Source organism: Haliotis rubra, unplaced genomic scaffold, assembly GCF_003918875.1.
Source record: "Haliotis rubra isolate DU_JTF1 unplaced genomic scaffold, ASM391887v1 Scf28, whole genome shotgun sequence".
NCBI classification, from domain to species: Eukaryota; Metazoa; Mollusca; class Gastropoda; order Lepetellida; family Haliotidae; genus Haliotis; species Haliotis rubra.
Window position 1 is genome coordinate 470,531 of NW_025766891.1, and position 288,358 is coordinate 758,888.

The following is a 288,358-nucleotide window of genomic DNA, read 5'->3' on the forward strand; positions in this document are numbered from 1 at the left end:
ATAGTGCTCCTTTCTGGAGCAGAACTTTAAAAACCTTTCAATGCTCTCCTTCCACTTTTCTATATACACACCTAAATATTTGACATAATCACCACACCCGTAGACATAATCATGAAGAGTATTTTGCCATTGCGGGGGATATTGATGACTTTGTCTTCTTGTTTCTTTTGCTCAAGAGCTCTGAATTGATGTAAAATGAATTCCTTTTGAGGTAATAAAGTATTTAATGTTCAATAAAATTCATTTTTCCAAATTCTTGACATAAAGTTCTTCTGAATAAAGATGCTGCTATTCTTACAGATCAGTAGAGTACACAATGTCAGGAAGAATATTTTGAGAAGTGGTCTTCAGCAACTAATGGTTGCCGTAAGAGGCGACTAACGGGATCGGGTGGTCAGACTCTCTGACTTGGTGGACACATGTCATTGTATCCCAATTGCTTTGATCGATGCTCATGTTGTAGATCACTTGATTCTTTGGTCCAGACTCGATTATTTACAGACTGCTGCCATATAACTGGAGGGGCAGTGGGTAGCCTAGTGGTTAAACCGTTTACTTGTCACACCAAAGAGCCGGGTTCGATTCCCCACATGGGTACAATATGTGAAGCCCATTTCTGGTGTCCCCCGCCATGACATTGCTGAAATATTGCTAAAAGCGGTGTAAACTATACTCACTCACTCACTCATATAGCTGGAACATTGCTGAGTGTGGCATAAAATTAAACTCACTTATTTACAGATCGCTGCCATATAGCTAAAATATTGCTGAGTGCGTTATAAAAATAAACTCACTCACTCACTTTTCAGAACCCTTGATATAAGTAGCCCATTTCTGGTGTCCCTCGGCTGTGATATTGCTGGAACATTGCTAAAATGGTGTAAAATGAAACTCACTCACTCACTTAAGATTGTTGGCTGTGTTTTGTATTACATATTTCCCTTTGGTCGCAGCGTTTTCCCAGTTCGTTCATTATTATCATGCAACCATGACAAGAAAAAAATATTTATTTCAATTTGGAAATTATTGGAAATTATTTCATAGCAATCCCAATTGCATTTCCTTTTTTTAAGAGTATATGTGTAATATCAGGCGTATACATACCAGCAACACAACAATACCTTCCCTTTTCCCCCTTGTCAGTTCTTAAAAATCAATTTTCTAATATCCTAATCATTGTTATGTTCAAGTGTTTTTTTTAATTATGTTCTAGTTATAAGCATGATGAAATCATAATGTTTCGTGTTTCAAATATAATTATCATGCTCATGTAGTGTTATAGCTCATATATATATTGTGATATAACTGCAAGATTATTTTTTTCAGATAAAAGTACAGCTTACTCCACATTGTCAGTGTTTCAACCATAGAGTATTAACCCATATTCTGTTGTCATAACAACAATACCTATGAAATTTCCACATTTTTCATTTTTTAAAATCAGATTTCAGTAATGTCTTCATTGTGCTGTGATATTCTAGTTATTACTGTGATAGCATAATGTAATTATTATAATATTACCATGATAACATTATCTAATTATTATAATATTACCGTGATAGCATTATCATTTTTCAGTTAGTTATGGACAGTGAGCTTATTATAAAATGGGTCTCCATGAGGAGTTTGTGTGTGTGTGCGTACATGCGTGTCTATGAATCACGATACATACAGATTACTGAATTTCATATTTCTGTCACAGATAATGAGGAAATTTGTGTTTTATTATTAACATCTCATCCATAGAGTATTTTTATAATGAAAGTATTATTTTTCATTTTTCTGTTATGAAAACAATAATACTTTTTAACTTTTTTACTTTACGTTTCTCAAAATATTAAATATGTCATGGGGACTGATGATTGAAATAAGACTAGAGTGAGTGAGAGAGTTTGGTTTTACGCTGCTGTTAGCAATATCCCAGCAATATCACGGCGGGGGACACAAGAAATGGGCTTCACACATTGTACCCATGTGGGGAATTGAACCCGCGTCTTCGGCGTGACGAGCCAACGCTTTAACCACTAGGCTACCCCACCGCCCCCATTGAAATAAGAGAAAATATGGGCCACTTCATATGTGTGTCCTGTTGGTAGTTACTTTGTAGATTTATTAGAATATCCATGAACATCCGGGTATGAATTGGCTTCAGCAACTGTATGGCTTCAGCAACTGTCACAAGAGGCGACTAACGGGATCACGTGATCTGGATTGCTGAAATGGTTGATACATGTCATCATATCCCAGTTGATAGATCGTTGCTCATGCTGTTGATCACTGGATTGTCTTGTCCGGGCTCAGTTATATTCAGACTGCCGTCATATAGCTGGAATACTGCTGGGTGCGGCGTTAAATAACAAATAAAAAATCGTCAGATCTGATATGTTATTTTTCCTTATCCTGACTCATGCTCTTTTGCTTGTCTCCTTCCTCTTGCAACATAGTGGAACACTTGTATCTCCCTAATTGAAGTTCCTTCAATGTAAAATCACTAATTAGTACACCACGAAGTTACCTCCCTTCCACAAGCTGCTGAACGAGGGCTTCACCTCTACCCATGTGCCTCACTCTCTCCTTCTTCTTCAGTGAGCTGGACGGAGAGCTTCTGTGTCTCCGACACACTATATCCTTTGATTATATTTAGTTAGTTACCTCGTGATAGAGATCTATAGAGGTTTAGCTAGTATCTTTCAACAATTATATATTGATATTTAGTCGCGGTTTCTACTGTTTATGCACGGACGCCGCGGTTGTTTCAGTGGATTACGCTTGATAAAAATTCTGTACTGTTGCACATTACGCTTTTTATTCTGCTGCTGATCCGCATTTAATATGCCCTAGCTGTACTGCGCCATGTTTCATGTGATTCACGCTGCAGCTGCGATACTAATTTATCCAATTCTACCTTTAATAAATAATTACTTTGGCGCTTTGAGACGCCGCAGCAGATAGGTCGCTGATGCAGAGTCTAGCCATGACTGATACACCTGAACCCTCGCCAGTCTACTGTTGTTGGTCGACTCCTCCCGCCTGGTGTTCCGCTAGAGTGGTGGAGAGGCGGGGACGAGTCCGCCTTCTAAGAAGCGCCCTGCTTCCCCAGACATCCCATCGCCGCAGTCAAGACTAGAGGGTTTCTACTGCATCTCAACGCTAATTCTGAGGGGAAATCAACGGTCTACTTGAACTTTCTCAGCCGAGATTGTTCCCGCCGCAGATTTAGCCTGTATGATGATCAGCCGATCATCATACCTGATGTACATCAAAAGAATGACCGATGTCGATAACAGGCAACGAGACTTCGCGACTCCCCAGGGCAGCGCCGACCTCTGAGGGGAAATCAACGGTCTATTAGGACTTTCTCAACCGAGATTGTTCCAGCCGCTGAACTGGCCTCTACGATGATCAGCCGATCATCATCCCCGACGACGCCACAAGAAGCTTACCGGAGACAGCTACAGTGACATCAGCAGAGATCGCCATGCAGCCTGAGGTCTCTACACTGACGCCAGACGACTTCCTGAGGGCCCCGCCGCTAACATCGCAGAGAGGGCACCGACTAATTCGCCGCAGACCATCCCAGATGAACTTTTGCGCAAATCATGATCATGATGGAGGGCCACTACAGACTGGGAAGCAGCCAGCCCAAGGCCTGAGCCTTCGCTGAAGGTTCCAACGCAGACGACACCCCAGAGGCACCCCCATCAGCTGCAACAGCCACGACGAAGCCACCTTCGCTGGGAAGTCGCAGACCACCTCCACGGCGACCCAGATGTACAGCTCTTCGCTGGCCTTCGCTGGCGCGGATAGATCATCACCTTCCTCGGCTTCATCCTTAGATGCGGACTCAGACCATCAGACCTCACGGAAGCCTTCGCTGGTAGGTCAAATCGCCGCTCCCAGGACCGACGCAGAGGAAGCTGCTGAAGGCCTTCGCTAAGGCCTTCGCTGCGAAGGACACCTGACTACACAAGAGCTTCGCGGAAGCTATCAACATTCTCCTCACAGGTCTCCGAAGGTCAACCCATAGACGAGATCACCAACACGATCTCCGCCGCTAACCGCTACCGATCTTCTCGTGACATCACCACGCCGATCGCCTCACAGGTCACCACACAAGTCTGCACACAAGTCTACAGTCAGCTCTCCCCGAAGGCCACCACGACATAGAGATAGAAATACACAGTCCACCATCAGAAGAGCATCAACATCTCATAAGCGATGTTGGGATAGAAAATGATGGAGACATCATTTTCTCAGACGCTGAGATACGATATTGATGGTAAACAACCTAGATCTCTCACCTTCCAAGAGTGGCAACTCGGGCGCAGACATACCTGATAAAGGAAGACGAGGCAGACGCCATCACCTTACCTCCGACGACTGATTGCCGCGGTGCCACAGTATGTGGACACAGCCTACCATAAAGCCATAACAGTTCAAATGCCAAAGGCGATGTTCTTGGCATTAATAGATCTAGAACGATCAATGAGATTCTTATCACCAGATTTCGCGGACACCCACTTCTGAAGATGATAGGATGATCTACTCGGCTCTACTTATGCAGAACCAGCAAGAACCACACCCTGTATGAAGCTAACGCCATATATTGATCGGATTCTAGACACTTCGCTAAGGAAGTCCCAGGCCACCTCCGCTGGGAGCTAGAGCCTCACCAGTTACAAGGGACGCCACGGAGGAGTAGCGCTTCACCGACCCCACATATTGCTGAGTGCGCGTAAACAAAACACTCACTCACTCCTGTTGAACACAGAGGTCGCTCATGGGCAAGCCATATATTATATATATATACTGATCGGGTCTGATTCGATACCTTCGCTAAGGTCGCTAAGGCTAAGTGGCTCCAAGTCTACCTCACACAGGAAATCTAGAATGGATACTTCGAGAGCTTCATGCTAAGTCTCCGGCGCCCACCGAGGAATTCTCCTCCAAGGTCTCCATATATTAGCCACTTGTCATATATAGCTACTCGCCAGTCCGTTTCAAGACATCGCATAAGTTGTCTATCAACTGTATGCCATATGCCGCCTATAAGCCTACGCCAAGACAATTGCACAGGCTATTTACAACACAGAACGCCGCTATATTAATTAATCAACGACGCTGCAGAGATCTTCACAGAAATCAACTTTTCCGTGATAGATTGCTAGAATATGCAATCCCGACTACGATACGATTATCTACATGCGACCATTACGCAGATCTGCAGACAATTCAATATCGAATTGAACAGCAGCCTTGTTACAGCGCAGTATAACTCATAATCGCCAAAGTTTCTGAGAAGAAATATGTACAGGTTCAGCTTTAATTCTACAATTATGACGATACATTCATGTATACAGTCTACAAGCTGACAACTTGCAAGTTTATTGTACCTTTATATAAGGAAGTCGGAATTATATTCAAAACTGAAATTACATTCACGACAGCCAGGAAAATAACCTACCCAGCATTAATATTACAGAGCGAGGTATTTCGCCGGAGGTTTCACAAGCTTACCTTAACCCTCAAACACGTGGTCACTGGGTAACTTCGAAGCTACGTGAAGACCGACGATTATGCTAATATCAACGACGGCAAGATTTTATACAAGGTTTTTCCTGCTACACCGGTGACATCACAGCTGGGTATTCTACAGAATCAAAATGCCTTGTTCTGATTGGACCGCATTGGACAACAAACTACCACGCGAGAGGTCGATCTTAGTTCACAGTTCAAGACTTACGCTACAAGTGACAACTATATATCAGTGAACGAGCAAGCCTCCTTACAGTCCAGTTAATCTGAACCTTCATGATTGGGCTGCTTTCTTCAGGTTAGAGGCCTCCCCTGTCAAGTTAGGACGAGGCACGGCAGTCAGGCAATTTTACATAAAGTTCAACGAGGACAGACACACCTGGTTATGCACCTACATCGCCAAGGACCTCGCGAGCTTAATAACCTAGACGACGGGATACAAGTGGATCTAAATCCACAGCGCCTCAGACTACAGCTGAATTTCATAATCAAGCTACTAACACAACTAGATGGTTAGTAAACCTACTTAAACTTTCTGATTGGAGAATTAAAACGAAGTTTCACCCTCCAACTTGGGGATCTGAATATAGTGTTCCAACACCTCACAAGTGAGGTTTATGAACACGCCTGGATGACATACTTGGACTCCATGATACGATGATTCTATCACGATGGCCAGCAAGAACACTGTAAATTTATCTCCACCGAACCAAACAGAAGGGAATAATACAACAGATTATTTCCTCTATCATCAACTTACACGAAATGAAATCTCACGCACTATATCTCCGCTTGATCAGAACTGTCATACTACGCGCATACAAGACGGATGGACCTAATCCGACCCTCCATGAGCTTTTAATACTCATGATATTAGAGCTTAACTTCTACAATTGATCTACACAATATTATTTGAAATAATGGAGGCTTTATTTTCTGAGATCCGATATGGTGGTTGCCAACCATTATCTGAGAGATATCATCACCGAGGACGCCTCAGGTATCCACCAATTCGATCCCATGGTCCTCGCACAACAGTTGACAGTTCCTCGAGAAGATAAGTCAATCTTACAGATTTTTACTTATCTTATAACAGTACTAAATAGCTACATGCTATATATAATTTGCTTAAGTTCTTTTTATCATCACAGTACTATGATTATTACATCATACAATATATAAGTTAACAACTCTACAGAGTTGGTTATTATATATTTACCTTAACTTAATTATATCTTCAGCATAGTACTATACTCAGATTGTAAAAATATATAAGCTAACAAACTCTACAGAGTTTGGGGTTTATATCATATCAGTATATTAGCTAACAAACTCTAAAGAGTTTTTGCTAATTGGCTTAAGTCTCATCATATCTTAAGCAATATGGTTACATTATAACATGTATTAGCTAACAAACTCTACGGAGTTTTTTGCTATTATATATGTAACTTAAGCTTATTCATATCTTAAGCTAATACTATGTTTATATCATATAGGTATATTAGCTATCAAAACTCTAAAAGAGTTTTTTGCTATTATATATTTGGCTTAAGTTTCATCATAATTTAAGCTTTATGGTTACATTATAACTTGTATTAGCTAACAAACTCTACGGAGTTTTTGCTATTATATATGTAGCTTAAGGTTTCCTTCAAAGCTCAATAATATGTTTATATCATATAAGTATATTAGCTAACAAACTCTACGGAGTGTTTGCTATTATATATGTAGCTTTAGGTTTCCTTCATAAACTCAATACTAGGTTTATATCATATAAGTATTTTAGCTAACAAACTCTAAAGGGTTTTTTGCTATTATACAATTAGCTTAAGTTTCATCATATCTTAAGCAGTATGGTTACATTATGAAATGTATTAGCTAACAAAACTCTACGGAGTTTTGCTATTATATATATAGCTTAAGTTTAATTATATCTTAAGCTCAGTACTATGGTTATAACATAAAAGTATATTAGTTAATAAACTCTAAGGAGTTTTTTTGCTATATACATTTAGCTTAAGTCTAATCTTATCTTAAGCTTAGTACTATGGTTACATTATAAATCTATAAGCTAATAAACTCTACAGAGTTTTGGCTATTATATATGTAGCTTAAGTTAATTATATCTTAAGCACAGTACTATACTCATATTGTAAAAATATATTAGCTAACAAACTCTACAGAGTTTTGCTATTATATAGGTAGCTAAAGCTTATTCATATCTTAAGCTCAGCACTATGTCTATATCATATAAGTACATTAACTAACAAACTCTAAAAAGAGTTTTGCTATTATATAATTAGCTTAAGTTTAATCATATCTTAAGCTTAGTACTATGTTTATAATTTAAAGTAATTTAGCTAACAAACTCTAAGGAGTTTATACTAGATATTAACAAGCTTAAGTCTATTAGTCTTAAGCATTGTATTAATGTTATATATACTTTATCATAATAAGTACATTGTAATAACCTTTATATGGCAGCTGATAAGTTAGCAGCAGGAATTCATCAGTTCAGTGCCTTTATGAAGTTCCCATAGGGTTATTACAATCATCACAGTTCAAATCACTAATTATTAAAATCCAAAGTATTATATATTCCCACCTCCAACTGCTGGATTCTACAAGCAAAAAGAGCATGAGTCAGGATAAGGAAAAATATGTAATTTTTTGAGTAAAATTGATATTTTATACTTATCCTGACTCATGAGGTCAGCCCTCCCATCCTCCCCAAATAACACTTTGGATTTCCCTGTAAATTCAAATGTTGGGCTCAGTATATGAGGAGAGAGTGAGGCACATGGGTAGAGGTGGCGCCCTCGTTCCCGCGCTTGTGGAAGGGAGGTAACCTGTGGTGTACTAATTAGTGATTTTACATTGAAGGAACTTCAATTAGGGAGATACAAGTGTTCCACTATGTTCTAAGAGGAAGGAGACAAGCAAAAGAGCATGAGTCAGGATAAGTATAAAATATCAATTTTACTCAAAAATTACATATGGGTTATTGTGTGGACTAGTACCCTGGTTGCTTAGACAGTCTTTGAGTCATTGGTCAACCAGGCATTGCCCAAAGCAACCTTTTCCCAAAGCAACCTTTTTGCTTCGGACCCCCACTGCTTCCCCAACCAACACAGACAGACAGACATGCTTCGCACCCCCACTGCTTCCCCATCCACCACAGACACTCAGTGAGACAGACAGACAGACAGACATGCTTCGCACCCCCACTGCTTCCCAATCGGCCACAGACAGACACTCAGTGAGACGGACAGACAGACACTCAGTGAGACAGACAGACATGCTTCGCACCCCCACTGCTTCCCCATCCACCACAGACACTCAGTGAGACAGACAGACAGACAGACAGACAGACAGACAGACATGCTTCGCACCCCCACTGCTTCCCAATCCACCACAGACACTCAGTGAGACAGACAGACAGACAGACAGACAGACACTCAGTGAGACAGACAGACAGACATGCTTCGCACCCCCACTGCTTCCCCATCCACCAGACACTCAGTGAGACAGACAGACAGACAGACAGACAGACAGACATGCTTCGCACCCCCACTGCTTCCCCATCCACCACAGACACTCAGTGAGACAGACAGACAGACAGACAGACAGACAGACATGCCTCGCACCCCCACTGCTTCCCCATCCACCACAGACACTCAGTGAGACAGACAGACAGACAGACAGACATGCTTTGCACCCCAACTGCTTCCCCATCCACCACAGACACTCAGTGAGACAGACAGACAGACAGAGAGACATGCTTCGCACCCCCACTGCTTCCCCATCCACCACAGACACTCAGTGAGACAGACAGACAGACATGCTTCGCACCCCCACTGCTTCCCAATCCACCAGACAGACACTCAGTGAGACAGACAGACAGACAGACAGACATGCTTCGCACCCCCACTGCTTCCCAATCCACCACAGACAGACACTCAGTGAGACAGACAGACAGAGAGACATGCTACGCACCCCCACTGCTTCCCCATCCACCACAGACACTCAGTGAGACAGACAGACAGACAGACAGACAGACATGCTTCGCACCCCCACTGCTTCCCCATCCACCACAGACACTCAGTGAGACAGACAGACAGACAGACAGACATGCCTCGCACCCCCACTGCTTCCCCATCCACCACAGACAGACGCTCAGTGAGACAGACAGACAGACAGAGAGACATGCTTCGCACCCCCACTGCTTCCCCATCCACCACAGACACTCAGTGAGACAAACAGACAGACAGACAGACATGCTTCGCACCCCCACTGCTTCCCAATCGGCCACAGACAGACACTCAGTGAGACAGGCAGACAGACAGACAGAGAGACGTGCTTCGCACCCCCACTGCTTCTCCATCCACCACAGACACTCAGTGAGACAAACAGACAGACAGACAGACAGACATGCTTCGCACCCCCACTGCTTCCCCATCCACCACAGACAGACAGACAGACAGACAAACATGCTTCACACTCCCACTGCTTCCCCATACACCACAGACAGACACACACACACTCCCATATGCATGCATTCACACACGCATGGACACACACAAGCACTCATGCGCGCACACACACAGATTATGAAGTGCATAGGGACCTAAAATAACATCCTTGTAATCACGGTAATCTGTCCATTTTCTGATTAGCTGCATGAGACTAGTGATATCTATAGGTTCTAAGTGGTTTCTTCCTGGCAACCAAGACTGTGTTCTAAATGTGAGGTGCTGCATAATTACAGACAGTATTTGCCGCGAGCCTTTGTTAAGTGTCTAAAGCGATGATGCTGTAGTTCGGAGATCAAGGTGTAAAGTCCATTCTTGTGTTCCACACAATGTTTTCGTGGACAAATACTGAAACTACATTAAATCATGCTCACTGTGACCAAATATGGATGATAATCTGAGATATGTATTGTATCACACGCCATGAACATAATTCATTTGTAGTGTCACAGAACCGTGTTAACATATCAGAACATTATCATGTATTGTCATGTGTATCCGGGTTTCATGATAAACAAATGCATATTGAACAACAAAACACTGTTCTCGAAAAATAAACTCAGCTTTTGTAGTTTTATTTCAGCCAGAGGCAACAAGTGATTGACTGCAATGTACGAGAGACTTTTGCCCTAAAGCTATAATTATATCTATTTTTTATGGCTCATCTCGTCATAAAAACACACTCAACATCTCTCCAAACTGTCCACTAAATCATATACTGCTCAAAACATGTTAAGAAACACACAGATCATCATGGTTGTGTGTTGAATATTCCTTGCCATCACAGATGAACAATTGTCTCAGTCAATTATTAAGTCATCTTTTACATTTATGAGGAATATATAAAACAGAGGGCATAAACGTACTATAACCCAGTTACTTTACACCAGTTCAACTTGTGACTGCACATCCCTTTGAGAACGTCTTAAGAGAGTACAGGTGGTTCTGTGCTGGTTTATCCTCACTGTGTCACATGTTTATCAAGGATAGAAATACTTTGTTTTTCTAAGCGGCCTTAGGGCACCAGCAAATATTTTAGATGTGCCTTTCAGAAATCGAGTATGCCCACATGTTTTTAGAATAAATGACAATGATGATAATCATTTGAAATTTATTGTTAAATAAAAAAATGGGTTTATGAGCATTCAATTATGTATGGTATTATTCAATTTGGAAAAAAAAAATTGTTTTGGGGATTAAATGACTAAATGTGAGTTATGTCTCTAAAACATTAGGCTTGTCAATAGGCACCAAGAACATTTTTAAGCGTGCCATTTCAGTATTTTCTGTGCCATGGCACACTAATATATGGGGTATAATGAACCCTGTTTATACTGATATGGCCCCCCAGGAGTCCCCTTGTTTTGTTGTTTGACATGCCCGATTGCTTCAGTAATTAGGAACAAAAGGTGCCTGCACTATGAGGAGACCCGGATGTGCTATTGTTTCTAGTATGCCGCGGAGCAATCTTTATTATCACAATTCTGCTGAAAATTGGACCCAATTGAGACAACGTTTCTACTTGTATTTCACCGTTTTCTGTATTGCGATCCGCAAGCAGGCTTTTACCTTGGCCTACTAAAATAGCAAGGCCAACAATTTCTAATTTTTAGTGTCCTTGCAGAAAATAAGAAGGTCGTGTGAATTAAAAAATTGTTTACTGTGCTGTAACATTATAAAAAGTGAATGGAAAAAAAGTCATAGGAAAAAGTCATTAATTTTAAAATTTAGGTTCAAATGTGTTAGGGCTGTTGATGATAATATTGTTATGACTTGTTAAATAAATACATTATCAATACTGACCTTTTTGAGTTTATGACTTTTTTCCTATGACTTTTTTTCCTACAATCTTATAAAATTGTTTTATTTACAGGAACTGTGTATTTCTTTCAAGGATTAGGAATGATTATTTTTATTGTGAATTTTTCAGAATGCAATCAATATTTATTTCTGTGTCCAAATTATACTTTTGTGTGTAATCAATGCCCATTTCTGCAGCATGTGAAACCATGCACATATTTGAGATATGAGTCAGTTTTGGGGACGTTTATATTCCTGATGACCTAGTTCCTTGACTCTCTTTACCAAGCTACGTGCTTCCGTTATCAATTTGACCGAACATGATGAAATGCATGGAAATACTGTGAGGTTGGCATTGACAGGATTATGAAGTTAAATATGGAACAAAAGATCAAAAAAGTGGTTGGTCATCTTAACAGTTGCAGGAATACTAGACATTTACCAAATAAGAGCTTGATACATTTGTACAAATAAAATAGAAAAGGTATTTTGTCATTAGCTGCCTTGAAATTGTTAGCTTAGTAAAGGAAAAAAGGATGTAATGCATTAATCATCAGACTTTCTTCCCCACCTTTCTCCCTTCCAAACTGGGCAGTGGGGTAGCCAAGTGGTTAAAGCGTTCACTTGTCGTGTTGAAGGACCCTGTTTGATTTCCACATGAGTAGAATGTGTGAAACCCATTTCTGTTGTTTCCCCCCATCCCCCTTGTGATCAATGCCAAGAGCTCTCTCTCTCTCTCTCTCTCTCTCTCTCTCTCTCTCTCTCTCTCTCTCTCTCTCTCTCTCTCTCTCTCTCTGCACTATCTCTCTCTCTCATTATCTCCTCCAGAAGAATCTCTCTCTCTCTCTCTCACTCTCTCTCTCTCTCATCAAATGTGCTGCTACTATGTTTGAAACAAGGTTTCCCCCACAATCTTTAATTTTCATAATGAACATTGATTACAGTTGTAATATAATGGGGCGGTGGGGTAGCCTAGTGGTTAAAGCGTTGGCTCGTCCTGCCGAAGACCCACGTTCAATTCCCCACATGGCCACAATGTGTTAAGCCCATTTCTGGTGTCCCCCGCCGTGATATTGCTGGAATATTGCTAAAAGCGGAGTAAAACTAAACTCAGTCAGTCAGTGTAATATAATGGACTCAGACCCCCTGACTTGCATGAACTGTAATTTGGCTTGATCGAGTCAAATGATCAGGAAGTGCATGTCCTATATAAACATACACACATCTACCCAGGGCATGGACCTCTTGACTTGCATGCTTGGTGAAGTGGGTTATGATGAGATGGGGGTCACACAAGGAAAAGCATGACCTATATATAATACTCTCTTGTCTGTTTTTCTGTGTCATTGATATTTGATCAGTTACCTGGTCTGACCTGGATGTTATGGTGGAGTGGTTGTTGTGGTCCAGTGGTCATTAGCCCAGATTATAACAAGTACATGACCTATATACAGAAATGCCAACCTCTACGATTTTATCATAGTCACTACGTATTATAGCCTCAAACTACGCCAATACGATATCATTAGAAACTCTACGAAACCTATAGAAAATTCATTAAAATTCGGATATATAGACAAAAACATATATTTTCGTCTATTAAATACATTTTCGCCAAAAAGAGACGACGTGAAAAAAATCTAGTGCTGATAATTTGGAAATCTACTGTTGGATGTATGTGATTTTGAAGCTTCACTCTTGATTAGTGTCATATTATCTTTCTCAGAATCCATCATGATTTTAAGTATTTAGTTGACTACTAATTTTATGGTCAAACTACTAATTTTGATCCTTGAAACTACTATTTGCAACACTTTGGGGTCGGCATTTCTGTATATAGCAAGAAAAAACATTGAAGTAAACATGCAGGACTGTGTGACCCTAATTTTGACTCTGCTAAAAACCTGTGAAGGTCCGGGTTTGAATATTGAACTTCAGTAACCCATGCTTGTCGTAAGAGGCGACTAACGGGATCGAGTGGTCAGGCTCGCTGACTGGGTTGACACATGTCATCATATCCCAGTTGCGTAGGTCAATGTTCATGCTGTTGATCACTGGATTGTCTGGTCCACACTCAGTTTTTTACAGACCGTCGCCATATAGCTGGAATATTGCTGAGTGCGGTGTAACACTAAACTCACTCACTCACTTTGCTAAAAAACTAAAGATGTGAGACGATTCTGTAGTTAATGCTTCATTATCTCCCCACACTATCTGAACGCCTGGCTTGCTTCAACTAACGCTACAGTAGTAGAGGAGGCAGTGGGGTAGCGTAGTGGGTACAGCATTTGCTTGTTGTGCAGAAGGCCCAGGTTCAATTCCCATATTTATTACCTTTGAGAGTGAAAATATCAGGATTAATATTTTTCATACGATGCACTAGGGCAAAATATCATTTTGTCATGGTGACGTGACGTCATGAACAATGCTATGATGTCACGTTCCTTCTGTGACGTTGCGTTCTACATGCGACGATGGCTGGTAGCATGCCTATGTTTGAAAGTAGATTTGGGTTTATTTTCCTCAATTTGATGACTTCGGTAATAAATAGAATATTATTTTTGTGCCCATATTATGCTATGTTTACGGCACTCCTGCCTAAATAACGTATGTCCCTCGCTCTTGCTCGGGAAATACCAACATTTAGCCACTCGTGTCATAAACATAGTATGACATGAGCACTCATATAATATCCTCTATGTATACAATATCTAGCCCATTTCTGGTGTCCCCAGCCATGATATTGCTGGAATAGAGCTACAAACACAACTCACTCAGTAGTAGTAGAGATTGTCAGATTCAAGGCACTAGAGACTTCAGTAGTAGAGTGTGCCAGGTGCTTAGTCCTTAAACACAAGAACAGTTTGAAGTTTGTTATGAATAAATTTGTCAACAATTGTAATTTCATAGACAAAGACATCCCCTCACAGAAACGTGGACAACACTATGAATTCGGTCTGATCACTCAGCAGAGTAATGTTATGCAAGCCGTACCTGCTCTATTATCAGCCAATGAGGAAACTTTGTTAAGATGTTAAGCCAATTCATTGCCATGGAATCATGTGTAATATGTTTTAATGGGTAGGTCTGAAAACTACAGAATGTAGGGTTCTGGGTTACTTTACCTGTAGAATGGTTCCTTCACTGGTACTTGTACAACTGAATCCCGTTATGTTACTTGAACCAGTGTTGAATAACATTTTGAAATTCAAAAGCCATAAGTTTGTTGTTTAACGCAGCACTCAGCAATATTCCCGCTATATAGTTTGTAAATAACCGAATCTGAACAGACAATCCAGTGATCAATATCATGAGCATTGATCCACGCATTTGGGACACAGTGACATGTGTCAACCAAGTCAGTAAACCTGACCTCCCGATCCTGTGAGTCGCCTCTTGAGACAAGCATGGGCTGCTGAAGACTCAAAACCCATAGGGATGCGATGACATGCAGTTGACTAATCACAGATTTGTTTTATTTCGTTCTTTTTCTTCTCTTGTGCCTTGGATGAATTACTTGGTTGTTTTTAACACCTGTAGGAACAGACCAGCTGAGATATGACCAGGTGGTCTATTTCTGTTAATCTTTTGATCACACTGGCACGCTTTCTGACCCAGGATATAGGCTACTAATCCCACCTTTATCAGGTAAGCTATATAGGTTCATGTAGTAGTCTTATTTCAGTTTAAGAAAGCATGATTCAAGTTAAGTCTTAGTGTTTTTAGTGATATTTATTAATCACCCATTGAAGATACTGCAGTGTAATAGTTTTACAGCAATATTACACTAGTGTAACACCGCTAGACGTATGATGTCATAATGGTTTACAGTTATGACGTCACAATGCTAATACCTCTGTCACAGTGGTATTAGACCTTGCTTGACTCGTGGAAAGCTGAGAGTCATCACACTCTAGACAGTTTCTATCAGTTTATTTTGGAGAGTAATAGACAGAATACTAAACTCGCTTCCTTGAAATACCATTTTTATTAAACTCGTGAAGGATTTAGCATCAAACTCGCTTTAGCTCGTTTGATACCAAATCATTAACTCGTTTAATAAAAATGGTATTACACGGAAAGTCGTTTAGTATCCTCTATTTATTAAACAGCATTTCATATTGGTGTTTTAAGCCATAATGGTTATGTCAAGTTGACCTGAAGTCTAATCATTGTATTCCTTTGAGCGGTTAGTGAGTGAGTTATTATTGAACGTCACATCGGCAAGCGGTTAGTGAGTGAATGTTAACAGCATTTAACTATTTCAACGACAGAACATCAGAATTTGTTTTGTTTGTTGTTGAATGTCACACTCAGCAATATTCCAGCTATATGGCGGCGGCCTGTAAATATTCGAGCCTGGACCAGACAATCCAGTGGTCAACAGCATGAGCATTGATCTACACAATTGGGATATGATGACATGTGTCAACCAAGTCGGCAAGGTTGACCACTCAATCCCGTGAGTCGCCTTTTGAGACAAGTATGGGTTGCTGAAGACCATTTCTAAACCGGATCAGAATTCTGAATGCTCTGAGTCTAACCTGTATAAGATTTGAACAACGTGCGTTAAGCTGCATTCTCAGCTGTGAGATCACTGTACTAGTCAGTTAACTGGCTGCACACAAACTGTAAAAACAGAATCACATTATCACATCCGTTATGTTGTTTCACTAATTACAGATGTTATTTATCACAATGATGTACTTACATGGAAGCATGAAGCGTGGAAAACAGACAGGAAAACTGGAAGATTTCGTAACAAATGGAGAATCTCTTCTACTTTTAGATATGAATATGGTTGTAAATTTTATGTAATTTGTAACAAGTTCCGTCCATGTAGAAGAGCAGTGGCTGTTCTACATAAGATGTAACTCCTCAAAGAGTTGAAACTGGAAAATATTATAGTCGGCCTTTATCTGAAAGAATTTGTTTTTGCTTTGAAGATTTTATTGACAATGACTGTCACATTTTACTGCAATGTCCGTTATATCATGTTAAATTTTCTAATCTTAACCTAGTCCAAGTGTACTTAGTTTGAAGAAGGTTTTATGCCCTTTAACGATAAGATAATGTCACTTTTATACTGTCATGCTGACTGTCCTTAATAAGTGCCCAAACCTGCCATAATATCTTTATAAAATGTGCTGTCATCCTGTTTTTTCTTATCTACTGTATTTTAACGTAATTGTTTATGGATTTATCTAATACCCCATGTTTATAGTTTCTTTCATGCATAATAGTCCCCTGTAATTCCATATGAACTGGCTCAACTTTGATAAGAATGTATCTGTATATTTTTAAGTATCAAATGTTGAGGTGAAACAGTAAAATATCTGTCTGTCACAAACTGTAATCCCTGAGCGTCAAGCAGTTTGTTGCTTGACAGCTTGAGTTATGAAAAGCTTTATCCCGTTACTTCCAGTGTGCAATTCACATGAGGAAACTAGAGCTCGTATATTAACAACTTTTGAAAAAATATGTAACTTGCCCATGTTCATGGGCCTATTATAAGTAAGCATAGCTTTAATGAAGAACAGGTAGTGTACTGTATGTCGCTGTGTAGGAAACCACCCCACGTAAAAGGTGACCCCTGTATAACCTTTAAAATCAATGCCAAATTTTATTGTCCCAAAAATGATTCTGAACAAAACACATCACCATCGCACACATGATCCCAATATTCAGAATAAAAATGGATTGCCTTCTGTTTTTTTTTATACCATGCTTGATCAGGGTGCCGTTGTACAAAGCGATCTTAACGCTAAGGTGACCGTAACTCCCATACCCTAACATAGACTTAAGGTAGTCTTAGCGCTAAGGTTGTTTTGTACAACAGCACCCTGGTACTTGTTTTTTTCCCTTAATTCCTTTGAACAAACAGCTGCCAAATCGCACACACTTTTAATGAGACATGGAATACTACTGTATAACACACAAAGGTTCTTCTTCATACAGGGGGTAACTGTTACTTTCAATGTTAGTTAATATGCAGCATCAATTCCACAGAATAAACTACATGTGTTAGTCTTGACAGATTCAAATCCTGCATATGACCATTTGGTGATACACTGACTGACTGACTGATTGACTGAGTTTGGTTTTATGCCGTTTTATGCCGCTTTTAGCAATATTCCAGCAACATTACGGCGAGGAACACCAGAAATGGGCTTCACATATTGTACCCATGTGGGGATTCGAACCCGGGTCTTCGGTGAGACGAGCAAACGCTTTAACCACTAAGCTACCCCACCGCCCTTCAGTGATACACAATGTCAGTGATGGAATGAATGATTCTTCATTGCCATTCATAATAGTGTCTTGTCAAAGACAAGGGTGCTGTGGGTTAACATGTATTGACAGAAAAGGTTTTAGATAATGCTGAATTGTTGACTCTCCATTACCACCAAATGTTTGTTGGAAACAATGACGTCACACTCAGTTCCTCCATATAACTGTATTACACTCAAATTAGTAATTCAAAATCATTCACAATAATTCACAGTACAGCGACCAGCACAATGCAGAGGCTATCCATGGCAAGTGGGCAGAAATGGCATGCAATCTAAAAAGATGCAAAGTTACAAGCAGACGTCAAAAAGTGTGCTTTGGGCTCTTATCCTTTGTAGACTAGAAAAACAATTCAACCTCAAGGGTACTTATCTGGACGATCATCGAGTTGTTAGTAATCTCCCTAAAGAATGGATAAAGGTGATAGACAATTCTAAACCTACATGTGTCTACGATCTTAGGATGAATAACTTTCTAATGGAATGGACTAAACCATCAAAGGGATCTCGGAAGATATATGATATACTTGTGCAAAATAATTATCTCCCTATTATTTGTAGTAAATGGCAACGAATGTTCTTAACTGACTTAAATTGGAAGGAAATATTTAGTCTTCCTAAACAATGCTGTAGAGATATCAAGCTACAAGATTTCCAATATAGATTTTTGCATCGCATTATATACACCAAAAAGGAATTATTTAAAATGAAGCTGATCGACAGTAGTATTTGTCAAAGATGTAACAATGGAAACGAATCGATTGTGCATGTATATTTGGAATGTCCACAGGTTCGTCATTTTGGTACAATCTGGAACAATTTTTGAGACTACATCTGTGTTATGAGATTCAGCTTAATCTTAATCCATCCTCTTTGGTATCCATGGGACCGCAAACTTCAAACTGGTGAGGGACGGTGGGGTAGCCTAGTGGTTAAAGCGTTGGCTCGTCAAGCCGAAGGCCCGGGTTCGATTCCCCACATGGGCACAATGTGTTAAGCCCATTTCTGGTGTCCACCGCCGTGATATTGCTGGAATATTGCTAAAAGCGGAGTAAAACTAAACTCAGTCAGTCAAACTGGTGAACCACATTCTTTTGGCCAGAAATATATATATATATATAAAAGTTGTATTAGAAATGAATCTCTATCTTTCAAATCTTTTATTGCTACCTTGAAAGATATTTTTCAAGTTGAGAGATATGTTGCTAGAATAAAAAAACAAATAAATGAATGTCTGAGCACCTGGCTACCAATACTTACAATATGGACTGGTGTGTCATGACTCTTCAACATGCTTAAAATACAATTTTGAGATAGTGAATTACAATATGTGTCAATTCACGGATGGAAAAAGATATACATATTTATATGCATAAGCTGTATTAAAAATATGATATTGTCCCTAAAATCCTCCATCGCTTCTTTGAAAGATAGGTTGCCAGAATGAAAAACCAGCCAGACGAATGTGGAGTAAACAGGCACCCATTACACAACATGGTCTGATGTGTTATGACTCTTCAATGTATACAATCTATGATCTTTGTGCAGTAATACTTGAATGTATCTACTCATGTTTGAAGACTGATGTGTTGTGAACTGTCAACATGTACAAGCTTGTTTTAGGCATGACATCTGTATAATAATGTATGAATGTTTCTACCTCTTGGTTACCCAGAAGGATATGGTGCTATTATGAAAACAAACCAAATGAACCCAGGAGCAAACAGTAATATTACCCATAGCACCGACTTACCTAATTGCTCGAGCTTAGACAATCCGCAATTATACAACTTTGTTTGTATGATTTTTGTAATGTTGTAACTAGATATGTCACCTGTCAACGTGTATGATTTTTGTATAGAGTGAATGTGCCTACTGATGTGAATAAAAAAAAGAAAGAAAAAAAGAAAGAAAAAGAAGGTGTGATTTGTCATCTGCTGGACTGGTATATTCTGGACATTAAGATAAGACCTGGTTTGGGCTTAAACGTGTCAGTCTGCTGGCATATCTGGAGAATTGAACTGGGGGGGGGGGCAGATACAGTCCTCATAAAAACATCTAGTGACTTAATGTCTGCAATGTGTGTGAGAGATGGTCACTAAACAGTAATGATTTGTCAAAAACTGCCAACTTAAATTGGATGGAGGCAAAGTGGCACAGCATCCATCAGTAGATAACTTAGTTCTAAGACCCTATCAGTGACAGTAGATAACTTAGTTCTAAGACCCTGTCAGTGGCGGTAGATAACTTAGTTCTAAGACCCTTTCAGTGACAGTAGATTACTTAGTTCTAAGACCCTGTCAGTGACAGTAGATAACTTAGTTCTAAGACCCTGTCAGTGGCGGTAGATAACTTAGTTCTAAGACCCTTTCAGTGACAGTAGATTACTTAGTTCTAAGACCCTGTCAGTGACAGTAGATAACTTAGTTCTAAGACCCTGTCAGTGGATTTAGATAACTTAGTTCTAAGACCCTGTCAGTGACAGTAAGTAGATAACTTAGTTCTAAGACCCCGTCAGTGACAGTAAGTAGATAACTTAGTTCTAAGACCCTGTCAGTGACAGTAGATAACTTAGTTCTAAGACCCTGTCAGTTACAGTAGATTACTTAGTTCTAAGACCCTGTCAGTGACAGTAGATAACTTAGTTCTAAGACCCTGTCAGTGACAGTAGATAACTTAGTTCTAAGACCCTGTCAGTGACAGTAGATTACTTAGTTCTAAAACCCTGTCAGTGACAGTAGATTACTTAGTTCTAAGACCCTGTCAGTTACAGTAGATTACTTAGTTCTAAGACCCTGTCAGTGACAGTAAGTAGATAACTTAGTTCTAAGACCCCGTCAGTGACAGTAAGTAGATAACTTAGTTCTAAGACCCTGTCAGTGACAGTAGATAACTTAGTTCTAAGACCCTGTCAGTTACAGTAGATTACTTAGTTCTAAGACCCTGTCAGTGACAGTAGATAACTTAGTTCTAAGACCCTGTCAGTGACAGTAGATAACTTAGTTCTAAGACCCTGTCAGTGACAGTAGATAACTTAGTTCTAAGACCCTGTCAGTGACAGTAGATTACTTAGTTCTAAAACCCTGTCAGTGACAGTAGATAACTTAGTTCTAAGACCCTGTCAGTGACAGTAGATTACTTAGTTCTAAGACCCTGTCAGTGACTGTAGATAACTTAGTTCTAAGAGCCTGTCAGTGACAGTAGATAACTTAGTTCTAAGACCCTGTCAGTGACAGTAGATTACTTAGTTCTAAAACCCTGTCAGTGACAGTAGATAACTTAGTTCTAAGACCCCATCAGTGACAGTAGATAACTTAGTTCTAAGAGCCTGTCAGTGACAGTAAGTAGATAACTTAGTTCTAACACCCCCGTCAGTGACAGTAGATAACTAAGTTCTAAGACCCCGTCAGTGACAGTAGATAACTTAGTTCTAAGACCCTGTCAGTGACAGTAGATAACTTAGTTCTAAGACCCTGTCAGTGACAGTAAGTAGATAACTTAGTTCTAAGACCCTGTCAGTGACAGTAAGTAGATAACTTAATTCTAAGACCCTGTCAGTGACAGTAGATAACTTAGTTCTAAGACCCTGTCAGTGACAGTAGATAACTTAGTTCTAAGAGCCTGTCAGTGACAGTAGATAACTTAGTTCTAAGAGCCTGTCAGTGACAGTAAGTAGATAACTTAGTGCTAAGACCCCGTCAGTGACAGTAAGTAGATAACTTAGTTCTAAGACCCTGTCAGTGACAGTAGATAACTTAGTTCTAAGACCCTGTCAGTGACAGTAGATTACTTAGTTCTAAGACCCTGTCAGTGACTGTAGATAACTTAGTTCTAAGACCCTGTCAGTGACAGTAGATAACTTAGTTCTAAGACCCTGTCAGTGACAGTAGATAACTTAGTTCTAAGACCCTGTCAGTTACAGTAGATTACTTAGTTCTAAGACCCTGTCAGTGACAGTAGATAACTTAGTTCTAAGACCCTGTCAGTGACAGTAGATAACTTAGTTCTAAGACCCTGTCAGTGACAGTAGATAACTTAGTTCTAAGATCCTGTCAGTGACAGTAGATTACTTAGTTCTAAAACCCTGTCAGTGACAGTAGATAACTTAGTTCTAAGAGCCTGTCAGTGACAGTAGAGAACTTAGTTCTAAGACCCTGTCAGTGACAGTAGATAACTTAGTTCTAAGAGCCTGTCAGTGACAGTAGATAACTTAGTTCTAAGAGCCTGTCAGTGACAGTAAGTAGATAACTTAGTTCTAAGACCCCGTCAGTGACAGTAAGTAGATAACTTAGTTCTAAGACCCTGTCAGTGACAGTAGATAACTTAGTTCTAAGACCCTGTCAGTGACAGTAGATTACTTAGTTCTAAAACCCTGTCAGTGACAGTAGATAACTTAGTTCTAAGAGCCTGTCAGTGACAGTAGATAACTTAGTTCTAAGACCCTGTCAGTGACAGTAAGTAGATAACTTAGTTCTAAGACCCTGTCAGTGACAGTAGATAACTTAGTTCTAAGACCCTGTCAGTGACAGTAGATAACTTAGTTCTAAGACCCTGTCAGTGACAGTAGATTACTTAGTTCTAAAACCCTGTCAGTGACAGTAGATAACTTAGTTCTAAGAGCCTGTCAGTGACAGTAGAGAACTTAGTTCTAAGACCCTGTCAGTGACAGTAGATAACTTAGTTCTAAGACCCTGTCAGTGACAGTAGATAACTTAGTTCTAAGACCCTGTCAGTGACAGTAGATTACTTAGTTCTAAAACCCTGTCAGTGACAGTAGATAACTTAGTTCTAAGACCCTGTCAGTGACAGTAAATAGATAACTTAGTTCTAAGACCCTGTCAGTGAAAGTAGATTACTTAGTTCTAAGACCCTGTCAGTGACAGTAGATTACTTAGTTCTAAGACCCCGTCAGTGACAGTAGATAACTTAGTTCTAAGAGCCTGTCAGTGACAGTAGAGAACTTAGTTCTAAGACCCTGTCAGTGACAGTAAAGATCTTGGTACTAAGACCCTGTCAGTAACATTAGATAACTTAGTTTTAAGACCCCATTAGTGACAGCATATACCTTGATGCCAGATGTTTTTTTAATGTTTCAAACCCCTGTGGTGTGAACATTAAACTTTTGAGCATTTGGCATTAACTTTCTTCACTAATAACAGCAAAACACTACCTTTGAAAAAAACAAGAGTCTATATTTCTTCAAGGATTCTGGTTGAATTTCTCACACCAATTCTGTCAGTACAATTGTGTGATTGTGTTTTCTGAAAATACTTCGCCAATTATTTCATCTTAATATTGAGTATTATTACCTACGAGGGCGAAAATATCGGATATCATACTTTTCATACAATGGCCTAGGGCAAAATATCGCTTTGCCATGGTGACAGGACGTCAAGAACAGTGCTATGACGTCAAGTTTCTTCTGTGACTTTGCTTTCAACAGCAGCGACGGCGGGTTGCCAGCCTATGTTTGAAAGTAGATTTGGGTTTAATTTCCTCAATTTGACGACTTTGGTAATACACAGGATATCATATTCGAGCACATATCATACAGGTTTACGACACTTGTGCCTAAATATCGGTATATCCCTCACTCTCGCTCAGGAAATACCAACATGTTTCTACAGTTAATGTATCCTATAACTACAAGAATATTAAAGAGTTGGGAGCTTTAACCTTTATCTTTTTGTAGAGGGGTTATATAAATTGTATTACCCATATGTGAAAGAGGACACAGGGTAGTATTTTTCCTGAAAGTCCCTAGAGCTAGGGAGGTTATACCTTTTGGTGAACGTTGATTGGCTGCTTCAGAAAATAAACGATTTCATTCGTTAAAAACAATATGCCAGAACTACTTCATTCATAGGGATTACAAGACTTTATGGATAATCAACTTCTATATTTTGACAAAGGCGACGTTTCGGTATAGAATCTTGTACCGTTTTCAAGCATATGAAATGTCGCCATTGTCAAAATATAGAAGTTGATTATCCATAAAGTCTTGTCATCCCTATACCACCAACTTCTAGAATGCCACTCAAACAAATACTTCATTCATCTTTTCTATTCTTTCATTGTTTTACACTCAGTTTCTTGTATACGAAAATAAGAAAAATAATTACTCAATAAACTCAGTTTTGTTTATTTATAAGTTCATCACTGTAACTCATGGAAAAAACAGTTGTAGAAAAACAAACAACACAATGTTGCAAAAGGTGAAAAAATGCGTCTGCTTGAAATTATGTGAAGCATAAGAATGTTATTGGTGACGTCACATCTTGTGACGTCCCTAACAATCCTTCCTCTGTTGTCAGTGTAAACAAACTTGGCATCTTCGCTTTTTCCAATAAATGTGATTGACAAGGTCAAAGTTGGGTTATGGCCCGGGAAAGCGAAATCTGGACTAAACCTCCTCAATTTAGGTTTCGCTTTCGCGGGAACGGTCAAGCTACAGTTAACACTGAATTTCGTGTTCCCGGGACTCTCAATACACAAGAAAAACAAAGAAGTGTGAGTCGTCTGATACTGTAGTCATGGTAGAAATTTAATATATAAATAACAATAAATGTTTGAGCTACAAACTGTTCACCGATAAGTCACATGGATAGATCATGTGGAGGTGGAATTGAAAATATCGTGCATACACAACTTACATCGTTAAGCATTCATTGACGTAATTTACGTTACCGCAATATAATTTCTGTTACTTATATAAATAGGGCAATAACAACCTAAAACTGCTTTCACTTGTCAAAGTTTGATTGACATTTGATATTTCGGCAATACTAGACAACAAAATACAAAAGTTTCGTGAAACTCTCCAAATTTCCAAATATGGCAGGAACATAAATTTAGTGTTATTTAGAATGCCTGCACAGATACACCTAGATTTAATATAAAATTTGAAAGCACCGACAGCCAAAATTTAGGCGATAGCAATTGTCCCAGATAACTGAGAATTAGTGAGATCTGCTCGAACAACCGTCTTTGCACGGTGGATTAAATAAAATAGTCAAATAAGTCAAACAACAAACAAATTTTACTACACAACTCCATTACTTCTTTTCTCTGAGGGTTTTCCTTCACCGATGCCTAAACTTGTCATAGATCAAGTGCTGAAACTTGAAACAACTGAAACTTCAATGTCAGAAAACAAGTGCTTGCAATGCCAGAGATTCATGGCTGAATCGGACCCTCATTCATTATGTGCCTCATGTGTTGTGGGATCGCCTTGCTCTTTAGATAATCGTTGTTTGCTGTGCTCAGAATTATCAGAAGAGGACTGGTTAATTATGGACAAGGCTCGCAATAATCCAGGAAAGGAAATTATCGGATTCATCCGATTCATCTAGAATTAAGAAATCTGCTTCTCAACCTCAGCCAGATTCCATTAAATCAGAGACTAAGTCTAGGTCAAGATCAAAATCTAGTTCTTCATCCAGCCAAGTGGACACGTCGGCCATTACGTCCCTATTGTTGAATTTTAAGTCAGATATTCAGGCTGCGGCAATCTTTCCTTGAGTTTGAAAAGCGTAATGATTGGAAAATATCAGAATTGCAGAGGCAGTTAGATTTCGCGGAATCGTTAACTCAGAGGGCTCCATGTATAAATGACAGTCATTTCCCGCAGGGCGTCACGGTGCTATGCTCGTTTCGGCAGAGTACCACCACCGTTTTGAAGCTGGGTTGCCCATCCTCATGGCGGGAGACGCTAAGGCTTCATGCAGGAGGGACACCACCACGTGCGGGGTACCCTTAGGGTCCAGTACCCAAGCCAGACAGTCTGCAGAGCCGGCTATCGTTTCACGCTTCGGTGGATCTGTGTCGCCCGTGCGGCTTGGTGGTGGGAATCCGTTAGTCGGGCTCAGGCCTCTTGTACGGTCCCTTACGAGCCGTCAGATAGCACGGGCTTCATGGAGGGCTGCTTGTCCTACGGGGAATGCCACGCATAGTCATGCAACGGCTACAGTTACGTCAACGGCTTTCCAGGCCTTTATACATATGGACATACCCGCCATATTACCGTTAATTCCGGACTTATTGGACTCAGAGGGGCATACGGCCTACCCGGTATCTTATCCTGAATTGATTATGAAGGAGGGGTTTGTTACTGTGCCTTCCATGGATATGGCAGCGGAAGATTACGCTCCCGAATGGACATTGAAGGAAAAACTGGATTTTTTATATGGGTTGTATCCAAGTACTTTACCTCCGCCTGCTGAGGATATGGAACAGGAAATACCCATTGAATTGGGCTCTTCTGGCTGTTTACCTCCGGAGCGCACTCCAAGACTATCTTTGCCTCATTCATCAGTAGTGAGATCGGCCATGAATAATTGCAATGAATTGTTGGCTAAATCTACTTCTCTGGCGAACTTACCCAAGATTCCTAATAGGCCAGCGTATACTATTCACAATCTGGAATTGCCAGCTGGGATACCTCATCTGGACAAGGACTTTAGTCTACTGGGGGCTAGTAATCAGAAAGACTCTCCGTTACCATGCCAACCCAGGGAATTTAAGGAATTGGACACAGCCGCGTGTTCTACCATAGATATCCTCTCTTATGTTACTTGGTTCACAGCGGGTGTAAGGGCGTTACTCCCTGCTGTATTCAAGGACTATACGGACATTAAGAAGGATACTCTCGTGGCTATGTTGGTGCATGAAGTAGCCTTGGCTCATTCTTACTGATGTCTTATATCACGCTGTTTTGGATGCTACTCAGAATCAAGTCTATTCCTTGGGCAGACTCACGGCTATGGATGGGACACACGAGTTGAACTCAGTTAAGAATTTACCGAAATCCACTAAGGAGCTGATGTTTCAGCAACCTTTGAACTCAGCGGTTACTTTCAGTGGGCAGTGTCAACAAGCAGTTAAAGCAAAGGATGCTATTACTATGAGGATTCCTAATCAGCGTTTAGCGTCGGCCCTCTTGTCGCAGAATAGGTTCAGAAGTGCACCTAGGGATAGAAGAGATAGCACACAACCTTCATCTGGGTCCTGCCCTCAATCCATAAATCGACAGTCGCCATTACAACGTTCAGCGTTTGATAGAGCCTTGTATGCTAGACCACGTACATCGACCTCCTTTGCAAGTTCTAGATGTAGAGGTAGGGGGGCTAGATCTTTTCGCCCCTCAAGGGCTAGGAGGTTCTGACTCCCCTCTAGAAACAGGTTCTATTCCTTACGATTTGGAACCGCCCCGGGACTTGGAGATGGGCCATCGCCTAACAGCAGACAACAAATCTATTCAACAACTATTAGAAAAGGAAGCTATAGTAGAGTTGTCTCCCCTAGACACCTATTCTCTCGTGTTTCTAGTCCCCAAGAAAGACATGGAGGAGATGCGTATGATAATCGATCTAAAGATCCTCAAAAAAATTTCTTCAAAACACACCGAAATTCAGGATGGAATCTTTTGCGAATTTGCGCACCCTTATTCAACCGAATGCCAAGTTTGTACGTCTAGACCTGAAGGACACTTACCTGCATGTGCCAATTCATCCTCTGTCGCAGAGATACCTGAGGTTTGCAGTCAGCGGTCGCAGATATCAGTTCAGGGTTCTACCATTCGGGATATTACTTGCCCCCTGGCTATTCACAGTAATAATAACTCCCATACTGGCCTTCCTCCATCACAGACGCATAGAGACTTTCGGCCATCTTGATGATTTTTTTGGCCATGAATGTAATCACCAATGTGCTTGTGGTTCAGAAAAGGTTCATTGTACATGTGTTCACTCATTTGGGACTTACTGTTCACCCAGAGAAATCGGAATTGACTCCATCGCCTCGGATAAAATTCCTAGGAGCTGTTCTTGATACGAGAGTGTGCTGTATATTTCCTCCGCAAGATCGTTGGGAGAAGTTACAGGAAAGAATTCATCAGGTTGTGAGAGTTCCACACGCGTCAGTCAGGAGTTGGATGTCTCTGGTAGGAAGATTAACATCTATCCAGGATTTTACTCTGCGAGGCAGGATTCTTCTGAGAAAGACTCAGGTCTGGCTAAACCAGTACCGGATGTTAGATCTCGACTTGACAATTGTTTGTCCGGACCATGTAAACTCAGAACTTCTTTGGTGGACTCGGGAGTCAAATGTACTTATGGGAGCCCTGTTTCGGCCACCTCCTCAGGATCTCATGATATATTCAGATGCTTCCACTACAGGATGGGAAGCACACATGGATCACTTTCAAGTTCAAGGCAAATGGACACAGGAGGAAAGTACATATCATATCAATGTTCTAGAGATGTTGGCAATAGTAAAGGGCCTATCTCATTGGAGTCGATTGTTCGCGGGAAGAGCATCATGTTAGCCAGGGACAATTCCACGGTTGTAACTTATATAAACAAACAGGGAGGCACCAGGTCTCGCCTACTATTGCAGACTACTCTGCAACTATTTTGTGATTGCCGATCTCATGAAATGTTATGTAAGGGCTCGGCATATTCAGGGACACTTCAACATCCTGGCAGATTCCTTGTCAAGACAAGACAGAGTCGTCTCTACGGAATGGACTCTACACAGAGAGGCTTTTGCTTTGATAGGACACACAGATGGGAGTTTCCGATGATAGATCTTTTTGTGACATGCATGAACAATCGTCTTCCCACTTATGTCAGTCCGGTACCAGATCCTCTAGCGTGGGCAGTGGATGCCATGTCGATTTCTTGGGACAATATGATCGTGTATGCTTTTCCGCCATTCAAGATGATTCCGGAGGTGTTATCCAAGATAATTCTTCACAGTTGTGTAGTATTTCTAGTGGCTCCTCTCTGGCCGGCGAGGGCCTGGTTCCCCACGCTTCTTCAGCTTCTCATGGATATGCCTCTTCAACTGCCGCTTTGGGAGAATCTGCTCAGTCAGCCGGGATCAACTCGAGTTCATGAGAATCTTCACGGAAGTCAGAAGTGAGCCTTCCAACAGACAGGAGAGAGTCACAGCCTGACTTCGGATCCTAGTGGGACTGGAACAGTCAAGGAAAGAGATTCTACGAGTAGACCTATGGAAGGTGTGGCTTAAGAAGAACTATTTGCTAATAGTTGAACACTATGTTAGCGGGATTGGTATCCCTACGAGAGGTGATGGGGTTCACAAGGTCACGTGACTTCTAGGAGTGGGGGCGGTGGGGTAGCCTAATGGTTAAAGCGTTGGCTCGTCACGCCGAAGAACCGGGTTCGATTCCCCACATGGGCACAATGTGTTAAGCCCATTTCTGGTGTCCCCCGCCGTGATATTGCTGGAATATTGCTAAAAGCGGCGTAAAACTAAACTCAGTCAGTCAGTCAGTCTAGGAGTGATGCTAGATCCATATTGGGGACAATTAGAGGTTGTAAGGCTTTCAATCATTTGTTTAGTTATATCTGAATAATAGAGGGGTAGTCATATTCGGTAGTTGACAGGAAGTGACGTCATCAACTGGAAGTGATGTCAAATAAACCGGAAGTGATGTCATTTGTCGGAAGTGACATCATGAGTAGACCAGGTGTTTTAATCACCTAAAATTGATCAAGAGAAGTACCGTTAAACCGGAAGTGACGTCATCAAACCGGAAGTTACGTCATTAACTCAAAGAAAGATAGAAATATGGTTTCTACAGAATTAAAGATACTAAGGTTTATGTATGTTCTAGCGAGCTCTCCTAGATGGACAGAATTCTCCTCACATTAACTTCCTGTCCTAGTTATTTAAGCTAACAATTAATCATTGTTAGGATTATGGTGGCGGGTATCATAGGACATGAAGTAATCAAAGTCGTAGTTATTCAGTTATGAGAATTATATACTTCCAGTAAGATATTGGTATCCCTATTCTCATCTCATCCACAGGGCCCTCCGCCCATATGTTGGATTCTGGCAACCATAATCCAGAGGGAACATTACGACATAATTAGGAACAATAACAGGTATTGTTCGTAATTGTTAGTAAACTTACCTCTGGATTATGGGATATAGGTCCCTCCTGAACTTCCCGACCAGGTGTATGAGAAGACGTTTATTAAGAGTTTCTGTAGAAAAAATTATGAGGGCTTGGGGAGAACAATGCTGCGACGTCACGGCTAGGGGAGATAACTGTGTCGTTCTTTAGGCATACCACTAAGGATAACTATGACTTAGTTGGGGTTTTTTAAGAGAACTTTTTTCTCTTTCATTTCTGTATGTCACTGTGATACCATAGGAAACTGGCAACCATAATCCGGAGGTAAGTTTACTAACAATTACTAAAAATACCTGTAATTGTTCACTCTGGAAAGATAATCTGTCATTCCCTGTCACTCGTTAGTTATTGTCTAAAGCATCAATTTTGAAGGTTTGTGTATGGGAGTCGCCTTATATTTTAATTTGCTTTATAGACGGTGATATATGGTAGTAAGTGCGCAGCAAATTGATGATTCAGATTGTGATGCTTTGGTATGACAAGATGCCCTGTAACAGATGTTTATTTCTACATGAAAAATATTCATATCACTCTGAAAATTACAATATCAGCATATCAATAAATGATCAAGTATGGCAGATATTTGTAATTGCCTTGTTTTTGAGTGGCATTTCTGAAGATGAGTTGTCACACTCTTCAGGCTCATATGGAAATATATTTTTTTTACAATGAGATGTTAGTTGAGATGCAGCCACGAGACTGATCCAGACATCTGCTGCAACAACAGCATGGATCAGTGACGGTAGTGTGATAGAAAACTCCGAACAAATGTATCTAATTGAAACAAAATACACAAATGATATACAATTACCACAATATAGTCATGTGATGACTGTCAGCATATGTAAACACACCTGTCACGTGTGATTGTGTCAGTATTTTGATATTTTGAACATTTGATTGTTCTTCGTCTGTATGAAAATATTTTTTCCCATAATCAAGGACAGAAATATTTATTACTGCTATGATGTTGTGTTTTGTTACTTGCATGGAGGTTCATCAGTCTACATGAGCTGGCTTTTTGTGTACCTGTAATACTGTATGTCGTTCATTTTGTAATATTGGTAAATTGAGTGAGTGAGTAGTTTTAGGCCGCTTTTAGCAATATTCCAGCAATAGCATGGCGGGGGACACCAGAAATGGGCTTCACACATTGTACCCATGTGGGGACTCAAACCCGGGTCTTGGCGTGACAAGCAAATGCTTAAACCACTTAGCTACCCCACCATCCCTGGTAAATTGAACCAGTCTTGACTAAGGTCTGTTTCATTAAGCGATTGTAGCACTAAAGTGATCTTAACATCCATACTGTAACATAAGACATAGACTTACAACGGACGTAACTCTACGATTCTTTGTCAAATGATGCCTTAATAATTGGCAGAGGGGGAGACTACCGTCTGAGCATAAGCTGGACTAAACATCATAATCCAGTGATTTGGACCCGTGAAGATCCGGGTTAGAATTGGTCTTCAGTAACACATGCTTGTTATAAGAAGCAACCAATGGGATCGGGTGGTCAGGCTCACTGTCTTGGTTGACACATCTCATCGTATCCCAGTTGCATAGATCAATGCTCATGCTGATGATCACAGGATTGTCTGGTCCAGGCTTGATTATTTACTTACGACTTTTTTCAGAACAATATCTTAAACATGTTAAAGTACCTATTTAGATAAAAAATTGTAAATATGATAGAGTTACTTGTTTAATTATTACAAAAGTGTTATTGTTATACACATATACCTTGAAAAATATATCATTTTAAATCATGATACATATCATATCACAGGTAAAATATTGCGATACGTATCGTGACATAGTGTATCGTCTCAGCCCTATTAACCACTAGGCTAACCAACCGCCCCTGTGGACCGCCTCCGTGGTGTAGTGGTATGTTGGTCTCTGCCTGGCTCTCGGCATTAATGTGTACATCAAGGACTGGTCGGCTCGGAGTCAGTATAATGTGTCTGAGTGGGGTATTCATGCTTCACTGCGGCATGATATCTCAGTGGGCTAGCACTATAAAACCAGCTTCAGTCTGGGCTAGTACAAGCAGCTGCACATACACATACACACGCATGCACGTCGTCATATGAGCGAAATATTCTCAAGCACGACGTTAACCCAATTTCACCTCACCTCACCTCACCTCCACCAGATCCACGAAATCATACAGCATGTCCACCAGATCCATGAAATCATACAGCGTGTCCACCGGATCCACAAAATCATACAGCGTGTCCACCAGATCCACGATATCATACAGCATGTCCACCAGATCCACAAAATCATACAGCATTTCCACCGGATCCACGAAATCATACAGCGTGTCCACCAGATGGATGAAATCATACAGCATGTCCACCAGATCCACGAAATCATACAGCATGTCCACCAGATCCATGAAATCATACAGCGTGTCCACCAGATCCGTGAAATCATACAGCGTGTCCACCGGATCCACGAAATCATACAGCATGTCCACCGGATCCACGAAATCATACAGCATGTCCACCAGATCCACGAAATCATACAGCATGTCCACCAGATCCACAAAATCATACAGCATGTCCACCAGATCCACGAAATCATCTCTTACAACCATCTGGTTGCTGGGGACTGTACGTGATCCTTAGCCTAAGTACACTGTTTGGGATTAGCTTTTATTACTACCTGTTTATTAATGCTTTAAACTAAATTTGTAATTATTAGCAGTAGTGTTGGGAATTGGATGAAATATCACAATTGATGATTGCTTCATTACCAACGAACAATCATCGAAAAAAATTGGTTAGCATCATTTTTCAGATTTTCCCATCCAGGTTGTTATTGCAGATATGTATAACATGATGCAACTTGCTACTTTAAAGTGATGACTAATATATCATGAACATAAACTTCCTGGAGTTTTCAAGAAATATTTGGTCATAATTTTTCAGTTAGTGAAGTGAGTTTTCTAAGAATCAAACAAGTTTTCAGGCCCTGACAATTTTGAAGATATGTTACATCGTCAAGTGTTTCAAAGACTAAAACAGTAGTTCAAAAATCGTTTGTGTTGGATTATGAGAAAATGTGATCGATTGTTTGGTCGTTAGGTCACTGCGACCAATCTTTGATTTTTTCAATTAATCGGAACACCACTAATTAGCAGGTTCAAATCCATAATGGTTTTAAATGTCTTCTTGGTTGTTTGTTTACCATCATAATGAACATGATGAAATGAAAATATTAATCTAGTTGTCAGTGAGTTCCACAGAGACAGCGTCATAATTTCACACATGCATTGAGTGAGTGAGGGATCGAGCGAGTGATATTCCTGCAATATCACTGTGGGGGACACCAGAAATGGGCTTCACGCATTGTACCATGTGGGGAATTGAACCCAGGTCTTCGGCATGATGACCCAACGCTTTAACCACCAGGCTACCCAACCGTATCATGCAGTTTTTAAGCCATGTGCTGATCTATTCGAACACCCGAATCATGCACATCTTAACTTCTAGCAACAGGTGTGTTAGCCATACTTGTGGGTTTGATTCCAGGATTCAAACCCATACACACAGGTGGACTGGGAAATGTTTATTAACCTAGTTCAATTATTGTTGTTTTCAGTGAATGGAAGAAAGAGATGAAGAAATTGAAAGAGACAGGAAAGAAGCCCAGTCTGATGCGTGCCCTAGCGAGATGTTTCGGTGTTCAGTATATGCTCCTGGGAATCATTGTGTTCATTGAGGTGAGTATGCTGTAGTCTCTCTGGATGACCACACCTGTAGCTTGTTTTCTCTAATCATTGTGTTCATTGAGGTGAGTATGCTGTAGTCTCTCTGGATGACCACACCTGTAGCTTGTTTTCTCTAATCATTGTGTTCATTGAGGTGAGTACGCTGTAGTCTCTCTGGAGGACCACACCTGTAGCTTGTTTTCTCTAATCATTGTCTTCATTGAGGTGAGTACGCAGTAGTCTCTCTGGAGGACCACACCTGTAGCTTGTTTTCTCTAATCATTGTGTTCATTGAGGTGAGTACGCTGTAGTCTCTCTGGATGACCACACCTGTAGCTTGTTTTCTCTAATCATTGTGTTCATTGAGGTGAGTATGCTGTAGTCTCTCTGGATGACCACACCTGTAGCTTGTTTTCTCTAATCATTGTCTTCATTGAGGTGAGTATGCTGTAGTCTCTCTGGATGACCACACCTGTAGCTTGTTTTCTCTAATCATTGTGTTCATTGAGGTGAGTACGCTGTAGTCTCTCTGGAGGACCACACCTGTAGCTTGTTTTCTCTAATCATTGTCTTCATTGAGGTGAGTACGCTGTAGTCTCTCTGGATGACCACACCTGTAGCTTGTTTTCTCTAATCATTGTGTTCATTGAGGTGAGTACGCTGTAGTCTCTCTGGAGGACCACACCTGTAGCTTGTTTTCTCTTATCATTGTGTTCATTGAGGTGAGTACGCTGTAGTCTCTGGAGGACCACACCTGTAGCTTGTTTTCTCTAATCATTGTGTTCATGGAGGTGAGTACGCTGTCGTCTCTCTGGATGACCACACCTGTAGCTTGTTTTCTCTAATCATTGTCTTCATTGAGGTGAGTACGCTGTAGTCTCTCTGGATGACCACACCTGTAGCTTGTTTTCTCTAATCATTGTGTTCATTGAGGTGAGTACGCTGTAGTCTCTCTGGATGACCTCACCTGTAGCTTGTTTTCAACCAGCTTGTCAACCAGCCTGACAAGCCGATTCCGTTAGTCATATCTAAGAACAAGCATGGGTTGCTGAAGACCACTTCTAAGCATCTTTGACCGCCTCTGTGGTGTAGTGGTTAGAGAGTCCGCCCAGAGAGCGGAAGGTCGCGGGTTCGATCCCCAGCCACATCATACCACAAGACATTAAAATATGGTACTTGTTGTTCCCTGTCTGGCGCTTGGCATTAATGGGTACAAGGACTGGTCGGCTCGGAGTCAGTATAATGTGTCTGAGTGGGGTATTCATTCTTAACTGGGGCATGGTATCTCAGTGAGCTAGCACTATAATACTAGCATTAGTCTGGGCTAGTACAAGCAGCCCCACATACACATACACACACACACACACACACACACATGGACGTATGAGCTAAATAATTCTTAAGTCCATCGATGTTAAACCCCATTTCACCTCACCTCTAAGCATCTTTGTGCAGGATACACTTTACTTCACCTATTTATTACCTCTATTTTTGTGAATCAATGTAAAACCATGATAAGTGCAGACATTTGATACCGTCACGGTAAAATGTTCTCGTTTTTTTTCGCACTTCAAACTACAATAGTTATTCTTCACTGTACAAAATACATACATAATGAATTAGATGCTCGTAGAAATTGGTCATGCATCCTGCACGTTGTTACACAAGTAACATTGTATCCTGTTTCACATTTTGAAACCAACAAGAATGCAGATAGTCATTTCAACAGATTGCCGTAATAAATTGGTCTGCACACATGCATGACTAATTATTCGTGAATCCTGCTCATTCCTGTACAAATGTGAAAATCAATCTTGATCATGACATTAAACCCGATTTCACTTTTTGAAACCAACAAGAATGCAGATAGTCATTTCAACAGATTGCAATAATAAATTGGTCTGCACACATGCATGACTAATTATTCATGAATCCTGCTCATTCCTGTACAAATATGAAAATCAATCTTGATCATGACATTAAACCCGATTTCACTTTTTGCCTTTGACTATGAAAACCTGCATCAGCAATAATGCTGATAGTACTTCCACAGATCACAGGTTTTTAGTGACCACACATAAAGCAATGTAAGACCATAAACAAAGTCTCTACTCTATTACTTTTCAATAAGACAAAAGATGAACTTACAGAAGAACCATTTCAGTTTGATAAAGAATGTTTATGTCCTCCTCTCACAGTCTTTATATCTACGGGGAGCGGTGGGGTAGCCTAGTGGTTCAAGCGTTGGCTCGTCACGCCGAAGACACGGGTTCGATTCCCCACATGGGACCAATGTGTTAAGCCCATTTCCGGTGTCCCCCACCGTGATATCGCTGGAATATTGCTAAAAGCGGTGTAAAACTAAACTCAGTCAGTCAGTTATATCTACGGTTTCAGCAAACAGTTTCACCTGAGGAGAACAAAATAACGTTGAACCAAATCTACCGTGTAATCAGTGCTAAAATGCATGGTCTGAAAGGAAAACAAACCAAGTAGGGGATAGAACTGGTCACTTATGATCTGTCCACGCTGTAAGACTTGACCAACATGAATTTAGTTGTCCAATCCAAGATGGCGTCCAAGATGGCCACCAAAAATCAAAGATTTCCAATTCTAACTCTGTGATTAAAGCAGAAACCCTTGCAGTCTACACTGTGACGTGGATCATTGCTCATACAACAAGCATGGGTTACTGAAGACCAGTTCTAAGCATCTTTGACCACCTCTGTGGTGTAGTGGTTAGAGCATCCGCCCAGAGAGCGGAAGGTCGCAGGTTCGATCCCCAGCCACATCATACCACAAGACATTAAAATATGGTACTTGTTGTTCCCTGTCTGGTGCTCGGCATTAATGGGTACAACAAGGACTGGTCGGCTTGGAGTCAGTATAATGTGTCTGAGTGGGGTATTCATGCTTAACTGCAGCATCTCAGTGAGCTAGCGCTTAGTCTGGGCTAGTACAAGCAGCCGCACATACACACACACAGACACATGCACGTATGAAGTCACAAGTCATTATGATACAGGTGAAATATTGTTGACTTTGGCATTAACAACACTTGCTCACTTTCAGTAGAAACGTAACAAGTGGACCCTGGAAACTTTGGAAAGCTTCTTTTGTGACAAAAGTCATTTTGTGCTTGTACTAAGTCATCGGGCTGTTTTAACTTGTATGTCTTTATACCATGGGCATCATGCAGACAAGGCTTCAAAAGACATATTTATGATTTGAGCTAATGATCACAGGATTGTGGATCGTACAGGACTGGGCATTGTAGTTTGCAGCACATTAGAAGACTGCTCCACTCACACCCCTGAGCCGACAGTACAGATATTGGTGCCAGCATCCACTTGTTTGTGTCTGACATTTGCTACTTGTGTCCTTGTGTGTCTTTTGACACATGCACATGATGTTAACTTGTGTCTTTCCACATGTGCTACCTGTTTATTGTCTCCTGACTTATACTTCTTGTTTATTCAGGTGTCTCCTGACACATGCTAAATGTTTACACGCCTCCAGACATGCTGCACGTTAACGTATGTCTCTCTGACATATGCTGCATGTTTACTCCCGTGTCTCCTGACATGTTAATTCTTGTTTTCGGATACATACTCTATGTACTACTCATGGGTCTCCAGACATATCCTAAACACTTATTCATGTCTCTTGACTGTTTATTCTTGTCCTCTGATACATGCTACCTCTTTACTAATGTGTCTCCTAACATATGCTACCTGTTTACTAATGTGTCTGCTAACATATGCTACCTGTTTACTAATGTGTCTCCTAACATATGCTACCTGTTGACTAATGTGTCTCCTAACATATGCTACCTGTTTACTAATGTGTCTCCTAACATATGCTACCTGTTTACTAATGTGTCTCCTAACATATGCTACCTGTTTACTAATGTGTCTCCTAACACATGCTACCTGTTTACTAATGTTTCTCCTAACATATGCTACCTGTTTACTAATGAGTCCCCTGACTATGTCTTGTGACACATGCTACCTGTTTACTAATGAGTACTAATGAGTCCCCTGACTATGTCTTGTGACACATGCTACCTGTTTACTAATGTGTCCCCTGACTATGTCTTGTGACACATGCTACCTGTTTACTAATGTGTCCCCTGACTATGTCTTGTGACACATGCTACCTGTTTACTAATGAGTCCCCTGACTATGTCTTGTGACACATGCTACCTGTTTACTAATGTGTCCCCTGACTATGTCTTGTGACACATGCTACCTGTTTACTAATGTGTCCCCTGACTATGTCTTGACACATGCTACCTGTTTACTAATGTGTCCCCTGACTATGTCTTGTGACACATGCTACCTGTTTACTAATGTGTCCCCTGACTATGTCTTGTGACACATGCTACCTGTTTACTAATGAGTCCCCTGACTATGTCTTGTGACACATGCTACCTGTTTACTAATGAGTCTCCTGACAATGTCTTGTGACACATGCTACCTGTTTACTAATGTGTCCCCTGACTGTCTTGTGACACTTGCTACCTGTTTACTAATGTGTCTCCCTGACTGTTTACTAATGTGTCTCCTTGTGACACATGCTACCTGTTTACTAATGTGTCCCCTGACTGTCTTGTGACACATGCTACCTGTTTACTAATGTGTCCCCTGACTGTCTTGTGACACATGCTACCTGTTTACTAATGTGTCCCCTGACTGTCTCTTGTGACACATGCTACCTGTTTACTAATGTGTCCCCTGACTATGTCTTGTGACACATGCTACCTGTTTACTAATGTGTCCCCTGACTATGTCTTGTGACACTACCTGCTACCTGTGTTACTGACTGTCTTGTGACATGCCCTGTTTACTAATGTGTCTTGTGACTATGCCACCTGACACTTGCTACCTGTTTACTAATGTGTCCCCTGACTATGTCTTGTGACACATGCTACCTGTTTACTAATGTGTCCCCTGACTATGTCTTGTGACACATGCTACCTGTTTACTAATGTGTCCCCTGACTATGTCTTGTGACACATGCTACCTGTTTACTAATGTGTCCCCTGACTATGTCTTGTGACACATGCTACCTGTTTACTAATGTGTCCCCTGACTATGTCTTGTGACACATGCTACCTGTTTACTAATGTGTCCCTGACTATGTCTTGTGACACATGCTACCTGTTTACTAATGTGTCCCCTGACTATGTCTTGTGACACATGCTACCTGTTTACTAATGTGTCCCCTGACTATGTCTTGTGACACATGCTACCTGTTTACTAATGTGTCCCCTGACTATGTCTTGTGACACATGCTACCTGTTTACTACTACCTGACTGTTTACTAATGTGTCCCCTGACTATGTCTTGTGACACATGCTACCTGTTTACTAATGAGTCCCTGACTATGTCTTGTGACACATGCTACCTGTTTACTAATGAGTCCCCTGACTATGTCTTGTGACACATGCTGTCTGTTTACTAATGAGTCCCTGACTATGTCTTGTGACACATGCTACCTGTTTACTAATGAGTCCCCTGACTATGTCTTGTGACACATGCTACCTGTTTACTAATGAGTCCCCTGACTATGTCTTGTGACACATGCTACCTGTTTACTAATGAGTCTCCTGACTATGTCTTGTGACACATGCTACCTGTTTACTAATGAGTCCCCTGACTATGTCTTGTGACACATGCTACCTGTTTACTAATGTGTCCCCTGACTATGTCTTGTGACACATGCTACCTGTTTACTAATGTTCTCCCTGACTATGTCTTGTGACACATGCTACCTGTTTACTAATGAGTCCCTGACTATGTCTTGTGACACATGCTACCTGTTTACTAATGTGTCCCTGACTATGTCTTGTGACACATGCTACCTGTTTACTAATGTGTCCCCTGACTATGTCTTGTGACACATGCTACCTGTTTACTAATGTGTCCCTGACTATGTCTTGTGACACATGCTACCTGTTTACTAATGTGTCCCCTGACTATGTCTTGTGACACATGCTACCTGTTTACTAATGAGTCCCCTGACTATGTCTTGTGACACATGCTACCTGTTTACTATGTGAGTCCCTGACTATGTCTTGTGACACTGCCTGTTTACTAATGAGTCCCCTGACTATGTCTTGTGACACATGCTACCTGTTTACTAATGAGTCTCCTGACTATGTCTTGTGACACATGCTACCTGTTTACTAATGAGTCTCCTGACTATGTCTTGTGACACATGCTACCTGTTTACTAATGAGTCTCCTGACTATGTCTTGTGACACATGCTACCTGTTTACTAATGAGTCTCCTGACTATGTCTTGTGACACATGCTACCTGTTTACTAATGAGTCTCCTGACTATGTGTTGTGACATATGCTACCTGTTTACTAATGTGTCTCCTGACACATGCTACCTGTTTACTAATGAGTCTCCTGACTATGTCTTGTGACACATGCTACCTGTTTACTATTGAGTCCCCTGACTATGTCTTGTGACACATGCTACCTGTTTACTCATGTTTCTCCTGACATGTTCTAAATGTTTATTTGTGTCTCATGACACGTTTATTCTTGTCCCCTGACAAATGCTAAATGTTTACTCCTATGTCTTCAGGAGGGAACAAAGGTGGTGCAGCCGTTACTGCTGGGGGGACTGATCCGCTACTTCACCCCCGACTCCACCATCTCGAAGCAGGAGGCCTACCTGTACGCCATGGCTGTCAGTATCTGTGCCATCGTCCTCGCTGTTGCTCACCACCCCTACTTCTTCAGCGTCACACGGATAGGCATGCAGATGCGGGTGGCCTGCTGTTCCTTGATGTATAAGAAAGTAAGTTTCTGTGAGTCACGATCGTATCACTATGTGCTGTGAGGGTCTCGGCATAACTGCTGTCAACATCTGTACATACTTCAGAACAATCAGGGCCTTCACCATCAGACAGGGGTGCTGGGGTAGCTCTCTCTCACTCAATCTCTCTCTCTCTCTCTCACACTCACTCACTCAATCTCTCTCTCTCTCTCTCTCTCTCTCTCTCTCTCTCTCTCCCTACTTCCCTCCCATTGGAAATAGTAGGAACTCTTCAGTCAAGTAAGATAGGAAGGTCTGGTTGTTTATAAAAGTTGTTTGTAATTATACATTGTTTGTGTGTGGGAGTTTTTAACAACGTTCACTCATTCACTTCTATGTGGCACAAAAAGAGCAGGTCATCAGCAGGTGCTTGTCATCCAGACATGAATCTCTGTATAATTCTGATGTGTATCATCTCTTTTCCAGTCCCTCCGACTGAGCAACAAAGCTCTAGGCGAGACCACAGTGGGACAGATAGTCAATCTCATGTCCAATGATGTCAACCGGTTTGATCAGGTCAGTTGTTTCTCCAAGTGTGCTCCATGTCGCTGTGGGACACCATGATGATAAATTTGCTATGTAGCGCCACACTCAAAACTATTCCATCTGTATGGCAGCAGTCTGTAAATAATCGAGTCTGGACCAGACAATTAAGTGATCAACATCAAGAGAATTGATCTATGCAGTTGGGATACAATGACATGTGTCAACCAAGTCAGCAAGCCGTAAGTGTCTCTTAAGAGTAGCATGGATTGCTGAAGACCATATCTAACCCTGACCTTCACGGAATCTTCCAATACAGTGGAAACTGCCTAAGGGAAATACCGCTTAACTGAACAGACCTGATAAGTAAACACTTTTCTTTGGTCCCGGCAACTTTCTTCATTAATTATCACTATTAGAGTCTGGTTAACTAAACTCGGATAAGTAAACAATACTGCTTAACTAAACATCTTCTCACGGTCCATGGAAGTAAATTACTTAACAAAATAGACTGGATAACTAAATTAGCGATCACCACATAATCCGACATGAGGGGCAGTCGTGTCAGCCTTTAGTAAAAAAACCATGCTACTTACATCTCGCTGGCGTCAAACAGTTGACAATACACTGCCAGCCCTGATAAGTTGTTCATTGCTTTATGTAGCTTGGTCATATTACTTAGAAATGTTGTCTGTTATTCTGCTGTATACATATACATGCATGTGGTTGTCATTTGCAGGTTTTTATAAGTTTGGATAAGTAAAAGACCTGATAAGTAAACAATTTTGGCGAGTCCCTTGAAATTTTACTTATCAGGTTTCCACATTATCTGGAAATATTGTTGAGTGTGGCGTTAAACAATAAACCAAAGAAAGAGAGAAACAAACAAACCAACAGAAAGGTCACCAGACTTGACCTCATGGTGTCCTTACATCAACGTCCAAAGGAAGTCTTGTATTAGAGTAAAATATCTGATAGTAATGAGACTATGGCTGGCAAGAATATTAAACCTAACTACTCATTGTCAAAAAATGATTAATACATCTGGGCACATTCATTCAGACTTGTTTTGCTTGCTCCTGAGTACAACTTGTGAAGTCTGTCCTACTGTAATTTTAAGATTGGTGACCGTGTGGATTTCCTGATCTACAGTGTGTCCTGATCTCTTGTTCCAGGCTGTGATATTTCTTCACTTTTTGTGGATTGGCCCGGTGCAAGCAATAGCCGTCCTGGTGATACTTTGGTATGAGTTGGGGCCGGCAGTGCTGGCAGGCTTCGCTGTCCTCATACTGCTCATACCTCTACAGGGATGGATGGGCAAGCTTTTCTCTGTACTAAGGTGAGTCATCTCGGGAAACTCTCCTCTGTACTCAGGTGAGTCATCCCGGAAAACTCTTCTATATACTCAGGTGAGTCATCCCGGGAAACTCTTCTATATACTCAGGTGAGTCATCCCGGGAAACTCTTCTCTGTACTCATGTGATTCATCCCGGGAAACTCTTCTCTGTACTCAGGTGAGTAGACCTGGGTAACTCTTCTATATACTCAAGTGAGTCATGCTGGGAAACTCTTCTATATACTCATGTGAGTCATCCCGGGAAACTCTTCTATATACTCAGGTGAGTCATCCCGGGAAACTCTTCTATATACTCAGGTGAGTCATCCCGGGAAACTCTTCTCTGTACTCATGTGATTCATCCCGGGAAACTCTTCTCTGTACTCAGGTGAGTAGACCTGGGTAACTCTTCTATATACTCAAGTGAGTCATGCTGGGAAACTCTTCTATATACTCATGTGAGTCATCCCGGGAAACTCTTCTATATACTCAGGTGAGTCATCCCGGGAAACTCTTCTATATACTCAGGTGTGTCATCCCGGGAAACTCTTCTATATACTCAGGTGAGTCATCCCGGGAAACTCTTCCCTGTACTCAGGTGAATAGACTGGGGAAAGTTTTCTCTGACTCAGGTGAGTAGACATGTGAAACTCTTCACTGTAACCCAGGTGAGTAGACCTGTGAAACTGTTCTCTATACACAGGTGAATAGACCTGTGAAACTCTTCTCTGTACTCAGGTGAGTAGACCTGTGAAACTGTTCTCTATACACAGGTGAGTAGACCTGGGAAACTCTTCTCTTTACACAGGTGAGTAGACCTGGGAAACTCTTCTCTTTACACAGGTGAGTAGACCTGGGAAACTCTTCTCTGTACTCAGGTGAGTAGACCTGGGAAACTCTTCTCTGTACTCAGGTGAGTAGACCTGGGAAACTCTTCTCTGTACTCAGGTGAGTAGACCTGGGAAACTCTTCTCTGTACTCAGGTGAGTAGACCTGGGAAACTCTTCTCTGTACTCAGGTGAGTAGACCTGGGAAACTGTTCTCTGTACTCAGGTGAGTAGACATGTGAAACTCTTCACTGTACCCAGGTGAGTAGACCTGGGAAACTCTTCTCTGTACTCAGGTGAGTAGACATGTGAAACTCTTCTCTGTACTCAGGTGAGTAGACCTGGGAAACTCTTCTCTGTACCCGGTGTGAGTAGACCTGGGAAACTCTTCTCTGTACTCAGGTGAGTAGACATGTGAAACTCTTCTCTGTACTCAGGTGAGTAGACCTGGGAAACTCTTCTCTGTACTCAGGTGAGTAGACCTGGGAAACTCTTCTCTGTACCCAGGTGAGTAGACCTGGGAAACTCTTCTCTGTACCCAGGTGAGTAGACCTGGGAAACTCTTCTCTGTACTCAGGTGAGTAGACATGTGAAACTCTTCTCTGTACTCAGGTGAGTAGACCTGGGAAACTCTTCTCTGTACTCAGGTGAGTAGACCTGGGAAACTCTTCTCTGTACTCAGGTGAGTAGACCTGGGAAACTCTTCTCTGTACTCAGGTGAGTAGACATGTGAAACTCTTCTCTGTACTCAGGTGAGTAGACCTGGGAAACTCTTCTCTGTACTCAGGTGAGTAGACCTGGGAAACTCTTCTCTGTACCCAGGTGAGTAGACCTGGGAAACTCTTCTCTGTACTCAGGTGAGTAGACATGTGAAACTCTTCTCTGTACCCAGGTGAGTAGACCTGGGAAACTCTTCTCTGTACTCAGGTGAGTAGACATGTGAAACTCTTCTCTGTACTCAGGTGAGTAGACCTGGGAAACTCTTCTCTGTACTCAGGTGTGTAGCCCTGGGAAACTTTTCTCTGTACTCAGGTAAGTAGACCGAGAAACTCTTCTCTTTACTCAGGTGGTTAGTCAGGGGAAATTCTTCTCTCTACTCTGTGAGTAGTTTTAAACTTGCAAAGCTGTAATCATTGGGTATCTTGCAAAAAAAAACACATGAAGAGAAAAAACATAACATTTAAGATGTTTCATATTTTCAACCTTTGGTTTCTATTCATGCTACTTTGAGCATTTCCTGACCACTGACCATCAATGCATGCGTGAAAAGGGAAACAGTCCTTAAATGTGAAATGGTTTCTTCTCCCTACAGACAAAAGACAGCTAAACACACCGATGAACGAGTGCGTGTGATGAATGAGATCATCTCAGGGATGCGAGTTATAAAGATGTATTGTTGGGAAAAACCATTTGGAGATATGGTGGAGAAAATCAGAAGGTAGGTAGATTTCATCTCCTCAGTTGCAATTCCATTTCTTAATATATCTACCCTTATATTCAAACTTTCAACATTACAAATTCACCTCGATCAAACACCAACATTTGGTGTTACATCTGCATATAAAGTCTGTTCTTATATGTTATTTTTCTGATAATTAACAATAATATTACATTTAGGCTGTAAATTACAATCTGTGAGATGTTCTTGATTCTCATGCAATTGAAGGATTGTACCATAAATTTAGTTTGAAAAAGATGTCACGTTTCAAAATGCATATATAAGTATTATTCAATGTTTGCATATAAACAGAAGTTTTCATGTTTTTCTAGCATCATATTTGCAAAAGCTCTCGTCTTTTTAAGACTCTTTAAATTGTGTTTGAATGTTATTAATGTTTTTATTTGACATGAAATATGTTGCTATGCATTATAATGATTTGAATATATTCATTTGAAATGCTTTTACTTTAGTTTTAATGCATTTTATCACATTTCTTGTATTGATATAGAATGTTTAATGAATTTCTAATGATATACGAATATTTGCACACAAAGTCACAAATCATGCATAAGTTGGACATTTGAAGTTGTTTGTTTACGGCCTTCTGTTAATGGAGATAATTTCCTATCATTGCAGGTATGCACATTTTACATTTTATGAAATTTTGTTTGAACATATAATAAATATCCAAATCTTTCGCCTAAAATAGGAATCCTTGAATTATGACACAGTATAACTGTTTTGTTAAAGATATCTTAGTCCTAGTCGAAAAGAATGAAAACGGGCAAAGGTATTGTTTAATGCTAAAGCAGTAACCCAAGAACATTGTTTAATGCTAAAGCAGTAACCCAAGAACATTTTCTTCTTTAGTATTAATTCAAGAAATGTACCATGATGATAATAAATAAGTTTTAATGGTCATAGCTAGTGGATGTTCTATGGTTAGGTCACACTGACCTGTGTCTTCTAATGATGTGCATGACTGCAATGAAATATATTTTCTTTCGGTTTTTTTCCACTTTTGCTTGTACTAGTTTTCTTTTTTACTTCTTCTGTCACTTATTTCACTTGGCACATATCACTGCTTCTGCTTTTTGCTTGCATGTGTTGCTTCTGCTGTAGATACTGTTCCCCTGAAAGCTTATCCCATGTGGTATTGTTACGTTGTTGTACTGTTCCCCTTACAGCTGATTCTCAATGGCGTAGTTAAGTTGTTGTAACAGTGGAGACAATGTGTGGCATTTTACATTGTTTACCAGTTAACCTGTCTGAGTGTACAAGAAAGACATTTGATAAGCTGTGTATTTAGAGCAAATATGAGGAACTATGACTTCTTATAAAGTTGTATGGTAAGATTAATATTAGCATTTGTTATTAAGGACACATTTAGAACTATCGAAAAGTTATTTTGTGTATTTACAATATATACAGCAGGATATATTTAGCAGGGAGATTAAACAATGCTTTACTTGTTTATATAGTTATATATATTCAGCTGGGAAATTAAACATTGCATAGCTTAAAATGTAAATGGATACAAAATTTTATTTGAAAATTGTATGTTATCGTATATTCTTTTTGATATGAAATCCTTAAAAATCCATTTGGTGTATATAGAACTGATAATCTCAAAATATTTTGTATAATTACATTTAGTTGTTTGGAATATTGTACATCACAAGAAGATATCCTCATTCAGTTGGTTTTTTCACAGTTCGTATTCACCGATGTATCGATAGGGATTATAGGGATTCCAGAACAGAGTTGGTCTTGCATGATCTATGCTTGTTGTCAGCCATGCAGCAACTATAATGAGGATTGGATGGCCAAAATGGCAGGTATATATGGCTAGTACTTATTTAGTTAACCTTTCGACACAACTAAAACATTTGATGTAGGTGATAATTTGATCTTGGTCTTTGTTCCAACATTGTTTGGAAGCATACTGGCATTATCAAGCTCTAGTTTGCCTCTTTGTTGCTGGGATGGTGGCGTAGCCTAGTGGTTAAAGTGTTCGCTTGTCCAGCCGAAGGCCTGGGTTCGATTCCCCACATGGGTACTATGTGTGAAGCTCATTTCTGGTGTTCCCTGCTAAGACATTCCTGAAATATTGCTAAAAGCGGCATAAAGCCATACTCATTCACTCGGCTATGAACTGACAATGGCAGAAAATGTCTTTGCTTACTAATAGCTCTCATCTTGAGTACTATGTATCATATATCTCTTGTTGAGCTTCTTCAGATGCAGACGTGAAGCTGTTTCACAAGGTATTCCCATGTATTCTGTATGTGACAGAACTGGTCACTCTGTATGTAACAGTTAATACACCAAGTTTATTGTTGGGACAGCCTGTAACCACATAAAGTTGGGTCGGGTTCCTCAAGGCTAGATATTCCCATGTATTCTGTATGTGACAGAACAGGTCACTCTGTATGGTACAGTTATACACCTAGTTTATTGTTGGGACAGCCTGTAACCACCTAAAGTTGGGTTGGGCTCCTCAAGGCTAGATATTCCCATGTATTCTGTATGTCACCGAACAAGTCACTCTGTATGGTACAGTTATACACCTAGTTTATTGTTGGGACAGCCTGTAACCACCTAAAGTTGGGTCGGGCTCTTCAAGGCTAGATATTCCCATGTATTCTGTATGTGACAGAACAGGTCACTCTGTATGTAACAGTTAATACACCAAGTTTATTGTTCGGGCAGAGTACAGTCTGTAACCACCTGGCAATGGGTTAGAGTTTCACGATTCTCCATACTCCCCAATATTCTGTGTGCCACAGAACTGGTCACATTGTAGTGGTACAGTTAGGAAACCAAGTTTATTGTTGGGAGAATATACCATATGCTCGCTGTAAGCAACTTAAATCTAGGTAAGGTTATTCTTGTGTGACCTGGCTGATAGTATGCCTCACTCAGAGGTCGTCGAAGCCATGTTGATCGTTTCGATCATTTTGTCCTTCTTCATCAGACATTCGATATATATAATTGTGATTTTCTGACTCACTCATTGGCCAACATTCACTCACTCCAGGCTGTTGGGGACGTAAGTGGCCCTGCGATCTAATCCTCTGCAATTAGCTGTACGGAGTTGTGTCCCCTGGGCATGCCAGGAACCCATGATCACGGTTGAATCTCAAGTTGACCAGATAATGCCTCTAGGTTTGTCAGCACCATCCCCATGCTTGTTGGAACCACTAACTTGGTAATGTCTGAGATCTGTATCTCTTGGAATGTTCCGTTGAGCTGCGATATAACCGAAGTGCTGTTCAGAGCGTTGTTAATCCAAACTCACTCACTCTGGCCTTCCAAGAGGCATCTCTGATTTTACCTACTTCTGGGAGAATATTTTACTAACTGTGCTAACTTCTGTCAATATCAGAAATAACATCAGCAGTGTTTTTTCCATCACACATGGGGTGTTGGGGTAGCCTTGTGGTTAAAGCGTTCGCTCATCACGTCGTAGATCTGGGTTCGATTCCCCACATGGGTACAATGTGTGAAGACCATTTCTGGTATCTCCCACCATGATATTGCTGGAATATTGTTAGAAGCGGTGTAAAACCATACTCACTCACTCCATCACATGTGACATCACATTGACTGGAGGGTAACCTCCGCTTGATGAACGCTACTAATCTAGCTGTCCATCATTATGCTGTCAATCAAACAGTGAATTATTAAACTACATTTGGGTGAATCCCCCAATGTCTAGAACCTGTGAAGATGCTGGTTAAAATTGATCTTCAATAACCCATGCTTGTCGTAAGAGGCGACTGGCGGGATCGGGTGTCAGGCTCGTTGACTTGGTTGACACATGTCATGGTATCCCAATTGCGCAGATTGATGCTCGTGTTGTTGATTTCCCACATGGGCACAATGTGTGAAGCCCATTTCTGGTGTCCCCCTCCGTGATATTGCTGGAATTTTGCTAAAAGCGGTGTAAAACCTTACTCACTCACTCACTCTATTTTGGGGGGTTGATCATTGCTCATGCTGTCAAACAACTTGCCAATATGTGAATTTTATCTGTTACAATGAGTTGGCATTGACTTAAACAGGATCCCAGATACATGCAGATCTGTCATACTGGATAGAAAATGCCATGTAAGATGGTTCTCTTTATGGACTGTTTCACTTACAGAGGCCAACATCCAAGGTGCGGGTATCACGTACTGGTATTCAGTATGTCGTGATGAATAGTTGGGCAGCCACTGTCATTTGACACTGGGGGTGGTGGGGTAACCTAGTGTTTAAAGAGTTCGCTCGTCACACCGAAGGCCTGGGTTCAATTCCCCTCATGGGTACAGTGTGTGAAGCCCATTTCTGGTTTCCCACGCCATGATATTGCTGGAATATTGCTAAAAGTAGCAATAAACACCACTCACTCAATCACTGACACTGAGGTTTGAGATGATCCCATGCAATCTTGAAAATGGTGACTGTGCACAGGACATTGCCTAACGGTCATCTTTGCTAGCCAGTCGGCTAAATAGAAATGAAATTCAGTGACAGCTCAAAATTTGAAGGGAATCTGAAAGATGGATTCAGAAACCTTTTTTTCAAATGAAATAAAACAAACATCAACTGTCCCAGAAAGAGAGCTTGGAATGTATTTCTGACTGGTCTGAAACAATTCACCCACTCACTGCAAATGGATCAATTCAGAAAAGAATTTGTTGACAAAAAACGGGAATGAACTGTTGATTTGTAGGTCTGAGGGACTTTCAGGAGTCTTTTTCAATGTGCTAAAAGTAGCTAAAACCATAAACCTTCGGGAAATTTTACATGTCCAATAAAACCAGCTAGACTGACTGAAGAAGTTGGATATAGTACGACTTAATGGACATGCTACCTGGGTGCAATTGAATAGGATTTGATAATTCAAATGGTGCCATTCTTTAAAATATTGGACTCACAGCACATTCATTTTCATTTTGTTCATTCTTTTTCTTGTTCTGTGAAACTCTTTTTGACTGTTTGACATCAAGGTACTCTGATTGTTTCTAGCATATATTTTCTTTCTTTAACTTTAGTTATGAGCGTCTTGTTTGCTTTAAGAACGGTTTCTTTTGAGTTGCGACCTTTAATCTCTAACAACTTCTGGTTTAACTTGTTGGTTCTAACACATTGCAGGTTTTAGTGAATGCTGATAGAGTACTTTTTTTAGTGCCATTTTAGAAATTGGGAAATACAATATTGGCAAACTTTAGGGACAAAAACATCTGTTATTTCATGAGTGCTGCATTTCAGTACAGATGCTTGTGTTCAGGAATTCTGTCCTGCTTGACAACGGAACAAGAATATATATTGACAGGGCTCGATTTAGTACTTTGTTACTTGCACTGGTGCAACCCCAATATTACAAAATGCAATCTAGCTATAAGCTGAACTTGCACCTGGTGCAACTCAATTTCTGAGTGGGTAAACTCTCAATAAAACATCTAAATAATTCATTACCATATTTCTTACATTGCATATTGCAATAAAAGCAGTGCAACTGGAATTTGACTGGTGCAACTAGGTTTTTATCTAAGGTTGCACCTGGTGCAAGTAGGTTAACATCTCTTAAATCGAGCCCCGATTGAAATGTTGCTCCCATGATATAACAGAAGTTATCCATAAAGTGTGTCAATATTGCCGAGAGCATGCTAAAAGTAGGTTGTATAACACACATTTTCACATAATTTGGGGCATTCTGTACAACGTTTGTAAGGACTAGAATTGTTTCTAAGAGTAACAATTATTTGAATATAGTAATAATAAAACCCAACTATATGCAGCACTTACTTGGAGATTAGTATTTCCTGATTGGTATAAAAGATTCTGCAGAATAACATCACTGACTTTTTGCTACATTATTTAGTGTAATAGTTAAAAAAACAGGCAGTGAATTTTTTTCCCTTTTTTAACTTTGGCATAATGAATAATATATTTACCTCAAAAAGTTATTCTTTTATGGAGCTAAAAATTCAAGAACATTGTTAAACTAGACTTCCAGGTTTACTCACAAACCCACAGGATAGCCATAGCAGCCATATTGGAAAACCTTCTTTGGCCATAACTCAGCCATTTCCTTTTCAAGTTTAATGAAATTTTAATAGTTGTGCAGTGAGTATACTGGCTCAACACTTGTGTTCCGTTTTCGTGATACTGTAAATTTTGGTCTTTATTTGGCATTTGCACTTTGACCATGCTCATTAGCACTAATGAAATTGACTGTAACACAAGGCGAGCCACAATGAGTGTTATAGCTGGCATCCTGTCCAAGCTAGTCATGTGATACTGATTCTATGGGTTTGCAGGAAATATTTGTCATTGTTATGAAGTAGGGGTTTATTTATGGGAAATTAAGTGTTACAGTTTATGTTGGGAGCATGTGTAGACACGTACTATTTTTTACAATATTCCCAAAATAGCATGTCTCAGATACCAGTAATTGTTGACAAGAGTAAAAACCTCTCAAGTATTGATTGGATATTGTAGTATGTATTTCATGATAATTTCTGTATCAATATATTTTTTCAAGGCAATGCAACCTTTTTTGTTATTTCTTTTTAGTTTGTGTACTATCCATGATTTGTTTTGGTGGGTTAATTTACATGGCTTTGAATTGCCATATTGTTTCAGCCCTCAGTCTTTGTTTACCTTCCCAAGGCAAGGGAGTTAACCGATTCATATAGTCATGCTTCCACTCTGGCAGAACTAGCCTGGGATTTTGTAGCTTGATCAAAGTTCCGCCAATTGCTGTTTAGAGCTACACCCCTCCTTTGTCCCTATTTTCCAGTGAGATTCTGCCAAGATTAAAACAAATGGCATTAGCACAGAACTCCACACTGCTGGGACATACTCTGAGTGCATACAGCATAATGGACATAATTACCCCTGATAACCCAAGCTGCCTGTGAGGCAGTAGAAGATGTGATAGTCTTATGACTTATCCCACCGGGTACCCATTTTCTGCTGTGTAATACAGAGGTAATTTTGAAACTCATTTGCCTAAAGTGAGACCACAAGTGTGCTTGGTTGTAGAGCAGGACTCTCTTAGAAACTCGGGTTTCAAGCTTTCAACATGATCACCCATCCAAGGACTCTCTGTGACTAGCGTTTCTTAACATTGACTGATTTGTGATCTGGGCTGTATGCACTGGACCAAAAACTACCACCAGGCTTTGCCTGGCTATGACAAACCTATCCATAATCAACATCTGTATGGTAAGAGCATGGGTCTCACCTCGTAATGTGCATCAGCTTACTTGAGCTCCTTGAGTATAAGACCGCCTCCGTGGTGTAGTGGTTAGAGCGTCCGCCCGGGAGAGCGGAAGGTCGCGGGTTTGATTCCCGACCGCGTCATACCAAAAGACGTTAAAATATGGTACTTGTTGGCCCCTGCCTGGCGCTCGGCATTAATGGGTACAACAAGGACTGGTCGGCTCGGAGTCAGTATAATGTGTCTGAGTGGGGTATTCATACTTCACTGCGGCATGGTATCTCAGTGGGCTAGCACTATACAACCAGCTTAAGTCTGGGCTAGTACAAGCAGCCGCACATACACACGGATGCACGTCGTCATATGAGCGAAATATTCTCCAGCGCAACTTTAAACCCAATTTCACCTCACCTCACCTCACCTTGAGTATAAAGATAAAAAAAGTTGGAATATATCTGGAAATAACCCAGATGATGATACAGATGCTTTTCAAGTACTGCAGTCGACCAAAATATTCAGGCGAACTGGTAGATGTATATACTTGAAAGTTTCATTTTGACTATGCATACTTGTTAGTTACATTGTTGTGCATGTGTGTTAGACCAGCCAGTACATAACTGGTTTGGCACTGATGGAAGCTGGTCTTGTAGAGTTAGTTGACTCCCTTGCCTTAGGAAGTTGGTGTACGTCAAGTATTACATACGCAGAGATGCCAACCACTCCGAGTTTGGAGGAGTTACTCTGATTTTCAAATACAAAATCTGCTCTCCGATTTCTCTTTAAAAAACTCTGATTTTTTAGAAAAAATTCTGAATTTATTTTTGCGGTATACAATTTCATAAGTCGCCAGTGATTTATTTGAGTGAACACTGGTAAAAGCATTCAGAAGCTTAGCGTTTGATCCTTTGGGTGTCGATTGTGTATATTCCGTGTTATTGACGATGAAGATTCACAAAGTTTTTCCGAAGGCATGTGAAAGTGAAACAAAATGGCAGAACCGACCAAACGCTCATGCCCAACTTGCACCTTTGGTGCTCAGGCCTGGCTTTCAGCCAGTCATGACTCCGTTTTCCTTAGATTCAGGGTTGGCGTCTCTGCGATACGCTGTCTGTCTTGTGACAGGATTGTAATTTCTTTGAGTGGCATTTTAGAAGTTGGGAAGTACAATATAGAACACACTTTATGGATAACAACTTCTTTTTATTCGTGAGTGCGACGTTTCGATACAGATTCTTGTACCGTTGTCATGCTTGTCGTAAGTCTATATTAAAGTATGGGAGTTACGATCATCTTAACGCTACGACAGTCGTAAGTCTATATTAAAGTATGGGAGTTACGATCATCTTAGCGCTACGACAGTCGTAAGTCTATATTAAAGTATGGGAGTTATGATCATCTTAGGGCTACGACAGTCGTAAGTCTATATTAAAGTATTGGAGTTACGATCATCTTAGCGCTACGATCGCTTTGTGGAACAGGGCCCTGGTAATAATGTGGGCTAATTATTGATCACTGGCATTAACTTGCATGGCATCATTCCTTTTGCGTATTGCTATTTTTTAATTCACAGATTACATTGGATTACTGAGTAATTACATAAAATGTTGTCATCATGTTGGCATTTAAAAACTTAATACTAAATCTCAAAGTGTATGCAAAAATAAGATGCTCTGATCTTAGCTGTGGAATCTTGGTCCTTCCTACTTTTTTTTGTTTCATTTTGTTTTGTGATTATTTTTTTAATCTGTCAATAAGTGTTTTTTAATTCATGTAAAATGAAATCGAGTACCATTGACCATGGATAAAACTCATAACATTTTTTTAACTGGATATATAAATGTTGAAAATTCTGTCATGTGTAACAGTAGATATATTTATGAGTTATTGCATCCTTTTTATTACAAATGATAGATATGTTGATAATATTAATATCCTTTGGAAGTGATACATTTTATGTAAAAAAGTATTTATGGTAACAAAATTACTCATTTGTATGTGTCATGCCACAGGGTCCTTGAGCAAAATATCAGTTATTAAATAGAGGACTTCTTAAGTCAAACATTCAAAATATCATTGGTCCAACCTTTGTCTTGATGAATTTCAGTCTGGTCCTTTTTTCAGTATGTTGTGAGAAGACCTAACATCCAAAGAGGTCAGGTGATGTTTCGGTGAACCCTGACCTCCTGAATGAAGTATGGATGCTTTTTTGGCCAATCAAGTGTCAGTTTTCGGAACAATAAGGTTTCATTTCATTCCCACCTCAGTTTGGAAATTATGAACTTTATGTAAGAAAACCATACGGACACAAGTATTCACCCTGCAGTACACCTTTTTAAAAACTTCCACAACATAGAGTGTGGCCTTTATGTCTCCCCAGTTTTGAAGTGAGTAAATTCCAGAAACAAGCATGTGAAACTTTCAGTGTAGAAATTTGATCTAAAAAAATATGAGAAAAACATAATATGTTTTGAGATTCAGATGTAAATGTTCTCCACAGGTTGCTAGTCCCGGCAATTTTAAAACTGCGACAATTATTTTTTTCAAAGGATGGTGGGTCAGAGTTATAAGAAATATGAATGATATAATGCACTAAAAGTTATTTCTGCCCTTTATGAATAAGCAAATATTTTGAGTACAAAGATGTACCGGACAAAACATTTCCTGATGAAAAGCATACAAACAGTAGAGGTTGTACAGAATGCCACTTTGCTTGTGTTTGGTGTGTTTGGTGTGTAGTTTCATATGTCCAACTATCAACACTCTACAAACATGCTCTACACATACATATTCTCTCAGTTTGGCAAAAAGACATTATCATTTTGGCACTGTAATTCACCTACAGAGTTGCATCCCTTGAGTACACCAGTAACCTATGATCATGGGTTTGAATCCTGGTTTGTTAGCACCATACCCATGTTGTTTAACTAGAGTTTTAAATGATACGAGCCTGCATCACTTTTCCTTTCCTCCCACAATAAACCTTCACACCTTCATACAACTGGAAAACTTGAATGAAGTGTTAAACCCATCTCAGTTATTCCCCCTAACATGGTTGATGCACTAACAAAACACTAAATGAATTACCTCAAACTCATTTTCTAATTGGCATTCACATACAGACAGATGTAAACAGCGAAGTGAGAATTCCTTCACTTTTTTATTTCAGTACGGAAATAGGCAAGATTCGCAATACACGCTATGTGCAGGCCTTTATCCTAGGGCCGGTATTCGTGTCCATGAAGCTGGTGATTTTCCTCATGGTCATCACATATGTGTGTACAGGAAAAGTGCTGATGTCGAAGTCTTTGTTTGTGGCCATTGGACTTCTGCAAGGCATCCGAGTTTCAGTGACTCTGTTCATTGCCCTCGCCTTTCAGTTCTCTGCAGAGATGGCAGTCTGTTGCCAACGGATACAGGTTTGTCATCTTTTCAGTATAATCATGGGATGCAGCTGTACAGTTTTGCTGCTGGGTTAACACAGCTGTGAAGGAGGTGCTGAGGCTTTTACACAACTGTATTGGTGCCATGGTGTTTATACCAATGTACTAGTGCAACAGCGTTTGTGGATCTGTGAGGGTGGTGCTATGGTATTTTAGCACTGTACTAGTGCAACAGCGTTTGTGGATCTGTGAGGGTGGTGCTATGGGTTTTTTCATCTGTATTGGTGCTACATGGCACTTAAATGGTGCTATGGTGTTTATACCACTGTACTTGTACAACAACGTTTATACTTCTGTAAAGGTGGTGCTATGGTGTTTTTTCAGCTGTATTTGTGCTATGGTGTTTATACCACTGAACTGGTGCAACAGTGCATATACTTCTGTAAGGGTGGTGCTATGGTGTTTATACCACTGAACTGGTGCAACAGTATTTATGCTTCTGTAAGGGTGGTACTATGGTGTTTATACCACTGTACTTGTATAACAGCATTTATACTTCTGTAAGGGTGGTACTATGGTGTTTATATCACTGTACTTGTATAACAGCATTTATACTTCTGTAAGGGTGGTACTATGGCGTTTATGCCACTGTACTTGTACAACAGCGTTTATACTTCTGTAAGGGTTATGCTATGGTATTTATACCACTGTACTTGTATAACAGCATTTATACTTCTGTAAGGGTGGTGCTATGGTGTTTATACCACTGTACTTGTACAACAGCGTTTATACTTCTGTAAGGGTGGTACTATGGTGTTTATATCCTGTACTTGTACAACAGTGTTTGTACTTCTGTAAGGGTTGTGCTATGGTGTTTATACCACTGTACTTGTACAGCAGCGTTTATGCTTCTGTAAGGGTGGTGCTGTGGGGTTTATTTAGCTGAATTAGTGCTATGGTGTGCTAGCACTGTACTTGTACAACAGCGTTTATACTTCTGTAAGGGTGCACGGTGCTGTGGGGTTTATTCAGCTGAATTAGTGCTATGGTGTGCTAGCACTGTACTTGTACAACAGCGTTTATACTTCTGTAAGGGTGCACGGTGCTGTGGGGTTTATTCAGCTGAATTAGTGCTATGGTGTACTAGCGCTGTACTTGTACAACAGTGTTTATACTTCTATAAGGGTTGTGCTATTGCGTTGAATATACCACTGTACTTGTACAACAGTGTTTGTACTTCTGTAAGGGTTGTGCTATGGTGTTTATACCAGTGTACTTGTACAACAGCGTTTATACTTCTGTAAAGGTGGTGCTATGGTGTTTATACCAGTGTACTTGTACAACAGCATTTATGCTTCTGTAAGGGTGGTGCTGTGGGGTTTATTCAGCTGAATTAGTGCTATGGTGTGCTAGCACTGTACTTGTACAACAGTGTTTATACTTCTATAAGGGTTGTGCTATGGTGTGCTAGCACTGTACTTGTACAACAGCGTTTATACTTCTGTAAGGGTGGTGCTGTGGGGTTTATTCAGCTGAATTAGTGCTATGGTGTGCTAGCACTGTACTTGTACAACAGTGTTTATACTTCTATAAGGGTTGTGCTATGGTGTGCTAGCAGTGTACTTGTACAACAGCATTTATACTTCTGTAAGGGTGGTGCTATGGTGTTTATACCAGTGTACTTGTACAACAGCGTTTATACTTCTGTAAAGGTGGTGCTATGGTGTTTATACCAGTGTACTTGTACAACAGCGTTTATACTTCTGTAAAGGTGGTGCTATGGTGTTTATACCACTGTACTTGTACAACAGCGTATATACTTCTGTAAGGGTGGTGCTATGGTGTTTACACCACTGTACTTGTATAACAGCATTTATAGTTCTGTAAGGGTGGTGCTATGGTGTTTATACCACTGTACTTGTACAACAGCGTATATACTTCTGTAAGGGTGGTTCTGTGGTGTTTACACCACTGTACTTGTATAACAGCATTTATACTTCTGTAAGGGTGGTGCTATGGTGTTTATACCACTGTACTTGTACAACAGCGTATATACTTCTGTAAGGGTGGTGCTATGGTGTTTATACCACTGTACTTATACAACAACATTTATACCACTGTACTTATACAACAACATTTATACATTTGTGAGGATGGTGCTATAAGATTTATTCAGCTGTATTTGTGCTATGAGGTTTAAACCACTGTACTATTGCAACAGCATTACGACCTACATCTGTGGTACATCTTTGGCGCAGTTGTGATACTGTGATACATCGTTAGTGCATCTGTGATTGACAGAGAGTAGCATCAAAACAGAGTTAGTGAGATCTCTCAGTCAAGGCAAGAAAAGAACTACATAATCAGTCAGACTGTGATGAACAGGAGCAAATATGTCGGCAGGGTTTTCTTCCATCTACAAAACTATTGGTCCACAGGACCCCCAGTTACTAATTTTGAGGAAATATGAAGGTTCTGTGGAGTAATGAAGTAGTGTAGCGTTTTGTACTGTAAGATTCAAGGATTACAATAATTACAGAATCTTTATATGTTTCTTGTTAAGAAAACGATGCTGAGAATATTATCATGCATGCATCCAGGATGTATTTTTTTCCTACATATATTCTATAAATTTGTGCAGACTGGATGTACATTTCTGTATGAAACTCTGTCAGGGCAAACGCTGTGTTAAATGAGTCAGAAACTGACAGAATCAAGCATTGGTCCCCTGAGAATGGGAAGACACAGCTGAAATTGTGTTTAAAATGAAACCTCAAGAAATGAAATTATGTAACCCTGGCGAGGGTTTGAAAGGGGGGAAATTGTCTGGGAATGGGTAGACACAGTTGAAATTAAGAAGAATCTCAAGAAACCTCTCAATATGTGACCAGTTCATCCAATCAGAATGCAGGGTTTATGATGAAGTTCAGAATGCAACGAAGTTTAATTTTTCTTTGTGGAATAGGGATCCTAGGTTTAAATGAACTCAGATCACCTCAGACTTCAGTCCAATTCTGGCTTTTATATACAACAGTTCATGGTGAAAGTTCTATTCAACACATCACACAGTTGATTCTTGTGCCTGAGCATGTTGTCCTTACTTGTACTACTAAACTGTTATTTATTTGCATGCTTATTAACCATAACCTGTCAGCTGGTTTGTCTGTGTTAACCCATGAATTTAATGATTTTTCTATTGCCCACATCCTTAAGGTCAAAAAAATTAATTTGGAGCGATCTTACCAAGTTTTATCCACTTTTACCATATTAGCTGAAACACAAGTCCTGAGACATACAGATTCACTATTGGAAATATCATCGACTGATATCGAGAATTATTTGTGATCATTAATGAAAATTGTGTTGTCTATAATATCTTATGTAAGCACTGTGAATGAATAATGTTTTTTATATTTACACAGGCAATACACACAGTTGAGTCTTCATTTAAGAGCCACTTCTTAAACTAAGTTTAGAACTAGTTTTTTGTTAGTAATCCATGCAAAACTACTTCACCAAGTACCACTGACTTGAAATATGTTGATATCTTTTGGTTATATTTTTCATTTTTGCTCAGTTACTGCTCAGATATTTATATATAATCAATTGAGATTTACGTAACAATTATTTACCTCTAAGTTATGTTGCTGTTATTCATTCACCTTCACCTTCAACTTGTAAGCCTGTTATGGGATTTGGAAACTTTCATTTTAGCATGTTTTGTATAACTTGATATGTATTTTAATCTATTTACCCTTCTGCAACAGTTGCATCACGAACTGCCTTGCTGCAGCCATGTTTGTTTGTGCATTGCTGAGTTGTGTGTGTTAATGCAAGTGTCATGGCGGATAACCACCATGTTGTAGAGCTGCAGCTGTGTTGCCATAACAACCGTCCTACCCACAGAATTACTTTAGAAATTCAACATGCATGATTATATATTTTTTAAAATATATTTCAATGGTAATGATCACATTCTTTTGGCAATTTTACGTCTATCTAATTTTTTTTTAATTGTATATCTAACCAATCAAATACAGTAAAAGGACAATTTTCCTATCTGTCATTCTCTCAGAATTACAGTGTTCTTTTGAGGATAACTATTCCTTGAAAATGTGAATCTGTGATTTACACTGCATTTTTAGAATCCAAGGTTCATCTGGCATTAGGTTTCAAAGTTGTACTCCTAATGTCTAGCAGAGATAATTTAATTTCGACATTAAGTCTGACAGCTAGGTGTTGTTTTCTAAAGTGTACTGTTCCTGGTTCATGTACTTAAGGCGACATTTACCGTATAATTGTGACAGACGGCAGCATTTCAACATTTTGTTTAAAAACAACAACTTTTGATCAAAAGGTAAAGCAAAGTTCATACATGTTGAGCTTATATTTCTAAGTGACTTGGAAATCACTTGATAGTTATGTTTGATTTGGAGCTGATTGTTTGCTTACCTGACTGAAGGTCAGGTGACCCTGTGTTATGGCCTACTTGTCCATGGTCCATATCACCTGTAAACATCCTGTCCTCAGAAACCCCTTGATCAGTGATACTTATGTCTACCAGTGCTGACCAGGGATGGAACCTAAATTTGTTTAAGAGCTAGAATTTAAGTTGGTGTTTGGCTGCAATTCCAATTTCAAATATTTAGTTATTTATTTAAAAAATGTGATGAAAAATTTACAAATTTTTAAAAATCATATCTTTTGAAATTTTGTATCTCAGGAAGCTTAAGTTTGACATGTATATTTCTTCTTATGCCTTGTTAAAAAATGATAAATTGTTACTATTTCCTGTCAAAAACATTGAACAATTATTCTCTTCAGAAGGTACCAGGGCCCTATAAGTGCCTCTGAACCTGCTGCTGGACCAATATGTTAGTAATGTTGTAAGTGCCCTTCCTGAAATCTAAAAGTTACTACACATCTAATATTTTCTCTACTACAGCACACAAGGTGTTCATTACTACCAAGCAGTGTGTCAAAGAACTTGTAATTTCACTGCCACTCAATGTGTGAAGCTCATTTCTGGTGTTTGCCGTCTTGATATTGCTGGAATATTGCTAAAAGCAGCATAAAACCATTCTCACTTGGAGTTTAAATAGTGTGAAGAAAATTTAGATGTTGAATATTGCATTAATGTTTGACAATAGTACATTCATTTTAGCTGTTTGAGAAACATTGTGTTAATTTAGGTTACACATTTTGTATTTCTTAATACTTTTGTCGTCAGTCTTTATATAGAAAATATGTGAATCAGACGAGATGCCCTGTTGATACATATTTTATTGGTGAGCTACAGTACCTGGCACTATTGTTTATGAATACTGAAATAAGTTTGTGATATTTTGTGCTTTCTCTCCTTCAAATTGCCCTTCTGCTGTAGTAGGAACAAGCTATTTTTATTTTTTTTGTAAGTGCTGACAAATTTTCAGACTGAAACCAACTTATGTACTAGATTTTGACAAGTGTGAAAATGGCCGTTACTAACCAAGTTCCAACATTTGGACAATGCCAGTACTGGTTTCTATGGATACTAGAACCAAATAGAAATCTGATGTCCACAGTTAGTCTCAATACTGATTTTGATTCAAGTCTTCCTGAATCACAAGATTAGAATGGTGTACGAAGTTAGTAAGCATGTGTGCCCATGAAGACCCTGGCTAGAAGGTCTTCAACAATGCATGCTTGTCATAAGATGCAACTAAGGGGATCGGGTGGTCAGGCTCGCCAACTTGGTTGACACGTCATCGTATCCCAATTGTGTAGATCAATGCTCATGATGTTGATCACTGGTTGATATTATTTACAGACTGCCACCATATAGCTGGAATAATGCTGAATGAGGCATTAAACAACAAACAAACCAGTCAGTGTATGCTCCTTGTTTGTTAATTGGTGGCCCAATAGGCTGAAGAACTTCTATGTCCCATGGGTTCCTTCTCAGAGCCAGTGGGGTAGTCCAGTGGTTAAAGCGTTGGCTCGTCACGCCGAAGACCCGGGTTCGAATCCCCACATGGGTACAATGAGTGAAGCCCATTTCTGGTGTCCCCCGCCGTGATATTGCTGGAATATTGCTAAAAGTGGCGTAAAACCAAACTCAGTCAGTCAGTCTCAGAGCCAGGATTCTCTGATCATGGGTTCAAATCCATCAACTTCTCTGATTATGTCCCTTGGCTTGTCAACACCAAGCTGATAGGTATTGTGTCCCTTAGACTTTCCGCCACAATCTGACATGCTGTGATACCACTGAAACACCCCTCACAGCAGCATTTAGCCCCATACTGATACTGATCCGTCTGATGCTGGCAGCCCGGAGATCCGCTGGCATAAATGGCGGCACAATTGTAACGGCCTCCTGTCGACGCTCCGGTACAGCTCTGTAGCCGCCAGCCTGTTGGCCATCCTGGTGGTCCTCATCCTGGTTACCCATGGTCTCTCCACGCGGATCGTGTTCATGGCCCGGCTCTACATGGGCGTGACTGGAGGGGTGCTGATCGGGGCGGCCAGCATAGGTGTCCAGCAGGTGTCCGAGTTACGGGTCGGCATCTTACGTATGAAGGTAGAATAACAATAAATAGAGAATCCTACCCGAGTGTCTTTTGATATCAAATATATCACCACGAGTTGATAAAGTAACAAATATCCGAGGCTTGCGAGGATATTTTTACTTTTATCAACAATTGTTGATATATATTTGTTATCAGAAGACACGAGGGTGAGATTCTATTTATCATCAAATATCACTCTTCATTAGGTTTCAATGAAAAATGTACATCTCTGTACACAGTACTGCCATTAGATTTGCAGTGCAGCGATGTCATAGCATTGTGATGTCATCAAGTTCATTATGTCATAGCATTGTGATGTCATCAAGTTCATTACGTCATAGCATTGTCATGGCATTGTGCAAAATCTACTGTCAAAACGATATCTCCTAGGATAACTGCAGTTACTAAAGCGTGTTTGACTATTCAGGAACAGGTATTGACAGCAGTGTGCAGAAGAGGAACGGGAACATACATTGAGAATAGTTTTGTGAAGGTGGAATATCAATAAACATTCATATACTTAACTAAAATATGTTTGACTGTTGTGACGGCATTGTGCAAAAATTAGTAGGCCATCTGCCTGAGCCATGCTAAAATGCTGAAACTTCCCTAGCCAAGCTGGCTACTGAAATGGTGGTGAAATGTTTATCAAACAGTTTTCTGTTTCTTTAAATAACTATAAACTTAAAAAATAAACATGGATAAATAAATTTCGATAACAAATTAATATTGCTAACTCTGTCACCCCTTCATAATATTTTACTTGTGATTTGCAATTTGGGTTGTTGCCTTAGTAGAATCAAATTTCCCGAAATATAAGCAGTTGGTTATTCAAGCTATTGAATTTGAAACTGGCTCATAACTTTAGAAGTTGGCTTACCTTCCTGCCCAGCAGTATTTTATGATGGACAGCAATCCTTGATTCTTTCTCGAGTATTGGAGGGAACACTTCCATTATGATAAGGGGCGGTGGGGTAGCCTAGTGGTTAAAGCATTCGCTCGTCACGCAGAAGACCCGGGTTTCGATTCCCCACATAGGCACAATGTGTGAAGCCCATTTGTGGTGTCCCTGCTGTGATGTTGCTGAAATATTGCTAAAAATGGCGTAAACCATACTCACTCACTCACTCACTCCATTATGATAACAGGGTTAGGATGTGAATCAGATGGACAAGTTGTCAACTGTACTGCAGACCACTGTGTAGAGTGATGGCATGTGTAAAGCCAACTAACTCACTCACTCGCACATCACGACAAGAACCTGTTGACTTTCCTTTGTCACAAGGGGCAGTGGGTTAGCCTAGTGGTTAAAGCTTTCGCTCGTCACGCCGAAGACCCGGGCTCGATTCCCCACATGGGTACAATGTGTGAAGCCCATTTCTGGTGTCCCCCGCTGTGATATTGCTGGAATATTGCTAAAAAGCGGCATAAAACCATACTCACTCACTCACTCCTTTGTCACAAAACTGTAGTTCAAAATGATTGTCTATTGTTTGCATTTTTGCTTGACAAAACAGAATATTTAAAACATGATAGATACAGAATTTGTGTAATCATCTTAAAATCTGATTTAGAAATCAATCCAAAAAAATTGTGGTGGAAAATTTTGGTCATAAAAAAATCCCTATTTGTTTTTATTGTTTTAGAGCGATCATTATTATTGGTTGTATGATAGAAAATCATATTGCTGGTTTGGGTTTTGTGTCTCAGTTTTCAATTGTTTAGGTTGTCTGATCTGTTAACAAGGCAAATGATTTGATGCCTTAGCAATGCCTAATCACTCAGAACAGGTTTCTCTTGGGTCCGGTCAGTGTGCGAAAGTTTTCAAATTCTGCTAGCCAGTTGGGCAAGCTATGCCTGAGAGTTACAAGCCCACAAAATTATTCACTAGCCTTAAATGTAGAAACTAAGCGAAAGATTACCCAAATAGAGGAGAATAAGATATTGTCGGCATGACACAGGTTTCATCATCAAGCTGCTAGTGTGATGAATGTTTTTATCAGGCCATAATCTTGCATGATTTAAAAGTGTTTTATAACTTAACAAGTCGGAGAGTGATACATTTACAAAATGACCCCATGAAAATTCGCTAGCAGTCAGGCCAGTGACTGGAGATTTTTTTAATTTCAATGTTTTTATTGCCTGAAAGTCCATGTTTCAGGATTGAGGATCACCTACAGGTTAAGGAGGACTCTTATTTGTAAGGTTGCAGTCTTGTAGACAATCTGACTCTGGAGATTTACTGGGTGGACTGGATTTTTACTAGCCAGGGGCTATTTCACACACTGGGTCCAATGATCAGTGTCCAATATGGTGAAAACATTCCTTTGATATCAGTACACACACGTTCATGTGTTACACCCATACAAGTAAATCATTTCAGTGGATGCTTTCAGTCTCTGTAAATATTTATGGTGATATTGCTTTCAGTGTTGTAAGCATTTATGGTGATATTGAAGCGATGCAATTCTCATTCAAGTGGGTTCTGTTATGTTGGCAGTTACTAGATTGGTTGAAAGTTGATCTTGTAGTGAAAGGAGCACATGTTGGTTATTTATGCTATATATGTCTCATTGATCTTGTAGTGAAAGGAGCACATGTTGGTTATTTATACGATATATGTCTCTTTGATTTTGTAGTGAATGGAGCACATGTTGGTTATTTATGCTATATATGTCTCATTGATCTTGTAGTGAATGGAGCACATGTTGGTTATTTATGCGATATATGTCTCATTGATCTTGTAGTGAATGGAGCACATGTTGGTTATTTATGCATTATATGTCTCATTGATCTTGTAGTGAATGGAGCACATGTTGGTTATTTATGCAATATATGTCTCATTGATCTTGTAGTGAATGGAGCACATGTTGGTTATTTATGCAATATATGTCTCATTGATCTTGTAGTGAATGGAGCACATGTTGGTTATTTATGCGATATATGTCTCATTGATCTTGTAGTGAATGGAGCACATGTTGGTTATTTATGCAATATATGTCTCATTGATCTTGTAGTGAATGGAGCACATGTTGGTTATTTATGCAATATATGTCTCATTGATCTTGTAGTGAATGGAGCACATGTTGGTTATTTATGCTATATATGTCTCATTGATCTTGTAGTGAATGGAGCACATGTTGGACTGAGGTTTTCAGTCTGCTGATATATGTTGAAGATTGTTTAAGCTCTGTTAAAATCTTATTGGAGATGATAGTAAAACCCAATCATCTGCAAATAGTAGGTAGCTGTGGTATGTTTCCACAACGGGTGCACCGACCTCTGCGAGTCCCATTAGTCTTTCATATCATTCACATAGATTTGAACAGGGTTGGACTGCAAATACATCCTTGCTTCACACAGGATGAAGCTTGCCCGGGTTGGCGGCTCCATTTGTAATTCAGACTCTCTGAAAGAGATCTTTGTACATGTGACTAATGATCTTATTATGCCAGTATCTTGTAATGAAGACCATTACTCTAAAGAAAGTCAATGGCTTTAGGTAGATCTATACAGCAAGTATAAAATTATTTTGTCGAGGATTTAAATCTATGGATCAGAATATATTATCTGTATTTTGGAGATCACCTCAGAAACACTTTTCACTTGGGTATAAGGCTGGTTTAGTTCACGTAAGTGATTAGACTAGAATTGATGATGGATAAGTATGGAACATCATTTGGCTCCAATATCTTGGGAACTGTTCCACCCAGCAAGATGGAAATATGCCATGGACGTATATGTTAAAGTACTGTCGGAAATAGAAAGAAACTGTTTTTTCACATTTATATCTACAATTTATATAGTTAATATGTGAAAGTGTGAAATTTCTGTCAAACTGAGTTCTGTCTAACTACAGTCTCAGTGGTAGGGAGATAGGACTTTGCTGAGGAGAGATTAGTGCAGAAATGAGCAATGTGTTTTTTTCTGGTCCACACAAGCTATAACAATACAAATTGTAACCTTTCCTGGCATGGCCGTAGCTCCACACAGTGTTACTATAGTTCCACACACTGTTACTGTGGTCTACCAATGCTATAACAATACAAACTGAAACCTTTCCTGGCATGGTCCGTAGCTCCACACAGTGTTACTATAGTTCCACACACTGTTACTTTGGTCTACCAAAGCTATAACAATACAAACTGTAACCTTTCCTGGCATGGTACATAGCTCCACACAGTGTTACTATAGCTCCACACACTGTTAATATAGCTCCACACACTGTTACTGTGGTCTACCAAAGCTATAACAATACAAACTGAAACCTTTCCTGGCATGGTCCGTAGCTCCACACAGTGTTACTATAGCTCCACACACTGTTACTGTGGTCTACCAAAGCTATAACAATACAAACTGTAACCTTTCCTGGCATGGTCTGTAGCTCCACACAGTGTTACTATAGTTCCACACACTGTTACTGTGGTCTACCAAAGCTATAACAATACAAACTGTAACCTTTCCTGGCATGGTACATAGCTCCACACAGTGTTACTATAGCTCCACACACTGTTACTATAGCTCCACACACTGTTACTGTGGTCTTCCCAAGCTGTAACAATACAAATTGTAACCTTTCCTGGCATGGTCTGTAGCTCCACACACTGTTACTGTGGTCCACACAAGCTATATATATATAGTATACTATTACTGCGATCTACCCAAGCCATATATATAGTGTAACCTTTCCTGCCCATACCGTCCTATTTCACACGCAGTGTTACTTATATACAGCTCCACACAGTGTCACTTAAATACAGCTCCACACAGTGTCACTTAAATACAGCTCCACACAGTGTCACTTAAATACAGCTCCACACAGTGTCACTTAAATACAGCTCCACACAGTGTTACTTACTCATTAAGGCCGAGAGCCGCATATATTGGGCAAATTAATCAGCTTCTCACAGCGAGTGACGTGTTTATGGGGCAGGTAATTGGCAGTTTCTCACAGCGAGAGCCACATATATTCGGCAACAGAAAGCATCTCTTATTCAGCGAGAGACGCACATGTGTGTTGTACTTTTAAACATCGCACTGTACCTATTATTTCAGCCAACTTAGTAGTACTGAGCAAATATTAGCTTTTCTTACGAGAGATGCTACCTTTAGTGTCAATCAGAAGAAGTATTTAAAGTGTTTTGATAGCAATTGCTAATCACTATCATAGGCTTATACAGCGTTTGGCATATGAACACATGTTGGCGAGAAAGGGGATTATGATGTTTTGATGTTTTTACAGATCTAGAGGTAAGTGTCTGGTACTCTTCATTGGGAATGGATACTAAAATACTTCTTATGCACATTGATTGAATTAGATGTAATGGTTTAGAGGTTACTGAAGATTATATTTTCTTCAACTTCCTAATAAATAGGATACAATGTACGAAATTTCAAGGACATACAAAGAATTTAAACACAAATGAATGGTTTGAATTAACTTTTTAGGTATTATTACGTTGTCTTGTTTCATATAACGAAACATAATGTATAAACACAAATAATTATACATCCAAGCTCGAATAGATTAGACATAATTTAACATACTAATTTAAAGCTTACTGAATTGTGACTAGTTATTTTCCATAAACTAAAGTTGATAATATTACCTAATTGAATATAAAGTGATAAATCGCTCCTTTGCATCGAATATATATACATGTCAGTGTTATTACAACATTGAAATCTTTTACTACGTTTGTTACAAAACACAGTAAGTTGGTAATTCAAAAGATTCTTAGACATAGCCAGAAGTAATATCATAAGTTATTACATGTAAACCGTACAAAGGTATTTCAAGCAGTTTTGTTCAAGCTGTTGAAAGTTTCATGTTGATTTGAATTGTCAGTTTTCTATGCAATTTACATGAGCATTGTGTAAAACATTTTTATTTGATCTCTGTAATTATCACGTGTATCAATGAACTCAATCTCTATTGATCCATCGTCAATAAAAGCTGGATAGTATATCAGGTACGGTATCGATACACATGTGTATAATCATTCAATCAGATTACAGTAATGAGATAACTGAACACCTCTTTCGACCTTGAAATAACAGCCTCCGGTAGAATGCATGTGTAGTTACACCCTTGTTGAAAGGTTTGTCCCGTGACAAGTGTAAAATAAACAGATGCGATGTTATATCATTGGACAACCTGCTTTATGGAGTCACGCCCCTCTTTGTAATGTTTATGCATACAAGCACATCTGTAATCTTATAAACCTTGTTTACATGCAGTGTAAATATAGGCACGCCCATCTTTTATCAATATTTGGGGGGATTAAACTGCATTTTTATGCATTATAATAATTCAGTATCGTGTCACTTTTTGAATTCTATAATACTTGTACTTCAATTTGGATATTCATTCGTAGTAAGGTGAAGATTATATTTACATGTACAGCAAACCATTTGTTTTATGTACTAGTTGTGTGCGTAAAATGTATATGAAAATAAATACTATCTCTACTCAATGGTTGGATTTCAATCACGTTTACTTATCGAAAAACACTAAAATGTGTTTTCGATCTCTGAGATCTATCTACTATTATTTATCTTATGATCTTATGTGTATATTTCATAGATCGTTACGATTATGTATGTTTACAATACACAAACTGTTACATGATAGCTTGAGTTGATAAAGCCTAAACCCAGCATATCGACTGGTCAACGGCATAGCCAATAATCAATCTCTATCCAGCTGTTGAGTGACCAGACATGGTCTTCAGAAATTTCGCCCACGCCCCATCGCCTGTCCCTTCCTCTGTGACAGGTATCTCATGATACGATTGGTCATAGACAACAAACGATCAGCCACTTTATTGAACAATTGATCTACCGCACGTTCTATTGGGGAAATTTGATGACGCCCTATCACGTGACTCTTTGTTTCATGTCTATACTATAGTACTGTCGGAAATAGAAAAAAACTGTATTTTCTCATTTATCTCTACAATTTATGTAGTTGATATGTGAAAGTGTGAAATATCTGTTAAACTAAGTTCGGCCTAACTACAGTCTCAGTGGTAGAGAGATAGGAAACGGAGAAAAGGGACTTTACTGAGGGGAAATTAGTGCAGAAATGAGCAATGCGGGTTTTTTTCTAAGTCCAAAAAGACTTATTTGGAACAGACCATGGCTTTATGCAAATTAGTGTGCGACGATATTGTATTACAAAGGACACTTTTTAAATGCCCAATTTGAAATTAGACGTAGATTCATTATAAACGATAGCTGACGTAAAAAATAATAACTTTTATGCCGAAACTATTAAGGATGTAGCTACCATGCAGTCTCACTGTCACTATAAAAAGAAACAGATAGGAGGGGCCGTCTCAAAAGCAAAACCTGGGGTCGGGCTTGGGGATAGAGATATCAGCTAAGATAAGATAATCCTTTAGGGCAATTATACTGGGGAGGTACACGGCACGTCATAACAATTTACAAATAATATCCAGTCCTGTCGATCTTCGGGTGGTCATGCCACCTATATACTACGATGCGTTTCTATGGTTTTCGGGTATCATACTCTTTTACATATCTCAACATAAACTATATGAAACTATATGAAAGAAAGACACGTAAGATGTTAATCAATAGATGAGACATAGTCAACACACATGAAAAAGCACAAAATATCTTTGAGATGACCCCTTGTGCCTGTAGGCAGCACGTGCATTTCATGCCAGGTGAGTCGACGGTCCGTCGTCATACCTGGCTGAGCGACCTAATTGCCATCTATAGTCTGATCTATTGTTTTCAGCAGCTATTCGTATTTTTCTAAGTTTTGCCCGATTTTACGAGTAAACATGCTTTTCTGGATATCGTATTACGCATCCCACTGAATGCCCAGTTAGGCCGAAGTGGGTTATTTCGACATATGCTATTTGCAATTGTGTAAATTTTAGGGATACAGAGTAACAGCCTAAAAACAGTTTTTTCTATTTCCGACAGTACTGATTTTCTAATCCACCTTCATACTCTTTGATAGATGTGAATTCTCGAATTTATTTATAAAGTATGGATGATTTTGTGTCCCTGTTTGTATAGTGGCCATGATGCTTATGCTCAGTTAGTGTGTTGCTAGATGTGAATTCATTAGTTTATTTATGAATGACTGATGATTTTTCACACTTATGTGTTGCTTTTTGGTACTTTTGCTTGTGTAGCCAGCATATAAATGCAGGCTGGAAGATGCGTTGGAGCGTGCTGCCTTTCCCTTTGTCTTTTGTGGTATAAGGATCCTGCCAACATATCTTGAAGTAAAGGTTATTGTTGAATTCTTTTCTAAAACATTCCTTGTCATCAAGTTCATGTCATGTAATGTAGAAATGTTCTGAATGTATTGTTATTCACAGGTTTGAAGCAAAACCACAGAAAGTGAGAAACCAATGGAAAGGAGTTCAGATTTTGTTCTGGAATATGGCAATCCATATCTGTATGTTTGCAATTACTGTGACACTTGTGCTGACGGGCTTGCCCATTCTCCCTCAAAAACTGTACCTGGCTCGGATTGGGATGAACCTGTTTTGTATCTTCTGTATTGGCTGGATGAGCCTGGCGATACAGTGTATTGCCGAAGCATCAGTGGTTGCTATGCGGATACAGGTAATAGATGCAGATAGGAATGTAGCAGCCATTTGCATTTTCAGGGTATCTGGGATTTCTCTGAATTGTTTTTCTTGTTAGACCAACTTCTTTATATAATGCTAAACAAAAGGGGAGTTTCAGTGTGGTTAGGATGGAAACAATATAAAGCTGTTGATGTCTACAGCAATATGATAGATGCGACTCGGGGTAAGACCTTCCAAGAACCAGTTTGCATAAAGGCCAAGACCTATTTGTGTTGACAGTCATCATCACAAATGGAGCGGTCAGTTAGCCTACTGGTTAAAGTGAAAGCCGCGGTGGCTGAACGGTCTAGGCGTCTGACTTCGTGTGCTGGCCATTAGGTGCCTGACTCTGAGGATGTGGGTTCGAATCCCGGATGGGACTCAACCCAAAAAGTACTAGAATCTGTACTTTACTAAGAAAGTGTAATCCCAAATATAACATATGTTACTGGTTAAAGTTTTCGCTTGTAATGCTGAAGACCCAGGTTCAATTTTACCATATGGGTACCATGTGTGAGGCCCATTTCTGAAGCGTCCAGCCGTGATATTGGTGGAATATTGCTAAAAGAAGCGTAAAACCATATTCGCTCTTGCTGGACCAACTTCACTTTTTTAGGAATTGCAGTGTGGTTACGATAGAAAAAAATGTAAAGCTGTTAATGTCTGCAGCAATATGACTCAGGGCAAGACCTTCCAAGAACCAGTTTGCAGGTTAAGACCTGTCATAACACCCTGATACAATCATTGTGTTGTCAATCATTTCATTCACAAAACAATGATTGCCTGCTGGTCAAGGACAAGTGTCTCATACACAGGGTGTTAGTGTGTTTCTGTAGCAACTGTATTTGTAGAATCTGTGCAGCCCATTTTTGGTGTTCCCTTAGGGTCATATATTTGTCATTTTGATTGCAAAGATAATCATACCATGTTACAAGTTTCTGTTACAAATAATTCAAGATGGCATGATTCTGTTACAAATAATTCAAGATGGTTTGATTCTGTCACAAACAATTCAAATGGTGCAATTCTCACAGATTGCTTTAAGCAACATTATTTAGAACAATTGATGAACTGATACAGATCGTATCAACCTGTGTGTCACTGGTACCTTCAATGTCGGTTTCTTCATTATCGCCATGGAAAGAATTTCAGAATTTTCTCCTTAGCCTCTGCAAAAGCTGAGTCAGTTGTTTGATTCTGACTTTGTGTTTATGGATTTCTCTGAAATAGTGATGTCACTAAGCAAGTGTTTAAGAAGGTGAGGGGGGCGATGGGATAGCCTAGTGATTAATGGGTACGATATGTGGAGCCCATTTCTGGTGTCCCCCACTGTGATATTGCTGGAATATTTCTAAAAGCGGTGTAAAACTAAATTCACTCACTCACTCAAGAAGGTGAGGGGGTCGGGGGGTCGGGGGGATAGCCTAGTGATTAATGGGTACAATATGTGGAGCCCATTTCTGGTGTCCCCCACTGTGATATTGCTGGAATATTTCTAAAAGTGGTGTAAAATTAAATTCACTCACTCACTCAAGAAGGTGAGCATGTCCTACCTTATGGTAATGCTTGTCACAAACATGTACAAAGAGGAAGTGTTCATAACTTTTGTGTAATTGAATAGTGTGTGTAGGATATGAGTTCTTGTTTTCTCAGGCTAGTATTTATCTGTAACCTGCATTAACTACACAAATTGTAGCTGACGTAAAATCTCAAAGAACTGCACGAAACTACCTATGTAGACTTTGGTCTTTTAGAATAGTACAGGCTGCCTGGTTGTAGTGCCACCATTGGTCCAGGAAGACACCATTAAAACGAGGGAAGTCAAATCTGTAAGTCATAACCATCTGAAACATAAGTATAGAGATGGATTCATATAGCTATATGCTGGTGTTCATCTGTATGCTCGGGTCGTGGGGTAGCCTAGTACTTAAAGCGTGTCATGACGAAGACCTGGGTTCAATTCCCCACAAGAGCTTAATATGCGAAGCCCATTTTTGTTGTTTCCTACCGTGATATTGCTGGAATATTGCTAAAAGTGGCGTAAAACCAAACTCACTCACTCATCTGTGTATCATCTGTTGTATGCTCCCCAGGGAGTTGAGATTGATATTACAATGTGCCGTTTTAGTTTGACATCCAATCATCGGGAGAAAATCAAAGTGCCTTTGAGCAGCTGAGCTGGATATTGGCGCGATACAGATATAAGTAAATATATATAAATATAATATCTGTAAGCTGTAAAGTGTAACTAACATCTGTATTTTCCCAATATGTGTACCCTGATACATGGTATGTGTGTGTATGGTGTTTAACAAACGTGTGTGAACATATCACCTCATGTTAACTCTCTTAACTTCTAATCTATCATTTCTGTATCATTCAAGTTCACTACCTGTCTATAGGAGCTATCCACCAAACCATTTTGTTAACTCCACTCTGTACTACTGGACTCCGGAGCATGCACCATGACACATGTGGAAGATGATTTGGTGTCAGCGTTGTATTATTTCTGGGTATTTTTCTTCAGATGGTGTATATGGGGCGGTGGGTTAGCCTAGTGGTTAAAGTGTTCGCACATCACACCGAACACCCGGGTTCGATTCCCCACATGGGCACAATGTGTGAAGCCCATTTCTGGTGTCCCCCGCCGTGATGTTGCTGGATTATTGCTAAAAGCAGCGTAAAACCATACTCATTCACTCACTCACCAGTATACACATGCAACCTGTCAAATATTTGTTGTCATCAATATTTTTGGTATTCCGGTTCATGTCATGTAATGTTGAAATGTTCTCCATGTGTTATTGTTCACAGGATAGAAGTCAAACCACAGAAAGTGAGAAACAAGTACAAGGGGATTCTCATTTTGCTCGTGAATATTTCCGTCCATTTTTGTATGTTTACAATCATTGTGGTACTGGTTCTAACTGGCTTGCCCATTTTACCACGAGAACTGTACCTGGCTCGGATTGGGATGAACCTGTTATGCGAATTCTGTTTCAACTCGTTTGGTCTTGCTGTACAGGGTGTTTCAGAAACATCAGTGGTCTGTGAGCGAATGCAGGTAACAATTGCTCCATGATATGTCTCAGCCATTTGTATTTTCAGGGTATTTGGGTTTTCATTTAGACTCAATGACTAGTAAAACAGTTTCTAGTGGTGTTCTGTTGATTGAGCTGTTGGCAGTGTGTTCTGTGTTATTTAATGTTCTTTCTGATATCTGTTTATATGATAATGGGGCGACGAGGTAACCTAGTGGTTAAAGCGTTCGGTCGTCACGCCGAAGACCCATGTTCAATTCCCCATATGGGTACAATGTGTGAAGCCTATTTCTGGTGTTACCCGCCGTGATATTGCTGGAATATTGCTAAAACCACTCACTCACTTGTATGATAATGTGTTATCATTTCTTTTGTAGTGTTTTTATGTGTAAATATATACAAACATTTGGAATACCTTTTGAGATGGGGGTTGGGGGGTGGGTGCATAGCTCATTTTCACCTGTTTTCACAAGAGTTTCAATGGTCATTTAATAATGCGCAACCCTGCACACAAGAAACCTAATGTGATACCTTTAAATTCTATTATCTACACTGATCTGTCTAGCTCTATTGCAGCTTAAAGTCTATTATCTACAGTAGCTCTATTGCAGCTAGCTATATGTAACTTCTACATCGATGCACTATTAAATGCTTTATATTAGTCTATCTACCTACATCCTACTTTGACGATCTAACAAACGAATTGTGACGAGCTGTCACCTAACTCAAGTAACACCTGAACTCAAGCGAAACCAATGAACCCAACTGACGTCTAAACTCAAGTCAGACCTGAACCCAAGCAAAACCTGAATACAACTGACCGATTTGATCGTTTCCCACGTGGTCTGACCGCACGTGAAAAGTCATGCTCCTCGGTTTGCTGCGAAGCATGGTGCGTTTATGCAATCTGTTCCAACTGTTTGGTCTCCTGACCACCATCTGTGTAATGTTATATGATGATTCCGATGCTGAAGCTAAAAAGTTAACCAGGAATATGTCTGTGAAAGATAGTATTGGGAATTGGTTAAAATCTCAGAATTGATGATTGCTTCATTACAACCGATCAATCATCAGCGTCATTTATGAATTTGTCCTGGTTATTTTTGTTAATGCACAAAAACATAAAGAAAAAGCATGTAGTTCTTTGGGTTTTTTTTTTTGGGCAAATTCACATCTTGAAAGGATAACTAGTATGTTAGGAACATAACTTTCTTGGGGTCTTTAAGATAAATTCAATCATGACTTGGAACGAGCTTGTAGTACTCATGAAATGTAACTGACAAAACCAACCGTGTGAAAAATATTGTTAATGCAAAAAGTGTTCCAGAATTGTTTGTGTTCGAATTATGAGAAAACATGATCGATTGCTTGGTCATTTCGTCACTGCGACCAACCTTCGATTATTTCAATTAATCGGACCACCACTAGTGAAAGAATGAATGAGCCATGATAGATTGCAGAGTTTCTGCTTACCAGATTTTAATATGCCACAAAACATATATTTACCTCCATGTGTAGACTACAACAGCATACACTAACTAGCAAAGTGTCATTCTCACGGACTTTTAGTTGTACTTTCTGCTGAATCGACACTTTGGAAGGGCCTACACCTCTATATAAACTAGCAGAACAAGCTAATAGTCATCAACAGTTGGTACATATTAAACTGGGAGGATGTGTGCTTGGTTTTTGATTGACTGACACTATAATTAACTTTGCTTGTGTATATATTTTACTCTCTGTTGGTCTGACACTTCTGAAGGGCTTGCGTCTCTATGTAAACCTATTGCAAATGTATAGATGTAGACAAAATCCCTTACCAAGACTCTACCCCTATGTAAACCTGTTACTCATATAAAGTGGCAGATGAGGTCTCTCCAGCCTACACACATACTAGTACACTAAGTGTTGCTGCTGGGCCCGTGTTTACTGAGGGAGAGTGTCTGTGTTATCCTCCCTCCGGAGTGTCGTGTAGTGTTATCATAACAGGTGTAACTTCTTGTGCATCACCCTACACCCGAACCTGCATGCTGTTTGTTCTCATATACAAAGTGAATACGATTTAATGAAGACTTGATTGCTGTATGCTAATTATATTTGGGTGGGAACTTGAGAGAAAGTTTTAAAGGCGTTCAAAAGTTTCCGAGTCATTTCATTGATGTTCTGACGTATGTATACCCTGAATGAGTTTAATGGTGTTTCAAAGGCGTTTCCAAAGTCTTAGGAGGCGTTTGAGAGTGATCTTCTGACGTATGTATACCCTGAAGTATTTCAAATGGGCAGCTTTTAATATTCTCATATTTTCAAAATGGTTGTCTTTGAAAACATAGTCTTGCTTCTTCCAATGTCAGTGTGGTACATCCTTACAGTTTGTCAAACCCCATTTTTGTCTCTTCCACTTACACCACGTGAAGATTGTTTATCATGTAATTTGGGTGTATCTGCAAATGTTAGTACTGTACTTGCTAACCTTATTGGAATGGGTGGGTCTGTAATTATCCTCGTATGTGTATCGTTAGTCAGTCATACAGACCCTGAAACAAACATATCCAAGAAAGCCCATTCAAGTCTAGATTGTGTTTCGAGGGTAGATTTCCACAGTTTCTGAAAAAGTCTCAGGGATCTGTTTCATTATGTTTTATTTTTTTCATTATGAACTTGTTTTTTTTCTGTAAAATATGTTCATTTCAGACACTAGTTGTTAGTCTACCGTATCTGCCGGCTATGTCTGCCAGCTGTGTCTGCCAGCTGTGTGTCTGCCAGCTGTGTCTGCAGGCTGTGCCGTCTGTGTCTGTGTCTGCAGGCTGCGTCTGCCGCCTGTGTCTGTTTTGTTTGTTTTCTCTGATACGTCCTCATGTTAACCAATCACAGCTTTGGTCACACAATAGTTTTGTTACACGGCAGTCTGACCTTGTAGTGTACTCGCAGAGTACATCGAAGCAGGATGGTCGAAGGATGTTTCTTTTGAAAAAAATTACCATGACAGTTTGTTTCCACATATATCAGTCAGTTTTTAAATAATACTATTACTCATTCACATGAGTTGTCATTGGATTCAGATCTACACATGCATGTCTACATAGATCTACATTCACCTTACTGTAACTGTGACGCAATTATGTTCCAGTCATCATTATTTAATGTGTTCATCATCAGCCATCATCTGTATAATGTTCTTCCTATAATGAAGGGGACTTTGGACCTTATTTACAGCGGACTCAAGGACTCACTGTATTTATAGCCAAAAACCCACATGGGTAAAATGTGTGAAGCCAATTTCTGGTGTCCCCCACCGTCATATTGCTGGAGTATTGCTAAAAATGGCGTCAAACTATGTTTACACATATAGTGTAGAGGTTGTATTATCATGTTTGCCTTTGTAATATTCCAATTGTATTGGGTATTGTATATATCCTTCTTACAACTGCACTAGGCATTGTATATATCCTTCTTGCAGCTGCACTTATGCTATTTTATGTTTCATTCGTTCAATATATATCCTAAATATCATGTATCCTGTGTGACAATAATCAATATATATTCTACTAGATAAATGCACAGTGCATTTTAAGGAGATATAAGTAATGCACAGTGCATTGTAAGGAGATATAAATAATTCACAGTGCATTTTAAGGAGATATAAGTAATGCACAGTGCATTGTAAGGACGTATAAGTAATGCACAGTGCATTGTCAGGAGATATAAATAATTCACAGTACATTATCAGGAGATATAAGTAATGCACAGTGCATTGTAAGGAGATATAAATAATGCACAGTGCATTGTCAGGAGATATAAGTAATGCACAGTGCATTGTAAGGAGATGTAAGTAATGCACAGTGCATTGTAAGGAGATATAAGTAATGCACAGTGCATTGTAAGGAGATATAAATAATGCACAGTGCATTGTAAGGAGATATAAGTAATGCACAGTGCATTGTAAGGAGATATAAGCATGCACAGTGCATTGTCAGGAGATATAAGAAATGCACAGTGCATTGTAAGGAGATATAAATAATGCACAGTGCATTGTAAGGAGATATAAATAATTCACAGTACATTGAAAGGAGATATAAATAATGCACAGTGCATTGTAAGGAGATATAAATAATGCACAGTGCATTGTAAGGACTTATAAATAATGCACAGTGCATTGTCAGGAGATATAAGTAATACACAGTGCATTGTCAGGAGATATAAGTAATGCACAGTGCATTGTCAGGAGATATAAGTAATGCACATTGCATTGTCAGGAGATATAAATAATGCACAGTGCATTGTCAGGAGATATAAATAATGCACAGTGCATTTATCAGGAGATATAAGTAATGCACAGTGCATTGTAAGGAGATATAAGTAATGCACAGTGCATTGTATGGACATATAAGTAATTCACAGTGCATTGTAAGGAGATATAAGTAATTCACAGTGCATTTATCAGGAGATATAAGTAATGCACAGTGCATTGTAAGGACATATAAATAATGCACAGTGCATTGTAAGGAGATATAAGTAATGCACAGTGCATTGTCAGGAGATATAATTAATGCACAGTGCATTGTCAGGAGATATAAATAATGCATAGTGCATTGTAAGGACATATAAGTAATGCACAGTGCATTGTCAGGAGATATAAATAATGCACAGTGCATTGTCAGGAGATATAAATAATGCACAGTGCATTTATCAGGAGATATAAGTAATGCACAGTGCATTGTAAGGAGATATAAGTAATGCACAGTGCATTGTATGGACATATAAGTAATTCACAGTGCATTGTAAGGAGATATAAGTAATTCACAGTGCATTTATCAGGAGATATAAGTAATGCACAGTGCATTGTAAGGACATATAAATAATGCACAGTGTATTGTAAGGAGATATAAGTAATGCACAGTGCATTGTCAGGAGATATAATTAATGCACAGTGCATTGTCAGGAGATATAAATAATGCATAGTGCATTGTAAGGACATATAAGTAATGCACAGTGCATTGTCAGGAGATATAAATAATGCACAGTGCATTGTAAGGACATAGAAATAATTCACAGTACATTGTAAAGAGATATAGATAATGCACAGTACATTGTAGGGCGATATAGATGATGCACATTGCATTTATTTATTTATCTTAAATGCTAAAATAAGATTTGTAAAAAGTTTGACAATAATATGTCAACAAATGGTTCGTAATTGCTTTACTGAAGAAATTATGGTACGTCCTCTGTTTGCATCTCATTCCCAATGGATATATTCAATATTTACAGACATGAAATTAAATACCAGAGAAAGCGAAATTGGATTGATAGCTATAAGGGCCTGATGTTCGATGTTTCCATGCACCTGGTAATGTTGGCCACCATTGTTGTCCTGGTGTTCACCAACTCACCAATTATTTCACACAAGATCTACATGGTACGAATTGCAGTCACGTTTCTCTGTGAATTTTGTATTGGATGGTTCAACAGAGCTGTTAAGGCAGTTGCAGAAACAGTAGCTGGTGCAAGACGTTTACAGGTATTGCCAGATTAATATTGGGGCGGGGGTAGCCTAGTGGTTAAAGTTTTCGCTCACCACGCCAAAGACACAGGTTCTATTCCCCACATGGGTACAATGTGTGAATCCTATTTCTGGTGTCCCCCAACACGATATTGCTGGAATAGTAAAAGCAAAATACAAAACTCGATCACTCACCAGATATAATTCATTTAGTTCTAGACACAGGGCAGCATTCGTCCATGACATTTCGTTTACAGAGCATGATTCATGAAGTGATATACATAAATATGTACACCTGAGGCACCTGTCTCTGAACTCTTGCCCTTTGCTAGTCATGAAAACATATGTTTTGTTCTTTTTGTGTATGTGTGAGACTGGAAAATCAACTTTGTTTCAGGTGAGAGTAAGATTTATGTCATAAACAGATTTCATGAAATGCTCTAATTATAACGTTAACATTCCCTCTGGATTATGGTAGCCTTATTCCTGTGGATACACAGAATACATACAGAAAATGAAAAGAAATTTTAACATACAGAAAAATTATGAAGGTTCTAGGAGAACAGTACAGTGACGTCAGGATCAAGGGAGATAACTCAGGGGTAGACTAGGTATACCACTAGGAATAGCTATGACTTAGTGTTAAAATTTCTTTCGATTTTCTGTATGTATTCTGTGTATTCACAGGAATAAGGCTACCATAATCCAGAGGTTAAAGTTTACTAACAATTACTAACAATACAGGTAATTGTTCCTGTGTAGTGTTTCTTTTTGAAGCTTAGTGTACTCATGACATGTGTTGAATGTCTTGTCTTTTTCTATTGAGGAATGTGTTACTGTATGTTGAAAAATACTGTTACTTTTGCACTTATTTGTGAGTTAAACTGATTTAAGGAGTGGAAAGAATCCACGTTCATAATGTCACTTGTTCTCACAAACCTTTGGGCAAACCATAATTTTGTATATTTTGTATTTTTTGCTGTCATAAACATGATTAGAATTGTGGAGATATCAGATATTTGTCCCTGTTGACTTCAATTGTGAGATTAAATTGCAAAAATGATTTTGCAAAACAATTTTCATCATAACAGAAGACTAAAATATTCGTGTCATGTTCTGGAAAGGAGCTTTGTGGCAGTGATGATATAGGGAGGTGACAGTTAGGGCTGCTACGATTCACCCAGACCTCGATTCGAATTGATTTTCCATGTTGGACTCTCGATTCGATCATTTTTGATTCGATTCTCCATACAAGTAAAGACATCAGATTTCATTTATTAAACAAAACATATCACACCGAAAACTTTTTCCAAGGTTTGACTAAGAAATCACTGATGTAAACTTTTTCAAGCAAATAAAATGTAATGTTTAATCACAGATCAGCTCTCAAATATAGAATTGAAATACATGTAGTGATAATGGTTATCGAAAATCGAAACTAAGGTGTCAGATTCGATTTTCGATGAATCAAACTGAATCGTTCCTGCCCAAGTGACAATGGTTTGGTGTGCTAGGAAGGAGCTGTGTGGCTGTGATCTTCACCTTTTTTGACATGAGGTTCAGGGATGCGTCACTAACATTGACAGCTGTTTCTTGTTCATGTGCAAACTTAGTCATTTAATAAACACCCACCTCCTGTTCAGTGATTGGCTGCAGTTGATATGACATGTACAGAACTGCACCTGAATACCTTACCACTTCATATTGTGTCATCTTTGTATGTAAGGGGTGGTGGGGTAGCCTCGTGGGTAAAACGTTCGCTCAAAACGCCGAAAAACCGGGTTCGATTCACCACATGGGTACAATGTGTGAAGCCCATTTGTAGTGTCCACCACCACGATATAAACTCACAACTAAACTCACTCACTCACTCCTTGTGTGTCTGTTGTTTGCGTTTGGACAGTGGGTTAGACCAGTGGTTGAAGCATTTCCTCACCACACTGAAGACCTGGGTTCGAATGGATACAATGTCTGAAGCTCATTTCTAGTGTCCCCCGTCGTGATATTGCTGGAACATCAAACTCACTCACTCACTGTATTTTTGCACTGTAATTTACAAACGGGGATAGTGTAACAGATAAGATAAGTTAAGATAATGCTTTATTATTTAATTTGCTGTACACAGTTGCATATCAACATTTAAAACACATACATATACAATACAACAAAACATACCTATACATAAGACCACAAGAACTCATACATATGTTAATTATTACTAATATAGCTTGCAACAGCTGTGTATGTGTTGACTTTTAAGACATGACAAAAAACAAACATACCATTTAGAGTTGGTTTAATGTTTCGCATGGTCACATGTGATAATTGGTTAAACTACCTAGCAGGTTGATTATTTTGGTCAAACCCTCCTGCACTTGACGCTATAGCCAACCAGCTTCGTGTCAGTCTTGAAACAGACAAACATGTAGAGACAGGTGAGGGTGTGTGTAACCCTTAGCATTGACCGATTATTTCGGCTGAACGCTGCAACACATATATACTGAAACAGATGAATGTCATGTCTAATCACTAGTGCTGTCACAATTGATCGGTTGACAAATCATTCTGACCAAACGCCACAACACTAGAAACTATACTGAAACAGCGTCATTTCATGTCTGTGATCACTAGTGCTGTCGCGATCGATCGGTTGACCGTTTATTTCGACCAACCACCACAATGCTTGGAAATATAGTGAAACAGCTTCCTTTCTCCCTTGAAACCGACTGGCTGACAGGTGCAGGTGCATAATGTGTTGTTTAGGCAACTTTGTGTCCCAATGCCAGTGGAACAGCTTGTCAGTGTTTGGTGTTGGATGTCCTGAGTCTGATGTTCTGATAGTCTTTTTAAGCCTAGTGGTTAAAGGGGTCGCTTGTCACACCGAAGACCCAGGTTTGATTCCACACTGGGTACAATTTGTGAAGCCCATTTCTGGTGTTCCCCGCCGTGATATTGCTGGAATATTGCTAAAAGCGGCGTAAAACCATATTCACTGAAGCTGAGGACTTGTGGTCATGCATATGAAACAAATGCACTTCCGACATGGCCCACACAAACTGCCGAGTATCTGGATGCAGAAAACCCAGATATACTGTTACCTTAACTACATATCCTAAGTACACTGTCAGCCCTGTCGTCTAAGGTGCCACAATATGGAGTTGTGCCCCTGTAGTACACAAGATCCTGGTTATGTTTGTAGGCGGTTGACAGCATCAGGGGTACCCCGGGCCTGTCACAACTGCACTGGTGGTGGTGGGGTAGCCTAGTGATTAAAGCTTTGGCTCATAACACCGAAGACCCGGGTTTGATTCCCCACATGGGTACAATGTGTGAAGCCCATTTCTGGTGTCTCCGCCGTGATATTGCTGGAATATTTCTATAGATGTTCACTCACTCAAACTGGACTTTTACAAACAAAGCTTTTTCGTATGAATGCTGGAATATAGTATAGTGTCGTTTTTTGACAAGAGCGTGTGTGATCCTTCACAAGTCCACAGTCACTGTGTAGACTTTTGTTGAATATTACATCTTCACTCGATATGTTTTAATGTTTACAGACGTGAAGTGAAACAACAGAAGAGAAGAAATTGGATTGATGGATTTAGGCAAATGATGTACGATGTCTGTATTCACATTTTCATGCTCGCCGTCATTGTTGCTCTGGTTTGTGGCAAGGTTCCTGTTATTGCGTACCAGATCTTCGTGACACGAATCGCCGTCATTCATCTAACAGAATTTTTTGTGGGCTGGTTCAATCTGGCTATTAGGTCAGTGGCAGAACTTGCAGTGACTACAAGGCGTATTCAGGTATTGACAATATTTCACAAATGTTTTATCCTGTTTATCTTATAACCCAGGCTTGTAAGGTGCCACTAGTTATTGAAGCCCTATTCCCATCAGGAGGACAGAAACCTATGTTCATGGGATGTTGAAAATAGCTATCGCCTAATATCACCTGCTCTTTTTCCTTTAATAGCATTTGTTGATCTATTACCCTGTTCATGCTACAGGTTTCACTGTACCTTTGTTAAAATTTCAGGCTTCACTATCCCTTTGTTAAAACTACAGGCTTCACTATCCCTTTGTTAAAACTACAGGCTTCTCGTCTTAGTCTTAGACCCATTAGTTTTCTTGGAGTATTTACACTGGCAGAGAATAGGGCCCCAGATTCTTGCCCAAGTTGTCAAGTACTAGTTTTTGTGGATTATTTATAGAGGCTGAGAATAGGGCCCCAGATTGTTGCCCAAGCTGACAAGTACTAGTTTTTGTGGATTATTTACAGAGGCTGAGAATAGGGTCCCAGATTGTTGCTCAAGCTGTCAAGTATTAGTTTTCGTGGATTATTTACACCGGCTGAGAATAGGGCCCCAGATTGTTGCCCAAGCTGCCAAGTACTAGTTTTCGTGGAGTATTTACAGAAGCTGAGAATAGGGCCCCAGATTGTTGCCCAAGCTGTCAAGTACTAGTTTTTGTGGAGTATTTACATCGGCTGAGAATAGGGCGCAGATTGTTGCCGAAGCTGTCAAGTACTAGTTTTTGTGGAGTATTTACACCGGCTGAGAATAGGGCCCCAGATTGTTGCCCAAGCTGCCAAGTACTAGTTTTTGTGGAGTATTTACACCGGCTGAGAATAGGGCCCCAGATTGTTGCCCAAGCTGTCAAGTACTAGTTTTTGTGGATTATTTACACCGGCTGAGAATTAGGTCCCAGATTGTCGCTCAAGCTGTCAAGTACTAGTTTTTGTGGAGTATTTACACAGGCTGAGAATAGGGCCCCAAACTGTTGCCCAAGCTGCCAAGTACTAGTTTTTGTGGATTATTTACACCGGCTGAGAATTAGGTCCCAGATTGTCGCTCAAGCTGTCAAGTACTAGTTTTTGTGGAGTATTTACACAGGCTGAGAATAGGGCCCCAGATTGTTGCCCAAGCTGCCAAGTACTAGTTTTTGTGGAGTATTTACACCGGCTGAGAATAGGGCCCCAGATTGTTGCCCAAGCTGCCAAGTACTAGTTTTTGTGGAGTACTTTACACTGGCTGAGAATAGGGCCCCAGATTGTTGCCCAAGCTGCCAAGTACTAGTTTTTGTGGAGTATTTACACCGGCTGAGAATACGGCCCCAGATTGTTGCCCAAGCTGCCAAGTACTAGTTTTTGTGGAGTATTTACACTGGCTGAGAATACGGCCCCAGATTGTTGCCCAAGCTGCCAAGTACTAGTTTTTGTGGAGTACTTACAGAGGCTGACAATAGGGTCCCAGATTGTTGCTCAAGCTGTCAAGTACTAGTTTTTGTTGAGTATTTACACCGCTTAGAATAGGGCCCCAGATTGTTGCCCAAGCTGTCAAGTACTAGTTTTTGTGGAGTATTTACACCGGCTGAGAATAAGGTCCCAGATTGTTGCCCAAGCTGCCAAGTACTAGTTTTTGTTGATTATTTACACTGCCACAGAATAGGGCCCCAGATTGTTGACCAAGCTGTCAAGTACTAGTTTTTGTGGAGTATTTACACCGGCTGAGAATAGGGCCCCAGATTGTTGCCCAAGCTGCCAAGTACTAGTTTTTGTTGAGTATTTACACCGGCTGAGAATAGGGCGCAGGTTGTTGCCCAAGCTGCCAAGTACTAGTTTTTGTTGATTATTTACACTGGCTGAGAATAGGGCCCCAGATTGTCGCTCAAGCTGTCAAGTACTAGTTTTCGTGGAGTATTTACACTGGCTGAGAATAGGGCCCCAGATTGTCGCTCAAGCTGTCAAGTACTAGTTTTCGTGGATTATTTACAGTGGCTGAGAATAGGGCCCCAGATTGTTGCTCAAGCTGTCAAGTACCAGTTTTCGTGGAGTATTTACACCGGCTGAAAATAAGGCCCAGATTGTTGCCTGGTATATAGTCAGTTGACACAGGTATTTACCTGCAATCAAGGTGGGAAAGTAGAGTGGAATCCATTGTAATACAGTCTTGGTAAAGCTGTGTCAGATTTTATTGGCTTTTCAAAGTGATGTCCAAACACTAGATACAGGCAGTTGTCACACACCCGTGAAGATCAGGGTCAGAATTGATCTTCAGTAACCCATGCTTGTCGTAAGAGGCGACTAAGTGGATCGGGTGGTCAGGCTCGCGGACTTGGTTGACATGTGTCATCGTATCCCAATTTGCGTAGATCGATGCTCATGCTGTTGATCACTGGATTGTCTTGTCCAGGCTCGATTATTTACCGACTGCCGCCATACAGCTGGAATAGTGAGACATAAAACTAAACTCGCTCATCACCAACCTCAACCAGCAAGAGATCCCTCCATCAGTCCGCTACAAGCGGGTTCGTAATAAACACAGTTGACTGGTTCTGTTGTTTGTATGCCACCATGAAACCCCTCCATCAGTCCGTTACAAGCGGGTTCGTAATAAACACAGTTGACTGGTTCTGTTGTTTGTATGCCAACATGAAATCCCTCCATCAGTCCGCTACAAGCGGGTTCGTAATAAACATAGTTGACTGGTTCTGTTCATACGCCCACATGAAATCCCTCCATCAGTCCGTTAAGCCGGTTCGTAATAAACATAGTTGACTGTAGTTCTATTTTCATACGCCAACATGAAATCCCTCCATCAGTCCGCTACAAGCAGGTTCATAATAAACACAGTTCACTGTCATTCTGTTGTTTGTATGCCAACATGAAATCCCTCCATCAGTCCGTTACAAGCGGGTTCGTAATAAACATAGTTGACTGTAGTTCTATTTTCATACGCCAACATGAAATCCCTCCAACAGTCCGTTACAAGCGATTCATAATAAACACAGTTCACTGTCATTCTGTTGTTCAAATGCCAACATGAAATCCCTCCATCGGTCCGTTACAAGCGGGTTCGTAATAAACACAGTTGACTGTAGTTCTATTTTCATACGCCAACATGAAATCCCTCCATCAGTCCGTTACAAGCGGGTCCATAATAAACACAGTTCACTGTCATTCTGTTGTTCTGGACTACTACAACAGCCTCCTGTGGCATTTGTAAGGATCAGTTGCAGAATACAGCCACAAAGCTAGTGACTAAAACTAAACCTAGAGAACACATAAACCTACACTCAAATCACTTCAGTGGCTACAAGTCCAGGAAAGAAAACAATTTAAAGTCATATGTCTCGCCTTCCAATCAGTCTACAAGATCTCCTCACCATAGCTTCCAACTCTTACTACAGTGTATGAACCTTCCAGAAACCTTCATTCAGCAGATACATTCCAGCTTTCCGTGCCTCCCTACATGTTGAAGACATTTGGTGCCAGATCCTTCTGCTCTGTGCTATGGGACATTCATTGTCCATCCAATATTTGTATGTGCTCCGAGCATGCCCTGTGCTGTGTGGAGTTCAGCGCCATATAAGTATCCTTATTATTGTTATTTTTATTGTCAGTCCGTTACAAATGGGAGGGCGGTGGGGTAGCCTAGTGGTTAAGGCGTTCGCTCGTCACGCCGAGGACCCGGGTTCGATTCCCACATTGGCACAATGTGTGAAGCCCATTTCTGGTGTCCCCCGCGGTGATATTGCAGGAATATTGCGTAAAACTTAACTCACTCACATTACAAGTGGATTCATAATAAACACAGTTAACTGTAGTTCTTTTCTTACATTAATGTGAGGAGGACACAAGTTGATATTCAGTTTTCACAGAAAATCATGAGTTGGTCTTATTATGCCGTTATAAATAGGGATGAAGAGCTTACCTGAAAACTACCTATGTGTTGGTTAAATATAGCTGTGCTGTTGATTATTGGTCGCAACAGATGAATGTTGATTATGGCTTTATGTTGACTTGAGACGTTTTCTCATTCACGTGCTCTGGCATGTTTTGTTCCCTTCCATGACCCCAATTCTGATTTCTGCTTGGTGCTTGCCTCCCTTTTCATGTTATGCTTGTTTTTAGTAGCAACAAGAGAATTGCGGTCACACTTTTCATCTTATTTGGGCTTACAAGTCACTCTGTAAAATTTATTAGTGATGTTTACAAGTAATGTGTTGTTTTAAGCGGCCTTCACATGGCAAACTAAAGTTTGACAACACATGTTGTCAGAGTTTGAGAGTGTAACATTCCTTCAACTCGCCACCAATTTCAGAGTTGTCAAACTGTTGTTGAGAAATAGGATCGGTCTCTATTCTCACCAACTTTTCCATCGAACTTTTGGTGTTCTCAAACTCGAGTTTGACGTGTGAAGTGTTGTCAATCTCATGCTGTTCATAAACATCCAATCGCAGTCAACGAAATTGTAACGTGACCGCACCGATAGAGCCATGACGCTCAAATGACAAAAGTTTGATAACATGTGTTTGACGTGTGAAAACGCCAGATTGACAACTTTTAAAATTTTAACATGTGTTGTCAAAGTTTAGTTTGCCATATGAAGGCTACTTTAGAGACCCCTTGTGTTCTATTTGCAGGCGGGAACTGAAATACCAACACAGAAGTAATCAGCTAAAAGGGTTCCGCATGTCTATGTGGGACTTATCCGTTTTTCTTTCTATGTTTGCAAACATTTTGACACTTGTTGTGTGGGGACTTCCTGTAATCTCCTACCAGGTGTTCATGATGAGGCTCTGCATGTACAGATTTTGTGAGTTCTGTGTTGGCTGGTTCAGCCTGGCAATACAGCACATCGCCGAATCAGGCGTCGTCCTGAAGAGGGTGCAGGTAAGGGCTGCCTGACATTTTTCTTATTGCACTGACCAACAAGGGTCGATTGTTGTCTTGGGGTCTCGTGTCCTGTAGAGGGTACAAGTAATGGTCACCCGACTGTCTGGGAATGAGAATGAGAAATTCTGAGAATGGACTTGCTCTACAACCTTTCTCTTATTGTACTGACTGACAGGGGTTGATTGTCGTCTTGGGGTCTCGTGCCCTGTAGAGGGTACAGGTAATGGTCACCCGACTGTCTGGGAATGAGAATGAAAATTTCTGACAATGAGCTTGCTCTACAACCTTTCTCTTATTGTACTGACCAACACGGGTCGATTGTGGTCCTGGGGTTTCTTGCTGGCCTTATGGGCATATTTTAGTCTCACAGTCCCTCAACCACATTATTTTCCCTCCAGCCTAGCCTTCCCTGCAATGTAGTCTGTCTCACAGTCCCTGAACCACATTATTTTCCCTCCAGCCTAGCCCTCCCTGCAATGTAGTCTGTCTCACAGTCTCTCAACCACATTATTTTCCCTCCAGCCTAGCCCTCCCTGCAATGTAGTCTGTCTCACAGTCCCTCAACCACATTATTTTCCCTCCAGCCCAGCCCTCCCTGCAATGTAGTCTGTCTCACAGTCCCTCAACCACATTATTTTCCCTCCAGCCCAGCCCTCCCTGCAATGTAGTCTGTCTCACAGTCCCTCAACCACATTATTTTCCCTCCAGCCCAGCCCTCCCTGCAATGTAGTCTGTCTCACAGTCCCTCAACCACATTATTTTCCCTCCAGCCCAGCCCTCCCTGCAATGTAGTCTGTCTCACAGTCCCTGAACCACATTATTTTCCCTCCAGCCCAGCCCTCCCTGCAATGTAGTCTGTCTCACAGTCCCTCAACCACATTATTTTCCCTCCAGCCCAGCCCTCCCTGCAATACTAAAGCCCAAAACGAAGCAGGTCTAGATTTCTTCAGGTCCTGAAGCTCCCATCTCACTGGGGCTCCTTCTCAATTAAAAGGAATTGTTTGTTTCTATCAATATTATATATATTTGGAGACTAAGCGTTGACTAGTGGCATGGTTATTTGGTTATTTGTCAAAGCCCTTCATATCTTTTAATTCAGCTACATGAACACTCTTTGCAAAGGATAATTAAGGGTAGTGTGGGGTGGGGGGAGGGTGTTGTTGATTTCAATACAGCCACACTCTCCATTGCCTAAACTATGGGATCACTCGCAGACAGTATCATTCTGCAGCATTTCCAAACCATTTTTATCGGTTCCCAATTACGCAGATTGATTCTCATGCTGCTGATCACTGGATTGTCTGGTCCAGACTCGATTATATACAGACCGCTGCCTGAATATTGCTGAGTGCAGAGTAAAATTAAACTCACTCACTCACTCACCCAAACCATAAGCCTAATGGTTAATGTGTCCGGGTTCGATTCCCCAAGTGGGTACAATGTGTGAAGCCCATTTCTGGTGTCTCTCGGCCGTGATATTGTTGGAATATTGCTAAAGTGGTGTAAAAGTAAACTTACTCACTCACTTTGGGATGTTCTCACATCACGTGTGTCCTGTTGAGTATATGGATGTGTTTCATATACGTTCTGAGTTTCATGTACGTCTCATTCAGATCTATTGAAGATTGTCCAGTCACTCCATCCAGAAGTGGTTCATGGGTAACACATCTTCATATGTCATAGTTGGAACTATCATAAGCTCAGCAGAAGTTGATGCCTTGTCTTGGCAAGTGTGGACTCAGATGGCACTTTTGAGCAATTACATTGCTAAAAAGCACTTTATAAATATTTGTGTGTGTGTGTGTGTGCGAATATGAAGTTGAAATTTACAAACATTAAAGTGCCACTGTTACTCTGACTGTAGAAGACGTGTGTTGTCTGTCCTGTGTCTTGTGTCTTGTGTCTTGTGTCTGTGTCCTCTAACAAGATGGCAGCAAGGCTTCTCGCATGTTTAATCTCAACATTGCCCTAGCAGCATGCAGCTTCAGCAGATGTGTGGCCATACTTTATTCATTATACAACGCTGGAACCGTGTATTAGGAAGTACATGTGGTTTATAGTATCCTGGCTTGTTATCAATTCTTAGCACCTTCCACAGTTCTTCTGAAGGAAGAATCAAGAGAAATACAGGTCGGTGGAGTAGTCAAGTGGGTTAAGTGTTTGATCATCAAGCTGAAGACCGGGGTTCAATTCCCCAGATGGGTACAATGTGTGAAGCCCATTTCTGGTGTTCCCTGCTGTGGAATTGCTGGAATATTGCTAAAGGAGGTTTCAACTCCACTTTTTTTTAGAGAGAGATAATGAATATTTTGCACCTCCAAAACATTTCAAGGGTAAAATATGTACACTTTCACAGCAGTCATAGACATTGGGCGGCTAGATATGGGGGGCACATTTCACATTGACATACCTGTGAAGATCAGTGTTAGAATTCGTCTTCAGCAACCCTGCTTGTCATAAGAGGCGGCTAACAGGATTGGATGGTCAGGCTTGCGGACTTGGTTGACACATGTCATTGTATATTCCAGTTGCATAAATTGATACTCATGCTGTTGATCACTGGATTGTCTGGTCCAGACTCGATTTTCTTTTTACAGAGCGCCGCCATATAGCTGGAATATTGATGTATGGGGTATTAAACAGCAAACAAACCAGTAACTTATGGTCCTTGTTTGTTAATTGGTGGCTAAATAGGCTGAGGAACTGGTATTTCCTGTGGGTTCCTAATTCTGGTCCAGACTCAATTATTTACAGAATATGGCTGAGTGCTGAGTTAAACAACTGACAAACAAACAATCATTGAACATACACCTAGAAACTGTTCAAAACATGATCAGCATGTTCAGCATGATGTCCCTGTCTCCATGGTGATCAGATATGTTGGATCACAATATGTCTGTAACTGTTGCATGATACTAACAGAATATACCCTTTTATCATCGGAGACTACAGCAGATGGTTTGAATAGATACGATCTGACAGTCATCTCCCAAGTAGCTGTGTATTGACAGAACATGCTGAAGGTCAGAGAGTCCAGGGGCAGACCGTTGGTCATGTCTTTGTTTGTCTGTCCAAATCCACAAAGCGTTCGTAACGTTACGATCTATTGTAACTCTACGCTACATCATTGACTTACGAATGACATAATACTACGAACGCTTTGTGGATAGGGTCCCAGAATTACAAAAACTTCATGTACACACTTGCTAATCTATTATCTCTTCCCTATATATTCCTGTAGGATTCATCACAAGAACAACTCCAGGTCACGAACAGGAGCTTCATGCTCTCAATGACCTGGTTAAATATGACAGACAGATTTTGGAACTTGCTGTCAGCCATTTTGTTTGTCTGCTCCAGAACACAGACTTCAGATTGAGTCGGAAATGTTCAGAATTACAGCGCCACCTATCACTTGCCCTTTTTCAGAATGTTTTATTCTTTCTGCTCTTGACCACTGACTTCAGATTCAGTTTGAAATGTTCAGAATTACAGCACCACCTATCACTTGCTCTTTTTCAGAATGTTTTATTCTTTCTGCTCTAGACCACTGACTTCTGATTGAGTCTGAAATGTTCAGAATTACAGCACCACCTATCACTTGCTCTTTTTCAGAATGTTTTATTCTTTCCATGTTAAATATTTCTTTATTGGTAGTGAACTGGTGCCTTTTGGTAGTTTGGAATTTCTGAGTTTCCATGGCAACAACTTTGACTTCAACTGAAATTGGTGGTAGTGTTCTTTTCCTGAGCAGAGCTATAAATCCGTTTAATGTTTCTTTACCAAACTTGCTCTTCTTCAGAATGTTTTATTCTTTTCCTTCTTATCTTCTCGTAGGATACAGCTCAAGTACAACTACCGGTACCTCTGGATTGAGGCCATCAGAGGGGTTTTGTGGGTGTTGGGGGATCAGATCCTCATCAGTACCGTTGTTCTGCCGTACATGCTCACAACCCCATATCCACGAGTTCGCGATGTGTTCCTGCTTATTGCATTCATAATTCCTGTGCAAAGAGTATGGATGGGTGTTATGCTGGAGGCTGTCCAGTTCTACGGTGACAGTCATGTGTCCATCAAGAGAATTACGGTAGTGCATGCTGAAGTCTTTGTTACCCTCTGCAATGCATTTTGTTATACCCCTGCAACGCATTTTTCGAGGGGTATTATTTTGGACTCCACCTGTCTTTCCCGGATCAGAACTTAAAAAACGTTAAATATTTCTTGACCAAACTTTGCACATAGATAGGTCTGGTGATGTGGTACCTTATAGTAGTTTGGGATTTCTGCCTAAAACGATTTTTTCATTTCTATGGCAATTACTTTGACTTTGACTGAAATTAGTGGTAGTGCTCTTTCCGGTGCAGAGCTTTAAAACCGTTCAATTCTCTCCTTCCACTTTGTGGCTATTCAAGAACCTAATGACATAACTCAACAGTACCACTCAATTTCCAGTATCAACATTACTGAGGTACATCAAACTGTAGAAGCACTCCTGCAGTCTGTTGTTGATACAAGCATGCTAGTATATGAATAATTTACATATATATGTTTTCGTTAGATCAATGTGAAGAACAATGTAATATTTGACATAGTGATGACTAGCTGACATATTCATGAAGAGTATTTTGCCATTGCAGAGAATATAGACAAGTAGGGGTGGTGGGGTGGCCTAGTGATTAAAGCGTTCGCTTGTCACGCTGAAAGCACGGGTCTGATTCAACTCAAGGGTACAACGTGTGAAGCCTATTTCTGGTGTCCACCACCATGGTATTGCTGGAATAGTGCAAAAAGTGGTGTAAAACTAAACTCACTCACTCACTGCCTAAACAATACCATGTCTCACAGATGCCAGACAGTATCATACTGCAGCACTTCCATACGATTTTTATTTTATATGCGGTGGTGGTGTAGCCTAAAGCTTTGCTCATCACGCCAAAGACCTGGGTTCTCGATTCCCCTCAAGAGTACAATGTGTGAAGCCTTTTTCTGGTGTGCCCCAGCGTGATATTGCTGGAATATTGCTAAAGCGGTATAAAAGTAAACTCACTCACTCAGTCTTGAATGTTCTCATATCATGTGCGTCCTGTTGAGTATATGGATGTGTTTCATAGAAGTTCTATGTTTCATGTACGTCTCATTCAGATGAAACATGTTGGCCATACTGAACTTTGTCCAGTCACTCCATCCAGAGGTGGTTCATGGGTAACATCTTCATATGTCATAGTTGTGTCGAATTATTATAAGCTCAGCAGAACTTGATGCCTTGTCTAGGCAGGTGCTATCTCTCTCTTCATTCTGTATTGCCTAGGTCACTGAGTCCCTTGAAGATTTTGGTTAGAATTGGTCTTCAGCTTATGGGATCGGGTGGTCAGCGACTTGGTTGATACATGTCATCATCTTCCAGTTGTGTGGATTGATGCGCATTCTGTTGATCACTTGATTGTCTGGTGCAAACTCGAAATTATCTTTAAATATGTTTTAAACATATTATATTGTCCAAAAGACAAAGAGATTAGGCACAAGTTCACCACTTATGGTCGTCTTCTCTCTTATGGTTGCCTTCTCTTTAAATATCTAGTTCAGAAATTTATTTATTTTTGAATACATGAAGTGAAATTTTGTACATAAAGCCATCTTATAAATCTTTAGTCTCCCAAATAGATTCAGCAATAATAAAGCCATGATATTCTCTTTTCATGCAGACAAGTTTCCAAAGAAAAAGCTCCTTATGTACATTCATCTAAAAGTAAACAATGTAGCACTTGTTGAACTTTATCCAAAATTGACTTACTTGATTCAAAGGTCACGTGCACCACAGCAATGGTGTACGGCCTTAGAATCATGTACAGACGTATTTATCTGAAACATATCAATCTGATTTCAAGCAGTTGCACATATTTGAATTTACGTTATAGCGACACATTGGGGTTTCCCTTGTGTTTTGGGAATCCAATCATCTCGGATAAATTTGATTGGTCAAAATTGCGCACGTATATGTAAACATAGCGGCACAGAAACAAATTACAAGTTTCTTTCAGAAACAAGACTGTGCCTCAACTACTTGTAAACAGTCAAGTAATCAAATTGCTGTACAAATAATGAACGAACTGCTTACTAGTATCACTCATTCGTCTTGCCGTAATCACACTCCATTAAATTCCATTCAGTACTCTAAATGTACTCTTAAGTTTTTCCAGTACTCCTTTATTGAAAAAATAAGGAGTACGTACGTACTCCTGATGTTGAAAATTGTCTGGAGCCCTGATGTTCTGAAACTTCTTTAAGTTATCTGGTATGTTGTCATATGACTGAAGCTATCTTCATATGACTTCTTTAAGTCGTAATTAGAAGCTGGTATGTTGTCATATGACTTCTTTAAGTGGCAATTAGAAGCTGGTATGTTGTCATATGACTTCTTTAAGTGGTAATTAGAAGCTGGTATGTTGTCATATGGCTCATATATTGCTGAGAACGACAGACAAACAAGAAATAAACATTTATGGTATTGGAGAATCAGCTTTTCTTAGTGCTGTCCTGTTTCTTTACCCCTTTCTCCACAGCCTGCTTCTCTTCCTCTCTTCCCACATTGACCTTACTAACAGTGACATCAACTAAGCCACTCAACCACTCAGTACTTATTTTAGAGTAATATCTGGGTTAGCATCGGTCTTCAGAAACCCATGCTTGTCGTAAGAGGTGTCTAATAAGATCAGGTGGTCCGGCTTGCTGACAGCTATATTTACCTCCATGATACTCCTGGAATGTTGCTGAAAACGATGTAACTCATTCACTCACTGAGTTTTCATCAGAAAGTGGAGATCCAGTGTAGAATCATTTAAAGAATCCATGTGCATATAAGTACTTAACCTCCTATAAAATGTCTGTGTCCTTGTCCTAGATGTGTGTTGTGATAGAGCATGCTGTAGATCAGAGAATCCAGGGGCAGACAGTTGGTCATGTCTGACTAGTCTGCAGATTGTTTTGGACTAGTGGTTTGTGTAATGAAAAAGATTTTTGGATGAAAACAATTCAGATATCTCCCTGACTAACCAACTATTGGCCTTTTCTACCCCTGCAGTCATCGTTTAGCAGTTTAGACCCCTCCCTACTCAAGATTCTGATGCCTTGGGAATGCGTAGCTGCCTGTTTTAGCAACACTTCAATGATCTGGTTTACTGTGACATACTGATTTTGATGCTATTGCTGTCAGTCCTAGTTTGCTGCAGAACACTGGTGTCTGGTTTAGGGTCCCGATCCACAAATCCTGATCGTAATGTTACGATCTATTGCAACTCTACACTACATCATTGACTTACGATGATTATCATTGACTTACATCATTGACTTACACACTTGCTAATCTATTATCTCTTCCCTATATATTCCTGTAGGATTCATCACAAGAACAACTCCAGGTCACGAACAGGAGCTTCATTCTCTCAATGACCTGGTTAAATATGACAGACAGATTTTGGAACTTGCTGTCAGCCATTTTGTTTGTCTGCTCCAGAACACAGACTTCAGATTGAGTCGGAAATGTTCAGAATTACAGCACCACCTATCACTTGCTCTTTTTCAGAATGTTTAAATCTTCCCCTTCTTATCTTCTCGTAGGATACAGCTGAAGTACAACTACAGATACCTTTGTATTGAAGCCTTCCGAGGGTTTTTCTGGGTGTTAGGGGATCAGCTCCTCATCATTACCGTTGTTCTGCCGTACATGCTGACAACCCCATATCCACGAGTTCGCGATGTGTTCCTGCTTATTGCATTCATAATTCCTGTGCACGAAGTCTGGATGGGCATTATGCTAGAGGCTTGCGAGCACTACGGAGATTGCTATGTGTCCATCAAGAGAATTGCGGTAGTACAAGCTGTGGTCTATGTTGTTGTTGTTTTGCATGTTCCTTGAAACACGTGTTTCTTCAGACCCCCTACAACCACCAACCAAGCATACACTTGATACCAGTCTTACATCATTGACATCATGCCATAGATAGTTCTATTAGGATGTATCGTTTTTTAAACAGTGCAAAAAAGTTGTATACTGTGATAACGTGACAAGTGACAGTTTCATACACAAACATACAGTTTCAGGCTCATTACCAACCCGGGTTCGAATCCCCACATGGGTACAATGTGTGAAGCCCATTTCTGGTGTCCCCCGCCGTGATGTTGCTGGAATATTGCTAAAAGCGGCGTAAAACCAAACTCAGTCAGTCAGTCATTACCAACAGAGACGGTGGGGTAGCCTAGTGGTTAAACCTTTGCTTGTCATGCCGAAGGCCTGGGTTTGATTCCCCAATAGCAACACTCTGAGTGTTAAATACCATTTCTGGTATCCCCTGCCATGATATTGAAAGAACATTGCTGAAAGCGACATAAACCCAACTCACTCACTAACTTTTTACCAACTTGAATCCTACACATAAACCACAAATGTTTACAAACGTAATTTTCTAGGCACATAAGGAGATACCTCAGTTCAGTTTGGTTGGCCATGGTTTCATTTATTTTGTATTGGTAGCAAGGATAATGTACGTTGTGAGGCACCGAAACATTACATGATATGTGATGTTTTATTACAGATGTTCATGTAGTTTCAGGAGGTATTATATATAAACAAGTGGGGGTGATGGGGTAACCCAGTGGTTAAAACGTTCGCTCGTCACGCTGAAGGCCCAGGTTTGATTCCCCACATGGTTACAATGTGTTTGTCCATTTATGGTGTCCCCAGCCGTGATATTGCTGGGATATTCATAAATTGGCATAAAACTATACTCACTCAGTTTTGAAACAGGTTATGCTCTGACGTTATTCGTGTCACTTGATCAACATACTCCGTTGTCATGACAATTTGTTACACTATGGGTGTGTGATCCAGCAGTTGGGCTGACATGTTTATACAGATGCATGATCTGAGGGATTTATGTATCACACTTCAAAAATGATAACAAGTAAGCATATGGCCATATTCATCGCAACCTGTGACCCATATCCTACTTCTAACAAGATGCGGAGATTAGCAGATCTTGTCCTTAATAATATGATGAGATTAGCAGATCAGTATGTTGAACAATATGATGAGATCAGCAGATCACTATGTTGAACAAGATGATGAGATTAGCAGATCACTATGTTGAACAATATGATGAGATTAGCAGATCAGTATGTTGAACAATATGATGAGATTAGCAGATCACTATGTTGAACAAGATGATGAGATTAGCAGATCACTATGTTGAACAAGATGATGAGATTAGCAGATCACTATGTTGAACAATATGATGAGATCAGCAGATCACTATGTTGAACAAGATGATGAGATTAGCAGATCACTATGTTGAACAGATCAGCAGATATGTTGAACAAGATGATGAGATTAGCAGATCACTATGTTGAACAATATGATGAGATCAGCAGATCACTATGTTGAACAAGATGATGAGATTAGATCACTATTAGATAATATGATGAGATCAGCAGATCAGTATGTTGAACAAGATGATGAGATTAGCAGATCACTATGTTGAACAATATGATGAGATTAGCAGATCACTATGTTGAACAATGATGAGATCAGCAGATCACTATGTTGATGTTGAACAAGAACAAGATGATGAGATCAGCAGATCACTATGTTGAACAAGATGATGAGATTAGCAGATCACTATGTTGAACAATATGATGAGATCAGCAGATCACTATGTTGAACAATATGATGAGATTAGCAGAACACTATGTTGAACAATATGATGATAAGATCACTATGTTGAACAATATGATGAGATCAGCAGATCACTATGTTGAACAATATGATGAGATCAGCAGATCACTATGTTGAACAAGATGATGAGATCACTATTAGATAATATGATGAGATCAGCAGATCAGTATGTTGAACAAGATGATGAGATTAGCAGATCACTATGTTGAACAATATGATGAGATCAGCAGATCACTATGTTGAACAAGATGATGAGATCAGATCAATGTTGATATGATGAGATCAGCAGATCACTATGTTGAACAATATGATGAGATCAGATTAGAATCACTATATGTTGAACAAGATGATGATAATAGCAGATGAGAACAAGATGATGAGATTATGCAAGATGATCAGATCAGCAGATCACTATGTTGAACAATATGCAGATCACTATGTTGAACAAGATGATGAGATTAGCAGATCACTATGTTGAACAATATGATGATGCAGATCACTATGTTGAACAAGATGATGAGATGAGATCACTATTGATGTTGAACAATATGATAGAGCAGATCACTATGTTGAACAAGATGATGAGATCAGCAGATCACAAGATGATGATCAGTATGATTGAACAAGATAATGATGAGATCAGATCAGATCAGCAGATATGTTGAACAAGATGATGATATTAGATCACTATTAGATAATATGATGAGATCAGCAGATCACTATGTTGAACAAGATGATGAGATTAGCAGATCACTATGTTGAACAAGATGATGAGATCAGCAGATCACCATGTTGAACAATATTAGATAATATGATGAGATCAGCAGATCAGTATGTTGAACAATATGATGAGATCAGCAGATCACGATGTATAGTGAAAAATATGAGATGAGCTCATCAGTATGTTGAATAGTATTCTGATATTTAAAGATCACTATGTTGAACATTATGCTGAGGTCAGCAGATCCATTCATGAACTATATGTTGAGATCAGCATATCCTACCGTATGTTGGTTTTGTAATGAGATCCTGTATTGGTTCAGTTTTTCATCTGTATGATTAGGCCAGGGAGGCCAGCTCAGGTCAACTGACAGTCCTAAGTTGGATCATTCTAATCCCACTGTGTTTCCTAGATCAGTGATTTAGCTGACTGAATTACCTGTTCCGATTTCTTCACTCAAGGCAAGAATAACACCCTCCCAACTGTTTCACTCAAGGCAAGAATAACACCCACCCAACTGATTCACTCAAGGCAAGAATAACACCCTCCCAACTGTTTCACTCAAGGCAAGAATAACACCCTCCCAACTGATTCACTCAAGGCAAGAATAACACCCTCCTAACTGATTCACTCAAGGCAAGAATAACACCCTCCCAACTGATTCACTCAAGGCAAGAATAACACCCTCCCAACTGTTTCACTCAAGGCAAGAATAACACCCTCCCAACTGTTTCACTCAAGGCAAGAATAGCACCCTCCCAACTGTTGACAGAGTGTACTTCCTGTGTATGAACCACTCGACTCATAAGCTGATGTGAGATAGGAAAAGAGATTATTTTGATATCTGAAGTGTAACCTTCCACTCCAAGTCTTTCATTACAGTTAAAGGGGTGATTGTGAGAGAGGGTCTTGAGAGAATGAGTGGCATTTCCTTCTTTACCTTCTGGATTAGGTGAAAATATTGACATACTGGATGCTACTTTTGATCTTTGGTACAAAATACACTTCCATTGTAGTTGTGTATACTGGATGTGTCTGGCTTGATGATACTTGAGATCTGGGTGATCTTTGGTACAATCAACACCTTAACTATTGTTATGTATTGTGCATGGAAATATTCGGAGCACAGCCTTCAGCTGTAAAACAGAATGCAGTCGAACTCTGACAAAACGGACAGTGATGGAATTACTGTTACTCTTCATGCAATGCCATTTTCTGAAGATAAAATATATTGTCAGATATGATCACAATAACGATGTTCCTATGCCAAAACTCCAGCATTATATGTTATTCTTTATGTGCTACCTGTGTTTGTGTGGTGCAACAAGGTTATTGCCTAAGGTTGCACCAGGTGCAAGAAGGTTTCATTCCCTTGAGCCCTGTATGCTGTATAGGTTCAGTATTGCTATGGTATTAAACATTATTTCACATGCTGGCTTTTTTTAAAGTCCTGGGTGCCAATCTTTGCGCTGAGGTGTTCGTACTACCAATACCTTAATACAGACTTATGATAGTCTTAGTGCCATTGTTGGCTAGTACAACAGGACGCTAATAAGCTCAAGGTGTGCTTTATCCATCCTTCACTCATCTAATAGACTGACTGACTGACTGACTGAGTTTGGTTTTACGCCGCTTTTAGCAATATTCCAGCAATATCAAGGTGGGGAACACCAGAAATGGGCTTCACACATTGTGCCCATGTGGGGATTCGAACCCGGGTCTTCGGCGCGTGACAAGCCACTGCTTTAACCATTAGGCTACCCCACCGCCCCTCATCTACTAGAGAACAGCGGGGTAGCCTAGTGGTTAAGGCATCCGCTCACCACGTCGAAAACCCGAGTTCGATTCCCCACATGGATACAAAGTGTGAAGCCCATTTCTGGTGTCCCCCACCTTGATATTGCTGGAATATTGCTAACGGTGGTGTAAAGCTAAAATCACTCACTCACTCATCTAATAGACTGAATCTTTGAAAAAGGTTTCTTCATGACTGTGAATCTTTGAAAACGGTTTCTTCATGACTGTAAAACAGGAAGAACATTTAACAAAAGGCTTGGACAGAATCATTGAGAAAATTCACAGGCTGTTGAGCTTGTATGTTGTGATGTCATTGGAAGGAGGCAGCATGCAGAGGATCATCGTACTGTTATAGACAATGTTGGTGAGATGACATTTCTTAACAATACATGGGATTCAGCCCACAAAAGTACTGTACTTAACTGCCAGGGAAAGTGTAATCCCAAATATAACATTTCTTTTTCTCAGAAACTGGTTAACGAAGACTGTTGCATAAGAATTTTGAACTGACAAGAATATCCTCCAGCTTCATTACAAGACGTAAATGTTGTGTTGGAACTAAGGGATAAATCTTCTGGAAAGACTTGACTTATTTACTTGATGAGCTACACATCTGAAACCAAAAATACATGTAGATATAAGGCAACACCTTTCAAACCAGTTAAATTCCAGGTATGCAGAACTTGCCCAGTACATAGTGACAGACGGTAATACTAAGAGGAATCTACAGTAGAAAACAGTGCAAGTTTATATTTAGCAAGCAAATATGGATTATATTTTCAAATTAAAGAATATGTAGAACACCACATTCAGTTATATTGATGCATTGTGATGCTGTCGGGTCGTACTTTTTATCCTTTTAGAGTTTTAATGTACTTTGGGAATGGGACTTATGAAAAGATGCTTGAGATAGCTAAGAATTCAAATCCATATAACTTTTAAATATGTCACAAAAGAGGAATTCAGAGGAATTTGCCAGGATAAACAATTAGTTTAACACAACTGTGAATTTCAGACATCACAAATTTTGACAGCAAAATGTTCAACTGCACTTACTAACATGCACAGCCAAGTGGCCAATGAATTCCTCTCCATTCTGTACTAACGCTACTTCTAAGGGCTTACTTTGTGTGTCTTTTCTGCAGCACTTTATTTATTTTGAGTTATTTTAGTTTGTTGGTTTGTGTGTTTGTGTGGTTTTCTTCCTAAACTATGTACTCAGAGTGTGACATGTTATGCTGGAGACAAACGCCATCTTGTTTTCAGACATGAGTGGAAGGTGATCATGAGATCCAAGCAAGCAGCCGTATTTACTGTTAGTATCTGGGTGATTCTACACCGATTTCTCATCTACCTCGTAACTGTTACTATGTGTTTGTTGGGCACTAAACAGTACTTGAAATCAGATCGGATATTTTCTGGAATGGCTCTCCTGATGGTTGTGGCGCACAATGCTGTTGGCTTCGGAACAATGGCTGTCCGAAACCTGGGAGAGGTTCTCGCCTCTAATAGCAGGATAACGGTAAGGAACAAGAGGTCCGTTTTAACACACTGACCCATCTGTGAAGATCTGGGTTAGAATTGGTCTTCAGTAACCCATGCTTGTCATAAGAGGTGACTGATGGTGGTCAGGCTAGCTGACTTGGTTGACACATATCGTAGTATCCTTATTGGGTAGATCGATGCTCATGCTGTTGATCACTGGATTGTATAGTTCTGACTTCATTATTTACAGACCGCCGCCATATAGCTGGAATATTGCTGAGTGCGGTGTTGAAAAATAGACAAAATTAACACACTGACCCGTATAGTACTATTGGTGATGCTGACTCTCTGAACTAGTGATGCTTATACTATGAACTAGTGATGTTGACACTTTGAACTAGTGACGCTAAAACATATGTAATACATTGAGTTGCAAGATCAGTGCTACTCACTTAACAACTCCCTCTTGCTTTATGACACTAAATATTCCATACTGAAACATAACATCATAATATACTTAGAGAAACAAATACAGGTCAGAGGAAAATTTAAGTGTTCCTTTAATATTTTCAAGTTTTCATCACCAGCTTTGAATAGCGCTGTGGTAATGAAAACTGGAAAATTAATAAAGGAACGCTTGAATTCTCCTGTGATCCTCTATTTTTTTCTCTCAATTTGTTAGATAGAAATTGTCCATACGGTATAATAAAGAAGTTGTCATCCATTAAGTATGCTCATGGAAACAAATAAAGGAACGCACGAATGGACAAGTGTTCCTTTATGCTTTTCCTTCTTTTCACCCACAGTGCGATACAAAGCTTGTGAAGAAACGTGGAAAAGAATATAAGAACACTGTTGCTTTTATGTGTTCCCTTATTTGTTTCCATGAGTATATCACACCTTTCTTATTACTCATCAACTTCTAAAATGCCAATCAAAGAGATCAAAGAAGTTGTCATCCATAAACTATCAATATGAATGTTCTTTCCTGTTTAATAATATTACCTAAATATACTGAAAGCCATTAGAAACGCAATTGGTATTTGTTGTCCTGAAACTTTCAAAAGTTCTATTGAAGCTTTTTTCCTGCGATACAGAGGATGTAGGGATAAAAGGCTGTTATTCTGGCCCATTTCGAGTTCGAGTCCCGGAGCATTCCTCTCACATGAACTTTGATACTTAAAACTGAACCTTTGACATTTCTCGTAAACACAACCACATTCATGAAACACGTTGTGCACATGCATTACCTGCACCCAGGCCCTGTAAAAGCACAAGGAATTGTTGAACTCAATCACTTTGAGAAAATGCCACACTTGACACAAGACGAAAGGAATCAGGTTATCGGTATGGTCAGCCAAGGTGCTTCAGATGTGATGATTGCCAGGCACTTTAATGTGCATCCATCCACTGTAAGTTGACTCAGACGACTCGGGCTACCAAACTGTGTCCTTGAACATGATCGTTTTGGAGGGGGAGGTGTCATGATCAGACCCAAACCATCAGAGGCTGCAGACCATCCAACAGCTGTTGGTGAGAAATGTGTGTCTTTCAATGCCCCAAAGACTGCGAGCATGTCTTGCAGCGCACGGTGGACACACACGATATTGACTGCAAGTGACCCCTGTGATGTCGTCGTTGCATCACTGATGTTGTTTACTGGACATTTTCAGATGAAATTATTCACAGATGTTCACTTAAAACATATCTGCCAGTTAGGTTTATATATGTTGAAATTAGTGTGAGTAAAGAAAGTATGAATGTCAAATTGCATTTTTAATGGCTTTCAGTATAATTGTGACTTAAAGGTGTGAAAACATGCTTGTTGTTTTGTACATATTTGTCATACCTTTATTCAAGGTATGAATCACAATACTAGCTTGAGCATTGTTTCATATGTTCAAGTAAAAACCAGCTTCAAAGTTTGATATGTACAGATGACAAATCTTATACATGGAGGATGCCATTACAGAATAACCAACATGTTTTGATGAAAATCAAACAAAATTCTGTCCTGATTGTATGCACTAGTTTAAAGTGTAGATATCCTGTATCATGAAATCCCAAGGATTATGTCAGTAAGTAAAAAAGATGGGTCTTTAGATGTTTTGCGATTCTGGAACTAAGTAGACTACACTTTACACCTGTAATTATCCCCCGCAAAGCGTTTTGCGGGGGGTATTAGAATGGACTCCGTCCGTGCGTGCGTGCGTGCATGCGTCCGTCCATCCGTGCACATTTGTCTTTTCCGAAGCATAACTCTAGAACCGTTCAATGTTTCTTCACCAAACTGGGCACATAGTTAGATCTGGTGGTGAACTGGTGCCTTTTGGTAGTTTTGAAATTCTGAATAAAATATTTTTGGCGTTTCCATGGCAACAAGTTTGACTTAGACTGAAATTGGTGGTAGGACTCTTTTCCGGAGCAGTACTCTAAAACCGTTGAATGTTTCTTCACCAAACTTGGCACAAAGATAGATCTGGTGGTGTACTGGTGCCTTTTGGTAGTTTTGGAATTCTGAATAAAATAGTTTTGGCGTTTCCATGGCAACAAGTTTGACTTAGACTGAAATTGGTGGTTGTGCTCTTTTCCGGAGCAGAACTCTAAAACTGTTCACCATTTCTTCACCAAACTTGGCACATAGATAGATCTGGTGGTGTATTTGTGCCTTTTGGTAGGTTTTGAATTCTGAATAAAATATTTTTGGCGTTTCCATGGCAACAAGTTTGACTTAGACTGAAATTGGTGGTTGTGCTCTTTTCCGGAGCAGAACTCTAAAACCGTTCAATGTTTCTTCACCAAACTTGGCACATAGATAGATCTTTTGGTGTATTTGTGCCTTTTGGTAGTTTTGGAATTCTGAATAAAATATTTTTGGCATTTCCTTGGCAACAAGTTTGACTTAGCCTGAAATTGGTGATAGTGCTGCTTTCTGGAGCAGAACTTTAAAAACCTTTCAATACTCTCCTTCCACCTTTCTATATACACACCTAAATATTTGACATAATCATAACTCGTAGACATAATCATGAAGCGTATTTTGCCATTGCGGGGGATATTGATGACTTTGTCTTCTTGTTATTATACGAATGTTAAATCACTTAAGGTTGAGAAGAGCACGAACTAATATTACTCCTGTTGTGGTTCACTCACATATTGGGTGAATTAAACCACACTGTAGCGTAACTTGTGTTAATCTAGGATGGCACCTTGGTACTCTCACGAGGCTAAACGCAGCCTGTTTCGCAATGTATTGCATTATGTTATTTTTTTTGTTCAACATACATTATTCATTAATAGATAATTCATATTCAGTACTATATGTTCAAAATACATATCTTATTCATCTCATAGTGTATTCAGTGCAGTCCTTGCATGAACTGTAATTCACTCTCCCGTGGATATGCCTGAATATTTAAATCTTTTGGTTAAATCCAAAATTTCTGGCAATGTGTTTCTTGTGATGTATTTCTCAGCACCGTACATGTTTACTTGTTTTGCCAAAATTTGGACGCTCAAAGACCTGGACCAGTTTATGGGCTTTCCTCTCGCATCAAACCGACAAGCTATGGTATAACTGAAAAACAGTTCCATGTGTTGTAAACCGAATGTACTGAGTCACCCAGCAGCAGGAGGGTTGGTAAAATCTCTGCTGAGTATATTTAGACAACATTTGATAGTTCCATAATTAACTGAAATATTCACATCTATTGCTAATATGATGTATCAAGGTGCATGATGTTGTAATACCCTTGCTGCCATCATGATATGGAATGTCACAGGTAATATATGCATGAGAGTATTATTTTCTTTCTTCGTAAATGTGAACTCCAGCTTGATAAGATATTGTGGGGTTATCGGATCCAGTAACATGTTCCTTTCAGTAATGCTTCCATAGTTTCATAATATCAGTTACCCATGAAGATCTGGGTTAGAATTGGTCTTCAGCAACCTAAGGGCGACTAATGGGATCTGGTGGTCAGGCTCTCTGACTTGGTATCCCATTTGCGTAGGTCGATGATCGTGCTTTTGATCATTGGATTGTGTAGTCGAGATTCGATTATTTACAGACCACCCCCATGTCACTGGAATATTGCTGAGGGCACCATTAAACAACAAACCCAAGCAACCCATCAATCATTGGCTAGGCAGAATTAACATGAGAACTCTTCAGAGAATTTAGCTGTTTTAGTGTTCAGTAGACAGAATTAACATGACAGCTCTTCAGAGAATTTAGCTGTTTTAGTGTTCAGTAGACAGAATTAACATGAGAACTCTTCAGAGAATTTAGCTGTTTTAGTGTTCAGTACACAGAATTAACATGACAGCTCTTCAGAGAATTTAGCTGTTTTAGTGTTCAGTAGACAGAATTAACATGACAGCTCTTCAGAGAATTTTGCTGTTTTAGTGTTCAGTAGACAGAATTAACATGAGAACTCTTCAGAGAATTTAGCTGTTTTAGTGTTCAGTAGACAGAATTAACATGAGAACTCTTCAGAGAATTTAGCTGTTTTAGTGTTCAGTAGACAGAATTAACGTGACAGCTCTTCAGAGAATTTAGCTGTTTTAGTGTTCAGTAGACAGAATTAACATGACAGCTCTTCAGAGAATTTTGCTGTTTTAGTGTTCAGTAGACAGAATTAACATGACAGCTCTTCAGAGAATTTAGCTGTTTTAGTGTTCAGTAGACAGAATTAACATGACAGCTCTGCAGAGAATTTAGCTGTTTTAATCTTCGATAGACAGAATTAACATGACACCTCTTTAGAGAACTTAGGTGTTTTAGGATTGGCTAGACAGAATTAACATGACCACTCTGCAGAGAATTTAGCTGTTTTAGTGTTCAGTAGACAGAATTAACATGACACCTCTTTAGAGAACTTAGGTGTTTTAGGATTGGCTAGACAGAATTAACATGACATCTCTTCAGATAATTTAGCTGTTTTAGTCTTCAGTAGACAGAATTAACATGACCATTCTTCAGAGAATTTAACCATTTTAGCATTGGCTAGACAGAATTAACATGACATCTCTTCAGATAATTTTGCTGTTTAAGTGTTCAGTAGACAGAATTAACATGACCACTCTTCAGAGAATTAAAACAATAGCTGTTTTAACCTTGGATAGACAGAATTATCCTGACTTCAGTGGAGTCAGTCAGTGGTGGAAGTCTAGTTGTGGTCTGTGTTCTAGTGTGTTGCATGTGCTTCTTTAATGCCTTGTCTGTGTGAGATCAAACAAACCTCCCTGCTCTGCGGCTGGTGCTAAATGTTTCTACTGATCACTTCATCTTACCTCATTTGCTCCATATTCAACTGTGTACTCAGATATATGCTGGATTGTATCATATTATGAAGCATATTATGACAAGAAAATAATGTCACTATTAAAAGCAGTTGTTAGTTGAAAACCTGCTTGTACTCCTGAAACTAACAAGAGTTAATGAAACTGGTGCTGTTGTGCAAAGTAACCTTAGCCCTACAACCGTGTATGTTAAAGTATGGGAATATGATCACCTTAGCCCTACAACCGTGTATGTTAAAGTATGGGAATATGATCACCTTAGCCCTACAACCGTGTATGTTAAAGTATGGGAATATGATCACCTTAGTCCTACAACCGTGTATGTTAAAGTATGGGAATATGATCACCTTAGCCCTACAACCATGTATGTTAAAGTATGGGAATATGATCACCTTAGTGCTACAACCGTGTATGTTAAAGTATGGGAATATGATCACCTTAGCCCTACAACCGTGTATGTTAAAGTATGGGAATATGATCACCTTAGCACTACAACCGTGTACGTTAAAGTATGGGAATATGATCACCTTAGCCCTACAACCGTGTATGTTAAAGTATGGGAATATGATCACCTTAGCCCTACAACCGTGTATGTTAAAGTATGGGAATATGATCACCTTAGCGCTAAGATCACTTTGTACATGTCCAGAGATTGTTGGCTGACCTTGGTTCCAGAAGGCCTCTAATGTAACTCTGACTCTAATCCTGATATATTTCTAGACTCCACTGTAACTTTGGTTCCAGACAGCCTTTAATGTAACTGACTGTAATCCTGATGTATTTCTAGACTCCACTGTAGTTGGTTTCAGGGTGCCGTTGTACAAAACAACCTTAACGCTAAGACTACTTTAAGTCTATGTTAAGGTATGGGAGTTACGGTCACCTTAGTGCTAAGATCGCTTTGTACAACAGCACCCTGAGGTCTTCTAAAGTAACTCTTAGTGTAATCCTTATATATTTCTGAGTGTAATCCTGATATATTTCTAGACAGCACTCTAACCTTGGTTCCTAGGGCCCTCTAAACTAACTCTGAGTGGAATACTGATATACCGGTATTTCTGACTGTAATCCTAATATATTTCTAGACAGCACTGTAATCTTGGTTCCAGAAGGCCTCTAATGTAACTCTTAGTGTAATCCTGAAATATTTCTGACTGTAATCCTGATATATTTGTGACTGTAATACTGATATTTCTAGACAGCACTGTAACCTTGGTTCCAGAAGGCCTCTAATGTAACTCTGAGTGTAATCCTGAAATATTTCTAGACTGCACTGTCATCTTGGTTTCAGACAGGAATGGAAAATAATAACCAAATCTAAACAAGCATCAGTGTTCTCGGTTTCCGTGTGGGTGATTCTCCATCGTTTTCTCGCCTACGTGATTGTCATTACCATGTGTCTCACGGACACTACGCAGTTTCTGAGACCAGCGCCAGTGTTCATGGGAACTGTGTATTTGGGGATCTTGGCACACAATATCATTGGTTGTGGAACAATGTGTGTAGAAAATATGGGACAGTTTTACGCATCTGTTCGTAGGATTGTGGTAAGGGATGGTTGGTGAATGATGTATATTTGAGATGTCTGTGGAACGCTTTGAGTTCTGTACATTCTGTATTTGTCATGATAAATGCTGACTTTCATTAAGATATGATTTTAATCTTTCAAAACGAAGATCAACTTCAAACTTATAAGGAAATTATTCAGATATGTACACACAACACTACTACCTAGTGTCATGATTGAGCAAGAATACACACAGCACTACTGCCTGGTGTCATGATTGAGCAAGAATACACACACAACACAAGAGCCTGGTGTCATGATTGAGCAAGAATACACACAGCACTACTGCCTGGTGTCATGATTGAGCAAGAATACACGCAACACAAGTGCTGTGTGTCATGATTGATCAAGAATACACACAACACAAGTGCTGTGTGTCATGATTGAGCAATAATACACACACAACACAAGTGCCTGGTGTCATGATTGATCAAGAATACACACACAACACAAATGCTGTGTGCAATGATTGATCAAGAATACACACACAACACAAGTGCTGTGTGTCATGATTGAGCAATAATACACACACAACACAAGTGCCTGGTGTCATGATTGATCAAGAATACACACAGCACTACTGCCTGGTGTCATGATTGAGCAAGAATACACACAGCACTACTGCCTGGTGTCATGATTGAGCAAGAATACACACAACACAAGTGATGTGTGTCATGATTGAGCAAGAATACAAACACAACACAAGTGCCTGTGTCATGATTGAGCAAGAATACACACACAACACAAGTGATGTGTGTCATGATTGAGCAAGAATACAAACACAACACAAGTGCCTGTGTCATGATTGAGCAAGAATACACACACAACACAAGAGCCTGGTGTCATGATTGAGCACACACACAACACAAGTGATCCAAGAACACATGAGCCTTTGTAGGAAGCTGTCAGTTTGCCACATGATATTGTCAGTTATGTATGTATGTGCCAGGTGGTATAGCATGGCTAATGGTCCACCAGTGAAGTTATTATTTCAGAAATTACCACCAGTTGGGATATATCTTAAGGGCCGATCTATTTCCACTTCATAGATATTCGGAAACAAAAATTAATTAAAAGAACTTTTTGTGATAATATGAGTTGAGTTTCTAAGTGAGTTGGATTTCAATGTCAAAGGTCACAAACTGTCAAGGTCATCCATACTGCCCATTGGAACAGGGTAAGATGGTTTCATGAAAGTTATCCATGAGTATGGTTTCTGATGCGTTGGCTATTAACCAGTCAACTGTTTTCTAAGTTACCTTAAGGAAAATAAAGTTGGTTCGTTCACACTAAGCAGCATTGTAATGTTGCAGATACCCAGATTTCACCGAGGATGTCTTGTCTGTTGAGCCACATTCCCTGGTGCCATGTACACAGTGGTATTGTACCTTGTACAACTTAGCAGGGTGGGAGATACGTGTATTGAATCAGTTTACACCGTGCCTCCAACAGTTGAGGTTACCAGTAGTCACAGGAAGCACGGAATCCATTTGGGAAGTGGATAATCTGAGGGATTGTCTCAGGAAGAGTTCATGACGCCTCATTTTGGGGTTAGGTTAAAAAAAAGTTGAGTGATGATCTTCAGTCCATGCAGTAAGTTTTCATTGCAGATGAACATCAGTGGGTTTCAGTGAGGACTTTTTGTGTTTGCTGTCAGTAGGAGGTTAGGGCGGTGGGGTAGCCCAGCAGTTAAAGTTTTCTCTTGTCGTGCTGAAGGCCGGGTTCGATTCATGGATAGGGTGAAGCTCATTTCTTGTGTCCCCAGCTGTAATATATTGCTGGAATATTGATAAACTCAGTGTAAAACCAAACTCATTCCCTCATTATCAAGTTTACATGTGTAGTCAATCAATGTTGACTTGGCAGTTCAGACCCGTGAAGGTCTGGGTGAGCATATTGGCCTTCAGTAACCCATGCTTGTCGTAAGAGGCGACTAATGGGATCAGGTGGTCAGGCTCGCTGACTTGGTTGACACATGTCATCGGTTCCCAATTGCGCAGATCGATGCTCATGCTGTTGATTACTGGATTGTCTGGTCCAGACTCGATTATTTACAGACCGCCGCCATATAGCTGGAATGTTGCTGAGTGCGGCATAAAACTAACTCACTCACTTGGCAGTTCTGTTGCCTACTGGAGGCTCATACAGGTGACACATGAAGCAGACTGAGATGGTATGAATAAACACATTTCCGAACTGAGATTCTGGTGCACAACTCTAACCTCTATTTCATTACAAACTGTCATAATATCAGCATGTATTTCTGTTTAAAATTTTACATATATCTGTTGAGTTAAGTATTGCTTTTGCCATATGTTATCGTAATTCTTATAATTGAGCTTGTTTATTTAATTTAAGTGATTAACTATACCTTAAGTAACCACACCTGCCAGAGTTAACCCCAGTTTTAACCCCCGGGTTAACCCCAATGTTAACTCCAGTTTAGTTATTAGCCATTCTGCACACTGACACTTGTCATCAAAGGGAAGCTACTCTGTAGGGTTACACCAAATTACCTCCCCTGGCCTGTCATACAATTACCAAACCTTGTTTGGTAGATAGACACATTTGTTTGTGTTACTGTTTATATACCTGGTTTATTACATGTTCTACTCAACTTTTGACAGGGATACAGACATATATACTAATTAAAGATTGGAGTGTTTTTCATTTTGGAATAGTTTTGATGAGAAACACTATGTCACAACACAATAGTCACAGTTACTGTGGACATTTTGTGCTGTGTTAGTTGTAGATGTCGTCAATGGTATCTTATATACCTCTCCAGGATTCCATTCTGGTAGGGCGGTGGGGTAGCCTAGTGGTTAAAGCGTTGGCTCGTCACGCTGAAGACCTGGGTTCGAATCCCCACATGGGTACAATGTGTGAAGCCCATTTCTGGTGTCCCCTGCCGTGATGTTGCTGGAATATTGCTAAAAGCGGCGTAAAACCAAAACTCAGTCAGTCAGTCCATTCTGGTAAATGCTAGCCATGGGGATATTCATGGTTGTCATTTCAAACTTGATTGGTTATTCTGGTATAATAATATTCTGATAGTGTTTTCAGCAAAGTACAAACATTATCATGCATTATATATTTTGAAAATGGCAAATCTGGTTTTTTTCTAGCAGATGAAAATATTACAATTTTAAATGGTTACTGTTATGGTCCTTCATTCCGTGATCCTTTTGTCAAGTATGTGATTAAAGCCGCTGTGTTGCTGAAACAACAATGATCAATCTAAACATTGCTTGTGTTTTTGTATATGCCAAATCAAAATGTAATTGGTCCCATGGTGTATGCTGATATCCTAGCTTATAATAACCTTAGCATTAACTACAGTTGTTAGGGAATCAGCATGCATGTTGTTACATTACGATGCTCATGCAGTCAATTTCATATCTTTAATAATATGAAGATATCCCTATCAAAAGTTGAATGTTATATTTGTTAGCGTCAAGAATTTTATGTTTTTGCAAGGAAATGTGAGAATAACATAAATTTTGGCCACTTTTACCAGCATACGGTATATCGCTGTCTATAAAGTGACCCCACCTATAAGGCGACACCCCTGTAAGAGACTTTGAAATCGAGGCTAATTTCAAATGTCTATATCAGTGCAGGTTGGCTATTGCTATTATTGGACCAGTTGAACCTGAAAGTGATGCAGCAAGGCGACACCCCCAAATTATAACCCTCTCATTGTAATTACAAAAGGGGCGGTAGGGTAGCCTAGTGGTTAATGTGTTCATTCGAAGCCCATTCCCGGGTTCGATTCTCCATATGGTTACACAGTGTGAAGCCCATTTCTGGTGTCCTCCGCCTAGATATTGCTGGACCATTTGCTAAAAGCGGCCTAAAACAAAACTCACTCACTCACTCACTCACTCACTCACTCACTCACTCTAGTTAAAAAATCTTGCTTTATAGACGGTGATATACAGTGTGTGAAATGGTGGACAGCTTATTGCTGCTACTTGCTATGAAAGGCGAATATCTAGAGTCGACTCACGTGTCTGCGGGGTCTGTCGGGAAGCCCAGTGGTTAAAGTGTTCGTTCGTCACGTCTAAGACCCGGGTTCGATGTCCCACTGCCCCACATGTGTGAAGCTCATTTCTGGTGTGCCTTGCTGTGATATTGCTGGAATATTGCTGAAACAGCATAAAACCATACTCACTCACTCATAGTGTCTGCCATGTGAGCAGTGTTTGTATTGGTAACCACACGGGAATATCAAAAGACACTCGGCTGTGACCTGGCTCCGTATCTCCCCTCAACCTAATGATTTATCTTTCTTAATCAAATGCTTTCAATAATGTCAGATTTCACAAAATCTAAAGAACTAGTTATTGTTAACTAATGATACGATTCATTGAGTTGCATGTTGACATGTTTCCTTTCCCTGTTTTCAATCCTCTATGTTAATTGCCCGGCAATGTCTTCAGAAATTCCTGTGTCTTGAAGAGCTGGAAGAGAGCTCTTTGGTGGAGAAGTCAGAGGATCATGACAGACCACCAGCTGACCGGTGTTCTATCAGTATTGATAATGTGACAGCCAAGTGGGATAAGGTATGACCGACACACAGCAGAAGAGTGTTTTATCAATATTGATAATGTGACAGTTAATTAGGTTAGGGTTTGATGACGCCCAGCTGATCAGTGTTTTATCAATATTGATAAGTTGGCAGCTAATTTGGATCAGGTACTATGACTTTGAGCTGATCAGTGTTTTATCAATATTGATAATGTGACAGCTAATTGGGATAAGGTACAATGATACACAATTGTCCAAAGTTTTATCAATTTGGATAATGTGACAGCTATGTTGAACTCAGGCACGATGACACCAAACTGAGCAATGTTTTATCAATATTGATAATATGATAGCTATGTTGAACTAAGGTACGATGATACAGAGTGGAACAATGTTTTATCAATATTGATAATATGATAGCTATGTTGAACTAAGGTATGATGATACAGAGTTGAACAATGTTTTATCAATATTGATAATGTGACAGCTATGTTGAACTAAGGTATGATGACACAGAACTGAACAATGTTTTATCAATATTGATAATGTGACAGCTATGTTGAACTAAGGTACGATGACACCCAACTGAACAATGTTTTATCAATATTGATGATGTGACAGGTATGTTGAACTATGGTATGATGACACCCAACTGAACAATGTTTTATCGATATTGATAATGTGACAGCTATGTTGAACTCAGGCACGATGACACTAAACTGAGCAATGTTTTATCAATATTGATAATATGATGACCAAATGCATAAGTTTGATACACTAAATATGTTGTTTCTTCAGAATGTGGATCAAAACACACTGGAAAAGATCTCTGCCAGTGTGAAGGCTGGTGAGCTGCTGGCTGTGATAGGCCCTGTTGGGGCAGGCAAGGTGGGTGTTATTGCTGTGATAGCCCCTGTTGGGGCAGGCAAGGTGGGTGTTATTGCTGTGATAGGCCCTGTTAGGGCAGTTATTGCTGTGATAGGCCCTGTGGTTGGGGCAGGCAAGGTGGGTGTTATTGCTGTGATAGGCCCTGTTGGGGCAGGCAAGGTGGGTGTTATTGCTGTGATAGTGCCCTGTTGGGGTGTGGGCAAGGTGGGTGTTATTGTTGGGGCGGGCAAGGTTTATTGCTGTGATAGGCCCTGTTGGGGCAGGCAAGGTGGGTGTTATTGCTGTGATAGGCCCTGTTGGGACAGGCAAGGTGGGTGTTATTGCTGTGATAGGCCCTGTTGGGGCAGGCAAGGTGGGTGTTATTGCTGTGATAGGCCCTGTTGGGGCAGGCATGGTGGGTGTTATTGCTGTGATAGGCCCTGTTGGGGCAGGCAAGGTGGGTGTTATTGTGGGATAGGCCCTGTTGGGGCAGGCAAGGTGGGTGTAAATACTGTGCTGGGCATCGTATGGCGTCTTTGTGTACTTGTTGTAAACATTTAGTTACGCTAGTTGCTGATCAATAAGCTGTGGATATATCAGCTTTTTGAAGGAAAAAGATTTAAAAGCATTACTTGTGTATCTCTTCTGTTGGCTGATTGAATGATAACGATATGTGCTGAATTTTGACAACTTCCAGCTGCAATCTTGCTGTATGCCTGCCCTGAATAAAGAATGCTGAAGTTTTTCTGTAAAACTTTCATGTCTGTAGTCATCTGTTTGTCCATTGTCTCACTGTATTGATCGTATAACTACCCATCTGTTTCAGTCATCCCTGCTCATGTCTATTCTTGGTGAGCTGCCATCATCAGAAGGGAAGATTCAGGTTAAAGGCAAGATCGCCTACGTGTCTCAGCAGCCTTGGGTGTTTTCAGCGAGTGTTCGGCAGAATGTGACGATGGGGGAAATATTTGACGCAGCCTTGTACGAAAAGTCAATACGTGCATGTGCTCTCAAGAAGGTAGGGAAACTTCAAATGATCAAGTTTTCTATTTGTAAACAAAGATTTATAACTTTGTCAAATTAAGCCAACCTTGAAGTGTCTGCATCTTCTTGTCTTTAGTTGTTCTATGAAATATGAAGCCTTCGATGACCGGAAACTCTGGTGATCTAAATTAGCAGAAAGTGTTCATATGCTAACTTATCGTCTGATCATAGGTTTTCTGACTTTATATATTTATGATGCTTCAAACAGACATTGAAAATTCTTGAATGATGGCTAGAGTTTAGACTAAAGTTATTTTTTATGGGTTTGTGAGATGTTTTATATCCGTTCATATGATTAGAAAAATAACAATAAATGTGTCTTGAATGTCCAAAAACCCATAATACGATATATTCTTTGCCAGGCCAGACATGCATAGAAACAATATACTAATTGTGCATTGTCCCCAAGAAGATAATCATGGAAAATTAATTATTTTCAAGGTTTTCCTAAAATACTGATGAAATTCAAACTGCATCCATTTCCTATGGTGTTTGTGATTGTCTATAGGATCTTGGGATTATGCCTCATGGTGACAGTACCCTGATTGGTGACCGAGGGGTCAGTTTAAGTGGAGGTCAGAGGGCAAGGGTGAACCTGGCCCGGGCTCTGTACACCAATGCTGACATCTATCTCCTGGACGACCCGCTCAGTGCTGTAGATGCTGCTGTGGGACGCCACATCTTTGAAAAGTAATGTTTTCTTCATGACGTTTAGATAAAAACTATGTCCTTACAGGGTTCCAGATAAGTTTTCAACAACTGGAGTACATACTCCTTATTTTACAATATAGGAGTACTGGAAAACATTAAGGGTACATTTAGAGTACTGAATGGAATTTAATGGAGTATCAGCAATTCATATATGCATCGCAACATTGCTACTCTTGTGTAAACAGGTTAATAAACAATAAAACAATACTTTTTTCAGATAAATACGTTTGTAAATGAATCTAAGACCGTTCACCATTGCTGTGGTGCGTATCTGCTATATTTTCTAAATTATTTCCTTCCGTATCGTGCATATTTTTTATCCGTATATATGCCGATACGGCCCTTATTTGGAGCCCTGTCCTTATAATGATGCTGTCTAATATGTAATACTGGAATATTGTTAAGGTAGGAACACATATGGACAGAGACAAAGCTTAATAGATGTTGTGTTAAATTTATTAGTATGTCAAAGTGGAAGACTGAGAAAAAACAGCATTTATCCTTGTAAAGGTATGAAGTGGATATTCCCAAATTCACGTTCTTTTATGTGTTGTTCTCAAGTTAAGTGAAGGTAGGTCCTTTTAGCAATATTCCAGCAATATCATGACACCAGAAATGGGCTTCACACATTGTTCTCATGTGGGGAATCGAACCCAGGTCTTCAGCATTTTCAGCAAACGCTTTAACCATAAGACTACCCCCTGCCCTGGTTCTCATCTTGTACATGTTACACTGCAGGTGCATCCAGGGGGCACTCAAGAAGAAGCCAAGGATCCTGGTGACTCACCAAGTGCAGTACCTGAAGGAGGCCGACCAGATCCTCATCCTCAAGGATGTGAGACACTTTAGACTTCATCAGGGCTGTTAATTATTCTCAGTACTCTTTGTCAACTCAGGAATTTGAATTCCTCGTCTGCAGAGATGCAATCGTGCATCAAGCTTTGATTTGTATTTCCTTTGTTAAATAACTGTATCTACAGTATATACGGTATCTACTGTATCTGAAGGTTTTGAAAAGTGTGTTAATTGAGTTTTTCTCATACTTATTGAGCATGTATTGAGATCCGTTTTGGTGCTCTGCTTGAATCTGTTCCGGCTGGTGAATGAGTGAGTTTAGGTTTACCCTGCTCTTAGCAATGTCCCAGCAATATCACCAGAAATGGGCTTCACACATTGTACCCATGTGGGGAATCGAACCCGGGTCTGTGGCATGATGAGTGAACGCTTAAACCACTAGGCTACCCCACCGACCCCCGGCTGGGGAGAGTACAGAGAATGTATACTGTTCAATGAAGAGCCCTAACTATGCTTGTATCAAAAGCATAATGTCAGCTCCCCCTACCTTTACCTGCAGGGCAAGGCACTGGGTACAGGGACGTTTGAAGAGCTGTCCAAGTCTGGCATTGACTTTGCGTCGCTTCTGAAACACGATGAAGAGGATGAGGATGACTCTGCCGTGATGATGCTTCCCGAAACCATCTCTACCTCCAACGTTAACTTCAACGACCTGGGGTCATCTCTGTCTCTGGCCTCCATTGCTTCAGACTTTGTGGTAAGAATTCAGGAAGGATTTCACTGTAATTTTATCACAGTCTGGCACTTGCTCTACTGTTCCTTGCCATCTGTTGACACCTGATGATTTCAGAATAATTATCTACATCACCCAACTGTGTTTTGAGAAGAGTGCTTCTAGCAATGTTCCAGCAATATCACAGATGGAGACATCAGAAATCGGCTTCACATATTGTACCCGTGTGGGGAATCGAACCCGGGACTTCAGTGTCCAGAATGAATGCTTTAACCACAAGGCTACCCAACCACCCCTATTTTGAATAAGGGAATATTAGTCATGGTTTAAAGGGGTTATTGGTAACACAGTCGTCTTACAGCCATATCTTCTCTGAATACTTCAGCAACCATGATTTACAGGAGCCATTGTTTGGGACAATCCAAGTTCAAGTTGATCTTTAATAACTCGTGCTTGTCGTAAGAGGCCACTAGCGAGATCTGTGGTCAGGCTCGCTGACTTGGTTGACACATCATCGTATCCCAGTTGCATAGATTGATGCTCTGATGTTATGGGATTGTCTGGTCTCGATAATTTACAAATCACTTTCATATAACTGGAATATTGCGGAGTGCGTGTTACACAACAAACAAACAGACAACTAAACCAATACAGGAGGCATCGGTTACACAGTCATCATCTAGCCCTGACATACATTGTGGTAAGTGTCTGAGACGTGCATCACTCATGGCTTTCCTCACAAAGGAAGCTGCCACCCTGTGACATGAAGCTAAAGTTCAGATATATTAAAGTATGTGTTCTACATTTCAGCCAGAGAAAATTCAGGTTCAGGAACAAGAACAGAGACAGGAAGGGACAGTTGGGTTTGGTGTTTACGTTGAATATTTCAAGGCTGGCACTGGCATCGTCGTGTTCATTCTGCTGGTGCTCCTCAACCTCCTGGCCCAGACGTCCTACATCATGAGTGACTGGTGGCTGTCTAGATGGTAAGTGTAGTCCGTGAAGTCCATCTCCATGTTCATTCTACTGGTTTTCTTCAACCTCCTGGCCCAGACGGCCTACATCATGAGTGACTGGTGGCTGTCTAGATGGTAAGTGTAGTCCGTGATGTCCATCTCCATGTTCATTCTACTGGTTTTCTTCAACCTCCTGGCCCAGACGGCCTACATCATGAGTGACTGGTGGCTGTCTAGATGGTAAGTGTAGTCTGTGATGTCCATCTTCATGTTCATTCTGCTGGTTCTCCTCAACCTCCTGGCCCAGACGGCCTACATCATGAGTGACTGGTGGCTGTCTAGATAGTAAGAGTAGTCCGTGATGTTGATCTTCATGTTCATTCTACTGGTTCTCCTCAACCTCCTGGCCCAGACGGCCTACATCATGAGTGACTGGTGGCTGTCTAGGTGGTAAGTGTAGTCTGGGATGTACATCTCCATGTTCATTCCACTGGTTCTCCTCAACCTCCTGGCCCAGACGGCCTACATCATGAGTGACTGGTGGCTGTCTAGATGGTAAGTGTAGTCTGGGATGTCCATCTCAATGTTCATTCTACTGGTGTTACTCAACCTCCTGTTGTCTAACCACATGATTCCCACACTCCATTTCAGGTCCAATGAAGAAGAGATAAGATATGCAGCTACATCAAGATTCAATGAGGAGATGACCATGTTCAATTCAAGCAACATCACCGTGCCTGTAGTCGATACAAACGTCAACATCTACATCTTCACCGGCATTGTTGTCAGCGTCTTCCTGTTTGGTCTCCTCCGAGCTCTTCTCTTCTTCAAGATAGCAGTAGATGCTTCACAGACCCTTCATAACAGAATGTTCAGCAAGATCCTCCGAGCCCCCATTTCCTTCTTCGATAACAATCCTGTCGGTAGGTAGCACATTAACTGCACTGATAATGTGATGATAAATTAGGTGTATGAAGTAATGATAATTGAGGGAAAATATAATAATTGAAGTATAATGTAATAATGATTGAAGTATGATGTAATGATAATTAAGGCATAATGTAATGATAATTGAGGAAAAGAATGATAATTGAAGTTAAATGTAATAATAATTGAGGTAAAATATAATAACTGAGGTATAATGTAATAAGTGAGGTATAATGTAATGATAATTGAGAGATCATGTATTGATAATTGAGGGATAATGTAATGATCATTGAGGTAAAATGTAATAAATGGGGGATAATGTAATAATAATTGAGGTATAATGTAATAATAATTGAGGTATAATGTAATGATAATTGAGAGATCATGTATTGATAATTGAGGGATAATGTAATGATCATTGAGGTAAAATGTAATATTTGAGGGATAATGTAATGATAATTGAGGGATAATGTAATGATAATTGAGAGATGTATTGATAATTGTGGGATAATGAAATGATAATTGAGGGATAATGTAATGATAATTGAGAGATGTATTGATAATTGTGGGATAATGTAATGATCATTGAGGTCAAATGTAGTAAATGAGGGATAATGTAATGATAATTGAGGGATAATGTAATGATAATTCTGGTAAAATCTAATAACTGAAGGATAATGTTATGGTAATTCAGGGTAATTAAATGATAATTTAGGTAAAATGTGTTAATTGAGGGATAATGTGATGATAATTGAGGTAACATGTCATAGTTTAGGGATAATGTAATGATAATTTAAGGAAAATGTTTATCAGTCAGATGACATAGTCGTTATATATCATGGTTGTAAATTGATCCTATTGGTGAAATGAATATGTATATTCTTGTTTTATTGCAAACAGTATATTTCCTAAGATCTGACCCAACTTTGATGGTTTTGTAAATATCAATAATAATAATGTGTATTAGCAATACTTTTTCAATCACTTTAATTTTTTTAATCCAAAATGAGATGTAAATTTGGATTCTAAATAGAGGTAGCCTTTTATATTTTAGATGTCATTAAGATTTATCCTAACATTGCAGTGTATGTAGGCTTAAAGTGTTTTCAATATTGTGTGTTGCAGGTCGAATTCTGAACAGATTTTCAAAAGATGTTGGACACATGGATGACCTGCTACCAATCACATTCTTTGACTTTGTACAGGTAAGACAAGAATCCGGGCACTGTGATCTGGTATCATTGGCTTCAATAGAACAGTTGCAGAATTGTCATAGGGACAAATGAGTGCTCTGCCTTCAGTAGAAAATGTAACATGAAAACGAGCTTTTTTTAATTTCTTTTAATTTATTCTATGGTATTCTTATCATTTAACATTGTGTAGTTTTATGAACAAGGATTATTGGCAATTTAAAGTTACACATTCTGACGATAATTCTGCAAACATTGTTAACATAAACAGATTTTTCTGCAAATGTACTGTGAGTTCTATGGATGAATTACTGAATCTGTGGAAACTCTTCTGTAACAGCGGAGGTTAGGTTACCAAGTGATTCAGGCATTCGCTCGTCATACTGAAGACCCAGGTTCGATTCCCCACATGGGTACAATGTGTGAAGCCCATTTCTGGTGTTCCCCGCCATGATATTGCTGGAATATTGCTAAAAGTGGCTTAAAACTAACCCTCACTCACTCTTCTGTCAGTTTTGTGTGTCTGTATTTCAGTGCTTCTTACTGATCGTTGGCATCATCATTGTTGCTGGCATCATCAACCCATGGGTGTTCATCCCTACCGTCCCGCTGTGTATACTGTTCATCTTCATCAGGCGATACTACCTCCGCTCATCCCGTAGTGTCAAACGACTCGAAGGCACAAGTAGGTGTTTCAGGATTCATTGAAACATCTCAGTCATACATCACAAACCAAACCAAAACTATTCAAATGTTTGCTTGAAATACTTCATGCCACTGTTTCTTATGCCTGATAAATACTTGTCGTAAGAAGCGACTAACGGGATCACCTGGTCAGGCTCGCTGACTTGGTTGACGCATGTCACCAGTTCCCAATTGCACAGATCGATGCTCATGTTGTTGATCACTGGATTGTCTAGTCCAAACTGGATTATTTACAGTCTGTCGCCATATAGCTGGAATATTGCTGAGTGCGGCATAAAACTAAACTCACTCACTCACTCACTTTGGAACAAAGGATAATTGATCAGAATTTTCATGACGCTGTTCCTCAAGTCATCTTGGCATTGTGTAATTCTTGGCATAAGGTGGTCGTAACTCCCATACTTATAAGGAGGCTTATGATAACTTGAGGCAATAGATCCTCCTGAAGCTGATACACAGAACACTCTGAAGTTTACAACTTGCCCATGTTTCCGCAGCTCGAAGCCCGGTGTTCTCCCATCTGAGTGCCTCACTGCAAGGCCTCCACACGATCAGAGCGATGAGCATCGAGAACAAGTTCATGGCTGAGTTTGATTCCCACCAGGACCTGCACACAGAGGCGTGGTTCCTCTTCCTGTCGACCAGTCGGTGGCTGGCGGTCCGTCTGGACTGGTTGTGTGCCATCTTCGTCACTGCAGTTTCCTTCTGTAGTGTCCTTTCAGCAGACAGTGAGTAGAACCACAAGACGGTATAGTGCCTACTGACATCTCCGTTATGTAGAGATGACACAACAACCATTGTAGTGCATAGGGCAGATGTTCAAATACAGTATAGTGCCTACTGACATCTCCGTTATGTAGAGATGACACAACAACCATTGTAGTGCATAGGGCAGATGTTCAAATACAGTGTAGTGCCTACTGACATCTCCGTTATGTAGAGATGACACAACAACCATTGTAGTGGATAGGGCAGATGTTCAAATACAGTGTAGTGCCTACTGACATCTCCGTTATGTAGAGATGACACAACAACCATTGTAGTGGATAGGGCAGATGTTCAAATACAGTGTAGTGCCTACTGACATCTCCGTTATGTAGAGATGACACAACAACCATTGTAGTGCATAGGGCAGATGTTCAAATACAGTGTAGTGCCTACTGACATCTCCGTTATGTAGAGATGACACAACAACCATTGTAGTGCATAGGGCAGATGTTCAAATACAGTAGTATAGTGCCTACTGACATCTCCGTTATGTAGAGATGACACAACAACCATTGTAGTGCATAGGGCAGATGTTCAAATACAGTATAGTGCCTACTGACATCTCCGTTATGTAGAGATGACACAACAACCATTGTAGTGGATAGGGCAGATGTTCAAATACAGTGTAGTGCCTACTGACATCTCCGTTATGTAGAGATGACACAACAACCATTGTAGTGCATAGGGCAGATGTTCAAATACAGTGTAGTGCCTACTGACATCTCCGTTATGTAGAGATGACACAACAACCATTGTAGTGCAGATGTTCAAATACAGTGTAGTGCCTACTGACATCTCCGTTATGTAGAGATGACACAACAACCATTGTAGTGGATAGGGCAGATGTTCAAATACAGTGTAGTGCCTACTGACATCTCCGTTATGTAGAGATGACACAACAACCATTGTAGTGGATAGGGCAGATGTTCAAATACAGTGTAGTGCCTACTGACATCTCCGTTATGTAGAGATGACACAACAACCATTGTAGTGCATAGGGCAGATGTTCAAATACAGTATAGTGCCTACTGACATCTTCATTATGTAGTGACCCATGAGGATTCGGGTTAGAATTGGCCTTTAGCAGCTCGTTGTAAGAGCAGACTAAAGGGATCGGTTGGTCAGGCTTGCTGATTTGGTTGACATGTCATTTTATCCCAATTGTGTAGATCAATGCTCATGCTGTTGATCACTAGATTGTCTGCTCCAGACTCGATTTTTTTTACAGTCCGCGGCAAAATAGCTGAGTGCGGCATAAAACTAAACTCACTCACTCACCTAATTTGTCACCTGTGAGCTGTACATATATATAGAAGTTTGAATTTAAGTGAACATGCAATTGGGATGGGGTTATATGATATTAAATCCTGTTGTATGTGTTTGTGCAGGTATGGATGCTGGTCTGGTGGGTCTGTCCATCACATACGCCATGACCCTGATGGGTCTGTTCCAGTGGGGCGTCCGGCAGAGTGCAGAGGTGGAGAACCAGGTACATGCCTTCTTCATCTGCTAGCCCGATCCTTGATATGCAACATTCATGTAGCTGTATGTTGTTTGGAAGTAAAATATGTCCATTATATGATGGGAGAATCATAAAGACATTGTTATTGATGGCTCAGAAATGTAAATCTTAGTGGGAAAATGAATGTATGAATTCATTAAATACTCCCTGAAAATGGTTGAGAGAGTTTTCACATTTCCTAGTAACAGTGTCTCTGTGTTCCTCCAGATGATATCAGTGATGACATGTTTGCTAGATGATCATATCTCCTATATGATGTCTGATATGTTCACCCACATGATGTCAGTGAGGATATGTTCACCACATATCAGTGATGATTTTGTGTTCCCCAGCTGATATCAAAGAAACTGTAACGATATCAGTGATAACATGTCCCCCAGATGATATCAGTGATGACATGTCCCCCAGATGGTATCAGTGATGACATGTCCCCCAGATGGTATCAACGGTGATGTGAAGGCCCCTTAGATGATATCAGTGATGATGTTATGTCCCCCTGATTTTATCAGTGATGACATTAAGTCCCCTTAGATGTTATTAGTCATGATGTTATGTCCCCAATGATATCAATGATGATATTATGTCCTCCAGATGATATCAGTGATGATATTATGTCCCTGTGAATGTATCAGTCATGATGTTATGTCCCCAATGATATCAGTCATGATATTGTCCTCCAGATGATATCAGTGATGATGTTATGTCCCCTAGATGATATCAGTGATGATGTTATGTCCCCTAGATGATGTCAGTGATGATGTTATGTCCCCTAGATGATATCAGTGATGATCTTATGTCCCCTTAGATGATATCAGTATTGATGTTATGTGCCCTTAAATGATATCAGTGATGATGTTATGTTCTCCTAGATGATATCAGTGATGCTGTTATGTCCCCTTAGATGATATCAGTGATGATGTTATGTCCTCTTAGATGATATCAGTGATGATGTTATGTTCCCCCGGATGATATCAGTGATGCTGTTATGTCCCCTAGATGATGTCAGTGATGATTTCGATGTTATGTTACCTTAGATGATATCAGTGATGATGCTGTGTCCCTTAGATGATATCAGTGATGATGTTATGTCCCCTTAGATGATATCATTGATGATGTTATGTCCCCTAGATGATATCAGTGATGATGTTATGTCCCCTTAGATGATATCAGTGATGATGTTATGTGCCCTTAAATGATATCAGTGATGATGTTATGTTCTCCTAGATGATATCAGTGATGCTGTTATGTCCCCTTAGATGATATCAGTGATGCTGTTATGTCCTCTTAGATGATATCAGTGATGCTGTTATGTCCTCTTAGATGATATCAGTGATGATGTTATGTTCCCCCAGATGATATCAGTGATGCTGTTATGTCCCCTAGATGATGTCAGTGATGATTTCGATGTTATGTTACCTTAGATGATATCAGTGATGATATGTCTCCTTAGATGATATCAGTGATGATGTTATGTCCCCTTAGATGATATCAGTGATGATGTTATGTGCCCTTAAATGATATCAGTGATGATGTTATGTTCTCCTAGATGATGTCAGTGATGATGTTATGTCCCCTTAGATGATATCAGTGATGATGTTATATTCTCCTAGATGATGTCAGTGATGCTGTTATGTCCCCTTAGATGATATCAGTGATGCTGTTATGTCCTCTTAGATGATATCAGTGATTATGTTATGTTCCCCCGGGTGATATCAGTGATGCTGTTATGTCCCCTAGATGATGTCAGTGATGATTTCGATGTTATGTTACCTTAGATGATATCAGTGATGATATGTCTCCTTAGATGATATCAGTGATGCTGTTATGTCCCCTAGATGATGTCAGTGATGATTTCGATGTTATGTTACCTAAGATGATATCAGTGATGATATGTCTCCTTAGATGATATCAGTGATGATGTTATGTCCCCTTAGATGATATCAGTGATGATGCTGTCCCTTAGATGATATCAGTGATGATGTTATGTCCCCTAGATGATATCATTGATGATGTTATGTCCCCTAGATGATGTCAGTGATGATGTTATGTCCCCTTAGATGATATCAGTGATGATGTTGTGTCCCCCCAGATGATATCAGTCTTGATGTTATGTCCCCAAATCATATCAGTGGATGATGTTGTGATCCCTCAAACGATATCAGTGATGATGTCGATTCCCCAAATGATATCAGTGGATGATGTTGTGATCCCTCAAATGATATCAGTGATGATGTTTTGTCCACCCAGATGATATCGGTGTGATGATGTTATGTCTCCTTAGATGATATCGGTGATGATATCAGTGGATGATGTTGTGATCCTCAAATGATATCAGTGATGATGTTGTGTCCCCCAAATGATATCAGTGGATGATATTGTGATCCCTCAAATGATATCAGTGATGATGTTATGTCCCCCCAGATGATATCAGTGGAGCGAGTGCTGGAGTATTCGAGGCTGCCATCCGAAGCTCCCCTGGACTCTGGGAAGGACAACAAGCCTCCCCCCAACTGGCCGCAGCACGGCATCATCAGTGGGGAGAAGGCCGCTCTCAAGTACTCGGAGGATGGACCCAATGTACTCAAGGACATCAACTTCTGTATCAGGGCACAAGAGAAGGTAATTTGCATAGATCGATGCTCATGCTGTTGATCACTGGATTGTCTTGTCAAGACTCAAATATTTACAGACCCCTGCCAATATTGCTAAGTGTGGTGTAAAATAACAAACCAACTAAATAAATACATTAATAAAAGATATATCTCAACAGAGTATGTTGCATCCCAGCAATTCTTAGTTTTGCTAGGAGTAAGGACCTTTAGACAAGTCATCAGGAGCTCCTTTTTGTGAAATGTGTCTTCAGTATTCTGTTTAGCGTATCTGACTCTTTGTGATGGTATGGCAGAATTATTACTGCTCAGCTTGATACCTCATCTGTTACTTCTGAAGAGTAGGCGGCGCTGGTAATTTATGATGGTTTGCAGTGAAAACGTACCGATGAATTTAACTTTAAACCATGGGTGCAACAAGGACTGGTCGGCTCGGAGTCCGTATAATGTGTCTCAGTGGGGTATTCATGCTTCACTGCGGCATGGTATCTCAGTGGGCTAGCACTATAAAACCAGCATAAGTCTGGGCTAGTACAAGCAGCCGCACATACACATACACACGCATGCACGTCGTCATATGAGCGAAATATTTTCAAGCACGACGTTAAACCCAATTTCACCTCACCTCACCTCACCTCACTTTAAACAAAAGTAAATCAAATAAAGTGAAATGAAGATTGCAAAACCTCATAAATTTACCCTGCCAATTGAACATTTAAATCTGGGGGGTAAGCGCAGTAGTTGGAGCAGTGAAACAAATGTATGTACCGTGTGGTACGTGATGAGCGTTAACCAACCCTACTTGTTTTCAGTGTTTCATTTAATGTGCATACCCTTTGTAATACAAACCAATAATAGAGATTTAAATGTTCAATTGGCAAGGTAAAATTATGAGGATTCGCAATCTTAATTTCACATTTTTAGTTACTTTTTTTTCTCTTTTTTTTAAAGTGAAATTCATCAGTATGTTTTCACTGCAAACAAACTATAGATGGAGGGTTATTGGTGTTTGGACAGTATCAACTTTTACTTTACCCAAAACTTCATGCCAACTGACACCCACAACCTCATTATACCCACACCCCATTCCCAGTGGATCAGGGTTTTACATCCTCAGCTTCCTGTTGAGTACTCAACCCATGCTGCCTTTAGACCTTTAAGATTTTGTATTCACGTCACATCCCACCTGGAACCTTCCACTGCTGGAGGCACAGAGAGTTGTTTCACTCATGAAAGGACTGACTGAGTTTGGTTTTATGCCGCTTTTAGCAATATTCCAGCAACATCACGGCAGGGGACACCAGAAATGGGCTTCACACATTGTACCCATGTGGGGATTCGAACCCGGGTCTTCGTCGTGACGAGTCAACGCTTTAACCACTAGGCTACCCAACCGCCCCACACTCATGAAAGGAGACATCCCAGGTTATATAACCTATGATTCAGCATGGAACAAGATGGCAAAAAGACTGAAACATCTCGCAGCTACCAAGATGAGGACTTGGTGATGAGAAAGATCATTACTATAAGCCTCACTTTATTTTAGCCATGTATAGTACGTAAACTTTTCAAGTAATGAATGTTTTACTCATACTTTGACTCACTAGATTGTTCGACATTGTCTTTTTGTCAGGTCGGAATCGTAGGTCGGACCGGAGCCGGCAAGAGCTCTATGATCGTGATGTTGTTCCGACTGGTGGAACCTACAGGGAAACTGATGATTGACGGCATTAACATCTCGGACATCGGACTCCATGATCTACGGAAAACAATCTCCATCATTCCCCAGGACCCTGTGCTGTTCACTGGAGCACTCCGACGTAACCTCGACCCCTTTGGACAACACAGTGACAGTCAGCTGTGGAAATCACTGGAAGAGGTAATACAGACATTTCATCATGAAATACTGATATTGTTATTCTTACACAGCTTAATTTTCATAGTTAATATAACTACATACATGTTTTATGTTACCGGGCTAGTGACTGAACCAATTTTGATCTCATCAGCCAGAATATGTCTTGTGGCAATGTTTTCGCTCCATGTTGGTGTTAAAAAAATATGCTGAGCTTACTTGTATGTATTTTCTCAATGCTCCCCACAAGTGGTTAATGTTGCAGACTTATGGTTTAGAATTTTTTTCTAATAAATTGGTTTATGATTCGATTAATATCACAAATGGTCATTTTCACCTTTGACAATTCAATGAAATATAGAAGTAAGTATAAGCTAAATCAGTGTTATTTTACAGAAACATGGGAAAATGGTGTACTCTATAGTCACTATGCTTGTCAAACTCACATCCAATAGCCACAGCACTCCATAGTAATCCTTGCACTGAATGGGCAACCTCACACCCCACAGCCACACCGCATATCCATTCTTGCACCTCTTAGGCAACCTCTCAGCCGCAGCACCTTAGGCAACCTTGTACCCTTAGCCACAGCACCCTTTTGAAATCCTTGCACATTATATCCATCCTCACAGCCAGAGCACCCAAGATAAACTTGTTCCTATAGCCACAGTACCCTAGGCAGACTCACTGGCCACAGTACCCTAGGCAGACTCACTGGCCAAAATACCCTAGGCAGACTCACTGGCCAAAATACCCTAGGCAGACTCACTGGCCACAGTACCCTAGGCAGACTCACTGGCCACAGTACCCTAGGCAGACTCACTGGCCACAATACCCTAGGCAGACTCACTGGCCACAATACCCTAGGCAGACTCACTGGTCACAATACCCTAGGCAGACTCACTGGCCACAATACCCTAGGCAGACTCACTGGCCACAATACCCTAGGCAGACTCACTGGCCACAATACCCTAGGCAGACTCACTGGCCACAATACCCTAGGCAGACTCACTGGCCACAATACCCTAGGCAGACTCACTGGCCACAATACCCTAGGCAGACTCACTGGTCACAATACCCTAGGCAGACTCACTGGTCACAATGGGCAGACTCACTGGCCACAATACCCTAGGCAGACTCACTGGCCACAATACCCTAGGCAGACTCACTGGCCACAATACCCTAGGCAGTCTCACTGAGCACAATACCCTAGGCAGACTCACTGGCCACAGTACCCTAGGCAGACTCACTGGCCACAATACCCTAGGCAGACTCAATGGCCACAATACCCTAGGCAGACTCACTGGTCACAATACCCTAGGCAGACTCACTGGTCACAATACCCTAGGCAGACTCACTGGCCACAGACCCAGCAACCCATGGATGTCTTTGCACCTCCTAGGCAACCTCACACCATCAACTTGGGCAACTTGTCTGTCTGTGTTCTTGCAGGTGGAGCTGAAACCAGCTATAGAGGAACTCCCCGGCCAGCTGGAGACGGAGGTGTCGGAGGGAGGCATCAACTTCAGTGTAGGCCAGAGACAACTTATCTGTCTAGCCAGGGCCATACTCAGGAAGAACAAGATACTTCTTATAGATGAGGCAACTGCTAATGTTGATCCAAAGTAAGATGTTCCTCATTCAAGTCTTACAGACAACTGTGTGGCCAGAGTTGATGACTCAGACAGTGTTAAATGTGCATCAGTATTACTTCAAGTCAATACACCAATAGTTACAATATGGTACCAATGCTTAAGTCTTGTCTAAAATAGAGAGTCACATTTGCTGCAGAATGATGAACTTCTGTGTGTTGTTTTATGGGGTCAATGCCCCCTGTTAAACCTCCTGTTTCACTATCTAGCATGTACTGGTTAAAACAGGAATACATTTAAATTGATAGTTCTCCCCACCGTGATATTGCTGGAATATTGCTAAAAGCGGCGAAGACCAAACTTGTTCAGTTGTTTCACTATCTAGTTTTGCTGTTAAAGTATGCCATGACAAGAGACAACAAAAAACACAGCTGGTTAGGACAACAGTTTACTGGCCTCTCTCCCAAAGCCCAATGTCAAGGTTACACCTAGTCAGGTATTCCACACGACTAGTAATTACTGGTCTGATCTGGACAACAAGCCTTAACTGTATCATATGTCCAATCATTACAATGTGCATTAGTAAGGTACAAATAAACTAAGAAATTGGATTGCAGGTTAGAATAAGGTCCCTAGCAATCTGTGCAGGTCGTAAATGGATTGAGCGGTCTGACTCAGTGAATTGGTTCATTCAGTAGATTGTTGCACAGTGTGTGAATCACTTGATTGTCTGGTTCAGACTTGACTGAATACAGGCCGCCATTGTTGTATATTTGGAATACTGCTGAGTGTGATGTTATACAGGAATCAAGTATACAAAAACAACGTGAATGTCTGGCCACATTCTGCTCCTTGCTGTGATGTAGCAGACTCTTTTGAAATATTTCATGATGATGATGATAATGATGATGATGATGATGATGATGATGATGATTCATCTGCTTGACTAACATGGCCAAGTGTATCGTTGCAGATAGGGGCAGTTAGGTAGCCTAGTGGTTAAAGCATTCATCACTTGAAGACCCAGGTTTGATTCCCTACATAGGTACAATGTGTGAAGCTCATGTCTGGTGTCCCCTACTGTGATATTGCCTGAATATTGCTAAAGCTGCATAAAACGTATTCCCTCATTTCAGAACTGATGAACTGATCCAGGCCACGATACGTGAAAAGTTCCGCCATTGCACTGTGTTGACTATCGCCCACAGACTGCACACCATCATGGACTCCGACAGAGTGCTGGTATGTTTCGGTTACTGAGGCCGTCCATAATTTTCTAATTGTTTCTCATCTCAAGCCTGCCCTTGTTAGAATTGCTTGCGAATATCGGGATTGGGTGGTCAGGCTCGCAGACTTGGTTCACATGTCATCGTATTTCAGTTGCGTAGATCAATGCTTGTGATGTTAATCACTGGATTGTCTGGTCCAGATCAATTATTTACAGACTGTTGGAATATTGCTGAGGGTGGCGGTAACAAAAAAAAAAAAAATACAAACATCACAAACATCAACCAGTAGGAGAATGGGCGGCTGAAAAAAAAAAAAAAGAATTAAAAATACAAAAATTGTCTTCCACTAATTGTGTAACATATTTCTGAAATTTTAAAAATTATATGACTTGGTAAGAGTCTTTTGAATTAATTTATGATGTAGCTCTAGTTGCTTTGTTTTGGATACAGTCTGGCAGTTTTAATAATAGTACATGAAAATATGTCAAGCTGATCGTTTATGAATGGGCAAGATAAGGATATTTGTTTAAGCCATCATGGGACTAAGGACCCATTCTGTACAATACCTTGAAACACTGCTCAGTGTTTGAGTAGGCATTTTGCATTGTCGGATAGGGCTAAATGTGAATAGTACTGGAACATAGTACTCCTTTTTTGCATAACATTAACATATTTTCAGTTTTATTTGATGTTAAAATTAAATCAGTGATCAAATCCCTAAATTGTTGCTTCATTAATTTTTCAACAGCATGGAATATCCTAGTATCCTTATGAAAATTTGAGCAGTATATCATGGATAAAGTATTAAGTGTACTGTTTATCCATTGTTAGCTGGCATTTGTCAGTGAGGGTTTATCAACAGAGGTTTATCAACAGTGGGTTTATAAGTCTGTCTCACAATCTCTGAACTGCACTATTTTACCCTTCTGTCTAGCCCTTTCTGCAATGCTTCAGCCATAAATCAAGCAAGTGTAGAATTTCCAGGTTCAGGATCTCCCAACTCACTGGGGCTTCTTTTCAGTTGAAAAGAAATTGTTTGTTTCCATCAAAACTTATATATATTCAGAGATTAAGCATTAGTCTAAGGCTTTATCAACAAAGTGTGATAAAGGATGATTTTAAGAACCAGCTTCAGGGTTTAAATTTGGTTTGTATGGTAGGATTTTCTTTTTCATTTAGGGGTAAGGTAGGGGATGGCACAGTGGGGTGTCAAATGTTTTTATTAACTACAGTGTTTCTGTATGTGAGTTACCTTGGAACTACATGTGTGATTTCCATCCTGCATGTTTAAACCTATGACCATATTCTTAGATCTGCGATTGCAGGGTCAATGGAATTTATTTTTGTCAAACTTGATAAGTGATGAGGATGTTCAGATGGTTATGCTGCAGGATGAAGACATTCAAAGGCCAGAAATAGGAAGCTATTCAAGAATCTTAAACAATATCTGTCTTATTAGCTTGATAATATTCTTTAACATGTTCAATCCTGCATGAATCTAACTGACGCTATCATTTCTTAGGTCATGGATGAAGGTAAAATCATTGACTTTGATGAACCTCACCTGCTTCTGGAGAAAGGTGAAGGTCATTTCTACCAGATGGTGCAGCAGACGGGCAAGACAGAGGCGGAACACCTGGCAGACATAGCACTGACCGCCTATGAGGAGAGACACGCCAGCAAACCCAACGATGACAATGTCTTGCCCAAAGAAAATGGAATGACTTACGAGTCAAAGATGGACCAAGGAAATCAAAATGCAGAGGATCTTGATAGTGCCATATCTAGTTCCAGCATTGAGGAGAATGCACCCATGTTTGAGCCGGCGCCTAGTGATTCAGAAGACATGGATGCAGCTCCAAGTGCACCTTTATTAGACCAAGACACAGTTGGAAAGAAGGCTGAAGAAAGTTCCGTTCCTAAAGTAAACGGGGAACATGCAACAGTTAATGGTGCTGGGATACCGAAGGATGAGGACAAGGCTGTGGAAGATAGTTATTGTGACGATGATATCGAAGAAGCATTACTGTCATCAGAAGATAACACTGTAGAACTTACTCCATCTACTCCAATCGTGAGTATAGCCAAACAGAAACGTGGCTCGAAGGACCTATCAGAGAACATATCGTCCACGACACCACTGCTTAATGATGACAGCCAGACATCTGACTGTATAGATGTTTGATGACGGGACTCAATCTGTTGATGCAATGTTCCAGTGTGATCAGTTCTTTTCAGGAATAATATTTCATGAGATCAAGTTCAATGCTACTTCTTTTAAGGACTCAATCAGACATATATCAGTTGGCATTGTATATATTCACTTTCCAAATGAACAGAAATGAGGGGAGTTTTTGAAATACATGTGGTAGAATGTTTTTTCTTGGTGTGGGACTGCAGTTTTGGAATCATTTTTAGTTCATATTTTAGACATTTATGATCTTGTTGGCATGTAAACATTTGTAAGGATTTTATTGATTTTATTTGACTATTTGTTTGTTTTAGATGTATGCTAACTTTTAGGACAAGGGAACATATTTTCATCTTATCTCTTTTTAGTTGCGCTGTTTTTGAGTTTTAAACTTTCCTTCTCTTGCTTGCTTGGAGTCTCAATAATATTGTATTTAATTGTGTCTCTTATGTTGTGTTCATGTTTCATGATGTGATTTTACATACTGTTTTTCATGCATTAATGGTGTCATTTTAGATGATGTGTTTCCAGAGTTTTAGTAGTATAATTTTACTCTGCTCACTTTTTAGTTCCATGAATCTTCATACACTGCCAAACATTGTGTTATTGCTTCATTACGTACTCTGACCCTACTTAATGGCCCCTTGGGGATTCCAGGAGGGAACCCACACACAGCCACACACACACAAACACACAGCCCCCCTTCACATACACACACTACACACACACACACACACACACAGCCCCCCTTCACATACACACCTATGTTGAGTGCAAGACGTGACCAATCGATCAGATGTTCAGATTCTTGGTCTTGGCTGAAAACATGTCATTGTACCAAGATGTGTCTCACAATCACTTGTTTGTTTGGTCCCACCATCATGGCTGTAATACTGCTGAGTGCAGTGTTGAACAAGAAACAAACAATTCTATATCTGAAACTGTTTCATGACTACATTCCATTCATGTACAGTATACTAGAGATATAACAAACTTACTGGGATCACCAATTCTAGCTCTTTATAAACGTAGCTTGTAGTTATTTCGACTAATATACAAGGGCTAAACTATGGTTCGTTATATCAGTCAGTTTGTTATAAACATAGTTTACTGTTCATCTTACTGAATTAATTATCTTCACATGGTAGACGTTTTGAATATATGTGTGTTAGAAATCATGATAATGGCAACGATGTTAGTGTGTTGAACAGTGAAGTCCTTAGAATCATGTGGTGGTACAATACCTTATTTAGACTACATCTGGACACATTGTGTACATGGAACATAGTCAGTTCCTTGTGTTTTGACAAGGTCTTCGCAAACAGAATACAGTTTAGTAATTGATTATCAGATACGCCTTGATAATTGTGATGATGCAATATTCATATTACCATCTCTTATCACAGCATGACTCCTACCATCCCTGGTATGTTAAACTATGCCAGCTACCTTCCACCACGCTGTACGTCACAGCTTCATTCCATATGCCCTCCACCTCGCAAACAACCTCACAAGCCACCCCAACTAGTTTCCACCCCGCCAATGACCCTAACTATTTTTCACCAACCCAACCATCTCGCCAACCACCCCAACTAGTTTCCACCTCGCCAACGACCCTAACTACCTTCCACCAATCGCCAATGACCCTAACTACCTTCCACCTCGCCAATGACCCTAACTATTTTTCACCAACCCAACCATCTCGCCAACCACCCCAACTAGTTTCCACCTCGCCAATGACCCTAACTACCTTCCACCTCGCCAACCACCTCAACTACTTTCCACCTCGCCAATGACCCTAACTATTTTCCACCAACCCAACCATCTCGCCAACCACCCCAACTAGTTTCCACCTCGCCAATGACCCTAACTATTTTCCACCAACCCAACCATCTCGCCAACCACCCCAACTAGTTTCCACCATACCATAGACAGAAAGAATAACTATTTTCCACCAAAATATTCCAACCATCTCGCCAACCACCCCAACTAAGTTCCCCATCAGCAAACCTGAAATATACCAGGTTCTGTCTCTGTACCAATAACCCATTTCAATTTTGTTTAAAAAGTGTCTCATGCCACATTTTTTCTCATCAAATATAACCATGTGTTATCATCCATTGCGAATTCCACCTCCCTGACAGTAAGTCCCAATGTAGGTTTGTGAATGAAGGTTATACTTCATTAAGATGAAACAAGTGCAATGAAGGACATTTTACATTTTATAAATTCTGTAAGATTTTTAGCTGTAAACATAATGGTTTTATGTTATACTGATTTTAATTTTAGTCAATCTAAAGCAATACAGTCATCAGGAATGTGACAGCCATAACTGGTTGTTGTAAGAGATGTTTGTCATCAAATAACCAACTATCAGATAGACAAGGACAAATAAATATAAAAATATCAATTTCGTAAAGTTGTAGCATTGTAATGAGGACTGTACAGGGTTTTATGTGTCCCTGTTAGGTTTTATCCACCGAGACTGAGGTATATAACCCCGTATACCCCGAATTACAATGTTACAACGAATTTATCTCACCAAATGTTTAAGTCTCTCTTTATGTAAATATAGCATTAAAACAAACTGAAATTCAATCACATATTTTACTAACGTACTTACTAGTCGATCCGAAACACTGGTTCATGGTTCACTGACTGCTGTGGATGCATGCTTTTTCCATGGGGTGGGGTATAGATGATTTATTCTCCCTCACAAAAATTTATGATGAAAACAAGTGCAATGAAGGACATTTTACATTTTATAAATTCTGTAAGATTTTTAGCTGTAAACATATAATGGTTTATGTTATATTGATTTTAATTTTAGTCAATCTAAAGCAATACAGTCATCAGGAATGTGACAGCCATAACTGGTTGTTGTAAGAGATGTTTGTCATCAAATAACCAACTATCAGATAGACAAGGACAAATAAATATAAAAATATCAATTTCGTAAAGTGAAACAATCATTGTGGTGCTAAGATCTCTTTGTGCAGGTGGACCCTAAGCAGTGTCAGCTTGTGTATTCAGTCTTTATGGATGTGCCCCATTGTTGGATCTGATCGGTGACACAGTACTACATGATTCCTACTAATGTCCCCAGCATCCCGTGCGTGATGGAATAGATGCCCATCATGCTGTTGTACAACGCAAACGTAACGCTACAACTGTGTTAATGTATGAGAGTTGAGATCACCTTATAACTAAGATCACTTTGTACAATGGCACAAAACACTGTATTGCATGTTTATCAAATGACATATGGGAGATGATTTTTTGTGTTACCCGGTGGGGTGGTGGGGTTAAAGCGTTCAATTGTCATGCCGAAGACCATGGTTCAATTCCCCACTTGGATACAGTGTGTGAACCCCATTTCTGGTGTCTCCCACTGTAATATTGCTGGAATATTGCTAAAATCGGCATAAAACTAAACTCGCTCACTTACTTGTGTTATCATATGTTATATTTGGGATTACACTTTCTCAGTAAAGTACAGATTCTAGTACTTTTTGGGGGGTTGAGTCATATCCGGGACCCGCTCAGCCACCGCGGCCTCCACATGTGTTACCCGGTAAAACGTTGCTCACTTGTGTTACCCGGTAAAACGTTGCTCCTTACTACAACCCAAAGTTTGTCTGGCCTGGCAGCTGTGATATTATAAGTTGTAGCATTGTAATAAGGACTGTACAGGGTTTTATGCCCTCCCCTGTTAGGTTTTATCCACCGAGAATGAGGTATATAACCCGTATACCCCTAATTACAATGCTACAACGAATTTATCTTACCAAATGTTTATATCTCTCTTTATGTAAATATAGCATTAAAACAAACTGAAATTCAATCACATATTTTACTAACATGGTACTGACTTGTCGATCCGAAACACTGGTTCACAGTTCACTGACTGCTGTGGATGCATGCTTTTTCCATGGGGTGGGGTATAAATGATTTATTCTCCCTCGCAAATATTTATGCGCTGCATCGATGGTGTTGGACCGTGCACCAGGCATACATGGTCATTTGTTCCAGGGCATGTGAACCAATCAGAGAAGGACATTCTTACATGAGATAGGATAGAGCTGACTTGTTCTTCACTATAGAATAGAACAACAGCACAGTACAAATGACTTCGTTACACAGGGTGCTATATGTGCCTTGAATCTGTTCTGTTGTGTATGTTGTGAATAGATAAACATTGTTTCACATGTCATGTTGCCAACATTTTGTATGTATAATTTAGCGACATACATAATATGCTTCTCATCTTTTGACATGTCATGATGCTCAGTGATGTCCCTATCAAAATTTGAATGGCATATTGAAGAAAGAATTTTTTTCATTCCATTGCCAATTGTTTTGTTTGTCCTTTTGTGTGACTTATTTAATACAATGGCTACTTAGAGGTATTTGGAGGTCTTTGTTATAGGCACTCCCTGGGGAACCAAGATTATTACAGTTCCCCGACAACTAATGTTGGTTGTAACAGTTGACAAGATGGATCACGTGATCAGATCCGTTGACTTGGGTAATAGCATGTCCTACCCGCAATGAATCATATAGTTGCTCACAATCGTTGCCACTGGATTATCAATTTGTTCCAGTTCCCTGTCATGTGGCTGGAATATTGCTGAGTGCAGCAGTTGACAAAAACAAACGAAACACTATCATATGACAATATATGCAATTATACCGCTTTAATTGAATTACAGTAAGATATTGTTTTCAGTCACTTCTATATAGTCTCGGGCGGTGGGGGTAGCCTAGTGGTTAAAGCGTTGGCTCGCCACGCCGAAGGCCCGGGTTCGAATCCCCACATGGGTACAATGTGTGAAGCCCATTTCTGGTGTCCCCCCGCCGTGATATTGCTGGAATATTGCTAAAAGCGGCGTAAAACCAAACTCAGTCAGTCAGTCAGTCTATATAGTCTCAATCAGTGTAAAGTAAGTTGTAGGTTTGTCTTCATTAGAAAATAACACTGAAACATTTCCTGAATGTCAAAAGATTAGAAACAGTATGACTGAAAATCAAAAAGTAATTCCTTTTGTTTCAACTAAATAGGAAATTTGTTTGAAAGATAATCCTAGCAAACTATTTTGTAGTAAAACTCTTGTGAACTTCAGAATATCAGACTTCATTCCTAAAGTAATACAAATAATTACGTGAAAGGCAGTTATGTTTTATCTTATATAGCTGATCAAGGAATACATGTGCATTATTAATTGACATGTGAATCACATAATGAGCGGATGTTTGTGGTACTATGTATGAGATGTACTAGTATTTCATGAGCAAGAAGGAGATGTAGAGAGTGGTTATCTTCCCTTGTTGGTACTGCAAGACGGTAATGTGACGAGGATGTTGGCTGAGAGGCAAGCAGGGTTGAAAATCCTACAATTAATATGCAATGTACTTATGTCAAAAGGTGCGGGCAAAGGAAAATGATTACCATATTTGACCTAATAAACACCAATCATTGTATTGTGCCTGGTCACCGATATGCTGGGATTATAAAATTTCCACCATCCCAACTTTTCTGTGTGTCGTCATATTCCTCCCCTTTGTATTGTGAAGTATTTGGTGTATTTTTTTCGGTCAAATAGACAGAGTCATTTTGTATTTGAATTCTGTGGGTTGAATATGAATGGTCCTGTCAGGTGCCTTAAAGAAGATAATCATGTAAAGGTTTAATATGTGATTAACCCCGGTCCTGATTTGTCATGTAATCTTATCACACATGTATAGAAGGAAGGAGAACAATGATAGTTTACTGATTGGTTGGTTTAATAGATAAATGTGAATATGGTATGCAATAAATATTTAAAAAGATGATGATTGTTTGTCGTTAATTGCAACACTGCAAAACTAAAGGATCTTTTGTCATACAGAGAAATACACACTTAAGTAATTTCAACACTTCATCTGACACAAGTTCAACAAACAGATCAAGCTTTACAGCAGGGCGTCACGATATGGCTGAAAAATTGCTGATATGACTTAAAATATTAACTCACTGGCTTTACAGCAGGGCAGTGTTTTTGACAATTTGGCTTGACATTTTGACCTGACCACGGAAGCAAGCGCTATTTACAGATTTTGCCTAAATAAGGACTACCTCGAAGATACATGTCTCCACGGAGGGTGGGGTAGCCTAGTGGTTAATGCGTTCGCTCAGCACGCTGAAGACTCGGGTTCGATTCCCCAAATGGGTGCAATGTGTGAAGCTCGTCTCTGGTGTCCCCGGCGTGATATTGGTAGAATATTGCAAAAAGCGGCGTAAAATTAAACCCACTCACACATTTCTCCAGTATAACTCAAACACTGACAATTGCAAGCTCATAAAGCTCGTTATATTCTTGATGGAGGGCTCGTTCCGATACATCAATATTTTGTACTGGAGGATCTGTCGTGTTCTGCAAGCCATATTGTCCAAAACATGCTCTATGGAATTGTTATCTGGACTCCTGGTGGGCCAAAACAGTACAAAACACATACTGACATAAGAAATCATCAACCGCACGTGCACGGTGTGGATTAACATTGTTGTCCATGGATATTATGTTCAGAGAATGGCCATCGAAGCGTGATACAACAACCTTGTCTTGGATATTAGCGATATGATTTTGGACCGGTCTGCTGGACAAACGATGATGTGGAAGCCACTCTGTTTTTATCAAACCAGTTGCCATGAAATTTTGTGATTCTGAGAAGAGCTGTATCCTCCCTTGGAGTTATCGTGGTTGTTCTAAACGTTCACGGCCCTTAAAGTCACTAGTTTGCTGATATTTTCTGGCCAATCAGCTGATAATCGATGGATGACATCCAACATCCCAGATAGCATTCAGACTTTGGCCCAACGTTGGCAATGGTTTTGCCAACATTGCCAACGTTGGGCCAAAGTCCGAATGCTATCTGGGATCTTTTGCAATAGCCTTCAATGCCATGCCAGCATTCCGCATACCAATAACTTGCCATAATTATAACGTAAACGTTCCCTCTGGATTATGGTAGCCTTATTCCTGTGGATTCACAGATACATACAGAAAATCAAATGAAATTTTAAACATTAAGTCATAGCTATTCCTAGTGGTATGCCTATCCTAACCCTGAGTTATCTCCCCTGATCCTGACGTCACCGTATTGTTTATCTACAACCCTTCATAATTGTTCTGTATGGTCCAGAAGCTGATCATGAATATCATCAGCTCCTGCCGCAGTGTCGTGAGCCTTCCCCAGAGCAGTACGTAATTCATGGAGAGAAAACGTACTGAGGTACCGGTATATAACCCCGTATACCCCGAATTACAATGTTACAACGAATTTATCTTACCAAATGTTTATATCTCTCTTTATGTAAATATAGCATTAAAACAAACTGAAATTCAATCACATATTTTACTAACATGGTACTGACTAGTCGATCCGAAACACTGGTTCACGGTTCACTGACTGCTGTGGATGCATGCTTTTTTCCATGGGGTGGGGTATAAATGATTTATTCTCCCTCACAAAATGTATGCCCTGCTTGGATGGTGTAGGACCCTGCACCAGGCATACATGGTCATTTGTTCAAGGGCACGTGAACCAATCAGAGAAGGACATTCTTACATGAGATAGGATAGAGCTGACTTGTTCTTCACTATAGAATAGAACAACAGCACAGTACAAATGACTTCGTTACACAGGGTGCTATATGTGCCTTGAATCTGTTCTGTTGTGTATGTTGTGAATAGATAAACATTGTTTCACATGTCATGTTGCCAACATTTTGTATGTATAATTTAGCGACATACATAATATGCTTCTCATCTTTTGACATGTCATGATGCTCAGTGATGTCCCTATCAAAATTTGAATGGCATATTGAAGAAAGGATTTTTTTCATTCCATTGCCAATTGTTTTATTTGTCCTTTTGTGTGACTTATTTAATACAATGGCTACTTAGAGGTATTTGGAGGTCTTTGTTATAGGCACTCCCTGGGGAACCAAGATTATTACAGTTCCCCGACAACTAATGTTGGTTGTAACAGTTGACAAGATGGATCACGTGATCAGATCCGTTGACTTGGTTAATAGCATGTCCTACCCGCAATGAATCATATAGTTGCTCACAATCGTTGCCACTGGATTATCAATTTGTTCCAGTTCCCTGTCATGTGGCTGGAATATTGCTGAGTGCAGCAGTTGACAAAAACAAACGAAACACTATCATATGACAATATATGCAATTATACCACTTTAATTGAATTACAGTAAGATATTGTTTTCAGTCACTTCTATATAGTCTCGGGCGGTGGGGTAGCCTAGTGGTTAAAGCGTTGGCTCGCCACGCCGAAGGCCCGGGTTCGAATCCCCACATGGGTACAATGTGTGAAGCCCATTTCTGGTGTCCCCCGCCGTGATATTGCTGGAATATTGCTAAAAGCGGCGTAAAACCAAACTCAGTCAGTCAGTCAGTCTATATAGTCTCAATCAGTGTAAAGTAAGTTGTAGGTTTGTCTTCATTAGAAAATAACACTGAAACATTTCCTGAATATCAAAAGATTAGAAACAGTATGACTGAAAATCAAAAAGTAATTCCTTTTGTTTCAACTAAATAGGAAATTTGTTTGAAAGATAATCCTAGCAAACTATTTTGTAGTAAAACTCTTGTGAACTTCAGAATATCAGACTTCATTCCTAAAGTAATACAAATAATTACGTGAAAGGCAGTTATGTTTTATCTTATATAACTGATCAAGGAATACATGTGCATTATTAATTGACATGTGAATCACATAATGAGCGGATGTTTGTGGTACTATGTATGAGATGTACTAGTATTTCATGAGCAAGAAGGAGATGTAGAGAGTGGTTATCTTCCCTTGTTGGTACTGCAAGACGGTAATGTGACGAGGATGTTGGCTGAGAGGCAAGCAGGGTTGAAAATCCTACAATTAATATGCAATGTACTTATGTCAAAAGGTGCGGGCAAAGGAAAAAGATTACCATATTTGACCTAATAAACACCAATCATTGTATTGTGCCTGGTCACCGATATGCTAGGATTATAAAATTTCCACCATCCCAACTTTTCTGTGTGTCATCATATTCCTCCCCTTTGTATTGTGAAGTATTTGGGGTATTTTTTTTCGGTCAAATAGACAGAGTCATTTTGTATTTGAATTCTGTGGGTTGAATATGAATGGTCCTGTCAGGTGCCTTAAAGAAGATAATCATGTAAAGGTTTAATATGTGATTAACCCCGGTCCTGATTTGTCATGTAATCTTATCACACATGTATAGAAGGAAGGAGAACAATGATAGTTTACTGATTGGTTGGTTTAATAGATAAATGTGAATATGGTATGCAATAAATATTTAAAAAGATGATGATTGTTTGTCGTTAATTGCAACACTGCAAAACTAAAGGATCTTTTGTCATACAGAGAAATACACACTTAAGTAATTTCAACACTTCATCTGACACAAGTTGAACAAACAGATCAAGCTTTACAGCAGGGCGTCACGATATGGCTGAAAAATTGCTGATATGACTTAAAATATTAACTCACTCGCTTTACAGCAGGGCAGTGTTTTTGACAATTTGGCTTGACATTTTGACCTGACCACGGAAGCAAGCGCTATTTACAGATTTTGCCTAAGTAAGGACTACCTCGAAGATACATGTCTCCACGGAGGGTGGGGTAGCCTAGTGGTTAATGCGTTCGCTCAGCACGCTGAAGACTCGGGTTCGATTCCCCAAATGGGTGCAATGTGTGAAGCTCGTCTCTGGTGTCCCCGGCGTGATATTGATGGAATATTGCAAAAAGCGGCCTAAAATTAAACCCACTCACACATTTCTCCAGTATAACTCAAACACTGACAATTGCAAGCTCATAAAGCTCGTTATATTCTTGATGGAGGGCTCGTTCCGATACATCAATATTTTGTACTGGAGGATCTGTCGTGTTCTGCAAGCCATATTGTCCAAAACATGCTCTATGGAATTGTTATCTGGACTCCTGGTGGGCCAAAACAGTACAAAACACATACTGACATAAGAAATCATCAACCGCACATGCATGGTGTGGATTAACATTGTTGTCCATGGATATTATGTTCAGAGAATGGCCATCGAAGCGTGATACAACAACCTTGTCTTGGATATTAGCGATATGATTTTGGACCGGTCTGCTGGACAAACGATGATGTGGAAGCCACTCTGTTTTTATCAAACCAGTTGCCATGAAATTTTGTGATTCTGAGAAGAGCTGTATCCTCCCTTGGAGTTATCGTGGTTGTTCTAAACGTTCACGGCCCTTAAAGTCACTAGTTGGCTGATATTTTCTGGCCAATCAGCTGATAATCGATGGATGACATCCAACATCCCAGATAGCATTCAGACTTTGGCCCAACGTTGGCAATGGTTTTGCCAACATTGCCAACGTTGGGCCAAAGTCCGAATGCTATCTGGGATCTTTTGCAATAGCCCTCAATGCCATGCCAGCATTCCGCATACCAATAACTTGCCATAATTATAACGTAAACGTTCCCTCTGGATTATGGTAGCCTTATTCCTGTGGATTCACAGATACATACAGAAAATCAAATGAAATTTTAAACATTAAGTCATAGCTATTCCTAGTGGTATGCCTATCCTAACCCTGAGTTATCTCCCCTGATCCTGACGTCACCGTATTGTTTATCTACAACCCTTCATAATTGTTCTGTATGGTCCAGAAGCTGATCATGAATATCATCAGCTCCTGCCGCAGTGTCGTGAGCCTTCCCCAGAGCAGTACGTAATTCATGGAGAGAAAACGTTTAATTGTAATCCTCTCCATTATCAGAGTTAAAATTGACTGATTTCTTTTCTTGTTGGGTTTGGTTTTTCTGGAACTGAGCAGGGAGACTATATAAGGTTGTAGAGTATCCCTGAACTGAGGGACATAATTTGACGAGGAGGAGTAGTTTGGCAAAGTTTCGCCAAGTTTGTTTGCGATTTTAAGTTTATTTGTTAAAAGAGAGTCACCATCTTTGAGATGGCGAACACCAGATTTTGATCCTTTGCCCTTAATCTTTTGAATCATGATCCACACCTTGGACACGGGTGTGCGGGAGTTGATTTGGGACACATATTTCCTCCATGACTGGTGTTTAGTTTGCTTAAAGGTACATCTTGCCCTGGCATTAGTCATTTTAACGGCAAACCGAGAGTCACAGGCCTAGCGGTTTGATCACAGGATACGGCCACGGAACCGCACGCGTATACTGACACGGATGGTCTACTCCCATTTGTGAGAACTCCCAATTGTGAGACTCCCAGTTATGAGACAGTGGAGTAGGTAATTAACAAAGAAAAGACACCTTACTCCCCTGGCTGATAGAATAGATTCACCCTAGCTAATTACTGATTTGCTATGTAACTGAATCTTTTGGAGGTAACTTAATGAAACTCTATAAGATAAATTGATTAACATACTCCAGTAAATGTCCTTTAAAATTAAACACTTTGATAATGATAATAAAATATGTTTAAACCAAAATGACTTTCAAACTTCATAATAGTCAATAAAAATGTGTTATCATAATTACATATTCTTCTGAATAAGTAAAATATTTAATGAACTATTTCTTCTTTGTAAATAAAATCTTTGATAATCTATTTCATTAATCTACTCATCAATGAACTATGCCTCCTGTGGGTGCTCTTCAACAACTGGGCTGATCCCAATTTCATTGTGGGGATGTGGAAACACCACCTATGTGCACTGAACCATTAATTAATGTGTCTCACAACTGGGAGTTCTCACAAATGGGAGGACACCACACGGATAATCCGCCCTTGATCCCGTTGATGTCTGACTTGGCCGATCTGGTCGCTTCATCGGTGTATCCCTTCTCACAACCGGAGTTCACTATGTGAGAGGGTTTGTTGACAGTACTAACTATGGATGTTCGGAAGAGGATTTCTCGCCGGGTTGAATTTTTGTGGAGAAGTTGGAACTATTATATGGTCTTTATCCCAATATCCTTCCACCTCCGTTCGAGGATCAGGGAATTGACATACCCGTGGAGTTGGGTTGCTGATTACTGCCGGAAGGGATGCCCAAGCTGTCTTTGCCGCATTCTTCATTAAAGTATTAAAACGACGTTGGATAACCTGCCCAGGTCTACGCCATTCACCACCGACTTATCCTGTCCATTCTACCAGTTTTGCCCTCTTACAGGATGTTAAGGGCTTCAGGGAGCAAGCACTTCCGTGTACAAATAGTGATATCAAGGAATTGGACATGGCTGCTTGGACATCGATTGATATGTTATCCTATTCTAACTGGTTTGCCGCGGGAGTACGGGCCTTGCTCCTCCAGTTTTCCCGGTTTACTCCCGGGTTAAAAAGGACACAGCTCAAGAGGTGGCGTTGGCGCATTTTTCCTGGACTTGGTTTATCAATCTCTAGCGGATGCTATGGCCAATCAAGTGAATATATTTGGTCGTCTCACTGCCTTTGAACGGATTCAGAGACTGGATTCATTAAGGAATCAAAATAGAGACATAGTCTAGAGTCTATATTCGTAGGCAGCTGGGATACTCTATAGTTTATACACGGGTAGCCGAGTATCAACCTCGCATGGAGTGAGCAAGTTAAGTTTAACGCATCACTGAGCAATATTCCAGCCTTATGACGGGGCCTGTAATTAATCGACTTGGGATCAGACAAGCCAGTGATCAACAACATGAGTATTGATCTACGCACTTGGGATATGGTGACATATTGGGTTAATCAAGTCAGCAAGCCTGACCTCCCGATCTCATTAGTTACCTTTTAAGACAAGCAGATGGGACTCATAAGCCATCTCTTCCCCATTCATCACTTATAAACGGAATTTGAATTTCTCAACTTTTGGTAGATAATCTACCGTCTACGGGATTGGCATAAGTGAGTAAGGGAGTTGTCGATCTCTTCTCCACTCGACAATCTGTTACACTTGCCGTTGTATAAGGAAGCTATAGTTTTTCGTCATCTGAGCCTAGTTCCTCGCCTACTACTTTAGTTATTCATTAGTTGCATTGAAATCTACCTACGGCCAGGGCTTCAAACCAACCTGGTACAGGTGTTTTAAGTTCCCTGTATCACATACAAGAGTCAAAACGGCATAGCACCAGAATAGCTAGGTGAACTGTTATTTCCCTTCAACCAGACAACTGCGATCTGTAAGCAATTCTTATTGAATACTCCTTTTATAGACTGCCATGGCCTCTTGTGGGAAGCCTTCTTTCAATGGTGGTGCGCCTTTTCTGTGGAACGAACTGCCAATCGCTATACAACTGCATCCATGGTTGATTGCATTCTAATCACATCTCTTTCACTGCACTATTAACTCAAACATTTCTTTATAGTACGTGCTTGAGAATCACTTTGTGGTTGGATTCTGCGATAATTTTCAGTATTATCATCATTATTATTATTACTGAATTAGGATCACCACAGCTATTTTGAGACTACGTTTCAATTAATCTGTTGCCTCACGAGGCGGGGGCAGTTCAGGTAGTCAGGGCAGGTGTAGGAACCTGATAACGGACGACATGTGCGATTCTTACAAGATTGGAGTCAGCGGAACGCTCCACGGGAGACACGAGCGATATACCGTTTGGTTGGAAACCAGACCGATATCCTATTCACTAAATACAGGCAGGTGACTTTATTCAATTGTCTCTATTTACCCAGCAGGGTAAATGGGTACCCGGTGGGATAAGTCATGTGACTATTCAACTTTCTAGCGCCTCTTGGCAGCATGACTAATAAAAGGTTATATGTCAACATTTTGAGCATGTGCATTGTACACGGAAATGGCGTGTTATAAGGCTCATCTTTTATTGTTAACATGCACCTATTATTCCTCTACATTCTTACGGATCTTGGACAGTGTATTCTGTTGTCAGTTTATATTTTCATCACTCTCATGTTTTTTAAAAAACATGCTAATTGCATCTGTCATTTGGTCGACCTACTTTCTGCCATGCGTCACCACCATATCTAAGCTAATATAGACATATTTATATTTATTTCATTGTTTGGTAAATAGTACTTACTGGGGATTGAATGAAGCTGATTGGCCGAGAGCTAATATATTCAAAATGGACGGTGTAAACATCGTGTTGTTATTTTTGTTGCGCGTTACAGATGGAATTAAGTTTTATCACGAATTTTATTACGGCAAATTAAACAAGTGACACTCTCCTATGAAGGTAGGTTTCTTTAGGAATGTGACCTCGCCTTTGGAGATGCACTGTAAGAAGTTTAGGCACTGTGTGGGAAATTATTTCGTGATTCCGCAAGTGTGCGTTCACTGCATAACGCGGCTGGATAAGTCAATTCCAATATTCATTATATTGTCAAACTAAGACTTGCTTTCATGGCTAGGGATAGCAATAGACAATCCCATGTCATCCCATCCTCGATAATCTCCAGGGTATACGTTACGATCACTCTCAACTATACCCTGGATGCATCCACGGCTTGGCCTGATAATTATATTACCTCCCTTTGCTGGCTCCGCATTCTCACAGTAGCCAATCAGCTAAGCCGCCGTAACATCCGAGCTTGCCAGTGTCAACAAAGATAGTGGTCGCAGTCGCGAAGGTTTGTTCGCAGTACCACTCTGATTTTTTTGAGAAATAATACAGACAAATTGACAGATCTAAAAACTTTCAAAAAATATATAAAAGAACTTTAGAGTACCCTCTGCATCAATTGTGTTGCCAAGTTTAAACGGTTAGATAATTTAAGAAGCGAAAGTCAGTTGTGATTAGTTCGCTCAACTTCCCAGTGTAGACACCTGATCGGATGAAAAGCCAGCCAAGGGAGGTAATAAAATCATCGGGCCAATCCAAGGATGCATCCAGGGTATAGTGGAGAGTGATCGTAACGTATACCCTGGAGATTATCGAGGATGATGTCATCCGTGATAGGATGGGTCTTTCCCGCCAGTGCTTCAATATTTGATAGGGATTTCTCACACCTGCAGCTGCAGGTCTCGAAATTATCCAAACATTGACATTCACAATGTATGAAGCCATCTCATGGCATGGGATGATAGCTTACGCTTTTCCACCATTCAAGCTCATTCGGGAAAAGATTCTTACAAAAGACTCAACATCACAGTTGTATTGTATACCCAGTTGTTCCAGCGTGGCCTACAACTGTTGTGAGACAGTCTTCCACGTCTAATGCTATGGCACAATCTGTTTAGTCAGCCCAGATCCGATAGGTTCCACGAGAATGTCCATCAATTTACCTTACACGCGTAGAGGCTATCTCCAGTTTCATCTAGGAACAGGACTTCTCTCTGGGAGCTACCAAGGCTATATCAGAATTCATCAGACCATCCATCAGACCATGATGCTAAGTAGGGACGATTTATCCAGTTTAGAGGAGAGCAAGGAATCTTGGACTCCCCTATCACCATTCAGGGACTCTCAGTGTGAACCGATTCTTTTCTTCACAAGATTATCAGTTCATTCCAGATTAAGGACATACAATACAACCAGAAATTATTGAGAATTTAAAGATTGTATTTATCTATTTTTTTTCACTCATTACTCACGTATTAAATGTGAATATTAGGAGAACATAACTCCAGATTCAAAGACAGGTGAACAGTTAGTATTTTGTCAAGTCACCATGGGCAGCAATGCAGGCTTCAATGCGGCGGGGCATACTACTGATCAAAGACGTTAGAAAGTCGTGGTCCATGCTGTCCCAATATCAGACCACCTCTTCTTTCATTTCAGCAATATTTGTCAGATTTTTCTTATTGACACTTTCCTTCATAAGTACCCAAACAGTTTCTATTCGATTTAGGTCAGGGCTATAGCTTGGCCAATCTAATAATGTCATATTTTGGGTCCGAAACCAGGCCTGTGAATGCTTTGAACGATGTTTTGGGTCGTTGTCCTGCTGGAAAATCCAAACATTTCCATAGAACACGAGAGCAGATGGAAGTAAATGTCCCTCGAGAATATCTGTGTACCGCTCACTGTTAGTATTCCCTTCAAATACACAGAGGGGCGTTGCCCCTAACACAGATATGCCACCCCACACGTTAAATATCGGACTGTACTTTGGGCGCTGATACAAAGGTTTTACACTTTGTTTGGTCCAGAATTTCAGTGTATTAGGAAACAGCCACAGAGAACTTTCATCTGAGAAAATCACATTGTCCCAGTTAAAATTTCTATGCTGTAAGCACCAGTTCAACCTTCGCTCATTTTGTTCAGGTTTCATGATCGGTGATGGAATTCCTCGACTTTTCTGCCAACCCATTGCATGCAGCTCAGTTCTAATTGTCTCCTTACAGACAGACACACTTCCTCTATCAATCATATCCAGCCTTAAGTTTTCTAAACTGCTTCGTTTACTTTTAGAAACAAGAATACCAAGTCGCCTCCTGTCACCGACAGTCAATTTTCTGGGCCTACCTGCGCCTCCCTGGTGCTCAGTGCCATATCCATTTGCAATATTTTTCAAAACACGATGAACAGTGGACAAAGGGATGCCTATTCTACTTGAAATCACTTTAGCTGATCTGATGTCCTTGTTATAATATTCTAAAATCAACTTCCTCTTCTCTAAATCATTCATTTTGAGGATCACTGATAAAGTCGTCTGCTAGCAAGTAAATAAAGGTGGATAACTCTTCACAAACTAATAAAAAAAGGATTGACGGAGTTGTCTCTCTTGAATGAAACCAAGCTCTTGATAGCTGGTCAATGTTGTTTATACTAGAAATCCAATTCAACATATTCCTAAAATTCTCAATAATTTCTGGTCATACCATATTATCTCGTACAATTTTCTTAAGTGGGATTTTATCTTGGTAATACAATTCCTCCAAGAGTCACCATATGAACCAATGCAGGTCACTTCTCTCCAGTTCCTATCATTTAAGATGGCAATCCTCCTAGGTTTTGCTACAGCATCCAGAGTATCCGGTTTACATGCTATAGATTTTATATCCATTAATTCTTCGGAATGTTATAATCAGATGATAGATTTTTGTGCCCAATCTGAGCGTTGCGTTGGTAGAGGAAAACCATATCTTATGCATATCGTGATCAGGATCAAGACTCTTTTCATCTCCCCATGTTATCAGAACCTTGGCTTCATCTTTGGTGGCTTGGTCATCAGTTCCGTTGGAACAAGTAGTTGCCAGTTGCCAATGGAAATCATTTAACACTTTTATCCATTTTATCCATTTCTTGACGTTGCTTCCTCTATTGAGGGTCTCCACTCACTGGGTCCCTTAGTGGCAGCGCAGCAACTCACCTCTGCCTGATTGCCCCTGGAAAAGGGGGGTTGGGGTGGGGGTGGGGTTGGTTTGGTGGTGTTACACCTTAGTTACACGATTATACAACAGATTACGCAATTAGACCGGAAGTGATGTCATCAGACCGGTAGTGGCGTCATAGTTCACCGGAAGTGACGTCATAGAATCTAAGGAGATTTTTGGTTTAATGGTAATTCATGATAGATCCGATAGGATCATTCTAGAAATAAAGGGAACTGTCGTAGTCCGGCTTGAGTGGTCAGGAACTTAGTAAACTTCATTAGTTACGTATTAGGATTATCATACTATCAATTCTGTCAACCATATTTGGAAGGAAGTTAGAAGACTCACCATCTCTGGGAATATATTCCCTCACTGCTACTGACCATTCTAGAGATAATTGTATTTACCGCTGACTAAGTCATAGTTATTCTTAGCTAGTGGTATAGAGGGTAGTATCTTCCAAGGGTAACCCTCCTTCCTTACTTGGGATTCAGGCTACCATAATCCAGAGGGAATGTTTATGTTATGATTAGGAACAATTACATGTATTGTTAGTAATTGTTAGTAAACTTACCTCTGGATTATGGGGAGTAGTTCCCACCCAATATCCTTCCTGCACTTTATCCTTAACAAATGTCATATGTTGTTGTTTTTAAGAAATCAGGGGGGATAACCCAGGGTTAAGATAAGCATACCACTATGACTTAGTGTTTAAAATTTCATTTGATTTCTGTATGTATTCTGTGTATCCACAGGAATGAGGCTACCATAATCCAGAGGTAGGTTTACTAACAATTACTAACAATACATGTAACTGTTCCTCTTTGAGCAGTTGTCAGTTAAGGAGGCCCCATATTTGCTTAAAAACAAAATCAAGCTGTAAGTAACAGTTTACTGAAATATTTAATGCGACGGATGGGTCAAAATAATCACACAAACAAATATAATTATGATATGAATATAAATGGCTATATGGTGATTAATAACCACATATGTTGCAGCACTTTTTTCCATGTGCATGGATGACGTCACACGAAGTGAATGAGTTTAGTTTTACGCCGCACTCAGCAATATTCCAGCTATATGGCGGCAGTCTGTAAATAATCGAATCTGGACCAGTCAATCCAGTGATCATCAGCATGAGCATCGATCTGCGCAATTGGGAACCGATGATGTCACACGAATCATAGTAACGCGGTGGTTTTCCATGTTAAATAACTATAGTGATTAAGATCAGTTCTATTGTGCGTATAACGTACATTTAAATAACATTGGAGACCCCATGCCTATACTACATGCACTATGACAGAGTTCACACTGACTGACTGACTGACAGAAATATTACGAAGTTCCTCCACATTACAGATGCTTGGGGGGCGGTGGGGGTAGTCAAATGGTTAAAACGTACGCTCATCAGCTTAAAACCAGGGATCAATTCCTCACATTGGTACAATGTGTGAAGCCTATTTCTGGTGTCCCCCGCCAAGATATTGCTGGAATATTGCTAAAAGCGGCGTAAAACCATACTCACTCACCTACTCACTACAGTGGCATGACTTCTTAACTATTAATGAAACTACGTAAATTTGACAAAAGGTACCTATACGCAAATTCTTTTAAATACGGTTCATATCTCAGTTCGCCAAAACAGCAACGCATGATGAAAACGATCAGCTTTCTTAGAAACAAACTCCCAACAGTATCACCGCTAAAGGTGATTAAACACTGCTGCATTGTTCAGTCGCTCCCTAGTGAAGCGTGTATCTTGTATAATACACTATTCCGTTTGAACAGCTATAGAAGTTCACAACTAAATGATCGTGAAGATCCGGGTTAGAATTGGTCTTCAGTAACCCATGCTTGTCGCAAGGGGCGACTAACGGGATCGCGTGGTCAGACTCACTTGGTTGACACATAGCATCGTTTCCCAATTGCGTAGATTGATGCTTATTTTATTGATCACTGAATTGTCTGGTCCATACTCGATTATATACAGACCGCCACCATATAGCTGGAATATTGCTGAATGCAGCATTATACATTACCAACCAACCACTGACAGCTGCTGTGGAGTAATTAATTAAGTAACATATGTCTCTTCCGGGATTCGAACACACACCCTCAGAGGTATTCACCTAACCGCCAGCATACAAAGTCAGAGGTGGCACCCGCTCAGCCACACCCTAGATAAGGAGCAGGTCCTTGCTGTTCCACAAAGCGACCACGCTGCTAGGATGTTCTTTACAATACTTTAACATCGAACTATGGCAGTCGTGGTAGTACGATCGCTTCTGGAACGAGGCCAACCACTTCAGAGATGGTTGGATAAGTACTTTTTTCCGTTGTTTTTTTTTGTGACGTTGACACGAAAAGGAATACACAGAAATTCTAAAATACAAACCGGATGGGGTGAAGTGAAAGTAAGGTCCATTCATTGTTTGCTTTCAAAACATAAAATCGGTGGGATAAGTGACGTGACTATTAACCTTACAGCGCCTCCCGGGCATCTTGGGTTATCCGGGTTAATAATGACCATCAAGTTGTATACTCTTCGAGCATGTTCCCGCGGCGTGCAGGGGTTCAAAAATCCCATCGCCCGACGCCCGGGACAAGTCAGTTTTCATTTCGGGCACTCAAATAATGGTATCATACTTGTCCGTGGGCTACTAGATAATTCTCACTTATGGTTTCAAACCGCAAATAAACTTGGATTTAATTTCATATCTGCTCAAAATGTAGCTATTACATTTCGCAATGATAATAAAGTAGAGTTATCTTTCTTTGCTATTTATCACTTTTCAATAAATAGTCCAGTAAACATTAACATCAAATACAATGTTGATTTCTTCTTTCATAATTACATCATCATAATTATGTCATAAAATCAGGGCAAGTAGAAAATTAGTCAGGACAAGTTATTTTCTTAAAGTCACTTGCCCTGTGGCAAGTGGCTTTTGAAAAAAAAATTCAACCCCTGGGCGTGTAGTTCAGTTGTATACAAGTGGCCAAGTATTATTATAATTCCTCTGAAACACTTTTCAGTTTTCAAACTGTGATTCCTCTTTTTGTTCAGGATAATACTTTGTGTATGAGAGATTTCTTGCTGTCCGTGAGTTCAATGCTTTTCCCACTGATAAGTTTCATTCTGACATTGTACTCGTTTGTCCAGGGCCCAACACCAAATGCTGGACAGAGTGCTTCTCCAAACTCTACATTGATCGTAGACAGAATAGCCTCCCTTTTCAGATCCAGGAAGGCAAGCCTGCCCTTCACCACATCCACCACAACGCCGTAAGATATGTAGTCTGAGATGCCTGGTGTATTACTCATTGTGTCAGAGGAATGATGGACATTTTGCTCTCCATCATACACAAAGGTGCAGATTGAAGAACGATGACTTGAGCAGCCCCCTATACGAACACTCCATGACCGGGGTCGTGAGCTCGAGTACAGCCACACACCTCTGTCCATTTGGGACTCTTCACAAACACCAACCTCCAGGAGAGTGAGCCAGGCACCAATATGCTTTCTTGGTGTCACCCTTGTGTGACTCTCCCAGTACCGAGCTCCGGGAAGGATGGAGGCGGGGTCGGCTGGGGATGGGTGGAGAGGGATGACTGTTGAGCTTCTGGTACCACAGTAGTTCTGTAGTCTGGTGGTATCTACATGGTCACAAGTGTTGATGGGCGACATGTTCACCAGCTCCCAGCCGCGTGTCACATCACAATACCTTGCATTTACCACATCTGTGTCAAAGTGTAATGGAGGACCTGTAAATTAAGCAGCTGTATTTACACAATTACCAGTTTAGAATCGGTGTATCAATATCAGCAACGGATATTAGGACTATAACTGGTCTTATTAGCCACTACCAGATGTTATTATGATATGGAAAAGCGACATGACACGTTCCACATCCATCAGACCCGTGAAAATCCGATTTAGAATGAACCTTCAGTAACCCATGCTTGTCGTAAGAGGCGACTAACGGGATCGGGTGGTCAGGCTCGCTGACTTGGTTGACAATGTCATCGTACCCCAATTTCGGTTTCGTAGATCGATGCTAAAGATGTCAATCACTGGATTGTCTGATCCTGACTCGATTGCTTACAGGCCGACGTCATATAGCTGGAATATTACTGAGAGCGGCGTTAACAACAAATAGACATTAGGCAATAATCCTCTGACGACTATGTTGAACTTAAACAAGATTGAATGGTGGACAGTGTTTGTATTTACCATAATGATACCCTAACAACTGTAATACGTACACACAACATGGTAAGCTCGCAGTGAACCGACCTCTCCCAAGATGTGAACACAGCCATAATCTGAAATTGAGACAAATAGAATTTCAGCAGTGTTCTAATACATTAAGGATGGTGTAAATCAAACTAGGGTCCATGCAGGTAGCAAAAGTAATGTAAGTCCCCGTGGTCCCTGGTATGGTGATCTACCTTCAGTTATTGGCGATTTATAGCCCATTTTATACTGTATTGTTTTCCCCCTATAGTTAAAACGTTTTAGATTTAATTACTAGTTTTACATACATATCTGTGATATTCCAGTTGTTTTACTGTCCTTTGTCGGCAGGTTTTTTAAAATATACATATATTTCATTTCAATATCAAATGTTCTCGTCACGATATGGCTGAAACATTGCCGATGTGACGTTAAATATTAACTCACTCACTCACTCACTCACTAATACATTCAGGCGATTCGGATTTCAAGCTGAAATGAATATATGTTTTCAGACCATGACTGATCCCGAACTAGTCAAAAGCTGTCCTGAAGAGACAGGTCTCCAGTTTTCAGTTTATCATATTTTCTGTTTCCAGGGATACCTGTGGCAGACAGTTGTATGGCAGTTGGTTACCATCTTTAAATCGAGCACTACTGGCAAGCTGTGATAGAACAATGATTTTGATTCTACATGTTTGGGTAATATGTATTTCTGTCTGGTATGTTGAGCAGTACCACCGCACAGGAATACCTTTTTCAAGTTCAGCCTCATGTTTGTGCAGACTGGTGCGCCTGCCAGAATCATCTTCGATTCCCTGATAAACAAAGAAAGACGGAGATAAACATGTGTCATTGTACATTGACTTATACTGATATATTTCTGTACATGATGAATGTAATCAGTTGGTATTGGTAAGTATAAATACAAAACGTCAGCATCTTTGTTTTCATGAATACTATTTGAATAACATCACACATTATTCTTACATTTCGTAGTATTTCCAGCATGTGTGTCTGTCTCAGTACTCCCTGTTGAAACCGCCTCAGCTGATGGACTTGACTTCTTGTCGTGAAACGACACTTGTCTTCATTTATACGATGCACTATAATCAGACGATAATAACAACGAATAGTGATGATACTTATGACCCGGAACATCTCAACAGCATTTCATAAATTTCACAGCATATGTTATATTCAACAAATGAAGTCCACACTTCAAAAAATACCCGAGTAAGTGGTAAATTTCTTTAGCATTACAAAAACATACCAATATATGCATACCTGAAAGAACAGAATATCCATGACTGGCAAATGGAACATTCTTAAACTTGCCACGATAGAGGGAGGACCATTTAACTTGGGGAAGGAGTTTTGTCCATATTGTGGAAGGCCAGTCCACAAGCCATTCGTAATCAACTCACGACTTCCGGGACAACATCTTGGAGGTTACGGAAAGGTGCGAGTTGTGAAAAATAATCTCAAGTCTGACTGTGCCAGGATCACCCTACCCTACATGCTGCATTTATTTAGTTTAGTATGTAAATAATGAAAAGAAAAATTTAAAAAACACACTAATAAAGTACTCGAATCAGTTCCTCTGAAAGGTATACTGGAAGAACATGATCATCTCGGACAAATGGAACAACGAAAAAAACTCAAACATTTCGTTATTATCTTATAATCTGCTTCAGTAATTGTTTCACGTGTTATCGACCATATAAGGCTTATACTAAACACATATAATAAGTATATGAGAATCTGATATTTGGTCTTACCAGCGATTTGTTGGTTTTCAGCAGCATCCACAGGTATAATTGTTCCTGGAACCTGACCGAAAAAAAACCCAAAGTGAAAGTATTTTCGTGATGACGTAGTAGATTATATATTACTCATTGTCAAACGTAAAATGTGCGTATTATAACACAATGTTATAACACAAACAGAAACATGCATCTTTTAAAATTGTGTCACAATCTATAACCAAGTTAGCAAAACAATATTTGTTTCCAAGCATATTTATGTAGATATTATCATCACCTACATGTAATCAGAAGGGAAACCCAAAATCAATGGACATGACATATTTCTTTATGTTTTCATGGGAAGGGAGATTATATATTTTTCAGCTATTCGTACATTATAATTCCCTTGTACAGATAGAATTCTTACTTTATTCTTGCTGCTCTGCTTCAGTGAGGTGTTGTCTGGTAACACTACAATGTAAAATACACGTAATACGCATTTACTTTTGCAAGACATATACTCAACCCAACTAAGGGCTTTCAAAATCACATGTTGCCGCAAGAAACCAGTGTTAGCCAATGATGTTTTTTTTTGTAGTGCGTTGGTCAGTTGACTTTTGTTTTATCCGGTAGCCCTACCACGACTGTGGTATCTAGATTCGATTCGTTTATGGTAAAACCATCTGTTCATATCAGGAGCGAGACGAGACAGATAGCTGTATCGTCCCTCACTCCATACACCGTGTTTTCGTGCTGGCCTCTACTAGACGACAAGGTCTGGGCTGACTGGAGGCCATGTGCCAATGTATTTTAACATTTATGCTATGAAAATTGATAGAAACAGGCAACTACATTTAAACTTAAAAAGGAATCCCTGTGAAATAGTGGATTCTGAATCTAAACTAACGTAAGGTAAAACCCGGATCTATGAGGCGCGTGTTTTAGCCATTATTTACGTGTAAGCCCTGTAGGTTGCAAAGTTTTATAATAGACAGTATTGAGGGCTTGCCCAGCCTTTTTAGCAACAATCATGTGTAAGCCCGGGGTTTTTTTTACAGTAGTAGCTACGTCCCTGGCTATCTATTCTCGAAACGTTCGTAGCTACGAACGTTTGGAGAATAAGGGCCCCTGGGGATCTCTATCGAAACGGATTTCAAAATCCATGGCAGGTTTGATTGTTCGATTGTTACATGACGTCATGTATAGTGACGACATTACTTGATGACGTCAAAATCGCTAACCGTTCCCGTCGTTAGTCGACATTTGCGTTTGTGGCGACAGTAATCTCTGGAGGGTCATCACAGGAAAGAAAATGGAAACCATTGAAAAAGGTGGATTTGTAATTGCGGAGCCACCTACGAAGAAAAGAAACATGTTTCAATAGAAAGCGGAAACATTTTGGAATGAAGTGGAAAGGATATTAGAGAAAACTGAGAATCCGAAAATGGGAAGTGTTAAAATGTGCAAGGATCAATCTGTCGCTGCCAAAGAAAGGTTGGTAAAGAAAATTCTGGAGAATTACATTTTTGTTGAAACATCTCAATCAATATTCAAAACAATATTTGGACACTCGTATAGCCGTTGCTTATCCAAAGAGGAGATGATAAGAATCATCGTGAAAAACCACGAATTGACAGGCGGTCTGTTTTAGACCAACCCTATGAACAAGGGTGTCACTGTTTTTACCCCTTGGCACCACCACAGCGTCTAAGAAATCCAACTGTGACAGAGTATACCAGGTGTCGGAATCTCAAACCTCACATAAATTCCGATTGAATAGAAATCAGATCCCTGATCATCAGTGGTCACCTGATGATAAAAACGCTCTTCCTTCGTGAAGTATTGTTATTTAAGGGGGAACAATTACTCGACAAATGCAAAACATAAGTGTAATAACGTATTCGCTTATTGGCAGAGGTATTATAAATTAAAGACACATAAAGGAACTCTTATTAACTCCTATTCTGCCGAGCTGAAAGTTTCTAATCACGATCAATAAGAACTTCGCCACAGATTTGGGTAGGTACGGTAACTAGCCATGGATTTGGAAATCCACCACAGATTTGGGTAGGTACGGTAACTAGCCATGGATTTGGAAATCCACCACAGATTTGGGTAGGTACGGTAACTAGCCATGGATTTGGAAATCCACCACAGATTTGGGTAGGTACGGTAACTAGCCATGGATTTGGAAATCCACCACAGATTTGGGTAGGTACGGTAACTAGCCATGGATTTGGAAATCCACCACGGATTTGGTTAGGTACGGTAACTAGCCTTGGATTTTGAAATCCACCACAGATTTGAAGCCTGCCATGGATTTTACCTATATATGACGTCTAGCCACGAATACTTTCCAAATTCTCCATACAATGAAACTGAACCAAATTTGACAAATTAGGATTCATTCCATAATTGTTCTGAATTTACTTTTTTGTGATCAGATTCAATATATGTGTCCACAATCACACGCTTCACAATGTATAGATATGCTTCTTACAACAGTGTGTACTGAACACAGTTAAATCATTATGGATTATTACAGTTAACGGGACAATCTACAGCAAGGTAAAACCCTTGTTTATCCCCTTAATGGCAAGCGCCAGGCAGGGGAACAACAAGTTCCATATTTTGATATCTTTTAGTATGACTCGGTCGGGATCAAGAGACTACCCGCCAGGGCTCCAGCAATGGCCTGATCCATTAGACCTTGGAATCAGTCTTATCCATAACACTTCGTCACACTAACTCATCACACTAGGGCAAAGAATGAAAACATACGTACATTGATGTAAGTATTCCATCTTAGTTTGTAGATAGGTAATTTCCTTCTTGGTGTTCACCATCTATCCACCAGAAAAGAATAACATTAAAATGTGCGTGGTTATATTGTAACTAGATAGGTATTATCGGCTTACTGAGGACAAAGATCATGACTTCTCCTTGCTCACCCGTGAAGATTCGGACTCGATTATTTTCAGACCATATATACAGATGATTACAAGAGCAAGTGTTCTGCCATACGACGAATACCAAACGAGTGTGAAATTTTGCATTGCCCGAGCAAGAGCGAGGTCAATACATGATTTTGCACGAGTTTCGTATAAGTCGTATGACACTCTTGCTCGAGTGTAATAGTTTCTTTATTATCCATTTTATTCATGTACATTTGTGCAGTAAAACTCGGAAAGCAAGCGTGACGGCCCCCTTCATTGACGTCACGTTCAATTGTTTAATGACGTCACAGACGATGGAATACAGTAACAATGTTTGGCAGGCAAAAGTGATATGTCAACTTATTACCCTTAAGATAAATTTGTCGAATTCTGATTGGTCAATAGCAAAAAATACCAAACCATGTAATCTGTCATGTGACACACTACACGGGTTGTACGAATGACCTTGACCTTAGATCGAATGTGGCTGCCAAACGGCCGACCGCTTCGAAAGTTTAGAGTTGGCATATGCAATAATGAGTACAAACAGAGTAATAAAATTGTTGCCATAATTTCTTATTTGTTTGTTTCAATAAATATTTAAAAAATAAAATGATTCTGTATTTCACTTGTCGTTTAACAAAACCTCAAATTCGATATTTTTTATCATAAACTAAGCCATCCCGAGTTATCTCCCTTTAGGAAAAGTCATGGCGAAATGTTTTGCGTCTCATTCTGTCGATGAATGGGGAACCAGAGCAATAATATTTCTTGTTTTACGGATTTTAATCCTCAGAAACCTAAAGGCAGGAGGGGAAGAAAATAAAAATAAAATCAACAGTTAAAGTAATATTCCTTCTAAATACTCAAAGTATTTTACTCTTGGCAATGTATGAAGTATATATGGGGCAACAAAAACAATCTACAAAAATTTCTTGTAAATTTACATTTTTCGCAAATAAAAGGATTTTATTTGATCAGCGGAGAAAATTAATTTGTATTTTTTTTCTTATTCTTGAACAAATACGACAGGCGTATCCGTAAAACAAGAAATAAAATAGGCCTGGCCTAAAAAGATCTTAAGGGTAATAAATTCGTCCCACGGTGTTTTGAAAGGGTGTACGGACTGTAAGACCCTTGTCTCAGGAAATATAGAATTTTTACAAGGGTCTTACAGTCCCGTACACCCTTTCAAAACACCGTGTAACTGTTATAGTGACTAATTTAGGACAGCCATCGTCCAAATATTTAAAAAGTCCAAAACTATGTACTCAAGACATGTGAGACTTTATTGTAATATATAAATGACGCTAAGCTGTATTTTTAATCACTACTGTACATCCTTATCACTACAGCATTTTAGAGTTTTGAAGTCAGAGTAGGATTATTTATTATTTTTTATTGGGCATAGCAGCCGCAATATATGGGCAAGCTCTGTCAATGACACAGGAATAGCACCCATTGTAGGATTATTACTTTTTATTGGGCATAGCACCCACACTATATGGGCAAGCTCCGTCACAGACACGGGAAGAGCACCGATCGTACTTAAACGGGCAACAGTACCCACAAGTACCGTCTGAGTCGCACGGTAAAGTTTGACTCCTGGTTTCAAATTTCTTAATGCGAAGTATTTGCTGAGATGTTTGTGTGTACTTTTTATGACGCTAATTACATGTATTGTCATTATTTGGTACTGAGACTCTAAAACTCTCAATTCTAGCTTATTACTACAAATCTTGCTTCTCACTAACCATTGTAATTTAGCAATGGGATAAGATAGGTCTCAACCTCAACACGTAGGTGTTATTAATAGTGCTTGGAGATAGAGACGGCCGCTCTACTTCACCCCAGACTTATCTCACCCCTGATTTTAAAGATCTTTTTAATGAAATGTTTATTGAATCTGTCCAATGCAGTAAATACCTGCATGTGAAATGTACATTACAACACATCAGACTGGCAAGATGATCACTCCTATACTGTCATGGCATAGGCATATCTGTTGCACAAGATTTCAATGACTTTAAGAATTGTTCCTTTGTGATTATTTACTGATCTGAACTGTTGGTATTTATATAGCTTCACTCCTATCAGTTGGACTCAATTTATTTAAGCTTGGGGTCCAAGCTTTACGGAGCAGAGGGAAGTTGTTATAGTGACTAATTTAGGACAGCCATCGTCCAAATATTTAAAAAGTCCAAAACTATGTACTCAAGACATGTGAGACTTTATTGTAATATATAAATGACGCTAAGCTGTATTTTTAATCACTACTGTACATCCTTATCACTACCGCATTGTAAAATTGACTTGTCAGCCCATTAATTATTGTATAAGACATTTATAACCTCCATTGGTAATCCCCCTTGGCCGTGTCTGCCATCACATCAACTGGTCAAGGAAGTACTATTGTTTTTCTGTCTGTCCATTGATGAGTCGTCGCCTGACCATTGTTGTCAAAAACTGTATATATATATACTAGGTATGCTCACATCTAGACAGCGAAGGAGTACGAGTCCGGTATTTGGACTGTCTGTTGGGACGACCACGAGCAGGATAATGCCGCTCGTTGGAAACGCCCTGTGGTTGAGCAGGTACTCCGCTCTCCCACATGTATGTCTTGTGCATTTGTTTGTCATGTACTAAAGAAGTTTGAACTCAACTATGCCTTCGTCTTCATCAACGCACACTTCATCTTAAAATATGAGCTAATTCCCCAGTCGACGCGTACACCACGCGTTGACATAACTAATAATGTGCATATATGATATATATGACATATGGGCAATACAACAGGATTATTGCTAAGTGCGGCCATAACAACAAACAAAGAAGCAAACCTCTCCTTGCTAATATGGGAATCTATTCTGATAGGATGTATACAGATCTCACCAGGCGTCTAAGAGGTCTCCAGAGGACAATCCAATCTATCTGTGATAAAACAGTTCTGAGTTTTTGCAGCCTCGTGCCTCCGTCTGTGGGCGGTGAGTAATCCTCGCCGTACACTGTTGTAAATAAAAAAATACATCACCAATATTTGAAATAGGATTATACCATATATCTATAAAGGGTTTTAAAAATGCATCAGTGTTTCTATTTGACACTTACGCATTTTGTACCTTTAGGTGATATAAGGGCACTGTATTCTAGGAAAACTAATGGTAAAATGTTTACAGACATGCATGCATGTGATACAGCCAGACGGCAGCACAAACGCAAATTACATATATTACACATAACACATATTGATTTACGCCTTCTTCTGTTTCAGGGACGGTGGGGTAGCCTAATGGTTAAAGCGTTGGATCGTCACGCCGAAGACCCGGGTTCGAATCCCCACATGGGTACAATGTGTGAAGCTCAATTCTTGTGTACCCCGACGTGATGTTGCTGGAATATTGCTAAAAGCGGCGTTAAACCTAACTCAGTCAGTCAGTCAGTCTTCTGTTTCAGTAATAGGCTATGCTTGAGGAAACATTTTACAGCTATTGTTGTAATTCTCTGAAGAGGTTTACCCAGCTAATTACATACTCACACATCAAAATCCTGTTGCCACACGAGCTAACCGACGCATCCTCTGCCAAACCAAATATCTGAAACAGCAGTAAGAGGGTATTGGGGAAACATTTTGAAAGATTTGATCTTTCCAACAATACGCAAACGCAATCACATATTGACTTTCAGAGCGTCACAATCATTTCTCTTCTGATATGTGCCTTTCTGCCTATGAATAAATATAAAATTGTACTTGTAAATATTGCAATGACTGTGTAAGGGACATATTAGAGTAATATATGTTTTGTTTAACGCCGCACTCAGCAATATTCCAGCTATATGGTGTATATCTGTAAATAATCAAGTCTGGACCAGATAATCCAGTTATCAACAGCATGAGCATCGATCTATGCAATTGTGATACGATAACATGTGTCAACCAAGTCAGCGAGCCTGACCACCCAACCCCGTTAGTCGCGTAACCCGGATCTTCACGGGTAGCAATAAATGACGATATAAACGTACATGTTTATGTCTCGTGGTCTCATGGAGATGCAGAGGCCTCAGGTACGTCGGTGATATAAGTTGATCAGTCGTTGTTTCTTGTTCTTGTGGCAAAGGAATTGATATTTGACATGTCAGAACGGCACAGCATTGTATAAAATGTCCATGTGTGTCACAGTGATATGGATATCAATTTCTATAGCATATTTCTCTATTTCCTTTACATTTGAATAGAACTGTACATATATTTGTAAATTGTTCAGTTAAGGACAATATGCATTTATAGTAGGCGACATGTATGGTATTTGTTTTAATTATGTATATTACCTTCAGAAAGCGGCAATGATTTCCCATAACCCTCTGTTTTCTGCAAGAGTAATTGTTAATAAAAGCGACAAAAAAAATTCCACATCCCTAAGAAATCGCCTTTAGTATTTAAGCACGTTTCAGTCTGCCTTTGGTATAACAAATTATTATATAGGTAGTATTTTTCCTGTACCACGATTGGTCAAAAGACCGTCACATGAATGACTACAAAACACGATATTGACTTGAGTTTTCTGATAAATTACGATATTGACTTGGGTTACTAAAAATAGACAAGGAATCCCGTACGAAGGGGCTTCCCCCGCTTTTCAGCCAATCAGATCACTCGGATAGATGGCACGGTGTGTGCATTAAAAGTTTATGTTAAAACCCGTTTCTCTTTCATTATATAATAAAACAATTATAGACTCTTGTAGAGGTCGATATCGGTTTTTATTGACCTGAGAAAAACAATATCGACCTCGCAAGCTCGGTCGATATTGTTTAACTCAGGTCAATCATATAAGGGTAATGCTATTTTTGAGGGCATTATCTTTTGCAGAAGCCCGAGGTTTCCATTAACTGCCCGACGAAGGAGGGCAGTTGAAAAAGACCGATGGCTTCTACAAATGATAATGCCTTAAAAAATAGCATTACCGTTATTATTGCTAAAATACAGGGAATTTGTGTTGAAAAGACAAAAGGAAACAATGAAGGAATTTGACAGTAGGTTTACCCAAATCAACTTCTGACGGGCTTGACTGCCCGAATGCAATTACGTCAACGAACAATTCAAGTGACGTCACAACAGAAAGTGACGATATTCGACCTTGGCCTTTGACAAGACCATAGCCTGCAACATGTCAAACTATGTCAGTGTTCGGTTTGTTGGTCCATCAACAGCCTTAATGGTGCAATTGTTAAGGTTAGCACCAACAAGAAAGCCAATATTACCGCTATTTAAAGCGGGAATTCGGGTTGCTTTGACTTGTTTGACCCAGAATATCTGCCAGTAGAAAGCCAATTAATGTCGAACTATGACGTCACTTGACAACAGAACTGATAGTGGCCCGTACTTAAGGTTGAGCGGTCCAATATCATTTGCAGCGGACCGCAAATTTCTGATAATGGGAGGGCCGTTTCATGATAATTCCATGTATTTTAGCTATAAAAACCGATATCGACCTCTACAAGAGTCTATAATTGTATAATGTCGCCTATTGATATTCCGAATGATAGAATATACAATAGAATATTATGACAGGAATAAATTCCCCTAGTAATTGTGCCCGAGGTCACACACGATGTGTAATAACTGTCCATTGAACTGGAACACATATTAATATAGCAGCATAAATAGTTAATACAGTTACCCTTTCCAAGACTCCGATGTGGCACACTATGTCTACGAGTTCTCCTATATCTGAAATAATATAGTGCTTGGTGCAGTTTGTGGAAGCATGAACCAATTTCCAATGTAAGTACATGTACTTAAGTCTGACACTATAACATGTGTATTAGGACTACAGTGCGGTATTGGTTCATCTTCTCGCCTAAAATTACTCTAAACAACATTAGGACAGAGAGGAAATGATTGCATTGTTACCTTGCCGGCTAAACTGCTTTTCTTCCACATCGTGTCCCGATGGTTTTGTCTGTTTCGGCCATGGCTGCTTCATTTGCAGCTGCTCCTGAAATAAGCATATTATACAGGGTACCAAAATAATTGGTTGGTTTGTTGTTTTACGCCGCACTCAGCAATATTCCAGCTATATGGCGGCTGTCTGTAAATATTCGAGTCTGGACCAGGCAATCCAGTGATCAACATCATGAGATCTACACAATTGGAGACGATAACATGTGTCAATCAAGTCAGCGAGCTTGACCACCTGGGTGCCGTTGTACAAAGCGATCTCAGCGCTAAGGTGACCGTAACTCCCATACCTTAACATAGACTTACAACTAGCGTAGCGCTAAGGTTGTTTTGTACAACGGCACCCTGATCCCGTTAGTCGCCTCTTACGACAAGCATGGATTGCTGAAGATCAGTTCTAACCCGGATCTTCAAGGGTTCGGAAATAATTACTGTATCTGATAACACATTGCAATATAACTCAAGATTATGGAAATGTTTGATTTATTCGCATTTACATCACTATTTTGAATTGTTCAACTCAATACTTTACAGAAAAAGATTTATTTCATTTGGAGACATTCATCAGTAAAATTAAACAATGGTCACTCTTACTTTGCATTGCATGCCCTTTTGTAAATTCACTTCGCTGATGCCCAAGGCTGAAATACGACGAACAAAAACGTTCACTTATTTCTGTTAGAATTTAACATTTATAACAAAATATTCAGCGATAAGTTTGAACTATACTCAGCAGTCAGAACGAATTCAAACTTAGGCACTGTAATCAAATCATTACAGAAATGGACATAATATGCGGATCAAACACATTTTTTTGTACATTATCTTGACACATCAATGAATAACTCAGCACAATTTCAAGGCATTACGTGAACGTTTGCAGTCTATTCAGACTCTTGACTTCAGTATCCAGTGACCAGCACGAGCGGCAATAACTGCAGCACAGCGTCTATGCATAGAGTGCACCAATCGATTGATGAAGGCCATTGGCACCTTGAACCACACTCTGAGAAAGGCCTGGCGCAATAAATCGGCTGTGTACAGCCTTGGTATGACATTATTCAGTCTCCTCTGAATTTCATCGAAAAGATGTTCAATTGGATTTAAATTAGGACTAAGGGCTGGCCACTGCACAATGTTGACACCGTTCAGCTGTAGTAAGTCCCGTGTAGCTCTGGCAGTATGTGCCCGGGCGTTATCATGTTGGAAAATGTTGTTCCAGTGACGTGCGAAATGTGGTATAACATGGGGTCTGAGAGCTTGGTCGATGTAGCGCACCGCTGTGATGCCGCCTCCTCTCCCTGGACCACAGTTCTGGAACACCACATGACCCACTCTCTGGTTCAGGCCTATTCCACCCAATACCATGATGCTTGCACCTCCCCATGAGTCTCTTTCCATAACACATTGGTCTGAGTAACGCTGACCACATCGTCGCCATATTCTTGTTCTGCCATCTGCAGTTGATACGCAGTACCGACTCTCATCTGTGAACAGAACAGTTCTCCATTGCCTGTATCGCCAGTTTTGGTGTTGTAGGGCAAACTGTAGACGTTCACGCCGATGACGAGGGGTGAGGTTAGGTCTACGGCAATGGAGGTTCCCGCTGTTAAGACGTCGGCGTACTGTATCAGTGCTGATTAGGCTTCCGTCACTCTCCTACCCAGAGTTCCATGCGGCAAGCCAGCATAGTATCTCTGCCACAGGCCAGAAAAATGTGACGATTCGTCACATCTTGCACCGTCCATTCAATATAATTTACATATTCCTCAACTCTTTTATTTTTGACGAGTCTACACAACTAATTAAACATCTTTGAAATAATGGTTTAGTTTCATTGAGAAAATATCCTAAAACATGTAACACTATTTCGATTTGCGTAGCGATCCTTTGTTTACATAGGTTGTACGGCTCCACGTGCTGTCATGGAAGATGATGGAGAGCAAACGATGCAGCCAGTTTGATATCTAAATATGTACTGTCATAAATGTTACTGTCGGAGTTGTGGAAGAATATATATGTAACAATGTAAAACATTATGAAGAGAGCGCCGAAAAGCTTTCGTGAGTCCAGTCTCTTCTTATTATGAATATGCGCGTTTGTTTACAAACAAGAGAAAAGTCCGGTCACGTGATATGCAAATTAGCCTGTGGCAGTGATGTTATGTTTAAGTCATCGCTGTGCCGGAGTGTGGGCTTCCGTGTGTTGCCACTGTCTGGCGTGCTGTTTCGGATGCCTGCAGGAAGGGATTCTGTACATACTGTCGCACAACATGGCGGTCTTGTCGTCTTGTGGTGACCCTTGGTCTGCCAGTACGGGGGCGATCATTTGTGGTGTTGGTGGTCCGGAAACGTTGCTGCAGTCTGTAGATGGTCCGAACGTTGACCTGGAAGTGATTGCACGGCTTGTGCAGTGTGGCCAGCTTCAAGTCTTCCTAGCGCCTGATTCCTGAGCTGTCGTGAGTCGCGGCATCCTGCTGACGTTGTAATGTGAATGTTTCAACCAGGTTTGGGGGTGCATTGTATAGGACTGGTCCTGGTGAACAGCAAGTGCAGCATGAGTTGCATGAAAAACATGGAGAACACCGTACCATCTCCGAGATCAGGTTGCGTTTTTGAGACCATTTCCTGGGTTCCATTCTGAGTTTGAGAAGGAATGTCTTTGCTCAGGTAAAATATACAATCAAAACATCTAATGAATTTACAGTTATCCGTTTCTGCGAAGGAAAATTCCAAAGTGACGTTTCTTTTGCTGCCTAGTATATATAGACGTAGTGAAAATGACATAGATCGATGTAGATAGTACATTGTACCTGATTATAAGAGTTATAGTTCGTATTAGTGGAGATTGCACATGTTAAGCAAACTTACGTTTAGCGTCCTGTATTGGTGGGTGATTTGGTTGTACAAGTTCCGTTACCTCTGAACGTTCAATGGTATTATTTTGAACATGAATTATAAAGTTCTTCATGATCATTTTACACAGAGCAAGGTTCATAAAGAGTGAATGGGGAAGAGACATTTGCATCGCCTGTGTTGTAAAGGATGTCACTTGTGACCTCAAGGAATCCTCACAATGGAAATCAGCTTTCTCCACCACACCGTGCACGAGGCTAAAGTTAGGTTTTACCTCTCTTCGCATGAACGTCTTCACTTTACGAGCTAGAGCAGAGTTATATAACATGTTTTTGAAGTCGTTTTCAGAGGACACGGACAGTAACAGCAGTGGTTGTGACGGCCTGAATATACAGACATCAAAGAGTAAGGATGGTGGCGGTACCAGGCTTGTTCTAAGCAGATCTAACACACATGAGCTTCCATATACAACCGCATTGCTATCACCCAACAGTTTGACTAAGCCCTCCTCCACATGTTTGTGAGACGACGCGATGAACTCTCGAAATCCTTGTGGATAAATGTGCATCCCTGAAATTTCATGTATGTCATTAGAACAATATAAGAGATATCAAGGAAACGATTTTTACTGACACATAGATAAACAGCAGGGATTATGGTAAAATGTACGAAAATATATCATCAGTTGACCTACTACAGGAAAACAGGCTGTATCTTACCAAACAGGCATAAATGTCCTATTAACGTTGTCATTGAGTGGTAACCATTAAACTATTAAACAGTGATATCTACAGATTCATTTCTCTCTCCAGACACACACAAACATTGCATGCATACACAATTTGCATGCATACACACACATTACATGTATACATACACATTGCATTCATAGACACACTGCATCTATACACACATATTGCATGCATATACAAATATTGCATGCATACACACATATTGCATCCATAAACACATATTGCATGCATACACGCATATTGCATCCATACACACATATTGCATCCATAAACACATATTGCATGCATACACACATGTTGCATGCATACACACATATTGCATCCATACACGCATATTGCATCCATACACACATATTGCATCCATACACACATATTGCATTCATAAACACATATTGCATGCATACACGCATTTAATGTACACACCCATATTGCATGTATGCATACGTTGGATGTATACACACGTTGCATGTATACATACATTGCATGTATACAGAGATTACATGCATACACATATTACATTCATACACACATTAGTGCATGTATACACACACAGTGCATGTATACACATATATTACATGCATTAACACATATTACATGTATACACACATATTACACGCATGCGCACATGTTACATGTATACAGACACAGCATGCATACATACATATTACATTTATACACACATATTGCATGCATACACACATTTCGTGCATACACACGTTGCATGTATACACATATTACATCCATAAACACATTGCATGTATAGACACATATTGCATGCACACACATTCCCCCGTATAAACACATTTTATATACATGCAACAATTTAGATACCTTTCAGTTCATCGCTTGTCATTTTCATCGTTTCATCTTCTGTCAGTCTAAACTGCTGATGGGTATCTGCATTTTAATGCCATGGTAGATCATGATGGGTGACACATCAACAAACGTGCAAGCTAATAACACAATACGCATTATATATGTGTATCAATGTAGCGGCCATAAGGTTTATGGGTTCCGTGCTGGGATTCGAACCACGCACCTCATCCGAAGTCGGACGCCTTGTCAACATGACCAAAGAGGTTAACCCCGTAAGTAAGACAAGTTAAAGGTGTCATCTATGTAATTCCTCAACACCCTGCTGCATTAACAAAATCCAAACTTTGTGACCAGAGTTCTTAGAACCATGCAAGTTATTCGTAGATAAATATTTATCAAAAGAGTTACCATTTCAAAGAAAGAAAGAACATTTTTCATATTTAATACTGTATGAAATAGCAATCTATGGATTTGTTTCTCATTCAGATGCCACGTGATAATTTGTTACATCACTGACAGACATTATGTGACTGAGTGAATATTGTTTTGCGTCGTTTTCAGCAATATTCAAGCCATACCACGGCGGGGGACCCCAGAAATGGTCTTCGCACTTAGTACTCATGTGTGGAATCGAGTCTTCGGTGTGATACCTGAACTCTCTGGCTATCCCACGGCACCTGTTGGGATTAGAGCCACTGTTCTACTGCTATATCAAGTTATGTTATGACATGCATGTTTAACAGTATGCATTATTGAAACATAATATTACCTCTTTCTGTGTGATGTTTAAGCTGTAAGGCGTTTGCCTCAACACGTATTGCCATGCAGCCAGGGTACATGTCCTCATCCGACTGATAAGCAGACGATACATATGAATCTGATGACATGGATTCCTCATCTGAGGACGTCGACGACGATGTATCTGATGACATATTTGACTTGGTAGTCCAAATGTTTGTCCAAGTAAAACACACACAATCCCAGCAGTGCAATACACAACAGAAAAATGTTTATGTAAATGTTGACATATCTCTAAATAGCAAGGTATTCATTATCTCTAGTCATTCGAACAATCTGTTGGTGTAACACAAAAAACTGAATGATCACTGCATCAAAAGTCCATTGCCCAATGGAATGTGAATATAGAAAACCATGCTATTTAAAACTCGTGAAAAAGCTCCTTAGCCTTTCCACCCATTCCTCACAAACCATCCGCTCAATTCTGTTGCCATTTACTTTGTAAGCTCGAGGACCCTTCTTGTCATAGAAGACGACACCCTCAAAAAAGTTCACCACAACTTCTAACACATGTTTTGGCGGAGTTGTGTCTGGAACGTCATGAAACTTGACATCAATGATGTCTAAATGTGACACATCATTGCAGAATGTACCATCTTTGTACATCACAGATACATCTGACTGATATTTTTCAAAAATACCCTTCTGAAGATCTGTTTCCTTAACCTTCAGCTCAAATCCAATATGTTTTGGAACCTTGACTTTGTATAACATGCCATTACTATCCAGAGAATGGTATTTGACATGCTCATAGGTTTCCTCAATACCAATGAATACTTTCCCCCCTCCAACAACTTTGGACATTGAAGTAATATTGACACCTAGTTTAAGGTCATGCCAAATGTACCCAACAAGCTTTGAAATGTCAGTTCCAAATTCTTCAACTTTGTCTGCTACAAGAGCCTTTAGTTCAATGCTTCTGCTTTCTTGAAGGGACGATAAGTCATTGATATTTGTGCTTTGAGGTGAATGGCATTTGGAGGTGTTTTTGGACAATATTTCGTAAAAGGTTAACGCAGAAAGATTTGTATTTTCACAATCGGTTGATACCTTTGTATTAAAATCCACAGTTGAAACACCCTTTGTTTTGCCCACTGTTAAAAGAAGAAAATGTTTGCCTTCATCTGAAGGTGGTATCCAATCACTGATCCAGTCACGTGTGTATGCGTCTACATACAAACAATTATCCCCAATCAGTTCAGTGAGGCGTGATGTTACAAGTTCATCGAAATGTCCCAGATATCTGTCGCAAGGGTCATGTCCTATAAAATGTACCAATATTGCTCCACCATCAGTGTTCTGGAGAGCTGATACGTTTCTTAACAGGTTGTCCAGTGTCCTCTTCTTCTTTCTCTTCACTTCCTTCTGCGGAACCTTTTTAAACTTTTGTTTCTTCCCATCTATTTCCTCCAATCCAAATATTTCAATGTCGATGTGTAGTGGAAAGATATTTGGTTCTGAAATGTTTCCCACAATAGCAATTTCTATGGATCTGCACACATTACACGACGTTGGATCCTCTTCCGTTGACATTTGTAGGTTCATGTAAACTCATGGCAGAGGAACGGGTGCCTAAATATACATGGAAATACAAGTTATTGGACAAATAGGTCAAGCAAGTTACGAGTTGAGGAATTTTCACATAATAGCCGTGTTTTAAACAAACTTTGGTTAACTGACATGAGTCAAAGTAATTGACCAAACTCATTAATGCTTTAGGGGCGGTGGGGTAGCCTAGTGTTTAAAGCGTTGGCTCGTCACGCCGAAAACCCGGGTTCGAATCCCCACATGGGTACAATGTGTGAAGCCCATTTCTGGTGACCCGCCGTGATGTTGCTGGAACATTGCTAAAAGCGGCGTAAATCCAAACTCAGTCAGTCAGTCATTAATGCTTTAAGTAGTCTTGTAATCCCAGATAGGATAACACATGTGACAATACACTTCCTGCCACCTACAACAACAAGTCACCTGCAGCCCACCGACGCTGGGATTAACCAGTCATTGTAGGCTCATTACAGGAGACATCAGCCCAACTCCTTGTTGATTGCACAGGGCCTTCTTCTTCAACATCACGCACTTACAAATCTACTCGGAATGGCATTTAACGTTTTCCTCTTCTTCAACATCACGCACTTACAAATCTACTCGGAATGGCATTTAACGTTTTCCTCTTCTTCAACATCACGCACTTACAAATCTACTCGGAATGGCATTTAACGTTTTCCTCTTCTTCAACATCACGCACTTACAAATCTACTCGGAATGGCATTTAACGTTTTCCTCTTCTTCAACATCACGCACTTACAAATCTACTCGGAATGGCATTTAACGTTTTACACTCCTCTACATATTTTACATGTTCGCATGTCATTGTTGTAACATAACTTGGGGTGAGAAAGGGACTGCCTCAGCTACCCGGATCTGTCATTGCTGTAACATAACTTGGGGTGGGAAAGGGACTGCCTCAGCTACCCGGATCTGTCATTGCTGTAACATAACTTGGGGTGGGAAAGGGACTGCATCAGCTACCCGGATCTGTCATTGCTGTAACATAACTTGGGGTGGGAAAGGGACTGCCTCAGCTACCCGGATCTGTCATTGCTGTACCATAACTTGGGGTTGGAAAGGGACTGCCTCAGCTACCCGGATCTGTCATTGCTGTAACATAACTTGGGGTGGGAAAGGGACTGCCTCAGCTACCCGGATCTGTCATTGCTGTACCATAACTTGGGGTGGGAAAGGGACTGCATCAGCTACCCGGATCTGTCATTGCTGTAACATAACTTGGGGTGGGAAAGGGACTGCCTCAGCTACCCGGATCTGTCATTGCTGTACCATAACTTGGGGTTGGAAAGGGACTGCCTCAGCTACCCGGATCTGTCATTGCTGTAACATAACTTGGGGTGGGAAAGGGACTGCCTCAGCTACCCGGATCTGTCATTGCTGTAACATAACTTGGGGTGGGAAAGGGACTGCCTCAGCTACCCGGATCTGTCATTGCTGTAACATAACTTGGGGTGGGAAAGGGACTGCCTCAGCTACCCGGATCTGTCATTGCTGTAACATAACTTGGGGTGGGAAAGGGAGTGGCTCAGCTACCCCGATCTGTCTTCATGGTGAAAAAGGAGATTGAAAACTGTTTAAACACTTACGTTCTGAAAGCCTGTTCCATAACACTCGACTGTGTAGTTTCGTGGATCCTCTAAGCGTGGTGGTATGTTCCACATCACTTCCTCCACACACAACTCAGTCTCTTGAGAACCACGATGTAATGAATTATACCCCACGCAATGTAACAACAACGCGGACTGTAGACTACACAAAGATACACCGACAGAATTTGCTCTACTTTGCGCTGGGGAGGTATATCGGATGTCAAGGTAGCATATACCCGAGAGGCATGCAACGAGCGGTTGAATAGATTTCAATTTAAACTCACAATGCGTTTGTTCAACTGGGTGGACTAGTACGTACCAGTCGAGCAACTTGACGTAATATACTTGCTGAACTATCATTACATGACACGAAACACCAGTTTTGTTGAGCCATTATTGATGGGTATGCATTACTGTCTTCCAGCGAATCACGCAACACGATATTTGGTGTTTACGCCGCACTTGGCACTATGCCAGCTAGATGACGGCGGTCTGTAAATAATCGCGTCTGGACCAGATAATCCAGTGATCAACATTATGAGCATCGATCAACGCAATTGGGATACGTCAAGTCCTTTAAGTTACGTAGCTGCTTCCTGAATTCCGTCCTTTGGACATGCCAGAACTCAACGTCCGTTGGTTGGAATCTCGGTTAGACCAGACTGTGTTTCTAGGTTTGTCTTTCCCATACCCTGCTACCCGTGAAGGCCCGGGTTAGAATTGATCTTCAGTGCTATGCTTGTCTTAAAGGTCACATGCAACCAAAAAATCAAACATAATTAAAACACAATTATCACTTATTCATGACATATAATATACATTGCTGGTTATGAAAAAACATATAAACAAAATTATAAGCGTACAATCGCAAATCAAAAGTGCAATATTGTGTACTTCGCTTTACTTCCCAAGAAACGAAGCAGCCGGGATACCGAACCCAGTCAGAGCGGGTCGGTGTGCACTCAAGTGTAACGGCTGGTTAATTTGCAGAACTCTCACGGCTCATTGTGTGTGTATATATATATATAGTTTGGTTTTGTAAATACATGCTCATTTTTTGTGTATAACATTTTGCAAATCAACAGACATCATAACATGTCATGTGTTCAAGTATCACACCTGCCTGTCTGTGTAATTACATAATGTGACAGAGACCGAACTCAGGCCATAAATCAATGCATTTTGTTTATGGTGTACATTGCATGTGGTCAGTGATAGCAGCTGTGTATTGAATATTGTCATTAGCAGACAGGCAGGCAGACACACAGGTGTCAATAAAACAAGACATTGAGTTTAGTCTGTGACAACGACATATCTATATCACAGTTGGAAATTCTGTCAACGCTAAATAATGGCATTGCTTTTAAGTATCGAACTGAGAAAGTGACTCGGTAAGAAGAACGTGTGGTGAAATAGACAAATGAAATTATATAAACAGTTAATTTACTGTCATAACATATAAAAAGCTCGCGCCTGTGAGATATCAACAAAACATTAGAAAAATAGCTCACACCAAAGCCTTCACCGAGTATTCACCGGACAACCGCTTCCAAGCTGCGCGAACCTACTTCACTGCGCACGTGCTATGAGCGCAGCCCAGCTGTTGAAACCCGTTTTCCCCAGAAAAGTCGGGGGGAAAATTAGTGAAACGTTTGAACTCCGATTTCGCGCGGGTTTTTTCATCGCCTTATGTTTCAACTTTAAAAGTTGAATTTGCATTTTTTGACGATTTGTTTCGGTAAGTCCATACCGAAAGGTATCAGAATCTGCAAAGTTGTGTTTTACGTTGCATGTGACCTTTAAGAGGCGACTAACGGGATCGGGTGGTCAGGCTCGCTGACTGGGTTGACATATGTCATCGGTTTCCAATTGCGCAGATCGATACTCATAATGTTGATCACTGGATTGTCTGGTCCAGACTCAATTATTTACAGACCATCGCCATATAGCTGGAATATTGCTGAGTGCGGCGTAAAATTAAACTCACTCACCATGCCCTGCTCGTGAGTATTATCAGAGTGTAAAAGGTATTAAATTTGTACCACGTTTCGCAAATTATTTGTTTGTTTGTTGTTTAACGCCGCACTCAACAATATTTTAGCTATATGGCGGCGGTCTGTAAATAATGGAGTTTAGACCAGACAATTCAGTGATGAGTATCGATCTACGTAATTGGGATACGATGGCATGTCAACCATATCAGAGCGAGCCTGACCACCCGATCCCGTTAGACGCCTCTTACAACAAGCATTTATTGTTTAAGGCCAATTCTAACCCGATTATGTCATGAAGTAATTCCACTCACGATTTGATAACGTAAACTCATGTACCATCTATATTTTTCCAACAAGTCGCATTTCCTCATGTATTATATATATTCCCGTGACAGAAGTATCTTGTGAGGTGAGGTGAAATTGGGTTTAACGTCGTGCTTGAGAATATTTCGCTCAAATGACGACGTGCATGCGTGTGTATGTGTATGTGCGGATGCTTGTACTAGCCCAGACTGAAGCTGGTTTTATAGTGCTAGCCCACTGAGATACCATGCCGCAGTGAAGCATGAATACCCCACTCAGACACATTATACTGACTCCGAGCCGAGCAGTCCTTGTTGTACCCATTAATGCCGAGCGCCAGACAGGGACCAACAAGTACCATATTTTAACGTCTTTTGGTATGACGCGGTCGGGGATCGAACCCGCGACCTTCCGCTCTCCGGGCGGACGCTCTAACCACTGCACCACGGAGGCGGTCAGAAGTATCTTGTATTGTTAAACCATTGCTGTGCCCACAGATTGAAACACTTGTAACATTGACTGACATGCCTTTATATAGACGTTACATAACAGACGGATGCAGAGGGGCGTGGGGTGTGTATGTGTGCAGAGGTGCACCCCCCAACCCCCCCCTTTTTTTTCCGGAAAGTTTATTAAATGACCTTGGAAACTCTCGTGAAAATGAAGTATGCAACCTGCCTTTCTCAAAAAGCTGTACCCGCCCCTGTACATGCATTTATGAAGGAAGCTTCTAGTATTATGGAGCCTTCGAGTTTCTAAAACGGATCTTAGGAGAGAATGAGGATAGGCTGCCAGAGTTGGGCACAAAATGACAGTGAAATGTGGGTGAATGTTTGTACTTGGTTCAGACAAGATAAGAAAAGGAGACGATCTTCTCCTTCATATTCTCACCCCTCTTCGTTATTTTTGATTACAACTTCAACAGCTGAAATGGCCCAACGTCAGATGTTTCAGATTATTTTCTTCTTTTTTGTTGTTGAAAAAACCCATAGTTATTTGTTTCGGATTTTTATGTTAAGATTTATTGTTCCTCATAAAGTCCCAAGAATAAATAAAGTTCAAAGTTCACAATAAAAAATAGATAATTTCAAAACAGCAGCCAGTGTGGTCTACCATTTCAACGACAAAAGATTAGACTGTCACTGTAGTATATTAGAGAGACCCACTATCTGTAAACACGCAGAGCACTGATAACTGTGTGTGAAAAAAAGGTTTGTCACTATGTCGACCACTCTGGTATGTATAGATCAGCTAATAGACGAGTTGCGCATGCTTTTAACAGGCTACAGTGATATGACCCCCGCATTGTGTGTTAAAAACAGAACGCAAGTATAGGCTGACGGTGAAACAGGCGAGTTTCCACATTACACAAATAACCCAGTAAGTATCTTTATTCGTTAAATATCTTTGTTTTAATGATATCATTGTAACCTTTCAGGCACAATTACTTAATTGTGGTTTTAAGGTTTTAATTTGTATTCCTCATTCCTATTGTCCTTTTATAGGGAAGTTGTAAAGTTTTCATCATTCCAACTTGTCTGAGGCCATTTATTCCTAAATAGAAATATCAACACAAAGCAACTGCAATAACACAATTATCACGGGCATGTTTGTCATGCTACTGTATGCAAGTACAATGTACTTATATAGGACACCATGCAAGTTGATTAAAACTCAAAGGACAAAAAAGAACATTGCCGGGCAACACCTTGATGGCCGTTTATAGTCATTTGCTACTAATCATGTTTAACACCAGCAATGATTGAGGGTGTCTTGCAATGCTCTTCAGCCATGATATAGTAAGACTCTTTTAAAGAATGGAATGTGATCGATTTGTTTTTATTAAGAGCGAGTGAGTTTAGTTTTATGTCACTTTTATCAATATTCCAGCAATATCACTGTGGGGAACGCTAGAAATGGGCTTCACAATCGTAACCATGTGGGGATTCGAATCCGGGTCTTCGGAGTGAGGAGGGAACGCTTTAACCACTAGGCTACCCCACCGCCCCTGTATTTATTTAGAGAGTATGGCCATGACTCGCCACTCGCTGACTCATCATTAGGTCCATAAAACAATCAATTAGTTTTCGCTGAAATCCTTGAACGTTTTTCAGTGTATCACCTGCATCTGAACAGCACTTTGCTTTAGTGAACTGAGAAAAAAAATCAATATTACCTTTATAGTTAAAATTTGAAACAGAAAAAAACTCAACTCTCTTTTAAGGAAAAACAGTCCAGCCCATGTCCCAACACCCATCCCCACATCCTGTACCACCTATAAATGGTTATAATAAAGAGAGGATATTATATGAGTGCCCATGTCATACTATTTTTTTTTACCCACGAGGTCAACGTATTGATAGTTGCATAATAATATCGTACGTCACACGAGTGTCGTATCGCGTTGACCTGTGTCGTAACGACATGACCTGAGATTCTAACGATTTGATTAGATAACCGATGACCTCTCAATTAGGTCACATTCTGACGTAACTATTTTTTTCATTCATAACAAACACGTGAATTCATTCATTCTACAACTTAATGCATTGTGGGAATGTAAACATTGCGAACGTTGCCGTGTCGCTGTTTAATTGTAAGTCGAACTGAGACATTATATCCGTCGAAAAACATAAATGCAATGTTTCCACCAGTAATGTTAGCCGAGTGAAGCAGCTGGAAACGAGGATACCAAGGCAGTGACGTCATTACAGTGTGACGTGATGCAAAACTCTTCCGCAACCTCTTTATGAAACCGGTTTCGGTTTGAAACCAAAAAAAACAACAAAAATACGCTATTTTGTCAATTTAATGCATGTCAGACGTGGGTAGTAAATAAAATACCACACTCGGTCTCATTACATACGAATTATACGAAGCTCGTGACCTTCCTATGATATCTGACCTCGCTTTCTCTCGGTTAGATACCATAGGAAGGACACTCGTTTCGTATAATTCGTATGTAATGAGAACTCGTGTAGTATTCTCTATTACGACACGAGTGCCTAAATGTTGGTATTTCCCGAGCGAGAGAGAGGGATATACCGATATTTAGGCACGAGTGTCGTAAACATAGTATGATACGGGCACGAATTTCTCGTCTGTTATGGCTTTCTCGTGTCATCTTATTGCTTTCTCGTCTGTGTTATCGCTTTCTGGTGTCATCTTATTGCTTTCTCGTCTGTGTTATCGCTTTCTCGTGTCATCATATTCCTTTCTCGTCTGTGTTATCTCTTTCTCGTCTGTGTTATATCTTTCTCGTGTCATCTGATCTCTTTCTCGTGTCATCCTATTGCTTTCTCGTCTGTGTTATCTCTTTATCGTGTCATCCTATTGCTTTCTCGTCTGTGTTATCTCTTTATCGTGTCATCTTATTGCTTTCTCGTCTGTGTTATCGCTTTCTGGTGTCATCTTACTGCTTTCTCGTCTCTGTTATAGCTTTCTCGTATCATCTTATCTCTTTCTCATGTCATCTTATTGCTTTCTCGTCTGTGTTATCGCTTTCTCGTGTCATCATATTGCTTTCTCGCCTGTGTTATATCTTTCTCGTCTGTGTTATATCTTTCTCGTGTAATCTGATCTCTTTCTCGTGTCATCCTATTGCTTTCTCGTCTGTGTTATCTCTTTATCGTGTCATCTTATTGCTTTCTCGTCTGTGTTATCTCTTTATCGTGTCATCTTATTGCTTCCTCGTCTGTGTTATCGCTTTCTGGTGTCATCTTACTGCTTTCTCGTCTCTGTTGTAGCTTTCTCGTATCATCTTATCTCTTTCTCATGTCATCTTATTGCTTCCTCGTCTGTGTTATCGCTTTCTCGTATCATCTTATCCCTTTCTCGTCTGTGTTATCGCTTTCTCGTGTCATCTTATTGCTCTCTCGTCTGTGTTATCGCTTTCTCATGTCATCTTATTCTCGTCTGTTATTGCTTTCTCGTCTCATCTTATCGCTGCTCGTCTGTGCCATCACTTACTCGTCTAATCTTATTGCTTTTTCGTATTGTGTTATCGCTTTCTCTTCATTGTGCTATTACATTCTCGCATTGTGCTATCGCTTTCTCGTCCAGTGTTATTGCCCTGCCGTGTGGTAGTTGAAGGCGCCTCTTACGACAAGCATGGGTTACTGAAGATCAATTCTAACCCGGATCTCCTCGGGTAGACAAGCATGGGTTACTGAAAGATCAATTCTAACCCGGATCTTCACGGCTAGAAAACAAAGGAAATAACTACTATGTATACTGAGTCAAAAAAGAAACTTCACAAAATGAAATTTGAAAAATAATGAATATTTTTTCTCTGATGATACATCTATGTATCCGAAATGGGATCCCTATCTTTCGACTCTAGAAAAACGTTAGCAAAACCACTCAAACCCATCCATTCGTCGTGCAAATGACGTTAGTGCCAAATCAGGTTTTGCACGTGCAGTCGATCACGTGATCTTCGCATCGAAGTTTTCTTCATATGCACGTGTTTGCATTGGCCTCAAGAATTGAAAAAACACTTTTAAACCACAGTTCTAACGGTACTTGAAATGCCACGATTGTCAAATGTGCAACGTGAACGTGCCGTTGGCATGTTGCAAGCGGGAAGATCAGTTATTGACGTCGCAAGAGCAATGGGATGCAGCCGTCGTACTGTGTATGACTTGCGAGGTCGTCTACAACAAACTGGCACCACTTCTGATCGCCCAAGGTCGGGTCGTCCACGTGTGACGTCACGAGCAGAAGACCGTCAAATCGTCCTACGTCACCTACGTGACAGATTTCTGCCGGCTACACGAACCAAGGCTGAGATGTTTAGAGGTCGACTGTCCTCACAGACCATTCGAAATCGGTTGCGGGCTGCCAATCTACATTCTCGACGTCCACTTCGTGGGCCAATATTGACGCCGTTTCATCAACGTCAACGTCTGCTGTGGGCCCAACGCCGATGGACCCAGAGAGACTGGAATCGAGTCGTCTTTAGCGATGAATCCAGGTTTACCCTCAGATTCGCGGACGGCAGGCATAGAGTCTGGAGACGACGTCGTGAACGGTATGCCCAATGTTGTGTACAGGAAGTCGACAGATTCGGGGGCGGAAGTTGCATGGTGTGGGGTGCTTTCTGTAGGAACAACCGTTCCCGACTTCTGGTCATCCGTGGAAACCTCACAGCTCCTGCTTACCGCGACCAGGTGCTCACCCCTGAACTCGTTCCTTTCATGGCGGCTCATGGCCCAGGTCTACAGTTCCAGCATGATAATGCTCGGCCGCATACCGCGATGTTGACATGAAATTTCCTTCAAAACGCTGGAATCAACGTCATGGACTGGCCATCGAGGTCCCCTGACCTTAATCCAATAGAGCACGTTTGGGATGTACTTGGGAGAAGGCTTCGAGGTCTTAGGAACCAACCTCAGAATTTGCAGGAACTTGACGCTGCCTTGCAAGAGCAAGGGCGCAGAATCCCAAACCACGTGTTCACAAGCATCAGGCAGTCGATGAGGAGACGGTGTTTGGCAGTGGTGAATGCGCGGGGCGGCCATACACGATATTGCACTGAGAAATTTCGCATTTTTATTCTTGTGACTTGACATTTTGGATACCCATGTTTTGGAACGGCGGTGTAGCCTAATGGAACTGATTATGGCACTGTCAGTGTATCGAGTACATCACACAGATCTCAGCAATGAAATAATAACAATGTAACCATCTTACCATCTCTTGTTCTTTTATAGTGCCCTGAAGAAAGAATGTTAAGTTTCTTTTTTGACTCAGTATATATTGATCATTCATACATGTGTCTCCAAGTGTAGACAATTTCAAAAGCCTTGAATTCCCAGGCAGAGGCTAGAAAAGTGTACAGAGGTTACATCAAAACGTTAATTAGAAGCTTTTTACGGCAGAGTGAAAGAGATGTACAGAATACAAGAAGGTAGAATCTGTAGATAATGCTTAATTATGCTTAACTACTCTCTGCACTGACGCTCAGTTCAGAATTCCATTCATGACAATCCAGTAAAACATCATTTGAATCCCGTCCTTTTTTTTTCGGTCTCACCCTACCTGTGTGAAATTCAAACAAGTGTACGCAACGCCCTCTTGTTATTTCTTCTGTTCAACTCTTACAATTAGCCAGACACATCTTCGTTCCTCAGACCATTTTATCCTTCGTGCTGGAGACTGTTGGATATTTTAATGCAAATGCAGCATTCCAAAGATCAGATCACATCTTCAAAACACATCTTCAAATCCATTTTCCCCCGGATATCTGAAGTCTTATCTTAAGGATTGAAGGTCTTTCTGCACATGGAGATATTTTATATAACATTTTCTGGTAGCCACTGCCAGATGTTATCAGTATATGAACAACAGAGTATATATGCTGTTGATCACCTGATTGTCTGGTCCAGACTCGATTGATTATAGACCGCCGCCATATAGCTGGAATATTGCTGAGTTCGGCGTTAAACCAGAAACAAACAAACTATTCTATATGTTCGATTCCAACGAGCATGCGTTCATGAATCACTATCAAATAGTGACGGTGTCAAGTGTCCCCGAAAACGGGAGCGTATCCTGCCGCACAGGTAACACTCGTTATAAACACATACAAAGGCGAGTCAATTGTTTACCTACCAAATACAGGAATGTAGGGTACAAGCCAAATTTGGATTTTCATTGGACATACTTTTTTGTCACTGATGCGTAGAATTTGGAAAATACCTTCACATGTCATTCCATAAAACTTTTGGAAAACATTCTTGGCCTAGAGAGTAGTTTAATAATTCTATAGTAATCTATTCAGAGGACAGGCCTGTGTTACTTTCTGTCTTGTTTCCCACATAGGCTAACACGCCGAGATGTTTGTTACAACCGGAATACTGCTGTGTCTTGATGTTAAACCCAGCTCACTCACTCACTCACTCACTCGACGGGACAAATAACAAGTAATCTGAATACATAAAAAGAAGAAAAAAAAAAAGAGAGGTGGATGTGATGTATATATTACATCCTATCTGCTGTTTTTGGTGCATTTTATAAAAAAGAAAGTGTCTCTGGATATAATGCACAAAACACACAATTATGTATATATAATATTTTTTTAGATTAATATTATTGTTGTTAACATCTCTGATAAAGGTAAACCAAACAGTGATGATTATTTTTAACCACGTATCAATACTATAAGCGTTGAACTTTCAACTATCATCCTGAAGACACATCCGTTATTCTTTTGTGCTGGATTGCAAAACTCCATAAATGATCTCTACAACATGAGATAGAATCAGTTATAGTAACACACGTCTCAAACAACCATAATCTAACAAGCTACCAAGGAATGACTTTATTTGTATTCACAGAAAGTATCTTAGACAAGAGCAATTCATACCATGCTCATTCTCAAAAACACAAAGGATTTGCTGAATGTTTTTTTGTTTTTTTAATGTTTTTGCTGTTTTTCTTTATGTTGCAATCTTAGAAAAGGATTGACCTCATTCCTCTGAATTTTTTTTTAACCTTCAACCTTATACATCACGCCTTGAAATATTGAGACTATAACATGAAAACATATCGAAGGGTATTTAGGGAATGATACACATGACGGGGAAGTGTGTGAGTGAGTGACTTTGGTTTTAAGCCGCTTTTAGCAATATTCAAGCAATATCACGGCGGGAGACCCCAGAAATGGGTTTCACACATTGTACGAACGCTTTAACCACTAGGTTACCTCACCGCCCCATGACGGGGAAGCATTTCTGGAAATCAACTTCTGTATAATGAGGACCATGATAATTCAGAGTACAGTCTTACTCCTTCATCCAGTGGTTGATGATCTCTAATTACCTGCTCTTGATATTCAATATTTTAATATAATAATTGAAAGGGACATAAATGTATAACAGAGGACTTGCCACAGCCATTGTCACAACGAAATAGACCTGAGGCTGTCGTTTGTGTGTCATGTTTTAAAAGTTAATCTTTGGGTAAATTCCATGATGCCACCATGTTGTTGATACCACCAACTCAATATTGAGTCCAGTATGTAATAGTCTGATTTGTCCCTTAAACGAAACAGAGAAGCATATCAGTTCGGGTGCTGAAAATTAATTTACTTCCGTCTGTACTTGAACATGCTTGGAATGAAAGCTCTTTTGCTGATCCAAAGTGGACTGACATATTAAGTGATGTCCTTTTCAATATGGACTGATGCTTTTATGTTCTTTCAAATCCTTGGTGTTGTTGAACCATAACTGCAACAACTTCAAAGTTGTGCTCCCTGGGCCCTCCGATTACAACATCGAGCAAAGTTTGATATCAATAAAGTTGATTTAGATGGTGCATAATTGATTAATTCTATAGTTTAGCATAATAATGTATTTCTGGTTGTTTCTTCAGGGCTCCCTGAATATGAGATTTCACAGGGTATATGTTCTTCAGTCCGTCACCTCCAATTTGTTTACGCCCTGCTTTTAAACTGGGTTTAGGTTAAGCATTATGCCATAGGATTTTCACAGTGAACACCAAAACATTATGTTACATACACGGCGATTACATTATTCTCTCTAGGTTACACCGTTGCACTGGGAATGATTTCAGTTACACTGGGAATGATTTCAGTTACACTGGGAATGATTTCAGTTACACTAGGAATGATTTCAGTTACACTGGGAATGATTTCAGTTACAGTAGGAATGATTTTAGTTACAGTAGGAGTGATTTCAGTTACAGTGGGAATGATTTCAGTTACACAAGGAATGATTTCAGTTACACTGGGAATGATTTCAGTTACACTGGGAATGATTTCAGTTACAGTAGGAATGATTTCAGTTACAGTAGGAGTGATTTCAGTTACAGTGGGAATGATTTCAGTTACACTAGGAATGATTTCAGTTACACTGGGAATGATTTCAGATAATTCAGCTGAACTGAGAATGATTCAGTTACTTTAGGAATGACTTCAATTATAGTAGGAATGATATTAATTACACTAGGAATGATTTCAGTTACACTAGGAATGATTTCAGTTACACTGGGAATGATTTCAGTTAAACTGGGAATGATTTCAGTTACAGTGGGAAAGATTTCGGTTACACTGGGAATGATTTCAGTTACACTAGGAATGATTTCAGTTACAGTGGGGAATGATTTCAGTTACAGTAGGAATGATTTCAGTTACACTGGGAATGATTTTAGTTACACTTGAAATGATTTCAGTTACACTGGGAATGATTTCAGTTACACTGGGAAAGATTTCAGTTACAGTGGGAATGATTTAAATGATTTCAGTTACACTGGGAATGATTTCAGTTACACTAGGAATGATTTCAGTTACACTGGGAATGATTTCAGTTACAGTGGGGAATGATTTCAGTTACACTAGGAATGATTTCAGTTACACTGGGAATGATTTTAGTTACACTTGAAATGATTTCAGTTACACTGGGAATGATTTCTGTTACACTGGGAAAGATTTCAGTTACAGTGGGAATGATTTAAATGATTTCAGTTACACTGGGAATGATTTCAGTTACACTAGGAATGATTTCAGGTACTTTAGCTGAAGTAGGAGTGATTTCAGTTACAGTATTGAATGATTTTAGTTACACTTGGAATGATTTCAGTTACACTAGGAATGATTTCAGTTACACTGGGAATGATTTTAGTTACACTTGAAATGATTTCAGTTACACTGGGAATGATTTCTGTTACACTGGGAAAGATTTCAGTTACAGTGGGAATGATTTAAATGATTTCAGTTACACTGGGAATGATTTCAGTTACACTAGGAATGATTTCAGGTACTTTAGCTGAAGTAGGAGTGATTTCAGTTACAGTATTGAATGATTTTAGTTACACTTGGAATGATTTCAGTTACTGTAGGAATGATTTCAGTTACACAGGGTATGATTTCAGTTACACTAGGAACGATTTCAATTAACGGGGAATGATTTCAGTTAAACTGGGAATGATTTCAGTTACACTAGGAATGATTTCAGTTACAGTAGGAGTGATTGCAGTATACGGGGAATGATTTCCGTTACACTGGGAATGAATTCAGTTACAGTAGAAATGATTTCAGTTACACTAGGAATGATTTCAGTTACCATGGGAATGATTTCAGTTACTGTGGGAATGATTTCAGTTACACTGGGAATGATGTCAGTTACTTCAGCTGAACTGGGAATGATTTCAGTTACACTAGGAATGATTTAAGTTACAGTAGGAATGATTTCAGTTACAGTAGAAATGATTTCAGTTACAGTAGGAGTAATTTCAGTTAACGGGGAATGATTTCAGTTACATTGGGAATGATTTCAGTTACAGTAGAAATGATTTCAGTTACACTGGGAATGATTTCAGTTACTTCAGCTGAACGGAATGATTTCAGTTACTGTAGGAATGATTTCAGTTACACAGGGTATGATTTCAGTTACGCTAGGAACGATTTCAATTGACGGGGAATGATTTCAGTTAAACTGGGAATGATTTCAGTTACACTAGGAATGATTTCAGTTACAGTAGGAGTGATTGCAGTATACGGGGAATGATTTCCGTTACACTGGGAATGAATTCAGTTACAGTAGAAATGATTTCAGTTACACTAGGAATGATTTCAGTTACCATGGGAATGATTTCAGTTACTGTGGGAATGATTTCAGTTACACTGGGAATGATGTCAGTTACTTCAGCTGAACTGGGAATGATTTCAGTTACACTAGGAATGATTTAAGTTACAGTAGGAATGATTTCAGTTACAGTAGAAATGATTTCAGTTACAGTAGGAGTAATTTCAGTTAACGGGGAATGATTTCAGTTACATTGGGAATGATTTCAGTTACAGTAGAAATGATTTCAGTTATACTGGGAATGATTTCAGTTACTTCAGCTGAACGGAATGATTTCAGTTACAGTAGGAATGATTTCAGTTACACTGGGAAGGATTTTATTAACTCTGGGAATGCTTTCTGTTACTTCAGCTGAACTGGGAATGCTCCAGTTACTTCAGCTGAACTGGGAATGATTCAGTATCACTATTGTTTTCTCTAAACCTAATTCTCTGTAAACCGTTTCCATGTAACACGTTTCTTTTGCAGGTATACTTACCTTCATTATGAATTTGAGCGCAAGAGTTCAAAAGAATTACGTGTTCGTCCTAGAACATTTAGATATTACAATCAGAGACTACTTGTTTCAAGTAGGGGTGCTGAGCTCTGAGGACCTTAGTAACATAGCCGCCAAGAAACCAAATGTGACCGGCCAGAACAGGGAGCTGCTGGCTATTCTAAAGAGGAAAGGAGATAATGCTTACAAAACATTCTTCAAAGGACTCAGCTTAGGTGATGCGAACCAAAAACATTTGCTGAAAATGTTGATGGCAACACAGGTATGTCGGAGGTGATACGATTGAGTGAGTGAGTTTGGTTTTACGTCGCTTTTAGCAATATTCCAGCAATATCACGGCGGGGGACCCCAGAAATGGGCTTCACATATTGTACCCATCTGGGAATCGAACCCGGGTATTCGGCGTGACGAACGCTTTAACCACTAGGCTACCCCACCGCCCCTGATACAATTGAATATGTATAGCTATTATTTTATCATTTGTTGTTGTTAGATTTGATAAGTACATTACATCCACCTTTCATTTTAACTATTACCTAAAATCTTTTTTTTAATTTGCTAAAAACTGTCCTTATATATGGTATGAACGCATTTAAAAAAATGTTGTTAACGTTTGATTTCAATTATAACACCATTTCTAATGCATAAGAAAGAATTGATTATTCAATTTTAATTTTTCATGATCAGTTGGGAAGATGTACTAGTAGGCACCAAGCAATACAAACAATAATATACTGTTAGGGATATATGTAAATTTTGAAATTATGAATAATCATCTATTTATTCATTGACAATCTGATCAAATATTAATCATAAAAACACCAATATCGCTACCTATTTTTGTCCAGTATAATATCTGAGAAATATTCACCTCATTGGTATGATATTTTCAATGTTGCATACTTCTCTCAGAAATGAAATGTTTTCCGTTTTTGTTCAGCTTGACTTCTTTCATTTCTGCTTTTTGTTTTATCTCATTTGCGTAGATCGATGCTCATGTTGATCACTGGATTGTCTGGTCTGGACTCGACTAGTTACAGACCTCCCCCATATTTCTGGACATATTGCTGAGTGTTGTGTTAAAAACTAACGAACAAACATTTCTCCTTTTGGTGTAACAAGTTTGTACTTTATGTCGTTTTGTGGAGATTTCTGTCTGCATGAGATAAAACCATTCTGACTTACACTGTTTTTTAACTGTTCTCTCAACAAATACTGCCGATATATCTCCCGGAAACCTGTTGATATGTTTTGTTTATACCTTCAGTGTTGATAGGATGTAAGAAGCAGACGTTTGTTGTGCCCTTAAACCTACAATGGTCTTTAGTGTAGAAAATGTATGAGTGGGCGGGGCTTATGTGCTACGTCACATACAACTCACAGTGTCTTCTGCATTCGTGACCAACTCGTGTTATTCCGGGCCAGCCGAGGTTACGGACAGGGGCGAGTGGTGACGAATGTGTCTTCTGCAGAGCTTGTGGAGGGGGTGGGCATGCGAATAACACGCCTCTTCGTCTGTCATTGCCTGATACAATGTCTCAGCCACAATAAGCATATGAGGTATATGTAAACATGTAGAATATGTGTCATTTATTCAATATAATGTGTTGTACTGAAGTTTCTTGAGACGCAACTTCCGATAGGTAGGATTGACAAAGTTCAAGCGAGAAAGTCATGTCAACATCTACGGTAGCGCTGCGATCAAAACACTGACCATTCGTCACCACTCGCCCCTTTCCGTAACCTCCAAGAAGACTCGTCCCCCACTCGATAATTGTTATGTGCGAAAATACGACAAACCAATCAGAACGCGCGTAAATGAGCGCGGTGCTTTGATAAAAATAATCCCGAGTACTTAAATCGTTTATGGCATGATGTCATTTTAAAGAATCATGAAAAATATATATCGTCATATTGAAAGTACAAAGAACGTAGCTAAAAGGATTTTGCTGCCTATTATGAAGTTTTTGATAAGAATCATGCGATTGACGGTGAGAGATTCAAATACACGCACGTGCTTTTGTTGACATAACTGCTCTCATGGGTCCAACTGAGTGTATTTCTGACGATCTTGCGGGCTTGCTATGGAGATTGTACGTGCGCTTCGACCAATTTTAGGAAATGTAATTATAATCGCTACGAGTTTCAAAACAATAATATCGTATTTGTATGTAACTAATCAACCTTAATCTTTAACATTGGGCTTATATTTCATAGCTCTGGAATATTTTAGTCTGACTGTTTTTTGGTCATTCATATGTTTTACAGCGAATTCATTTAAAATTCCACCAGGGTTGTGACAGCAAGGTTACACGAATGTTCAGCTTGAGAAATATCTTAAAGTCATTTTTGAGTATCTGCTTTGGGATTTACTGTAGCTGAATTTTGTTGTTGTTGTATATTCAATAAAAACAATGCCCATTTGTGATGATTAAACCCTATTAAGAAAATTAACATAATTGGAAATATAAGGTGAACAGCTGGAAATGATTACATTAGAATACAGTATGTCTTTAACAAATATGTTTATGCTTTCTTTTAGTTGTATCAAAGAGGTTTAATTCTTTAAAATAAATAAGTAAAAAAAAAACAAAACAACAACCTAGCAATGCAATGTACATGTGCTTCGGTGATTTTTAGAAACATTGGAACCAAACAGGGATAGAGTTATCGTTCTTGTTTAAAGTAGTTCTGATGTTCATGCGCCAATATGAAATCCTTCCAGAGGGGCACGAGTCGGTATTCGGCTTGTCCCGGAATAACACGAGTTGGTCACGAATGAACACTGACATGTCTTCTCATAGCAATCCGACTAAACATAGTAAAATCTCCTGTCAGCCAACTAATTAATTGTACAATACATATTGCCAGATCTAAGTAAGCTATCTCCGCGTATGTCAAAAGCGGGTTAACTGTAATAGTGCACCTAATGTAGGAAAGGTTACCCTGGCCAAAGTACGATATTTCATATTGTTTACCAAAGCCCTTGTGGAATCTGTGATCACGTATGCATAAATTAATTTTAATATCAGGTGAAATTACTCGCTCACTCAGTTAAATTATCATGTAACTTGTACTAAATATTGTAAGACATCTCAGCGGAAGTTATAGATATATGTCATTATGTCATGCAGGGGAGGGGTAGCAGGGCTCGATTTAGTACTTTGTTACTTGCACTGGTGCAACCCAATATTACAAAGTGCAATCTAGCTATTAGCTGAACTTACACCTGGTGCAACTCAATTTTTGAGTGGGTAAACTCTCTGTGTTGGATTCACAGTCATTGGTGTACAATATAACAAAATTGGTGAAATAACGCAACCTTGTGGAGCGCCAGTTCATGTGTTTACAATTGATGATTTCACATTATTAACCTGTACAAATTGTTGTCTGTCAACTAGAAATGAAATAATCCATTTGATCATGTTAGAATTCATCTGAATGTACTGATCTAAACTTACTTTGGTAGTAGAAATGCGACGTTCATATTGCCCCATATGGTTTACGTTAATCACAGATGTAATAAAAATAATTTTGAGAAGATATTTAATCCGAACGTACACAGTCATCAAACTGTTTATCGTTTGAATTTTCTGGTAACGTTCGTCTTACCGTAGGGGGGCAGACATATCAATTGAACAGCGCGCCAGTTAGCCCTGTGCGAGGATTCTTAATTCAGGTCACCGACACCGTCGTTTGTTTTCTGCCTTTGATTAATCGTAATTACCCTTAGAAAGTATTAAATTTGGCATCTTAGAAAAGAAAAACAGTCTTTTGTTGTGTTTTAGTGAAGAAAACTGTTTGGTGGCATTTCTTTTGGACGCTAGTTTAATTCAGGGCGAAAGTGTGCTTTATTTCTCTATACATGGTGGTAGAGCGAACTGTATTTCTTAAATCAAAAGATCCCAGCGCAGAAACATTTTGGAACGACATGGAAAAACTTGATACGTGTGGAGGCAAGAATGCATTATACCGGATACCAGCAGGGTTAGGGTTAGGGTTAGGGTTAGGGTTAGGGTTAGGTTAGGGTTAGGGTTAGGGTAAGGATAAGGGTTAGGGTTATTGTAATCTCAGTTATATATTTTTTCACCTTTCCGCGCTCGCGGAAATATGGCAGGGATCCTTGAGAATTATTTCTTTGACGAAACATCACAAGTGATTTTTAAGAAAAGTGTCGATTTAGACACCCCGCATCGGCCATGTTGCACCAAAGAAGAAATGGTAAAAATCATTGTTCAAAACCACGCACTGGACCATAGGAGATCGGCGGCCATTTATTAAAGCATTCGCCGCTCTGTTTTCCTGGAAGCTGTTAAGGTGTTGTTTGACATCAATGTAAAATGTGAGGAATTCAACAGTGCAGTGAATTTACCCAAAACCACCCGGACAAGGAAGAAAAAGCAAACGTATTCGGTAATTAGCATGGCCTAAATTTTCGAAGCTCTCTTAGTTTCTCTGATAGTCGTGAAAACATTAGCAATATCGAAAGACGATCTTAGTGCTAACAGAGCTTCAAAAATCTAGGCCCAGGGGTATCAGTAAGTTAGAAACACATAAATGAAATGCCATTAACCCTTATTCTACCGAGCTGAAATGTTCTAACGATGATGAGTAGGAAATCCGCCACAGATTAGGGTAGGTACGGCAACTAGACATGGATTTGGAAATCCGCCACGGATTTGAGGCCTGCCATGGATCCGAGTTTTAAATATATAGTATTCTTTTGCACCATATGATCACACGGCTCTGCCTCTACAGCCACTCTGTCGTCATAAACCAAGTTGAAGACAAGGTCCACGTCGTACTTATCTGTGGTAAATATTCTGAAATAAGAAAGAGAATACGTCTTGACATAGTGCCAAATATTGTCTTACATTCTGTGTACAACATAGTATGAGAATACGTCTTGACATTGTGCAAAATGTTGTCATACATTGCGTGTACGACATAGTATGAGAATACGTCCTGACATAGTGCCAAATGTTGTCTTACATTCCGTGTAAAAAATAGTATGAGAACACAGTACGGGAATAGGTCTTGACATTGTGACTAGCATTGTTGTACACTTTCTGTACAATACAGTACGAGAATAGGTCTTGTCATTGTGACTAGCATTGTTGTACACTTCCTGTACAATACAGTACGGGAATAGGTCTTGTCATTGTGACTAGCATTGTTGTACACTTCCTGTACAATACAGTATGGGAATAGGTCTTGTCATTGTCACTAGCATTGTTGTACACTTCCTGTACAATACAGTACGGGAATAGGTCTTGTCATTGTGACTAGCATTGTTGTACACTTCCTGTACAATACAGTACGGGAATAGGTCTTGTCATTGTGACTAGCATTGTTGTACACTTCCTGCACAATACAGTACGGGAATAGGTCTTGTCATTGTCACTAGCATTGTTGTACACTTCCTGCACTACAAAGTACGGGAATAGGTCTTGTCATTGTGATTAGCATTGTTGTACGCTTCCTGTACAATACAGTAGGGGAATAGGTCGTGACATTGTTACTAGCATTGTTGTACACTTCCTGTACAATACAGTACGGGAATAGGTCTTGTCATTGTGACTAGCATTGTTGTACACTTCCTGAACAATACAGTACGGGAATAGGTCTTGCCATTGTCACTAGCATTGTTGTACACTTCCTGTACAATACAGTACGGGAATAGGTCTTGACATTGTTACTAGCATTGTTGTACACTTCCTGTACAATACAGTACGGGAATAGGTCTTGACATTGTGACTAGCATTGTTGTGCACTTCCTGTACAATACAGTACGGGAATAGGTCTTGTCTTTGTGACTAGCATTGTTGTACACTTCCTGTACAACACAGTACGAGAATAGGTCTTGACATTGTGACTAGCATTGTTGTACACTTCCTATACAATACAGTATGGGAATAGGTCTTGTCATTGTCACTAGCATTGTTGTACACTTCCTGTACAATACAGTAGGGGAATAGGTCTTGTCATTGTGACTAGCATTGTTGTACACTTCCTGTACAATACAGTTCGGGAATAGGTCTTGACATTGTGACTAGCATTGTTGTACACTTCCTGTACAATACAGTACGGGAATAGGTCTTGTCATTGTGACTAGCATTGTTGTGCACTTCCTGCACAATACAGTACGGGAATAGGTCTTGTCATTGTGACTAGCATTGTTGTACACTTCCTGTACAATACAGTACGGGAATAGGTCTTGTCATTGTGACTAGCATTGTTGTACACTTCCTGTACAATACAGTACGGGAATAGGTCTTGACATTGTGACTAGCATTATTGTACACTTCCTGTACAATACAGTACGGGAATAGGTCGTGACATTGTGACGAGCATTGTTGTACACTTCCTGTACAATACAGTACGGAAATAGGTCTTGTCATTGTGACTAGCATTGTTGTACACTTCCTGTACAATACAGTACGGGAATAGGTCTTGACATTGTGACTAGCATTGTTATACACTTCCTGTACAATACAGTACGGGAATAGGTCTTGTCATTGTGACTAGCATTGTTGTACACTTCCTGTACAATACAGTACGGGAATAGGTCTTGTCATTGTGACTAGCATTGTTGTACACTTCCTGCACAATACAGTACGGGAATAGGTCTTGTCATTGTGATAACTAATCACGGAGACGTGGGTATGTCATACCTGGATGACTGTTGGTGATTAGGTGATGTGGGTATGTCATACCTGGATGACTGTTGGTGACTAGGTGATGTGGGTATGTCATACCTGGATGACTGTTGGTGACTAGGTGATGTGGGTATGTCATACCTGGATGACTGTTGGTGATTAGGTGATGTGGGTATGTCATACCTGGATGACTGTTGGTGACTAGGTGATGTGGGTATGTCATACCTGGATGACTGTTGGTGACTAGGTGATGTGGGTATGTCATACCTGGATGACTGTTGGTGACTAGGTGATGTGGGTATGTCATACCTGGATGACTGTTGGTGACTAGGTGATCTGGGTATGTCATACCTGGATGACTGTTGGTGACTAGGTAATCTGGGTATGTCATACCTGGATGACTGTTGGTGACTAGGTGATCTGGGTATGCCATACCTGGATGACTGTTGATGACTAGGTGATCTGGGTATGCCATACCTGGATGACTATTGATGATTAGGTGATCTGGGTATGCCATACCTGGATGACTGTTGATGACTAGGTGATCTGGGTATGCCATACCTGGATGACTGTTGATGACTAGGTGATCTGGGTATGCCATACCTGGATGACTGTTGATGACTAGGTGATGTGGGTATGTCATACCTGGATGACTGTTGGTGATTAGGTGATCTGGGTATGCCATACCTGGATGACTGTTGATGACTAGGTGATGTGGGTATGCCATACCTGGATGACTGTTGATGACTAGGTGATGTGGGTATGTCATACCTGGATGACTATTGATGACTAGGTGATCTGGGTATGCCATACCTGGATGACTGTTGATGACTAGGTGATCTGGGTATGTCATACCTGGATGACTGTTGGTGACTAGGTGATCTGGGTGTGTCATACCTGAATGACTGTTGGTGATTAGGTGATCTGTGTATGCCATACTTGGATGACTGTTGTTGACTAGGTGATCTGGGTATGCCATACCTGGATGACTGTTGGTGACTAGGTGATCTGGGTATGCCATACTTGGATGACTGTTGGTGATTAGGTGATCTGGGTATGCCATACCTGGATGACTGTTGATGACTAGGTGATCTGGGTATGTCATACCTGGATGACTGTTGATGACTAGGTGATCTGGGTATGTTAGAGTCATACATTTTGTTCAGAGGGGGATTAATAGTTGTTCCAAATTCCATCAAATTTTCATAAATTTGAGATATATATTTTATACAAATTACGCTGGTTGCTTTAATATTTAAACACTATTTCCAGCTATTGACAATGCTTTGAACTATGCAGGTTCACCTCGAAGTTATAGAAGGTGTTCATCTTCCGTTGAGGACATAGTGAGTATATATTTCAAACTGGTATATGGCACGTTCAAAAGCTCAAGGTTTATAAGCACCTACAACGCACATATATTATTTAATTTGTCGTTTTTTGTATCCAGTTCTTGTGTATTTTGTTTAAATGATATATGTACTGGTGAGGTATTGATATAAGCAGAGTTCTTCTTGTTAACCAAACCAGATTCTCTAGGAATAAAAATGTGTCTTATCATTTAGTATTTCGTCAGTGAGTGAGTGAGTGAGTTTAGTTTTACACCGTGAGTGAGTGAGTTTAGTTTTACGCCGCACTCAGCACTATTCCAGATATATGGCGACGGTCTGTAAATAATCAAATCTGGGCCAGACAATCCAGTGATCAACAGCTTCAGCATCGATCTACGCAATTGGGAACCGATAACATGTGTCAACCAAGCCAGCGTGCCTGACCACCGGATCCCGTTATTTGCCTCTTACGACAAGCATGGGTTACTGAAGGTTCATTCTAACCCGGACCTTCACGGGTCATTTCGTCAGTGATATTACACGTAGTTTAAAGGGTTTGCAGATACTACTCCAGAGGTTAAAACATTATACAGCATGATGTTAACTTACAAATTCATTCATGTCACACAATGTTACTGAGATGAACTGTTTCATTAGGAAACGAATGGAGAATCGAGAACACACGTGGCGACTTCACAACACGATCATGCTATACGTACGTATAACTGCTAAAATATGCATTGCAAAATACTCACCTTTACGGAGATTACCTCAAATGTATTTTATACATGAGTTAATAGGTTGTTAGATCGATAACGTTGCGTGCAGGCGGTGAGGTGCTTCACACTGAGAACCTAGGTGCGAATCCCGGAGGGGACTCAACCTAACAAAAGTGCTTGATGAATCTGTACTTAACTGAGAAAGTGTAATCAAAATATAACGTGTTATTTTTTACCGCTTTCCAAATGGCGAGGAAATATTTAATTAATATGTAGTGAACTGGACTAAAGGCATAACATCTGTAACGCTATGATATGGTTTTGAATTTAATAAAGCATGTTCTACATTACCAAGAATAGTTACACAGCTTTCTTTTGAGGCAGCAAGCATCAATGGAAGGTCTGTCCAACCTTGGATTCATATCTTATCCTCAGGGTATGGGGAAGTCACATTAACTCGGTGCACCTAGTGGCAGCAAGAGTTGTATAATCCCCAGGGAGTTGAGATTGATGATATGATGTGCCGCTGAGATTGACATCCAAAGATCAAGGGACAAACAAAGAAGCGCTTTGAGCATGCATGTGGAATGGACTATAGCGCTATATAAATACCCATATAATAATATATATGAATGAAGCATACATCTGTGTAATGTTTTTCCTTGTTATTTTGACAGAGGGATTTCCATTTCGAGCGTCGCCGTTTACTTATCATGAACCTACCCGTCTAATTCCTGTAACATGTGAGTATATCCAGAGTGCTTACTCCTATATTTATATTGTAGCAGCGTCAGACTCGTCGTCCGTCTTTACATCGTATCCACAGGGGCGTGTCATGCTTAGAAACAGCGTTAAAAAAGACATATAGGTATATGGACCCTACCCTAGTACTATATAAAAGGACATTTTTGTTTAAAAACCCATTGTTTTATTCATTTGTGTATGAAGATAGTAAATGTGTCGACATGTCTTCATACATCAGTCACAATTTTGGCTGATGATGTTTATAGAACAAGAACATGTCATCGTTTGCGATGTAGATACGATCACAGGGGCGTGTCACGCTTAGAAACAGCGTTAAAAAGACATATAGGTATATAGACCCTACCCTAGTACTAGGGGTGTCGCGATACGCGAATGTATCGATGCATCGATACATTTTTACTGACGATACGATACGCGATACATGCTTGCGTGTATCGATTCCTATTTTAAAACTTTATCGATTCAAATTTTTATGCTATATCCATCTCCTTCAAAGTCTTGATAGTAAAATTATACGACACCGCTCCTATAAATAGATGTAGCTAGCTTTACTTAAAAAAATAGTTTGGAAACTAACAGCTTTTGTGATTGGCTACACTATGTTGATGGACTAATCAGCGAGCGCGTACGTTGTCGGTAAGGTAATGTTATGAAAAGGCGCGAAAATTATGTATCGCGATCCGTATCGTATCGTGACCTTAAAATCGTGATACGTATCGTATCGTGAGATTGGTATATCGTGACACCCCTACCTAGTACTATATATTATAATGAAAAACAACAAGAATTCATTACTTGCCTTCTGAATACATCAGTTTGTCATTTATATATTGTATGAATAAATATATGAACTCAACTGATTCAAAAAGTATATATTGATTTTAGCACTGTATATATTTGAACGAATGCAAACAGAAAGATTTCTCAAACGCCTTACTGAAAATGCACAGTGCAACTTCTTTGAGTGGCATTTTAGAAGTTGGGAAGTACAATATAGAACAAACTTTAACAAACTGTCGAGTTTCAGTTTATCAGTTTCTCTATGATAAAATATAACACTGTCGAAACTTTATGGATAACAACATGCACTCACGAATAAAAAGATGTTGTTATCCTTAAAGTTTGTTCTATAATGCACAGTGCACATTGAACAGTAAACTACGTTTCTAAGGAACACGCTGATAACGAACTGACGGATATGTCGAAGTGATCTTTTTTTTTGGTCCCGACTTTTGCCTATACTTTCATCGAAATGCATGTAGCGAACTACGGATATAACGAACTAAACGTATTGTTCCCATTGAGTTCGCTGTAAACTATTTTTCTGCTTTTGATGTATTTCATTAATTGCAGGTCCTGTACTACGTATGCACCCAGGTCTCGCCAACAAACGATATTGCACTGTAACTCCCAGGGGTCGTCTGGAAAACCGGCCTCCACCACGTTGGAGCTGGGATGGGCTGATGCAGTACCGTGGCACCATCAGCACCTGCAGTCTCAACCACCACAGAGGTGTACAATACTGGGAGACACGTTCTGGTGTGAGGATGGCTAATGGTGTGTTGGAATCTGGAGATTCCATCCTAGAGATGGGTATTGCTGAGGAAGGCTTTGTAGACAGTAACTACAATGTTAGCGTTGATCCCCGATACTGGTGTGTGACTGTGAACTGCTGCAGCTTACACAGACCAATGATCTGCAAATCCGTGTGGCAACAAGGGAGACTAGTCGTGTGCCACACGATCAGTAAACATCACACTCCAGGGACACAGAGACTCCTCTGGTTTGGGATTGCCATTGATGTATGGAGAGGGAGGATCGTCTTTATTGATGTTGCCAAACAGGTTGTTTTAGCTGTATTGGATACACAGTTTCGACAACCTGTCTTCCCTATGTTTGGCATATCGGTGCTGCAATATTACCGCGCTGTGACGATGGAGCTTATCAGTGGAAACGACATCAATATGACTGACCGGAAGCGATGGCTCATCTCTGATGCAATGTCTCTCTAAATCCACAATGGATGTAAATTAGATCTACTTTGAATGGTATTTCAGTTTACCCATACCAGTCAGCTGGTAAGAATCCCATTTCAGCAGTAACGACATCAATGTTTGACTGACCGGAAGCGATGGTTCATGTCTGATGTCATGATGCCAGACTATGCAAGACACACACGCATCCGTTTAAAAAAACCAGACTCCGTGAAATTATCATGGAAAGGATATTAAAACAGAATGTGCATGCAAGTTGTGACAATCATGTGCAGTGATAATGACAATAAAATGTCCAATGTCAGGCAACATTATGTCAAATGTTGTCGACTTATTGGAAGTGGGAAAATGCCGTATCTGAATGCTGACAATCGAAACATAGCTATAGAATGACATTGTCCTGAAGCTTGAGAGTACCAGTCTGTGATTTACACATTGACCAGAACACCATGGACCGCTTCAACAAAGCCATCTTAGCACTATGGTGATTGTAACTCCCATATTATAACGTAAACCGAAGATAGTCGTAGCGAGAAGAACGCTTTGTGCGAGTGGGTCTTGTTGATGGGATCTTGTGAACGAAGTGCTCGCGATTGTCCTAATGCAAGACAGGCAATCAACTCCCTGAGAATGGTGGATTAAGAGCTGGAGGATGGAGAACAATACCTTCATCGAATGTCTAGCAACAGTAATCTTCCCATCTGCGTTCTGTGCATGTGAACTGTGAATTGTGAAATCAGCGAAATGGAAACTCTACAAGGATAGAGTCCGGAGCCAGGGCAAGGGGCTTGATTTTCGAAGCTCTCTTAGTGCTAAGATAGTCGTAAGTGCCATACATTAACATTAACTTACGACTATCTTAGCGCTAAGAGAGCTTCGAAAATCGAGGCCAAGAACCTTCACAGACGGTGCACTACAACTGCTACAATCCAGGTTCTTGGATTATGGACAGTGCTGGGGAGAACAGACAACATGAAGCTTCTCTTTCTGGGACGACACTGAAGAGCAGCCGGGACAGCCATTGTCAAGTCGATCATCTGTCTGAGATTATCTCATTATGGTATGCCACCCCTTCCACACGTTGTAACAGATCCATTAAACCTGATCCACTAACTGTAGCCAGGGTGGATCATATATAAGACGTATTTAGAAAATATGATATAATCTGTAGAATTTCTAGTGTGGATCATATATAAGACGTATTTAGAAAATATGATATAATCTGTAGAATTTCTATATGACTGTATGAAAATGCACGGTGCAACGTGCTTCATGCATCTGGAAATATGAAATGGAGAAAAACTTTACAACAAAGTCAAGATATTTGAACTTCACCCCCAACATGCTTGACATCGTCTCTGGAATTTGTGTGTAAGGTGTGAGATTGCACCTCCTCCTGTATATGCCAGGTAAAGCTCGGCACATTACCTGTAGCATCGGGGCAGTGTCTGCTCTGTGAACGCGACTGTGGGGAAATTGTTATGCACCAATAGCTCTACTGCGAAAGCCTCATCGAACATAGAAATGTGTACAGTGAGTCTCTGTTTGACAAATTTGCCTTGATACTTCGAGGACACTGCTAGTGATGAAGCGAAGGTTCTGACATATCTCGGCACCATCAGAGATGTGGTCCATGATATGACACTTGATAGCTGGGTAACATTCATGAATATCGTGGCTAGTGATGAAGCTAAGGTCTTGAGATATCTCGGTACCATCAGAGATGTGGTCCATGATATGACACTTGATAGCTGGGCAACATTTATGAATATCGTGGCTAGTGATGAAGCTAAGGTCCTGAGATATCTCGGTACCATCAGAGATGTGGTCCATGATATGACACTTGACAGCTGGGTAACATTTATGAATATCGTGGCTAGTGATGAAGCTAAGGTCCTGAGATATCTCGGTACCATCAGAGATGTGGTCCATGATATGACACTTGACAGCTGGGTAACATTTATGAATATCGTGGCTAGTGATGAAGCTAAGGTCCTGAGATATCTCGGTACCATCAGAGATGTGGTCCATGATATGACGCTTGATAGCTGGGCAACATTTATGAATATCGTGGCTAGTGATGAAGCGAAGGTCCTGACATATCTCGGTACCATCAGAGATGTAGTCCATGATATGACACTTGACAGCTGGGTAACATTTATGAATATCGTGGCTAGTGATGACGCGAAGGTCCTGACATATCTCGGTACCATCAGAGATGTAGTCCATGATATGACACTTGACAGCTGGGTAACATTTATGAATATCGTGGCTAGTGATGACGCGAAGGTCCTGACATATCTCGGTACCATCAGAGATGTAGTCCATGATATGACACTTGATAGCTGGGCAACATTTATGAATATCATGGCTAGTGATGAAGCTAAGGTTCTGACATATCTCGGCACCATCAGAGATGTGGTCCATGATATGACACTTGACAGCTGGGTAACATTTATGAATATCGTGGCTAAACATGTCAGCTCATGGAACCTAACATGTATATCATATTTGTGAAAATATGCCACACACCATATAAATACTGTTGTTTATATTCCTCTTCGTTTCTGCCAATCGTGTTTGACGTTTCATATGTATATAACTATTGTCATTGCCACTGACAAGTAAAGTAACGACTTTGTGTGCACTCTTCAAATCAGTGGAGGGAAATATAGATTATTCATTCATTCAGATGTGTTAAAACACTTGTCAACGTTAAACCACTATAACATATGTTATATTTGGGACTACACTCTCTCAGTAAAGCATTTGTCCACTTTCTGAAAGGCATTGTGTACTCATAAAAGTCTGTAAAATTTCTTAATGTCATCAATAAATCCTGTCTCACTGACGTCAAGAAAATAATCAGTATCCTATACTGCAAAGAGCACATGTCCACTTCACCTTGTCACTTAATATGGACACATCATTGATTTATTACTTACAAATATGCCACTGCATTGTTAGCGATAGGACCTGATACCACCTGGTGCCACGTGAGGGGTTGAGTTGTTGAGTTCACTGTCAGTGAGCCTCTGTGGAGTGTTTGGAATGGAGTGAGAGAATATGGATTTATGCCGCCGTAGCAATTTTCCAGCAATATCACGGCGGGGGTCACTAGAAATGGGTTTCACACATTGTAACCATGTGGGGAATCGAACCCGGGGTCTTCAGCGTGACAAACGAAGACCTTAATCACTAAGCTACCCAACTGCTCCCATTGCGTATTAAGTAAATAGAGGCTACAAAACCATTTCCCGTAAGAAACGTCGATATAAAAATTCTGATTATATCATGAGAAAGTGTTTGTTTATTTGTTTGTTTACCGTTGCATTCATAGTTACACCTACATGACGCGGTCTGTAAACAATCGAGTCTAGACCAGACCATCCAGATGTCAACAGCCTGGGTATTGATCTACTCAACTGGGATACGATGATGTCAACCAAATCAGAGCAAGGCTGCACTCAGTAATATTCCAGCTTTATGCCGTGGTCTGTAAATAGAGGCTGGATCGGACAATTCAGTGATCAACAGCATCAGCATCGATCTACGCAATTGGGATAGGATGACATGTGTAACCAAGTCAGCGAGCCTGACCACCCAATCCCGTTTGTCGCCTCTTACAACAAGCATGGGGTACTGAAGATCAATTCTAACACAGATCTTCAATGGTTTCAAAATAATTAGAAACCAACTCCATCCATGCAGTCCTTTACAGACTCAGTGCTTGTCACCACTGCTAAAAGAGGCATTGTTGTATGATGTCCTAGTGTAGGATCAACACACAAAAACAAGAAACAGCATGTACGTGAATTAGTTTTTATTTGTACGGTGTCATAAAAGCTCAATATACAGAACAAAGTGATGTCTTCAGTCTGGTATCACAGGGGTGTCTCAAATGTACAGTTTATCCTACAAGCCTACCATGGTGATATAGATAGTCAATTCTACATACAACTACACCTGCACGTACTGTGTTTACAACTGATGTTTAATTACAACCTTTGTGTACTGAATCTGACAATGCCCTTCAAGACAATCACATTACATGGTATAGTTTTTAAAAAATGAAGTGACAATGAGTTGTGCAAGATACACATGACACACTCAACCTGCCTTATACTGTTGTTGAGAGAGCAAGTAGTTACACTATTGATTACTTTCAAGATTAAGGGAGACAAAATTCTATACAACTATTATAGTTAAACTATTATAGTTAAACTCTTATAGTGAAGTCATCCTAATGTTCTTAGTGTTGATTTTGGGCCAGAACACCCAAACTAAATGTGTAATGGTGATGCAATTATAGGTCATTATGCAAATGTAGATACTATATATCAAACATAACATGGTCAGAGAAAATACATAGATTTGTTGATCAAAAATGTACAATTTACATATTCAAATTTCTCTTGGTGATGATGTAATGCCGAATATTGATGTAACTTAATTTTTTAACTGATGTAATGATTTTTATGCCTATGCTCTAATGTTAAACCATGATGTTCAAATGATATTGAGTGATATGTAAAATTGTGTGCACATATGTGTTAAAGCACATGACCCTCTATGATAATCAGATAGCTGCTATATATTTCAGAGACATGAGAGAGATGAGAACATGTTTATAAACATATCTTAAAGACATATTACACTCCCTGATATAATGAATTATCCGAATATAATTTTAAGTCTCAGGAAAATATCTCCATCGCAAATATTCATTGTGATTATTACATGAAACAAGTCACAGATAGTTGGATGTGAACCATACAAAACATGTCAAGTTTATCAGACATATATTCAACAATATGCAAACAATTTTTGTACCTTCTTTTACAGACTGGACATATGGACTACAGCAAAGAGCAAAATTTGATATTTCCAACTGGGTTTCAGCTTTAAAATCACGTTAACAGATAGAAATAAATTCTAAAACAGCAGTGAACATGTTCAAAAGATGACCATTAAAATAAATATTGCAGCAGTTTGCATGTAAATTCATTAATCTCAAAAACCAAAAACAAACATGAAGCCATGTTGAAACTTAGCAGTCAGCCATATCACACAATGACAGCTGAACCAGGCCGTTTGCATGGTATCACACTTACACACATTTGTCACACACACATACACACAATAAATGACAAGCTACAGTGTTAAAATCACATAGTACAACAATGAAGTGAACCAGAGTCTTCCAGAGACGTGACTCTTATTCATAAATACATGTAAAACTGTCACTGTATTGGACACAATCCATGCGTGGGATCAATGGGTTAAAATATTTCTCTCCCGCACCTCTACTGAATTTGGCAAGAGATGTCGAAAGTACTCGACTGGTCACGTGATCCCATGTTCCGATAAAAGTCAGCTTTCACACTAAGTGTATCTAATTCAGTGACAAAGTAGAACTGCCTTGTTGGTAAACTGGATATGTGTCTAGAAGGTATCTAGGTGTCAGTATTAAAATGGCCTGTAACCGGATGGATATCGGACTAGCATCCAGTTGCCTATATGCCTCACACAGTGATCCCAGTTCAGATGAGAGTACATCTGTAACAGAAGAAGATTCAGGTTTCAATGGATATTCAATTAGAGTATGGAGCTGTGAATGTGAAAGAGTGGAACTGTTTTTCATGTTTGGTAAAGATACGGAGTAAATAATTATTGAATTCATTAACCATTTTTGAGGATGTATGACTTGGAATGAATGATAAACAGAGGCAGCAAATATGTTTGTTGTTTAATGCCGCACTCAGCAATATGCCAGTTATATGGCGGCGGTCTGTAGATAATCGAGTCTGGGCCAGACAAACCAGTGATCAACAGCATGAGAATCGATCTACATAATTTGGATACAATGACATATGTCAACCAAGTCAGAGGGCCTGTTCCCGTTAATGCCTGTTCTTACTGCCTCAGGTGATTAAGAAATTATTGAACCACAAACGGTTATGGTGACTGGCTAAAAAATAGACAACCACACATACATAATATTTCAGCTCATAGAAGCTGCAAAAATATGCAGCACTGTAGCAAACTCCAGGTTCTTCCCTAACTCTTGCCACATCAATGAGACTTATCCTTGAATGATAATAAATCTTACTGTCTTTATCTTTGCCTCAACATCCCGTGACCCCTTGTCTTCCTGCTGCTTGAGGAGGTACTTCACAGCTCTCCCGTACTGCTTGTGTGCAATAGCATGTCTCACAGCGAACGGCAGCACCTACAAACACATAAGTACATGGCTCAAGTAGGAACACAAACACACTGTCAACAAGGTAACATTCTCAATTTATGGTCATCGAAAGTTGTACTAGCCCAAGCCAGTTTGTCTTGTTACTGTTAAATGTATCTTGAGGTAAGGGCGTGTTATCGATATCCTTGATACCAAATTATCATGTTGCTATTTGCTGCAATATGTGTGTGAAATCTGACATCTTCTTCAGTATAATTGATCACACAAGACCAATAGTGTGCGAAATAGTTTCCAAATTTTGCAAGTCAGCTAGACTAGGTATGCCTGAAGGTTACTAGACCACAGAATAATTCACTAGTCCGAAATTCGAATGTAGACACGTGTTTCATCATTAAGTCGCTAAAATGATGATCATTTTTATCAGGACATAATCTTGCATGATGTAAAAGTGTGTTATAACTTCACAAGTCGCAGAGAGTTATATATTTACAAAATGACCCCATGAAAATTCACTTGCCAGTCGGGCCAGTGACTGTGTAGATTTACTGGCCCGACTATATTTTTACTAGCCATGAGCTAGCGGGCCAGTGGCTATTTCGCACACTGGTCATCACTTGTTTGATGTTTTCATTATCCGGAAATGAGGAATGTAAATTCTGTATCAGATACTGCTAGCAGAGTAGTGACAACCAACAGAAGCTCTTAAATAATTGACAAGAAATAAACTTAACAAAAACGATTCAGTAGAGTAGAAATGGATGTCTATTTCCAATATTTTACTTGTATCATGGTGGCTAAAACAGAACATGTCTGAGTACATGAAACTAGTGTTTGCATGAGCAGAGACATGTTGGGAACAATTACACGCAATCACTGGCTGGCTCTCATTACAAGCATGGAATTCAGGGGGATATTCTGCTACGGGAAATCCCACAGCAGTTTGTTTTGAAAGCAGTTACAGAGGTAGTCACCTTGGCATCTGTGAGATCAGCCCACTTCTGTATCTCCACAAACGTGTCATCCAGATCCTTCATGGAGACTTGGGGCGGTACGATGACAGAGGAGGAATCATCTGTTGAGTCTGTGGCTTCCTGAGGCTGTGAGAGGACATCAGCCTGTGCACAGCCTAGATGGACGTAGGCCTCCACCAGGGCCGACTTCTGCTTGTCCATCTCACTGTGGGAGGTAACAGTAACTGATCATGTGTGTAAGTGGGAAAGAGATAAGGGTACACTTACAGAATACCGGATACATACCAACCATATTGTTTAATGTCACGTTACCCTAACCCTTACCCTTACCCTAAACCTTACCCTAACCCTAATTTTATAACCCTTGCCCTAACCTGAACCCTAAACCTTACCTTGCCCTAACCCTAATTTTATAACCCTTGCCCTAACCCGAACCCTAAACCTTACCCTTACCTTGCCCTAACCCTTACCCTAACCCTAGGGTTAGGAAGGTATCCGGTATTCTGTAATCTTACCGAGATAAGTTCTAAAAGCTTTCAAAAGTCAACTACAAACATCACGCAAACAAACATTACCCTTCTGTAAACAAATTTATGCATTTTGTATGCTAATTAGATTTAGATTAGTTTCTGCAGACTCAGTAATATTCTAACTGTCAGTTGGGTGGCCAGTGAATAATCCAGCTTGGAACATATAAACCAGTTACTAAGTCAGACCACTTAATCCATGAGGCTGCTTGTCTGACAAGAATTGTCAGGAACCTATGCTAACCCCAGGATGAGAATTGGTGTGAGTGAAAAAAGAGGAAAATGAGCCGGGGATCTTGGGGATGATTCACAAGAATGACCCCAGCGCGATCAAATCCGCAGAAATTTCTCATCCCTGCTAACCTATATTCTCTGGAAAGTCTACATTCAGTGCTAAATGTTAATATGTACTTAGAAGTGAAAACTGAAAGTGGGCAATATACAGCACAATTGATATGGATGGTTAAAATAATCATCTTCAAGTCTTTAGCAAGGTCACATTCTTGACATAAATAGGCATATTCCAACCATTGCATGTCAGGGGGTTCAACAAGGTGATCTACTCAAACCTAATAAGTTAAACATAATAAAAACCTGCTGAATATACCCATCTATTTGAATCCTAATTTACAACAGGAGTGTGTGAGTAAGTTTAGTTTTACGCCATTCTCAGCAATATTCCTGCTATATGGTGGCTGTCTGTAAATAATTGAGTCTGGACCAGACATTCCAGAGATCAACAGTATGAGCATTGATCTAAGCAATTGGGATACAAGTCAGCAAGCCTGATCACCCGATCCTGTTAGTTGCCTTTTTACGACAAGCATGGGTTGCTGAAGACCAATTCTAAGCCAGATCTTCACAGGTACAACAGGATGACAGAGGTAGCCAAATGCCTCGTCATCTAATAAATGATGCGCATGCATGGATGAACAAGATTCCCACGGTCCCTATATCTATTGTCAATATAGCTCAAACCTTTTGACAGTTGATGCCTCAGGTCTGGAGTCATTCTTCATGCCGTAGAAGGCAAGTAGACTTGGTTGGTCAATCTTTGAGATGATATGACGAGACAGAGATATGATATCTCCCAGGTTGTTCTCATGGTCCTGAAACACAAAAGCAGTGAATTTGTATGATGTAACACATTTCAATGGACATGGTATGTCACACACTGTTTTGGTAAGTCAAATGTATACATTTTCCCAATTAAATTCATAGAACATGCTTCTGGTACAACTGTTCTGGTTTCGCACCGATTTCTGTGTTAAGAAGAAGCTCCGCCCAGCCCACCTTCCCTCCTTTAGGTGAAGAGGACGTAAACGGACACACATACACTCGAACCCGACCAAACCCAACAGGGTGGCAAAGCTACCGAGGATTGGGACCGAACCGAGCACAATCCTTAGAAATAACGTGTCGAGTTGGTAATGGCGAATGAAGGTGCTCGGCCGGTTCCAAATGGCAACTGCCCTCACCAAATGAGCCTTCAACCCCTCTGGGGGAGACTTCCTGCCACCGTAACAGCAGAACAACTGGGTCAGTGCCGGGTCACCGGACATTGCATGAATGTCCCCGACCCTTCTACCTGAGCTCACTGCCCCAAAAAATCTGTCTTCCACGTCAACAACTGAAGTGAGAGAGAAGATAGACTTAAAAAGGCAGGGCTGGAAAGCCAGTTGAGAACAATTGGCAATTCCCAAGGTGGTCTGGTTCACTGAAGAGCCGGTCAACCCTATCCACAAGTCGAACCCTATCCACAAGATTTAAGAACACTGTACGAGAGGTAAGGGTATGAAACTTGGAGAACATGGAGTATCCGCAAATGGTCGATGCCTTCTTCCAAACGGGACTGAAGGAACTCCAATACCTGAACTAAATCAACAGAAAAGGGATCTGAAATCCCCTAACTGTACACCAGCGCGCATAGCGGTCCCACATATCCTCATACTGAACGTTAGTCGAATTACACAATATAGTAAAGTACAATATGTCCACACTCGTGTGCGACAAGAAAGAGAATGATGATTCGAAGATAGTCACGTGGGCAGCTAGTGGTGCATGCAGCATGCTTTGCATAAGAGCTAGGAAGCTGTCTTATAGTGAGGGTAGCATGGAGTGCTTGGGCGGATGGACAAGAGACAAGTTTACATCATTCCACTCAGTGTCGAATCAAGAGAGAGAAGTGCATACCGTGAGATAAGATAAGTTTAAAAATATATATCAATAAACGAAAAAAAAAATCCTGCATCTACACTACACTAAAACTGCATGAAGATATTTTGTGGGCAGGTAAGTTTTGGTTAGGGCTGGCAAGTTTTACATCTAACCAGCCCTGTGGTCTGGCTGAAATTTTTGGGAATTTCATACCCTGGTGTTAAGTGTAAGGGATGCACAGTAAACATGTCTTCCATTGACATCTTACCAGCAGCCTATGAATGAGAGTGGCAGCCACAAGACCATCTCATCCAGTGCACATCAAACAGTACTCACCTCATCTGAGTCGAGAGCCTGAAGTCTGGCAATGTGTAGAGGGAGGTGGTTGGGGTAGTCCTTCCGCAGCTCATCATACAAAGCATTACCCAACTCAAGTCTGAAATTCAATCATCTTAATTGTTAATTTGACACATCAAGGAAACTAGTAAACTTGAATACTAAACGCCTGACAAGAAATGTTTAAACAAATCTTACTGAAAAACAAATATCATGAAAACCGATGTTAGCCTAATATCCAGCTATCCAATACAGCAAACTACGTTTATAACGCCTTAATGAACTGACACATATAACTAGCTGAGTTTTGGTCCTGACCATGTGCTGTCTTCTTTAGCCAAAATGCATATAACTGACTGACTGACCGACTAAGTTTAGTTTTACGCCGCTTTTAGCAATATTCCAGCAATATCACGGCGGGGGGCACCAGAAATGGGCTTAACACATTGTGCCCATGTGGGGAATCGAACCCGAATCTTCGGCCTGACGAGTCAACGCTTTAACCACTAGGCAACCCCACCGCCCCAAATGCATATAACAAATTACAGCTACAAAGAACGAAATTTGTGTTCTCTTTGAGTTTATGATACCCATACTTTACTGTACACATAATTTGCAGTTGCTTAAACCAATCCATCCCTGACTTGTGATTTTACGCCGCTTTTAGCAATATTCCAGCAATATCATGGCGGGGACACCAGAAATGGGCTTCACACATCGTACCCATGTGGGGAATAGAACCCGTGTCTTCGGCGTGACGAGAGAACGCTTTAACCACTAGGCTACTCCACCGCCCCTCCCTGACTTGTGATTAGACTCCACACACTTAATGAGATCAACAAGAACCTGTATCCCTACTTGGTTATCCAGGAGACCTTGAGATCTCGGAGAGATTCACTGAATTCTTCCTCCTTTGTCTTCTTTTCCTTCTCCTTCTCCTTCCCATTGCTCTTACTGTTGTTGGACTTCTTGGGGTTCTCGGTCAGGACATACTTGAATGGTATGGAGCTCTACGTGGAGAAACAGGAGAGATGGTAAGGTACAGTTAATGAGTGAGTGAGCGAGTTTAGTTTTATGCCGCTTTTAGCAACATTCCAGCAATATCCCGGCGGGGGACAACAAAAATGGGCTGCACACATTGTACCCATGTGGGGAATTGAAACCGGGTCTTTGGCGTGCTAAGTGAACACTTTAACCACTAGGCTACCCCACCGCCCCTTAGAGAAAGAGTATGTTTAGTTAAACACCACAGTTATATCAAAGCAATTCTGCTTGTTGTGGTACAGGAGAATAGGAAGCTGTGCAGGCTATGTCATTTATCACGAATGAACCAAAAGATGAAGCCAAAATCATAGGCTTTCGGAATGTCTGAAGCACGTAACTCTCCACAGCAATTTGTGGTACTTCAGACAAAAGGGAAAGTTATTCATGGCTCCATATTTATACAGCAATCACATGTAACGTATACACTGTAAGGCTAACACAGACATTACCAATATATTTTATGATAAACATTGCATTTGCAACAGAAAGTAAGGTATGTCAGCTTACTGCTTTCTTGGAGGGATCATCTTTAACCAGGGACATAGTTCCCAACAAGAAATGTCCTGCCGATGCTCCTTTAGGCAGCCTGGAACCACAAAAACATCATACAGATCACTCACAGATGTCTTCCAAGTAATAGGGATGTCAGCACCCATTCTATACATGAACCCAAACAAAAACAACATCTGACACATCTGTCATGTAAATGACCTGGTGCCACGGTACTATACAATCTTAGTGTTACCACTGTTGTAGGTCTGTGTTAAGATATTGGAGTTATGATCACCTGGCACTAAGATCGCTTTGTACAATGGCACCCTGAAAGACAAAACTGTTATCAAAATGTCCAGTCTGTAGGATTTTAAGTTCTGTTGATAGGATATCGTAGAGAATCTCAATCAGCAAATGATATGAACAAGACTGCACTTTTGGAAATCAATTTTGGATTTAATTACGAATAATTTTTGCAGGCAATCACTCAGCTGTTATTATCCTTTCGATGGAATGCTTGAATATTTCACTCTCAAAGTAATCTTATAGTATGACCCGAAATTATTGAGAATTTTAGGAATATGTTTAATTGGATTTCTAGTATAAACAACCTTGACCAGCTATCAAGTGCTTGGTTTCATTCAAGAGAGACTACTCCGTTAATCCTTTTTCATTAGTTTGTAAAGAGTTATCCCCCCTTTGTTTACGTGCTAGCAGACGACATTTTCAGTGATCCTCAGTATGGATGATTTAGAGAAGAGGAAGTTGATTTTAGAGTATTATAACAAGGACATCAGATCAGCTAAAGTGATTTCAAGTAGAATAGGCATCCCTTTGTCCACTGTTTATCGTGGATAATTTACAATCTTTAAATTCTCAATAATTTCTGGTTGTACTGTATTAACTGAATACCAAACTACCTTAAGCCCTTATCATTAAAAACTGCCTGACTTGCCAGTTTAAATTGGTGAATTGTGCAAAAATGATTAACATTATTTATTTATTGATCACTTAAAACAAATGTTGCTATATATCAGAATGATTGTTTCATTGTTATTGGGTTACCAATCTGTTTTCAATTACCAAGCAGAACTGTCATTGGAATATTATAAATGACGGCAATCTCAATTATCTTAATCAGCTTTGACATATGCATTGCTGCTCAAGCCTGATATATCTCATGCAGATTTAAAGATCAATTCTAGTTCCAATGATGACTTACTTATCCTCCGACAAGGGGAGCCACGTATACTGGATATACCATTCCTTTGACGGCAGTGAATGAAGAGCCCTTCTTGCCAGCAGTCAGAGCATTCTGTGGGTGGTTGTAGACATCCAGGGTGATGGAGTTAGCGAGCTTGTGATGCAGCAGAACTACTGCATCCTTAATCCTCTCCAGGCTCTCTCGGGACTCTTGTCTCACCTGCATCAGCAGCTGGTAGTCTCCCTTCTCCAGCTTACATGTGTACTGAAGTACATTGCAGTGAGTTTAGTTTTACTCGGCTTTTAGCAATATTCCAGCAATGTAACAGCAGGGTACACCAGAAATTGGCTTCACACACTGTACCCATGTGGGGAATCGAACCTGTGTCTTCGGGCTGACGACCAAACGCTTTAACCACTAGGGTACCCCTTAGCCCCACTGGAAGCATTTTTTAATTATTATCATATTATAATCTATTTTTACATAGTGACGAGTTCTGGTTAGGCTGCTCACAGGTGCTTTTTTGTTTTTCCCTCAATCATAGGATGTCAATTATCAATCTCAACTCCCTGGGGACCATACAATTCTATGAACTTTAGGTGGGAGGAAAGACCAATGGGACACTCATAAGACATAGTCATGTAACACTTGGTTAAACCTACAAGCTCTGTACGGTGATCTTAAACCAAAGATTGTTATCTAGCAACTGTCTAATAAACAATTTTATTACATCTTGTTAAAATACTGAAAGTGTATCTTAGCTAAATTGCAACAAAATTAATTAAGAGTCATAAAGAGCCCAAACGGAAAGAGTGAGTGAACTAAAATGAAGCGTCACATCAGCTATATTTCAGCCATATAGCAAGCAGAACAAGTCCCCACATTTACACAATTATATTATAAACACATCATATTTGAAAGCATTTCTACTTATACACATTTCAGTGAGTGAGTGAGTTTAGTTTTACGCCGCACTCAGCAATATTCCAGCAATATGGTGGCAGTCTGTAAATAATCGAGTCTGGACCAGACAATCCAGTGATCAACAACATGAGCATCGATCTGCGCAATTGGGAACCAATGACATGTGTCAACCAAGTCAGCGACCCTGACCCCCGATCAAGTTAGTCGCCTCTTGTGACAAGCATAGTCGCCTTTTGTGGCAAGCGTGGGTTGCTGAAGACCAATTCTACCCCGTATACACATTTCTGGCTAATACACAAAACTGGCTAAACAGAAACTTTGTGATTTTTCACACTTTCTATAAAATGAGTGTTCAGTAATGTAATGTAAACAAGTACCTGATTAGGATACGCATCTCCTGAAGCTATAAGTTGCTTGTTGGTGTCAAAGATCATCCACAGCTGACTCTCATATTCAGACTCGTACAACATGTGACTGAGCAACGAGCAGTCTGGCATCACCTCACCAGCTTTACTCTGTGAACATAATAAATTATTATTTACACAGAAACTAAACATTCTCAGAGAGGCATATACACACACATATCAGGTGAGGTGAGGTGAGGGTTTAACGTCGTGCTTGAGAATATTTCGTTCATATGACGACGTGCATGCGTGTGTATGTGTATGTGCGGCTGCTTGTACTAGCCCAGACTGAAGCTGGTTTTATAGTGCTAGCCCACTGAGATACCATGCTGCAGTGAAGCATGAATACCCCACTCAGACACATTATACTGACTCCGAGCCGACCAGTCCTTGTTGTACCCATTAATGCCGAACGCCAGGCAGGGACCAACAAGTACCATATTTTAACATCTTTTCGTATGACGCGGTCGGGGATAGAACCCGCGACCTTCCGCTCTCCGGGCGGACGCTCTAACCACTACACCACGGAGGCGGTCACACACATATCAGAACATCAAATCAATCTTTTAATTAAATCTAAAAACAGCATAATTTCCTAAACAAAAAGATAAAGCTGACAATACCATAGAAGCATATTCATGTGTTTATTGTTCTGTGCAGCATAATCACAGCCACATCAACACGATCAAATCCTTGATTTCTGGATACATTGGCTAACAATCAGTCTGGCCATTCATAGTAACTATCTTCTTAAATTATTCCTATCACAGGGGACTAAACAGTGAGTAAGATGAATTCATTAATTAGATGTCCTAATTGATGAAAGATGTACAGTGAGTTGGGTTTTACACCATCTTTAGAAATATTCCCGCAATATCATTGTAGGGGAGACCAGCAGTAGGCTTCACACATTGTACCCATGTGGATTTCAGCACGTACCAGCAGATTAGTGAGTGAGTGAGTGAGTGAGTGAGTGAGTGAGTGAGTGAGTGAGTGAGTGAGTGAGTGAGTGAGTGAGTGAGTGAGTGAGTGAGTGAGTGAGTGAGTGAGTGAGTGAGTGAGTGAGTGAGTGAGTGAGTGAGTGAGTGAGTGAGTGAGTGAGTGAGTGAGTGAGTGAGTGAGTGAGTGAGTATAGTTTTACGTGCTTTTAGCAATATTCCAGCAATATCACAGCGGGGGAAACCAGAACTGGGCTTCACACATTGTACCCATTTGGGAATCAAACCTGGGTCTTCAGCGTGACAAGTGAACGCTTTAACCACCAGGCTACCCCACCAACAGGATGAAGATGGTACTCCTTGATAAAAGGAGTCTACAAACCTAAAGTATACAACACTGCCCGTGAATTGTTACACCTTGGATGACCAGTTCCCCATACATAACAGTGACTTCCACTTCTTACACCACTGTAGTGCTAATACTGACCATGTGGAAACTGTAGGACAGCTCTATACCATAGATCTGTCTGTTCTCTGGAAGACAATCTCTAGCACCTTGTAGACACCGCATACGATGTTCAGATGGCCTGGAAACAAGCAGAATCACTACAGTTCATCACAAGCCTGCAATATCAGTCTTCTTTATACAACATCAATTCTATACAACATTAATTCAAACTTTAACAGTTTCAAAAACAATTGTTGAAAATAATGTATTGTTTTGAGTTCTAGAATGATGAAGATATTGTACCTGATAGGTTGCACCATAGTTTTCAGGTTAATAGAAGGAAAGCATTCCTCATTCTTCAGCTGGGAACGAATATTGAATCGTGAAATGCCCTCTGCTACATGCTGAAACACAAATTAATGTGACATTTTAGTTTACCAGTTGCACATATACACACAGTACATCAGTAGTGAGAAAATGACAGTGGGACACTGAAGACATGTTCTCTGCAACTGTAATAACCACGTGTATGGAGGTACTGACTGTCCACACAATGACACAAACAACACACTCTACATCTTGCTTGTGTCAATGTAGGAAATACCCTTTGTATGAGATCTTTAGATCATCATGCTGATTCTTCTGTTTGATTGGCATTTCAGAAGTTGATGAGTAATAAGAAAAGCAGGATACTTTATGGATAACAACTCTTTTATTTCTTATGATGCAATGTTGGGTCCTCATCCATAAAGGACCGCCTCTGTGGTGTAGTGGTTAGAGCGTCCGCCCGGAGAGCGGAAGGTCGCGGGTTCGATCCCCGACCGCGTCATACCAAAAGACGTTAAAATATGGTACTTATTGGTCCCTGCCTGGCTCTCGGCATTAATGGGTACATGCATTATTCTTCTGTTTGATTGGCATTTCAGAAGTTGATGAGTAATAAGAAAAGCAGAATACTTTATGGAATAACTCTTTTATTTCTTATGATGTGATGTTTGGTCCTCATCCATAAAGGACCGCCTCCGTGGTGTAGTGGTTAGAGCGTCCGCCCGGAGAGCGGAAGGTCGCGGGTTCGATCCCCGACCGCGTCATACCAAAAGACGTTAAAATATGGTACTTATTGGTCCCTGCCTGGCGCTCGGCATTAATGGGTACAACAAGGACTGGTCGGCTCGGAGTCAGTATAATGTGTCTGAGTGGGGTATTCATGCTTCACTGCAGCATGGTATCTCAGTGGGCTAGCACTATAAAACCAGCTTAAGGCTGGGCTAGTACAAGCAGCCGCACATACACATACACACGCATGCATGTCGTCATATGAGCGAAATATTCTCAAGCACGACGTAAAACCCAATTTCAACTCACCTCACCTCATCCATAAAGAATCCTGCTTTTCTTATCATACTGATTCGTTTTAATAACTGGTCCTTTTGCTACCAACTAAACAATTTCATAAGGAACGCAATCAATATGAATAATGAGCTGATGACAACTGTTAACTCAATACACAAACATACATACCATGACAGGCTGCCTGGCATCAAGCTGAGAACCATAGAATGTAATGGAGTAGTCGAGAGTTACCTCCCCTAGGTTGGCCCACCACTTAGCTACACACAACTCGAGAGTCACACCATCCTGTAAACACACAAGTATCAATCAAAATATTGAAATAATGCATATCTTTATCTCTGCAGTCAGTATATAAACATGTGGGACAGATTTGATGACAGTTAATATGACCAACATTTTAGTACAATTACATGGTATCAATGAACACATGTCTCTATAGGCCAAAGGGACAATATAGCTTGTCACTGTGATATATTTTAACAACAAGTTTGGTTGGTTTTTGCATTTTAAGCCAGCGACCATTTTGACGACCCACTGTCAATGATTGGTGGCATATATTTTCATATTTACTCTCTCTATTGTCACAAGTGAGCGAGTTAAAAGTTCACGTCATATCAGCACTATTTCAACCATATTGTCACAATGTATTGGCACAGATAGTACCACTGACAAAATCTGTGTGACAGCACCACGAATTTGTAAATTCTGTAACACCTAACAAGAATCATGAATAATGAACAGCAAAATGCATTATGACATTAAACTTTCAAAATGAATTTATGATATTTAACTTGCAACATAAGTCAACAAAATGACATTAAACATCACTATTCTGGTGCCCCAAAAAGGCAGTGAAATATAGTATGTGGCTATGTGGTGTATACCAGCAGTAAAACTGACTCTAGAGACTATCAATGGCAGGCAGTCCGGGGTTCACTTACCAACACTGGGAATGCTTGAGTAGTATCTCCTAAGTCGGATATTGTTATAAATCTCTCAAACTCGTACTTCTTGTACTGGTGTTGTGGAGACACCTGCAGGGTGTGTAGGAGCACTCTACAGTTCTTCTCCGTGTCTTGAGACTTCACATGGAGAACTGCCAACACAAGTCAAGAAAGACCTTACAGTATGTTATGGGGATGGTGAGGTAGGCTAATGATTAAAGCTTTAACTGTATTTCAGTTATGTAATAGATTGTAGGATTGATGAGGACGGAAAGCATGAGGCGATGCATGTTAAAGATGTTTACCACTTTGGTGAAAACCCTTGTGTTTGTATGAAACTGACTGAACTACAATCATCATGAGCATTGATCTCTGCAATAGGGATACAATGACGTGTCAACCAAGTCCCATCCAATCCCGTTTGTCACCTCTTATGACAAGCGTCATAAGAGGTGCGGTGGGCGAACTGGCTGAGGCGCCAGGCTAGTGATCCAGCGAGGTTCTGGTGTCGGGATGGAGCCCACTTGTAACCGGGTGTAAAAAACCTCAGAGTCAACTTTGTGTGCAGACTCTTTCAGTGTTGTCACAACCCCTAATGTACAGTACATGAGCCAGTGCACTTAAAAGAACCCACGAATCTGTTGGTATTTGACCAGATGGTGGCCACATGAATACGTGCGAACACCTAGTTGTGGGTGCAGTAAACTTGGACAAAGTACTGTGACTATGTGTCCCAGTCTACCCAGCTGTGAATGGGTACTTTGTTAGGATGAGAAAGCCACAATAACTCGGTGCATAGTGGCTGCAAGAGTTGTATACTCCCTAGGGAGTTGAGATTGATAATAACGATGTGCCGTTGAGATTGACATCCAATGATCGAGGGAAAAATACCAGCGCCTTGAGCATGCACTAGTTGCCTGGATATGTGCGCTATATAAATATCCTATAATATTAATAGCGTTGGTTGCTGATGACCAATTCTGGCCCAAATCTTCATGGGATGGTGAATAGGGATTCAAATCCATCATTATAAGTTTGTTTCTGTACAGAACAAGAACGCTTCCAAGGACATCAGCAGTAGAACCCACCTGCGTAAGTTGATCCTTCAGGCACATGGATGAACCGTCTGTGTATCTGACCTGGCCGGAATCTCACATCCTTGTAGGACAGTGAGAAGTTTATACCGTCTGTCACTCTGTAATGAGATGGATAAATACAAATATACTCAATCAAATACTTAGGTGCAGATGCACACAAGTCACCACAAAACAGTAATCAAAATAGAAGCAGTTTAATGTGACCAACAGCAGACGACAATCCCCCTGCTCACCTTGAAGGCACTATGACAGTGATAGGAACCCTGAACAGTGGACCCTTCTGTATATTCTGGACATCGTACCCACACACCTGAAGACAAACAGGACAAACACAATCAACAAATGCCACTAGATTATGCAGACAGAGGATCGCTTTAATCAGATAACTAACATGTCTTCTTGTATAACACCACACTCAGCAATATTCCAGCTGTATAACATCAGTCTGTAAATAATTGAGAGGATCAGAAATCCAGTGATCAACAGCATCAGCATTGATCTATGCAATTGGGACACGACATGCACCATCCATGTCAGCAAGCCTGACTTCCCGATCCCGTTAGTCGCCTCTTACGACAAGCATGGGTTGCTGAAGACCAATTCTAATCCGGATCTTCACTTATTTAGATTGTCCAGACATGCTGTTTCAGTAACTGAATGATTGTACACGCAAATGTCTGCTAAAATACTGGATCTCTCAGGAATCAATCTTCTTTTACAAGATCCTGTAGCAGTATTTATGAAGTGTGTTTGTTACATTGGGAAATTGGGAATACTTTGCAACTTTAGCTCCTAGTCTAAAGGACAGCCTCCGTGGTGTAGTGGTTAGACTGTTCGCCCAGAGAGAGGAAGGTCGCGGGTTCGATCCCCGACCGCGTCATACCAAAAGACGTTAAAATATGGTACTTGTTGGTACAACAAGGACTGGTCGGCTCGTATTCATGCTTCACTGCGGCTTGGTATCTCAGTGGGCTAGCACTATAAAACCAGCTTCAGTCTGGGCTGGTACAAGCAGCCGCACATACACATACACACGCATGCACGTCGTCATATGAGTGAAATATTCTCAAGCTCGACGTTAAACCCTATTTCATCTCACCTCCTAGTCTAAAGCAAAGTCTATAAAATATGTTTTGATCTAGTAAACTATTCTAAAAGTAGTCCACACTAAACTCCACTGAAATAATCTCAGCCCAACATAACAATGTCTTAGGCAAAGACTGTGAGCGAGCGAGTGAGTGAGTGAATGTTGTTTTAGGCACAAAAGAAACATACCCTTGTGAAAAACACACAATCATATTCATGTGATAAACATGAAACACTGACATATGGCATCATTTTCATTTCGATTTCATAATGAACAATAAGGCTTCCAAATCTGAAAAACACTCTCTACTAAAAATTAATCCGTCGAAACCTCTCCTGATATTCCTGTCATTGTCATGAGAGTCATGATTCTAGTAATAAGTACCTCTGTAAAGTGGTCCCCTTCTGACAGCCCCCGAGGGTCAACTTTGACTGAGAAAGTCCGGGACACATTCATCAGCTCCAGATGTGCCGGACACTGAACCCAGGGTGCCTCACACACCAGGCTGAACTGGATGTTGAACTCGATCTTCTCAGTTTGAGCTGAAAGTATTCAGGATTATATTAGATAATGAGTTGTTTCAAAGCCATCATGAATAGAATTTCTGTATTGATGGATCGTTTGTTGTTGACCGCTGCATTCAGCAATATTCCAGCTATCTGACCGCAGTCATTAAATAATCGAGTCTGATGAACACCATGAGCATTGATCTGCCAATTGGGATTCCATGACATGTATCAACCAATTCAGCAAGCCACCTGATCCCATTAGTTGCCTCTTACGACAAACATGGGTTGCTGAAGATGGATCTTCACGGGTCCACATCAACTGTATATACATGAGTCCCATCTGCAGTGTAATTGCTGCATCAAATCAATAGATAAAGAGGTTGAGGCAAGAAGTAAACCAGCAACAGCTCTAACACATAGTCCATTGCTTCAGTGAACAGTCGTATTTCATTAGCTGACTAAACTTAGACAAAGGACACTAATACTACTACATTGCAAATCTGCCAAATGTATTCACACTTGACAGAGGAACTTAGTGCTTACAAATTCAGGAAACACTGACAATGAAGACACAGAATAAGAACTATTTATTGGTATTCCAACTATATGACAACGGTCTGAAAATAATCAAGTCTGGACCAGACAATCCAGTGACTGACACCATGAGCATCAATCCACACAATTGATAAATGATGACATGTATCAACCAAGTCAGCAGTTAAGACCACCTGATCCTGCCAGCAAGCATGGGTTACTGAAGATCAATTCTAACCCGAATCTTCACATGTCCACAACATGAATTACAAACTAAAACATGTCAATGATGTTGTCATTTACAGGAAATTGAACCAAGTGTTGTAATCACTCATAGTATAATGAAGGCATGTTGCTTTGGCTTCTAATCTGGGACTTCATACATCCTGTTTGTTACCAGGGCCCCTATGACAACAGAAACCAATTTCAAGCAGAGATATTGGAAGGTGGCAATTTTGGATATTTTTGTAATTTGATTGATTTTTCTCACCAGCTTTTTCCTCAAAATACTTGGGTTCTACAGACACTGACACTTCAGAGGGCTTCTGCAGCTGGGGCACCTCCCGGAGATAGATCCCCCTCTTTCCTCCCTGACACGTCACCTGGAACTTCACGTTCCTCTCCTTCTCTGCGGCATTCTGGCACAGGTAGTCAAACGCTTTCTCCACCTGTAGGTAGAAACATCACATTCTGACACAGGTAGTCAAACGCTTTCTCCACCTGTAGGTAGAAACATCACATTCTGACACAGGTAGTCAAACGCTTTCTCCACCTGTAGGTAGAAACATCACATTGTATCTTCCTGGCTACAACTGATCAGTTTATCCATGAACTGTGGACTCATAAAAGAATCACTTTATTGCAAGATGTTTAGCAAGACCTTCTGGCTTGCAAAATATTCCACATCTTTGGATCCAAAGACAAGTTGTTTTAGACAAACTAGTCTGAATCATACAAGTTTGTTATGAACAGGTTTTTGAAGTGGCTCCTTCAACGTCTACTGAACATGAATCAACTTATTATGTTTCAAAACCTGAGTAGATTCCTCACCTGTACCAGACCATAGCCCATGGCAAACACTTCAACAGTGTCCACCTTCTGTGCTGTGTTCTCCAGAGCTCTCCGCACACTGTGTGGAGTGTAAGGTACTCCGTTTGCCTTCAGACCAGACAGCACAAGGGCTGAAACAATCCATCAGGACATGTTGGTTTTCTAGTTTTGCCATGCATACAACTGGACTTGGTAAACGTTGAAAACCACCTACTACTGTAAGAAACTTAAGTTAAACTGAAAGAAAGTGAATGATTTCAGGTACTACACAACTTAGAAATTTGTATCAGTCATATCTCAGCACTCAAAAGAGTAAGCTTGGTTTTATGCAATATTCCAGCAACACCACATCAGGGGACGCCAGAAATGGACTTCACACACTGCATCCGGAGAATCATGGAGAACTGAACCTGGGTCTTCGACATGAAAAGCAAATGCTTCAACCACTAAGCTACCCCACCATCCCAAACTCAAATGAAGGTCATATTATTGAAAGAAAACTTTGTATGTATTGTTACTAAGAGAAGCAAAGATAAAAGTGAAACAACCAGAAACAACTTGTACATCTGGGACTGTAAATTAGTAGTAATAATGACTAAAACATGGTAATTAGTATAAGCATAATCGCCAGTATGGTTTCGATGAAGTACTAAGTATGTCATGTTATGGTTTATATTTTATCAACATAAGCTCCAAAATCACAAGTATTCAACAAACATTATAATGAGTCGACCAGACCTGAAATGGTTGATATCTCTGGTTGCCATCCCTGTGAGGTCTCAAAATTTGAAGGGGTACCTAGCAACATGTGCTGGTTTTACAAGCAGTCTGTACCAAAAAGGAACAGTCTGTCATAAAAACTCTGACAGAAACTAACCCAAACTTGTCTACTAGACCAAACAATGCTACCAGACACTGGCTTCAGATTAGTAGCTGAAACAGCTGTAAGAGTGAGTGAGTGAGTGACTTTGGTTTTACGCCGCTTTTAGCAATATTCCAGCAACATCACGGCAGGGGACACCAGAAATGGGCTTCACACAATGTACCCATGTGGGGATTCGAACCCGGGTGTTCGGCGTGACGAGCCAATGCTTTAACCACTAGACTACCCCACCGCCCCAACAGCTGTAAGAAGCAACCAAAGGGCTTGCAGACTGCGGCATTTAACAACAAACTCTGATTACCTGATATCAGGCAGCTCAACAAAATCCCAAGAACTGTGGGTGTGGTGAAAAATGTTCTACTTTCATCTGTCAACTTACCTATGGCGCCACAGGCATTAGGAGAGCTCATGCTGGTACCATTCATCAGCTGACTGCCGCGGAGAGTCCAGTTTGGTACTGAGGCTATGGCTCCTCCAGGGGCGCTGATACACACTCCTAGAGCACCATCATGACTAAAACAGACATAAAACGTTTTACATGATGGGGAAATGTGTATCCAGTACACAGAAACATACAAAACATTACAAAAAAACATCCTCCCTGTTGAGAGATACTAATCCTTAAAACATTTACTGTATGAAATTCTGAAAAAAAGTTCAGCACTTAGGGGACACCTAGAATCTTATACTATAGCACCTAATCTTTTAGGACTTTTCGAACCAGAAATGTGTACTCTGACTAAATGTGTGCACCTGGTTACAGGTGAAAATGATTCTCCAGGAGGTTGCAGTAGAATTCCTCACCTTGGACCCCTGGAAGACCATGTGTACTGCATTGGAGGTAGTCGTTCCCTGAGAGAGTATTCAGCAGCCATCATAGCGGGAGTGACATGGGCTCCAACACCTACAGCAGGCAATCATACAGGTTGAAAGGATTCGTGTTGTTATGAAAAGTATTTTACACATATCACACAAAAAGTTAAACACGGAAGTAAATCCAACAGTACTTTCATGAAACGCACTACTGCTGTTAAGATTGTGTTCACCCATCACAGTCAGGGCAAATCTGGGATTCACACACAGAATCCTGGCACAACAAAGGGAAGCAATTCTGCACACCTTTGTGAGTGTCCCTCAGAGTAAAGAGAAATGATACACAACTGCAGGAAAGAGATGACTGTCTCTATATAGACTGAAATGCTGCTCATATGATGTCAAAATGTAACCATTTATACAGCAGCCTCTGCAGTATCATCATTTATTTGCACTTTCTGATTCCTAAAAACACCCATAAAAGAGATGAACTCACCTAGAACTGCTGAAGTTGTCCCGCCTGGGGTACCCACTGTGGATAATGCTGGGCCATTGTTGCCAGCACTAGCTACAAATATCACACCATGCTTGTTGACTGTATCATTGATTATATCACACACACGCCTGAAAAACAAAACAAGCCAATAACCACATAAATTAATGAAAAGCATTCACACATAACAGAATCGGAATGACACACATACCTGTAAATGTATGATGAGGAGGAAAATATGGTAATAATTACTGTGATGAAGGAACTCACCCTGAATTTTATGAGGAGGAAAATATGGTAATAATTACTGTGATGAAGGAACTCATCCTGAATTTTATGAGGAGGAAAATATGGTAATAATTACTGTGATGAAGGAACTCACCCTGAATTTTATGAGGAGGAAAATATGGTAATAATTACTGTGATGAAGGAACTCATCCTGAATTTTATGAGGAGGAAAATATGGTAATAATTACTGTGATGAAGGAACTCACCCTGAATTAGACCAGTGAGACGCTTCTCCATAACTATAGTTGATTAAATCACATTTGCGCTCCAATACCTTGATCATCTGAAAATAACACAAATCATTCCCATGGTAGAATGTAACTGCTAGTTTCTTAGTGAATAACTGTTTTTTATGTCAGTCTGGAGAATTCTGATTTGAGACTTACTTATTCTAAGAATGTGGTTTCTCTAAAGATGCACAGCTGCTTTCTCACTGCCACTGTCCAAGGCAAAGCTCTTACTTCTTGCACAAAACACTGACAGGACAAATAATTAATGATAAAATACACCACTGTACATATCAATAGTAAGACAAATGTTTAGAAACAAACATAAAGTTGCAACAATAAAAGTCAATGACTTCTATATTGCGTCTTTACACTCACAGCTCTGACAAGGGAGGTTCCTGTCTCCATTGAGCCCAGTCGTGTATCTCCTACTTTGATGGAGACGATCTGTGCCCCTGGCGCCAGCCCGTTCCTCTCGGGGTTGTCTGGGAAGTGGCCAGCTGATATGCATGCCACGTGGGTGCCGTGGGAACCTAGAGGGAGCGAACATACAAACTGACAAGTGTGCTTCATCACAATCATCTTGCTTCGTAGTAGATGACAACTTAACTATGAAGGAAGTGCCAATATCATAAACTATACCTGTTATTTCAGACATACTGACTGACTGAGTTTAGTTTTACACCGCTTTTAGCAATATTCCAGCAATATCACGGCGGGGGACACCAGAAATGGGCTTAACACATTGTGCCTATGTGGGGAATTGAACCCGGGTCTTCGGCGAGACGAGCCAACGCTTTAACCACTAGGCTACCCCACCGCCCCTGTTATTTCAGAGTATAAATGAATGTACATTTAGTTAGTTTGTTGTTTACTACCCCACTCAGCAATATTCCAGCTGTATGAGTACTATGACAGCAGTCTGTAAATAATCAAGTCTGGAACGGACAATCTGGTGATGCAATAATGAACAATGTTCTATGCAGCTGGGATATGACATGTGTCAAACAAGTCAGTGAGTCTGAGCACCTGATCCTGTTAGTCTCCTCCTACAACAAGCATGGGTTGCTGATCACCAATTCCAACCCAGATTTTCAAGGGTACATATATTTAGGATTTAAATGTATTCAAATGATAAAACAAAACTTACCTGCATTAGTTACAACTTCCAATACATTGCCATCATTGTATATATTCACCGAGAAGTTCATCATGTCTGGAATAAAACAAGTACCATCAACTTGGAGAACATGAGTACAAGCACTTTGAAAACGCTTTTTAAAAAGTTGTTCGATTTCAGTAGACAGAAACTGAGGATAAGTGAGAAGGCCTTAGACAAGTCGATGCAATGTAACTTATACAATGGAACCTCCAATACATAGGATAAAGTGTTTGAGCATGGTCTTAGGTCAATTTTAGACTTTTTCCAGCAAATTAAGAGTAACAAGAAGACAAAGTCATCAATATCTCCCGCAATGGCAAAATACTCTTCATGATTATGTCTACGAGTTATGATTATGTCAAATATTTAGGTGTGTATATAGAAAAGTGGAAGGAGAGTATTGAAAGGGTTTTAAAGTTCTGCTCCAGAAAGGAGCACTATCACCAATTTCAGACTATGTCAAACTTTTTGCCATGGAATTGCCAAAAATATTTTATTCAGAAATCCAAAACTACCAAAAGGCACCAGTACACCACCAGATCTATGTATGCTCCAAGCTTGGTGAAGAAACATTGAACGGTTTTAGAGTTCTGCTCCGGAAAAGTGCACTACCACTAATTTCTGTTTTAGTCAAAGTTGTTGCCATGGAAATGCCAAAAATACTTTATTCAGAATTCCAAAACTACCAAAAAGGGAACCAGTACACCACCAGACCAATCTATGTGTCAAGTTTGGTGAAGAAATAGTGAACGGTTTTTAGAGTTCAGATCCGGAAAAGACAAATGTGCACGGACGGACGGAGTCCATTTTAATAACCCATGCAAAGCGCGTTGCGGGGGATAACTAAACAAAACTGGTTACAACATGTACCGACATGGGAAATTAAATCCAGGCCTTCCTCACTTCCATTATCTTGATCTATGGCAGACAGAAATACATGTATGTCTAACTGATACACATTCCAAAGAAGCTGTTGATGACATACAAGGGGAGGTAACTGACCTGCATTACTGAGTCTGGCACTCTCCAGCTCTTCGTGGTAGTTAGCCAGCAGTTTACAGCTTTCCAGGTCCCCTGTCTCACTGGTGTCAACACATGCCCTGACACACACAATATAGAACAACTGAGGACTGACATATATACAATTACAACAGGGTATCATCCTCATATTGTGGGGTTTAGAACAGAGTCAAGAAATTAAACTGTTTGTTGTTCCCCTTTTATATTATCATCAATATCAACTGATCTCCCAAATCCTGATTCTAATATCATTCAAGTGATTTAAACAAGCTGTCTGCAATTTGATCCATAGGCCAAAATCCATTTTGACTCTACAAGACTAAACTAGGCTCTTAGCACAATTTTTGGATATTTTACTGTTATGATACAGTCTTTTATTAGCTTAGTTTACTAGGATGATCTGGATATTACCACCCTCCAGCTTTGGAATAGTGGCTGAAGTCACACTGTCACAAACGTAACAAGCACAAGAACAACAACTGCATACCTACAACTGGTATATTTTGCAATCATCAAAAAGCATATTCAATAATATATTTCCCCAAACAGTGTCCATGGAAAAGTGCACAGTAGTACCCATACCTCCATGTATTGCCATCATAGAAGACAACACAGTCATACACAGGCCCACAGTCAGAATACTTCTTGTCAAGACTCTGTAGTATATCAGCCTGTGCCTGTAGATCCTCCTTAATAAGTTTCTCCTCCTGTTAAGCAGAACAATTTACAGGTGAATGTTGAAACTATGAGCGAGTGAGTTTGACATCACATTATGTCAGCTTAATGTTCACACAACACCCAGTGAAGCCAACTGAAGGTATTTAATATTCGTGAGACCAATAAGCACAGGTAATGAGGTGTTGTGACTATGGACAAGGGTTAATCATCTTGGGTTCAGATCCAAAACCAGAGATTCCTGGCATGGTTAACCGAGAGAAAACCATGGACTTATCTTTACCTGGCGTGCATTTATCATTTGACAGACCAATACGTCATAGCTGAATCTTAATCACAGGCCCAGAGCCTGAATTTAGCAACATTTCTCTCTATCTACATAGATCTGTTGATCTCAAATTATAACTATGCCATTTCATAGTAAATAAGGAGTAAAATCTACTAGAAAGGATGGGTTTTGGGGTGCTACTGGTAGAATCAAAAGTTTGGGGGACACACATGGGTCACAATTCTCCATCAGGGGTCAAAACACATCTAAGTTTGTCAGTGTCCAAAAAACGCCCAAAATTCCATAAAACTGGCTTTCTGCTGTAAGTACATACCAAGGAAGCTCCAACTTTTGTGTCCAAATCCTCCAGTTTCTTGACAGCATCAGCAAGTGCAATCCTGTGATGAGGGTCCCAGTGCTGTTCCCTCCTCTCCCTAGTCATCCTCTCCTTCAGGCCTTTAGGGAACAAGTCAAAGGCATTCTTCACACCGATGTGGTACTTGCCTGACCGATTCTTCCACGACAGCGGAATCTGAGGACATTCATGATTCATCAATAGACTGACTGACTGAGTTTGGTTTTATGCCGTTTTTAGCAATATTCCAGCTATATATCACGGCGGGGGACACCAGAAATGGGCTTCACAAATTGTACCCATGTGGGGAATCGAACCTTTCGGCGTGACGAGCGAACGCTTTAACCATCAATAGATGGTACTGATGGGTGTCAAACTAGTTTCATCATACCGTCATCTCACAACATGACTGCATAAACCGTACATCTGCATGTCTTCAAAATGTACGAATGTGATGAAAAGCAAGTGAAGAAAAATGTTTCAAGAACAGATACAGATACCTAGACTATGAGCAGTAATTTGACATTTAGCTACTTTTTACAATCAGATCCCAATTCATACTGCAAAGTAGAAATCAATCAGTATTCGTCATTACTTTCATTCCAGTAAATTTTCTCTGTTTTCATTTCCAAGGAATAGTTTGTCACATGAAAACCAAAATTGGTATGACATACCACTATAGCTATTTGCAGCACACATCTGCTTCAAACAAAATATCAAAAGCACACTTGGCACCATCATAAGTCTTGAACGAGTGGGTTGGTAGGACATAGCTTTTAGTGGTATTTCTGTAACATCAACCCACCAGCACAGGTATATTACACACAAAACTTATACAGGGCTAATCTAGGATTCAAACACATGATCATAACTTGGTGGACGATGTAGGGGGAGACAATGTTGCCGTTGATCACTGAGCTACTCATGACTGGAGTCCATCATGAACCTACACCAGAAGGGTATTAATGACCATGTTTTCCTGACAGCAAAACAAAATTATTATTTTTTGATAGGCATTGGTAAAATTTGGGTAATGACAAAATACGAGGCATATCTGCCACTTGGTCCAACTAAATGAAAGCTGTAAACAAATGGAGCAACTTCCACAGAAATTTTACTCTTGCAATAATCTGAGGATGTAGTCAATATTGTCTTGAACGTAATAACCATGAAGAATAGCAGGAAACACCTTGAACTCTGGTAAGGAAAATAATACACACTGGTATGTGTGAAAGATCCAGGTGGCCATACCTTGAGTGTCTTGCCAGTGAGGCCAGTGATCTCCCCTGCCACTGCCTCCACCACTTGAGAAGTGTCCACATCACCGGACCCGGTAGCATCCACTATGTCGATAATCTTAGGACGACCATCACTGGTCACCTGAAACAACAAGAAGACATACAGTCAAATCCCGATGAGTCGAATGCCGGTGTCTCGAATATTATGCATAACTCGAAGTACCTGTCGGTCCCGACCATTCCCTGTTATAGTTGTCATCATTTGATTTCCGGTTACACGAATTCGTCTCATAAATACACACGATGACTCGAGAAGAAAATTTGGTCCCATGAGATTCAAACAACAGCAATCTTGTATACATAAGCCGAAGTCAGTCAATGAGAAGTTGATTGGTGTAGCAAACTGATCCAATTAACACACCTTTCCGCCTTTGACGGGTGAGTTCAAAAGGCAGGTTAGTGATTTTACGGAAATCCCTGTCTGTGCTAATCAGATGGGAACTGATAAGGTGCCCCTAATAAATCATTAGATAAACAAATGCTTAGGCGGAGGAATTAGGACTGGATCTTCTTTCGGATTTGACTGTAGTTATCAATATCACCTGTCACAGCGTTCTGTTCCTATTTTGACAACTATTTATTCTTCCTGCAAATAGTGATACACAAGCTGTGAAATGACTACTGAGACTGTGAGAGGATTAATGTTATATCAGCAAAGAGAAGATCACAGAGTCATGACTCTATTAAAAATAGTAACATGGTTCCTGTTTTTTAACTCCACCACAACAATCATGTACTGAAAACACATACCACATTTAATTTCCCTATCTAATCATAATGGTTGCGTTACTCAGAAAATCTGTCCCCATCGGGGATACCATGCGCTAAGTCAAGAAACACATGACAAGTGCCATAACTCTGTAACACGGTTTTTGAGAAAATCTGTCCCCATCATCTCGGATGGACTGACAGAGCTCAAACCTATATCTCCCTCCCACTTCGTGGCGGGGGATAATGATGTTATGGTCATATGGTATTTATCATGTCTAAGCAATGTGAGGAGTCACACTGGATGATGACAAACAGTAGCACAAGCTGATGACAACTGTATACATTGACAGATGATTGTGCTCAAACTAAATATTTCAACATGTTCTGTGGTGAACGTCCATGTAGTAACCCAAAACAAGGTCATAATACATGTACTATTGCTTGATTGTTTGTTTGTTGTTCAAGGCTGCACTAAGCTGTTACCCAGCCATGTGACAGGGCTCTGTAAATAAATAAATCTGGACCAGATAATGATGACAGTGACTGGCATTATGAGCATCGATCTACGGGATACGACGACACCCATGTCAGCCAGTCTGACCATCCAAATAACGCATCAGTCACCTCTAACATAGTAAGACCACCTCCGTGGTGTAGTGGTTAGAGCGTCCGCCCGGAGAGCGGAAGGTCGCAGGTTCGATCCCCGACCGCGGTCATACCAAAGGACGTTAAAATATGGTACTTGTTGGTCCTGCCTGACGCTCGGCATTAATGGGTACAACAAGGACTGGTCGGCTCGGAGTCAGTATAATGTGTCTGAGTGGGGTATTCATGCTTCACTGCGGCATGGTATCTCAGCGGGCTAGCACTATAAAACCAGCTAAGTCTGGGCCAGTACAAGCAGCTGCACTTACACATACACCCGCATGCACGTCGTCATATGAGCGAAATATTCTCAAGTACGACGTAAAACCCAATTTCACCTCACCTCACCTCTAACATAGTAACAACAAGCATGGGTTGCTGTAGACCAACCAATTACTATTATTGCTCGTATTAGCAACATATGCTTGTTCAGACACACAGGTGTGAGTAGCATTCCATTTCTGAAAATTAACATGGATATACCGGTTACTGTTTAATAGGAAATTATTCACTTGGTGTAACGGGATACGGAGAAATGAGGATGAAAGATTGCTGATTATTTTCTAGTTTAATCGTTAAATAACAAACAAGACATAAATTAAAAAATAGTCACATAAAATCATTAGATGGCTGACATGAATGTGCTGCTAAACCCTCAGTTTCAGACAAATCCAACTTTTCATCATGTAAACATAAAAAATTATAAAAATAAAATAAAAATTAATAAAATCCCAAATCATTAAATTTGGAGCAGTTTACTACTTGAACGATCTGTATACATGGTATACAACTAGAAATATTGAACAGTTTAGGGGTTTAGGAGCCACAAAATAATACAGTGAGTGAGTGAGTATGGTTTATGCCACTTTTAGCAATATTCCAGCAATATCATGGCAGGGGACACTGGTCAGAAATGGGCTTCACATATTGTACCCGAACAGGGAATCGAACCTGGATCTTCGTCTTGACGAGCCAACGCTTTAACCACTTTTCTACCCCACAATCCCCAAAATAACACAGCATAGGTGTCATATCTACAGGTCGTTATTGTCATAATACTGCATACGTTGATTATCAAATTGTACTTTTTTGTAGTTTTACATCCTGTACATAGTATAACAGCATGGCCAATGAGTTGAGATGAGTTCAATCAGTAATCATAGTGATGTCACTCATCATACACATATATGAGACATCAAAGATTATTCATACAGCAGAAAGTCAATTCAACAAAAACAATGACAATATAGGTTGTTCACTGGTCACGAGGGGGGCATGGGTTGATGTACCCTCCATGTTTGTTTAACAAACATCGAGGGTACATCAGCCCATGGGCCCCGAGGGACCAGTGAACAATGTATTTATCATACCGAACACCTTAATGTTAATTTTGAACTGTTTGAAGCACAAGTATTGGATCATAATGAGGAGTACCGGAGTTAGGCAACAGCCCCAACACTACTAACACGAAGTACCAAACAAATTCCCCCAGTCCGGCATTTCCAGCAGGTAACATAGAAAATGTTATTTGCTAAGCCAATCAGAAAACGACACTATGTGTGAGGTAAGATAAATAATGATATATACCATGTATACTAAATAATTTATTTTGTCACCATGGTTACAGCAAGATTCTTTTGAGTTAAGTTACAATGAACTTAAACACAATGTTAACCATGTACTTTAGTCATGATGGCATGTCGCTAAATTTAGTTCAGTGTTCATAGAACAGATTTCCTTCTGACACTGCACTGGGGCAGGTTCAAATTGGCTTGTTTTAAAATCCTTATAAACAAACTGCATTGAGTGCAGTCCGTAAAATATTCAACAACCTGACTCATTAATATTTAGGCTTTGAGCAGCATTTAGAAGTGGTAAACATTTACGCGAGAATTTATGGATGTCATAAATATAGATGTTGACATCCATAAATTTTCGCCCTTAATTAACATCATTTGCTTTAAATTTACACTATGTATACAGGATTTAAACAAACCGAAAGAAATAATATTCTCAATCTGCACAATGTTCACATCCTGTTCATCCTCATTACAGACCACCATTGTTAACTGAATGGCAGGGTTTGCTAAGTTATAATAAAGAAAGTGTGTTGATGTACTGTACACACCATGCATTATGCTGAAATGTAAATGTACTCATCCCAGTACACAGCAACTCCTTAATTCAAAATAAAACAAGAGTCATCAGAAGATGACAAATCCCCCCGCCCCCATAAATTTGAAAGAACAAATCAACTGACAGTTACTTAAAAGTCCAACTTGATTTTTTTTGACTAAGTCCAAATCGTTTCCATGGAAATCATACAAAATAAAAATGCCAAAAATCTGCAAATAGCAAAAGGCAATACTTCAAGATCTGTGTGATATATCTGTCAAGTCTTGTAGAAAGACATTGAACGGTTTTCAAGTTGTGATCTGGAAACAAAATCCTGGAAACGAAACCCATCCCTCCCATTAGAGATTAAGTCCAAATCATTTCCATGGAAACCAATAAAAATAAAAATGACAAAAACCTGCAAATAGCAAAAGGCACCACTTTGGGATCTGCCTCACATATCTGCCAAGTTCTGTTGAAAGTTATTGAATGGTTTTCGTGAAACCCATCCCTCCCTTTTGAGACTAAGTCCAAAACGTTTCCATGGAAAACAAGGAAAACAAGAGTCACCAGAAGATGATTTATCCCCCCAGCCCCCACATATTTGAAAGTACAAATCATCTGACAGTTACTTAAATTCCTTAAATGACTTTTTTTAAAACTAAGTCCGAATTATTTCCATGGAAACTGAGAAAATAATAAATCACAAATATCTGCAAATAGCAAAAGGCACCACTTTGGGATCTGCCTCACATATCTGCCAAGTTTTGCTGAAAGATATCAAGAAGTTTTCCAGTTGTGCTCCGGAAACGAAGCCTACCCCTCCCTGTTGGGACTAAGTCTGAGTCGTTTCCATGGAAACCGGCAAAAATAAAAATGCCAAAAATCTGCAAATAGCAAAAGGCACAACTTAAGGTTCTGTTTGATATATCTACCATGTTCTGTTGAAAAATATTGAACGGTTTTTTAGTTATGCTCTGGAAACAAAATGATTACGGACGGACGAACGGACGGAGACCATATCCCCCCCCCCATTACATGCCGTGGGGATAATAAAAATGACAAAAAACTGTAAATAGCAAAAGGCACCACTTTAGCTTATGTTTGATATATATACCAAGTCTTGAAGAAAGATATTAATCGGATTTCGAGAAACGAAGGTCACCCCTCTCTTTTGAGATTACGTTCAATTTGTTTCCATGGAAACCAAGGAAATACAAAATGACAAAAATCTGTAAATAGCAAAAAGGCAACACTTTGGGATCTGCCTCACATATCTGCCAAGTTTTGCTGAACGATATTAAGAAGTTTTCAAGTTGTGCTCCAGAAACGAGGTCCGCCCCTCCCTTTTGAAACTAAGTCTGAATCGTTTCCATGGAAACCGAGAAAATAATAAATCACAAAAGTCTGTAAATAGCAAAAGGCACCACTTTAGATTCTGTTTGATATATCTACAAAGTTTTGCAGAAAAATATTGAATGGTTTACGGACGGCCAGACGGATGAGGTGTCGACTACCGGTATACCCCCCTCACGACATGCCGGGGGGATAAAAATATATCATACCTTGCGTACACAATGACATTTATTATGTACCATGTTATATTTGATTAATTTCTAAATGACAATGTGCATTCACAGCTTTCAGCAGTTATTTCCACTTGTCAGAGAGACACACAAAGTATGTGATCTGGACAATCAGTTGTCAGCCTCAAAAGCTGCATATATATTTTGAATCTACAATGAATGAGTTTCCAGAAAATACTAAATTTAAGTATGCACAATTTAAATAAAAATATGCACATAGGTGAAATTCGCTGTTAAATATCGTCACATATTGCTTAAATTCTGTACATTTTTGTCAAAATTGATTATTTCATTTCCTCTTTTTACAGTTTCACCATGTCATTCAATAATATGAACAACTATCAATGACTAACAAATTTTATAACACTTTCAGACGTGTTTTTGTGTGACATGCAAAATTTCCTTGTCCATGCCCAGGCAGTCACGCGAATGAGTGACCCCCCTGTCAGGCATGGTTTAGAAGAATAATACTTTATTGCCTTTTCAGGATTTTGTTAGACGAGGGTAGGGCAAAATCCCACCCTGACAAAATCCCATAGGAAAAAAATGTCTGCACAGTGCTGACAAAATACCAACAGTGTTAAAAATGACATACAATATTTTTTTATTTTTCCTCATAAACAAGCAGTATTGATCATAAGCACTAATAACATGATCCAACTCTATCTCATAAAATAATGCATCATCTTGGTATATTTTCATGGCACATGTAATCATCTAAAGCATCATTCTAGAACATCAGCATCTTTGTACATCTTAACTGATGTATAACTGGGTGACTATGAGATGTAACAAGAACTGGATTCTCCATTGTCAACGATGTCTTCATGGACCCACGACATTTCTAATGCATTTTCTGCTTGAACATTCCCACCTAATACTACCCTTATTTGTAACCTTCTTTGTGTACAACAATCCATCTAATGCTACTTCAATTCCTCCCTTATTACTCTTCAATACTTCCATTTTGAAACACTGATAAAAACTGTCATCATCACAGACACAGGCTGATAGGACTGGGACGATTCACCAATGCATCGCGATACATTTAAGTTTGATACAGCTATCGTATCATCGACTGGTGTATCGATACACAACTTTTTTTCAAAACGGTATTATCTTAAACATGTTACAGTACTTAATTAGAAAAATACACAAGTATGATGGAGTTACTTGTTTGTTTATTATAATAGTGTTATTGTTCAGCACAAATACCTTGAAATAAATCATTTAAAATCTTGATACCGTGTCATTCTTTCAAGGTGTATTTATCGTGATATGTATCGTATCGCAGGTAAAATATTGTGATATGTATCGTATCGTGACATAGTGTATCATCCCAGCCCTACAGTCTGACTTTGTGTGCTGGTCAGTAGGTGCCTGATTCTGAGGATGTGGTTTCGAATCCAGGATGGGACTCAACCGCCAAAACTATTAGAATCTATCACTGAGAAAGTGTAATCCTAAATATAACATGTTACATACATCTTTCTTGTTTTATTTTCTCAGGTAATGTGTGAGGTGCATCCATATTATCTGTTGTGCAGTTATCTCTTCAATGCAGATTGCACTTGTCAAAATCTTGGTGCAATGCAGAAACTATGATGAAATGGCACCCTGTAAAAAAGACCTATGTGATGCAAGTCACAGATCATTTCAGTTAAAACCATGAGCATGGACTTAAACAAGCTGACAGATCACATACCGTAATCAGTGTTATCTCAGATTTGTGTAACAATGCCATGTGACTTAACACAGTGAGCTGTGGGACCTAGCACTGTCCATGTGCCACAAACATGCCCAAAATGAGAAAGTAACTGAACAGAAGGCATAGATGTTTTCGTCTTTAGCTAGGGTCTATGCATATTCACGTGGGTTTAAAATCTTGTGCCTTTCATGGTTATACCTGATGAAAGTGTTAATCAGTCAGCATCGTCAGTATTGTTAGACATATTGCTGAGGGACAAACACGTCCATAGAGCTCCACCCCCAGGGTTAAATATTATTATTTAGAAATAGTTTCCATTATTGGGAAGACATTCATAGAAGCATAGTTATCATTCACACTTTCGGTGAATGTGCAGTGTGGGTGATTTTTCATTGGTTTATTGTTTTGTTTCGGTTTTGGTGTTTTAAATGTTCAGACATAATTCTCTTGACTTTCCGTTTATTTTATAAATGGGGAATACGAACTGCCTCATTCCCAGTAACACTGTAAGAAAGTACAGTGATGAATATGATGAATATCATCTCCAGTTCTCACTGAAAATTCACTGACACGAGCATAATTCCATTGTGTTGCTATGGACATTTTTACAAATAATCTCAACAGGCTGCGGTAATTTTGAAATAAGTTTGCAACCTACATTATGACAAATTTTGTAACTAAACTTGAAAGTAATTTTGAATTATATAATGGCTTATAAATTGCATTACCTGATATAATGAGTGAGTGAGTGAGTTTAGTTTTACGCCGCACTCAGCAATATTCCAACATACGACAAAACCGGAAGCATGCCAGTGGATATTTTTCACACGCTCTGCGCATGCAGAAAAAATCCAGTTATTTTTACTGCTCTTCACAATCGCGGCATGGCCGCCCTCTCACTGTCAACACAAGTGACCCAGAAAGCTACGTCACATAAGTTCGATCATAATATGATCGGATGGCTTGTCGCGTAAACAGGATGACTTGTAAGGACGATCTCTTGTGTCAAATTCAGAGCTAGAGCAGTCCCAAGTAATTTTATGGTATTTATGTCCATGAAACGTTCGTTTTATGTTTCAATACTTCCAAAAAACGATGAAAAGTCACAAATATTAAGCTTATATACAAGTATTGTGCAGGGAATTATTCTTCAGGCTCATCGTGACGGGCATCAAACCTCAGAAAGTAGACAAACACCACGAACTGGCTTGCAGAAACGTCAATGTGTTCTGTGCTGACATGTCGGGTGGGTACATTGTGCCAAGATTGTATTTATCAATGAGGCAATAGCTCGAACTTCATCAGGTACAAATTCACGGAAATTCTCAAAATGCATTAAGTTTTCTATAAGAAATGGCCCTTACTTGTTTCCAAAGTTTTAAAGTTTGACAAGGATATCACGTGTCTGGACATGTCACAATTAGACCAGCAACGTAAACAAACAGAAGACGGGTGCTGTAAAATTTACAACGTGTGAAATTTATACGGTTTACATTTTATTTGAGCTGATAAAGTTAATTATTGATCTAGGGTTAAAAAGTAGTTGTTTGCTGAAAATGAGCTATAACTTACATTTGGTAACTTGACACGAAACATTTTCCGGTCAAAACGAATGAAAGTGGTGTCACCAGGAGATCAAAACTGCAGATATCGTAAGTTATCGCTACGTATTGCGACAATTACCATTCAAAATGGGCGATCGAAGTTACATGACGATCAAACTTGTGTGACTTGACGATATATTCTGGCTAGTGAGGCAACTTTATAGTTTATTATTCATTGTTTACCTTTGTGGCTTGAGGGATTACCATAGTGATGACTGTTCATAATTTATAGCTCACATAATCATTGGAGTGTCAACAATTTGGAACACGTCCAACAGCACACATTCTCCCAGATCATGAAAGTGTGACTGATGAGCTCATGAACTCTCAGAGGACCTGTTAATGGTCATTTATCATGTTTATGCGTCTACAATATTGGCAATTCATCGTATGACGGTTGCTTGATAAAACCATCACAACTTGATGTATTGTTTGGCTATTTCCAAAATGAATCAGCGTTATCAAGGTAATCTCAGCATCGATTAATCTTAAATCGAAGAGAGAGAGAGCCACGACTGTAGAAAAAAGTAAGATTAAGAAATGTTTTGTCTATCCTTACGTGTCACTGTAACCGATTTTGACAGAACGACAACCTTCATCTGATTTGGGAACAACGTTAAGTTTGACGAAGTCACCCTCTAAGCGTGATGGATATAAACAAGATTCCGCAAAACTAGTGCGTGTCACTGTCAGAATGCTGAATCATTCGTTGTACACTCGGAATAAAATCTCAGCTGAACAGTACCTGTAATCCAGGAGCTCCGGGATCGACTCCCGTATCAAGGATAGCGATGACCACTCCCTTGCCATCGTAGTTAGGATACTTCGACAAGTACACAGACGCTCCAGTCTCTTTCTTAGGTAAAATACCGTCAACGGGAAATTCAGCGTCTATAGAAGTCGCCATGTTGGCTAGAATGAAGTCTCGTAATGTATCGCGATAAATGACGTGATTAGTTTACGGTAATATATTCCGCGAAACAGACTGTATACACGCGAACAATCTATTGTTTATCGCACTATGATGTTGAATCTTATGTGACGGTGGATTACATTTTTTAAATTTATATAAAGGTTTGGGTCACACAGGCCAGTAACTAAATCTCTAAATGTTATAGATATTTAAACGAGACGCTATCATGGGAATGATGTCAAACATTAGGGGTGGGTATTGCAGAGAATTTTCATATTGCGATATATTGCGATGCGAAAGCATGTATTGCGATATGTATTGCAATATATTGCATGAAGTATTTTTAAACAAAAAACTACTTATAATCGAGTTAATTCTTGATTTATAGAGCAAATACACAACAAAATCACTAGGCTTGATTAAGCTTTAATAACAACTTTTAATCATGATAAACTAAAAATGTGAATAATATTTGGCACAAATGAAACAAGGACATATCCGAACATTTCCGAGTGTAACGAAGTTTTCCGAATGCAAGTCAAAATACCGGTTTTCGATCAGCATATCGCAATACGTATCGTTTTCATGTCTGAACCGGTAAATACCGGTAAACCGGTTATATTGCGCAGCCCTATCAAACATGCAGACAGGGACCACCCAACAACAGGTTGCCTTGAACCTACTTCACCATCGAACCTCCAAGGAGTCAGTGATGCAAAGTAAGCCTTATTTCTTCAAATCGGACACACCTGTGAAGATCCGGGTTAGAATTGGTCTTCAACTACCTATGCTGTTCGTAAGAGGCGACTAACGGGATCGGGTGGTCAGGCTCGCTGACTTGGTTCACACATGTCATCGGACCCAATTGCGTAGATCGATGCTCATGCTGTTGATCACTGGATTGTCTGGTCCAGGCTCGATTATTTACAGACCGCCGCCATATAGCTGGAATATTGCTTAGTGCGGCGTAAAACACCAAGCAATCAAATCGGAAAGTCTCTTGGGGTTTGGGAGGGACATGCCTCAGTTGTGAATTGGGTCCTTCAGTTCTGACAGGAACTGGCCCAGGCTGGTTCGAATCCTGGATTTCCTGAAGACCGGAGTGATTTAGCACGATACACACGCTCGCCGGTTTTTGGCATTTCGGGTAAACCTAATGCTAATTCACAGTGATATAACGTGCCATCTTTGATTCTACTGGAGCAGTGAAGACGTTTATCCACAAAAACATTTTTACTGGAACTGTTATATAAGCAAGTTAAGCAATAATGAACAATGTTCCCTATGCGATAAACTGTCCGATAAATATGTAAATAACTTTGATCTGAAATGAGGTCATTTACCTGGAAGTTGTTTTATTAATCATTACTCCTCGTTGATTTTCCGGGTTAGAATTTATCCCAAACTAACCATATTCGATTTAGTGATTGGATGGTCAGGTTTGGTGGATTCGGTGTCTTGTACCCTGTAGGGTGAACATGTTCACATAACATCAGTCACCTGGTTGTCTGGTCCTTGCTTGAGTATACATGTATGGGCTGAAATTTTGCTGAATGTCACTTTAAACAGCAAGCAAACATGTAAAGAAGCCAAACGGTTGACAAACAGCCATGAGGTTAACTTGCTCGAAATACCATTGTCCAACGTTTCAAAAAGGTTTTGCCGGCGGTTTCCGATGCAAACCTACATGGCTTAAAGTCGTTTGGCACTACAGAATTATCGGACTGGGCACACGCGTAGAATTCCTGCGCAGTTATCAGGTTTCTCAATGAGAATGTTGCTGAATTTTCAGTCTGTATACAAATGGCATCACCATTACATAACGTGAGAATATCTTTAGCAGCTGTAGTTTTGAATCGTAAGTATCGTACATTAGGGTGAATGACAAGTAGGTTTTATCAAAATTGTTAACATTGAAAAAAGTGAAACGCAATCGGCCAATATGATTATTTTCGGACCAGATTCCGATGAGATAAGCGTATAACAAACCATCATAACGGTATATTTTTCCCACTTTGTAGCTTTAATACATATTCATATACATGTAGTACAGCACTGAATGGAAGGACAATTTCAATGGCAGTGGTAATAAAGACAGTGTTTTTGTACACCTCGCTGCAATAGTTACTAAGATTTCAATCAGTCCTAGGCTTGAATCCAGAGTGAAAAGTGATCTTCGCAAGACCGCTTATCTTGATGTACTGACTGACTGACTGAGTTTGGTTTTACGCCGCTTTTAGCAATATTCCAGCAACATCACGGCGGGGGACACCAGAAATGGGCTTCACACATTGTACCCATGTGGGGGATTCGAACCCGGGTCTTCGGCGTGACGAGCCAACGCTTTAACCATTAGTCTACCCCACCGCCCCTATCTTGATGTAATGTGAGATGAGAAAGTTACGCGTTTGGTCCCTATCTAAAGTATAAATCTTTTCTGGAACATTCCCCAATACGCTGGATTAGACTATGCTGGATTTTTTATGCTGTTTTAGAAGCCTCAAGATTCCACTTGACTCCCACGTCTACACATACATATCTACCCGTACAACGCCGTTTCCAGTGAGTGAGTGAGTATGGTTTTACGCCGCTTTTAGCAATATTCCAGCAATATCACGGCGGGGGACACCAGAAATGGGCTTCACACATCGTACCCATGTGGGGAATCGAACCCGACTCTCCGGCGCGTTGAGCGAACGCTTTAACCACTGGGTTCCCCTACCGTTTCAAGTGAACTACTGTCACATTAACAACGATAGTGCCTATGATTTTAAATGTCTCGGCTTTAAGCATTACTTTAACATCATCTTTGACTTCTGATCAAAGAAATAAAGAGTTTTTGTTTCTATACCGTTTTACCTATCTATCTGTTGCTATACCTATATATCTGACCGCCTCCGTGGTGTAGTGGTTAGAGCGTCCGCCCGGAGAGAGCAGAATGTCGCGGATTCGATCCCCGACCGCGTCATACCAAAAGACGTTAAAATATGGTACTTGTTGGTCCCTGCCTGGCGCTTGGCATTAATGGGTACAACAAGGACTGGTCGGCTCGGAGTCAGCATAATGTGTCAGAGTGGGGGTACTAGTATTCATGCTTCACTGCGACATGGTATCTCAGTGGGCTAGCACCATAAAACCAGCTTAAGTCTGAGCTAGTACAAGAAGCCGCACATAAACAGACACGCATGCACGTACGTCGTCATATGAGCGAAATATTCTCAAGCACAACGTTAAACCTAATTTCACCTCACCTCTGTACCTATCTAATACCGTTTTATTTATATTTGTGTGGTTATTTCATAGTGTTCAGGAGTAACAAAACCAGCGCGTGTCTTCATTCTAGCCATCTTTTGCCATCAATAATTTCCTGTGGAATAGTTATTAGTTTCAAATCTAGGAAACAAAGCTTAATTTGTAGTCTGAAGTATATGTTAAAATGACCTTTAAAGGTGACTGTATACCTCCCTGTATTCTATCAAAATGTCATCTCTCTCAACATTTGTGATAACACTCATTATTTTGTCAATGTCAAACATATTAACTCATTTTCATGAGTTTCCAGATGTATTAGTACTTTCAAAGTGTAAGCTATTTCGAATTTCTTTGCTCTGCGAAGAAGTCTCGGGAAGTCCGGGTTAATTGTCTTCAGGAACCCATGCTTGTTGGAAAACTAACGGAAGGTCGACTCGCTGACTTAGTTGACACATGTCAGCGGATCCCAACTGGTGTATATCGATGCTCATGATGTCAGTCACTGCATTGTCTGGCCCAGACACGATCATTAACAAAGTGCTGTCATATAGAAGGGCAATTACGGAGTGTGGCGTTAAACAACCAGCAAAGTTCTTAGAGTGAGTGAGTAAGTGAGTGAGTGACTGGTTTTACGCCACTTTTGCGCGAGTTAACATATAGAGTGACATCGGCAGTATTTCAGCCCTATTGCGACTAGGAACACATCGTATATATAATAACTACATGCTGGTAGTATAAAATCCATTCAACAAAGGGCTGTAAAACAACTATACTTGCACCGATGAAGAATAATGACAATTATTATGGATATACAACTTCTTTTATTCTGTGGAGGTGACGTTTCGACATAGATTCTAATGTCGTTGTCAAGCAAGTGATACATGAGTAACAAATTGAGAGGAACGTCGCCTCCACAGAATAAAAGAAGTTGTATATCCATAATAATTGTCATTATTCTTCATCAACTCAACTTCTAAAATGCCTATCAAAGAAACTTGCACCGATGTTGTTTAAAATTAGCATGAAACCAAAGAAATATATCTTCATATTTTACAGTACATATAAATGGGCTATACAGATCGCCAGCAGCTAAAGGGAGATCACCATACCAGGGGCCATGGGGACTTACAGTACCTTTGCTACCTGCATGTAACCCAAGAAGGGTGTCATCTCTCTAGCAACTAGCGATTATCATCACGAAGCAAAATTAAAATAAGAAAAAATTATACGATTAAAACGGTGTCAATGATAAACATACATTTAACATTTGACGCTATCTTACGTTTAAATATAGTATACGTAAACACTACTATTCTGCTAAGTATAGTATATGCAGCTTTGTAGTGTTTATTTAACTTTATTTCACACCAGTGAATCAAGAGAGAGAACAATGAACGTTTTCCAAACGATTTTCATTTGGCAGTCAATCTACCTTCCATTTTTTTAAACGAAAGATATGTTAGTTGATACGGGACATCAATACACTCATTATCGATTAATGCTGCGTCCCATACCCACTAAACCTTCCTCCACTTAAATTAGAACATTGTTTAGTAGATTTCTGTACTGATCAATAAACGAACACGGTGAGGCAAATACACAATATGTTTCGATCAAAAGTCGTATTGAAAATTGGGATTTTTTTTTCACTTGAGATCGTCAATCTTATATTTGTTCAATTACCTCTTGTCAGGAAAGTAGTATACTCAGCTGGCGTCAGAGCTCCAAGCAACCGTAAACTTCCGGTTGTCATTCATCACGGCGGTGGGGCTTTTGTGATAGTAGACACTTGTATTTGTTAAGGCACCTACCGCCTGTGAACGGTACAAGATGTCGACCAAAATTATTAGACAAACGCGGGACCCGTTCGAATCACTCGAACGGATGCTAAACCGTACAACTTTAAACACTCAACGAGTTGCACATGGACAAATTATAGGTAAGTCTAACAGGATCACGACTGTGATTTCCACTCGGAGGTTTCGTGGATGTTTTATCAGCGGATCTGTTCAAGTGACGGTTCAAACACTTTTGTACTTCGTCGATGACCCCGTAAGAGCTTGGAGTCATTTATCAGCTTTCGTGCTGGTGTGCTTTTATGTAACTGCACGCAAGGTCGTAACCTACACCTCATTTTCTTCACTTTGGGGACGCCGATTCACAGGCTTTGTAAAAGATTTAGAGTAATTTTGTCATTTTCAATATGCCCCCCTTTTAGATAGCATTTACATGTGAGAAGTATCATGATTTTATCATAAACATGTAATCGTTGGGTTGTTATTCTAAAGAGAGTAATTTAGAGAGAGTAAATTACGATGACTGTGCCGGATAAATAATATTCCGGTTTATTACTGTACATAAATTTCGTAAAGATTTAGAATGTATTTAGATACGAAAGTTGATTACATTTCATCACATGAATTCGTATCTTTACATAAAATATCAATTAATAACACTGCTATCACAACACACAGTTGTCCTGTGAGGAACATTCTGTACTTTTATGCTTAAATTTTGCCACGCATGTGGAAAACACAATTCTATCATTATTAGCGACTCAGTAACTTGTATTATATGGAACTTGCTTCAGAGAGATCACACTACACTAATGCACTTTTGTAATAATATTGAATTAGAATTAAGAGTCCTGCTAGACCTGCTAGATATTCGACCCTAAGTCTGCAGCAAATGTCATTTAAAATTCCATTAAATGAATTTAAAATATCCTCATTTATGTTTATGTATATATTTACAAATCGCTTTGTAGAAATACTGTCTGAAATAGCCTTTAATTCACCGATAACCAGACGAATAAATAGTATGAGGTTGTAATGTCTATGTACATTGTATTATTGAATAAATCTCAAAATACTGCCTTAAAATAAGCCTTCCTCGGATTTTGAGTATATACCTCTATAAAATCACAATTTTGAACACAACGGTCCTTGATAAATCCCTACTTACTAAATTTTTGTTCCATGTTTCCGTATTACTGGAATATTTTAAGTACATGTATCAGCATTAAGTAATCCTAAAATACACCATTTCGCTGAAAGTGTACGCAAGAACCTTATGTAAGTCCCTGCATATCTGTTCAGGATGAAGAGATACTGGTTTCTTCAGTTTTTGACTTTCTTTTACATGGATATATAATGGTATGTGTATGTGTAGTCTCCCTGAAGTCCCGCAGAATGTACACTGTAGAAAACAGAGAATAGTATTGTTTAATATGAATGGACCGCTTGTTACACAGTCGGCTTTTGACCCATGCTGTTCACGGCTCACTTGCACAAAGAGATATTGGCGGTACGAATATATAAGTCTGTGTTGGTATGAGTCACAATAGTATTACAAAGAAAGCTCTATGGCTTATATACCATGCACAATGTCCCAAGGAAATAGGCAGGCACATTGCCCACTTTCCACTGAGCGATCAGTACATAATGTATAGATCTATTATATGGTCTCTGGTGAGATCTACAACCATTTTAGCGCTAAGATAGTTTTGTTGAACAGAGCCCAGGTGTCAGCTCTCCAATTCTGGCATGTATATGTAATACAGGGACACAATATGAAACCATTGATTGATTGTGCTGGCGACAAGTGAATACCTCCACCAGAACAGGATCAACAAGCCTACTTGAAAGCTTTCAGAGATAACTTTCAGGTTGTAAGCAAAGTACAAGTACCTGTTAAGAGCTGTGGGACCGTGCCATGTTAGCTTTGAAAGGCTTAACGTTATATAAACATAACTTTGACAGGTATATTTCATACACATAAAATATGTTATAATGACTTAATATGCAGATGTTATCATTTTCCCTTGTAAACAAGAATAATTCTGATGTGAGTAAAGTTTGTGATATTTAAATTTCTGAAAAACAGCTTCACATCAAAAGCTACCCAATATCCCAGGTTACTAAACACAAAAGGCCATGGTACCGATCAAGAAAGCATTCGTAAGGTTCCGACCTGTCGTAACTGTACAGTTTATCATAGACTTACGAATGCCGTATAGTGCGTTTTGTGGATTGGGCATCAGGTTCGCAGATATAAATCATTAATATGTTTGGGTCAGATACGTTCGGGAGGAACAAATATTCATATGAGGAAATATTCAAGAAACCCGCGGTGAAAATAAAATCCTTGGAAAGAATTCCAACTGGACATCTTTATCTTGGATGTTACTTCCCATGGAAACAATCTCAATGGGTGAGTAAATGTCTTCTTACTCTGATTTGGGTGATTCAACCTTATTGCGTATCATGCAGGATACGTTGCTCATAGTATCGACCCCTGGTTTGGGTGTTACAGGAGGCTTTCCTGGCTTCTCGTTTCAGTGACATAGTGTAAATGAGAACGTGATTATCTCGGTCACGTGATCAACACGTGATTAGGCCCGGATAATGATATGCTTTCGGCCACTCCCGCTAAACTACCTTTATAATTAAACTATAGTACGTGTACTTCGCTTAATGATGAGTGTGTGTTTTGCTGATCGTTTCGGTAAAGCCTTTCGTCATACTTAAAAAACGATATGATAACAGTAATGGTTTGTTTCCTCATTCTAGCTAAGCTCAACTTTTATTTACCGTACTTCGCTTAATGATGAGTGTGTGTTTTGCTGATCGTTTCGGTAAAGCCTTTCGTCATACTTAAAAAACGATATGATAACAGTAATGGTTTGTTTCCTCATTCTAGCTAAGCTCAACTTTTATTTACCGTACTTCGCTTAATGATGAGTGTGTGTTTTGCTGATCGTTTCGGTAAAGCCTTTCGTCATACTTAAAAAACGATATGATAACAGTAATGGTTTGTTTCCTCATTCTAGCTAAGCTCAACTTTTATTTACCGTACTTCGCTTAATGATGAGTGTGTGTTTTGCTGATCGTTTCGGTAAAGCCTTTCGTCATACTTAAAAAACGATATGATAACAGTAATGGTTTGTTTCCTCATTCTAGCTAAGCTCAACTTTTATTTACCGTACTTCGCTTAATGATGAGTGTGTGTTTTTGCTGATCGTTTCGGTAAAGCCTTTCGTCATACTTAAAAACGATATGATAACAGTAATGGTTTGTTTCCTCATTCTAGCTAAAGCTCAACTTTTATTTACCGTACTTCGCTTAATGATGAGTGTGTGTTTTGCTGATCGTTTCGGTAAAGCCTTTCGTCATACTTAAAAAACGATATGATAACAGTAATGGTTTGTTTCCTCATTCTAGCTAAGCTCAACTTTTATTTACCGTACTTCGCTTAATGATGAGTGTGTGTTTTGCTGATCGTTTCGGTAAAGCCTTTCGTCATACTTAAAAAACGATATGATAACAGTAATGGTTTGTTTCCTCATTCTAGCTAAGCTCAACTTTTATTTACACTCCGGTCGCGTTCTGCCGCATTAGATGTACAACTTTTTATCATTAGGTACAACTTATATAATTATGTCACATACATGTATGAAACACAAAGTGGTAATATATACATATCGCTTGGTTGCAAGAATAACTTGTCACTACATGCATTTTACCAGTTAAAGGAACTTGTTACACCCATGCGTTATTGGTTTTCTTTTGTCGGGGCGTTGCTTAAATGAGACATTATTATTTGCCAATATTGCTAATTTCCTAATTGTTCCAAGTTTGTTAGAGTGAAAAAGCTGATTCATTTTTTGCATATTGGCGAGATGCCGAGTCAAATGCGAGGCATATGACTTCATGGATAACAACGTCTTTGTTATTGCATAGACTGACGTTTCTGCATCGAAACGTCGCTCTAAATGTATGCAATAACAAAGACGTTGTTATCCATATGAAAACAAAAGAACTCAAATGACAATTCTGTTTCAATATCACAAAGTTCAGTGTTAATTGACCGCCTCCGTGGTGTAGTGGTTAGAGCGTCCGCCCGGAGAGCGGAAGGTCGCGGGTCATACCAAAAGACGTTAAAATATTGTACTTGTTGGTCCCTGCCTGGCGCTCGGCATTAATGGGTACAACAAGGACTGGTCGGCTCGGAGTCAGTATAATGTGTCTGAGTGGGGTATTCATGCTTCACTGCGGCATGGTATCTCAGTGGACTAGCACAATAAAACCAGCTTAAGTCTGGGCTAGTACAAGCAGCCGCACATACACATACACGTCGTCATATGAGCGAAATATTCTCAAGCACGACGTTAAACCCAATTTCACCTCACCTCAGTGTTAATTGTGGATTGTTTTAATCCATTATACCGTCTACATATAAACACATACCCTATAGCCTTATCTGACAACGATCAAAGTCCTTCCTGCTTGTTAACAAATTCAACCCGACACTCATACCGTAACCTAATCCATGTTTGTCATTATAAGAGACAAATCGATATAGACTAGAGCCTATTATTGATAAATCAGTCTGTGTGTCCCCCTTAAATCGTTAACAATGGATACGGGTTAACGATATGAAATGGCATATTGACGGTCGTATGTGTAGTGATTAAAGATAATGATTTACGAGCTGCAGGTCGGGCTTATATACCAGTTCTGGTATATATGTTATATCACACTTCCCTGGCTACCAAAGAAGCCGATGGAATCCCCGTTGTTATGTGATGAATGACATGATTGTCCGGCCAGTAATCACGGTGTAGACACTGGTGTCAATTATCAGGCAACCAGCAATCCGTCTACAAATATGTCTAAAGCTGGCCTTAACAAGAAAGGGCGGATTTAGAGTGGGTGGTGTGGGGTGCTGGGTGACCGGACAAAATCCACCCGGACAAATCCCCACCAAAATTGCCACCCCGGACAAAATCCACCTCACCGGGGTGCGGTGGTTACTTTGCGTTATTTTATGTTTGTCCGGTTTTATGATCATTATCTCTTTTGCCACCAAACTTTCAGCAAAGTTATGTTATGGCATATATACTAGGACCATAATAGCAATTGTCCTCCCCCACACACACACACACACACACTACCTTTCTCAAAAAGCTGAATCTGCTCGGACAAGACAAGATCAGAGACGGTGCTTTATTTCATTCAGTTACTAATATTAGCGCTCGTCACCACTGGAATGTTTCAGTGAGGGAACTGAATAAACATTTATCTATCGTCTAAAACTGCCTTGCATGGGATATACCCTGTAGATCAACTACATGGCCATATAAATTACATTCTCTGATAACAAACCCGCAGAGGTTTGTTGCAGAATATTGGTTAGAAATCTACATGGTCCTGTGGAACAAGCAGCATCACATAGGTGATATCGCTAAATGAAATTGTATGACACAAAGTTGTGCAGACCATTGTGATGTCATCAGTTACAATGACCTTACAATCAAATTATCATGACCAGTATCTGTGTCACCGAGGTAGATCTGCCGCAGAAAGTGAACGTTTTACAGTAAAGAGACTTGGTGCTACTGTTTAAAACACTGACGAGATTAGAAGAAAGAGGTAGAAGAAGAATGGTACTTGTTGGCCCCTGCCTAGCGCTCGGCATTAATGGGTACAACAAGGACTGGTCGGCTCGGAGCCAGTATAATATGTCTGAGTGGGGTATTCATGCTTCACTGCGGCATGGTATCTCAGTGGGCACTATAAAACCAGCTTAAGTCTGAGCTAGTACAAGCAGCCGCACATACACATACACACGCATGCACGTCGTCATATGAGCGAAATATTTTCAAGCACGATGTTAAACCCAATTTCACCTCAAGTATTTTGAGTATTTGAATTGATAATATGTTGATAGATTTGCTTTTGCTTGCTTATTTGATCGACTTCTATTTTCTTTTCAGGATATGATGTCAATATATATGCATGAAGCTATTTTCAGTGTTTCTAACCCAGTTGTGTTGCTGACACTCTTTACCCTTGGATCACTTTTACTTGTCTCCTCTTGACCCTCCTGTCCGAGCTGTGAGCATGTAATAACAATATATAGGATGCTAATATTGTGTCACTTCACGGATGTCACGTCACAGATTGCAGCAAAATGCACCACAAAAGCATAAAATAGGAATATACATGATTAATGCCCAAAAACGTTCTAAAGAATTTCATATTGATAAAAAAAAATAATGTTGTCTCTGGATAGGCGCTTGAACAATTATAATTTTGAAAAAAGGTCAAATGTTTTAAAATTAAGAAGTCGTCATGGGGATTCAGGATCGGAAGGGCTCCTTACACCCATTGCTTGTCGACCCAACAATGACTGAAGAGCTGTCACATTCGTCTCCACTCGCCCCTTTCCATGACCTCCATTCGATATTCGGCTTGTCCCGGAATAACGCGAGTTGGTCACGAATGGAGCGGCCACAGTGGTCCCTTAATGGTTGCACGTTATGCGCAGACAGCGCCATTACTTGGGTTGTGATTGACTATTCTCTTGCTTCAACGGTTTTGATTTTCACTCACAATTTTGGTCTTTCTGGTTCAGGATCGATTGTTTACATGGTCTCCCGTAATTAGAAGTATTGTTGATATTGACACAAAACGGCCTTTCATTCTGCAAAACGACTGGTTATACTATCAAGAAGTTACATAATGTTGGCAGGTATTTAATAAAACTAACTATTCTATTGAGTATTTCGGTTTATGGAGTAGTAATCGGATGGGCAGCCTCAACAACTTAGCTTCGTAGATCCATGCCATCGAGGGCAAACCGTGCCCAATATCAGTCCCAAACAAACTGTCTCAACATGTGCATCTAAACAACTGTGTTTCAATCCCATTACTCTTCTCAATACCCTCTACCTACTAACCAACATGCACCAGTGTGTGGCTATTACAGATGCACCAAATACAAACAGAAATTTAAACCAAACCGCCATTTCAGAGCTTGGCGGGCGCATGCTCACAGTTCAGACAGACGACTCAAAGGAAGAGCGGGAAAAGGCCATCCAGGACGCTGTCGATGCAGCAGAAGCACGTGCAACACGAGAACTGCGTGCCGCGCTCAAGCGTATGAAGGACCAGAAGGATGCAGAGCGGAGGCGGGCTTTACAAACCCAGAAAGAGGTCAGCACTGGGAATATCCCTCCAGTAACCTCCTTGAGAGGATGGTCTGATTGTAAATGTTAAATATGTGAATGAGTTGGTTTTAAGGCAATGCCCAGCAATAAAACGCCTGGGGTCAGCAGAAATCGGCTTCACGGATAACACCTGTATGGGGAATCTGGTCTAGGGGACCCCAGCGCTTCCAAAATATTAGACATAGCAACTATGGGAACAGACTGCCGAGCACTGTCGGGGCCACCCTTTTAGTCAGAAGGCGCAATTGTCAGAAGGCCCGTTAGTCAGAATACCGGAAGTCAGAAAGCCCGAATGTCAGAAGGCCCGTTTGAGCGTGTGAGAGAGACGAATGGAGGGAGAGAGAATAAGAGACAGATGGAGAAAAAGAGAATGGAAATAAACGAACGTGCATGAGGAAAATAAGAGGGCAAAGAAATGGAATATGTAAGCCAATAGAAAACAAATGAGTTTGGCTAGACCCCCTTTCAAATTGACTAATGCACACAAAAACTGTGCAGGCCAGCACCAGTTTGTTAATACACGTCACAAGCTGCCATGGCCTCGCTTATGCACGAGGAAAGATCCTTTTTTATCGTGGATATAGATACAAAAACAAGGTAACTGCCTACGCCGTACACCCCTATGGCGATGCTGGCGCAAGGCCTGTAGGGCAAGTATAAGAACTACCAAATTTGACCTTGCAGATAACGACCCAAATATCATCATAATAAAAGAGCCTGTCCACACGCATGGAGTGGACGAGGAGAGAATAAAAAAGGACAAAACTATTGGCCAACTTAAACAGGCTGTACGGCTAGATCCAACCAGACCCATCAAGCGGTGTTCGAGGGAGTTGCCCGGGGCCTTCACCAAGGAGGAGGGGATGTGCTCCTGCCCGAGTTCCACAGTGTGAGAACAATAATGCAGAGGGCTCGCTCTGCCCTCATTCCACCAATACCACAGGCAATTGATGATGCAGCTACCTAGGGGGGCTGGGCAAGAACCTGGTCAGGGGATAGATTCCTTGCACACTTGGATAACGATTGTTATAACGAAAATTTGTTATGTCTTTTCGGCTACTGGGCCTTCTGACAAACGGGCTTTCTGACTACCGGACCTTCTGACAAACAGACTTTCTGACTAACGAGCATTCTGACATTCGGACTTTCTGAGTAAAAGGCAGATCCCGCACTGTCCATGAAAGTTGTGTTTGTAGGTCATATTCAGGTATCTTTACATGCAGCATTGGCACCAAACTTTACAGATGGAAAGACTGTGGGGATGAACGTGTCTGGAAAATAATTTAGTTTATTAAGTAAATATATGTGAAAGACTATCTAAATGAAGTTTTCAGATCATATCTGTCGTGCGAATGACATGTCTTATAACTCGATGGAAAACAGTTTAACCAGGATGGACCCGTGAAGATCCGGGTTAGAATTGATCTTTAGTAACCCATGCTTGTCGTAAGAAGCGACTAACGGGATCGGGTGGTCAGGCTCGCTGGCTGGGTTGACACATGTCATCGTAACCCAATTGCATAGATTGATGTTCATGCTGGTCCAGACTCGATTATTTACAGACCGCCGCCATATAGCTGGAATATTGCTGAGTGCGGCGTAAAACTAAACTCACTCACTCACTCACTCAACGAGCCTGCCTGCCTTGTGGACATTATAGTTTCCCATGTTGCCATGTTAAGTGGGAGATCACTATGAACATACGTTAGAAATTGTTTTCCATGAAGAATAACATGTTCTGACAAAAACGATGGTTTACTCTTGCCTGTATGTAAAAATATATCTTGGCCGGTCACTCGATGGAATAAGTCTGTTATCTGACAAGACAACACAGCCGTCTACTTTACCCTAAAGGTAACCTGATACCAAAATTCTACTTATTGGCAATTTGTCCATATCATATGTATGCATATCCTCAGTAAATAATATTTCACAATGTTACCACGGCCGTTATGTTGCTGATTACGTCGTGAAACAGAAAGATACGTGTCCCTCTGTTTACCCTCAGCATATTTCAGGGTACGCGAGACCGGACACACCCCTTAGCTCGCCAGAAACTTGTAATTTGCGGGGTGTTCGAATCCTGGATTGGCCCGATTATGTTTCTCGGTTTGTCGGCACCACACCGTGCTCGTGGGTTTCTCAAAAGTGGTACACGTCAAAGACCGGTATTACTTCTTACTGTCCGCCTACATTAAGCCGACAATCCTCGATATAGTGAGTGAGTATAGTTTGACGCCACCTTTAGCCATATTCCAGCAATATCACGGCGGGGGACACCAGAAATGGGCTTCACACAATGTGCCCATGCGGGGAATCGAACCCGAGTCTTCGGCGTGACGAGCGAACGCTTTACCCACTAGACTACCCCACCGCTCCTCCCTCGATATAGCTGGAATACTGTTTAAAGTGTCGTTAAACGTTCCTCACTCACTCAGAATATAGATGATAAGAATCGATATTGATGGAAATTAGTACTTAACATCATTGTAGAAGAGGCTCTACACGTTCATTACTTTAATGACACACCTGATAGTAGGGGAACTATATTTAATGAGATGCGTTAATTTCAGTATTTCGAGCGTTTGGCACAGAGAGTATCGGAACAGAGGGACAGAGCAGAGGAGGAACGAATAAAGGAACTTACGAAGAAATTACAGAAAGAGAAAGAGGAAGCACTGAAACAGCAGTGGGAGGACTGTGAAAGGCTGAAGGAAATAGCCATTGTTGACGCATGCGCAGCACTCAGGAAAACCATGAGAAATGAGTTTGCTTTGGAAAAAGAGCGGGCTGTAGCACTGGCTCTGAAGGCAGCAAGGGTAAATCTGGAGCTCTGTATTTCCATAGACATATGTATAGTCTATATGACTGGTGATTTATTAAATCTCGCGGACGTCTTCTATTGTCTAGTGGACAGAGAGTCTGGAGGGAGTGCGGAAGGTCGGTGGGTCGATCCCAGACAGACATTAAATATGTTATTTAATGTTACTGTGGCATGCTAGTGAGTGAGTGAGTGAGTGAGTTGGGTTTTACGCCGCTTTAAGCAATATTCCAGCAATATCACGGCGGGGGACACCATAAATGGGCTTCACACATTGTGCCCATGTGGGGATTCGAACCCGGGTCGTCAGCGTGACGAGCCGACGCTTTACCCATTAGGCTACCCCACCGCCCCTCTGTGGCATGTTAACGTCGCTTTCAAATTATTGCGCTCTGTTATATGAGGGGGGTCAGTACATCATCAATTATGCGTCCGCTCGTCACGCTGAAGGCCCGGGTTCGATTCCTCACATGGGTACAATGTGTTAAGACATTTCTGGTGTCCTCCACCGTGATATTGCTGGAATATTGCTAAAAGCGGCGTAAAAACAAACTCACTCACTCATTCGCCACCCAAACCACCCACTCATGTGCCAGGTCCCATGACTCGTTTTGTCCAGACTGCCATAATATAGCAGCGATATTGCGGATAATGCTCACTCGAGGCAACATATGAAATGATCGATCTGTAGGAATTGCCACCTTCCATCTGTACCAAAATTTAAAATTCAGCCCATGGTTATCTAATGCATCTATTTGTATTTCAGGAAAAGTTTAAAAAACGAGAAGAGGAAGTTATTGCTCTTACTACCAGGCAATGTGAGGAGCGCGCAAGACAGGAAGCAGAGAGAGTTGCGCGGCTCCACCAACAGGAAGTGAACAGACTTAATCAAAAGTAAATTCCTATGTTTTATTTCCTGTTGGGTCACACGTATAGGGGGGCGTTGGCTCGTCACGCCGAAGACCCGGGTTCGAATCCCCACATGGGTACAATGTGTGAAGCCCATTTCTGGTGTCCCCCACCGTGATATTGCTGGAATATTGCTAAAACCGGCGTAAAACCAAACTCAGTCAGTCAGTCACACGTATAGGGGATCTAAAGTGATCAAATATATCAAGACGAGTTGGTAAAAGGCATGTCAAGCTTGGAAGACACGAGGGTGAAAGTCACTTTATCATCTGAAATACACGTTCTTATTTTTTGCACGTCATGGTTACCTATGACGTCACAGGTCTGCAAAGTAGTGTTAGCCATGCAGTTTAATTGCAGCGATGTCTCATCGGAAATACGAAATAGTTTTGACACCTCGCGGTGTCCATGACACACTCGATGGGTCTGCATTTTATCTGTAAACCTTATTCAGAGTTCAATACAAAACAAACTTTATGGATAACAACTTCTTTTTATTCGTGAGTGCGACGTTTCGATACAGATTCTTGTACCGTTGTCAAGCATAAAGGATCATGAAGAAGGGGGAGTATATATATACTGGATGTAACAATGTAACAAAGAAAAACAACATAATTAACATAATTGGCTAGGCAGAAAGCTGATGAAGCCAGAGAGTAGACAAAGGACAGGCGTGGAAGCCAATGATGTACAAATAATAATGAGATGTTTATACAGCAGAGTTTATACATTAGATTGGGCTTGGTGGATGAGTGCATCATAAGCGGATGGAATGAAGTATCTTTGGTCTCTGTTGATGGTGGGCTTTTGGCGTTTGATGTGGATGGCTTCGGTGAGCTTGCGTTTAGTGAAGTCTGTTTGTTTGTTAGAGAGAATGGTGATGTCAGACCACTCTATTTGATGATTGGGGCTTGCTTTGATGTGGTCGGAAATGGCTGATTTGCTGTCGGAATTGGTAACAGAGGTCTGATGTTCTAAAATATGCCACTCAAAGAACTTATTCAGAGTTAATATTCATTAAATACAATGTACACATATTCTGCAGTAAAATCGATAACCGCATATCATTTAGAGAACTTTTTTGTTCAAAGCCTTGTCTTTTGTAGTACTTGTTAGCACTCATCGATGGTATGCATGGAACATATAGAGCAGGAAAGTTAAGCCACTTGCAAACCGGTTCTGGTGGTAACGTTGGTTTCATTTCATTTCATTTGCTTAGTTTCTTTCTTTGAAATTTTATGTACTATGTTTTTTCAATAGCATTTCCCAACGATAAAAATGTTCTTCATTGTTTACATACGGGTTCGTGCAGACACACAGGTTGTATTTCGTGCCTGAATATAACTCTGTTTTTCGTGAGAATTATGCCTTTTTCTTTCATGTGGAATTTCCCACGTATGTGTAGTAATGTACACTTCCCTTGCTAACAATACCCATCGATGTACATGTAACAAGACACTGAGCTGTAAGACTACAATCAATAGGGGTGGGTATTGCAGAGAATTTTCATATTGCGATATATTGCGATGCGTATTGCAATATATTGCAAGAAGTTCTTTTTTAACAAAATTAAACTACATATAATCGAATTAATGCTTGATTTATAAAGCAAAAACACAAAAATGACTATGCTTGATTAAGCTTTAATAAAAATATAAACAATAGTTGCCACAAATAAAAAAGGAAAGGAAGAATTAAAAAAAAACGGAAACATCCGAAGATTTCCGAGTTTTCCGAAGTTTTCCGAATGCATGTCAAAATACCGGTTTTCGATCAGCGTATCGCAATATGTATCGTTCATGTCTGAACCGGTAAATACCGGTAAACCGGTTATATTGCGCAGCCCTAACAATTAACGTACAGCTAATACTGCATTACTCACCACGGACAGACGTGGTCTGCTTGAATGTGTGGATTTTGCACAGACACTGTTTTAATGATGACGTTCCTATCTGATCTGAGCTTTTTACAACAGGTTCGAAGGGTATATTTAAAAGAAATCAAACTATTCGACCAAATAGAGATTTCTATCTCAACAGTCAGTTTCTACCCTTAAGAATGATAAATCGTAGCTCATATAGGAAAAAGGCGTAAAGCTACATTCACTCACTCACTCACTCATAGGAAAAAAACCCATTGTGTTTTTTACAATATAATTGGCTCATCACGGAACCTGTTTGACCTTGTATGCTCCCGTGCCCCAGAAACAGTAGTCGATCAACACTCCACATGCAGTATCTTTTATTTGAACTTTTGTTGATATTAGGACCATCACTTGATTCTACACTGAATATGTAGATGAGAAACATATGATTGTGAAGCATGTTGTTGTTTTTGTTTTTTTCACTTTGTGCGACGCAACAACATTTACAGACATGGGCCTCAACAACAGGTGCGCGGAAATGGGCGTGACAAAATCTGTATTTCAAAATAACATTCATGCTTTTCTTCTTGTGATAAAATATTAGCAACTGCATGATGCATACGTATTATATTATGTACTAAAATATAGTATCAATTATAGTTTCACATGAAATTAAGTATGATTTAATAAATTGTGTGTTCATATTACACGTATGCCATGTATGGGTTCGACAGTAGCATTGAGAGCATTAAACGTGATATTTGACTAAAATAATAGTGATTTACAACATCACTTTTATAGTCTAACATACAAATACACTTCTCGCGATTAGCTGCAAAGTAGTAATGCGGTGTAAAGAATTACTCACTCACTCAACCACCCAAACACCCACCCACCAATCCACCCACCCACCAAAACACTCACTCACTCACGGAATTGGTCAGAACTTTGGGATCCAATTAATGAGTTTCGCCACGGTTACTTGGCAAATTGTTTGTTTATACAAACCTCTCACAAGACCTTCGTCATGTTTCAGGTACGACATCCTAGAGACGACATACCAGAGAGAACTAGCACACAGGCAGCGGGTAGAGACTGACTTCCGGGTATTTATCAACTGTTAATATTTATAAGAAGTAGATATAACACGTAGAGCTGACAGTTCGAATTATGTTTGATACACACCTGTCAGTCAGCAGTAAAGTTTTCCTAAATTGACAAATTGTGACCCTTAGAATCTTCCATAATATACAGATTTCCACTTTCAACCGCTGTCTTACCTAATTTTTAAATAAGTAGGAACATTACTCTCACCACAGGTTGGACTAACGCTTAGTCTCTGAGAAGGTATATTATGATAAACACAAGTAATTCTCCTTTTTATTGAAAAGAAGCCCAAGAGAGATGGCCATTCCACCCTGAACCTAGAAAATCTAGACTTGCTTCATTTAGGTTTTGCATTACAGAAAGGGCTGTGCGGGAGGGTAAAATAATATGGTTCAGGGACGGTGAGAGAGACTAGCCACAAGTCTGTTATGGAACTTATTTTTGTTCAAAACAACTGGTCACGCCGAAGACCAGGGTTTGATTCCCCACATGGGTATAATGTGTGAAGCCAATTTCTGGTGTTTCCCTCGCGGTATTGCTGGAATATTGCTGGAATATTGCTAAAAGCTGACTAAAACTAACCCCACAGACGCATTCACTTTCCAAAAGGAAACGGTATTCATCCACACCATCCCACACCACTCAAAAACAGACTATATCCATATGTCCGTGACGGGTGCATACCTATTAATATATTAATGGTTTAATTTCCTAGGCGTTGCAGGACGACTACAAACGGTTCATGGACTACACCGACGGCAGATTTCACTCCGACTACCTCATGAGCCTGAGATACCAGGGAATGTTGAAGGCCAAGAAGAGAATCAGCGAGGTCACATACGAAGATCTAAGTCCGAGACCTGAAACTAGGAATTCTTTTGTTTTCCCTTGAGCAACGAGGCAAGAAATCGCCATCGTATTACAATCGAATTAAGGGTCCAGTGTCACAGTCACCTATGTTGATATTACAGGTCATGGTGTATCTACGTAGTAGTCTGAATTCTGAATGGGGGTATCACGTGACCGGATATTAGATGACGTGTAACAGCAGACGATCAAACACGCTCCATTTCTGTAAGGTTTTGTTCAGAATTTTGGGCGTTTGTTGTCAATGTCAAAATGTTGCTTCTCAGAGTTTTAGCTGCTGGTCGGTATATCAACAACGAAATTCTGTCTGAAAATCGTCAACAGACGTTTGGCGGATGTTGAAGTCCATGGGCGGATCCAGAAATTTTGAAAAGGGGTGGGGGTGCGAACCCCCCACTGGCTCCGCCAACGCCAAAAAAATCTTCAATGTGGTCTTAAGTCATTTTCAAAAAAAAAAGGGGTGGTGGGGTGGTTCGAACCCCTGGACCCCCCCTCTGGATCCGCCAATAAAGTCTGATGATGGACAGCATGTCAGTCGGACATGGCCACATTGTGGTCTGTGTGTTATATTTATATACCACCCACGTGTCAAAGTAAAGTGACGAATAACGTTGTTAGTGAAGAATAACGTTGACGAAGGAAGGCGGGATTTATTACAGAGAGTTGCGTCCCTTATTGGTGTCATGATCCTCTAATCTGAATGTAAAGTGCTAAACGTCCAAGACCCGGCCCTACTCCCTTATTATGTAGACACAGTATCTATATGTTGAAAACAGCATAAACAGAACTCGCACCTGCACACAAAGGATATTAGTGTGAGCACTGGTAGGTGTAGATTGTCATCATGGAGTCATCATGGATCGACTGTCATTGTTAGAGGTCAAATATGAATGATTAATATTTACATAAACTATTGGATATTATGCAACATTTCATAGTGCTATGCAAAGCTGAAACACATTGGTAGGCTTTGTAGTAATTATTTGTAGAAGAAACGTGAATATTTCTCCATGTGCGTGTAATCGTATAGAGAGCAGTTTCTCATTTGAACTTTTACAGGCACACGATATTTTGTCAAATTGTGTTTGTCAACAACAGGGTTTGATTTAAGAATTTAAAACTTTCCCTGGCGTAACCTGAAACTGCAAAGTGCAACCTTGTATATTACTATAGTAATATATTACTATGTTACTATAGTAATATACAACTTCAACCGAAAATAGCATGATGAGGGACTGGTTTGGATCATTGATTGAATGACTGTTACTGTCATGACGTTTTATAAAAAACGATCTTATCAGACACAGAATAACTTATGATGTAACATTGATGTTCTAAATCACCATTACCAAACCTCAAGCACTATATATAATTCTATCTTGAGCAGCAAGTCTAACGTGTTTGTCTGGTGCAACAACGTTATTACCTAAGGTTGCACCAGGTGCAAGAAGGTTTCATTTTTCTTATATCAAACCCCGATTAAGGAAACACTCTAATCATACCGTGGATATTTGTATTGGGCCCACTTGCACAAAGCGATCTTAGTGATAGGATGATCGTAACTCCCATACTCTAACATATCTTAATACCCCGATGTCTAAGGAAATAAATACATCAGGTAAATTTCAATGGATATTGCCCATCGAACGCTGATGTTCAGTTACATGTCCCTTCGCTAGAGTGCAATATGTTTGCGAACGTTGAAACTTCTCCGAAATCAAAATATACATACAGGTATTCACTGTTATAGAAACATTAGATAGTGCTGCTTAAAGCGGCTTCTACAGAGAGATTTTCTTAGACATTGATTACTGAATTCGTAAGGTGTAGAATGGATATTCAGTTCGTAATGTGTACAATAGATACTCAATTCGTAATGTGTACAATCGATGGTCAATTCTGAACGTGTAGAATAGATATTCAATTCGTAATGTGTAGACTAGACATTCAGTTCGTAACGAGTAGACGGTTTACATGTGTATTCCGATAGCTGGTATGAATAAATTCAACAGTCCCGTGTCGTGTACGGTACGCTTTAGATGACGCAGCCGTGGACATTTTAGCATGGGTCTGCATCTGTATTTACGTTACACTTAGAACATTAATTCGTTGTTATTGAAACAGTAGGTCCCTCTTACTTCGTTGCCTTACCGAAACCGTTATGTGATGTTGATACAGAGGTAAAGTACAGAAACATGGGGTTGGGGGATGGGGTAGTTGGACAAGACGAGACCGGTTGTAGGTTTACATGAGAGTCTGAAGCAACTATGGTCCAGCGAAAGGAAAGTCACGAAATCAGCTTGATCAGACTGTCATTGTTTTAACATTCATTACTTTGTGTTTCTTGTTCATGCTCACAGATCATTACAACAGGCACCATCGGGAAATTGATAGAGAAAAACAGTTTATTCCTGATGCCTTTTGTTGAAGTTTAAGAACTTTTCTGTGTCTCATTTGAATTTCGATTTCGGTTTTGAAATTTTGGTAAACGATTTGACCGAATGATCGATGTTATGTGTTTCACAACACCAGTGCTTGTTTTGTTTGGTCTAATTCTGTTGATCCTATCGATAAACAGATTCCTTTGAGCAACTGGAATTCAAACATTGGACATAGGATGACAATACGAACAAAGACCAAGATGTGTGTCATCCTTTCACAACCGATACCAGTTTATTACTATCACCGATGGGCTTGGTTTTAACACCGTTCAGTGTGAAAGAAATCGCCACCGTTGTAATATTTGCCTTCAGAAACATCCAGTACTTGGAGAATGTCCCAGGGAGCCTTCTAACTATTCATTGATCTTCCAACTATCCTCAGCTCTGAATACACAATGCTCAGTTCCACCAATGATTCTCAGCTCTTCCAACTATTCACGCAAAGCGATCTTTGATTATCTCAGATGGTATATGTTGTGTCAGTTCACTAAGGTCATGAGATTGATAATCATGTGTAATTAAATGGATGTTGTTAGTTAGTTAACGTATTTTGGTCCATTGTCAGTATTATTCATTGTTTGCAATATGTGTTGTTTCAGCTAGTAAAGTGAACCTACAAAAACCCTTACGTCCGCTAAATGTCTGAATATCCGTGCTGTCACGTGTCAAAACCAGAAAAGAACCCTTTAAAACGTGGACCATATGTACTAGTGGTGTTCCGATTAATTGAAATAATCGAAGATTGGTCGCAGTGGCCAAACGACCAAGCAATCGATCACATTTTCTCATAATCGAACACAAACGATTTTGGAACCGCTGTAATAGAGTTTGAAATACTTGATGATAGAACATATCTAGGACGTTGTCAGGGCCTGAAAACGTGTTTATTTCTAAGAAAACTCACTTCACTTTCTGAAAAGTCATGACTGAATATTTCTTGAAGAATCTGGGAAGTTTATGTTACACTGGAACTGAATCATTTTACACTGGACGTGAAATTTGTAAATGTGATTTGTGAGTTTCAAAAAACAACAACAGAGAACGAAATGTTTTTTCTTTATACTTATCTGCAACTACAACCTGAATAGGAAGATAAAAAAAATGACGCGAACGAATGTTTTTCGATGATTGGTCTTTGATATTGAACCAATCATCAATTGTGAGATTTCAACCAATTCCTAACACTAATATGTACCAAAAGTAGTGAAGAGCTTGTAACACATAGAAAACATGCCCAACACAGTATAGAGCCTTGTTTACACTTTATGCTAAAACAGTAAATGAGACTCTCAACACTTGGAAAATCGTATCCAAAAAGGTAAATGCTGATCACCTTGAGTATTGAGAAATGGTATGTAGGTTCGCTCTACGGGCGTGATGTTCACTAGTTTGGCATATCTTTACAGCTGTACGTACAGTAACTCTCCCAGGATAAACATCATCTTCAAATCTTCTGGCCCTCTGTTTGTTTCTAGCTTCCGGTGCATTAAATTGATTTGTTGGAGACAGATCAATATTTTTAATCTGGTTCAAAATGCTGAAATGAGTGACCAAACCGATTTGTACCGACAAGACATCCTATTCAGGATTCGGAATAACCAGTATGTCACGTGAACACGTGCTTTTAGGATTTTTAAACTAAGGAAGACATATTTAAAAAACTATTTTGTTTAAATGGTCGGCTGTTGCCCTAAATGAATGTCTTCAAAACAGCTTCCTGTTTAGAGAAGAGTTGCTGTATGCACATTAATGTCAACAGGATCTCGCTTGATCTCCAGTTCTTTAGATACGTCTGTATATTTTTACAGACTATTGTTTTATATGGATATGTTAATATTACACATGTTAGGTTTACATTATTACCCAGCGTTGACGGGTTATAATCATGTTTCCTCCGTTTTGAGTTGCATTGCCTGGTCAGTTTATCATTTACTCCAGATACCGCCCTGGGCCCCGATTCACAAAGGGTTCGCAACTCTATCGTAACTCTATAGTCTTATCAAAGACTTACATACGAAAAGGGTAGTGCGTTTTGTGGATAGGGTCCCTGGGTTCCACAAAGCTTTCGTAGAGTTACGACCTGTCGTAACTCTATAGTTTATCATACTCTTACGGATGACGTAGTGCTATTAACAATTTGTGGATAGGATCACTGGGTTCCAATCCACAAAGCGTTCGTAGCGTTACGTCCCGTCGTAACTCTATACTTTATCATAGACTTACGAATGGCGTAGAGCTACGAACAGTCTGTGGACCCTGGTCTAACAATGCTAATCAATTTACACCTCAGCAGCCTGTGGACGGTCAAACAAGTTACATAATCCAATGATAAGCGAATCCTATGAGGACAGTGTCGATGTTCAATTTGAAACATGACGTCTAAAGACCGTTAGGTGTTGAGGTTGGGGATTTTCTGTGTTAATTGTGTGTATGCAATTCCCATTATGGTTTGTTTTGAACTGAAAGTAACATATTAATTGCAGTTTGGAGTTAAGCCACGACTATGGCGTTGACAGTTATCGCCTGGATGATGTTGGACGTGTTTAACATCGCAAAGGCGTTGGTAGATAATTCAGCTACAATTAGTATCTACAAATGAAATAGTCAAACACCGTTGTGTCGAACGTTGATGTGCCGAACTTACGGTGTAGTCCCTTTGTTGTCTCGAAGTAGCAACTTGGTCCTGGCGTTTTCATTATTTAGTCATCCTTTTTTGCTTGTGTCGAATCTCGGATAAGTCGAAGTTTCCTTCAACTACGACACAACGGTGTTTGTAGGATATTGTCTTCAGGGAATAACGACATGCATGACATACCCTAGAAACTTGCTTCCCATTACTGGTGCCAACGAACTCTGTCCAGGACATAGCTGTACATCAACTTTGCCTTCTAACTATACTGATCTACATAAACATGAAGTAAATGTATTTTTCTACGCATGTGTTTGATTTATTGTAGCTCACCTGAATGGAAATTAGGTGAATTTGTCGTGGCTTGTTTGTCAGTTGTCCTTCGGTGTCTGGCAACATCATCTTAGAAATCACTCGGACTCAGTATGGGTGAGTGAGTGAGTTTAGGTTTACGCCGCACTCAGCAATATTCCAGCTATATGGCGGCGGTCTGTAAATAATCGGGTCTGGACCAGACAATCCAGTGATCAACAGCATGAGCGTCGATCTACGCAATTAGGAATCGATGACATGTGTCAACCAAGTCAGCAAGCCTGACTACCCGATCCCGTTAGTCGCCTTTTACGACAAGCATGGGTTACTGAAGCCTTCGTGCTTTCTTCCCACATCAATCTGTCGTGGAATGATGTAACCAAGTTGTGTTTAACCAATCTCACCCACGTGCACCTGTTTATACATAACAAAACGACAGTGTGGTACATTGTTATTATCGTTTATTCCACTACAACTAGTAAAATACACCCAAATTTTACTATTACACACATGAACAAAATACCCAAAGCTCACAAGTACACATTAGAACATTGCTACAGTTGGAACAGGATTTAAAAAATCATCGCTTCTGACATCACTTTCATTCCTAAACAATCTAAAATGTACAATAAGCTCTGAAAGATAACATTATGTAAAGAGAGTGTAAAATAGTAAAGCCCTGACATTACTTGTTAAAACTGTTAAAAAATCATCCTCAGTGAACACAAACTTATTGAAAAATTAAACACGTGGCATGCAACACTATTTGGTAAAAAATGACGTGTTTTTATTCCAAAAATGTGAAATTGTACAGTGTGTAAAGGTCAGAAGTAGCCAGGCGTGTTGACCATCTCTTGACATGTAATCCACAATAAAACGGAGATGGTATTAAGCCGATCGATCTCGCAGTTAATAATGTCTCCCCAGTTTTGAGGCGGAAGTAAACAAACCAAACCTTCAATTTTGACCAAAATATACTAATATACGACAGACGCTAGAAGTCACTAGCAGACACAAACAGTGACTGAGTGAGTTTAGCTTTACGCTGCTTTTAGCAATATTCCAACAATAGCACGGCGGGGAACACCAGAAATGGGCTTTACACATTTTACCCATGTGGGGAATCGAAGCCGGGTCTTCGGCGTGACGAGCGAACGCTTTAACCACTGAGCTACCCAACCGCCCCAGACACAAAAAGACACTGACAGGCATTATCAGTTATGTTCAGGTATGTGAATCATCATTGTTGGTACAGCCGATTCAATTGTGCCTTTAAAATAAAATAAGCAGAACAGCCAATACCTTTGATAAATGGTTACTGATGAGAGACTATTTTGGTGGTTGATGACAAATTATTAATGTGATGTTATCTTTATCAATGACCTACCCGACGAATGCGTTTGCGGATGCCTGTTGTCTCCCTTGCTGCAGATACCACTGTAAGTAAATACATGATATCACTGAGCGTTTCCTGCTACTGGTGAACACTACACCTGCTGTTCCACATACCACACACCCTTCACCTTCCACCCTGGACTACGGAGGATGATGCTAGGGGTATGTAGACTGACGCTTTGACACAGTCTGCCGTACTCCATACTTCAAGTTAGGGACCGTTCATAATTTATGGCTGTGGTGTGATGATGAATTTTATGGAGAAGCATGTACAAAGTGAGTGCCCCCCCAAAAAACCCCAAAACAAACAAAAACAAAACTTATGTACAAAGTAAGTCTGCGCCCCCCCCCCATGCCATGTACAAAATCAACCCCCCTTCCCATATTTTTAAGCATAACATGTAAATATTTTTATGTACGAACTTGCTGACTCCCTACCTCCCCAGAACAAAATGGGTGAACCACCCCACCACCCCACCCCACCCTAAAATCATCATCACTCCCCGTAGCCATAAATCATGATCGGTTCCTTAGTTATTGTGCTGATGACTGAACAATATTGAAGATTTTACGAGCGCTTGCTGTCCAACAAGCCACTGATATTATCTCAATCATAATTAACCAAAATACCAAATCTGCACCTGTTGTTGGCATGGTGGCACCTGTGCTGTCTACACTTGTTGTTGACATGGTGGCACCTGCGCTGTCTACACCTGTTGTTGGCGTGGTGGCACCTGCACTGTCTACACCTGTTGTTGGCGTGGTTGAACCTGCACTGTCTACACCTTTTGTTGGCGTGGTGGCACCTGCACTGTCTACACCTGTTGTTGGCGTGGTGGCACCTGCACTGTCTACTACTGTTGTTGGCGTGGTGGCACCTGCACTGTCTACACCTGTTGTTGGCGTGGTGGCACCTGCACTGTCTACACCTGTTGTTGGCGTGGTGGCACCTGCACTGTCTACTACTGTTGTTGGCGTGGTGGCACCTGCACTGTCTACACCTGTTGTTGGCGTGGTGGCACCTGCACTGTCTACACCTGTTGTTGGCGTGGTGGCACCTGCACTGTCTACACCTGTTGTTGGCGTGGTGGCACCTGCTCTGTCTACACCTGTTGTTGGCGTGGTGGCACCTGCACTGTCTACTACTGTTGTTGGCGTGGTGGCACCTGCACTGTCTACTACTGTTGTTGGCGTGGTGGCACCGGCACTGTCTACTACTGTTGTTGGCGTGGTGGCACCTGCACTGTCTACACCTGTTGTTGGCGTGGTGGCACCTGCACTGTCTACACCTGTTGTTGGCGTGGTTGAACCTGGACTGTCTACACCTGTTGTTGGCGTGGTGGCACCTGCACTGTCTACACCTGTTGTTGGCGTGGTGGCACCTGCACTGTCTACACCTGTTGTTGGCGTGGTGGCACCTGCACTGTCTACTACTGTTGTTGGCGTGGTGGCACCTGCACTGTCTACACCTGTTGTTGGCGTGGTGGCACCTGCACTGTCTACACCTGTTGTTGGCGTGGTGGCACCTGCACTGTCTACACCTGTTGTTGGCGTGGTGGCACCTGCACTGTCTACACCTGTTGTTGGCGTGGTGGCACCTGCACTGTCTACACCTTTTGTTGGCGTGGTGGCACCTGCACTGTCTACACCTGTTGTTGGCGTGGTGGCACCTGCACTGTCTACACCTGTTGTTGGCGTGGTGGCACCTGCACTGTCTACACCTGTTGTTGGCGTGGTGGCACCTGCACTGTCTACTACTGTTGTTGGCGTGGTGGCACCTGCACTGTCTACTACTGTTGTTGGCGTGGTGGCACCTGCACTGTCTACACCTGTTGTTGGCGTGGTGGCACCTGCACTGTCTACTACTGTTGTTGGCGTGGTGGCACCTGCACTGTCTACACCTGTTGTTGGCGTGGTGGCACCTGCACTGTCTACACCTGTTGTTGGCGTGGTGGCACCTGCACTGTCTACACCTGTTGTTGGCGTGGTTGAACCTGGACTGTCTACACCTGTTGTTGGCGTGGTGGCACCTGCACTGTCTACACCTGTTGTTGGCGTGGTGGCACCTGCACTGTCTACACCTGTTGTTGGCGTGGTGGCACCTGCACTGTCTACTACTGTTGTTGGCGTGGTGGCACCTGCACTGTCTACACCTGTTGTTGGCGTGGTGGCACCTGCACTGTCTACACCTGTTGTTGGCGTGGTGGCACCTGCACTGTCTACACCTGTTGTTGGCGTGGTGGCACCTGCACCGTCTACACCTGTTGTTGGCGTGGTGGCACCTGCACTGTCTACACCTTTTTGTTGGCGTGGTGGCACCTGCACTGTCTACACCTGTTGTTGGCGTGGTGGCACCTGCACTGTCTACACCTGTTGTTGGCGTGGTGGCACCTGCACTGTCTACACCTGTTGTTGGCGTGGTGGCACCTGCACTGTCTACTACTGTTGTTGGCGTGGTGGCACCTGCACTGTCTACTACTGTTGTTGGCGTGGTGGCACCTGCACTGTCTACACCTGTTGTTGGCGTGGTGGCACCTGCACTGTCTACTACTGTTGTTGGCGTGGTGGCACCTGCACTGTCTACACCTGTTGTTGGCGTGGTGGCACCTGCACTGTCTACACCTGTTGCTGGCATGGTGGCACCTGCACTGTCTACACCTGTTGTTGGCGTGGTTGAACCTGCACTGTCTACACCTTTTGTTGGCGTAGTGGCACCTGCACTGTCTACACCTGTTGTTGGCGTGGTGGCACCTGCACTGTCTACACCTGTTGTTGGCGTGGTGGCACCTGCACTGTCTACTACTGTTGTTGGCGTGGTGGCACCTGCACTGTCTTCTACTGTTGTTGGCGTGGTGGCACCTGCACTGTCTACTACTGTTGTTGGCGTGGTGGCACCTGCACTGTCTACACCTGTTGTTGGCGTGGTGGCACCTGCACTGTCTACATCTGTTGTTGGCGTGGTGGCACCTGCTCTGTCTACACCTGTTGTTGGCGTGGTGGCACCTGCGCTGTCTACACCTGCTGTTGGCGTGGTTGCACGTGTGCTGTGGACATCTGCTGTTGGCGTGGTGGCACGTGTGCTGTGGACACCTGGTGTTGGGGTAGTGGCACGTGAGATATGTACACTCCTTGTTGGTGAAATGGCACGAGAATCTTCACATTTCAAGTGATCGCTCACAACGGAACGAGGTGACATCCTGAAATAAGAAAACAAGCTGAAGCATTTTCATAACTAAAGTCTATGATGTCACTGATACACAATCGTCATTATATACAGGTTTGGAATTGGCAATGAGGCTCACAAGGATAATGTATCTTACAGATGACAGCCATTGTTGAAAAGCCCTGAAAAGAGTACTGACATACTTTCAAATCAGGAACAAATTGTTATTTGAAAATTTAATTTTGTTATTTGAAATTTTGACTAGATATTTGAGCTTTTTCATCACACATTTTCTTCCTTTTCAACTACACCCTAAGCAAGTACCTGTCTTCCTGTGGAGACCCTGCCATGTCGAACCTTGATCCAAGTTGTTCATGGTTGTTGGCCTGGCTACCAGAGATTGAGCTTGGAGGATACGAGGCAAGAAATATCAGTGTCCTGCCTGAACATTTTATTGCTATGCTTATCTTAATGATGTGTACGTACATCTCTACACATCTCAGACAGCTTGGAGTTCAGATCGTGACTTCAAAGTCAGCGTATGATGCCAGTTCACTCTTGATATCGCTTTTTGGAGCAAGGCACAGGAACTGTGGAATAGCAAAACAGCCTCTTAGTATGGGTTTGGGTGATTGATCGTAAGGTGTTTTTACATAACTATAGTAGATCTGCCTGCTGTGAGTATTGCAACATTTAGCTACACGTATAACAGTGTGTATATTCTTCAGCTTTGTTTTAATAATAATAATATAAATGCATATTATAATGCGCCTGTTCCACACCCTAAGGCATGCTCAAAGCGCTACAGAATAGAACATACGCCTGATGTAATGGTGCGATTTAAGACACGTTCAGACGAAACTATTGCCTTATCATAAAAACACACAAATACATTTTATTGAGTTACGTAAATACAGGCCTGGTAGGACTACAACGGTGAGTGTGTGAGTGACCATGAGTGAGTGGGTGAGTGAGTTTAGTTTTACGCCGCTTTTAGCAATATTCCAGCAATATAACGGCGGGGGACACCAGAAATGGGCTTCACATGTACCCATGTGGGGAATCGAACCCGGGTCGTCGGCGTGATGAGCGAACGCTTTAACCACTAGGCTACCCCACTGCCCCAGTGACCATGAGTGACATACATGCACATGTATAGTAGCCTAGAATTAATAACAGGAAAATGATTGCATCTCGATACTGAAGATGTTCTAGCTTCATACCTGTCTTAAACGCCCTGTTAGTGATCACATCTATCATATACTACTCAGTTTTTGATAGAGGCAGTGGGGTAGCCAAGTGGTTAAAGGTTTCGCTCGTCACGCCGAAGACCGGGTTTCGATTCCCAAATGGGTACAATGTGTGAAGCCCATTTTTGGTGTCCCCCGCCGTGATATTGCTTGAATATTGCTAAAAGCGGCGTAAGACCAAACTCACTCACTCACTCAGTTTTTGATAGGGATAATCAGATATGTCATATACACTTGACATTATGAGAATTAGTTTCGTGTGTCAGGAAACATAAGAAATCATTTATATGCCTGTGCAGTATGTTACTCTATAATTGAATTAAATCAAATTATCCTTCGGAGTGTCAGAGAGAAGTTCATTGTCTAAACAAGTCTCAATAAAGACAGGACATTTACGAGTCATAGAACACCATTTCATTGTCTGGGCTGGTTGTTGACAGTTTTCTTGCACTGAAAACACATACCACATGTTATGTAAAACTGTTCAGAGCACATCAGGTTGTTATCCCACAGGGACGAAATGATGGACAACCTTGAAATGACGACTTAATTAGTTTTGGGAATGTTTTCATAATTTCACTTTGTATCTAATCCACTGGCTTCTTTTCCTGTTACAGGACGAAAAGACCTCTTGATATTTGGAATTTATCGAAAAAAGACCATATTGTCCCCGAAAATACCTGAAATGATGATTATGCTTCTAACTTAGAAAAAAATATTGTTAGGCACAAAAGAGACATATTTGCAAGGCGGTTTTGGTTAAAAATATTTAGGTAATACTTCTATCTAAATAATTATTTAATTTTGAAAATGGAGCTGGAAAGGTATCTGTCCTCCAGCAAAGTGTGTGGTGCCAACTAGACTATCGAATTTTCGGTCCTATTGTGAGTAAATTCAGAGAAGTCCTGAATCATGTATATGGAATCTGTATCGTCCAAAGTCATTGTCAGTGACACTCGGTAACTCAAGCAAGGTAGTCTATCATGTTTAATACTGACTCCCTGCTACACCACAGTCTATGACTGACCTGTCTGCGGCCTTCATGGCGAGGAGAGACTCTCTGTGGAAAGCCTGGATCTCCTGCTGGTTCAGAACGGGGAGCTCCGGGGAGCTTGGAGTCTCTGACGTGTTATGGTCTCTTGTAAAATTGCCCCTGATTTAAGATATCAAGTGCATACATTACAAGACATGATGGATGATGATGATGATGATGATGATGATGATGATGATGATGATGATGATGGTGGTGGTGATGATGGTGGTGATGATGCCCTCAAAGTGAAGCATTTTCCTCTTGAAATCTAATTTATTAAAGGATACAACATCCAACCACCAAAGGGGGCTAAACTCCACTCAGAACTCAAACCACACAAACGACAGTCTCCCCCATCACAGACCACAACTCCACTCCACCTACCCCACCTTCTCTGGGAGCGCCTCCGATGTACTGGCTCCACTGTGGATGTCCTCCGGGGAGCTCGCTGTCTCCACAGGAGGCAGTCCTGTCCCAGAGTAGTTAATTCTGCACAAACAGTTATGTACACATAAGATAAGTAAACTCTGTCAAAAAAGAAACGCAACCCCTGTATTTTAGAGATTTTGATCTGAAGTTTTAGGACGACACGGCATTTTTATTATTTAAGACAGAAGTCTGAAATTTGGCAGAATAATAACCCAGATGGGCATGTTTAAAATTGTCATTTCAAAAGTCATCTCACAGACACCAGTTTGTCACCAGGGGGGCGTCTTTCTCAGTATCTCGTATGAGCACCACGCGCTGCAATCACTGCACGGCATCTCCTTGGACAAGAACGGATAAGACGCCGGATTCTTTCCTGGGGAATGGCTCTCCACTCCTCCTGCAGTGCAACGGCGAGCTGTTGCAGCGTCTGTGGCGGCGGCTGACGTTGACGTACGCGTCGATCCAGAGTATCCCACAGGTGTTCAATAGGGTTGAGGTCTGGTGATTTAGAGGGGTCATGGCAAGACATTGACGTTGGAATTCTGCAGAAAGTTCATTGTTGCACGTGCAGTATGAGGCCGGGCGTTGTCCCGTTGAAAAATCTGTGTCTGTTGGTCAATAATCGGGAGAAGGTGAAGCTCTAACACGTGGTTGATGTAACGTTGGGCTGTCAGGTTCCCTGGAACGATCACCAAGTCTGATTTCTGGTTGTATGAGATGGTTCCCCAAACCATGACGCTTTCTCCGCCAAATCTGTCCACCTGTCGGACGCAGATGGGCGCAAAACGTTTATGACGTCTCCTATACAGACGCTGTCTTCCGTCGTGACGTTGCAAAAGAAAACGTGATTCATCAGAAAACCAGATTCGCCTCCAGTTTTGTAAAGTCCGTATCCTTACGTTGTTGCACCACCTGAGTCGTCGGCGTCGATGTAGGGGCGTAGTACAGGTCCAACAACTGGTCTACAGGCACGTAAACCCGCTTCTTTCAGACGGTTCCTAATCGTTTGAGCTGACACTCTCCTCAAACCTGGTATTTGTGTGGCAGTCACGGTTGGTAGGGCATGCCGATTACGCAGGTGATGGACCCGGATGTACCGATCTTGAAGGGGGGGTCGTGATTCTTGGCCTTCCACTTCTCGGGCGATCGTTGGTCAAATTGAAGTTGTTGTAGCGGCTCCAAAGTCGGGATATCGTTGTTTTGTGAACATTTAGGTGCCGTGCAACAGTTCCAAAACTTTCTCCGGCTTGAACACGACCAATGGCGATATTTCGGTCGGCAGCACTCAATCGTGGCATTTTTAACACAGCTTTTCGGCGACAAATGAATGAATATAATACGGAACCACATGGGCTTTTATACACCCCTACATTAACTGCCATTTTCATGATTTGCATGTGGTTTTTTTGTGCGAAGTCACCATGAGGGTCATTTCATGCGTTGTGACGGAATAAGCAATAAAATACACTTATGCGTACACATGCAGTTGTTTGGATGGTAATCTTCATTAATTACGTGTATCATTTCAATACATTCGAATAAAATTTAGTTTGGAAGCAATAACTTCATTCAAACGAATTTTTCATATCTGAGGACAGGGGTTGCGTTTCTTTTTTTGACAGAGTTTACATAGATGCCCGATCCACAAATTGTTTGTAAACTATAAGAAGCATTTGGTTTAAAACACTGCTGTATGAGAAATGAACAAAAGCAAAGCAAACCCGTATACATATAGAACAGAACGTTACATGTATACTACTCAGAGAAGTTAAGGAAAACCTTATGTTTTCGTATTGCTCTAGTTAATCCGTCTTAACTTCTTATGAGTAGTCTATTTACCTAAATTCTTAAAGCATGTGACCAAATAAGAGGTTAATGCGGAAATATACTCACGGCAATAATGGTTGTCACCCCCTCCCCAACCCAACCCCATGCCAATCACTCGTTGGGGGCGGGAGTCCTTCTTGCCTGTGGGAAAAATACTGTAAGTCATCAGATCTTTTTAGGTTGCTTTTAGTCTTAAATGTACATAAAATAGTTATTTTTAGCTCTAAAAGTCATAATGATGAATAAAACTCCCATTCCTGCACAAATCATATATTTTATATAGAACTAGTACACTATGAAAAAAGTATATACTTCTTACCCTGTTTATCAACTATAGAAGAGGTCTTTACATGAAACTGCGATTCAGAAATATATTCTTCACAGTAAAAAACGCATAAGCCATTTTAAAAAGAATTTCTTTCGTTAGTTTAAGGGCAATTATTTCATGTAAACCCAATGGTAAAAAGGTGAAAATTCAAACGTCTATAGACAAAGCCTTTACTGTTGTGTTTCTGTTTACTTGAGTCCACAAGATGGCGTCAGAGTCAGTCTTTGTATGGACACCATTGGCAGCAATTACTGCTCGGCACCGTCTCGGCACAGAGTGGATAAGTTGACGAAGTAGCTCTTATCATCGTAGGCGACTTCAATTTCCATTTTGACAACAAGGATAACCATGACACTAAACGAATATTTAATCTTCGTGAGGTCCACAACTCGTGTCAGAGGCAAGCCACAGAGGTGGACATACTCTGGACTGGATACTTACCCGTGCTTCAGACGTGTGTGTCAGTTGTGTATGTGTATAGGATCTTCAGCTCTCTGACCACTTCCATATCTCTGTGAGCTTGGACCTCTCAATACCCAGTCCAAATGTGAAGATTACTCGCTGTAGGAACATGCGCTCCCTGGATAAGGATACTTTTCAACAGACAATTCGCTAAACTAAGACCTTATACTTGAGGCACAATCTGATGCTCTAAGTATCGTTCTGCTATACAATAGATTTCTATCTGAGCTGCTAGACAAACACGCTCCAGTGAAGGACAAGAGTCATACCAGTTACTAAAACATCTTCTTGGGACTTCACACCTGAAGTTCGAGAAGCGAAAGGAGACAAGAGGAAAGCAGAACGCAGATGGAAAAAAATCTTTCCTGGAGATTCATCGCCAAATGTATATTTCAGCCAGAAATCACTCAACAACGGTCATCAGCCAAATCAACATTCTCACACTGAAGTCAACGAGTCAAGTCCAAAGTTGCTGTTCAAACTTTTGTTCAGTATCTTGGGTAAACACTGGGCATCGCCACTTCCGACATCTAATGACAATGAAGCAACAGCACAGACATTTTCGGATTATTTCTACAAAAAGATCAAAGACATTCATGACAATATTTCATCTTCTGCGACTGTGGATGAAGCTGATTTTCCTCAAAAAATGCTTGATGGCACGCCTCTTATTCATATTGATAGTTTCACTGACACTAAAGTTACTAAACTACTGAAATCTGCAAAAAGAACAACTTGTTCACATGATCCGATTCCAACTGACCTTCTATATGACTGTCCCGACGTACTCTTACCAACATTAGTGCTGATTATTAACTCTTCTACTTCATCTGGTTATATCATAAGTGTACTCAAGTCAGCTCTAGTTCGACATCAAGGCTTGATTGTGAGGATCCAAAAAACTACAGGCCTATTTCAAACTTAGCGTTCATACCCAAACTCATTGAACGTGCAGTCTCCAGGCGTCTCATGGGCCACCTTTCCTGGCATAACCTCTATGAGGTGTTCCAATCAACCTGCAGAGCACACAGTTGGCAATGTAATATGTTTATTAGACAGTTTCGTGTGCGGGCTATTGATATGTTTAAGCAGGAATGACATTCAACTATCAAAGAAAGTTCTAGATATGATTCATATTGTCAATTTAAGTCGTTGCTTGAGTCACCTTCGATACATAATTTTTTTATGCGTTTTAGATTAGGCCTTAATGATTTATCAATTAACCGTGGAAGTTAATTTCCTATTAATAACCCCCCACCAACACCCCCCACCCCCATCCCCAAATATGTCCATTCTGTTACATTATTGAAGATGAATTCCATTTTATGTTTATTTGTCCTGTATATGAAAATCTAAGAAGTAAGGACCTGTATCTCAAATCAATGCTAAACTATTGTCTTCCTTACTTTCCTGCAAAACCTCGAAAACAACACAAAATTGCCCTATTTATTTACAATGCATTTTTGTTAAGAAAATTATTGATTAGTTAGAAAATTGATCATATATGCCATTGTTGATATGTATCTCTTTTGTATATGGGCCTATGGCATTTCATGCAGTAAAGAACTGAATTATCAAGATACGAGTACTGAGTCACATACTATGCCACTAAGACAACAAATAAGCGGGAAAATAATTCAAGACACAATTTCGATCGATGGCCGATGTATACTTGAACACTAAGAAAGCAGTGCTTACCTTTATAGGGACTGTATGGCCTCAAAGTGTTCCAGAGAAATTGAATATGTCATCCATACAGTCTTACTGCTCTTCAGATATCAAAGTCAACGAAGATAACGGTTGATGTTACATTGTGATGTTGAAAAGTAGAAAAGTTACATTGTGATGTTGAAAAGTAGAAAAGTTACATGTGTAGCTGAGAGGTCACAGAGACCAAGACTGTGTTGTGGACATATCGTGAGTGTTGAGGTGCTGTGTGGTGTCGACTAGTGTAGTGTTGTGTGGTTTGGTTTGGTGTTGTGTTGTGTGATGTGGTGTCGTCTAGTGTAGTGAGGTGCTGTGTTTTGTCGTCTGGTGTGATATGGTGCGGTGCGGTGTTGTGTGGTACGGTGCGGTGCGGTGTTGTGTGGTACGGGGTGTTGTGTTGTGTGGTGCGGTATGGCTTTGTGTAATGTGTTGTGGTTTTGTGTTGTGTGGTGTGGTGCGGCGTGGTGCGGCGTGGTGTTGTGTGGTGTGGTGTGGTGTGGTGTGGTGTGAAAAAAGCACATAACGCGTTTTGAGAGATCACGTATAATTTTGTGACTAGGATAAGTGTGCTGTAGACAGATCATATGTGTATTGTGGAGAGGTCAAGTGTGTGTTGTGAAGAGGTCACGTGCTTGTTGTCTTCTACTGCCGCTCTCATTGCTGCGTTTCGGCGTTGTCGTAAGTAATACGAGGGACAGAAGATTTTCAAGACCTGCTCCCTGAACGGTTTGGACGTTCCAGTAAAGATGAATATATTCATGATGCAGTTTGATCTTCTTAACATCTTCAAGCCATAAGAAATATAGGAATCTGCAGGGACAAAGCGGAAACTGTCAACCACGACTGAAGGTATAAAAGAAATGGCTCCCCAAACCAGGTAGCAGGTGATCAGCCACGGGAATCTGAATGGTGCTCCACCGTAGGCCATTGACGGTTCAGTACATCGGGCTCTGTATTCCCTGCATATTTGTATGTATGACAAGGCTATGACACAGGTCGGTACAATAAGTAAAAGACTGGTAAAGAATACCTTCAAATAAATGCTAGAAAAATTAAGGACACACTGAAGTCCTTGTCGACTTGATTGCTCCATTGACACTGACAGTCCGAAAGAAACCACAACGAAACACAGTCCAGCATATGCAAACATGGCGAGCAGAATGTTCCTTCCCGTGACGATGGAGATGTAGCGGAGAGGATGGCAGACAGCAACGTACCGATCAAGTACAGCCAGAGTCGCCTGGAAAAAGTTCAATGCTTGTAGAAGATTTGCCATGATTGTCCCAGCGGTGGTAAACGTGCTGTTACATGTCATTTGTGCAGAAAACAATAACGGCACGTCGTACATGAGCAGATGAAGTCCCGTCACAAAAGCAAACACAGCGATCCCCGTCAGAATATGTAGCGTTGGTATTTGAAGATGCCGTGACTTGACATTGATTACAATGATGACGACATTGGTGACCATGATGGTGATAGCCAGGCAGATGTAGACAGCACCAAGGGCAGGGTTGCTCCCCCTTTCAGAGATCGTCTCCGTCTGGTTCGCCATCGACGCTAATTTCTTACAAACCACAAACGTGGTTATAAATTGAGTCCAAGATGTTGTTCTTGTTCGGAGCCAGTTGTTAATTACTGGAGCATCTGTAACTCTACTGGACAGTTCACTTGTCTGGGTGTGAAGCATTGCTTACGTTGAATGTGGTCATGTTAATCAATGGGAACCACCTTGTCTTCCGTCCAGCTGTTATTCCTAATTACCCAGCGAGAAATCCAGAGGTCAATGAGGATCACGTTTCACGAGTCAGTGTCACGTAATCATTTCTGCTTGCCGAGGATATTTTTACTTTATCAACGAGTGTTGATATATTTGAATCAGAAGACACGAGGGTGAGATTCTATTTATCATCCAAAATCACTCTTCATTAATTTTCAATGAAAAATGTACATCTCTGAACATGGTACTGCCATTAGACTTGCAGTGCAGCGATGTCATAGCATTGTGACGTCATCAAGTACATGACGTCATAGCATTGTCAGGGCATTGTACAAAATCTACTGTCAAAACGATATCTCCTAGGAGATATCGTTTGATCTCATACAAGCGATATCTCCTGTGGAACACAGTTTTGGATGATAAATCTTAATATTGTGTGCAAACCTTTAAAAAACATAAATTCTGGAGCATCTGTAACTCTACTGGACTGCTCACTTGCCTGGGTCTGAGACGTTGCATAGAGATATTCTAATTGTGTTTGGTATCGTTGTTCAGTGGGAATCACCTTGCTTTCCAAATCAGGTTTGTTAATAATTATGGACCAGCGAGAAAGCCATTTGTGAATGAAATATTGACTGATCACGTGTGATTTGATGTTAATCACGTTCCTGTGTTGTTGCTGGATCAGGTAATTAGCGCTACACCAACAGAAGGTATATAACGAGGTATTATCTAACAGCGGTTCTTTCCTAATGTGTGTTACTTGCAAGTGACACATTGAGCACGGTGCGGTCGAGCGTTGTCATCCATGAGGTGTCTTCTCATGAAGTCACCAGTAGGGGGAACACTATTCGCACTAAGTCATTGGCGATTTTGCTTTGAGGTTTCTAATCCAATCAGGATTAACGAATTAGGGATTAACGGATAAGTCAGTTGGTCACTCGAGCGAGAGATGCTAATGAGCTGAACGGTTAACTGTAAATTACATGACATTTATTAGTGAACTCTCTTCAACAATTTTATGACAAATATAAATAGATGGCACGGACCACTTTCGTCACTAAGTCCGACCATGGCAAATGCAAAAGTTTATCCCAACTTCCAGAGGCGGCAGATATCTTTGTTCGGGTGGTTTCATGTACAGAGTCAACAAAAGGAAACGTGATGAAACCTTAGTATGAAAGTGTACGACCAAGGATTGCCATATGACCGTGACCACCATCAGTGATATCCTCACCAGACACCCTCCCCGAACCACAACCACCCACCAGTGGTGAGACATCAAGATGAGAGAGACCATTGAGACACTAAAAGTTAAGCCAAGGCCACGATCAGACCTCTGCCGCAGCTGTTGCAGGAAGAAGTAGACAGTATGCGGGGTGATGACTGACACCGGAACACGCCACCCTTGTTGGCAACTTACCTACGTTTCATATGAAGAAAGACACCCTGTACAGAGCAAAGAAGAAGTCATTTCCTCCTCTACCATCCCATCGTCGTGACCTAGTAATCCCTGAGCAGTACCAAACAACAGAAGGCGGGGCACAGTTCCTGGCATTTGAAGATGTGGACGAGGACAAGATCCTGGGATTCGCCACCACATCCAACTTGGAGAAGTTGTGTCAAGCCGACACCTTCTTTGCAGATGGTACGTTTATGTGATGCCTCACGTATTTTACCAGCTGTACACCATCCATGCTGTTACAGACGTCGGTCAGATGTTACCCTTGGTCTACCTGCTGCTACCGGACAAGAGTTCCAATTATCTGTCGCCCCCAACCCCCTAGTCACCTTCGGTCCTAATCCGGATTAGTAAATGTAATCTGACTATTATGTCCCGTAATTGCAATAATAGACTATTTAGCGAAATTCGCACGAAGTCACCCAGTAGGGATTAGCGTTTTATCAAGTTGGTGACTTTATGAGAATAAACCATCCATGAATATCGGGCGACGGGCAACCGGGTGGTTATCAAAACGTGCCACGGCCTTGGTACATTAGTGCTTCCTGTTGACCATTGAGTGGCCATGTACTGCCATGAGATCCATCTTGCCGTCATGCAACCATTGAGTGGCCATGTACTGCCATGAGATCCATCTTGCCGTCGTGCAACCATTTAGTGGCCATGTACTGCCATGAGATCCATCTTGCCGTCATGCAACCATTGAGTGGCCATGTACTGCCATGAGATCCATCTTGCCGTCATGCAACCATTGAGTGGCCATGTACTGCCATGAGATCCATCTTGCCGTCATGCAACCATTGAGTGGCCATGTACTGCCATGAGGTCCATCTTGCCGTCATGCAACCATTGAGTGGCCATGTACTGCCATGAGATCCATCTTGCCGCCATGCAAAACACAAGTCCATATTATTACTGAGGAACCACCCACGGGTTCAGCTACGTGGGTACCTCCTGGATGTATGCCTCGTTAAGACGTCTCCATACGCGACAACAACCGCCGGTAACGTATTGAAGATTGCGATTGTCATCACGCCACTGAACCCAAACATTTCTTTGACTGGCTTTTCCGTAGAAACAAACTGTAATGGGTTGGCAAAACAAGAGCGATTGTCAGCGAACTAAGTGTGACATACGATTAAAGTATTTCTTACACTCTGACCTTCAGTTTAGCAAAACAAGTTTGATCAGAAAAATATTTCGAAATGTACAATTTGTGTGATGTCTTACAAATTCATTGTACGGATACATTTCATTTTACGCTAGGGTTTGGCGTCGTGTTTAAATGACGTGCAGCTCTGCTTTGTACCCGTTGGAGTGTGTTGATGGAGGTTGTTCCGGAAATCAGGGAGTTGCAGTAGTATAGCCTGGAGTTAGATAACAACTTCTTTCTATTCTTTTTCAAGATATTTCTTAGCCAATTCTAGTTCCATCATCAGGTGAATTAGCTCATGTGCTTTGGGTCCTCATTCATTATCATTTATTACAACATCTACTTAATAAATCATTATGAGTGTTTTTAGTATACTTAACAACAGATGGGAACATGGAACATTCCCAGATTCCAGACACAAAGCAACCATTATCCCTGTACCTAAGCCAAGCCAAGATCCTACCAATCCTAACACCAAATGCATTATCGAGCTGCAGTTTTAAAACAATGAAACCATTAACATTAGAGTTGTACTGTGTCTGGAATCTAATAATTTATTAACCGATACACACTATTTGTTTGAGTGGCATTTTAGAAGTTGAGACGTACAATATAGAACAATTTTTGTGGATAACAACTTCTTTATTTCGTGAGTGCGACGTTTCGATACAGATTCTTGTACCGTTGTCAAGCAAGAGTGATACATGACGTGGAGGAAATGTATATATATATATGTATAATATATATATATATAAATATATACATATACTGAATATAACAATGAGACAACATAAGTGACAAAGAAAACAACATAATTGCCATAATTGGTAGGCAGTAAGCTGATGAAGCCAATGAGTACACAAAGGGTAGTGAATGGAAGCCAGAGATGTACAAATACAGGAGTAGTTACAATGAAGGAGATGTTTATACAATAGGTGAGATGCTTATGGCGTTTGATGTGAATGGCTTCGGAATGCTCACCGAGCATAACCAAAGTAACTGGTTAGCAAATTGCTTGAAAATTGTTCGTGCGGCGTAAAACAGTATTCCGTTATTTTCGACATAGTCCAAGGAGCATCAATCTGGGTGTGCCGGATTTATCACTGGTATGACATGCTAGGTATGACGCCGTTTTATTCGTCACCAATCGCCCCTTTCCGTCCAAAAAGACTCGACAGACATATTTATTTGTATATGTGGCCCTGAGGCCAATAGTACATGTCTACAATAATAACAATGCATTTATGCGCAACTTGTAAATATGCGAATTATAGAAACATCAATAAAATCATAAACACCCATTCACAATTTATATTTTTTCTCTCAACATAGGTATGTGGTACAACACAAGGGCTACCTTAAACAACAAGTCAATATTTTCTGTGCGAAGTAGCATACATAATTTTTGTCTCGACGGTTGGTTATAGAAAAAATAAGGCAAATATATTTCTCTTATTTCTAAATATTTCGGGCATATAAGTAATACATGGTACTCATCTTCTTGCGATAAATTGCAGAATGGACATTGGATATCTATTGCATTTGAAGTTTGGCAAATCGCACCACTTGGACTTTGAAGTTGTGAGCGTTACATCTAAATTTAGTAAGTGTACGCTTAAGATGTGGTGATTTAATCTTTGAAAGGTAAATTTCTGTATTAATACAAAATAACTAATATATTTATATTCTGAATAAAAGTTGACACAGGTTGATGACGTTATTTCATTATGCCAGTCCTGTTGATAAATGTCTTTGCATCTCTGCTTGAATACTTCGATGAAATATTGTGTATTACTTACATTTTGAGCGAGCCATACATTTCCAAAGCCATGACTAAAAAGAATAGTTCTAACGAAGGAAACCCAATTAGTATCTCCGGTATCATCTAGTGTTTTAAGCATTTCATAACTACATCTTATGGAGTCCAATGGGTTTTTCGTTTGTTATGAGTCAAAAGATCATACGGATCAGCAAAAAAATCATGGTCACCACGATAATTTTTATGTACGTGTTGGAACCTCTCGTTGCAAAAGTACACGGGGTGCTTAAGTAATTTTTTTTTTATAATATAAGCAAACAACAGTTTGCTTCAAACATTTACACTGGTATCTGTGTACCAACTGTTCACATACATGTATATTGTTATTAGTTAAAGTTGTTGCGCCGAAGGATAATTTCGTTTTAGGTTAGTGTGTGTTTGCCATCACCTTGAAGCAGTTGTTTCACTGTCGACGTTCAAGTTAAGACCAAGTGTTGTATAAGTCCACTCTCCCATTGAAACTGGTGCACCATTTATCAAAGTAAAGTCTGTATGCTGTTTTACACAAGCAGAGGTTTTGAAGACATTGGTCGCATTAAGCCGCCTATGTATACATTTCCTGGTCGTGTTGGACGTGTTCCGGTGTGCGTGATATGTGTGGCAACAGAGCATGGGACACAACTGCCCTAGTCATCCGAGGTGCCACCATTCGCTGTGTTCGAATCCTGGTTGTTTTTTACCAACCTTTCAACCAGGTATTCCTCATAGACAACTTTGAAGGCCCGGGTTCGAATCCCCACACGGGCACAACGTGTGAAGCCCATTTCTGATGTCCCCCGCCGTGATATGGCTGGAGGATTGCTAAAAGCGGAGAAAACCCAACTCACTTACTCACTCATTCACTCGCTCACTCACTCACTACAGCAAATTCAATGCAGCAATTTACATTGATTCCATTGCATCACTCGTCTCCCACATTAAGCTGGCACATCGTTTATGTCGAAGTAACACAAATACTTTAAGCTAATGAAGGTGCGACACAACCATAAATGATGACTTAATATGAAATAAGCGGGGACCAAGCTTCAACTTCGACACAACCGTAAGTTCGACATATCAAACTTCGACACAATGGTGTTGGTTAATGGTATACTGTTGAAATGGACTTTAAATCCAACCCATTCTCTCAGAAATGCTTAAATGACAGAAGCAAGGATCAACACAAACTCTAGTGTGTTTATTCAATCATAAAACATTAGGCGACACAGACGCTACGAATGGCCTGCAGTAAATGGCTATTTCATTGCATTATCCACATGAGCTTCAACGATGGACATTCGTTAACATTATGGTCAACTCGTTGGTAACTGATCTGATGAAGAATGGTTTATACAACTACTTATCACAGTCTAAAACTATGTTTGATCAAGATTATGTTCTGCAACACAACCACAAACGCTATATTTAACTCAAACTGAGGTGTATCTGATATGAGAACAAACAAAGTCTACGGGCCCTATTATGGAATGTGTGTACACTTCGGTATCGCTTTCCCTTGTGTAGTTAGTGTTATCGACAGGTCGTGTGTACGCATGGTCCTAGAAACATCTCCGTACAAATGAGTCAAATTACGACATACTCCCATGTAAAAAGATCGGTTTGTATGACGGAGACACAAAGAATCAAACACAAACAGACGTCAGTGATATTCTGTAGTGTTTGCATATGTTCATTTAGTCGTGTATATATTAACAACCTGAAAAAAAAATCAAACATAACTCGTAAAGATGTAGTTTTCGCCGCACAAGTTTCAAGGTCCTTGTAAAAGTCCAAGTGCTGCGTCTTGTGTTCTTCCAGAATATGCTGATAAAGCTGTAATCAGTTGAAACCTTAGTCATTCTTGACACCAACGTTGACAGGAACCTTTCGTGATCATCACCATACACTGCTCTCTCTCTTGATCATATACACGACCCACTTTCTTAATCATCATGCACTGCTCTCCCTCTTCCTCTTGATCATCATACACTACTCTCTCTTGATCATCATACACAGCCCTCTCTTGATCAACACACACTACCCTCTCTTGATCATCATGCACTACTCTCTCTGGATCATCATACACAGCCCTCTCTTGATCAACACACACTACCCTTTCTTGATCATCATACATTACTCTCTCTGGATCATCATACACAGCCCTCTCTTGATCAACGCACCCTACCCTCTCTTGATCATCATACATTACTCTCTCTGGATCATCATACACAGCCCTCTCTTGATCAACGCACACTACCCTCTCTTGATCATCACACACTACCAACTTTCTTAATCATCATGCACTGCTCTCCCTCTTCCTCTTGATCATCATACACTACTCTCTCTTGATCATCATACACAGCCCTCTCTTGATCAACACATACTACCCTCTCTTGATCATCATACACTACTCTCGCTTGATCATCATACACAGCCCTCTCTTGAACAACACACACTACCCTCTCTTGGTCATCATACACTACCCACTTTCTTAATCATCATGCACTGCTCTCTCTCTTAATCATCACACACTACTCTCTCCCTTGATCATCATACACAACCCTCTCTTGATCAACACATACTACCCTCTCTTGATCATCATACACTATCCACTTTCTTAATCATCATGCACTGCTCTCTCTCTTAATCATCATACACTACTCTTTCCCTTGATCATCATACACAACCCTCTTTTGATCACCATGAAGTGTACGTTAGAGAGTGTGCGATGTATGGTAATCGAGAGAAAGTGCAGTATACCATGATTGTAATGATCGTACTTTTAGCGATCGCCATGACTTTAACACTGCCATTGTAAAACTGGCAGTCTAGCGAAGTGAATGATGGCCATTTCTTCACAAACTCTGATTATAAAAACAGCATGCAGAATTCACTTTGGTAAATGGTGCATCAGCTTCAAAGGGTGAGAGGTTTGACACAACGCTTGGCTAAGAGTATATGCATCCAGATGCTGGCAATGCAACGTAAGTAAGTTTCCTACCGCAAGGGGATTGTATAGGTATGTGACCAAATACCAGTGTATTTCCCAAACATGAACACACCTCTAGCCGGAATCTCAAGCCATGAGGTGATGGCTTAAAGGAGGACTCTTTTCATTTCCATGAATTCTCTTACGGGTGGGGATAAAATTACCTTCAATATTTTAGGGCAATGTGTATCAAGACAAGTCTTGCTGTATGGGATTCTGAACTTATCAAGGAAACCTCGAGCGTGCGTTCAAGGATTGTTCACACTCATGGACGATTTTCGTCACAAGATCTGCTTTTTAGTGATTTACAATCATAAAATCATGTTTTGTTTTAAATTTCTTTCTTTTTTCATTTCAGAGGTGGTAGTATCTAAAGCAAATGTATAGAGTCAGTTTCCTTACTAAAGTCCTCATGCTTCGTATGTGTTCTTCCCTACAGAAGTGTCAAGATCTACCTCAGCTTGAGTCAGCTCGGAACACTTCTGTATGTAGTTTCTGATTAACGTTTTGGAATGCAACACCAGACCCAGAAATGCAGCAAACGCAGCACAATGTTCAATGATAGGCACATACAGGAACCACATAATCGATACTTCTTGTAGCAGGTGCCCCATCACGACCGGGTTAACAATCCCCGCAATATTTGAACCAATCATGACGACTGTCGTCACACGACCCGTTACGGGCATGACGTCACCATCGACGTAAGAAATCCCGGAGGCAAATAAGGTTGATATTGATGCCCCTGTTCCAATAACAGATACCCAGAGACCAGCATCCGAGTCCAAGTGAACAGAAACCCACGCCATCAGCATCGACAGCAGCATCGTCACCTGGAACACGTTCATCATCGTCAAAGGAGAAAGGAACTTGCACAGGACAACCGCTATCAGCCTAAAAAGACAGAGGCTCCCCCAGAAGGCGGTTGTGATCAATGACGCGAGGTACCTCGTCCACCCACGCTGCTTTACACAGAAGGTGGCGAGATAAGCTATATACGACCCACCTGCGGCACAAGTGAAAAGGTAAAACAATCCTACGAATATAAACACTGGATATCTGAGTCTCGGGGGTAGAGTTGGTCTGGCTAATTGGTCTGCTTGAGCTGGTTGAGGTCGCGATTTCTTGTCAGTCTTACAAGCTTCCACAAGAAAAGGAACTGCAGCTGTTACCGACATGAGTCCGCTGATGAGGTACGCGTAACGGATGAGACTGGGAGGTTCTGGACACGATATGGTCTGGTTATGAAGAGGCAAAACCACCGTAGTATCGTTGTACATTAGGGAAGTGTTAGGGAAGAACATTGAACTGTGAGATCCACCAACTTCTGTTGAAATCGAACAAGGGAATACGGTCCCATTGGAGGTCAGGTCAGATGGTGTTTGGAGCTGGGATTTTGCAAGGAAAGGTTTCAAAATGAGAGGTGCTACTGTCGCTCCAGCTGCCAGTGTGAAGTGCATGAACTGGAGATGCATATTGCTCTCGCTGCCCCATGTGGCGACCATGTCAGTGTTGCCAACTGGAACAAAATACAAAATGCAATGTTCACGACATCGTTCACAGACAGACCGAAACATACCACGACATACCAAGACATTGCCATTTAGATATAAAGTACATATCATGAATATATAGAACCTGATGCTAGAATATGTATAAGAAGAAAAAACGATGTGTACGACAATATTTACAGACATTTCCTGTATAATGACAGTTTGCAAAACGGTTTAATGGCACCGATGATCAGTGGACAGCTGTTTCAAATATTTTTATACGCATATGTCATTGATGGAATATAATGGTTGAAGATAGATGTATGCTTAACTGAAGTGACAGTAGAGAGGGGGGGTGGGGGGTCGGCAGAATCTGTACTGAGTGATTGACCAATGCATCCTACTAACATGGGCCCTTATTGTCGAAACGTTCGTAGCCCTAAGAATTCTTAACTTTGATCGTAGCCAATGTGTTAAGAATGGGCTTAAGAAGTTCGTAGCGTTACGAACGTTTCGAGAATACCTAGCCTGGTGTTTTTGGTGATTATGCCATGTTAACCAGGCTGCTAAAGACATTCACATCGTCGCTGGACTTGGTTAAAACCAGATAGCCCGCTATGTTTGTGTTATGCATATCAAGATGGTCTGAACCAACATTTTACCAAGGTTAATGATATATGTCCACACCGGGATTTGGTGTTGGAACTGGTTGTCAGCAACCTCTGTTTGTTGTAACAAAATAGATCAGGAAGGTGTTCTGGCCCTGACCTGATGGCATGTCATCGAACTCGACGGCGTTGATCGTTAAACTATGAACCATTGGTGTTTGTTCAATTTGTTGTTTAACGGCGCACTAAGCAATATTCCGGCTATATGGCGGTGATGTGTAAATGATTGAGTCTGGACCAGACAATCCAGTGATCAACAGCATGAGCATGAACCTTCGCAATTGAGATACGATGACATGTGTTGACCAAGTCAGCGAGCCTAACCACCCGATCCCGTATGTCGCCTCTTACGACAAGCATGGGTTACAGAACACCAATTCAAGCTCGGATCTTCACGGGTCCATGGAGCATTGAATTGTTAGTGGGTTATCACAGCACAGTGGACATACGGGGCGGTGGGGTAGCCTAGTGGTTAAAGCGTTGGCTCGTCACGCCGAAGACCCGGGTTCGATTCCCCACATGGGTACAATGTGTCAAGCCCATTTCTAGTGTTCCCCGCCGTGATATTGCTGGAATATTGCTAAAGGCGGCGTAAAACTAAACTCAGTCAGTCAGTCACTGGACATACAATACCTGTTTCCATTCCACCACTGATGAACTGGTTGACGAAACAGAGCGCTATTGTGAGGGGGTACTGTACACTGCAAGGTATTCCCGCCGTCGTGATACCGACACCGACGTTGGCGACGCCGAGAAGGAGGGACTGGTGGCGGGGGAATCGATCAAAGAGCCAGCTCACGCATAGCGTCCCCAGTAGTCCCCCAGCAGCCATGGCGGTGAAGAACATAGATGCCTGCTCTACATTGGTATGAGTGATCTGAGCCAGGTCGAGGAGGGCGGGGCCGTGAATGGCGTTGTGGACACCCTGCACAATATACAGGAAATACGTGTAAGGATTTTTATGTTCATGAACTTAAAAAATGCGAACTACGAACATTAGCAAGGCTGAGCTATACAAAAACGCTGTGGACGCTTCACAACATACAAGAAATACGTGTAATGATATTCATGCTGATAAACTTTGAAAACACATCCCACAAACAATAGGAAGGTTAAGCCTTACAAGGTTTTCGTGAACGTCTATTCACATGTCTCCGCGCGTGGCAAACACGCACATATGTCTACACGTCTAACGGTGACAAAAGTGCATGCATGTGTCTTTTACGTGACAAACAAGAATAAGTACAATGTACATCTTCCTATCTTAGTGTATCTTACTACTACAAACACACATTCATCCATCGTACCTCTGCAAACAATCAAAAATACCTCTTACCGTGGCAAACAAAAATAGGTCTCTCAAATCGACATTGACATGCATAAATGTCTCTTACCATATAAAAACACCCATGGATACACATCACTTACAATTACAAACATGCATATTTGTCTCTTACCATGACTAACACGCATACATCTCACTTACCATGTCAGACACGAATACATCTCTCTTATCATGACAAACACGAATACATCTCACTTACCATGTCAGACACGAATACATCTCTCTTATCATGACAAACACGCATACAGTTCTCTTGTCATGACAAACATGCATACATCTGTCTTACCATGACAAACACGCACACATCTCACTTACCATGACAAACACGCATACATCTCACTTACCATGACAAACACGCATACATCTCACTTACCATTGCAAACACGCACACATCTCACTTACCATGACTAACACGCATACATCTCACTTAACATGACAAACACGCATACACCTCATTTACCATGTCAGACACGCATACGTCTCTCTTACCATGACAAAAGGGCATACATCTCTCTTACCGAGACAAACACGCATACATCTCACTTACCATGACAAACACGCATACATTTCACTTACCATGTCAGACACGCATACATCTATCTGACCATGATGTCAAACATGCATACATATCTCTTACCATGTCAAACACGCATACATCTCACTTACCATGTCAAACACGTATACATCCCGCTTACCATGACAAACATGCAAACATCTCACCTACCATGACAAACACGCATACATTTCACTTACCATGTCAGACACGAATACATCTCTCTGACCATGACAAACATGCATACATATCTCTTGCCATGTCAAACACGCATACATCTCACTTACCATGACAAACACGCATACATCCAAATTACCATGACAAACACGCATACATCTCACTTACCATGGCAAACACGCACACATCTCACTTACCATGACTAACACGCATACATCTCACTTACCGAGACAAACACGCATACATCTCAATACCATAACAAACACGCATACATCTCACTTACCATATCAGACACGCATACGTTTCTCTTACCATGTCAAACATGCATACATATCTCTTACCATATCAAACACGCATACATCTCACTTACCATGTCAAACACACATACATCTCACTTACCATGACAAACACGCATACATCTCACTTGCCATGACAAACACGAATACATCACACTTACCATGACAAACACGCATACATCTCACTTACCATGACAAACACGCATACATTTCACTTACCATGACAAACACGCATACATCTCACTTACCATGTCAGACACGAATACATCTCTCTCATCATGACAAACACGCATACAGTTCTCTTGTCATGACAAACACGCATACATCTCACTTACCATGACAAACACGCACACATCTGTCTTACCATGACAAACACGCATACATTTCACTTACCATGACAAACACGCACACATCTCACTCACCATGAGAAACACGCATACATCTCACTCACCATGACAAACACGCATACATCTCACTCACCATGACAAACACGCACACATCTCACTCACCATGACAAACACGCATACATCTCACGTACCATGACAAACACGCATAAATCTCTTTCTACGACAAACACGTATACATTTCTGTTACGCATACATCTCTGTTACGCATACATATGTGTTACGCATAGATTTCTGTGACGTACACGCCTCTCTCTTACCGCAACTAAAACACATACATCTCTCTCACCGTGATTTGCACGACAGAAAAAAACCCATTGTTGGCTGAGTGCGAGAAAGACCGATCAATCTGTTTTTCTGTGACAAACACGCATGCACACCTCGTGAAAATAGGCACTAGTACCTTCATTATAACAAACACATTAATCAAGCCCCGCACCCTTAGCAAATCTCTCTACCACACACACACGCACGCACGCTTGCATACGCGCACACACGT

At 40.4% G+C, this 288,358-nt stretch overlaps 6 protein-coding genes and 3 long non-coding RNA genes across 13 annotated transcripts; 3 read left to right on the forward strand and 6 right to left on the reverse strand.

Annotated features, from left to right (window-relative positions):
* The first annotated feature begins 33,724 nt into the window (after positions 1-33,724).
* Positions 33,725-133,563, forward strand: LOC124281103 (ATP-binding cassette sub-family C member 4-like). Of its 3 annotated transcripts, none has more exons than XM_046717120.1 (23): positions 33,725-33,839; positions 40,428-40,643; positions 41,088-41,177; positions 42,320-42,483; positions 44,620-44,745; positions 55,131-55,380; positions 112,778-112,900; positions 113,664-113,753; positions 114,559-114,750; positions 115,285-115,466; positions 116,226-116,322; positions 116,842-117,039; positions 117,826-118,001; positions 118,623-118,894; positions 120,024-120,103; positions 120,623-120,773; positions 121,291-121,521; positions 122,950-123,050; positions 125,505-125,702; positions 127,326-127,571; positions 129,000-129,172; positions 130,276-130,381; positions 131,891-133,563. In XM_046717120.1, the coding sequence occupies exons 1-23, from the start codon at positions 33,735-33,737 to the stop codon at positions 132,551-132,553; spliced, it is 4,230 nt and encodes a 1,409-aa protein (XP_046573076.1). In that variant the 5' UTR covers positions 33,725-33,734; the 3' UTR covers positions 132,554-133,563. The 3 variants fall into 3 exon arrangements, with proteins under 3 accessions (XP_046573076.1, XP_046573075.1, XP_046573073.1); XM_046717119.1 differs by lacking the exon at positions 55,131-55,380 and adding an exon at positions 61,654-61,903; XM_046717117.1 differs by lacking the exon at positions 55,131-55,380 and adding an exon at positions 101,243-101,498.
* Positions 133,564-134,090: 527 nt separating this feature from the next.
* Positions 134,091-134,475, reverse strand: LOC124281107. The gene is made up of 3 exons (XR_006899845.1): positions 134,317-134,475; positions 134,214-134,260; positions 134,091-134,183 (listed from the first exon to the last, which is right to left on the reverse strand). It is a non-coding gene; the product is annotated as an uncharacterized LOC124281107 (long non-coding RNA).
* Positions 134,476-150,759: 16,284 nt separating this feature from the next.
* On the reverse strand, positions 150,760-173,689 carry LOC124281113. Its single transcript, XR_006899849.1, has 2 exons — positions 173,626-173,689; positions 150,760-150,969 (listed from the first exon to the last, which is right to left on the reverse strand). It is a non-coding gene; the product is annotated as an uncharacterized LOC124281113 (long non-coding RNA).
* LOC124281112 lies at positions 151,842-173,398 on the reverse strand. Of its 2 annotated transcripts, XM_046717125.1 has the most exons (19): positions 173,137-173,398; positions 169,956-171,556; positions 169,202-169,267; positions 167,634-168,188; positions 165,358-165,404; positions 164,716-164,800; positions 164,483-164,532; positions 163,131-163,170; positions 162,825-162,907; positions 162,340-162,397; positions 161,697-161,809; positions 158,651-158,711; positions 156,293-156,336; positions 155,899-155,950; positions 155,108-155,223; positions 154,872-154,935; positions 154,147-154,206; positions 152,848-153,645; positions 151,842-152,424 (listed from the first exon to the last, which is right to left on the reverse strand). In XM_046717125.1, exons 2-18 carry the CDS (start codon positions 170,116-170,118, stop codon positions 152,945-152,947), a joined length of 2,358 nt encoding a protein of 785 aa, XP_046573081.1. In that variant the 5' UTR covers positions 170,119-171,556; positions 173,137-173,398; the 3' UTR covers positions 151,842-152,424; positions 152,848-152,944. The 2 variants fall into 2 exon arrangements, with proteins under 2 accessions (XP_046573081.1, XP_046573082.1); XM_046717126.1 differs by lacking the exon at positions 169,202-169,267.
* A 3,035-nt stretch (positions 173,690-176,724) lies between the features above and the next one.
* On the forward strand, positions 176,725-197,553 carry LOC124281115. The gene is made up of 4 exons (XR_006899850.1): positions 176,725-176,816; positions 186,512-186,801; positions 195,926-195,991; positions 197,367-197,553. It is a non-coding gene; the product is annotated as an uncharacterized LOC124281115 (long non-coding RNA).
* A 4,262-nt stretch (positions 197,554-201,815) lies between these two features.
* LOC124281114 (tripeptidyl-peptidase 2-like) lies at positions 201,816-236,999 on the reverse strand. The gene is given in 30 exon segments (XM_046717127.1): positions 201,816-203,566; positions 204,120-204,239; positions 205,184-205,388; positions 206,689-206,819; positions 208,204-208,303; positions 209,062-209,213; positions 209,755-209,833; positions 210,962-210,984; positions 210,986-211,207; positions 212,245-212,382; positions 213,697-213,796; positions 213,961-214,061; positions 215,179-215,295; positions 215,952-216,106; positions 217,043-217,149; positions 217,285-217,361; positions 218,523-218,680; positions 219,672-219,849; positions 220,232-220,362; positions 221,494-221,627; positions 221,919-222,018; positions 222,424-222,551; positions 222,915-222,991; positions 223,314-223,468; positions 224,086-224,151; positions 225,100-225,197; positions 225,700-225,824; positions 226,395-226,592; positions 227,667-227,795; positions 236,828-236,999. Coding segments are annotated over 30 exon segments (3,756 nt in total). The 5' UTR covers positions 236,990-236,999; the 3' UTR covers positions 201,816-203,476.
* Positions 237,000-242,003: 5,004 nt separating this feature from the next.
* Positions 242,004-256,947, forward strand: LOC124281116 (inner centromere protein-like). The gene is made up of 6 exons (XM_046717128.1): positions 242,004-242,186; positions 249,065-249,246; positions 251,834-252,079; positions 252,848-252,975; positions 255,891-255,960; positions 256,677-256,947. Exons 1-6 carry the CDS (start codon positions 242,078-242,080, stop codon positions 256,851-256,853), a joined length of 912 nt encoding a protein of 303 aa, XP_046573084.1. The 5' UTR covers positions 242,004-242,077; the 3' UTR covers positions 256,854-256,947.
* A 16,691-nt stretch (positions 256,948-273,638) lies between these two features.
* On the reverse strand, positions 273,639-275,356 carry LOC124281172 (olfactory receptor 50-like). The gene is made up of 2 exons (XM_046717200.1): positions 274,908-275,356; positions 273,639-273,663 (listed from the first exon to the last, which is right to left on the reverse strand). The coding sequence occupies exons 1-2, from the start codon at positions 275,354-275,356 to the stop codon at positions 273,639-273,641; spliced, it is 474 nt and encodes a 157-aa protein (XP_046573156.1).
* A 5,761-nt stretch (positions 275,357-281,117) lies between these two features.
* LOC124281117 (sodium-dependent glucose transporter 1C-like) lies at positions 281,118-286,066 on the reverse strand. Of its 2 annotated transcripts, XR_006899851.1 has the most exons (3): positions 285,718-286,066; positions 282,418-284,442; positions 281,118-282,272 (listed from the first exon to the last, which is right to left on the reverse strand). XR_006899851.1 is itself a non-coding variant. In XM_046717129.1 (2 exons), exons 1-2 carry the CDS (start codon positions 285,929-285,931, stop codon positions 283,334-283,336), a joined length of 1,323 nt encoding a protein of 440 aa, XP_046573085.1. In that variant the 5' UTR covers positions 285,932-286,066; the 3' UTR covers positions 281,118-283,333. The 2 variants fall into 2 exon arrangements, 1 of the variants encoding a protein (XP_046573085.1); XM_046717129.1 differs by having other exon boundaries at positions 281,118-284,442.
* Between the last annotated feature and the right edge of the window lie 2,292 nt (positions 286,067-288,358).

What these genes read in the sequence shown, in the direction of transcription:
- LOC124281103 (XM_046717117.1), top strand. Translation starts at nt 33,735, where the DNA reads ATGAAGAAATTGAAAGAGACAGGAAAGAAGCCCAGTCTGATGCGTGCC. An exon ending in TAGTGTCCTTTCAGCAGACA is followed by an intron (nt 121,522 to 122,949) that starts GTGAGTAGAACC and finishes GTGTTTGTGCAG; the next exon opens with GTATGGATGCTGGTCTGGTG. An exon ending in GTGCAGAGGTGGAGAACCAG is followed by an intron (nt 123,051 to 125,504) that starts GTACATGCCTTC and finishes ATGTCCCCCCAG; the next exon opens with ATGATATCAGTGGAGCGAGT.
- LOC124281112 (XM_046717125.1), bottom strand. Translation starts at nt 170,118, where the DNA reads ATGTCATCAGATACATCGTCGTCGACGTCCTCAGATGAGGAATCCATG. An exon ending in GACAAGCGATGAACTGAAAG is followed by an intron (nt 168,189 to 169,201) that starts GTATCTAAATTG and finishes ATGAAATTTCAG; the next exon opens with GGATGCACATTTATCCACAA. An exon ending in AGCAGAGCAGCAAGAATAAA is followed by an intron (nt 155,951 to 156,292) that starts GTAAGAATTCTA and finishes TTTTTCGGTCAG; the next exon opens with GTTCCAGGAACAATTATACC.
- LOC124281116 (XM_046717128.1), top strand. Translation starts at nt 242,078, where the DNA reads ATGTCGACCAAAATTATTAGACAAACGCGGGACCCGTTCGAATCACTC. An exon ending in TGGCTCTGAAGGCAGCAAGG is followed by an intron (nt 252,080 to 252,847) that starts GTAAATCTGGAG and finishes TTTGTATTTCAG; the next exon opens with GAAAAGTTTAAAAAACGAGA. An exon ending in GTGAACAGACTTAATCAAAA is followed by an intron (nt 252,976 to 255,890) that starts GTAAATTCCTAT and finishes GTCATGTTTCAG; the next exon opens with GTACGACATCCTAGAGACGA.
- LOC124281172 (XM_046717200.1), bottom strand. Translation starts at nt 275,356, where the DNA reads ATGGCGAACCAGACGGAGACGATCTCTGAAAGGGGGAGCAACCCTGCC. An exon ending in GTTGTGGTTTCTTTCGGACT is followed by an intron (nt 273,664 to 274,907) that starts GTCAGTGTCAAT and finishes TTGATAATTCAG; the next exon opens with TTCTTTACTGCATGAAATGC.
- LOC124281117 (XM_046717129.1), bottom strand. Translation starts at nt 285,931, where the DNA reads ATGTTCTTCACCGCCATGGCTGCTGGGGGACTACTGGGGACGCTATGC. An exon ending in CAGTGGTGGAATGGAAACAG is followed by an intron (nt 284,443 to 285,717) that starts GTATTGTATGTC and finishes ATTTTGTTCCAG; the next exon opens with TTGGCAACACTGACATGGTC.